We start from the raw sequence: 288,358 nt of genomic DNA, 5'->3' as shown, positions 1-288,358 counted from the left end.
GAAAGGTGCCGTGTTTGACGTAAGGATGGACATAAGACGTCAGCAAGAATGTCATAAGGACTGGCCGTTCTTACATTCTTTGCAGGAGTTCTCGAGCTAAATCAAAACAATGGCTGCGGGGGATTTCCCAGGTCTGTTGGAGGTTTGATTTGTTTTGAGAACTCGGTGTGCTTTCTAGGGGGCTGAAGGGATAGTGCTTGCTTAATGTGACAGCATGCGCTATGACCTAATCTGAAGACGGGTTTCTGTGCCGGTGTATGGACATTAGTAAATTAATAACCGGACAAGGGTCAGAAATAGGAGTATCAATATAGGTACCTAGATAAACACACTACACCCACTCCACGAATTTATGTACATATTTACTAAACTAAGCAATAGTAAACATAACTAATAGTGCATGTGTATACCGAACCACCCCAAAAATATATATATATATATATTTTTTTTTAAATGGCGTATGCAAAATGCACGAAATGAATATAGGTACTGTATGCAGTCAAACAGTATAATCATTCAAAAGGAGATGCACATTTTATATCGGCATGAATGATTTGCGAAATTACACATGAAATGGCTCTTGATACAGAAAAAAATTGCTGGACCATCTCATCACATATAAACACAATTAATTGCATATAAACTAGAGGTTGAGGTAATGTAATGTCTCTAGTATTCCTAAGAATAGAAGTTCTGTTCTCTAAGAATAGTTTTACTTTAAGCAGAAGATAAGTGCCAAAAAAGGTAAATATTTTGAAATTGGAAAAAAGTTTTCGCTATTCAGGGGAGAAGAGAAAAAATAGTTCACAGTCACTTTGTTTTCAAAAGACTGAAGGCCAAATTCAGAGTTCAGGGAACGCCATGTGCAAGTTTGTTTAAAATCATTCTCTCTGTTCCGGTGAAAACATCATTTCAGACAGATTCTCGAAAAAACAGTCTACAGCTTCTGGTGAAAGTTCGACTAGGTTTGAAAATGTCGCTATCATGCAGTCACGCGCATGATTGCTTTCACTGATGGTTTGATCAGAACTGCTTACAGAAGGTTGTACCTGGTCGATGCTGCTTTCATCTTGTACTTCACTACCCTTCAATCGTAGTGGTGAAGTCTCCACGAATGCCGTCATCAGGATAGGTAGCCGCTGGGGACAGCACAATGCATGAGCCTTTACTGGACCCAACAAAGTATCTGCATCCAATGGTACGTCTGATTGTAGTGTAAGACAGGTGTCCAACACGCATTCTTCACTGCATAGCCTGCACCTTAATACAGGCATAACACAATTCTGCCAGATGGGTCTGAATGAAAGAAACCAGGTCATATTTAGATCTTGTGGCCGGGCTAAGCCAAGGACTTTAGTTATGCGGTCCCGGTAGCGGATAGCTAGGATCGTTTCTTCCATTGTTGCTGGAGTCTTGTCTGTGACATGGCTTGCCATAACGAAGCAAGAGTAGCAAGAATAAAATGCCTGCTACGAGTCCCAACAGGAGTGGAAGTCCGCCAAAGATGGAATGGACGAAATTTGGAAAGATACCCAGGATCGCTTTGAATGGGGTTAAAGCGCCTGAAAAAACTGTCTTAAATACACTCGCGATACCACTTGTATCAGAAATATTGAAGATTTCGTTCAGTATTTCTGTGAAGTGTAGGGGGCAATTTGTTGATAACATTGAATGAATCTCTGCCGTTGTCCTTGCAACTTGGAGATCATACGTTTCTTTTGATGACGTCAACTGGGTTGGCGTCTGTAGGAGCACAGTCTTCATTCTGCTTAAAGTATCAATTCGAATAGAAGAGATTTTGAAACTGGGCCATAACCTTCCCTCCCTGTCTGGAGCATCATTCGGGAACAATACTCTTTCACAGCACATGACCCTGGAAGTCACGCTTACAAGATAAGGTTTTCCTGGCAGCAAGCCACAACATCTGTGATCTACAATTAGAATGTAACTCCCGTTCGAAAGTCTTCTAAAGAATGGTTCTATTTGTGTTGCAGGTGTGCCTAACTGGTGACATGAAAGGTTATTTGAAGTCCCTTCACAGGCCCCATGCAAACTAATACCCTGACACAGAAGTATGCCACTTAGTGATTTTTCACAATTATTACCACTAAGAAATACACTCTGTCCGTTATTACTGACACATGTGTGTGTATAGGGCAAGTTCCATGTGGACTTAATGTATCCTTTACCCAACCTTTCATACTGGCCTGCCTGTATATATTTTTGGCAGTATTGAGACTGGAAAGTTGTTATCGGTATATTTATTATCCCATGTATTATCCATTCAATGACAGGTCGTTCTGACATTGTCAATGGTAATCTCTCAAGTTTTTCAATGCTCAGAATTGTATAGTCAGCACCCTTTTGTGCCAAACTGATTTGTTTATCAGTAAGGTTAAAGATATTAAATAGTGACGTTGTGTTGATTAAACGCCAAGGCACATAGCCTGAACGCAGATTTTGTAACGTCCAGCCAAGCTGTACAATACAACGTAATTGAGACTGACCGTGTTGCAACATCAGTAAGTCTTGTTCTATTATATCGATTGCAGAAGATACAATACTGTCCAGTGAATATATTCTGGAAGACAGAGTCATTAACCCATTGTCCACAACAGAAAGTGATTTTTCCAAATTAACACAGTCAATTTCCCGTATTTTTTCTGCTGTCTAAATTTGAGTTACTTTCCAAGCTTCATTGTAAGCTTCTTTAAGTAAAGTTAAGTGTTCCTTAATTTCTGACAGTGTGGATGTATGTAGCCATTGAAGGCAGAGTTTTCCCACACTGTAAGTAGTTACTATCCCTGGATGTTGTCTCTGGGAGTATCTTGGGTCTGGCCTGGTCAATGTGAACCCCTGTATTTTGTTCAGGAATCTGTCTTGACAGTTATTTGTGTCTGTTGGCCAGATCAACCATTGTTTCCAATCAGCATGTGTGCTGTTTTGGTTTAAAATATGGGATACGTCTATCTCAACCTCCGTAGTGCTATTACTGTTAGGTGTTGGTTTTGGAATAGACGGTTTATTTAAGTCTTTGATTTTTGCTAGGCCAAGACAGGATGTCTGTTGAATTGTGTCTTTCAAAAATATAATTTGTTCTGGGATCATGCAGGCTCTAAATAATGATTCTATACCTTGCACTTGCCAATCTTTTGTGCCCCAGATCGTTTTCGTTTCAATGTGATTGTTCCAGAAGTCAAAACCGAATGTATTCATTTTTTCAAAGAATGAGTCCGAATATATCAATTTTGTGTTTGTAAGCATGGTTTTCACTCCTGTCTTATTTAACAATTTGAAATAAAATGATTCTGCATTACTTGTGTTGAACCCTGAAAAGTATGAATATTTATCAAAAAATGTCTTTGAACTGCCTTTTGGTGGAGTCGCACAATGTTCCCATTGGTTAAATTTTAAAACATTTCTAGGTTGAGTAGATTTATGCAGATAATGGTTACCATAATGGTTGTAACAAAACATTTGATCATGATTAGATGAACCTTGCAAATAATCATGTTCTGTAAATTTAGCTGACATTACTAGATCAGACATCATATCATTAATACTTTCAAAGTCCCAATCATCAGCAAACGTGCTTGGTTTTTCAAAGTCACTTAATGAAATCTTGAATTGATGAGGATACTTCAGGAGCTCAACCGGACCATAGATTTCGTAATCAGTTTTGTCCCATGCTACCCCACCGGGTATAGGATTGGCTGTGAAGTTTACTGAAGAAAGTTCTCTTTTCTCTATGTGTGAAGACTTGTGTGGTTTCAGGACCAAGTTGATGTTCTGACTTGCTGTTTCCATTGTAGCATATTTTCCCTCAATGAAATGTCCCAAGCATAGTACCATGATGAGCCAAAGTATGGGGATGAATACTCCTACTGCCACCCAAAGTTCAATCCATGGAGAAATCAGATAGGTTTCTTTTAGTTGATGAAAGAGTTCCTTTGCTTTGTCTTTAAAAGTTTTTGTTGTCGGCTGTTCCTCAGGTTCACTTGGATCCTCAGAAAAATCATCGAAGTTGATGAAGTAGCCTGATGCTGTTCTGTCAATTGTTTCAATTGCTTCTTGATTCCTTTTTGTTTTTGGAATTTTCTTTGTTTCATTAGCATAGTCTGTGGTTACATCATTGTAGACTGGTGTTTCTTGATTTAAGATTTTGATTTGGGTTTCAAGAGGTTTAAGTTCCATAGCTTTGTTGCATAGTCCTTGTTGTTTTACTGTAGGTTTATCAATTGTGATTAGTCTTTCAGTTTGAACCTCTGTGTTTGTAGCAAACTTTGGTGTTCTACTACTTCTTGGGAGTCCACTTGGCCTACTACTTGTTATCGGCCACATGATAGTGGTTTAACCAGGTCGACGGATACAACTCGGTTCTCCTTTTTACCAGCAAGGGGCGGTAGTACTACTGATCTTGTCCCGTTGACAGACAAGACAGGAACTGCTTTTCTGTAAGAAGGCCCAAATTCCTTCTTCACCGCGATCTTCTCTCTGACCAGATCCCCGATTTTTGGAATCCAGACAGGCCTTGCTGGGACAGGTGGTTTCTCTTCAGTGGTTATTGGCTGCTGTTTCAACTTTATGTTGCTCAGGTCTTTTCTTGTTTCGTTTAAGTCCTGTAAAATAGCCAAACGATCTTTGATATCAAAGCATTTTTCTTTAACCACTGAGGTTTGACTATCAAGGTCCTGGATTAACATTCTAGTCCCAAACAATAGTTCGTACGGACTGAGACCTCTCAGAGAATTTCTTGGCAGATTATTAAGACTACGTTGGACACTTATTAAATGTTTGACCCACCCAGCTACCGAACCTAATACCTTTGCTGTTATAGATTGCTCTATGCCCTGGTTTTTTCTTTACACCATCCCGTTTCCCTCAGGAAGGAGGTGACAAGAGTACCGCAATGCTATGCCCATGCCGGCCATGTCCGCCTTATAAGCTCGAGAGCTAAAAGCAGGACCCTGGTCAGAATGTAGCATGCCAATTGCGTATATGCCATTATAGACTCGCAAATCTTTGTATAACAGTTCAGACGTCAGCCGAGAGCTGGGGTCTACATTATAAGTGAAAATAGTCTCTACATGTTAATATGACGCATTATTCATACTGTGTATTTTATGTCGATAGCCTAATCCTTATTGGGTGAAACGCCATGGCAATACACCGTCTCGGTCACCACTGCGGTCTCTGTTGCAGTCTGGACAGTTTTTTGCAAATATGTGATGTTGCAGGCTCATTCCTGGCCACCAGTATGTTGATTGTAATTCTTCTAGAGAATCCTTAAGTGTAAGGTGTGTAAGACCCTCACCCATATGTGCGTCTGCTATTAACAAGCCTCTCCTGTCCATGTTTGTAATCACTCTATCCCCCACTCCAGGGATTCGAGCAAAAGGAACGGAGTTTGCATCGATTATGTATGTATAATTGAGTGGATACATGAGGGGTAGCGCTGAGCAGTCGCCTTTTGATGACGTTTTTACCGCCAGCATTGTTTCCCCATCAATGTATTTTACTGAACGCTTTTTTGTAGCTACGGAAGCCGATTTAGTTGTTTCCGCTGTGGCTGTCTCAGCCAATGAATTCCTTGCAACGTGAACACCATCACGCTGATGACTCAGTGAGTGTATCATGTGAGTCTTTGGTAGTTCTTTCTTTAAAATAACTATTTGTTCCCAAAGTGATTTTTGCTTTATTGTGGCACCTGTGTCATCTTTGTACCCGTTTTCAACCCATTTCTGCAAGTCGTTATTGTATGATTTGACGCAGTAATATGAATCGCACACTATTAATGTCGGGAATTCGCGATCCGCATTATCTAGCGCCATTTTTAATGCTATTATTTCAGTTTGTTGTTCTGAATTATTTTCCACTGAGTGTGTTTTTGAAAACAGAGGTTTTAATTTACCTCCGCGCCACACGTTTTTTGTAATCTCGCATGTTGCGTTATAAGCTTCTTCTCCCCAAACTGAGGGTTGAGCATGTCCGTCTGTATGTATTACACAGGCGTACTGTCGTATGGGCAGAATGTCGATTGGTAGAGGATATTCTCTTTCATATTCTAGATTTTTTAATTTTGTCATCTCTGGATCAAAATAGTATTTCACTCTGTCTGTAGCAAGAGAATCTTCCCATTGTATCCATTTTGGATTTAGTGCCATTGTAGGTAAATTACATGGGCTTGTTAATGCCTCAAAGGCCGATTCTGCTGTTCTGACTGTAATCTGTCTGCCGTCAGCATGGTATCTTTCTCTTGCTAATGCTGTTTGAACCGCGTGAACAATGTTTTCCTTAATGCTGAATGTTTTTTCAGCTTCTGTGTACAAATGTGATTTGTATGTTATTGGTACCTTTTCTCCCTCATTAGAGGTTAGGTATGTGAATCCGCATCTTCCTGGGATGACTCGAATCACAAGGTTGCGTGTGTTATCGCGTGTTTGCAGTTTTGTTTTAACTAACATGTCTGTTTGTAAAGATCTCAACATTTCTGTGTGTTTTTGAGTCCAATTGATTCTTTTAAAATCTGGTTTTATTAGGTCATAGAGAGGTTTAACCCTCTCTGCATAGTTTATAATGTAAGTTCTTCCGAAATTCAGGAAACCTAGAATTGATTGCAAGTTTCTCAGTGTTCTAGGTGCTTGGATTACAGCACATTTCTCTAGGAAATTGTCAGCCAGGCTTTTGCCTTCACTTGATAATTCATATCCTAAAAATAGGACAGTCAGATGGGCAATTCTTGACTTCTTGAAGTTGAATTTGTAACCCTCTGCTGCGAACCCAAGTATTATGGTGTTCACTCTTTTCAAGTGAGTATCCAAGTCATCATCTGTTAGATAGATGTCATCGACATAAGATAATGCCTCATCATCATATATTTGTAGTAACTCTGTTACTCTCGCTGAGAATAATCCTGGGCTGTTCTTGAACCCTTGGGGCAAACGACTGAAATTTTTCTGCGAGCCATTTATTGAGAAAGCGGTCAAATATCTGCTTTCAGGTGCTATATTTTGACAAAAGAATCCATTAGAGATGTCTAATGTTGTTTTGTATTTTTTGCGCACTATGCTATTCATTAGTGCCGCACTGTGTGAGTTTTGTACTGCAAACGTTTTGCAGCATGAGTTAAGGTGTCTGTAGTCCAAAACTAGACGATATGAATCATCTGGTTTGGAGACAGGAAACAAAGGATTGTTCATTTGTGAGGTGCATGTTTCAATCACCCCCTGGTATTCAAGTTGATCTAAAATCTCCCAGACCTGTTTTTTAGCTTCTTGCTTAATTGGGTACTGCCTCTGTGCAGTTGGTTGAGATTTTAACTGGATTTTGTGAGGAGGAGAGTCCTCATCCCATCCCACATGATTTTTATATAGTGCAAGAGCCTGGGCTACTGCCCACTTTCTTGCAAGTGTATATTTTTTATGAATTGGAATATGATTTGAGAAGGCAGGCATAATCATTTCTTCGCCATGAGGGCACTCCCTTACAAACTCCGGTGGCCAATCTTTTTCAGCTAGGAGGATGTCATAGCCCTTGGAGAGATTATCCCAAAATAGACCCCTTATTTTCCTAGTCTTATCTCCCTCTATTCGTAAAGTTATTTCATATATTTTATGAGGTTTGCTAACTCTGGTATCTGCAGTTTCCACTTGAATGTATTCATTCGTGTCCACTGTCTCCAGATGATTCATCAGGATCTTGCGAGCTATGCTCACTTCTGCTGCGCTGTCTAGCATTGTCTGAGCCCACTCTCCGTTTTTCAGCTGAGTCCTCAGGATCCTCGGCATGTTTGATTATTTTAATGCTGGCTACCTTCTTCTTTGGAAATTGTAACTTTTTACTTTGATGAGCAGGTTCTTTGTCTTTGGACTTGACGTGCTCTTCCCTGTGTTCTGACCGTCCTCTTCTTTCCGATTTCTGCGAGGAAGTCTGAAAAGATCGAGAGGGACGTGTATCAATATCTTGACATCTATCAGGTTTCTTCAAATTATCCCTATTTCTAAGGTTGTATTTTTTCTCAGAGGGCTCCCTCTGGGGAGACTTGTGTCCTTGGTCCGGAGATCTTACTCTCCGCCGAGGAGACTTTCCTCTGGACTGGAATCTTTTTTCTATGGGAGTGGATTGTTTATTTCCATCCCAGTTCTTTTTTGAAGTGTTTAGATTATTTTTAATAAATACCTTTTCAGGATTTTCTATTAGTTGGGGTTTCACTGGTTTCCCACCCAAACTATCTCTTCCTAGTTCTTCATAGGATTTTTCTATGATTCTGGCAAGTTCAAATGGTTGGTCTGCTATATCTGTTTCCTTCAATCTTTGGCGGATCGCCACATTTGCTGCTTCCCCTTTTATGTTTGCTAGTAATATTGCCGAGACCTGCTTGAAGTCTTTCAGTAATTTAATACCCAGAGTTAAAGCAGGTTCTGGACCGTATTCATTTTGAATCTGTTTATCACCTCTGGTATTACCGCCATGGACGGAACACCATTTGTTTTTGTGTAAATGGAAGCAAAGACTGTACCCCAAGTGTCACAGTCCTCCACATGTGGTGCGATCCCCATTGGGAGACAGATAGTCAGAATTATGTGTTTCTCCACAGGGGTGGTATCTGGAAATACCGCCTCTATTTGAGTTATTTTCTGTGCTAACCAGAATGGAATTTGTTCCCTTTTAATGGGTACTTTACCTAGACAGGACTGCATGTTCTGTGGTGTGATTTTATTTGTGTTCCCCTGATGAGGGGCCAGCTGTGGAATTTTAATAGATGTTTGGACTGTTGAAGTCCGCATTACATATTGGACTAGTTGTCTGTGTATTTTAATCAGTTGTTTTAACTGTGTTAAAAGTTCTGGTATTGACATTTTTTCAATGTCTGGATGTGGTGTGTAGCTGGCTAGAACCGGCCACGTTGCTCCTGGTCTACCTAGTGGACCGAGCCTGGTGATGTGATCATTATGTTTTAGGGCGCCTTTAAACCAGAGCAGGTGCTCTTGGTATTTGAGTGGTATTTCCACCTCCTCGAAAGGGGTGTACTCATCCGGAGGTTCCTCTATCTTGTAATAATGGAACGCCTTTGTTACAGCGTTTGCTGCTGGAAAATTTATCCATGAATAGAATGCCTCTGTCTGCTGATATTCGTGTGCCTCAATTACGAATATGACTGTACCACCTCTTGGTGTCAGTCCATTTTCTATAAGTTTTAACGTTATAGTTTTCCTTATGCTGACCGGGATGAGTATTGCATCCGGGTCTTGCTGTACGAGACTTGTGTCTTCCGCTAGGAGTTGAGCTGCTATTCTAGCTGTCTCCCTATCTCCTTCACCGTCTGACATTTTACTGACAGGAAGGTTTTTTGTTGCAGATCAGGTTTCCACGGAAACAAAGATTAGATGCACAATATTTTGGAACACTGTATCCTTCAACGTTGAATAAACCAAAAACCATACATAGGAGTCTCCTCCTACTAAGTTTGGCGGATTTAACCTTTCACCCACTCCAGACGTCTTTGGAGTTTTATGGGAAAAAGGGTCTGTGTGAAAAAGCACGACTGAGTTACTCTAATGTCTTGCGTTAGATTTATCGCCTATCCAAACCGTTGGGCGCCATGTAGTGTAGTTCCTATTATCTCAATAGGCTCTGCGCATTGGAATAATATCTTCAATAGTATAGCCTTAGGACTGTGGTTAACTAGGTCTTCTACTGACGATATTAGACTTAAAGTTATGTGTGCCAGCTAGCTCAGAGTTCACTAAAAACTTTCTCGAATAGGCAAGGAGGAGTTTAACCTCCCTGGATAGACAAGAAGGGATTTAGTTTCTGACAACCATAGAACATGACAACTTTGCTCTCCCCTAATCAAGATTATATCTCTAGAGTCGTGTGAAAACAAAAGACAACTATTTCACTCAGTCAGTACGTGCATTCTTAGTTTCACCAGTTTGTAGAGAAATAAGAGATGGGCGTGTTTCAATAAAAAGATGTTATTTATTGATCAGTCTCTTTTTCTCATACAAGAGAAATGAATCGCTATTATTGCAATACTTATAGTTAAGTAAAGTGCATACAGTAAAACAGAATTATAAAATATTACTGTAAAAGCATTTATATGGTTTCTTAGCCATATGATACTTAAAATGGATAAAAGATATACATACATATATACATTGACTAATCGTACTCAACTGGTGCTTCTAACTACGCCTACCCCGGTGTACCTGACCTAAGCCTAATACTTGGGAGGGAGTAAGTAAGTAGCAGTTTAAGTTAAGTTTGTGTTGCCAAGAATCTGACTCGAGAATTCTCTGTAAGGGGTTAGTCAGTTCAGTACCTGGGATTTAGAAGGCTGGAGGGTTGGTATCTCTGTCTCAGGACTCGATATCCCAGTTACCCGCGAGGGCGGCTGGAAACGCCGGAGGCTGGATTTCTCGGCAGGAGAAAAGGCAGCGTCTCTCTCAGCACATCAAAAGGGAGGGGCAGCCTCCGTGGGCTTTCTGCATCAGCTGGGCTCTCCGGCAAGTAGCGCTGCTCCAAGCTCGTCACCACCGTGTCTTAGCTTAGGGCAGCGTCGGTACATTTATACCTGAAAGGTGCCGTGTTTGACGTAAGGATGGACATAAGACGTCAGCAAGAATGTCATAAGGACTGGTCGTTCTTACATTCTTTGCAGGAGTTCTCGAGCAAAATCAAAACAATGGCTGCGGGGGATTTCCCAGGTCTGTTGGAGGTTTGATTTGTTTTGAGAACTCGGTGTGCTTTCTAGGGGGCTGAAGGGATAGTGCTTGCTTAATGTGACAGCATGCGCTATGACCTAATCTGAAGACGGGTTTCTGTGCCGGTGTATGGACATTAGTAAATTAATAACCGGACAAGGGTCAGAAATAGGAGTATCAATATAGGTACCTAGATAAACACACTACAATTTATACCATGAGAAGTTGGTCTGCAAAGCAAACAACCTGTCCAAAACAACTGTAGAGCAGCACTTGTAGTTACATATGTGAAGATGAAGAGTAATAGGTTAGCATGTACAACACCCACAAGCGAGGGCATAATGTAAGAGACCAATTGCTCAAAAGCAGACCAACACAAGTTAATGGATATCATCTAACATCACTGTCCTACACACCCTTTAGGATATGCCACCAGTCATGGGATATTTAGATATGGCACTTGCAGTGTCTGTAATAAATTAAACACAACATTGGATTAAATATAGACCTTAGCATCCTCTGGCATTAGCAACGTTATTTTTATGATTATTTGTCCATGTAATTTACATTATATTGGGATGACAACCAGAAAAGTTTGAGTTGGAATCGTGGAGCAAAATAGTAGTATTTGGTGATCAAGGATCAAAAGCAAAACTGGTAACACACTTTAGCCTAAAAACACTCAGAGGATGACTTTTGGTGGACAGTCAATGAGCAAATCAAAAACACTTGCAATGACACAATAACATTATGCTTACAGTTGGAGTATGAACGGAGATGCATATATAAACGTTCATTGGGCAGAAGGAGTTTGAGTGATGCAATTTAGTGGAACTCAGTGCCCCAACCATGTAAAATCTTATCTATAAGTGCAATACATGATGATGCAATGCCCTAGAAATTGTTAGTTATAATCTTGTTGTCCAAAATATTTACCTATATCTCTGGCTCCCAGAGACTATAGGATGAATTACCTAAACTGTAGTCCTACAATTCCCAAGATTGATTATGATTAAGTCAGACAATAATTATACTAAATTAATAAACATGTTAAGTGTGCAACATAACAGGACATCTAAGGCACATACAATATCATTCACGGTTTAGGCATACACTATAGTGCTGAAAGACTAGGAGACTTTAGGGACTTCAACACACAGTATGCTCAAATGTCGGAATCACTAGATAAGAAATGTATTGCATTTGTCCTCATGAATCCTCTTTCTTACTATTTTTACTGAGGAAAGTACCTGTGGTTCAGTACCTTTTTCTCAGACTTTGGGGCGTAACCTAACCTCAGACTAGGTAAAAAGGAAAGATAGTCTAAAATATATAAAAAGGGTATAAGAAGCCCTAAGGAATGCTCATGGTCCTACGAGTGCAGTGAATAGGAGGAAACATGTCAACCATTATACATTAAACAGGAAGGGTCCTAACAATCTGATCTTCTAAGTATTAATATTGTGGTGCTCAGTTATACATTTCAATAAAAGCATCAGCCATTCCTGCTACACACAGTTGTACTGAAATAAATGCCCTGTGAAGATCACATGCATCATAAAAAAACAAAAAAACAAAAAAAGTTCTTCCAACATCTTGTTACTAGCTAGGAGTGATTCACAATGATGAATCACGCCACCTAGTGTCAGTGTGGAGTCCTTGTAGTTTGTCAAGGAATGCCATCTAGGAAATAGGCTTCAAGTGGAAACTATTCACGGCATTTAAATGTGGCAGTATGCAATCCCTCCTTTACTATAAGTCTTAGTACCCGCTTAAGTTCAGAATCTATAGATGACAGTGTAGGAAGTTAGCTCTGTTTATAGTATACAGAGTAAGGTATAGTGTGCACAGAGTCCAGTGGAGCACCAGAGGCTTTACAGAGGCTAAAGGAGGTAATACCTAACTCTCTTTTGTGGTAGTGTGGGTGAGCTGTTAGGCGTATCAGAAGGCTGTGTTGAGCATTTGTTGTACACACACAGTCAAGAAATGAGGCACACACTCAATGACTAACTCCAAGTCCAATATTTGTATACAAATATAACTTTGTTACAAGTAAGAACCCAGTTGCTAGTAAGTACCAGTTTAAAAATAGCAATACTTTCAAGTACAGTAGGAATGTGTTGCAAATAGAAATAGGAATACTTTAGAGTAGTCCTTGACATACTTTGTTGTGTCAAACAACAGTAGCAATAACTTTGCACTATAGAAATAGACACTTAGTGCAAATATAAAGAAATACAATGCAATCCTATGAAAGGAAAACAGTTATACACATTAACAGGTACGTACACAACTTACTACTCCAGTCTTCGAGGGCTTTTGACCAACACAGGGCAAGGTTCAAGTGGACACCAAGGTTGCACCACCAGAGGCACAGGGATGGCCGGGTGCAAAGGTCCCAGTTGGTGTGAGGACCCAATGTTGGTCTATGGAGACTCAGGGGGATTGGAGATGCACTGTTTGCAGGTAAGTACCTGTGGTTTCAGGGTACAGGCCCTGGGGTTTTAGACAAGCACGGGGGGCTACAAGGCAGTACCAAGCATACACCACCAGCGGCACAGGGGTGGCCGGGTGCAGGATGCAAAGACAGTGAGGGGTGCCCAATGTGAGTGAATTTGGAAACGCGGTTACACAAAGAGGCTGCAGGAGGAGGCTGGATTAAGGTGACCAATGGTTGGGCAGGTAATTTGAGATGTCGGTGGATGCCAGGGCACCGCTAGCTGGGCTCCCCAAGGTCGGGGACTGAGAATGGAGGGGTACCTTTCGACGTTGGAAAATATTCACCGGAGCCGGTCGTGGTTGTGGTGGGGGGGACTCTTCGTGCTGAGGATGCAGGCATCTTCGTGGAGTCCAGGAGAGGTCAGTCACCGATGGGTTTGAGGTCAGGATCGCTGGAGAGCATTCACTGGACCAGTGGGCCACAGAGACTTGGGTTGTGAGCATCGGGTGCAGAGTGGGCAGGACTCATTTTCCAAAAGGCTAGGGAGTCCTTGGTGTTTGTTTCTTTGTGGACAGGACCACTGTCCTATGGAGTTCTTTTTTCTTTGGGGAAGGCAAGCAGTCCTCCCAGTGTTCGGGAGGTTGCTGTCCTGCAGGACGAGTCACTCTTCTGGAGCAGGTTTCTTGGAGGGCTTCAGACAGGCCAGTAGTGCTGGGGGCAAGGCAGTTGTTGTAAGGAGTCTTCACTGCTGTACAGCTCTTCTGTCCTTCTTCTTTTTCTTCAGGTCACCAGGAATCTGAGGATTAAGGTTCAGTGCCCCATAATACTCAAATTAGGGGTGTTACAGGCACTGGCAGGTAGAAGCCAATGGGCTACTTACCTTTAGGGTGCTACACCCTCTGTAGGTCGACTCCCTTTGGGGAGGGGACATATTCCTATTGCTATTGGATAAAATCCTAACATCCAATATGGAGGATTTTCAAAGTAGGGGCTCACTTCAGCTTAGGGCACTTTAGGTGTGGTCCTGGCTGTGAGGAGACACACCCCTCCTGCTTACTAATTTTCCTTTCGACCTTGACACCAAAAGTGTGGCTTGGTCAGGGGAGTGGGCATATCCACTAGCTGTAGAGGCCCTAGCTGGCATAACAAAGGTCATGAAGCCTTTGAGGCTTGCCACCCTTGAATGCTCTTCATGTTTAGGTGTAGGTGTGAAGCACCTCCTCCCAGAGAAGGCTTTGTTTCTCACCCACACATGCACAAGGCTCCTACTTCAAGGAGTCAGAAACATGTCTGAAAGTGGCAGGCTGGTGCAGACCAGTCAGCTACACACTAGTGCTTGGGTAGGTTTCTAGGAGGCACCTATGAGAGGCGCTCTGAGTGCATTTTTATAATGAGTCCAACTCTGTTATCAGTGTGGGTTTATTATGCTGAAAAGTCTGACACCAAACTTTCTAACATTCAGTAAAGCTGTCACGGGGCTGTGGAGTTCGTAATGACAAATTCCCATCCTGTGTACTCACTATAGCTTCACTGCACTTACAGTGTCTGAGAATGGACTTTGTAGGGGCATATTGCTTATGGATCAATGCCCTCACCTGCGGTATTGTGCACCCTGCTATATAGGGCTCTCAGGTCTGCAAGAGGGGTGACTTACCTATGCCATAGGCAGTGTTTTGTAGGCATGGCACACAGGGATGTTTGCTATGTTGACTCTTTGGTTTTAGCTGCACCAAAACACACAGTCTGCAATGGCAGTCTGAATGTGTTTAGTGAGGGGTCTCTGAGGGTGGCACAATGCATGCTGCAGCCCTTAGAGACCCTCTCTGGTCACAAGCCCTTGACACTACTTGTACCTTTTACAAGGGGCTTATATGTTTGCCAGAGGTGTGCCAATTGTGGAAACAAAGGTACAGTTTTGGGAAAGAACACATGCACTGGGAACCTGATTAGCAGGGACCCAGTGCACACTCAGTCAAAGTGCATCATTCAGAATCAGGCAAAAGGTGGGGGTCGGGGGGTAACCATGCAAAAAGGGGCACTTTCCTACAGGTAGGATATACGAGGGCTTAATTTCCTCTGTCTCCACCTTAAGCTTATTTTACTTGACCAAAGAGCAACCCACAAGCTGCTGTGGATACAGGTTACCAGTGCAAGGGATGAAATGGCTCATCTATTCATAGGTGTAACCAAAAGGTGAACGTAGGGCAGGAGCAGAAGTAGTGTGTAATGCTTAGGATCGACTGAGGTCTGATACAATGATAATTCTCTGGCACACACTGGCAGGACCGGACTGGGATCACAAACCAGCCCTGGCAATTACATCCAACATGCCCTGGGGAGGGTGGGTGTGGGTGGGGGGCTGGGGCGAACACTGCTGCTGCGCTTTTGTTACAAGGGGCCTCCAGTAACAAATGGCCCCCAGCGGTCCAAAACCGGACCCCACCCTTCCAGCCCACTAGGGAAATGCCTGGTGCCCGCTACAGCCAGTCCAGCCATGCTCACTGGTGTAAGGCAGCCGGGGTCGTTTGGCAATTAACAACGTATCTTGGCAAACAGTTGTGGTTGGTCGCAAGACCCTGGGCTAGGCCTGAAAGTTCACCTTGACAGCAGCGCTCACTGCATTGCCAAAAGTCTGTAGGCCCTGCAGAAAAGGACGGTGGTCCTCGGTGGTGGACTGCCCTGCAAGTGAATGGCGGGTTGTCACCGGCATTTATGACTTGGCAGAAATAGCAACTACTCTGAGACAACCTGTAGCCCATGGACACAAGGACACAATTACTTAAGTCACAATATAAAATAATAAATAAGGTACCTGTGTACCAGAATTTTTTTTTCTGCTTCAGAACATAATTAATGAGAGGGCGATACGGGCCCTAGTTCCTATTCCAGTCACTCACGTTGTACAGTTTGCATCGTTTTTAAATATTAATAAGAACAGGATGCTAGGCTGGGACTGTTGTCCATCTCCGAGCAGAGATGAACAGAATGTAAGCATCGATTGCCACGACGTCTTTGTCCTCAGCCATTGTTTAAACCCCGTTATTGACATCTTCCGGAGAGCTGAAAGAATGCCTTTTCAAACAGAAAAAATGCCAAGCGAAGCACGCGGCAGCCTCCACTGATGCTCAAGGTCAGCTCGAGGTAGAAGAATTCATCTCTGATAAAATAAAAAACAAGTATTCTTTCCGATGAGAGCGCTTCTCTCATGGAAAAGTACTGGGCGCGAGCTCTCTGCTGATTAGCATGCCGTCCAGGGCTGAGCTACACAGGAGAGCGCACGCGCTGCAGCAGAGAGAACATCACCTGTAGCGCAGCAAGGCTGCTTATCTGGTGTCATTCTGAGCCCATGTCTGCCCCAGTTCACACAGAACGAGCCCTGAATGACAATCAGTCACCTGCCGCGCTGAGTGAATGGTAACCGACGCAGACTGTACCACATCCCCCCCCGCAGGAGGCTGCTTTCAGATGAAGAGTATATATTTAACCGGTGACATTTTCCAAGTGTCCAGTGAAGACATGCATAAGCACATTAACACGCCCGCCGCCCCTCCATCCACCACTCATGATGTCACCGATAGAAGTTACTAGGGCAAATCGTGAGAATTGCACCAGTGTGATAGAATTTTCCACCTCTGTCGGGAAATTTTGTGCCAGTGCAGTACAACTTTGCATTTATGTCTCGAAGTAACAATTGCACTCATCAGTTGATAGTAAAATCAGCTTTAGGCACTGGTCAAAGAGTGCAAGTGTCAATCCAGAATTGCTTAGAACCAATGGAAAATGACTCCACGCTGGTGCAATGAACGTGATCTGGACAATAGAATGCTTCGGGTACTTGTGGTGAGTCCTAACATTGCATACTGAAGAATACCTTTCTGTAAATTTCATGATGAACTCGGCTTCTCCTTCTCAGATCAGCTGTGCACAAGCCTACACAATCCCAAAGGAGCACCACGACATCTGACCTGCTAGGAAGAGGTGTGGCGCCGCGGCCAGGGCGACTAACTCCGGAATCTGGGGATCACGGTTCGATCCCCGGCACCGGCGGCAGATTAGCCCAGCACCATGTGACTCTGGGCAATAGCTTGCTTAATCTTCCTGACGGCCCCCAGCGCCTAGAGACCCTTACGGGTGATTGTGCGCTTTACAAATGTGGATTTACCTGCTAAGCTTGATCCCCACAGCTCCGCTGGCATCCAGACATCCCACAACCCCACAACCCCCATGGACACATCACACAACGTCCCATCACACAACCAAGCCTTAGAATACCAACTCCGACCAAGGACCTACAATCCACAAAGAAAAACTTGGCATCCTGGACAGATCAGAGATAAGACCTCTCTCTCCTCCCAGGAAACGACGCTGCCAAGACCTCCCCACTACCCCTTCAATCCCAATCCTCCAACCACATGGACTAATCCAAACAATGACCTCCGTCCTGAATGACACATGGGTGGCCTCCAGGCGAATGCAAACTATGGCCTCCGAAGAACAAGAATACAACAATGGAGGGTTATGGGGCTCAAGCCCACTCTATCCCAGCACTTTCCCCTGTGGCCCCACAGCTCATCTCTTCAAAAGACTTCCCCATGTCTATGGCACCTAGCCATATTCATGACAGAAAGACCACCCATTACCTTGAAAATCCCAATAAAACACTCAATCATGGTCTCTCACAGCCCCTCACCTATTCCTCACAAAACAGGCAAATAAGGCCCCTCATCCTAACCCCCACAGGGATAACTTGCTCCACCCAAACTTACCTCAATCATATTAGAACGCCACCCCTGCCCCAACTCTGCACAGTCCCTCACCGAATCAACGCAGGGAAACAGAGTACAATGCTCCCCCTCTTACGAAAATGAATGCGTTGTACTCAGGGGGGTTGTGGGACTCCCTAGCTTTAGTAGGGTGGAAAGCTCAGACCATTTTCCTTGTCAGAGTTGTGGCAAGCTCGGGGTTGCAGCCGCCTGGGTTCCATTTGCTAGCCTGTAGTATCACAAAATACCTACAGGTACAAGGAGGGCTCCTCTGCTTCAGCAGTATGGGTAGTTCCCTGTCGCTGACCATGCTCCTGGCAGAGTTCCAGTGGGTCCAGGGCTGTGGGTCCATGTTTCTGGACTCCATTGCAAGCTTGTGGTATTACAGAGTGTCTGGATGGGGTTCTGCAGGCCCAGAGGAGGTTCCCCTTCTTTGATGATGGAAATCTCTGACCTGAGGACTAGTCAGATCTCCAGCAGACTCAGGATGCAGACCCTTGGGCCTGGGTTCCATTTGCCGGCTTGTGGTGTCACAAAGTGCCCAGAACAAGGTTCAGCAGGCTTAGGGAAGACTTTCCTGCCTTGGAAGGGTGGATAGCCCTGACTGGTCCCCCATCAGAGCTACTTAAGGCCTGTCTTGTGGGTCCCTAAGTTCCATGCACCAACCTGTGAAGTCACAAAGTGTCAGAGCCCCAGTATGCCCGGGTGTGTATGTCCCTGGGTTCCATTTGCCAGTCTGCTGTGTCATAAAGCACCTCTGACAGGGTTCTGCAGGCCCATCGACTTTCCTGCTTCAGTGCAGCAGAACAATTCTATCTGGGTGCCTGTCAGAGCTCCAGCAGAATTGGGGGAGGGGAACCGTGGATCTGAGCTCCATTCATTAACCCATGGTGTTACAAAAGGCCTAGGACAGAATTTTGAAGGCCAATGTAGGGCTCCCCTGTTTTGCTGGTGCAAAAAGCTCTGACTGTGCCCTAGTCAGAGCTCTGGGAGGCCCTTGTGCCAGGCAAGCTGCCATCCTATAGTGTTCCGTCATGTGTGCTGTTTCCCTCAAATGGCAAGCAGCATTATCCAAGGCATAGTACAATCAAATGGACATTATTGGGTTCCGGTCATCTGCTTTCATATATAGTAATATTACATGGTACAACCCGATGGCCGAGCTGCTCTGGAAGTCCTGAAGAGGACTCATTTGAAGCTTAATACCAAGCGAGAGCTCCAAGAGATATTTTACATTTGCCCAAACTTGCTCCTGTCACCCAGAGTGCACAGATTACAAGAAAGATTAGTGCCCTTTCTCTGGATTAGAAGGTAAGGTTTTGTCCAACAAGCGTTGCATCCAGTTGTTCTCCAAGGATGGTGAAAGTGTCCTGCTCACCCCTTCCAGTGTCCCCAAGGACCACCAGGGGCATTTGCCTGCCTTCTGTAACCTGCCCCAGGGACACTTTAGTAAGACTGCCTTTCCAGACAGCAGGCAGGGGTACAAAGCAGACAGCCTGGGCAGGGCTGCCTGTTTCTGGACCGTCTAACAAAGCACCATACTTTAATTGATTAGGAAGAATAGGTCCAATTAGGGATGGACTTCTTGGTCAGCTTCGACTATTGTTTCAAACAAAGAGCTTCCATCCTGCCTACGACTGTCTGACTCAAGGATCACTCAAAGGATCTCACCTCCTAGCAGAGTGAATGTAAAGCAACTCCTCAGCCCACCTCCTACTGGTCTGATCAGAGTAGATGGGCAGGATGATTTCTAGCCCTGACCTCTGCATGGTCACCCCACCAAGCTAATTTCTGCAGCAGCTTTGAACTACCATTCCTTTGGGTGTCGCCACCTCCCAAGTTGGTGGTGAGTTAAGTACTCCTGTGTCTTGCTGAGGCTGCACCTCGGCCTTATAACATTGTTGAGAAGACTGGGCAGGTGGTTCCCATGGCATCGTCCTGTCTACCCAGCCCCTGTAGCCATCAGGGGCTCACAGGCTGTTAGGGGTGTAAAGGTAGGTCCGGAATGGGCACACAGTTTTCTCTCTCACTAAGTGCAGATATCTGGTTGATCCTGCCACTAGCATAGGCTTGTTTCAAGAATTATGCCATGGATGTGTAAGTACAGACAGTTGGTACATTAAAATTGTGAATGGCTACATCGCTACTTCCATAACTGCAGTATTTCTAGAGTTAATATTTGCTGACCTCCTAGAATGCGTACATTTATCATACCAAGCTGCGAGTTCTCCAAGAAATCCTCCCGTACAACCATTTGACTTACAGAAGACTTTTCTCCAGCAGTCTTAGATCTAGTTCTGCATTCATGGTCATGGTCCCAAGAATCAAAAGAGTAAACTGGGGTGGCAGAACACTAGCTTATCAGGGAGGAAAGTTATGGAACCCCCTTCCCAGGCTTCTACTCTCACAACCGGCATTGCAGCTATTTAGAAAGCAGCTAAAGACATGGCTGTTTCTACTTTAAATAGTGGGATCACCCAGGTTTTTCGTTCCTCCTAAACCTGGGCACCTTTTCTCGGCCTGGATCTGCTCAGCATTAAGGCACCGTCTGGTAATGCGCGCCATATAAAACTATTTAATTAATTAATTCATTCATTAAATAACAATCTGGGGTCTCCTGGCCACTTTGGTGACCCTAGATATTCTTGGGCTGATCTCATAATCCTGTGATGGTGTCGGTATATTCAACAGTCTACCCTATCAACTTTTAATTATACTGTCTGTGTCTACAAAGTTCTTTATGGGTAATGGGGAATCAAGGTTCAATTCTGAAGCTTATGAAATGGTGATGACATCCAAGTGAGACAGCAGGTGCTCAAATTACCCACTGCCCATTCGAGGATGTAGAGACAAAAAAGAACATTACAGAAATCCCTGCAATTGTAATTAGTACACATCAAATTATTTGGTGACAATTAACCCTGGGTGTAGGACTACGCTACGCTCGCGGAGCATGCGTTGTTTGCGCTACTACGCGAATTGCACATAGCACAGTGCAAAAACGCGTAGCGGGCATTTTTTGCTTGCTTGCGGTCCTAAACATCTAGTTGGCGACGGCGAGCGAGCAAAATCAACATCCCAGCGAGACTTTTTCCTTGTTCGCGATCAGCAACATCAAGTTGACCATCGCGGCCGTGGAAAATAAACATCCCAGCGAGATTCTCAATGCAGGGAGGTCAGGTTTCTCATTGCGAGAGGTCGCGTATGCTTGCAACCACTCACAATGAGAAACTATCAGTCCGCGTTGAGAAAGCTGCGGCTCTAATACAAATCTACTGGAACGGGAGAAAACAACCGCTTGCACTGTGCAAGATGCCGTTTGCAATGATTGCACAGTGTGGACAAGCATCCGGCACTGTGCAATCAGTGCAAACAGGATTTTCCGTACTGCACTACGCAGTTCGCGTAGCTACGTGTAGCGTGCGTAGTGTGAAGTGCACTTTGCGTAGCTACGCGTAGCGCCACTACGCAAACTACACCCAGGGTTAATGATGATTGTTAGACCTGTCGTCTTTTGGCGTGTTTCCCATGTCTTTTTGCTTTCTGACCTCCCGGTTTTGACTCTGTTTTGGTTTAGTGCCTCTGCACACTTTCTCACTGCTGTTCAGTGTTAAACTGCAGGTGATCCTGTTGTACATTGTGTTATGGATTGGTGTTTCCATGATTGGCATATTTGATTTACTAGTTAGTTCCTAGTACAGTGCACTGGAAGTGCCAGGGACTGTAAATCAGATGCTACTAGTGGGCCAGCAGCACTGATTGTGCCACCCACATAAGTAGCCCGATAAAATGTAACTCAGATCTGCCACAGCAGAGTCTGCGCACGGTTTATAAACTGCAATGTCGACCTGGCAAGTGCACCCGCTTGCCAGGCCCTAATCTTCCCTTTTCTTACATTTAAGTAACCCCTAAGGTAGGCCCAAGCTACCCCTGTGGGTAGGGTGATGTGTATGTTAAAGGTAGGACATGTACTGATGTGTGTGGCATGTACTGGTAGTGAATTACAGTGCATTTCGTTTTTCACTATGGAAAGGCTATCTGTCCCATAGGGTAGAATGGGAGTTTTACTTATAACATCTAATAAGCATAACCTCCAATTGGGACAAGTTAGGGAAATGGAGTTTAGCATGCCTGGACTCAGAATGTAAACATGCATCTTTTAGTGAAGATGATTTTGATGTTCTGTGTTTGAAAGCACCACTTTTAGAAAGTAGGTATTTTCTTGCTTACAATGAAAAACAAATCCCTAGGCAATTATGGAATTACTGTTGTTGCAAATCTCAAAATACACACATCATATAATACACATTACTTTACTATGGACTCAGAGTAACACTAAAAAAAACATAAGGAATACATTTTTAATTTGAAATAGTTAAACACATAGTTTATTACAATATCAAGGCCAATACTAACATAAACAAAAAAATGTGTTTGTTGCCACGGTTCAAGTCTGTGCATTTTATGTGATTGATTATCTGTATTGTAATGAATTTATGTGTTATTTACATATAACTTACATCATTAAGAGATACATTTTATGTATTGGTTATGTTAGTATTGGCCTTGATATTGTAATAAACTATGTTTTTAACTATTTCAAATTAAAACTGTATTCCTTATGTTTTTTGAGTGTCACAATGAATCCATAGTAAAGTAATGTGTATTATAGATGTGTGTATTTTGAGATTTTCAACAACAGTAATTCCATAATTGCCTAGGGATTTGTTTTCCATTGCATTACTGCCCTGCCCTAGGAATTGTTACATCAATTCAACAGGTCCTGAAGATAACCATACAGTGATATGGCTGTCGAAACGCCGTCAACGCTTTTGTAGCCTAAATTTACATAAGGAAGCATTATTTCTGTTTGTGTTGTTCCTTTCCTGTAACATGTAATATTGTTGTTTGCCACCTGTCTCGTTTTGTAATATGTTGTTTTGTATACCACTTAGACACTCCGTAGGCGGATAGCCGGGAGTTTTGGATTTTAAAGCTTGTTCAGAAATTTTTAAATTGCACTTTGTATTTCGTGTTTGCTTTCTGTACTTTTAAATCGCATTTCCTGCACTGCACGCTAATCATTGGGGAATTGAGCTGTTTGTTGGTCTCTAGATATGGAATAGTTGTTACTGACACTCACCAATTCAGGATTAGCCTTCTAAACTTCTAAGTGGCACTGCCGAGTAGGCGCGGTAAACCGCACGTCATTACGAGCTGCTGACACACCCCACGCCCACCTGGAGGCGGGGCGGCGGTGCACAGTCAGCTGACGCGATCGGCGTCTGTACAAAAGCAGCAGAATTGGTTAGCTCGGCCACTTAGACGCACCGTAGGCGGATAGCCGGGAGTTTTGGATTTTAAAGCTTGTTCAGAAATTTTAAAATTGCACTTTGTATTTCGTGTTTGCTTTCTGTACTTTTAAATCGCATTTCCTGCACTGCACGCTAATCATTGGGGAATTGAGCTGTTTGTTGGTCTCTAGATATGGAATAGTTGTTACTGACACTCACCAATTCAGGATTAGCCTTCTAAACTTCTAAGCGGCACCTCCGAGTAGGCGCGGTAAACCGCACATCATTACGAGCTGCTGACACACCCCACGCCCACCTGGAGGCGGGGTGGCGGTGCACAGTCAGCTAACGCGATCTGCGTCTGTACAAAAGCAGCAGAATTGGTTAGCTCGGCCACTTAGACACTCCGTAGGCGGATAGCCGGGAGTTTTGGATTTTAAAGCTTCTTCAGAAATTTAAAAATTGCACTTTGTATTTCGTGTTTGCTTTCTGTACTTTTAAACCGCATTTCCTGCACTGCACGCTAATCATTGGGGAATTGAGCTGTTTGTTGGTCTCTAGATATGGAATAGTTGTTACTGACACTCACCAATTCAGGATTAGCCTTCTAAACTTCTAAGCGGCACCGCCGAGTAGGCGCGGTAAACCGCACGTCATTACGAGCTGCTGACACATCCCACGCCCACCTGGAGGCGGGGCGGCGGTGCACAGTCAGCTGACGCGATCGGCGTCTGTACAAAAGCAGCAGAATTGGTGAGCTCGGCCACTTAGACACTCCGTAGGCGGATAGCCGGGAGTTTCGGATTTTAAAGCTTGTTCAGAAATTTTAAAATTGCACTTTGTATTTCGTGTTTGCTTTCTGTACTTTTAAATCGCATTTCCTGCACTGCACGCTAATCATTGGGGAATTGAGCTGTTTGTTGGTCTCTAGATATGGAATAGTTGTTACTGACACTCACCAATTCAGGATTAGCCTTCTAAACTTCTAAGCGGCACCGCCGAGTAGGCGCGGTAAACCGCACGTCATTACGAGCTGCTGACACACCCCATGCCCACCTGGAGGCGGGGCGGCGGTGCACAGTCAGCTGACGCGATCGGCGTCTGTACAAAAGCAGCAGAATTGATTAGCTCGGCCACTTAGACACTCCGTAGGCGGATAGCAGGGAGTTTTGGATTTTAAAGCTTGTTCAGAAATTTTAAAATTGCACTTTGTATTTCGTGTTTGCTTTCTGTACTTTTAAATCGGATTTCCTGCACTGCACGCTAATCATTGGGGAATTGAGCTGTTTGTTGGTCTCTAGATATGGAATAGTTGTTACTGACAATCACCAATTCAGGATTAGCCTTCTAAACTTCTAAGCGGCACCGCCGAGTAGGCGCGGTAAACCGCACGTCATTACGAGCTGCTGACACACCCCACGCCCACCTGGAGGCGGTGCACAGTCAGCTGACGAGATCAGCGTCTGTACAAAAGCATACGGAGATGCCTCCGCGCAGCGGACCCGGGCAGCGGACGCACCTTGGGCGCGCCGAAGGTGCGCCTAAGGTAAGCCCGTCTGCGCCCATCTGCGACAGGCCGGGACACGGGGCCGGAACCTCTATTCCATCTGAGTTAGGCTCAGTGCAGGCTAATAGACTGGTTTATTTTGCCTCATCGCTCAGACATATTGGGAGGATTAGGGCCAGCACACAGGACGTGGCTCTAAACTGCCGCTCCAAGTTTCCCCGCATATCTAGAGGGCCCAGTGGCCTGTAGAACATGCTTGTTTCAGAGTGATCCTTCATTCAAACCTCCCAGACCAGATTGCCTTTGGAACTCCCAGGCGAGTGTAGAACACCCTACTTACTTGTTGTGTAATGTAAGGTCTCTAGTAAAACATCAGTTTGAAATTTGGGATATGATTAATTCGGAATCGCCTGAAATCATTTTTATGACAGAAACCTGGCTAAAACCCGCTAATCATCCAGCGATAAATATTGCCATCCCAGCTGACTATAAGTTCATTCACTTGGATAGAGCAGGAAAGGTGGGAGGTGGAATAGCCATTGCCTGTAAACACCACATAAACATCTCGTGGCTGAACTCCATATCAGAGGAGGAGCTGGAAATTGGTGTTTTTAAAGTAACCTTCTCTGCTTCCGAGAGCTGGTCAGGAGCCTTAGTGTATCGGCCGCCTGGCCCCAAAAATGATTTTTCCGATAGGTTAATCGACCTGATAGCTATGAATGCTCTGGCAACCAACAAATTCCTAGTCTTAGGAGACTTTAACTTTCATGGTGGACTGACTGCCACTGCGGAGGTGAACAAACTCCTTTCGGACATGGCACAGATTGGGCTAGTACAAAGAATCCAAGGCCCTACCCACATAGGGGGACACACTTTAGATTTAATTTTCACTAACATCACCTCTTTAGAGTATGAGCCACTGTTGCCCCTCACATGGACCGACCACTCCCTGATCAAGTTTTCCTCCTCACGGGCCTCACAGGACACTAACAGCCGGGCTAGAGTTAGCCGTAATACGGCTCTGAGACCATGGAACAAACTCACCCTACAAGCCTTTGAGGCGGTCTTCCAACCCATCTTCCAGTAAGAGGAACAGGGGGTAGAGTCAATGTTGGCAGGATTTAATGAAGGGGTAAGGAAGGCACTGGACTCTATTATCCCTAGTAAACCTAAAGCCTGTCCAAACCGAAAGAGGCCGTCAGCCAAATGGTTTACATCTGAACTCAGCCAGGAAAAGTCGTCCTGCAGAAAATTGGAGAGACAATGGAGACGACTAAAAACTCCCCAATCCAGAGAAATCTATAAAACAGCCTTGACGACTTATCACCAAAACCTCAAGGCGGCACGTTGCCTGTTTTTTGCCAATCACATTAAGGGCTCAAAAAATTGTGCCAAAGCATTATTTGATATTGTAAAAGGCTTCATTGAGCCAGAGGTATGCAAGCAAGCGGTAATTGAATCCAAAGACCTATGTAATTCACTGGCTGATTTCTTCCAGGAGAAGATTGAGAAAATTTATACCAATTTTCCTCAAACGAATCAGGCAAGCTCACCTTGTCTGATCGACCGCCCCACTAGAGCAAGTACTGCGTGCTTGTTGGAAATTTTTTATCCCATCTCCCTAGCGGATACGGAAAGGGCCTTAGTATCAGCAAAATCAGGCTCTCCTGCAGACCTTGCCCCCCTAAAATCATGGCATTACTGGCCCACGCCTTAGCCCCGTGGGTACAAAACATTTTTAATTGCTCTATATCAAAAGAAGGAGTCATTCCCCTATCATGGAAAGAAGCCTTTGTCCGTCCGATATTAAAAAAACCTACTGCAGATCCTATGGATCTGGCCAATTACCGCCCGATATCTTTGCTCCCTTTGCTAGGTAAGATACTTGAAGCCCAAATCAACAAGCAGCTAAATTATTTCTTGGAGACCAATAGTATTTTGGACCCCTCACAGTCGGGCTTTCGGCAAGGATATAGTACAGAGACGGCCCTCCTTGCAGTGACCGATTCACTGAGAACAACGGTGGACAAGGGCGGATCAGCTATTCTGATCTTACTCGACCTCTCTGCCTCCTTTGATACCATCTCTCACAGTAGGCTGGCGGAGAGGCTCAGATCCTTTGGTATCTGTGGTCTAGCCCTTAAATGGCTCCAACACTTCTTGACAGATCGCTATCAAACGGTCACCATGGGCCCCCATCAAGCAGGAAAAACATCACTAGACAAAGGCGTTCCCCAGGGCTCCTGCCTTAGCCCCACCCTGTTTAATATCTATATGGCCCCTTTGGCGAAGGCAGTGGAAGCTCTGGGGTTCGAGGTCATCTCGTATGCTGATGACACTCAGCTGCTATTTAACATCAGGCCAAACCCGGAAGCAGATAGACTTGGTTTTGTATCAGGAATTATTACAATCTCTAACTGGATGACCGACAATCGTCTCCAGTTAAATCCGGGCAAAACTGAAGTTATGCTCCTAGGGAAAGCCGCAGCTGTTTGGTCGCAGGATTGGTGGCCATTCCAACTTGGCCAGCCTCCAACACCTAAACAGTGTGTGAACAATTTGGATATTAAACTAAATCACACCTTATCCATGCTAGACCATGTGGCCTCAGTCTTAGGATCCTGTTACTATAGGCTCAGGATGTTAAGGAAAATTCTACTTTTTGTTCCAACTGAATGTCGCCAAACCTTGACAGAAGCCTTAGTCCTAAGCCGTTTGGACTATGGAAACGCTCTACTGGCAGAAGTTGGAGTGACTTCCCTAAAAAAGCTCCAGGTTGTTCAAAATACGGCAGCCAGGATGGTCCTGAACATGCCATCAGGTTCACCGTCCTGTCCCTTGTTGAGGAAGCTACACTGGCTTCCTATTAATCAGAGGGCTTTTTTTTAAATTTGTTGCCTGACCTATCGTGCTCTCCAGGGACTTGGTCCCTTGTACCTTCAAAGGAAATTAAAAAAGTATACCCCGAACCGTTCTTTGAGATCCTGTTCACTGCAACTTCTCCAAGTGCCCCGCATCAGGCTGCAAAGAACTGGGGGCATGGCCTTTTCCTTTTTGGCCCCCAAGTATTGGAACAGCCTCCCTGCTTATTTACGAGTCATTCCGTCCTATTTAACCTTTAGGAAAATGTTAAAAGCCTTGCTATACTAGGTCCTTCTTTCCCTGGGTTGGTCCCTTTATTGGAGTACTCTAGGTGAAGCGCCGAGATGCCTCCCGGTGAGTCGAGCGCTATATAAGAGCACCTGACATGACATACCAGCACCTTGTCTTGAGCATATCTGTTTTTGATTTTATGCAATAAGTAATAAATATTAACTCTTTTGATAATCTTAACATAGAGCTTTTTAATTTTAGGGCTTCTTCGCAACTCTTTTTCTTTCTTTTTTCTCTTTTCCTTTTTATTTAGGATGGTTTGCAAATGCTAGTTTAATGTGCTTAATTACATATTGTTACTGTTCTTTCTCTTGAACCAATTGTTAGATGTATTGACAGATTGTCCATGGTTCAGGTTAGCTGGACTGCCCTTGTGGTATATAATGCATTTAGAATAGTGGGAGGAGATTTTCTTGCACCTGAATGAGCCTGCTCTGCCTTGGACAATGCTGTCTCCACCTCCTGCCAGGAAGCTGGGCCAGAGAGGATATAACTGGTTTGGACTAAGCACAGCCACTCTCTGCCTGAGAGAACAAAGGAATTTTGAGTATAAAAATTGGGGCAGAGACTCCAAAACTTTAGAACTCGCTGGAATCAAGGAACCTGTCAAGAAGAAGAGCTGGAAAAGCTGCCAGGAGGAGTACTGCCACTTTGCTGTGTTGTTGCTTTGTTGGGTTGGCTTGGAGTTGCTACTTCTGCCTTGGGCAGTGAAAGGACTGGATTGAACATTCTCTACTTGTGCTGAGTATCTTCAAGGGCTTAAAGTAGAGCTTGCCTCCTGTTCTGAAGGCTAGGGGACTGTAAAGACTTCACCAACCTCTGGGTACCGTTTCTGGAACTGTTGTTTCAGTTGCCACAGAGAAGGGAAAAGCAACCAACTCTGTCATCAACTCCGTTGCTGGGTCCGTGTCCTGAAGTCACCGCAGAGGGCACTGCAGCATCTCGCACCGCAACCCTGGTCTCACCAACGATGATGACTGACGTCGCTGCTCCCGAGCCCCTGCTTGCACCATGACCTGTGGGCACCGCACTCTGCACCGCCTTGCTTCACTTCGTCGCCCTGGTCTCATCGACGCCGTTGGTGCATGCTGACCGCGACTTCCGTGACCGCATCGTGGCTTGCGGACACTGCTCGTAAGTCACATGAGGCACCGCCCCATCCCACACCGCAGTCATGAACGACCAACGACAGCTTCCCGCAACCAGCTCTTTCATCCACCTGTGCCGTGATCTGTAAGCACCGCAACGAGCACTGCCTTCACTCCGCACTGCAGCCGTGGTCTCACTGGCGCAGCTGGACAACCGTTACCGAGCCTCTGCGTTCACTACGCCTTGAAGGCACGGCATGCCGCACCGCTCCACTTCCCATGCGACGGTTGCCAAGACCGGGCCGCACCATCATGTCGACTGCAACACCAAAGGTACTGTTTACGAGTCTGTTGACACCATTGACCCACGCAGTCAGACAAAACTGTTGGATCCTGTTGTTTACAGCACCACGGTAGCACCGGACAGACCTACCGACTTCAAGCAACAGTTTTTTCAAAGTATTCTTGCAAAGTGGTCTGGTTTTTGGTATATAAAAACACTGGATATTTTCCTAAACTGGTGTGGTGTCCTTTTGAAGTGTTTTCACTGTATTGCGGCTTGTATGTGCAAATGCTTTACACACTGCATCTGAGATACACCTGTCTGCTCGTGCCAAGCTACCAAGGGGGTGAGCAGGGGTTATTTTAGAAGGGTATCCCATTTACCCTGACATGTCAGCTTAGAAACCACATTTTAGCTACAATCTTGCCAGTGACATTTGATGCTCAAGGCTGATCCATCAGTGGGTAAGTATGGGTGCAATAGCTCTCAATATACTACCCATGAACCACATGTTCTTTTTAGAACCAAAACAAAGAAGCCAAACAAGAGGATCTAGATTTGCACACTCCTATTCGGAACTGCAATGTATATATATATATATTGAGATATAAAATATATATCTCACTATATATATATATATATATATATATATATTACCTACTGGCGGTCGCCAGTAGGTATATATAGTTAGGATTTTTTCTCTATGGGATTTTTGAAAATTCTATGTCTAATAACTTTGGCGTTTGTGGACGGAATTGGCTGAAAATTTCAGGAAAATGGAACATTTTGTTTCTGAGCAGCAACTGAAAATTTGGGGGAGGTTTGTCAAGGGGGGGCTGAGAAAAAAGGGGGGTCCCAAAACGTGTTTTTCCCATGTTAATTTCCATAGGGCGGTTGGCCTCACTTTTAGCCCGAACGGCTGAATGGATTTCCACGAAACTTGGAAAAATTGTAGATATTGTTTGCCCGATGTGCCTTTGCTAGGTCTCAAGATATGTGCTCCTGTGAATTTTGAGTAAATTAGGTTTAAAAAAAGATATATATCTAGAGCCGCGCCCCGGTGCGCGTACCTGGGAGCGCTCCGGGCGCGCCACGCGACTTGCGCACGGCAAGCTGATTGGTTCTCGGGTGTTTGTAAACATTCGAAACAGTCCGCAGCGGCCGCCATCTTGTGTCTCGGTAGGATTGAGACACAAGAGGTGGCAAAATTCAAAGGGGGAAATGACCAAAAGGGGGCAGGGTAGAGCCCCCCTGACCCCCTAGGTTTGATGTGGGGGCCATAAAAGGGTCCCGCGGGTAAAAAAATAAATTAAAAAAAAATTCGATTTTCGCGGGGGGAGCGCCAGGTACGCGCACCGGGGAGCGTACGGGGGAGTGTACCATGGAGATAAAAAATGACACTTTTTTAAAATAAAAAATAGCATTTTTTTATAAATTGGAGGTAGTTCTGAAAAGAACTTTTTTTGTTTTTGTTGTTTTATATTTTTTTAGACTTTTTAAAACGATTTTATATTTTTTTGGGATTTTTGTCAGGGGAAAAACAAAAACAGGGATTCCAAAACTGCTCAACAGGAGCAAAAAAATGTGAAAATTTAGGGACTGGCAGGGCAGCGGTGTTGCTGTTTCTTCATGGCAATGAGTTCAACACTCTGCTCCCCATAGCAGAGCAGTTCGTCACACTCTGTGCACAGAAATTTGATGCCTGCAAACACCGGCTGAATGTTAGGGACCATTCTTCCACGGGGTGGTCCCGAAGGTGTTGCTCCACCAGTGGAGGTGCTGCCGCCATCTGTGGGTAAATTCCGTGCCAGCTCTCTGACACTCTCCCTGGCAAAGTTGTTAGGGTGTCTTCTTTTCACATGCCTAATTAAATTAGCATTTCCAAAACTATATTTTTTCAGAGGATTGCCTCTGGATAAAGTACTACCACATATTTTGCAGGTTACTTTTGGAGCGTTGACTTTTTTTTGCCCTTCAGGGATGTCATAAAATTTCCTGATGAAATGTTTTTTTTTCTTCTGCTGAGGAGGGTCCTCATCTAAAAATCCGTCTGAATCACTGCTGGATGACTCTCTTGCAGCCATTGCTGTAGATCAGAAAAGTAGGAGATGAACAAAGTACACAGAACAGCTCTTGCTCTCTCCAAGTACAAAGCAATAGTGAGAGAAATGGGTGGGTTTCACACAATTTGGAAAAAAAAAGTTATGAACCAATGAAAAGTGTTATTTTAAAGTCACATGGTTTGACGCGCTTACGCTACGCGCCCCGGGGCGCGTCCCGAGGCGTGTTTCGTAAGCGCATCAGGGCGTTTACGTTGCGCGATCATATGCGCTTCCGGGTGCGCTTACGCAGTGCGTCATAAGACGCATCTCGCGGCTACGCGATACGCGCTTATGACGCAAGGCGTGGCGGCTACGCAATACGTCACGATGTTGTTTTCGTTCGCGGCAATAGCGCTATCGGGACGCTCATCAGTACGCGCCCCGGGGCGCGCCGCAAGATTGCGCTTACCCGTGCGTTCACTGGTCCGCGCCCCGGGAGCGCACCAAAAAGAATAAAAAAAAAAATGACATAATTATACAATATAAAATTCGATTTAAAATTTATTATTTTTAAAAACTATAAAAATTTGCTATTAAAAAACCTATGAAATTCACTGAAAAAACCATAGGTTATAGACCATATATAGTTAGGAATTAGCATTTACAAAACCTTGAAAATTCACTGAAAAAACCATAGGTTATAGACCATATATAGTTAGGAATTAGCATTTACAAAACCTTATTTTACTCACACAAAACCATTGAAATTCCATATATAGTTAGTTGCACTAACTTTATATCGCGCACCCGCAATCCACTGCTGATGATGTCACATATTACATCATTCATGACATGGTCAGTGACATCACTGATGACATCACTGATGACATCTCAAATGACATCACTGATGACATCACTGATGACATCTCAAATGACATCACTGATAACATCTCAAATGACATCCCTGATGATATCACTGATGACATCTCAAATGACATCACTGATGACATCTCATTTGACATCAATGGTCACATCACTGATGATATCATTCATGTGACAATACAATGCATCTCCTCACACTTTAATATGACCTCTGTTACACCCAGTGTTAAATACAGAATATAATTTTTTAAACCATTGACACACCAATACTAGTTACTACATACGCACTCACTGATTCCTACGTCTACACACACATTCACTCATTCACCCATACAATCACACAGTCAATGGATGATGTCATCAGTGATGTCATCAGTGATGTCATCAGTGATGTCATCAGTGATGTCATTTTAGATGTCATCAGTGATGTCATCAGTGATGTCACTGACCATGTCATGAATGATGTAATATGTGGCATCATCAGCAGTGGATTGCGGGTGCGCGATATATAGTTAGTGCAACTAACTATATATGGAATTTCAATGGTTTTGTGTGAGTAAAATAAGGTTTTGTAAATGCTAATTCCTAACTATATATGGTCTATAACCTATGGTTTTTTCAGTGAATTTTCAAGGTTTTGTAAATGCTAATTCCTAACTATATATGGTCTATAACCTATGTTTTTTTCAGTGAATATATATATATATATATATATATATATATATATAGTGATGTATATATTTTTTCAATGAAAAAACAAAAGACTTAGTTATATTTAGAAAAACGTAATTTATTGTCTCTGTACAAACCAAACTTAAACTACACAAACATTAGAAATTCGGAAGTTATAGTTATACCTTGAATTTATAATTTATGCACCACCTTCAAATTATTATAACTCGCACACCCCCATTCACAGTGTAGTGAACTCAGTACCCACACTACATTAACTATGATTCATGCCGTCTCCACACACTGTTCATACATTTGATATTACATCACTTATACCATCCAAAATCATTGCAAGGTGGAGGGAAACTGGAGGAAGATTAGTAGTTTTGATGGGTTCATTTAAAGATAAAGGTACAGTTGGAGAAAAGGCAAGGAGAAGGATACAGCCATACAGATTAGCTTTATTCGATTTTTGTTACATAAAATCATAAAAGCAACATTTCATATATATACATACAATTCATATACAATAAAAACATGTTGTTAAAACAATATTAAATCAATTTAAGCTACTTCGCTAATCACTAAATTCCGTTTTCTTAAAACATTTTTTAAAAAACCAGTCATAACCATAGTACAAGTAGCGTTTCCAAGTTGCTGCAAACTAAGAAACGCAGGGCGGCATTGCCGACAAGCACCTTGCTTCAGATACTGTTTAATCCTCCTTTTATGCTCACTCTCATATAATTTACAGAACAATACTACGTGAAAGGTGGATTGTACCGATATACAATCACATGGGCAAGGAGCTAAGGTTCTCGACCAGTCATTTTTAATTGGGAATGTAACTAACCGGTGGAATAAGTTAAACCTAAATCTTGTTAAAATAAATCGGTCAAAGCCCAAGTTACATATGGTCAAATATGGCTGAATTGTGTAGGTAGTCAGCGACAATTGATGCTCACCAACTGTTTTCTTCGTCATCTCTCCTACACACCTAAGAAGTTCAAAGTGAGCCATACATAACCTCTTCAATTCGGATTTCGAAATGTTCATGATTGAGACTGCATTACTAAAGTACTCAGGCCGTTGTATGCCAGTAAATATTTTCCTGATATACTCAAGCCAGGCTATGCGCTTTGAGTTTTCAAGGCCCATAACATCCTTTATTATATCCTGATTTAGGACAAGGGCCTCTGAGACCCATACTCTGTGCCAGAGTAGAACTGGTTGCAGTTTAATCAGATCGGATATATAGTCCATCCCCACTTCCTGATGGCAATTAAAGACTGAGGTACCTTTCGGGAGAGCTAGTAGGAAGTTATTTTCTTCAATTTGGATCGCCGATGTATCCTGATACCCCCAGATCCCTGCCCCATACAGTGCAACACTTCTGCATTTAGATATATAAATCTTTAGCATGATTTCGGGGGGTCTTTTGCCCAACTTGGCGGCGAAGTTTTTTAGTGCTCCTATAGTGCGTTTAAAAGATAGGGTCCTATTCTTGACCTCGGGCCCCCAGGAGCCAGAGCCCTCGATTATGACCCCTAGGTATGGGAAAGTTTTAGTGTGCTCAATTACAAGTCCCGACGCCTTAAGATTTTTACAACTTGCACGTCCCTTACCACACTGCATCACGTATGATTTTTTTGCATTTATCATAAGACCCCTTTCTTCCATGAATTCAAGATATTTTGTTAGGGCTTTCTGCGCTCCCACCGTAGTTCTCGTCATCAGTACTGCATCGTCCACGTACAGAAGTGATACAATTGGGTTATTACCATACCTTGGGGAGTCTATTTGGCAAGAACCCAGTTCTTCCTCAAGTTTATTTGTGTAAAGGGTAAAAAGAAAAGGGGCCAATACGCACCCTTGTCTTACCCCTTTTTCTATACCGAAAGACCCAGTGCACTCTCCCCTCACCCCATATCTAACTTTGGCCGTTGCCCTCGAATACAGTTGCCTTAGGAAGAGTACAATGGCAGGCTCGACTTCCATTTCCTCAAGAATTTGCCACATCTTGGGATGTATCACGCAGTCAAAGGCTGCAGATAGGTCAACAAAGATGGCGTATAGTTGACCTTCTTTAGCCCGAGTGTATTTGGCTTGTAACAAAACAAAATTTAGAGCCTGCTCTACTGTACCCATCCCTTCACGAAAGCCATACTGTACAGGGCTCAAAATGTTGTGTTCCTCAGCCCATAGTTGCAATTTATTTAAGACCACCCTCCCCGCCATTTTCATGAGGGAGTCTAATAATGAGATAGGTCTATAATTAGACGGGCACTCCCTGTCCCCCTTTTTGTATATCGGTATAATAACCGATTACGACCAGGTACCAATAAAGCCTATAGCACAACAAGCCTGAAGGACCCGGGTACAGAGTGGGGCCCATAGGTCTATATTTAATTTAAAAATGTCATTAGGGATCCCATCCGGTCCCGGGGCTTTATTATTTTTACTAGCTTGCAGAGCCAACTGTACTTCCTGTAGGGTGATCCCCATAATACTAGGGTGACAATCACTCCCTCTCAGTGGGCACCCTATAAATTTGTCTTCTGTCGTGGGTGCCCTCTGTTTGTTTTTGTAAACTTTTGAAAAGAAGTCAATCCAGGTTTTTTCATCTATGGCGATTTCCAGCCTTTCTACCTCCTTTTTAGTAAAGAAGGGTGCGTTGACTGCCTCCCAAAAGGCCCTCGCATCTCTGCACTGTGAGGCAGCCAACAGATTCTGCCATGCTAGGTCCTTGATTTCCTTTTTCCGCTGACACCTTGCCTGGGTGTACACCTTCCTGCAATGTCTTATTACCTCATGATCCCTTGGTTTACAACTCAAGGCGTCCTTAAGAGCGGTATATACCTAGGTACACCTAGAGTCAAACCAACCCACCCCTTTATTGGGCTTGTCTCTCTGCACCCTGGTTAGGTTATCTTGAATGATCCTTGTAATTTTGCCAAAGGCCTCCAAGGTTTGTTCTTCTAGGGAATTCTCATCCAAACAGACCAATATATCTGTAAGAGCCAAAGTTATTATTTCTTTAAATTTCTTGACCGAGTCTACGGTGCTCCATTTAAGTGTCAGCCCATTGTAGAGAGCTATGGCGATGTTTTGAGTCCAAGTAAGTGACTCGATAGTAGTGGTACTAGTTAGCTCTCCTATGGTTATGGTCATACTGAGAGGAAGATGGTCACTTAGGCCAATTGTTGGAATCTCAACATTTTCTACACAATGTGTGAAACTATTTGGGACAATTACAAAATCAATAACAGAGTGACATCCTCTTGCTAAAAACGTAGCACTACATTCTACCTTGGGTGTACACATTAAGTTTGCAAAGCCAAGGTCAAGATTTGCCATATTATTGTTTAATACCTCTCCTTTATCGGAGTGCATAAAGTGGCACCTGCTCACATTTTCCCCCCTTCCATATTCCTGAAATCCACAACTTTCTTGGTCACAAATATTCAAATTGAAATCCCCTACCCAAACCAGCATTTTGTTTCCCCCTCTCGACAAATTCTGGGCATTTAATTCCCCTAGCAAGCTACTTAGAACCCCTACAAACTCCCCATATTTTATGTTGTTATAGAAGTTAACTATTAGTAGCTCGACCCGATTGTTACGGATAACTGAGACCATCTGATAATAATGTGTGTAATTACTTCTCGTAATTTTAACAACTTTTAGTAAATTGGAGATATAAATACAGATTCCTCCTTTATGTCTCCCAAAAAGGGAACAGACCGCGGGGATATGAAAAGTTTTAAAACCCAGAAGATGTTTCTCATTAATAAGCCATGTTTCTTGTTCATATAGGATGTCAATGTTTTCGACGAAGTCTCCCCAAATTGTATTGGGCACTTTACTCTCTAACCCACATACATTCCAGGAGACAATCCTCACTAAGCCACCCTGCTCCCGTGGTAATTTCTGCTTTAGCAACGATTTCTCCTTGTTAGTGATCACCCCCTGTAAGTCTGACATGAGATCCAGTCCGGCATGTTCTTGCTCATAGTTTAACTCTTTATTCCCGGTTGACATTAACTCAGTGGCCCTACAGTCCCTGATATTGATTACTGACACAGGTGGGATGTCGAGTAAAACATCTTTGGTGAGTGCAGCTTCCTGTATGTTGGAGTTTAATTGATCATAGATTATCCCTGTTATTCTATCTCCCTTGGTTATATGATCATGTGGGTTATGTGGTGCAGGAGTCTTCCTCCCTTGCAAAGTATCTATGTGTATCAGTGTGACTTTATCTTTTCCACCACCCAGTCAGTCACAGTCATTTAAACCGGAGAGAGGTATAAACCGGTTTGGTCCTATCAGGACAGGAGCATGTCCCAGATTTCCCCTTTGTGTCCGGAATGGGTGGCATAGATGTCTCTTTCTAGGATGTTCCCAGGGCTGGCTTATTTGTGAGTACGGTATCCTATCATCCTGATTTTGAAATGGGGGCCTAAAGTGACCATTCTGTTGTTGAAATAGCGGCCTAATGTGATTGTCCTGATGTTGAAATGGGGGCCTAAAACAATCATCCTGATATTGGAATGATTCCCCAGAGCGATCATTCTGTTGTTGAAATAGAGGCCTAATGTGATCGTCCTGATGTTGAAATGTATACCTAAAACGATCGACCTGCTGTTGAAATGAGGGCATAGAACGATCGTCCTGATGTTGAGATAATGGCCTAAGATTAGGTACAGGGGCCAATGGAGCTCTGGGGTAAAAATAGGGAAATTCACGTGGTGTAATTACATTGCTACCATCTTGAGGGTACCAATTTAAGATGTATCTAACTGCTCTATCGTCTCTAAAATTAATTATGATGATATACCCCATTATATCTTTTACTCTGTGTCCCAGCCAGAAAAGACGCCTCACATGTAAAATTTCACCATTTATATTTGGAGGGAGTGGTCTGTTCTGCTTCAGCCAAAATATAACTTTGTTTTTTAACTGGTATCGATCTTCTCTCTTAGTATCCTCCAAAACAGGCACTCCAGTGAGAACTACCACTAGCGGAGCTGCTCCCGGAGGCAGTTCTACATTGCACCTCTTGGGGGGAATTACCCTATCAAGGTTTTCACAGCAGTTTGATTTTTGAGTATTTCTTGGGTGTTTAAGTTTTACACCTGTCAGAGCCTCTTTATCACTAGTTTTAACATTTTGGCGTATTATTTTAGGAGGCATTGTTGTCAAAGATTTCAAATTATCTTGATTAGAGGTTTTTGCTCCCATTTGGACACTGTTGTTTGAGGATAGACCAATGATCGTAGGCACCAAAGGGGGCTTTGGTAAATCCTTAATAGCCCCTTTAATTTCCCCAATTGCCTGCTCTAAATTTCCCAACTGTTGAGCTAATCTTTTTAATCTCTCCATTAGTGGCAATATGAGAGACCTAATTAGCTGTTCCATACTTCCCATAAAATCAGTAGAGGATGTTTCATTTGCTGGGAAGTGTAATGGAATAGATATGGCAGGCATTATGGGTGCATTGGGTGAAGAGCTCTTAGAATTGCCAGAGTTAATTTGAATGATCCTATTTCTCTGAAATCCACTCCCCCTCTTTCTCATTTTTTCGGGGGTGGGACTTGGGCTCGGGGATTTTTAGGATATTTATTGGGTTTTTGGACAGACTCTACAGTTGGCTGCAGTGTGTCTGTCAGAACTTCTACCTCTGGTGTCAGATTACAGAGAGATGCAGAAACATTTATATTCAATTCATTACTTGCATCTGGTAAAAAGGTTCTATCTTGGAGGAGTAGCGGGATGCTGTCATTGAGAGTTGCCTCAAGTCCCTCACATTCGGGGGGTATACTAACGTGTGTACCAGCATGCGGTGAAATAGCTAGTTGGAGCGGACCCAGGGATGAACGCCTGTTCTTCATTAAATCAACTGAGCGGCGTCTATCGGCCCGCCTCTCGGCAAGTGCAATTTCCCTATCAATACCTGCTGTAACCCTAATGACGTAATTATCTAACGTTCCATTATTTCCTCCTCCTGGCAATACAGTTTTTTCTTTGGGGAGGGTTGAAGACATGATGCGTACAAAGGCAATGGGAGCCTAACTAAACCACACTAAGCCCTTATAGTTACCCCGGACAGTCTAGCAGGCATATAGTGTTCGGAGAAATCAAAAAAAGAAAATGTCAAATAGTATATTTCTGATGAGTCCGCTTACTGGAGTGGTAGCCGTAGGTCCTTGCCGGGATATAAGCGATAAGGGAGGTGGCCCAGCCTCCGTTGGCCTCAGAGGGCCTAAGAGGGCCAGCCCTTTGCCCGGGCTTTGCCCGGCGTCCCGCGAGGTGGGGCTGACGCTGTTTTTATGCGCCTCCTGGCGCGGTTTCCTGTGTCGCAGCCCGCATGGGCTGATGGGATTTGCAGTTCCCTGTCCCGCTCTCCGCTCTGCGGCAACACTCGGAGGATGTAAGTAGCGAGTGGGCGGTGGGAGGCAGGCAGGATACTCCGGCGGCTAGATGGCGTACAGACAGGTGGATCCCAAAGTCAGTCACAGAGTCAGTCGATATGGCAAGTTGGCAAATTCGGTACAGCAAAAGTTTCCCCCCTCAGCAGGGGCTGGCGCTGTTTTTATGCGCCTCCTGGCGCGGTTTCCTGTGTCGCAGCCCGCATGGGCTGATGTGATTTGCAGTTCCCTGTCCCACTCTCCGCTCGGCGGCAACACTCGGAGGATGTAAGTAGCGAGTGGGCGGCGGGAGGCAGGCAGGATACTCCGGCGGCTAGATGGCGTACAGACAGGTGGATCCCAAAGTCAGTCCCAGAGTCAGTCGATATGGCAAGTTGGCAAATTTGGTACGGCAAAAGTTTCCCCCCTCAGCAGGGGCTGACGCTGTTTTTATGCGCCTCCTGGCACGGTTTCCTGTGTCACAGCCCGCATGGGCTGATGGGATTTGCAGTTCCCTGTCCCGCTCTCTGCTCGGCGGCAACACTCGGAGGATGTAAGTAGTGAGTGGGCGGCGGGAGGCAGGCAGGATACTCCGGCGGCTAGATGGTGTACAGACAGGTGGATCCCAAAGTCAGTCCCAGAGTCAGTCGATATGGCAAGTTGGCAAATTCGGTACAGCAAAAGTTTCCCCCCTCAGCAGGGGCTGACGCTGTTTTTATGCGCCTCCTTGCGCGGTTTCCTGTGTCGCAGCCCGCATGGGCTGATGGGATTTGCAGTTCCCTGTCCCGCTCTCCGCTCGGCGGCAACACTCGGAGGATGTAAGTAGCGAGTGGTCGGCGGGAGGCAGGCAGGATACTCCGGCGGCTAGATGGCGTACAGACAGGTGGATCCCAAAATCAGTCCCAGAGTCAGTCGATATGGCAAGTTGGCAAATTCGGTACGGCAAAAGTTTCCCTTTAACATGGGCACGGAAAAGGGCTTGAGGAAATTGTCGAATAGATTTTTATTTTTGGCCAAAGTAAATGGACCATTTTGGCATGTATATTTATCGACTCAGGTTAATAGACAGTGGTTGTATGTAATAAGTAACCAACGGGGTCTGTAGTGGTGTCTCTTTTATTGTAGAGATCTATGAGAATAGGATATGAAACATTTATGTGAATTGTACTGCAACTTGATAGATACAATTCCAGATTTTCTAAACATTACAGGGTGGTATACAGGCATTGAGGTTGTGACTGAAAAGGAGAAAGCACATCAATATTTAGAGATGTTGATCATGCATACATAGGGGGTATCAAGATAAAATAAAAACAAAAACCTTTCTGATATGTCACTAAGATGTTATTGGACAGAATGTCCTCATTAGAGTGTACATGGCATGGAGTCTTGTGGGGGGATTTTGTGCAATTTGTTGTATTAATTGAATGAATAATATTATTCTTTGAATTTTGGGAAGACAAATCAAGGATGGACTTTTACACTCTCCTTTTCTTCTAAAATTGAATTTTGCATGAAGGTGACCCTGGGGCAGTATGACCACCTAAAGTGGAGCGTGACAGCATGCTAATGGAATTGTCCTGATATTACACCAGTGCGCCCTTGTTCTTAGTCCACACTGCCAATTGCAGAATTTTGGATTGCACTTTGAAAAGAAACATCAGAGTGATCCATTATTAATGACATATAGATGTAAAGCACAAGTCCCAAAGAAAAGAAGGGGTGGAGACAGAGAAAGGGAACTGAGGAAGCTAGAAACATACTTCATTCTGGAATTGAACAGTAGGGAGCCTAATTGTTTCAACGTAGATGAGGAATTTTTTACTTGCTTTTATTACATTCTGCACCTAAATTTGCACATTCATCAGTAGAGCTAAGAGAAATGGAAGAAATGATATAAAATATAAAAAAATATTTTTATGCGGACAAGATACCTATGCACTAGCACTTTGTTTGTAGCACTTTAGTTCACCAAAGGGACAGTTTTAACTATTTTTTAAAACCTTTTTATTACTCCGGATGGAAAAGGGGGTTTGACCCAGTGTAGAAAGATAGAAATGGGGGAGTAAGAAAATGAAAAGTAATTTATCCTAAATTATAAGTTGTAACTTATAGAAGTCCCGGAAGATGAGGAGGGAGGGACTTTGTTTGGATTGAAATAAGGTTACAACAGGGAAATAGTTGGAACTGTTTTGCACTTTAAAAATAACAAGAGCACTTTATAGGCACTTGCACTTTATAAGGTAGACACGAAGTATGTTTTGCACATATAGAAATGCAGTATGGTAATATCTAAAAGATATGAACAAATAAGGGCAGCTGTGGAACGAAAGCACATTTGCACTTTACAAACCTGAGGCATAATGGAATTGTCCGTTGATACTAAAAAAACATGCATTATGGTGTTTTTTTTATATTAAGAAAAAAGTTATTTCTTTAAACATTTAAGGAACTATCCAATTGTAATTGTTGGTTTGCTGAATAATGTTTTGATTACCTCAAGGGGAATTGTGTGTATATGATGACATCATTGCATGGCCCAAAATGGCTGCCATGATTTAAGTAGCAATCATACTGTGGTATTGAAAAACATTGTCCTCTTTCCATGGGCATGTCCTGTGGAGGAAGTGTGTATTCAATGAAAGACAAAATGACTTCTTCATCATCGTGAACAAGGCTGTGAACAACAGCCGGAAAGCGTGAATAAATTCACTTTAAAAAATAAAGCCAGATGGAAAAAATCCTTGGAGTGCCTGTTCAGCTTCTTTTTTGGATTTTTGTGTGCTATGTATACTCACTGAAAAGAAACAAAGGTTAGAGGGACACAATGCACTACTTCTGACCTCACCTATCACATCACTCATGAGATGGGCAGTGACAGCACTGATAACATCACTAATGACATCTCAAATGACATCACTGATGACATCATTCAGTGACTGTGTTTAAAATGTTTATGAGTGTTAAATATATGTACCAAGGTGTATTGGTGAATCAGTGGGTGTATGAGTGCCTGTATTGATGATTCAGTTGGTGCGTGACTGACTGTATAAGTGAGTGATTAGGTATCTCAGTGAATGTATGGGTCGCTGACTTACTTTTCGGAATGTCTATTAGTCTGTCAGATGGTGTCTAAGTGGCTGTATGATTGGTGAGTGGGTACATGAGTGGGTGTATGGGTGATTGATTGGTTGTTTAAGTATCTGTACGGCTGAATGAGTGTCTGTATAGGTGGGTGAGATGTGTGTGACTGCCTGTATGGATGAGTGAGTGGGGGAGTCAGTGGGTGTATGGGTAAGTGCTGTATAAGTGACTGAGTGTGCGTATGGCTGTGTCAGTGAGTGAATGGATGTGTCAGTTGTATTGGGTGAATAAGTAGATGCATGAAAGGCAGTATAGTTGAGTTTTGCAGTATATGAGTGACTATGTGTGAGTGAGAGATTGTGATAGCGGCCGCTTGCGTTGGTATGTGTGTGTGTGAGGGGCTGTGTGGGTGAGTGAGTGCGTGTTAGTATCTGTATGAATAAGTGAGTGGCTGTGTGTATAACTGTATAGGTGAGTAAATTGCTGTCAACTTGAGTCTATAGATGACTGAGTAGGTGTATGAGTAGCTCTATGAGTGACTGACAGTGTGCAAGTGACTTTATAGCTGTATGAGTGGGTATATCAATGGCTGTATTAGTGAGTGAGTTGGTGTATGAGTGGCTGTATGGGTGACTGAGTGGATGTGAGTGTAGACCTATGAATCAGCGAGTGGGTGTATAAGTACTGGTGTGGGTGTGTCAATGGTTTTGAGAATAGTAGTGTGAAAGTTGGTGGGTGTGAGTGGCTGCATTATAAATTCTGTGGATGAAGTCATCAGTGATGTAATTTGATATGTCATCAGTGATGTCACTGACCATTGTCATGAGTGATGTAATTTGTGAGGTCATAAGCAGTACATTGCAGGGGCGCAAGTTATAATTAGCCCAGCTAACTATAACTGCTGCATTTCTCTGTTTTTGTACGAGTAAAAGGTCAGCCTAACTATAACGTCCCTCTAACCTTTGTTTTTTTCTGTGAATTTGTAAGGTTTTTTAAATTCTATTTCCTAACTATAACGGCCCTGTAACATTTGTTTTTTTTCAGTGAATTTCTAAGGTTTTTTTATGCAAATTCCTAACTATAACGTCCCTGTAACCTTTGTTTTTTTCAGTGAATTCCTAAGGTTTTTGCAAATTCTATTTCTTAATTGTAATGTCCTTTTTTTTAAAGTGAGCCTCTAAGAATTTTAGATTTTCTTTCTATAATTCGATATTGTATATTATATTTCTATTATATGCCATTCATTTTTAGGTCTCGCCCACGCAGTGCGCATGCGCTGCATAGGAGACCTTTAGTGATCGATTCTGTTTTGGCCCCAAAAACGTTGCATCGTCTTCAATGGCAATGCGTGCATGTTTGGCGATTCCCTTGCGGGAGCGGGCCTTGAAACCATATGGTTCCTGCTCGCTCCTGCAAGGGAAACAGGCGCAGGCCCCCTCCTCACTCCCCTCCCCCTGCTGCCAGCGCAAGGCGCGCACTTGTCTTTTTTGGATCCATTTCACAGGGAAGCAACTAAATGAAAGAAGGAACCGGAGACTAAGTGATTTACTCAGAATCACAGGATGTTGAGCCAATGCCGTGGCTCCAACCTGGTTCCCCTGATCAAAAGTCAGCAGCTCTGGCCCTTATGTCACATCCTCTGCAAAAGTGGGTTAGCAGTGTCAAGGGTAAATAAAACACATCTTTCACAAAAGTATCTATGACGAGTCCTGTGGACTTATGAAACGGAGGGCTGGGCAGCCGCACAAACTCTATTGCAGTAAACATGGCAAATTTAAGTTATTTAAAAGAAAAATACAATGGTATGTGACTAACCCGGTCACACTTAAAGGTCACATACATTATTTTTTGCCTATAAAAATGTGTGCGCTTTTAGATGCGTGCTAAATGTTTTCCATGACTGCAAGTAATATGATTCATGAAAAACTTACACCGATTCTGTGGTTTACTCTGGTTTTGCAAGGGCACCGTTGAGGGGGCGGTGGTACCCGTGCCACAGCTCTGCTTTGCATGAGCCTGGCCCTCTAGGGCACCATTACGAAGCTTGCCAAGTGGCAACACAGGAAAAAAACATTCACTGCACCTTCCCACACATGTATTTCTCCATCTAGCTTTTACTGCACGTCATTTTTCGAGACGCGCGCACGCGCACACACATCACAACTGCCCTTTGCAGGTGTCCTAACAGTTTTATATGTGGCCCAGTGTGTGCCACCCTTTAATAGTCACTTCTAGCGACGTCACTGTTTCCGTACAATTCAGAGAGCACAGAAAGATGTATAACTATCTTATCACACTATAATCACCTTGTAGAGAGTATATAATGTCCATGTGAACAGAATTTCACGATTTTATGTCGCAAAGGGAGCAGACAAGCCAAAACGTCAAGGCGCACACGACAGTTGGTCAAGAGCCACACAATGGTAAAGATATTTGTGAGGTAATGCTTCCCTTTACTCAAATTATGGGCATAATTTTTTGAGTTCATTATCGTTTCAAATCAAAATCCTCTAGCAGCGCCAAGAGCTCTTGCAAGTGAACAGATTTGGCGCACATTCCAAGCGCGCATAAACTCATTCTATTAAAAAAAAAAAGTTTTCTGTTTTCCAAATGAGCTGCAATTTGGAATTACGTTTCTTTTTTTTTGTGTTTGTTAGAGTTGGCTGGACATACGTAACATAATATGTCAGCAAACAGCCGCTTGACAAGTATTAGCCACAGAAGTGGATTACAGGAGGTCAGCGAGAATGTTTGACGAGCCGTGAAGAGGACACGTGTGCTGATTTTTTTTATTCTCCATGTCCAGCTGGCCTGCTGGCGCTGGTTCCTTGCTTGCATCTCAAGTCAGCTCTTAGCAGATTATTTTGGAACATAGAAATGGCATTCATGTACTATGCTACTTTATTAGCAATGCATGTTGTAAAATCTTTCTATAACATTAACAATATTGAGTAGATGTACATAGCATGCAGCATATTCATGTTTACCCTGTTTCTGAACATTCATCTCAGTGAGGCGATTGGGCTGGAGAAAAGAAACGTTGCCCATTTAGTTCCTGGCACCTCACACTTTCTCCACAGGCTTTTAACGTTTTTTTTTTGCCTCTTTTTGAGAAGGCACAAGCATGAGATATTGGAATGTAGAAGGATGTTTGGGGAAAAGGCATATGCTTTGGCTAAATTGTACATAAAGCTAAAATCAATTTGATAAACTAGCGTGCCACACGCACACTCTCTCAAATTATTGCGGTTTATTCAAGTTCCTCTGATATCTCTTTCAGGCAGAGGAGACATTATAAGCAGCCAACCCAGGGGTATAACTGCTATGTTATGTTAAAAGAAATGTATTTAGCGCACGTACACCGGGTTGGATTCATGGCGCTGCCCTGAAAGATACCTGTATCCTAAGGAGTTACTCATAAGCCTGTTGAAACAGCCTGGTTTTAAGAAGTTTCCTGAAACCTAAGAGGTCGGTGCAGGAGCGGATTTCAGAAGGAAGAGAATTCCAAAGTTTGGGGACCAGGATGGCAAACCTCGCACCGCCACCAGGGAAAGGCTGCTCTTCGCCATGATCATAATATGGACGGCTGTGTCCGCAAGACACCGCCACCATATTATATACGTTTTCCACCCGGTCGATGAGTCGACCTGTGGAAAGGCGGCGGGCGGTCTTTCCGTTCGCTGCAGACCCCCCAGCCATACTAATATGGTGGGGTCAATCAGGCATTGATGGCGAGCGGATTGCCCCCACCGGACCAGCGGTGGCAACCATCCACCCGCCATCATAATAGACCCCGAGGAGTTTTATGACTGAAAGCTTCTCCTCTTTACATTTGACTATTATTAAACTAGTAAAGTCATTGGATAATGTTGATAACTAGATTTTCTTCATATGTACATTTTACTATTTGCAGTATGAATAGCAATCTTTTTTTTCTCTTTTAAGGTACTTGCGTGTTCCTCTTCAAAAGACCGTAGAACACAACACTGGATTACAGGTAAATTCTAAGTATTTTTCTTTTCTTATTGTTGTGCCTTCATAGTTCGTGTTGTTTCTTTTCAGGCTAGTCTTATTTCGTTCGTCTCGTGTGAGTTCGGATCTTATACAGACTAGCATTTACAGCTTGTGCTGACACTTCTTAGGAGACAGGGAAAAGGCTAGGGAAGACAATTCACTTCTCATCTTTTTCGGAGAAAGACCACATGCTCTGAGCTGAGACACTGTGTGTTCCGACTAAGGTTCCGCCCTTATGCCCCAGCTAAATTCGACAACTCAAAGGAGAGACACTAGTTTACATTGAAATGTGGCAGAACTAAACAACGGTAAGACTTCAACTCTACCCTGACTAAACCTTCGCGGCGAGAACTAACTGCACTGGTGCTCTCTGGAATTTCTCAGGTGAAAGGAGCTAAGCTGAGGGCGAGTGCACAGAACATTCTTTTGCAGCCTCTTGTTTTGCAACACTAGGGCACAAATCAGAGAACAGGATCTTGTTGGCCATCTTGGAATTCCTTGAATTCTATCCTTGTTTCCAACAAACACCTTTTGTCTTCATTGTAGGTTGTAACTTAACTTTGTGAGTCCGATCTGTAAACAGGGTGAAAGGAGCAATCCAAGTAACCATCGACGTATTGCCCAAATCGATACAAAGGCAAAGTACTATGCAGGACTCATCTTGGGGGAGCTAAGATCCTGGGCAACCCTAAAGGACATCATCCCAGTAAACCAAACCGGATTCTGTAGAAGCCGGGGCACAGTAACCAATATTATGGCGCTAACTCTACTGACAAACGCGGCAAAAACAGCCAAGAGCTCGCTATTTCTATGTTTTATAGATTACAACGCTACATTTGACCATGTAGACCGCGGCAAACTCTGGCAGAAGTTGGAACAATGGAGGATTACCAGGCCACTTCTACATCAGCTGATACTACCAGAAACCAACACTTGTGTCAAGATTAAACTGGGATCTGGAACGCACCTTTCAAGGCAAATCAATACCACCAACGTTCTAAAACAAGGATGTGTCCTAGCCCTCATGCTGTTTAATCTTTTTCTCGCGGACCTCCCTGGAGAATTGGAGAAAACCAAATCGCATGCTCCGCGGCTGGGAGACATCTCGCTATCAAATCTCTTATATGCAACCGACCTGGTCCTTAATTAGCCGGTCCCACCTTGAACTTCAACATCTCCTGGACACCACCAACAAAGTCTCAATAAATAATGCACTAAAGATTAACTTAAACAAATCAAACGTCATGTCAGTGAATTATAACAAAACCAAGAAACTTGCGTGGTTCCTGGACGGACAGAGGCTAGACCACGTAGCCATTTACAAATATCTAGGTGTACTTTTAGACAGTAGAGGTTTGTTTAAACACCAACTAGAGGCTATCTGTCGGAAGGGCACAACATTCTATCTCTCAATGAAGCCCCTGAAGAAAGTTCTCCCCGACCAGTCACTGGATCCCCTTCTACAGGTGATTAGAGCACGCTTACAGCCAATGCTCACATAGGGCAGCGAACCCATGCAAGGGAAAGATGCCATGGCTCTAGGCAAAACTATCAGTCAACCATACAGGCCAATCTTCCATCTGCCAAAATTACGTCTCCCCTGCCCAAATCCGCCTTGAATTTGGTCTCCAGAGACAAACGGTGGAGAGAAGAGGCGCCTATATAAAAAGCTGGCAAAAAATCAGAGGCGCCGAGCAAGGATCCTTAAACCCCCACCTCTGGACTGAACTCTCCACCCAAGAGAACTCACCCGCCAGGAAGTATCTAAAAGAATCACTGGAGATCCTGGGATTAACAAATCTCTGGGAGTCATCCACAGACATCAAAAGTTTCAAAAAAGTGGTAACAAAAGTAACCAAAATGATATCATCCATAGATGGCAAAGAAATTCTGGCCCAGAGGGCTCATGGATGGACAGTGCTGAAAGATTATAAAGCTCTTAAGCCGCAGGAATACCTGAAAATGGGCCTCACGCAGATGACAAAACATTTTTTTTTTTAAATTTGCGCCTCGGCATCCTACCAATACTACCCCACCTGGCACCTTGGAAAAGGGGAGCAGAAGAACACCTTTGCCGACTTTGCAGAGCAGGGAAAGAGGAACTAATACATATAATCTGCATCGGCCCAAACCTGATGGACATAAGGCACTCCTTACTTCGAGTTTTATGGAACCAAAAGGGCATAACAAGTTGCAGGCTGGCTGTGATGCTGTGCTTTAATCCTGAAGAGATTCAGTTAAATTGCAGACTAACAAAGTATTTTGATATAGTGGCTATAAGACTCATGAGTTAGCCACATGGCTCATCCAAAGTACTGTAAGCAACAGCACCTCAATCCAACAAAGACAGCCCGCTAGTCACTTGCTAAGTTACAACTACGCCTGGCAAACTGAGGCACATTGACTTTACAAACTTAGAAATGGTCTATACCAAAATGCAATTGAGACTTTTATGATTTTATATAGTGTAAAACACCTTCTTTTAATATTGTGAGTTTGAATTAACTGAACAATAAATCATTCTATTCTATTCTATTCTATTGTGAGTTACTACATTTACCAAATGTCTTCTTGAGCGGCTTGGTATTTGTCCAGTTCTGACAGTCACCAACACACCCATTTCTCCAACATGGGGTCAGAGTATCTCCACCCTGCCCCCTTGTGTTAGCTTTCACACACATTTCCAGCCCGGGGAGCCATTCCCTAATGATATATGGCGGCCGCAATTTTCTGTTCTGGTTGCGTCCAGCCAATCACAGCATTCCCAATGGCACGCACGTCCACAAATAATCGGAAAGCCACAGTGAAATATCTGCGGCTAGAGATATATCTATACATTTCGGTTTGAATTTCAGAAAAACTACCCGATGGATTTGCACCAAATAACAAAAAGCACAATTTGCATAACAACATCTACCTTTCTGCAAAATTTGGTGTAATCCTGTCCAGCGATACGGGCTGTAAGTTTGACAATGCGTTCCTAAGGAAATTACCAGTACAAACGCACACTTTAATCTCGAAACCTCAGTGAAATATCTGCGGCCAGAGATTTATCTATATTTTTTGGCATAAATTTCTCAAAAACTACTGGGCGGATTTGCACCAAATAACAAAAAGCACAATCTTCGTAACAACATCTACCTTTCTGCCAAATTTGGTGTAATTCCATCCAGCGGTTTGGGCTGTAAGTTCGACAACGCATACCTAAAGGAATTATCATTACATGTGAACCCTTTTTTCGTGCCTCAATTACTCAGTCCCTACTGCACGGATCACCCCCAAACTTTCAATGACACACAGAACCTACCTTGACACTTTTTTGGGAAAAGTTCATGAAGATTGGTCAAAAGACGCCAAATGTATAGGCAAGTCAAAAAATGCTTTTTCTATAGAAACTAGGTCCTAACTATAACTACCTAGTGGCGTCCATCCATCCATCCATCCGTCCGTCCGTCCGTCCGTCCGTCCGTCTGTCTGTCTGTCTGTCTGTCTGTCTGTCTGTCTGTCTGTCTGTCTGTCTGTCTGTCTGTCTGTCTGTCTATCTATCTATCTGTCTGTCTGTCTGTCTGTCTATCTATCTATCTATCTATCTATCTATCTATCTATCATCTATCCATCTATCTATCTATGTACAAAAGAGAAAGTCGGGAACTCTGAGTACTTCCCAAGTTTTAGGTGGAGAGCATCCCTTTTATCTGAAGCACTCTACAACACTATTGACCCTCTGAATCTGCTCACTGCAAATGTCTGTTTTTCTAGCACAGGAATAATAGTTATATTACCCAGTGGCAGTTGCCAATGGGTAGATATAGTTAGGACAATGTTTCTACAGGAAATAGATTTTTTGGTTTGCCAATAACATCGGTGTCGTTTGACGAATCTTCACATTAACAAAAATGTGGCAGCAGCCCTTTTAGGACTTAGGTACTCAGTCCCCAGTTCTATAAAAAGGTTAAAAAACGTATAGGGGGCAGGGTAGGTATACCCTAACCCCTTAGGTCTGGTGAGGATGGATCTTAGATGCAAAAATGATATTTAAAAGCAAAAGCTGCACAAATTCATAGAGTATCCATGCTAAAATGTTTTTAAATAAAGGACAGACGCCCCCACTTATTTTTATAATTGGAGAAGGGGTGTGCTTTGAGCTCACTCCATGAAGTTTAAAATCACTACAGGGGCCCACTTCACCCCAGTGGAGACGTTATAGTTACATTTTCAAATAAATATTAGAAATTCACTGAAAAAACAAAGGCCAAAGGGACATTATAGTCAGGGATCACTGACATAATATCGACTACAAAAATATAGACATTTAAAATATCGACTCCAAATATCGACTAAAAAAATATCGAAGTTCTAACTACAAACAGGTAAGTATAAAAATATCGAATCAAAAATATCGTTTAAAAATATGTACTTTGTAAAAATATCAAATTTAATAAAATTAATGTAAAATTAAAAAAATATTAAAAATAAATAACTTAAATATACTTAAAAATACTTAAATAACCTTAACATTATTAAATAATTAATTTGTTATAAAAAAAAAATACAATTTTATTTGTTTACAAAAAGATATATATATTAACATAATATTATTAAAAAATATACAATATTATTACCGTAGCATAACAAGGGTGTTAAAATTACTATTCCCCCTCCAATGAGTGCAACAGTGGGGAAAGCGTTGGATAGCGTAGCGGTAAAAATTACTATTCCGACTCCAAAGAGTTCAACAGTAGGGAAAGCATTGGATAGGGTAGGGGTAAAAATTACTATTCCCACTCCAAAGAGTGCAACAGTAGGGAAAGCGTTGGATAGCGTAGGGGTAAAAATCACTATTCCCACTCCAGTGAGTGCAACACTAGGGAAAGCGTTGGATAGCGTAGGGGTAAAAATTACTATTCCCACTCCAGTGAGTGCAACAGTAGGGAAAGCGTTGGATAGCGTAGGGGAAAAATTACTATTCCCACTCCAGTGAGTGCAACAGTAGTGAAAGCGTTGGATAGCGTAGGGGTAAAAATTACTATTCCCACTCCAGTGGGTGCAACAGTAGGGAAAGCGTTTGAAAGCGTAGGGGTAAAAATTACTATTCCAACTCCAAAGAGTGCAACAGTAGGGAAAGCGTTGGATAGCGTAGGGGTAAAAAATACTATTCCCACTCCAAAGAGTGCAACAGTAGGGAAAGCGTTGGATAGCGTAGGGGTTAAAATTACTATTCCCACTCCAAAGAGTGCAACAGTAGGGAAAACGTTGGATAGCGTAGGGGTAAAAATTACTATTCCCACTCCAGTGGGTGCAACAGTAGGGAAAGTGTTGGATAGCGTAGGGGTACAAATTACTATTCCCACTCCAGTGAGTGCAACAGTAGGGAAAGCGTTGGATAGCGTAGAGGTAAAAATTACTATTCCCACTCCAGTGGGTGCAACAGTAGGGAAAGCGTTGGATAGCGTAGGGGTTAAAATTACTATTCCCACTCCAAAGAGTGCAACAGTAGGGAAAGCATTGGATAGCGTAGGGGTTAAAATTACTATTCCCACTCCAAAGAGTGCAACAGTAGGGAAAGCGTTGGATAGCGTAGGGGTAAAAATTACTATTCCCACTCCAGAGAGTGCAACAGTAGGGAAAGTAAATACTTCATATATTATTTAAAAATATATAAATTAATATGTATAAAAAAAATTAAAGTAATTACCAATTTAATATAATATAATAATTAATCAATTAAAATTACAAATTAACATTAATTATTACAATTAGTTACCTATTACTACAAATTAATTACAAATTAACAATTAATTAATTAACAATTAAAATTAATTAACAATTAATTCAAATTAAATATAATTAAATACATTGAATTATTTAATTAATTATAAATAAATTACTTCCCACCCTATTCCCCTATAAACCCGCTATAGAAAATAAATTAGTAAAATTAACATAATTAGCAATTAATCAATTGTAATTGTAATTCTGAAGCTTATAAAGCGCATGGTTGCACTTACCAGTGTGTCCCCGCGCTGAATAAACCGCTGAGGAACCCGTCCTGGCCTGTTCCTGTGAGGCGACCAACTCCTGGGCATCCCCCTGGTGAAGCCAGGCATCCTTAGCGATTAGGGCCGGTGTGGAGACTAAGCAAGCTATTGCCCAGAGTTGCAGCGTGGGACCCCATGATTAGAGTAGGCACCGTGCGGAGAATTATCAGGTCCGCGGACATTTGAGCTCAAGACCCTGCCGCGATGGGAATTGAACCCTGGTCCCGGGCCAGACCTCTGCATCCGGGTCTGCCGCTCTAATCAGTGAGCCACACTCCTCTCATTAATTGCCAATTAAATAAAATAATTGGCAATTAAAATGTAATTAATTACCCATAAAAAATGAATTAAAAATTAATTCTAAATAAATACCAATAAATAATTTTACATATTTAATTAATTATAAATAAATTACTTCCCACCCAATTCCCCTATAAACCCACAACCCGCTACAGAAAATAAATTAGTAAAATTAGCATAATTAGCAATTATCAATTAATTAAAATTAATTGCCAATTAAAATTTAATTAATTACCAAATATAAATTAATTAACAAATAATAAAAAATGAATACCGATAAATAAATGTACATATTTAATTAATTATAATTAAATTACTTCCCACCCTATTCCCCTATAAACCCACAACCTGCTACAGAATTAAATTACGCAAAAATTAAAAAAACAAAATTCATTAATTAAAATAAATTATAACATAAATACACACTTTTCACACATATAATAACATAAAAAACACTATAAAAAATTTGATATTATTAAAAATTCGATAATTTTAATAACCTATATTATATACTTCGATATTTTAACTTTCTATATTTTTAACTTTCGATATTACATTACTTACCTTAAAAACGATATTTTTGATGTCTATATTCTGTCCATTCGATATTTTGTCCATTATATATTTTAAACTCGATATTATGTCCATTCGATATTTTTTACTCGATATTTTGACTGTTTACCATAGTGAGCTGTGGCTTATTGTGGCTCAGCACAGGAAACCTCATAGTTGATTCTGTAGGTAATGGTACATTACAGTTCTTAGTTGGGAGAGTGGTATGTCTGGTTAATTCCGATAGTGAATGAGATTCCTTCACAGCCTGCAGCAGTCAATTTTCAACTTCTTAGAGGGCCAAGTGACATTTAGCCACCCAAGACTGACCAATAACAGGTCTATTATCTCCATAAATGTCTAGGCTGCACATGAGCAACACTGAACGGATCAGCAGATATCTACCCTTCATGAGCAGGTACGGGTAACCCACTTATTTAGGATTGTAATTATTTCCCATGTCAGTATAGGGCTTAAGCTTGAGTTGATTAAGTTCATGTCCTTTGCACACACTGCATGTCATGATTTCCATCTAGATGGTTTGTGGTGTGGTCTTCAGGTCGATCTCAGTGGACTGCAAAAACAGTCACACTTTACTATATAGAGGAATTAAACATTTCAGCAAGGTTTCCATAGGTGTCACATTGCCACCATCTGTAGGTGATTGAAGCCCCTGCTAAGAGGCCTCCCCTACAATCAGGAGTTTTTGTGGCTTCGGGCTACAACCCTTTGTCTTTCAAGGTCAGACACTGAAAGCCTGTTGCAGGACACAAGCCTGACCTGGCCTCCCAGCCTATCCTAGTGTTTAAATTGCGATTCTCCTATTACCATGACTAGAGAATCTGTATTTCATTAAAGACACGGAGGCTAACATTATGCATATTTCTTTTAATGCAGTCCAAACAGCCGCATACATCATAAAGCAAAAAGGTTCCAGAATAGAACATTAAGAGCAAATTAAAGGCATGAGGCCATAACAATCTGTCTCTTTTAAATGTGGTGTAGAACAGGATAAGTCCAGAAAAACTCAGGGCCTCATTTATGAGGTTTTGCCATAGGGAAGCGCAGCAGGCCTTCCTGCTGCGCTTCCCTATGGTAAAAGAAAAGTTCAGGAATGCGCCGTATCTTTTAGATACAGCGCATTACTGTCCTTTTCCCCTGCACCGGCACACAATGGACTGCCTGCGCCAGCGCAGGCACCTTTGCACAATGGTGCATTGGTGCCGGCCTTGCGGGGGTGATTATTTTTGTACAGGAAGAGGAACCTCTCTGTACAAAAATAATCACAAGAGGCTTTCTTTCCCTGTTGCGCCTCCCTTACGCCTCCCCTGGGGAGGCGTAAGCTTTTGGCACTGCCTTAGACTTACGATTTCTCGTAAATCTGGGGAAGTGTCAAAAGGCCATGGATGTTGCTGGGAACACCCCCAGCAACACCCATTGCATGCCCCTTTAATGCAGAATACTGCATTAAAGGGACTGATATTTATCAGGCAGCAGTATGCCAATAAAAGTGGCTTAGTGTTGCCTGATAAATATCATGCAGGCTTCTGCGCCACTGAACTTCACAAAAAGTGGCGTTCCGATGGCGCAAGGGGCCTCATAAATGAGACCCTCAGAGTCCAAACAATTTCTTTAAACAATCACCAAATGTAGGAAAGGAAGTACAATGAATAAACTGAAGGTCATGAGAGTTTATCTGAAAAAAAGAGAGAAAGATACAAGTAACTCCAGAATAAAAAACGCTAAAATAAGGAGGTAAACGATGGAATTAAACAAAGGTGTAGTAAAAAACATTTATCAATAAATAGCTTCAACTACACCAAGGATATAATAATAAGTACAACAGTAATAAGAATAAATATACTGTAAACTCCCCCAAAAAAATCAATCCAATTGAAAGGGAGGGTGGGATAATGTTAGCCTCCGTGTCTTTAATGGAAGCCAGATTCTCTAGTCATGGTAATAGGAGAATCGCAATTTCATTACAAGACCGGAGGCTAGCATTATGCATGTTGGTAGCTTTGTAGGGCAGATGAGTAATTGGTTTACAATAATGCTGAGCGAAAATCCTAGCATTAGACCAACCAGCAGCTTTAAGAATATCATCCAACTTACCACCGGACCTGAAGGATTTACTGGCCATAGCAACTCTGATCGAATGAGCTTTGAACATCTTTAAATTAATACCTGCTAAATTCATAACTATTTTAACCCATCTAGCAATAGAAGCAGAAGTAATAGCTTTTTGAGGTTTAACAAAGGAGATAAGTAACTGATTCACACCTAAAGGACCAAGAGCATTCATTCTGCAGTTGTACTCTTTCATACAGTCTACCACACAAAGGGCCCCATTAGGATAGCGGGAGGAAAACCACCCCGCCCGCCATGGAGGCGGAAAACAACCGCCCGCCATGGAGGCGGTTCAACCGGCAGACAAATTAGGATCGACCGCCAGTACAGACCGACCGCGGCGGTAGCGGTGAAAATGAAACCGCCCGGCGTGTGCGGTGATGACAAAACTCCGACCGCGGCGGTCGGAAAAGCAGCGGAAAATACAAAACCGGCCACAGGGACAGCGGAGACACCGCACGGGAAATTACGATATCCCCGAGGGTGTCGCGTGCGGAACCGCAGGCACCGACCGCCGCGGTCGAAGGCAGGATTGCATGGGAGAAATGGCGGCCAAGCACCAGCAAACTCACCGCAGCGGACGAACATGAAATACATGGCGGTCGATGTCAAAGCACCGCAGTGATGCCAAATAATGCATAAACAAAGTAGCCCTGCCCCCAATAGATACAACACACACACACAAATACAGAAATGTCAAACAAATATACAAAACAACATAACCACACCCACAACACACCTGACAACCACAATCCAATTGGACACACCCACACAGCTGAGTACAAAGCCACCCCCTCCACTCACCACAATCCTTTGCATCTTTCCTGAACAGAAGGCCACACACCACATCTGAGAGGAGAGGCAAAATCGCACACCACACCCACCCACCCACCCCCACCATCAACACCACCATCACACCATCACAATCAAACCCCCAGCACACAAAAACACACCTCATCACCACACCCCTGCACCCACACACCCCTGCACCCACAAACACCTCAACCCCCCCACACCATGACATCACAAAAAATGCCAAAATTCACAGAGAGTGAGTTGACAGTCATGGACAACGAGATTGTGAGAGTAGAACCACAACTATTTGGTAACCTAGTCCAACAGACACCATTAGCCACCAGGACACAAATGTGGGAAAGGATAGTCCAAAGGGTGAATGCAGTTGGGGCCACCCCAAGATCCAAGAAGGAGATCATGAAGCGGTGGCATGATCTCAAGAGGGTTGTCAAGGAGAGGAGGAGCAAGAACTGGACCCTGGCAAACGCGACTGGCAGTGGCCCTCCCATCCCACCGAAGACATTCACACCATGGGAGGAGAAGGTGCTTGCTATCCTGCTACCTGAGAGTCTCACAGGAGTAGCCGGGGGAGCGGAGGCTGGTAAGTACCGACAAATGTGTAACACCACATTGAGATTTACCTCCTTGCAATACCCAACCACCAATACACTGTCCATCCCTAACCAACATGTAGCCAGCCATTCTGCTGAGGAGGCCTGTATGGGGCCGGAATGTCAGTACAACATGCCCCCCTGTCCCACAGCCCAGCAGCATGGAGGCCTCCCCAGCCAGGAGCAAGTGTCAGCCATTGCACTGTTTAACAAACAAACTTACAGGTTGGTAGCCATCTTCACTTGGAGGCTGTGTGTGGGTGTGAGGGAGGGAGGGAGGCCTGTCTCACTACTCCCAGCATGCCCCCCTGTCCCACAGCCCAGCAGCATGGAGGCCTCCCCAGCCAGGAGCAAGTGTCAGCCATTGCACTGTTTAACAAACAAACTTACAGGTTGGTAGCCATCTTCACTTGGAGGCTGTGTGTGGGTGTGGGGGAGGGAGGGAGGCCTGTCTCACTACTCCCAGCATGCCCCCCTGTCCCACAGCCCAGCAGCATGGAGGCCTCCCCAGCCAGGAGCAAGTGTCAGCCATTGCACTGTTTAACAAACAAACTTACAGGTTGGTAGCCATCTTCACTTGGAGGCTGTGTATGGGTGTGAGGGAGGGAGGGAGGCCTGTCTCACTACTCCCAGCATGCCCCCCTGTCCCACAGCCCAGCAGCATGGAGGCCTCCCCAGCCAGGAGCAAGTGTCAGCCATTGCACTGTTTAACAAACAAACTTACAGGTTGGTAGCCATCTTCACTTGGAGGCTGTTTGTGGGTGTGAGGGAGGGAGGGAGGCCTGTCTCACTACTCCCAGCATGCCCCCCTGTCCCACAGCCCAGCAGCATGGAGGCCTCCCCAGCCAGGAGCAAGTGTCAGCCATTGCACTGTTTAACAAACAAACTTACAGGTTGGTAGCCATCTTCACTTGGAGGCTGCTTGTGGGTGTGAGGGAGGGAGGGAGGCCTGTCTCACTACTCCCAGCATGCCCCCCTGTCCCACAGCCCAGCAGCATGGAGGCCTCCCCAGCCAGGAGCAAGTGTCAGCCATTGCACTGTTTAACAAACAAACTTACAGGTTGGTAGCCATCTTCACTTGGAGGCTGTTTGTGGGTGTGAGGGAGGGAGGGAGGCCTGTCTCACTACTCCCAGCATGCCCTCCTGTCCCACAGCCCAGCAGCATGGAGGCCTCCCCAGCCAGGAGCAAGTGTCAGCCATTGCACCCTGCACACTCACCTTACAGGTATGTAACTACCGCATATATCTTCATGAAGTGTGTGTGTGTAGAAATCAAATAACTATTATACGCAATGCATAGACAATCAACCTTTATGACTCCATGATGTAACTCTGCACTATGTAATGTAACACGGTGTTGCCATGATTTGTACAACTGATGACAGCAAATTGCACTAGTGTACAGACAGCTGATGATACGCAGATGACACAAACACTGACCACTCCCCATCTACTCCACAGGTGATGAAGAACTCACTGCTGGGGACAACACCAACGACCAGCAGAGCCAGTCTCCACCTCCGGCACATGGACTCACAGATGCAGACTCCCAGGACAGTTTGGATGATGAGCTCCAGGCTGGCCCATCTGGTGTTCCACAGAGCCAGAGGTCCCAGGCCCCCATCCTCCCCACCACCACCTCTGCTGCAACAACAACGCAGCAGACCCCTGCTGTCACGGCCTCTGCCTCCACCGCAACCACCACCGCAGCCACTGCCACCAACACCACCACTACCACCAGTACCACCTGCAGCACCCTCCCTGTCCCTAGGGATGACCAGCCCACACCAACAACTGTGGAGGGCAGGGAGCCAGTGCGTGGCGCACCAGTGGCGAGGGAAGAGGTCCGTGGCAGCAGAGCAGGCGGGAGGGCCAGGGTCAACACCAGACCTCGGGAGGAGTGGACACCATCCCTGGACCACTTTACCAGAGTTGTGGATGCCTACCAAGAGGTCCAGGGACAAAGTGGCCGGTCGGATGAACTATTAAGGGAGCTCATCCTGCTGATGAGGTCCATCGATAACCGCCTGGGACAGATGGTGGACCTCATGGGCCAGCAAGTGGCGTTGCAGAGGGACAGGCCTGTGTCCCAACCATCACCGCCGTCCCCTCCTGTTGTGCAGCAGGATGACAGTCCACCATCCTCCCCTGCGCCAACAGAGAGGGGCGAGTCCTCTGACGCCGCTGGCCATTCAGCAGGCCCCCCACCGCCAAAAAGATCTAGGGGGCGTCCGAAGAAGAGCCTGGGAGTCTCTGGAAGCAAAGCACCTGCCACACGCCAGTCACGGAGCCAGCCGTGAAGACAACCCTCTCCCCAACTGCATTCACTGTTTGGACTGTTCACCTGTCTGTTGGACTGGGTCACCACATCCATGTGGTGTCTACTCTTGCATCTCTGCGACCATGACTGTCAACTCACTGCTCTTTCACCACCTTCCTGTAAATATTCCCGCACAATTCACATGTCCACCCCGTAAATAAAATACCTGACACTCCAGATTTGGTGTATTGAATTCTTTAGTGCAGTATTTACATTGATGATAATGTCCATGATGTGTAAACATGATGTACAGTATGCAGGGCAGGAACACTCTGGAGCACCTAGGGAGACACAACAGAACTACAGTCACTGGTCTCATCATGCCAACACACACAGATCACTGCTCCACAAATATCCAATTTATCACAGGTACACTACACATTGTCTAGCTGATATGCACAAATACGGTCCAGAAAACATCTCCGTACGTAACGTCCATTACAACAATACCATACATAGGTGACAGAACATGTGGCTATTGGGAACATCTGCGCATATCCATTCACAACAAAAGCTACCACACTAGACTATGTAGACGTTGTAACTTGTCACACACCTTCAAGTGAAGTAGCGTTGGATTAGCTGCTGGCGTAGGTCAACTCCTTCCTCCTCTCCACTGTCCTCATCACTGGATTCAGGTCCCTGAGCAGGTTGTGGCCTTGGTTCCTCACCATCGTCCAGGAGCAGGGGGACCCCCTTGTGGATGGCCAGGTTGTGTAGCATACAGCATGCCACAACGATCTTGCACACCTTCCCAGGCGAGTATGCGAGTGCGCCTCCAGTCCTGTCAAGGCACTGGAACCTTGACTTCAGCAGGCCAAAAGTCCGTTCAATTACCCGTCGTGTCCTGCCATGGGCCTCATTGTAGCGGATGTCTGCTGGTGTCTGGGGATTCCGGAGTGGGCTCAACAGCCATGGCCTACTGGGATATGCAGAGTCCCCTGTGAATGAAAAACACCCATAGCAATGTTGTACGGCCACAGTAAAGCCAGTGACACATAGCACGTGAATGCAGTAGTGTAACTCACCCACAATCCAGGCACGTTCGGGATGCAGATTCTCCATCATCCGTGGCACCATGCTGTTCCTCACAATGAAAGAGTCATGGGCCGAACCGGGATACTTTGCACACACATGTGATATTGTCATGTCCGCAAGGCACACCACCTGCACATTCATGGAGTGGTAGTGTTTTCGGTTCCGATAAATGTGCTCCGTCGCCTGCGGTGCCACCAGAGCCACATGGGTGCAATCTATGGCACCGACTACATGTGGGATGCGCCCAAGTGGATAGAAGTCCCCCTTAACGGCAGCCAATTCACGTCCCCTGGGGAAATGTATGTAGCGATTGCGATATATCATCATGGCCTCAAGTACATCCTTCAGCACCATGCTGAACATGGGCTGCGACATCCCCCAGCGTTAGCCACGGTCTCTTGGAAGGAACCAGTCGCAAAGAAGTGTAGTGCTGCCATTACCTTGTTTGTTGGTGTGAATGCCATAGGATAGTTATGTTATGTTATGTTATGTTACTTTATTTCTTTTATAGCGCACGGCAACTCCGAGGAGCATCCCGGCGCTTTGGCAAAGAAAGACAGCATAGAAAGCAACCACACAACAAAAAGAACAAAAAGAAAAACTATTTCTTAAAAAGCCATGTCTTCAGATCCTTTCTAAAGGTCAGAAGACATGGAGCCGATCTCAGGGACACTGGTAATTCGTTCCATGCCTTGGGTGTCAGATAGCGAAAAGAACGACCTCCCAATCGTGCACGACGAATTACAGGAACTTTAAGCAAAGACAGACCCGATGACCTGAGATTCCTGCTTGGCACATACCGAAAAACGCGTTTCCCAATATATTTGGGGCCAATACCATTAAGGGCCTTGAAGGCCACAGTCAGGCATTTAAAAAGGACCCGCTTGGAGATGGGTAGCCAATGAAGAGTGTTCAATAAGGCAGTGGCGCCAGCTCTCCTTGGGAGTCCAAAAATAGCACGGGCTGCCGAATTCTGGACTACTTGCAAACGGGTCATGAGATATTTTGGTAGACCCAGAAAGAGAGCGTTTGCGTAGTCCAGACGCGACCCGATTAATGCCTGTACGACTGTTTTCCTGTGATTGAGTGACAGTAGAGGGAAAAATTTCCTCAACATCCGTAAGATGCCGAAGCACTTCCCTACAATGGACAAGATGTGAGGTCCAAAGGATAACTCACAGTCCACTATCACTCCCAAGTTCTTCGCCTTGGCAGCAACCTTGTCAGGAGGAAACATATCCTGAGGCCACCAGGATTTCCAGTCATGTTCCGGTGCGCAACCGAAAAAAAGCAACTCTGACTTGTCAGAGTTGCATTTTAAGCCATGACCTCTGAACCACTCAAACACCGCACCAAGGCAATCCCTGATCTTTAAGCCATCAAATGACCCCTCCCTGTCACATGTGAACAGGAGTTGGGTGTCATCAGCGTAAGACACGATCCGGGCGCCAAAAGATTCCGCGACTTCCGCCAGAGGGGCCATAAAGATGTTAAACAGCATAGGGCTGAGAATGGAGCCCTGCGGGACTCCCACCTCTAGCGGAGCCATATCAGCGGAAAAAGGAGGCGCCCAGATCGTTTGCCGGCGGTCGGCCAGAAATGATTTTAGCCAGTTCCACACCGTTCCTCGAAGGCCACACTCCCAGAGTCTTACAAGGAGGGCATCATGAGGAACGGTGTCGAAAGCCGCCGACAAGTCAAGCATGACTAACACGGCCTTTCCCCCCGAGTCGAGTACTTCCCTGATAGCATCAGTGACCTCCAGCAGAGCCAGCTCCGTGCTAAAATTAGCTCGGAAGCCGGACTGCGAAGAGTGCAATAGGTCGTTTCCTTCGATGAAACTGGAAATTGTCCAGTGACGGCGAGGCTGCAGGTGGGGCTCCAATAGATCTGCAGGCTGGCTGCAGGTGGGGCTCCAATAGATCACACACGATCTTCAATGTCGGTCTGTCCAGCCTGAATTTCCTGATGATTGCCTCATTCTCCATGTCCTCAAGCACAATCAACTGACGTAGGAGATTTGGCCTCCTCCTAGTTTAGGATTATAAAGAATAGGTCAATGACAAGCATCATGAGATGGCCATAGCACAAAGCATCAATGATGTAATGGGAAAACAACAAGGGCCAGAGAGATGCATGGCACATCTGGTTACATGGCTGGCCAATAGCTACACACAGAGGGCAGGCCTCTCCAGTGACAATACCCAAGTGACAGTAACACATCGGGTAATGTGAAAGTGGATATAATGATTGAACTTTTGACATGCGCAGAAATGGAGCTACTAGAGCCACAAATGTAATGTGACTTAACATGTCTGTCATACCCATCTGCCGTACCTGCTACACCTCAATGCATCATGTACATTCTGCAACCATTCATTAACACAATGATCACAGTAGCAGGGACACTTCTGGTTGTGTGCATGATCAGTTGTGAATCCACAAGTCAGGTACGATACAATGCAGTGCCACCAGCCCGGTCAAGGTCTGCAATGACCAACAACACATTAAACCTCACGACATCTATGTAGAGCACCTGACGTTTGTCAATCATCATCACACATCAAAACCCTTACTAAAATGGGACAAACACATGCTAAAGTGGCTCACACTGAACGTGCTTCCTCCTGTGGATGCAATGGCTGTGTGGCATCGTGTGTACAATGATGTGCCCTACACCATGTAGCTGCAGGGTACTTATACATTGTCCAGGATTTACATACACAGCAATGTGTACGAAAATGCCAGAACCTATCGCCGGTCCCCGGCGGTGTGACCCCAGCACCACCATCTACCCAGCCAAGGTAGCCATTGGCACATGGACTTGTGTACATGCCGGTGGCTATGCTCCGCCGCTTGAGTCGCGGTACCTACCGCTGGTCCCCAGCGGTGTGACCCCAGCACCACCATCTACCCAGCCAAGGTAGCCATTGGCACATGGACTTGTGTACATGCCGGTGGCTATGCTCCGCCGCTTGAGTCGCGGTACCTACCGCTGGTCCCCAGTGGTGTGACCCCAGCACCACCATCTACCCAGCCAAGGTAGCCATTGGCACATGGACTTGTGTACATGCCGGTGGCTATGCTCCGCCGCTTGAGTCGCGGTACCTACCGCTGGTCCCCAGCGGTGTGACCCCAGCACCACCATCTACCCAGCCAAGGTAGCCATTGGCACATGGACTTGTGTACATGCCGGTGGCTATGCTCCGCAGCATGAGTCGCGGTACCTACCGCCGGGCACCCGCGGTACGTCACCGCCATGGCGCATTGCATACAGCCAATGGCATGGGTGGTCGCTGTGGCATGATGCATATTTGAAAATAGCGGAAGCTGTGCTCCGCCGCCGCGGAGCCGGTCATTGGATGCTTTTGAATGATGCACCATCGCGGTAGCGCACCCCGGACACCCGCGGTGCGTCACCGCCATGGCGCATTGCATACAGCCAATGGCATGGGTGGTCGCTGTGGCATGATGCATATTTGAAAATAGCGGAAGCTGTGCTCCGCCACCGCGGAGCCGGTCATTGGATGCTTTTGAATGATGCACCATCGCGGTAGCGCACCCCGGACACCCGCGGTGCGTCACCGCCATGGCGCATTGCATACAGCCAATGGCATGGGTGGTCGCTGTGGCATGATGCATATTTCACAATAGCGGAAGCTGTGCTCCGCCGCCGCGGAGCCGGTCATTGGATGCTTTTGAATGATGCACCATCGCGGTAGCGCACCCCGGACACCCGCGGTGCATCACCGCCATGGCGCATTGCATACAGCCAATGGCATGGGTGGTCGCTGTGGCATGATGCATATTTGAAAATAGCGGAAGCTGTGCTCCGCCGCCGCGGAGCCGGTCATTGGATGCTTTTGAATGATGCACTATCGCGGTAGCGCACCCCGGACACCCGCGGTGCGTCACCGCCATGGCGCATTGCATACAGCCAATGGCATGGGTGGTCGCTGTGGCATGATGCATATTTCAAAATAGAGGAAGCTGTGCTCCGCCGCCGCGGATCCGGTCATTGGATGCTTTTGAATGATGCACCATCGCGGTAGCGCACCCCGGACACCCGCGGTGCATCACCGCCATGGCGCATTGCATACAGCCAATGGCATGGGTGGTCGCTGTGGCATGATGCATATTTCAAAATAGCGGAAGCTGTGCTCCGCCGCCGCGGAGCCGGTCATTGGATGCTTTTGAATAAGGCAGACCCAGACAACCAATTGTAGCAGCTTATTAGCTTCCTAACTACCCCAGGGGGCTATAAATCTGTGGGAGTGAGCCACACATTCCCACTGCTCGCAGAGCCTGCTGCCTGGGACCCTCTCCTGCTGCTGCCTGGGACCCTCTCCTGCTGCTGCCTGGAACCCTCTCCTGCTGCTGCCTGGGACCCTATCCTGCTGCTGCCTGGGACCCTCTCCTGCTGCTGCCTGGGACCCTCTCCTGCTGCTGCCTGGGACCCTCTCCTGCTGCTGCCTGGGAGCCTCCTGCTGCTCACAGAGCCTGCTGCCTGGGACACCTCACAACTCACTTCCGCCACAGGTCTGCCATATCCACAGGGATGTCAAGAACAGATAAGATCCGTGCCAGTCCATTCACGAGTGAGGAGCTGGATGTCCTTGTGAACGAGGTGCTGGCACAGTACCCACGCCTGTTTGGTGGCCCCAATGTCGTGGTAAGTCAACATGAAGGGAGCAGTAGGGCAGGGTGGTGTCAGACGTGTATTCATGATGCTGCAGTATGTGCTTTTTGATGTGGGGTGCAGACAAACACTGACAGACAAGATGTTTCCAGGTGGTGGGAGTGTGTGTTTGCATTGTGACTCTGTCCTAGGCCTATACTTGTATGTGTCAGTGGGATTTGCTCTTTTTTCGGGCAGACATAACCTACGGTTGTTTGCCTTGTAGCTGCCTGGACAGTGTCCGCTTGTGATGTAATTTCAGGGTGCCCCTGTTGTCATAGTCAGTGTGCCCCACAGAGTAGGTTCAGTGGCTGCACAGCCAAACGTTGTCCATCAGCCAACTTACATGCTACAGTTGCTTCACACTGATTAGTGGATATGCCCCATCAATGCCCTGTACTATTTCTGAATTACACAGTGCTGTCGATGCATTTGTGTTGAAGCATCATTCTTTAGTGTGATTATCATGGAGACTACGAACCACAATGTGTGCATGCATTCACTAATGTTTATGCCATGCAGAGTGGCCTTGTGAGGGTACCCCCAGTTCTGGAGGGAGGGAGGTCACTGTGAGTCCCGATTCAGTGTCTGGCTGCTGTACTGATAGATGCTGACATATGACATTGTGTAAATGTTCATTTGGCCTTCTTTACTCTCATTCCTGCAGCTCAAGGTACACCAACGTAAGGCTGTCTGGAGGGCCATAGCAGCAAAGGTGCGAGCCCTGGGGGTATCAAACAGACGACACACACACTGTCACAAGAGGTGGGACGACATCAGCCGGCTGGCTAAGCAAGTGGCAGAGATGACCTTGGGGATGGTACCACGCACAGGGCGTGTGGCACGGCGCACCATGACTCCGCTGATGGGACGCATACTGGCAGTGACCTATCCAGACCTGGATGCACGTCTGAAGGGGCTTCAGCAGCAAGACAGAGATGGTGAGTATCCGGGGAGGGAGAGTTTGTCTGGGAGTGGATGCATGTGTAGAGTGCCTGTGGCAGCGGTGACACATGTGATGTGCGTGTGCTGCCATGCTGTGATATGTGATGTGAGTGGCAACTGTGATGTGTGTCTGTATGAGGCATTGGCCCACCATGGCCTTACTGTGCAGCTCCTGCCTGTAGTTTTCTGTCCTTGACAGATATTTTGTTGTCCACATGGTCACTCTTCTTTGTGATGGTGGCTGTAGTCCCTATTCTGCCGTACAGCTGTGTCCACTTAATGACTGTGACACCATGTCTGTCTACTTAGCATGCACCTTCATGGTAGTGGCCCACACATCTGACGACAATATGAACCCAGATTGGCACATGGTGATTGTAATGGCCTATTTGACAATATGGCATGTGTAGACAATACAGGTGTGTGTATTCACCTCTGGATCCCTTTTGGTCTGTAAGTGGTGATGTTTGTTGTGGCTACATCATGTCCATGGGGCAGGTCAATGTGGGCTGGGGGAACACCATCCATGGGCAGGGTGTAGTGCTGTGTGTCATCGACATTGGTCCACTCCTGCCTGTTTGTCCGCATGACAGGCACTGTTGTGGTCTATATGGTGTGTAGCTGCACAGTGATTGGAGGGTGTGGTGGTTACCATGTAGCTCTAGGCCTCTCATGTGCTGCATTGATCTGATATTGTGTGACCAGACAATGACACTTAGACAACCATTTTTCTGTCACTAATGCAGATTCGCAAGACACCACGGCGGAACATGATCCTGAAAGTGGTGGCGAGACCAGCACGACAGCGGCAGCAGAGCAAAGTGAGACGGAGCCAAGTGACACTGACCACACCAGCGCTACTGAGGGTGACAGGAGTATGCATGAGGAATCTGTGGCTGAGACACAGAGTACCACTTCATCTGAGGGCAGGGGGATGCGTCCCTGTTAGCAGCCACAGGTGATGGGGAGTCTGCTGCTGCATCAGACTACCAGCGGCCACTGCCCACCCTCCCATCCACTTCCTCTGGGGCTGCCCGTATCCGTGTCACTAAGAGGGGACGTGTGACATTCACACATGGCACCGCTGCACCTGCACCTGTCCCCCCTGCTGCCCTCAGTGCAGAGTGCGTAGATCTCCTGCGGCAACTTTGCGTGGGCCAGACCGCCCTGCTCAATGCCTTCAGTGCACACGATAACAAATTAGGCCAGGTTCTGGCATTCATGGAGGGCATACACTCTGACGTGGGTGGCCTACATCGTACACTCCTGTCATTGTCAGGTACAGTGACGTCAGCCCTACAACAGGCACATGCCCCCTTTGCAGCTCAGGTGCCTGTGACGTCCACCCAGTCCGTGGCCACATCAGATGACAGTGAGCACTTGGGACATACATCAACTAAATGATACAACACTAGGAGCACAGGTCAGACCCAAAGCAAACAATCCCGTCCACAGACTCCATCCCCAAAGAAGAGCAGGGCCCCCCCAATATGCAGGTGAAGTCACAGAAGAGCAAGGCCAGAAGAGCATTGTGTCAGACACCAGGCTCACATGCTGCAGAGGCATCACCAGAAATTGACTCAGCTATGCCCACAGAGGATGTGTGGGATGTCTTGGCTACACCTGGGGAGAGCACAGGGACACAACCACCTACCACATCAACCCCAGAACAAAGTACATCGAGGCAGGTGGAGGGAAGCCCTGTTGTGACCAGCCCAGTCATTGTGGCAGAGGAGACCCCTGTTGTGACCAGCCCAGTCATTGTGGCAAAGGAGGGCAGTGTTGTGTCCAGGCCAGTGACTCAGGTAGAGGAGGGCAGTGTTGTGGCCATCCCTGGCAAGAAGGGACAGGAGGGCATTGTAGACACCACCCCTGGGGTAAGTGGGAAGGTGGTCACTGTGGGGGGTACACATTCCAGAGAGGGTAAGGTGGTCCGGAGGCGTAGCCAGCCCAAGCATACTGCAGGATCAAGCACTTCTCCAGAGGGAGTGCCAGTGTCTGCCCCTGATGTGGGACAGTTGGGGGGTGTGCCGGTGGTGTCAACGCCACTTCCCATCAACCCCATGACAGGGAAGCAAATTCATATTCTGAAGAAGTGGAAGGGCACCCCTCCAACCTCTCCCACCCCCACTGTGTCAAGGGCGTGCATGACTCCACCTCCACGTGCCACGGTGCCACCTGATCCGCACAGCCCTCGACCTTGCAGGCCCTCTGTTATAGCCACATCACATATCCCTCTGTCACACCAGTCAAGTGGACCTGCAGTCCCTGACACACAGCCAGGTCCCACTCCACATGACAGCCAGGAGTGAGTTGTCAACACCCTCAGACGCCAGTGCCACACAGAGGTGTGCTACTCTAGACCATTGTTAGCGATCTGGGTGTGTTCCTGGGCCTGTTGCTCTGATGTACTCTGCTCTGCCAAGGACTCTGGGCCTGTTGCTCTGATGTACTCTGCCCTGCTCTGCCAAGGACTCTGGGCCTGTTGCTCTGATGTACTCTGCTCTGCCAAGGACTCTGGGCCTGTTGCTCTGATGTACTCTGCTCTGCCAAGGACTCTGGGCCTGTTGCTCTGATGTACTCTGCCCTGCTCTGCCAAGGACTCTGGGCCTGTTGCTCTGATGTACTCTGCCCTGCTCTGCCAAGGACTCTGGGCCTGTTGCTCTGATGTACTCTGCTCTGCTCTGCCAAGGACTCTGGGCCTGTTGCTCTGATGTACTCTGCCCTGCTCTGCCAAGGACTCTGGGCCTGTTGCTCTGATGTACTCTGCTCTGCCAAGGACTCTGGGCCTGTTGCTCTGATGTACTCTGCTCTGCCAAGGACTCTGGGCCTGTTGCTCTGATGTACTCTGCCCTGCTCTGCCAAGGACTCTGGGCCTGTTGCTCTGATGTACTCTGCTCTGCTCTGCCAAGGACTCTGGGCCTGTTGCTCTGATGTACTCTGCTCTGCCAAGGACTCTGGGCCTGTTGCTCTGATGTACTCTGCCCTGCTCTGCCAAGGACTCTGGGCCTGTTGCTCTGATGTACTCTGCCCTGCTCTGCCAAGGACTCTGGGCCTGTTGCTCTGATGTACTCTGCTCTGCTCTGCCAAGGACTCTGGGCCTGTTGCTCTGATGTACTCTGCTCTGCTCTGCCAAGGACTCTGGGCCTGTTGCTCTGATGTACTCTGCCCTGCTCTGCCAAGGACTCTGGGCCTGTTGCTCTGATGTACTCTGCTCTGCCAAGGACTCTGGACCTGTTGCTCTGATGTACTCTGCTCTGCCAAGGACTCTGGGCCTGTTGCTCTGATGTACTCTGCCCTGCTCTGCCAAGGACTCTGGGCCTGTTGCTCTGATGTACTCTGCTCTGCTCTGCCAAGGACTCTGGGCCTGTTGCTCTGATGTACTCTGCTCTGCCAAGGACTCTGGGCCTGTTGCTCTGATGTACTCTGCCCTGCTCTGCCCTGCTCTGCCAAGGACTCTGGGCCTGTTGCTCTGATGTACTCTGCTCTGCCAAGGACTCTGGGCCTGTTGCTCTGATGTACTCTGCTCTGCCAAGGACTCTGGGCCTGTTGCTCTGATGTACTCTGCCCTGCTCTGCCAAGGACTCTGGGCCTGTTGCTCTGATGTACTCTGCCCTGCTCTGCCAAGGACTCTGGGCCTGTTGCTCTGATGTACTCTGCTCTGCTCTGCCAAGGACCCTGGGCCTGTTGCTCTGATGTACTCTGCTCTGCTCTGCCAAGGACTCTGGGCCTGTTGCTCTGATGTACTCTGCTCTGCCAAGGACTCTGCACTTCCCGATTGTGTTTGACCAGTGCATAGTCTGTGCCATTTGTACATGATTTTGTGACTTGCTGGTGTCTAATAATGTTGTGTAGCTACATCTGTGCAATATGTGAATAAATACAGTTACTTATGGTGTGTTTTCTCTGTCTCCTTACTGATTAAAGTTCTTTTCTTGTTTGCATATGCTTGACTGAGTACCATGCTCTATTTTGTAAATCACCATTGCAAGGCTCTATGTGGCCATATGATTATTAGACAGGGGGGACAGGGTCTTCAGTCCACTCTGGCCCTGCTGATGTTGTACTGTGTGATGGCTATTTTACAGGCCATGCAGTTTTCGTGTTGGTGAATTGCTATTGATGCATACACTGTTCACAGGTCACCTTGGGGGACACTGGCAGCACAGGGTGTGCAGCTGTGCTGTGGTTTAGTCGATGTCTATGATGTGATGAGGTGTGTGTGTTTTCCTTTCTGTGTGCCCAGGCGTGTATGTGTATGGTCGTCTTGTGTTGGCCCTTAGTCCTGGTGGCATGGCTTACATGGCATGTGTGGTGTTGGGTGTGGCAGAGGTGTGCAGGGTGAAGGGAGTTAGTTTGTAGTGTATGTATGTGTGCCCCTGTATGGCTGTATGGTGTGAGACGCACATGTGTCAGCCAGGAGTTGTATGCCTGTTGTTTGTTTTGTCTTGCCCTGTGTGGATGATTGTATGCAATTGTGTGGGCTGTGGGGAGTGCACTGGGGTTGTGTGTTCGTTGTCAGCCAATCCTGCAGTGCCTGTGTCCCTGGTTGTGTGTCTCAGTGTGTGTGTATTGTGCTTGTTGTTACAGTGCTTGTTGGTGTGCATGGGGTTGCACGGGATAGGCACCTGGCCTGTGACTAGCTCGGGTGGGGTGCAGTGTTGGTCGGGGTGGTGTGTCACTGTGATGTTTGGGACCTGGCCATGCCTTGGTGTTGCCCTGCCTTCTGCGTAGTGCGCATGTGTTGACCGCGGCGGTGACGTGTCCATGACCATGACGTTGCTGCAGGTTGACGGACGTTGTGTGTTCCGGATGCCGTGGGGTGCCTTGTTGTGAGGTGGGTGATGTGTGGGTGCCCATGTGAATGTGTTGTGCCCCCCAGCAGGATGCCAGTGTTTTGTTTGGGCACTGTGTTGGCATGTGAGATGTGTGGTGCATATGTGTAGTGGCGTACCTGCGACGGTGTCCGCGGCGGCCCATCTGGCGATAGTGTTGCAGCAGGTACATGACCGGATGCATGTGGAGGGCTGGGTCCATGGGGTTCATGTCGGGTCTCGGCGTTCGTGCTCCGCTGTCGACTTTCCGCCTGCTTCAGCTGTGCGGTGTCTCCGCTGCCGTGCGTCTGCTTGTTTGGGCCATCCTAATTTGTCAAGCGGGGCGGACGTCATCGGCCGCGGCGGAGCGTCTCGATTGGCTCCAGCTGCCGCGGTGGCGGGCGCACCTTGATGGCGGAGCGCGGCGCTCCGCGGCGGACGGGAAATGACCTGTGTTTACCTATCCTAATGTGGCGGACGTGAGTTCTGCTGCTCGCGGGCGGAAAAAGCTGTTTTTCCGCCCCGCCATTGCCACGGTGGTGCCACCGCCCGACATCCTAATGGACCCCAAAGTTTTCTGCATAAATCAAAACGTGGATAGAAGATAGAATCAGACATAGGGGTCCATTAGGATGACGGGCGGACTTTGCCCGCCCGTCATCCTATAGTAAATCGGGACCGCCTGCCATGAAGGCGAGGGTGCCATTAGGATGTGCCCGCCACAGTGACGGGCACATCCTGTATTTTCAGCATTGTGGCGGGCGTTGCTCTCTGCACCGCCCGCCACATTGCTGAAAATTTACTTTCACATTGTCATTTGCAAAGCGGAAGGCACCGCGCGGTGCCTGCCGCTTTGCAAATGACAATGAAGGGGGGTACCACAGGTACCCCCCATGTGCACCCCCCCACCTGTACTACACTCTGGGGGCCCGCAGGGGGCCCCCCAGAGTGAAGACCGCATGTCTTTCCATGGCGGCAGCGCCGCTGCGGAAAGGCATCTAACAATGCCCATTGTAATATGGGTGGCGGTGTCTAATAGACACCGCCACCATATTAAACATTTTCCGCCCCAGCCGCAAGGCGACCGGGGCGGAAGAGTGGCGGGCGGTGTTCTGGTCCACTGCGGTCCCCCCCACCATTGTAATATGGCGGGAGGAATTCAGGGAAGGATGTCGGGCGGATTGCCCCCGCCAGGCTGGCGGTAGCCACCGCCAGCCTGGTGGGGGCAATCCGCCCGACATCCTAATGGACCCCTTAGTCTTGGTTTCTCTAAACTATTCGACATTGACTCCAAACATGTTGTAGGATCTATTAGAAATTTCAAGAGCCTTAACATCAGAAATCCTACGACAAGATACTAAGCATAAAAGTGTAGGAAGCTTAATAGAAAGATTTTTTCTATCCAAATGAATAATATCAGGGCAGCTAGAGAAAAGATCAAGAATTAATTTAACATCCCAGAGAGATTGATATCTAGGTTTAGGAGGTGTCCTGAGTCTAATACTTTTGAGGACTCTACAAATAATGGTCTTTTTACCTACCGTTTTACCATTGACAAGAGCATGTCCTGCCGAAATAGCCAACTTATAACAATTGATAGATCTATAGCAAAGACCACTTTCGAATTGTTCCACAAGGAAGTTAACTATGTCAAAGATAGGTGCTTCCACGGAATCCAGATTCCTTTCCAAGCACCAACGTAACCACAATTTCCATATATTGTTATACCGGTAGTGTGAACCAGGGGCCCAAGACTCTCCAAGGTGAGTTGAAGCTGATGATGAAAGTCCTCAGAGATCAATGGATCTCCTGACACTCTCCAGGCAAGAAGGTTGAAGTTCCCCTTTTGAACTAGGGGGTGCCTTTGTCCGTCTATGTCTGTAAGAAGATCTACTAGGGAAGGAAGTAGGAAGGGAAGGTTGTAATCCAGCTCCAGGGTAGTGGGAAACCAAGAATGGCCAGAAGAAAGTGGCCAAGGATGGCCAGAAGAAAGTGACTAGGACAATGGAACAACGTTGATGTCTCACTTTCTGGAAGACTCTCTGGATCAAGGCAAAAGGGGGAAAGGCTTACTCGTTGGTCTCCTTCCAGTAACTGAAGAAAGGCGTTCACTGCTAGAGCACCCGGGTCGGGCATCCAGCTGTAATAATTCTCCAGTTGCTATGTCAATCGGCTTAGATCTATTTCCAGAGGACCCCCTATTTTGTTGAGGGAATTGAAAACAGAATTGTTGAGCTTCTAATCGCTGTGGTCTAAGAGGAACCTCGAGTTCCAATCCACACATACATTTGTTTTCCCTGGGAGCTATTCAGCCCTTAGGGAGATCCTGTGTTCCAGGCCGAACATCCATAGCTTCTTGGCTAAATTCCAGAGGTCTGCAGACTTGGTTCCTCCCTAACGATTTATATAGGCAACCGCGTACATATTGTCCATCTTTAGAATGACTGATCTGCCCTGAAGAGAATGTCTGAAACTCATTAGCGCATAGAGCCAGGCAATCAGTTCTAAGTAGTTTATATGGTGAGAAGATTTTTCTTGAGACCAAACACCGCCTGTATTCTGATCTAGGAGACAGGCTCCCCAGCCATGGAGGCTTGCATCGGATTCTAAGACAAACTCTGGTGTTGAACCAAAAATTGCTTTTCTTTTCCAAGCATCCAAGTTCTCTAGCCACCAAGTCAGTTCTAATCTTGCTTCCTGGTCCAGGGAAATGCGATCCCCGTAACAGAGGTTCGATCTTAGAGCCCTTGCTTTTATCCTTTAAAGGGCTCGATAATTTAGGGGATCCGGAAATATAGCTTGGTTAGAGGAGGAAAGGAGCCCCAGAAACCTTGCTAGTTCCCTCAAGGATAAATTATGTTGTTTCAGAACGTGTCTTATCTCTTCCATGATTTTGGATATTTTCTTTGATGGGAGTAGAAGAAGGTATTTCATGGTATCTACGGTAAACCCCCAAGAATTCCAGGGTTCTGGAGGGAGGTAATATCGACTTCTCTCTGTTTATGATGTGAATGATTTGAGAATGGTCCTGGGACAAAATGAGGATGTCGTCTAGGTATATGATCAGACGAATACCCTTTTCTCTTAAGGAAGAGGCAATTGATCTCATCACTTTGGTGAAACACCATGGTGCTGAGTAGAGGCCGAAATGGAGTGCTTGGAATTGGAAGAGATGGTTTTTCCACATAAATTGAAGAAAAGGTTGATGAGCCTTGGCCGTAAGTGTCTTTTAGGTCTAGTTTGACCAGCCAGTCTCCTTCTAATAATAAGTCTTTCAGAAAATGGATACCCTCTATCTTGAGGTACCTGTAAACCTTGAGGTACCTGTAAACAAGATATTTGTTGAGTTCCCTTAAGTTTATGACGGGTCTCCAACCCTTGTCCTTTTTCTCAACAAGGAAGCGTGTGTTTATAAACCTTAATATCTGTAGAGGTACTTCTATATTTGCACCTTTCTGAAGCATGGAGGATATCTTCTCTTCTATTATGTTTTCCTGATCTAGGGTGAGAAGGATATCTCTGGGGAAAGAAGCTTGAGAAGGAACTTCTATGATGTCTATCATAAACCCTTTCACCGTATTCAGAACCCATGGATCTTGAGTAGTTAATTTCCAATTGTGATAAAAGAATTTGAGTCTGCCTCCCACCTTTGGGGAAAAAGAAGGGGAAGAGAAAAGAGTTGTACTCACTTTGAGGGTTGTAATCGCTGGAGGCTCCTCGTGATCTGAAGCTTCTAGACCGAAAACCTCTTCCTCTTTGTGGATAAAACTGAGGGGTATTTGAGGGTTGGTAACCCCTTCTACCGTATCCTCTAGATCTAGGGTAGGGCCTGCAGATGAAGCGGCCGGAAGAGAGGCCCCTTCTGCTAGCCCTGCCAAAAAGGTTAGTGGTGCTAAAGACTCTCTTCATATTTTGGTGGGCTTTGTCTAATGCCGTAAAGGTAGACACGTATTATACTTAGAGTCTTAATAAGGTCTTCCCCAAAAAGTAATCCCTTGGGGTTCAGGGAGGGCTCTTTGTCAGCCAAATCACTCAATTTAGGACTGATTTTGGTGAGAACCACTCTTCCCCTCTCGGAGTTGAGGCTGGCATTGGCGTTGCCCAGTAAAATTAAGGCTCTCTGGCTCAGACCTTTATTTACCTCAGTGTCCAGGGGCGTGCCGTTGATGTGGCTATCCTCAGCTGTATCGATGATCCTGGCCAGAGGACCCAGGATATCAAGGACCTGGTTTTGACAACCCTTAAGGGATCTCTCCATCCTTTTTCTCTGGTCCCTCCAGAGTTTAAAAATATATTTGATTTGTTCGGGGTCAAGGTTTGGGGTCTGGCAGACTTTGTCCTCTATAGAAGGCCTGGAGCATTCAGCTCTTAGTAGGTTACGAGTATCTCTCTCCAAAGGGTCCCTTAATCATTTTTCTATGAGCTGGTCCACATGTTCATAGGGGAACCATTCTGAGCTTCTAGGGTGTTTTATATTAAGGGGAGAACATTTTTGGGCAACTAAGGGGTCTACAATATTGTCTTTTGATGAGGAAGGGAGGTCATCCTCAAATGGTTGAGAATAAAACTCCTGGTCATCCTCATCTAAATCCAAGACATATTAGTCTGGAAGATCAGAGGCATCATCGTCTTGAAAATCATCGTCTCCCAACTGGAGATCATTATGTAGAGCACTTCGATATTTTGTGCCGCTAGGGACACCCAGATATTTTGTGCGGCTGAGGACACCATTAAGAGTTGTGCTGCCAAGGACACCCATAATAGTTGAGGTGCTGGGACCTCCCCTAGTGCTCTTGGGGGTTGGTTGATCAATATTCTCTTTCTTTTTAGGCCTTTTCTCCCTTACTTCGATGAGATCGTCAGTGGGTAGCGTAAGTTGGTACTCATTAATATCATCCTCCTCGGTGGGGAGTGATCTCTTTGATACCATAACTTTAGATAGGGTTTCCAACATACAAGATCTCTTTTCTTTATGAATCATACTTTTGAAGGCTTCGTTATCCATACTAGGGATAGGGGCGCTAGCCTCATCGGAGTCTATATCAGACACAGTATAGATGTCAAAGGGTTAATAGATAAACAGTAAAATGCCTTATCTGACATTTTTTTTATAATATATTTTTGGATTAACAGTTAAAAAAATTGTGCCCCTTTTTTAAATAGATATATTAATATATATTTTTTAAAAACAGGTAGGCCAAAGGAGGGGACTTAATGTGCGCCCTATTGGGAGACAGCCGGTGGAAGATAGCCACAAAAGAGTGTTTCAGCAAACATAATATGAGAGACTAAAGAAGCTTTAAAAGCTAAATTAAAATTAAATGGATTGGGTCAAAAAACGAGCGTCCCATTCACAAAAATGAGCGTCCTATTCAATATCAGCTGATCGGAGGCCGAGCAACTGTCAGAATGCTTGTTGTCCGATCAGCTTGAGCTCGTTGCTATAGTGTGTGTGAGGAAAGCACATTGGCGATGAGGCGACAAGCGCGTTGCCAAGGTTCTTTCCTCTAAATCGGCACTCTCCGAAAGACGGAGAAGACTAGGAGGACGCACAAGAGATTAAGACCAAATTTAGGTTATGGCCCGGTGGTGGACTAGCGTGAAAGTGAGAATGCGCTAAGGTGAAAACGAGAGCCAAAATTCAGGTCAGCATGGAGACACGCAAGAGCATGTGCGCAAAATCGAGTTGTTGCAGCATGAGGGAGAGGTGCCGATGGGAGGCAGACCTCTCCCCCGAAGGAAAAGAAAGGTAAGAGCCGATAAGGCTCAAACAAAGTAAACTAGAGAAACGAGAGGAGGAAAGGAGGAAAGGAGGAAAGGAGGTCAGGGCCAATCTCCATAAATTGGAGATCGGGTTGACCAGGATAGGTAAAGGAGGGTGGAGGGAGGGGGGTAAAAGCCCCAAAGGAGTTAGGAAGAAAGTTTAAACAGTATTACAATGCAGTAATAAAGTAAATGTAAATAAACTTATCTGCTTGGAGCCGCATTTAAAAGAGGCAGATTGTTATGGGCTCATGCCTTTTATTTGCTCTTAATGTTCTTTTCTGGAAGCTTTTTGCTTTATGATGTGTGCGGTGCTTGGACTGCATTAAAAGAAATATGCATAATGCTAGCCTCTGGTCTTGTAATGAAATCCCGATACTCCTGGCCGTGTGGCCTGAGTGGCTTTGTTTACTGTTTCACGCTGACTGTGTGCAGCGTCCTAAATGTCCCTTGTGTGACATAAGCTGTGAGGCTACCCAACCCTCATGGGAGGGAGGTGGAGGGGAACCTGGTATGGAGGCACTCTGCCAGCATGCCTAGCATTCCTCTCATTGGAGACAGGCACCCGTCCTGGGGTTTATACCACGGCTGCCTGGTTGAGTCTCACTTGTAGCTGTCTAGGATGTCCCCTGACTGACACACACACTCTGCCTTGCATGACCTTTCTGTGATCGGCGATGGGTGGCTACCCTGCCACTGTGGAGGAGGTCCCGATCACAGAGCACCGCTGGCATGCATGGCCTCCCTCTCATGGGAACCAGCAGAACCTGGCTACCTGTGGGGTCCCACGGTGCCTGCATGTACTGCCATGGGTGCACCTCCTGTGACTTGGGCTAAGAGACAACCGATCCCTGTGGGCTGTGATCCTGGCGTGTTGTCCTGGGACAAAGGTAAGCCTCTGAATCTCCTGACCACCCTTTCATGGGGCAAAAAACTGTAAATCAAAAAAGAAAAAAAGTGGCTTGGATGGAAAAACACAAGAAAGGAAAGGCAGGGCTGGCGATAGGCATGGGCAGTGTGGGCAGCTGCCCAAGGCTCGCACTCAGGTCTCTAGCATGGGTTCCGCACCAGTGCAACACACCACCGGTCCTCAAGTTTCTCTGCCAATCTGGCTGAAAGAAAGGTGTCTCTGCAATTAGGGTCCATGGGAGGGACCCCTGCCCCGGGCCTCTCAGGGATGGTGTTGGGTGGCCCAGGGGAGGGAGACACTTCCTCTTGTCCCAATTGCAAGGAGACCATTCAGAGAAACTGTGGGACTCCCATTGTCCAGCATTTTAGCACCCCCACAGTTTTTACTTTCAGTCCATAAGCAATTCTCACACCGTCAGCCCGATAGGAGCTGTAAAAGAGGTGCTTGTAGGAGGTTGGTAGGAGGAGCAGCGGCCCAGGAGTCGGCACAAAGCAGCTCTCGGAGCCCTGAATGTATCACTATGTAAATCAGAGGTGCCTCACACATTCTCTTTTGGCCCGGGCCCCGCGAATCCTAGTACCAGCCCTGAGGAAAGGGAGCAGTAGCGGAGAGGCGGGGACAGACCTGAGCCAGAAGAGAGGAGCTATGATGCAGGAGGCACCATTAAGCAGAGAGGCGCCCAGGGGGATAGACTGGAGTGATTAGGCCCCATGGGTTAGAGAGGTAGGCCGGGACTGGAATGGTGAGGCACAATGGAGCAGGGGCGGTTGGGAGAGAGAAGCACTGAGTAGCAATAAGTGAGGGAGCAGGTAGAAGGAGGCGCGCCGTGAGGAATGGAAGGGAGCCACACTAGCTCTCCCGTGGAGCGCTAAAGGTCAAATGGCTGAGTAATCTGCAAAAAGAGAAATAATTCCATGACGTCAGCAGCAGAATGAAACAAGCCAAGCAATCAGAACACTATTAGAATAAAATGCTCCTGGGTGAGACAAATGATATGTAATGTATAGGAAAAAATACCTTTGGATAACAGACAGCTAAAGCTGCCTGTAGTCGAGACTTAAGAAGGTTTGATTCATAACTTTTAGTCCAAAAAGAGAACGCTTATATGGCATGTTGTACCAAGAAAGCTCATATCAGGGGACTGCTTATCTGTGACCTATGCCGTCAACCTACTGCATGAACAGGAGACCATGTTTTTAATCAGCTTTGGCAGTTGGAACAAACATTTCCATGGCAACTGCACGCTGGAACTCCAGAATTGTGTTCATGCCCTAAGATACATTTGTCAGACACAACACACAGGGTATTCTGGAACAACATTGTGAAAATGATTATGCATAGACAGCGAGAGGCCACTGAAAGTAACCAAAAATCAAATACATTTAGAGGGTGCCTACCACGATAGGGGCTAGTTCACAGCACATTGAATGAAAAACTCATCTTTGTTTCTTTTTCTTTATAATGAGGTTTCAAGTGTATTTGTTCTCCAGATGAGAAGGCTATGTTCTGATTAATGTGTTGAACAGCTGTAGATTTCCTGAGATAAACATATAAGGTCTAATTCATAAAGCAATTTTTGTTGATTTATTTTTGGAGCTTTATATACCACAAACATAGAAAATGAATCAAGGCATTCACAGACATTCAACAATAACATGGAAACAGCAATTGCAAGTCAATTTGCTAAATAACAGAGCATCTTTATACATTATATATTTGAGCAATAAACAGAGCAACATTATAAATCATGTACTTCAAAAGGACAAAGGAATGAATTCAGGCTGGTTATTTAAAGAAAGAGAATCCCAAAAGTAAGCGGTCACGAGAGGGTAGCGGTAAGAAGGAGACGGGCGGAGGGAGGGGGGCTTATATTGGAAAGGGAAAAAGAGAAAGACAAAACCAAAGAAGTGAAGCATAAAATGTATATTAGGAGGTATTGTTGGAAGACAGTGAGTTTGTGCTCCTTCTTGCAGGGTCCCACCTAGGTACAGGTGAGCAGATTAGGAAGGAGAGAGTTCCAGATTCTGGTATCACCCCAGAAAAAGGATTGTGCCATTGTACGTCCCTTTTTGAAAGTTGGGGGTTCTAGTAGACGAATCCATGTGCTCCTTAAAGGACTGAGTGCTCGTGATACCTTTAAATCAGAGGAATGATATCAGGGAGTGAAGGGGTTTAAGACCTTGAAAGTAATATAAGCCATCTTGTAGAGAACCCTGACTTCCAATGGAAGCCATTAAAATGTTAAGTGAAGAGGAGAAATATTTTCACTTTTTTTTTTACCTGTCATGAAGTAAGTCACAGCATTTAACACTGACTTCAGGAAAGAGACATGATTTTTGAAAGGCCAACCAGAAGCCTTGATTATGAGTAATGCTCCCTGTTTTCCATTGTGACTCATTTGTACAGTTAAATACAGACAAAAAACTATTTACATTTATAGGTAAATGTGGATAAAAACGGAAATTAGTCTTTTTTTTTTTTTAGTGATTCTAGATACTGTCAGTCATGTCAGGTCAATAGCAATGTAGATTTACCGGTAAGTAGTTAAAAAATAAAGAAACTATTGTTATGAGGCTTTAATTCCAGTATATATGCAAAAGGTTGATACTAAAATGTTTTTTATTTTCATAGATGTGCATTTATTTATCATCTGTCGGACTTCATATTATTGAAATCGGTCATACATTCAGATAAGAGTTTATAGTAATAGTTTAAATAATTGTAAACGTACTATTTTTGCTTCATTTGTCTTACAAAACTCGAAATAAAAATGGATAAATGCAGACACAGTTTGTAAAATATAAATATGGATAAATACAGATGGAAATGTCAAGAAAATTAATACCATAAAACCGGGAACCCTAATTATGAGCCAGGCAGTGCGCAATTACCCTAAGAAATTCTGCTCGACCTGATTCTAAGTGGACCGGTGTTCCTGATCCCAGTTTACCTGGGTGAGGTAACTCAAGCCAGCCGCGGCAGGACAGGTAAGAGCAGTGGGTCTGGGTGAGGGGGTATTTTGACGGAAGATGACAAGGTAAAATTATTTATTTATTTATTTTTCCCTCGCCATCGTCCGTCAAAATCCCCCTCACACAGCCCCACCGCTGCACCGCTCTTACCTGCACAGAAGGCGGCTGCACAAGACCCTATTTTTGCCCTGTGGCAATTCTGGCTGGAAAAATTGCATGAGGTTTTGGCTGCTGCAGCAGAATAGCCCAATTTACAATTGTTATGCTTCTCGCACAGGGGAACAGCCTTCCTCCCTTCTTTCAACATACCCCTCCCTCCACCTCTGTCCACACAGACTACACACACCACACATTTCTCACCTTCTCAGAGCAAGTAGTAAATGTATGTGTTATTCCTCACAGAATTAGGAATGCCATGTGGTATTATGATGGGTAAAATGAGTCCAAATGGTTATTCCCTACTTCACAGTGCTTAACTCACAATTGCACAGAACTGGTGCGGTGTTACTGCACAACAACATCAATTTCATGTATGGAGTTTCAGTTTGCACACCAACAGCACAATGTATCTCGTAATCAGGGCAAGAAGAGAGTTTCCATAGTCAATCCTAGAAAACATGAGTGATTGCACAAGAATATCAGCTGCCATCCGCACACGCAAAAGGTGGAATACTCACACGTGAAAAATGTCAGAAAACGTAGCGTTTTCCTTTACTGGGTTACTGGGTATACAGTAATAATGGCTATAATTATTAAGTTTCTTTTTACACAATCAAATTTTTATTGACACACTTGTTAAATTGTTTACAAATATGCATGTGCGCAGTGGCCGGCTCCCCGTGGGAGTGCTGCAGGCGGTGGGGCGGGGCGGGGTAGGGGTAGGGTGGGGGTGTAGTGGAGTCTGACATACGACGGACAGGAGTAAGGTAAGTAATTAAATAAATATAACAATTTACCTTACGGGTGCTACATCGTAATAGGCCCCTTATTCTCTCAACACTTTTGATCCTAATGGTACATTGTATGTGACTGTTGATGCCAATTCCATTGGGTTAGGTGTAGTATTTATTCAGATGGTGGATGGTCGGGAAAGAGTAATTTCTTTTATATCTAGAGCAGTGAGAAGAGCAGAACAGCACTACAGCACTATTGAGAAAGAGGTCATGGAGAATTTTAAGAACTTTTTGTGGGGGAAGCCTTTTTGTGTTGGCCATAGATCATAAGCCGTTAGTGTACATGATGGATGGAGTGAGGTTTGGTAAAGCTACCTCTAGACATATGACTTGTTGCTACAACAGGAATTTCGTTTTGAAATACAACATATTTCTGGTCGGAAGAATATCACTGCTGATGGTCTGTCAAGGTTGTCACCTAAGGATGTGAAGGAGGAGGCTGTCCTAGATTAGCATGAGTGTGTAGTTACAATAGTAGATGTGTTGAACAAACGAAATGGCACCATTTCAGAGTCTGAAAGGGTCAACTTGTCTAAAGCAGATGAACAATTGGCTAAAGGTAAACTGTAAACTAGTGGAGAAGTGTGGCTCACTGGTTAGAGGAGGCAGACCTGGAAGCAGAGGTCAGCCCGGGACCAGGGGTCAATTCCCGGGTCGGCGGGGTCTTGAGTCCTAAAAGATGTCCATGGACTTGACAATTCTCGCTCCAGTGCCTACTCGATTCACGGGTTCACACTCTGCGACTCTGGGCAATAGCTTGCTTAATCTCCACAACGGCCCCTCGCGGCGGGATGCCTGGCTTTCACCTTGCGGATACCCTGCCGGGGTTATCTCACAGGGGAATACCAGGACGGGTTCCCTAAGCAAGCGCTTAGAAACCGCTTGGTGATTTGCGCTATATAAATTCCTGTACATTTACATTTACATTTACATTTGTATGATGTTAATGGGTAGTCACCCAGTAAGTATCTTAATCCAGGTTTACAGATTGTTACTCAGGTGTCCAGTGAGTTGAGTATAGAAAGTTACATTCTTGTTAGGCATGATCTGTTCGCTCCACCTTTGGGTCTCAGAAGCAAACGTATTGATTTGTCTCATTTTGGACATCCTGGTATGTCTGGAACTAAGAATTGCTTCAACAGCATTATTGTTGGCCGGGAATGAATGCGAATATTTAACGTTTTTTGGATGCTTGCATGGTTGGTGTGTGTTCTGATAAACATTCGAAAGTGTCAGGTGAAACAGTACATTTACAAAACTGTCCACAAAAACCTTGGGAGAAGAATTTCTCTGGTCCTTACGATGTATTGGGAAGACCAAATAGATCTTGATAGTATTGAGAGACAATTTTTTGAAGTGGATCTACCATGTTTTTGTTGAGATCCCCAATACAGATGAGGTAATCAGGTGTTTTGAAGGATATTTCAAATTGAAGGAGTTCCTAAAGTGCTAATGTCTGATAATGGGGCACAATTCTTGTAATCTAAAATGATGCTATTTCTTTAAAAAATTGGTATCCTCCCTGAGAGAGGGCCCCTATATTGTCCCAAAGCTAATGGTCAAGTAGAAGGGACAAACAGGGTTATCAAAGATGGTATTCAGGCTGCACTGGATAATGGAAGTGATGTTTTCAATGTCTTGAAAGGAAAATTGTGGAATTTATATACCACACCACATTCAGCAACTGGTCAATCTCCTTATGTTTTGTTCTGGGGAAGACAAAGTTGTACTTTTTTTTTTGTCAAAGATATTTTTATTAATTTTTTTAAAACAACTCATGGCACAGTCCGCCCATGTTCCCACACAGGGGCGACCAGATCAAAAGCCTACAGGCAAAACAAGCTAAGAAGGAGCCCAAAGATCTAGGTTCACGTATCCCGGTCCCAATGTACAGACCCATTAACAGGTTACAGCTTCAAAGTGTAACAAGAGCACCAGTAAGTCTCTCTCAGCATCAATGTCAGTAGCAGTGTACTGGGCTCCTACGGCCCTGGGGAAGAGCTTGTGCGCAAATGGGTCCATCAGTGGATAGGGGATATTGCTCTTAAGCGATTAGGGATCGCCCCCTGGGGCTCAAAAAGGGAAAAAGGAGAAAAGAAAACATTGATAGCAACCATGAGGTAAAACAGTGAAACCGAACTCCCTCCAAACCCCCCACCCCACTATCCCTCCACCCCCGGTGGTGGTGTTATCCCTGATTGGTGTCGCAAAAGTAGGATTACTTAGAGTTGGAAAAGATGTAAAGCCCGAACTGTGGGGGGACATACCGCCGAGCGCAACCCACGAGACAGGAAGGCGACCAGCGGACCCCACCTAAATTCAAAGTTTTTGAAGTCCTCCCGGAAGATGTCCGACATACGCTCCATACTGAGTAGCCTCCAGAGGCGGGAATGCCACAGGGACATCGCCGGCGCTTCTTTTTTCTTCCAAGCCGCCGCGATAGTGATTTTAGCAGCCCCTATACAGAGCCACATCATTCTCTTGTCTGCCCTGGTTTGGTGTTCTAGCATAGGGTCTCGGACCCCCAAAAGAGTCTCAGCCATGGAGGTCGGTATAGGGTACCCCAGTAGGTCCTTCACCTGCGCTAGTATTTCTTCCCAGAAGGGTCTAATAGAGGGACAGTCCCACCAAATGTGTTGAAAGTCGCCCAGGAGACCATACCCTCGCCAACACCTATCCGATGTCCCTGGGAAGATTCGAGGCAATTTAGAGGGGTACAGATACCAATCAGTCATCGTCTTTAAGTGTGCTTCCCGTAAATCTGCAGATTGATTAAATTTGAAAATATCGGACCATAGATGCGACCACTCCTCATCAGTAATGACTCGTTGGGCCAACCCCTCTCACAGTGTCATGTATTGCGGCCGAGGGGACGCTGTTGAGGATAGCAGGAGCTTATATAGGAAGGAAATGGCACCTTTCATGCTTGAAGATTCAACTAGGAAGGATTCAAACGTGGTGAGGGATCGAGTCGCCCCATCCCGCATCTGGGGACCTAGGGCCCAGTGTAGCATCTGAGTGTCGTGGAAGCGTTCAGAGTCTCCTATCCCATAGTCTCTCTTGCCAAATGTGAGGGGATCATAATTGTGGAACAGGGTGGTCAAGGCCAGACAACCGCCCTCTCTCCAGGTATCAAATGGCCCTTCTTGGAGTGCAGGGGGGAAAGCCGGGTTGAAATGGATAGGGGTAAAGGGCGAAGGAAAGGAAGACCAGCCTTCCAGTGTCGCCACCGAGTCCCAAACTGTCAAAGTGGTACGTGTCGGGGTGCTTAGGTAGGCGTTCTTGGGTCTGTCCTGCTTCGCACGCCAGATAAGGTCCCAGATCGTTCTACCCGCCACACTACGGTTCATATGGAGCCAGTGCTTCTCGGATTCCTTCTGGGACCATTCAACAAGAAAGTTGGGCTGCCCTATAGTAAAGTTGCATGTCAGAAAGGCCAGCTCCAGCCTCCCTCTGGGGACGTCGAAGCACGTGGAAAGGGAGACGCGCTCGCCCTCCCTGCCAAATAAAGTGCAGGATCATTGTTTTTACCCTACTAAAGAATTCTCTGTCCATCTCTATGGGAAGTGACTGGAACAAGTATAACAATCTGGCAAGGAGGGTCATCTTTACGGCGTGGATACGCCCTAACCAAGAGAGGAAAAGTGGCTTCCATCTCGTGAGCTCCGCTTGGATGCGAGTCAGAATTGGAGGGAAGTTGGCCTCGTACAATTGCTCCACCTTTGGCGTAAGCTGCACTCCCAGGTATTGAAGCGAGGAGGGAGCCCACGCCAGGGGTGACAGTGTTTTGAGGTGACAGGCCTCCATCCATTGAGTATGTAGGATTTAGTCAGATTGACTTTGAAGCCGGCCACCTTTTCGAAGCGGCTCAGTTCTGTCTGTAGGTGCGGGAGAGACGTTCTTGGATTGGAAAGGGACAAGAGAACGTCGTCCGCGAAGAGTGATATTTTATGGGATTTGCCTGTGAATGGTAGGCCCTCAATTCCTGGGTGATCTCTGACGGCGATAGCCAAAGGTTCTATACTGAGGGCAAACAGTAAGGGGGATAGGGGACACCCCTGCCTAGTACCCCGGGAGTGATAGAAGGGAGCAGACTGGACGCCATTCACCGAGACTCTAGATCTCGGGAGTTTATAGTTGGCTTGAAGCATTTGTATACATTTGGGGGAGAAGCCAAACGCCCGAAGTGTGGCCATAAGAAACTTCCAATCAACACGATCGAAGGCTTTTTCCGCATCGAGCCCGACAAGGACGGCAGGGATTTTACATTTGTTAGCTTTCTCAATTAGATGAATGATGCGCTGGGTGTTGTCGTGTGTTTGCCGTCCCGCTATAAAGCCTGATTGATCTGGGTGGATAATGAGCGGCATAAGGCCGTGTAGTCGTGTTGCTAGGATCGAAGAGTAAAGCTTGGCATCAACGTTTAAAAGGGCGATAGGCCTGTAGGAGGCACATAGCGTGGGGTCTTTCCCCGCCTTAGGTATCACCGATATCACCGCTTCAGCCATAGAAATCGCCGCGTCCCCATCGGAGGCCATCTGGTTGAACAGCCGGACCAAGTGGCGACCGAGGTTGGCTGCAAAAGTTTTATAAAAAAGTGCAGTGTATCCATCGGTGCCCGGTGCCTTGTGGGGTTTCAAAGCTTTGATAGCGGAGAGCACCTCTTCTAGTGTGATCGGGGCCGTTAATTCATCATTCCAGGCCGGGGAGACCTGTGGAATAGGTAGGTGTCGAAGAAAGTCTCGCTGAGCATCAGGGTCTAGAACGTCTGCAGAGTACAGCGCTCTGTAAAAGTCCCCGAACAGATTAGCTTTGTCTTCGTCCCTGTGGGATAGCACCCCCGAGGGGTCTTGGATACCACCTATGTACTCCCGCTCTCGTTTGTCACGCAGTTGCAAGTTGTACTTTTTTTACTCCAAACTTTTGTAGTTCCAGAGTTAACACGAGCTATGAGAAGGTAGTTGAGAAAGTAAGAGAGAACTTGAGTGATGTACAAGTTAAGGGGAAGAGGTATCATGATGAAGTTCCTAGAGCCAAACCTAAACTTATTATTGAAGGTGATTGGGTGCGTATTGTCCAACCTGTTCTGGAACGCAAGGGCACATCTAAGTTTTCTGCAATTGTTCAAGTTGATAAGATGACAGGATGATAGTGCAGTTCTGTCACACAAAAGGAATTGGTGGTACAAGAGTTCAGTGGTGGTTCTTAAACCCGGGCAAATGATTTTTTTTAAAGAGATGGTTGTGGACAGTTTATTTTTGGATATTGTCAATAAGAAAGGCATATTGAATGGCGAAAGGCAGGTTGAGCAGGAAGAATCAAACATGGAGGTCTCTTGTTCAGGATTTTGTAGTCCTGATATGGATCACCAAGAAAATGACCCCTTTTCTAAACAGCAAGGGTTGACCAGAAATGTGTCTGTTCCTGAGGTATCTTTTTCCATGAAGGGTGATGGGGTGCTTTCCCAGACTAAAAGGGTGGTCAAATTGCCAAATAGGTCAGAAGAATTTATTTAAGAGTAAGAAGTAAAGTAATTAATTTATTTGATGCCATTATTTCTTGGAAGGGAAAGATTATAATATTTGTTTTGTAACAATATTACCAATGGCATCACGCAGAACTAAATATACCTATATTGGCTATTATTTTAATTCTTGCAGCTTTTGTGTTGTTTGCTGTAAACTGTTTAAAAAAAGACACATTGTAGGTATGCATGTAAATCTATCTCTTGGCATGATGTAATTATTGTTGGAATGTGAAATGTTGGGAGGATTGATGGTAAGGAGCTGGTGGTGAAAGGACACGCTACATTGTTCCTCACCAGTGGAATGTATTAGGACACTAGAAGTAAATACATTGTATGTTCGTCATTCCCTGCCTCATCTTATCTTTACAATGCCCCTTTTAAATAATAACACAGCAACGCGATTTGACAATTTGAATTTTGGGGAAGTCTGCTACATTTTAAAGTAGGCTTTATTTATTTCAATCGGTCCGTTAATAATTTCGAGCACTATAGCGCTCTGGCAAGACGGCTCAGCGAGGTGAACGCTAGCACTGATAGCCTGGAGTGACCTGAGGAGTTCATATCTAGGCATTTTCCTCCCCTTAATGTCTTTGTACGATTTAAGGTTGGGCGGTTGCAAAGGATTTCTTTGATCTACTAGCAGGGGACGTAACACAGGCCCCCGCAGCCCACACGGTGCGGGGGGTCCCCAAGCTACAGGGCCCCCCTCAGCACAGCACTCTGGCCAGAGAGCTCCTGATTGAGCCCGGAGGGGGCCCCTCCACGTACCTTGCAAGGGGCCCCCTCCGGGCTCAATCAGGAGCCCCCCCCCCCCCCATTTTCGTTACACCAGTGTCCACTTGTTGTCGCTATTTGACTGTAGCCATAACACAAGAAGGCCATGTTCTATATAACACAGGTTTATACTTATGCAATGTAGAAGGCAGATGGAGAAACTGAGGGAACCTTATGGGCTATACATCACAATATTGAGTGACAAAATATTGACCTGCAACAGTATTTAGGAAATAAGAATGACTAGAACTATACTTTCAAGGTATGTATGTATATAATTTAGTGTAATATACTATTCTTAACTTCACATTATGTACCTTAAAGATATATTTTTATTGTCAAGGAACATAAATGCAGATGTTTTAATGGTAAATCCATACTTACCGATCTATACTTACCTTGATGATACAGCAGTACTCTGTGTTCTGCCCTCAATATTGTATTAGGTCGATAGTTAGTATTCCATCCTTAATATTGACCTCAGAACATTCATGGGACAGAGTATTGAGGACAGACTATTGAAATATAAATATTTGGCGGTAAGTCTAGTTTTTCCATACCTAACTCCACATACATGTACGGTACATATATCCTCAAGGTATGTAGATGTGGAGTTAGGAATATTTGAATTTGAATTTCAAATTTATTGTGTGATTACTTAAAACCATACATTTTTAAAAAGAAACCCGTAATTCATGCATACAAAATACGAAATTACACAAAGTTATTACTGAAATAGTGCAATGATCTTGCTAAAAAAAAATGAGTGTGATTAAAATGACCGGCTATTGATTAATTGCCTGTGATGGTCGAAACCTTGGTTGACAAAACGATTGCAGTGTTGGTTTTAAAAACATGGAGGGCGACGGCTAGACATACATTTTCAAGAAGCCATATAGAAAAGTATGAACAGATAGTATTAAGCAAGGAACAGTGTTCATGTAAACTATACTGAATAATCAAGAGATCGTGAGTTGATTGTAGGGCGACGTAGAAGTGCAGCCAAAGGGAGTGAAATTGGCGGCCCAGTTTTTCTACAGCAATTTGGCCGCTCTGGTGACAAATTTGGTGAACCGAATGTTCAACTGCATGTTATCCAAGGACAAGGGCTAGAATGACCATCCACTTTTGTGTATTCGCTGAAATGTTTCATTAAAAACTGAGTCCATTCTTTTGCACTTATATTTGCGCTGCCATTCCCACTTCCACCTGAGGGACCCCTGTACAGTAGAGACCAAAATAACTTAGCATTGGAGTTCTTGCTTGCATGGACTATCTTTAGCCAAAACTGATCAGACGCTGTTTGTTTGTCTATGTGTATGACTGACTTGAAAGCTTTTTGTGCTTGCTTATAGTTGTTAAATGAGTTTACGTTTCCTGGGCTTTTCCTAGCCAGGCATAGGGCCAAATTTCTTTGAGATTTTAACTTTACTGTTGCTAGTAAAATGCGAGGCTGTGTTGTGTGCTGCCGGGTGCAGCTCATGGATGGAAATTCGTTGACTAATCGATTTACAAGAACGTCCTAGTCATCAATAACGGCAACTTTGTTTTCAGTCAGTAAACCAAGTAAGAATCTGCATTTTCCCATTATGGAGAGGACAGCACTGGACGTCCATTTCATTCTCCTTAAGTTCTCAGAGTGGCAACCTGATAGCTTATGTGCAATTACCCCATGACGGGGAATGTTGAATGATAAGGTTTTTATTTGAGGTCTGTGGTCGATCTCCCCTTGCGGTGCGATGCGATAGCTCTCGATCAAGGGGAGAATTTCGCTGCTGCCTAAAGTAAAGTCCAAGTATGAGTGAGCTCGACCATTGTTTCTGGTCCAAGCAGGGGGGTATCCGTGGGGAAGTTCCCATGCAGTACAATGTAGCCAATTCTGCTAAGCTGAAGAACAGTGTATTCGCCCAGTTTCGTGGGTCTATGTCCTGCGGGTGTTCATTGTAAGGTGAGGTGCGGGTGAACCGCTGAAAAAGCGATCCCGAGGTCCTCTAACAAGTTATAGAAAAGGTTTGTGTTAAAATCTCCAGAAATTAAGCAGGGTATGCTACCGTAGTCACTTGATATGTTGCAGACAATTTCGGTCAGACCACCCAGGTTTGTTTTTTTCACTAATGCACGGAAAGATTTAAAAATTGAGCATGAGTAACTGGCTGTCAGAAGTGGAACTTCCTACAACAATACAGGCGACCCAGTCAACTTCAAATTTTAGCTGCTTAATGCGTGGGGACAGTTTAGTAGTGACGTAAATCAAAAGGCCACCATGCAGTCTGCCGTACTTACACTGTCTTGTGGAGGGAGACATAAATTCCAGGTAGCCTTCAATGGGATGCTAGTTGCTGCTCAGGTTTCCTGAAGAAGTTTAATGTCATGATTTTTTTAGAAATCCAAGATTGAGATTTCGCCAAAAGTCCATTAATGTTCCAAGAACATATTGTTACTCTGTGTTTAGTATTATTTAAATCGTTCTGACTTCGGGATAGGGCTACTGGCAGCCATGACCAGTGTGCTCTTTGTGTGACTTTCTGGCCAACTCTTTGCTCGATATTGCCAACTGGAGAGCGGCTTCTGGCTGATTTTTGTACTGAGAAGGGATCAGAGGTTATACCGGAAGCATGAGCCTGGGTGGTTGCAAGTATTGATGGATAACAGGGAACACAGGGCGTTGTTATGATTATGCCCCAGTTTTATTATTGATCGTCTTTTTGATTGAACCAGCTCCCATTTGGCAGATGGCGCTAATGTAATTAGGGTTGATACTCCTGTTTGGGTACCTTTGCAGGGTTTGAATTCGATGGCAATTATATCTTTTGATTCCAGAGAGCATAAATCTGGGGTCGATTTGAAGAGTCTGAGAATGTTCCCGTGGTTTAAGATGTCGTGTGGGCCTTCGAAGAAGTATTCTGAAGTTAACAGCAATTTGGTCTCAATGCTGTCGGTGGCTAGGTTGTAGGCTTCCACTGCTGATAGGGACTCAGATGGCTTAAGGTTTACGTCTAAGGTTTGATGAGGAATGGATGTAGGGAGCAAGAGAGGAACTTGCTTACAGAAAAAGTTGGTTGTTAATGAGTCATGGGCTACTTTGCACGAGGACGCCAAAGGGAGATGTCTGGGTGGAGTTGGCGAATGCAGTCCGACTGGGCCATTACTATAGTTGCCTGTTTAATGCAAGCCTGATCTATTGTTACCCACTTGAAATGGGGGAAGGGCTCTGATGACTGGGGATGACTTTTGAAGGGACATGGTCGTAGCTGACGTGTTGACAGTTGCCGGCTCCTCAGTAATTTGTAGTTGACTGTTTCCGAGAGTTGCTTGGTGAGTTGGATTCCAAAGAGCGCCTTGAAACTTGAAGCCGCTGTGCTGCTTGTGAAAAGTTCAGTTTAAAAGATGCTTTTTGAGGTGTTAAAGTCTGAGCTGCTGATAACGAACTGGTAATAGCACTGGGTGGTGTGAGTAGACCCCGTGGTGTCACAGGCTTATTTTTTTAGAAATAACTGCTAATTGTATTTATAGGTTCGGCTGAACGCCTATTTCAGGATTTCCGAAGTCTTTTTCTTTTTTTCCTGTTAAACAGCAGATGGATGTGTTGTTGATGAGATGTTACGTCGGTGGTTGTATTAGAATCAACTAGTTCGTTGGTTGTTGAAGAGGGGGCTCGGGTTTGATCGGTCAAGGGGTCGGACCCCGAGGCCTCGCCCAAGGAGAATGCCTGAGGCGGAGGGGCGGGATGCCTAGATGTTGGTAGCTTCTTAATTTCTGTTAAAACTGACAAGAGGAATTGAGGTAGTAAGGATAGAGAATCAATGATGGGCGAACAGCAACATACAGATTGAACTAATTGAACTTGAGATTGGGCTTTTGTTATGAGCGAATTGAACGCCTCCAGTTTGTGGTCAATCCCGGTGGTGTACACAGCGAGAGTATTTAAAAGATCCCCCAGCAGGTCCATTTTGTCTGAATAGTGGGTCAGTGCTGACACCGTGGATTGGAGAGTTTGGAGAAGTTGTGACCATAGCACGTGTAAATTGGGCGATGGGAGTCTTTCATGGTCTGTGTGCTTTTAAGTTCATTGGTAAAAAAGACAGATCAAGAGAGGTATTCATCTTAATATTGTGGTCCCCGTCTGAATAAGCCTTTTGGTGGCACTGGTTGCCTGTGGTTGATTAACTTGTTGGGGACGACATAATGAAGTTACTTGGGTGGGTGCTTTCCGAAGTCATAGCTACTGGAATAAGAACTTTGGAGCTCCCTGCTAGGTGGTCCGTAGAAATTGAGGGCTTGGTTGCCAAGGGGGAAAACTGACTTGGGTTCTGAACAGGCTGAAAAGGTGCCAGGGGGACCTTACTTGTGATGAAAGTTGATGGAGAGGCTGACGCTACGGAAGAGTAATCGTCTTGTGAAGTTAGGAAAAACTGTTCAGGGCCGGGCCAGTAGGAGGTCATCGAGAACTTTTTTTGAATGAAGTTCGGCCCTCAATGAGGAACCTAATAACAATGAGCTGGGGCCTGACCCACCAGCGGCCGCGTGGATCATAGGTTGAACCAGTATTTGATGTGGAACTAAGACTGCAGTGGTTAAAGAGAGAGCCAGGGTGTGTCGGGTGAACTTGATCTTGGCTTTAGAGCGATAACGGAGCTCCTGCAATAAGCCCTGAATGACACCTTTTTTAACGAGGATGTTGCAATTGCTGGAGGTCCCGAAGTTGGTTCTTTGTAGGTAAAATTTGCCTGGTGCCTACCAGCGCCCAGTGCAGCTTGTTTGACGCAGGAGCCTTGGGGGGACAGGAATGGATTGAAAATTGCTGGAGCTGTGGTTTGTGCCCAAAAACTGGACTGGATTGTAATATAGCTGATTTTGGTGATGGAGTTAGGGCCATGGCTGCTGCGTCCAAGGATGCGCGGGTGACCCTTGTCTTTAGACTTTTTTTGGAAGGTTTAGCGGGGGCTTTCCTGTCTCTCCTAGATCTCATCGCTGGGAATTATAGGTAATTAAGAATGCTATCTGCTGTCTTCTGTCAGATGCGCAGTTAGATGAGAAGGCAACAGGGAGCAACGAGGGCTTTAAGCTGCCCATACTGTCCTTGTCCTGAACCTTTTGACCCTTTATTAATTATTAATTGTTTCTGACCAGGTTTCTGGCCAGATTGACGCCGCGGCTCCCTGGCCCGTTATTCAGCAGCAGTACAGGGGTGGGAGGCAGTCGGAGTGGCTGTAAGCAGTGAGCAGTAGACAGTGGGCGGTGGGCAGCTGGAGAGGGAGGGAAGGAGGGAGGGAGGAGAAACACTAGAGCCTCAGAGCCCTCCTCAGCCCTCACTGCGGCCGCCGACTAATGGCGGCCGCGCTTGCCGCGTGGGGCTCTGACAGAGATAGGGGCTCCTAGGCAAATCCAGTGAATAGTACATTTATACTTCTCGAAATGCATTTACTTTTTAATATTTTGCCCCTCGATATTCTGTCTTCCATATTCTTGTACCACTATATTCTGGGGGTCGACATTGAGTAGTACAATTTACCATATTACATATATAAGAGTAAGGATACCCTGGAGCATATCCATGCATTGAAGGAGGAGTGATTCCAATAGAAGTCATGATTCAAGATTATTAGCTGCATCACTCTTTATCCTTACCTCCATTCACACACCTTACTCGCATCTCTTCCTCGCGTCACCCTCCAACCACCTGTTCATCCTTACCCTTCCTTCACCTTGAGACAGTTTGATGTGTTCCGCCATCCGCTGCAGAGTACACTGATCCCCCACATGCCACCCTTTATCTTTCCTGCTCTTACCACAGTGAACTGTTCCCTCTCGCCACATTTCCACAACTATACTTCTCCCCCACCAATTTCCTTAATTACCCCACCAAATGTCCATTCTACAATCTCCAATCTTAGCGCGAGTGCCACAAAACACATCCACTCTTCAAGTGGGTAGGAGCCCAGTAAAGGCAGAAGACAACCGAGACCTGTTGTATAAGTATTGTTTTAAATTGGTAATTTATCTTTAGGGATGGAATGCTATAGTGTTCTCTTTGTGGTCAGTTCTATTCTGGCTGGAGAGGGAGCACCAACAGCAGTCTCTCAGGCTTCAACAAAGTCTTGGTTATAACCTCAGTTTGCAGTTTCGATCATAACATTGGCGACGATCTTCAACCAAGTGACTCTGTGAGAAGACTGTATAGCGGAGTTGGTGTGAGGACCCAAGTGTAAACGTCGAAGGAAACTCCTGTGCATTTATTGTGTGTCTATGAAGAAGATAACTACCTAATGTTCAAAGTATTTTAAGGATTGGTCATCCTAGAAGACCATCAGGTGATTTCAGGTGAATTTTAGTTGGGGCAAAGGCTTAAACGGTTACCTTGCTCGAGTGTTCAGCCAGTACCTCACGAGTGACCCGGCTACTGCAGCGCGTGAATTGGCATCAGGATCCAACGTTCTGCAAAATAGATTACATGGCAGTGTGCTCAATGTGATGTAACATCAGCAGTCATCGTGTGCGTTTTTTTAAAATTCAGTCATGGAGCCGCAATTTCAAACCTATTTGGACACCTGTGTTTCTCAGCTCGCTACCGATGTGTGTGCTCCCTCCTATTTGCACTTCTTTGGCCTCCTGCCACTGCTGCAGTTATCTAATGGTGGATCTGATTACCATGTATTATTCTTAACAGATTTATCGGTGATAGGCACACTTTTGGATCCAGTGCTTGACACCGGTTAGCGGAGATAACGGTGATAGGCACACCCTTCACCTCAGTGCATATGGAGTCTTGGCATATATTTATTCAATTCATGGGATGAAACATCTGGGGTCTGCATTATATCATATACTTCTAAAAGGAGAACTGAGTTTTAGAGAGGAAGGGTAACCTGTGAAGTTAATCACTGACAACGGCACCCAACGAACATCTTAGGAAATTATACGTTATCTCAATTTTTGTGGTATGGTGCATGCTCTTATCTCACTATACAACCCACAAGCCAATGGTACTGTTGAGAGGGCTAACCGAATGGTGAAAAGGGTGATTCAAATGACAGTGGAGAGGCGACGTTAAGAGCTAGGTGAAAGATTTGCTTTGGGCATACCAGACTACAGAGAATAAGGCTGCTGAGGAGATTCCTTTTTGCATCATGAGGGGGAGGAAAGCAAATAGAAAGTTGTCTCTGGCATGGATGAAGTTGTTGATTGGAGAAGGTGGAAATGCTTATGATGAGGGCAAATTTGGTTGTATGGGTGAGAAGAGGATAAAAGTGGTTGATTTGGTGAAGGTGAAGTCTGGTCGAGTGGAAGGTGGTTTAACAAAATACTGTGGGCCATTTAGGGGGAGAGAGGTGCAGGATTTGTTTGTGGCGTTGGGGAATGGTGAAAGGTGAAAGGTGAAAGAAGAGAAGAGCAGCAATATTTGAGAGGGAAATGGTGCCAAGTTGGAGAAAGTGGCAGAGGGGTGAAGTGGGTTTATGATGATGGATGATGGTGGTGCTGTAGTGGAGATAGCTATGAGTGGTGCTGTGTTGGAGAAAGCTCCAAGTGGGGAAATAAATGTGGATGGAGATGTTGAGAGTAGTTCACAAGCAGTCGAGCAGAGCAGGTTACCATGAATACGTGGACCTCGAAAATATCTAAATTATTATATTTGGGTTACTTAAAGTATCTTTTATGCAATGCATAATATGTGGATCATTGTTGGATTTATTGTTATTTTGTTTCTGTAAAGGAAAGATGTGTTGTATGTGTGTAGTTGTAAATGGGTAATATATCTTTTTTTTTAATTAGCATTTTCAAAGACTTACAATGTCCACAACAATTGGACAACATACAGACCGCAATACTACAGCATCCATCATCCAGTATATTGCAATTATACAATGTCACCTTTAAATAACATATTCCATATTACAAATCGATGCACAATTAATCAACTTGGTTCGCTTTCAGGAAGGAATGCTGTTGTGTCAGCATTCCAACTCTCTGATGTTGTCATGACTGTAGTGTTCTCTTTGTGGTCAGTTCTACTCTGATTGGAGAGGGAGCACCAACAGCAGTCTCTCAGGTTTCAATAAAGTCTTGGTTATAACCTCACGTCTGAGTTTGTATCATAACAAGACCCCAATATTTGACTTGAAGGCCCACGTGCCTGTGAACAGATAATTATTTTCAGGAATATAAGATATTGTCAATTTGCTCAAAGTTAGTGAGTCACACCCATTTTGTACCTGTTGTATCTGTATCCCTTTATTTTGTTAACTTATTTGCTTATGTTCTACATTCCATGTTCTGCATTCCTTCGTTGCTGTCGAGTCCATTCTAACTTCGAGATCGGACTGGACAGCATCACATCAGGAGTACCTCTTCATTTATGGGTTTATTCTTTTGGAGTTATACTTTTTAATAAACTCCCAACTTTACCACGATTGTTTGTTTAATGTTGTCTTTCGTTACAACATTATTTTGGCGGCGATTGGCTTTGGGAAGAAGAACCAATAATTTAAATTGAAAAACCCACCAGAGAAAACAATAGAAAATTTTCCAATGAAATATAGAAGAAGATTATTTTTGTGAAAAACGGACTATTCATGCGGTCGAGAAACAAACGGTAAGAGTACTTTACCTTTTCTCTTGTTTCTGAAGACCGTTTGATTCACCGTTAACTTCTTGTTAATTTTTAAATGGCTGCGCACATTCTGAAGCACGACGCGCGATAAATGTAAACTGCGCGAGAAGCCTGAATCGGAAGGATTATGCACGTCATCACCGTAGCGTCATTACGCTACGTCACGCAACGTGACCCTATGCGGCGGCCATCTTTGAAAAATTGTTTTCCTTGGTAACTCCTTGGCAACCATTTCCGACACGAAGCACGCATTATTATCGGAATGCTTCGTTGTTAAACAATTCCTGGACTTAATTACAAACAATTTTACTCACATTTTATTACAATATATCTTATACAATACAATAAACCTTACTTTATTTCTGAAAGAAAAGAGGAGAAAGAAAAAAGTTTTTAAAGGTGAGAACTTAATTTTATTGCTTTAATTTTATCATTTTCTCTTTATTTTAATTAAAATAATATGGCTTACCAAATTCAGCCATATCAAATAAATCCATTTTTACAAAATCCAGGAAAACCACCAATTAAATGGCAACAATGGTTTAAATCTTTTGAAAGTTATATTATTGCCATAGATGGAAAATCGTACAACAATGAAAGAAAGAAAGGCGTACTGTATGGTTTATTGGGAGATGCTGGAAGATAAATTTTTGATAATATTCCAGAGAGTGAACCTCCTCCGGGACAATTTATACCATGGGATGTTTACACAGAAGCAATGAAAAGGTTGGGAAAAAGATTCTTTGAACAACCAAATATTATGGTTGAGAGACACAGTTTTAACAAAAGGAAACAGTTAGCTGATGAAAGCATTGAAGATTACATTTCTAATTTACGTATATTGGCTTCTAAATGTGAATTTGGAGACATGCTGGATACATATCTACGTGATCAGCTTGTTTTTCATTGCTTCTGAAAGAAAGTACAAGAACGTCTTTTAGCTTGTAGGAATCCTACTTTATCTGAAGTTATAGATATTGCTATAAGCATAGAAAGATCATCAGTTTCTACTAAAGTCATCACTGGATCTGAAAGCAACTCTGATTCAATTTGTACTGTTTCAAACGAATCTAAAGTTTTTGAAAATACAAGAACTAAAGCTAATTTCATAGAGAAGAAAAACTTGATATGTTATTGTTGTGGCTCAAATACACATATAGGAAACAATCCAAATTTTCCAGCTCATGGAAAAAGATCTTCAAGATGTGAGAAGTTAGGACTTTTGGAGAGTTCATTCAGATCCATTTTCAAGAGCAAAAATATTCAGACCAGTGTAAATACTATAGAAGAATTAGAAGATGACATGATTAATAATCTAATTGTAAATATAAATATATTTGATTCTGATGTGTCTTTCAAAGCACCTTTAGGTCAAGCCACCATTGGAAATGTAAACTTAGAAGTTATGGCAGATTCAGGATCGCCAATAACTATACTGTTTGATGTTACTTATTATAAGAATTATTTTCCTAATGAACTTTTTATTACAGACGTTAATCCTAAAGCGTTTGGCGGACAGGACATAGATATGGTAGGTTATTTTAATGAAAGAGTTAATCTTTTGGGTAGGTCCATAACTACTAAAGTATAGGTAGCAAAGAAAGGGTGTGATATCATTGGTTGGTGTGACTTAGGCAGGATGGGAATCATGCTTAAACCTGGAAGTGATACTCCAATAATTCTTGGGGATATGCCAATTTCTTCAGTTGATGTGTGTACCAATAACATTAATTTGTGTCAATTGGATGAGATTATAAATAAGTACAAAGATGTTTTTGAAGACAAAATAGGATGTGTAAGAGGAGTTATACATGACATTACATTAAAAGAAGGGGCACTACCTGTTAAACATAAGGTGAGAAGTGTTCCTCCCAGTATTAGAAAGGAATTGAAGAAACTTTTAGACAATCTCTGTAAAGATGGAATCATCAATCCTACTGATGCTTCGGAGTAGGTTTCGGCTGTTGTTTTGGTCTTTAAAAAAAAAATGGTAGTTTGCATTTGTGTGCTGATTTACGCTCCTTGAATAAGAATATTTTAGTGGATTGCCACCCTTTAACCCTTATTCAGGAAATGTTAATGGGAATTGGACAAGCTACTCATTTTTCACTTATTGATTTAAAATCAGCTTACCATCAGATCTCTCTTTCTGAAAAGTCCCAGGATTTAACTACTTTTGTTACTCCCTTTGGTGCCTTCAAATATATGAGGCTTCCATTTGGATTAGCTTCTGCAGCTAGTATTTGTCAGAAGCTAATGGACTCATTGTTTGGAGACATCAAAGGGGTACAAGTGTTCCAAGATGACATACTAATTTTTGGAAACGGCATTGAAGAACATAATAAGGTTCTTTGAAGAGTTCTTGAAATTTTGCAGGACAAATAGAAGACAGTATCAAAAGAAAAGTGTCATTTTTTGGTAAAGGAATTAGAGTATTTAGGACACTCCATCACTAAGGAGGGTATTAAACCAAAAATACAATCCTATTGATTCTATTACTAATGCTCCAGCACCTGTGGATAAAGACTCTCTCAAGTCTTTTTTAGGACTTAGTGAGTACTATGCAAGTTTTGTGCATGGACATGCATTTTGTGTTGAGCCTCTTAGATGTTTGACTTGTAAGAATGAAAATCTCATTTGGGTGGCTGAACATGAAGATGCTTTTAAAAACATCAGTATCGAGAGAGAAGCTTTGGCTTGCTCTTGATGTGTTGAGAAGTTCAAAAGCTATTTGTGGGGTAGTTACTTTGATTTATTAACTGACCACAAACCACTGATATTTTTGATGAATGGAAACGGAACTGGCTTGGCATCAGCTAGATTAGTAAGACTCATATCAAGATTGCAGGAATACAATTTTGATATCAAGCACATATCTGGTGGAGCTAATTTTAGAGCGGATTGTTTATCTCGCTTACCGGTAAAAAGCACTAAAGCAATATCAGAATATGATTATGATGAATTTGTTGTTGTTTCTGCCATTGATGCAACTGAAAATTCAATGGGAGTAATTTCTGAAGATGATTGGAATGAAGGATATAAGGATGATGATGTACTTAACTCGTGTGGTCATTGATTTTCTGGAAAAACAAATTGTATTGAAGGATTTCCAAAAAAAGTAGTTTCTGATAATGGCACACATTTTATTTTTAAAAAATGGTGGATTTTCTCAAAAAATATGATATTAAGCATGAGAAAACACCATTATATTTTCCGGCTGCAAATGGTTTAGTTGAGAGATCAAATAAGTTTTTCAAGGAAGGCATTCAAACAGCTTTATCTTCTGGTTTGGATGTGAGAAGACATATAAAAGAGAAAGTTTGGAGTTATCTCAATACTCCACACTCTATTACTGGTTTTTCACCTTTTTTCTTATTGAAAGGTAGAGATGCAAAACTGTGTTAAATCCTGTTTTTGATACCAAGTTGGATTCTTTGTCCAAAATTAAGGAAAAGAATTCTCAAATTTCAGTGGATAATTGTGTTCATAAAAATTTTGAAAAGAAATACAAACTTGGAGCTAAAATACCCATTAAGGAAAAGAAAGAATATGCAACTGGAGATTGGGTTATTATTAAAAACCTAAGAAAACCAATAAAGGGGAATCTAAATATACTCCTCCCCAACAAATTGTAACAGTTACACACTCTTCAGTAATGTTAAGAAATCGGGGTTGGTGGAACAAGAGTGCTGTCATTATAATTGAACCTTTTCAAAAAGACATTATTATTAGGAAAATGTGAGACAGGGAAAAGTTGAACAGTTCTTTCTTGTGTTTTGATGAAAATGTATCTGAACAAATTCAATGTGATTCTATTACTTTATCTTCTTTGCAACCAAACAATTCTGATTGTAATGAACAATTGGATTCAAATGATTTGTTGCTAAACAACACTACTAATTGTAATCAACGAGCTGCTTGCAATGATTGCGCAAATGATTGCAATGATGTTCAAATGGATAAAGTCTCAAATTAAAATTTTAGTTTAATAACTGGAAAAAGAAATGTTGTAATTCCAGCAAGATTTAATGATTATTATTTGTATTCATTTTTTATATTTTGTTTAGCGAAGGAAGATGTTGCATCTGTATCCCTTTAATTTGTTAACTTATTTGCTTATGTTTTCCATTCCATGTTCTGCATTCCTTTCTTGATGCGTTGCTGTCGAGTCCATTCTAACTTCGAGATCGGACTGGACAGCATCACTTCAGGATTACCTCTTCATTTCTGGGTTTATTCTTTTGGAGTTATACTTTTAATAAACTCCCAACTTTACCACGATTGTTTGTTTAATGTTGTCTTTCATTACAGGAGTACCCTACTAAAATGTTTTGCAGATCATCTCTCATGTCCATTGCAATATATTACTATGTCTTGTTTATTTCTCAGTGTAACAACAAAAGAGTATGAATTGCATTTTAAACTACAATGCTTAAATTTGTTTAAAAAACATCATAAGTGCAATTTGAGTAGATGGTAGAACTAATTAGACTGGTATAAGAGGATACGGTTTGGTTATTTCCCACAGCAGGAAGGTCAGAATACAGAAGTTACTACTGAAAAATGTGACCGCTACTGAGGGAAAGTTGTAAACACAAAGGGAGCTCAACAAGGTTTTTAACTGGACCATTCCACCGGGTACGAAACAGATGCATGTCTAAAAATTAAGAAAAATAATGACACATTAGGCCTACAAGCTATTCAACTTAATGTTGAAGCTCATGATGTGAAATTATCATAATAACACCTGCACTAGGAGGGAATTTGGGGAAAGGCATAGTGGATAAAACATCTGTTCATATGAGTACGGGGAACATCCTTTACGACGCGGATGTTACCCCGCGCTACCATTACGACGCGTCTCTTACAACGCAAGTCGTAACCACGACTTGCGCTGGAGGGTGCTCAAGGACAAGGAATAGTTAATTTACTATTCCAACACCTTCCCTACTATCCAGAAGGACTGGTGTTGGAATAGTAAATTAAACTATTCCTAAGTCCGCACCCTACAGCGCAAGTCGTGGTAACGACTTGCGTTGTAAAACACGCGTTGTAACGGTACGCGTGGTAATAGCCCGCGTCGTACCGTCATACATCCTATGGGTACGCTTGACCTTCCATTATATTTCAAAATGATTGTAATGTAATCTGATAACAAAACCACAAGGAGGGTGTATGGAGAAAGACTTGAAGGCAAACACGTGTCATCGCAGGTAGGCTGCTTTTTTTAAGGAAGCACCTGTTCCTTGTGTGATGGATAATTGTCTGTTCTGTGAGTGAAGCAGTACTAAATTTGTGTCAGTGCTTGCAGATGTAATCTGTAGTGTTCGGGGCCTGGGTCGGAGAAATAAAGGATGCAACACACACTGCTATTGTGTTTTTATCCAAAGCTGTCCACGCGAGCGGAGCAACCCCTTTTATTTTCGCAATGATGTCACCTCAGAGTGTACCACCACTCTACACTCTGGGATACATCTAAGCAGGACCAACAGACCCTTTGTCCACATTAGTAATGGTAACACCCACCACTACATTCCTTCTCAAATCCAGTTGTCAACAAAAGAAGACAAATTAACACAACACCAAAAGTGTAAAACACAACCCATGTCCATGGATGACATCTCAGAACACAAAGTCTTTGTCCTGAGATTGGTCCAGTGTGTAACCCTTCTATGGCCTGAGACCTTTTTTTGCAGAGGTGCCTAATCCAGCTCTCTGGGTTTCCAGCTATACAGTCTGTCTGCGTGGGTCCCTTCTGGCCTCTCCGCCAGAGGGGATTCAGGTTCTTAGCCTATTCCTCGTCAAAACTGTACATGTTTTATCCATACCTCACTCGCTGCCTTTCTCCTCCTTGTTCCCTGAGGCCCAGTCAGGACCCACAACATTCTTCAATATTGAAACATTCCTAGTGATTGTCTTGATGCCCTTGTGGGCAGATACCGTGCTGGCTTTGATTCTTGTGATTCTCCAAGGTGTTGGTTCCAAAGAGAGTTGAAATTTGTTGCCAGGATATATGTCTCTCATGAGAACTAAGTCCCCAACGTGCAGACTCCTCTCTCATGCCATCTATCATCTACTGGCATGGGTATTGCAGAAATGCCGACATCAGAACGATTCATTGTGGTTTGGGGTCCTTGGCACCCATTTCGGATGATAAGGAATTGTAGTGGCCACATGTCAGCCTAAACATCTCCAGCTTGGAGTTGCCCCTGTAGTTATATGACGGGGTTGTCTGTACTCCCCTAGGAATGAGTATACAGCCTACTCAACATCTAGATTTGTGCCCCTACATATACGAATGAACTTAGCCAACCCTCTCATAAACCGTTCACACTCTCCATTCATTTAGGGCCAATGAGGTGTGATCATCTGATTTGTGATGCCCTGGGATTGTAGGTACTCAGTAATCTCTTCCCCTTTGAACGGAGGACCATTGTTGGTGCGCAGTCCTCGGATGAGCCCATGTGTTGCCAAAATATTCTCCAGTTTCGGGGTCACTACAGCGGCTGCTGTGGATAGCACTATTTCCACCTCCGGATATTTTAAGTAGTCATCCACGACTACTAATATGTATTGCCCAACGTTAAAACCCCTCAAATCCATGTTGGATTGATGCCAGGGAACCTGGGAGTTTTCCTCAGCTGATATCAGCACTGGCAGCTTTGGGCTCCCAGCTGCTTGGTACATCTTCAAAGAGTCTGTTCAACCAGTTTGTCAAGAAGCGGGAACCAAACTTTGTTCTGGATCCTACTCTTGGTGATTTTTTGATGAAAACTATGAGCGTTATTTGTTGCACCAATCTCTGGAGGAGGACCAATCGTGGGCCTCTACCGAGGCAACCCTCTCCTGAAACTGCCAACTCATTTCTCATGTTCAGGAGCAATGTTGCTATTTGTTTGGCCTGATCAGTTTGTCGATTCATGTTGTTCTGAAGGGTTCACCAGCCTCAATGGCCAACTGCAAGCAGCCATCAACCAAGGTGGCTTTGACTATTTCTTCAAGGGCTATCAGGAGAGGCCTGGATTGTTCCACTACTAGTCAGACATGTTCTTCGGTTTACATAGCTATTTCTTCTTATGTGGCGGTGACTAGCAGGCATGGTGAGAAAGACAGTTTGCAGGGTTTTGAGTCCCAAGATTGTAGTTGATGGTATGCTTGTATTCCTGAAGTGCAGGATTCATTTCTCTATCGAGGTAGTGACTTGGATGTGGATCCCTGGAACAGCTAGATGAGGGGCTTATGATTCATACGGACCACAAATGTATAGGTATAACTGGAAGTGTCTGCACCTCCAGTGGATGGCTATTACTTCTTTCTCAACGTGGGAGTAGGGCTGGCATAGGCCACCAGGGTCCATTTACCACACTATTGCTTCTGCAACAGTACTGCTCCCAGCACAGTGGGACAGGCATCCACTGCCAACTTTGAGTCTTGATGAGGATACAAGTACACTAGGGTGGTGTCTGCAGAAAGTGATCTCTTCGTATTCTAGAATGCATGCTCCTGATCAGTTGCTCACACCGATGGAGTGAAACTCTTTATATATTCACTGAGTGGAGCTGTAAATATGGTCAATTTTGGTATAAAACATGCACCCTAATTGACCATACCCAAGAAACTCCGGTTTCCAGTCACAGATGTTGGAGACAGGGAAGATTGTATCTTGACCTGCTGTAGAGAATTTATATCCAAAGAAATAGATCTCATTCTTCAGAAACTCAACATTTCTCCTTGTGGTGTGTGAGGCCATTCTCTTGGAGTCTGCACAACAGCTTTCTCAAACACTAGAGATGTTCCTAAAGGGTTGGGCATGCGCCATGGTGTCATCATGGAGAACAGCCAGCAGCCCTCGTATAACATCCTGAAACACTTCAGCAGCACTAGATATAACAACGTTGAGGCATTTGAACCACCGGAGCCTAGGTGAGTTAAGAGAGTAGTTATGCACTCTGATTCAGGTGCTAGTAGGAGTTGATGGTGCTCTGACCTGAGATCCATCGTCAAAAACCAACTGGACCTTGTAACTTTGCTCATGATGTCATTGACTGTTGGCGTTAGATGCTTCTCTTGCTTGATATCAACATTCAGAATGTGCATATCCACACATATTCAAGCTGCCCTCAGTTGTTTTGGTGCTCGGGTTACCATGATCTGGCATACCCACCGTGTAAGGCCTTTCACTCTCTTGATGATTATCTGCTGCATCAAGTTTCTTTGACTCCTCTTCCGCATTAGGCCTGAGATAGAATGTCATCCTGTGCGGACATAGAGCTAACGGCTGGACAGACCGGTCAATATGACGTTGCACAATTTTCCTTTTCAGGCAACCTATGCCTTGAAACAGCAACTTGAACTCCTACAACAGTGAGTCAAGGTCCGATGTATGCACACTGAATGCAAACTGTATCCTTTAAAGTCTCTCAGCTGCATGACAGCTTAGTAGGAAGTCTTTTCTTCTTTGAGTAACATACACTTTGGCGAGTCAACTTCCCTTTGTAGCCAATGTCCATTGTAAATAACCCTGCCAGCGGGAGATGTTGAACATTGCCAAAGATGTACAACTTTACTCAGGTCACAGTAAGATTTGGTTTTCTGTGTAGAATCTCATAGAGTTCCCTTCCTATTATGTTTATGGATGCCCCAGTGTCAATGACACCTGTTAAGGCTTGCCCTTACCCTTTCACTCGTCACTTTCGGTAACTTGGGTCTGGGTCTGGAACGGTTTTATTGCCTGAGCGGCTTGTATGTCCCCTCTGCTTCATCATTGTCCTTGTCATCACCGTCTCAAGGCTTTTTATCGCCTTCTTCGAGTTGATGATGGTCGACGGACATACTTTGGCATAGTCATTTAATTTGCTTCATATTGAAAATGTCTTGCCTGTGGTATAGGAAGGGGCTACCACACCATCTGCAAGACATCAAGAACTGCAGCAGCTTGTTTCGGTCTCGTTTTCCTGATGGCAGTCCACACGATACTTGGTTGATTGGTTCAACTTTTTAAGGCTTTTTTCCGGGCAGCTTCTATGTGGGACACCAGGGCCTTCAAGAGTTCATTGGAGTGGCCCAGTGTTGGCATGTTTTGCATGGATTTACCTGGGTCTTGGGGAATTAGTAGTTTGACAGATGTGCACCCTAATATGAGCTGGCCCTTTTTTATCTTTCTCATCTGGGAGTGTGTATGTGCTGGCTAGTTCTCTGAGTCTTATATAAAAAGTGTCTATGGGCTCGTCTGGTCCTTGCCCGGCTTGGGGCAGCAGAAAATGCTCATAATTGGGATTAGACATCAGTATGAAATACTTGTTAACAACTGTCTTTTGTGTGGGATATGTGAATGGCAGCCCAGCTTCTACCAGATTGCTGGAAATGTTATATATTTCTTTCACCACATAGGCCTTTTCCAATCACTATTGTTCGTGACTGCAGCAAAATAAACCTCTAATCACTCAACCCATAGTATCCATCAAGGAGCCTATGGGGATGGAGGTCTAATCAGGATGACTGACTCTACTGTAGAGATGGCATCCATGTTGGTCTACTAGCATCCTGTGAATTTAGGGTGATCAGCTTGACCATGCCTCTTATATCCACATCCTCTGTGCTTCAGGTGTAGGATGATCTCACCCCCTCCTGGGGGCACACATATCGGTGGCAGACAGCTTAGGGCACCATGCAGTTTATTGTGGTTCACTTCAGGCCAGGCAGAGTTCAGGCACTGCTTTGGCGCCACAATGTCACTCACAGGCATGCAGGCATCAGATATGCTTTAAGCTCAGCTTGGTTGTGTATTGTCCTAGTCAGCGTTAGCAACTAGCCTCACTAGTCTCATCAGACATGCTGGGCAGGAGTGTGTAGCTGTCGTGCTGGGTATGTGATAGGCAGCTGCACAAAATAACTTTGCTACCTTTTCTAAGATTGCCAGGCACACAGTGCAAATAGCAGAGGGGTGCCATTAGTCGCTTCAAGGGCAGGAGCCATGGGGGGGGGGGTCCCACATTGGTGTCACCACGAAGGAGGATTCCTCGTGACATCATCTGGGGGCCTGGGACATCAGCATATAAGGCATTGCAAGATGAAGGATCACCCTCTTTTCTCACCACCGTGCAGAATCCATCATAGCGCATTCTCACACCCACGGAATCCTGGAGGAAGGTATAATTGGAATAATTTCTTGTAGTAGAAAAGGGGGCTACCCCAAATGTGGACTGATTTACTGAACTTTCTCCGTGGAGGCATGCTGATTTATGTGGCACTGGGTAGGCGGGGAATAACTTGCTGGTGGTCCTGGATCTATCTGCCCTATCCCGGGATGCATGGAGTTGAACATTTTCGAGAATTTGCCTGGTGACAGGTACCCCGGCAGGGACGGAGCACCATGTGGTGCCCTGGTGTATGTGAGAGATGAAGGGAAGTACCTACTAAGGTATATATGCCCATGGCTGAGGGCGTGGGCGATGGATAGTGAAAGGTACCTTCTGGCACTTTGGATCCTGAGGTGTTCCGTGATAATAGAAGGTGGAGACAACTTTGTATTGTCTGCACAAACTTTAAATGGTTTGCTGAGCTTACGTCCTGCATTCTCACAACAATAATGCATGTTTTTGTTGATCTTATTATAATAATGTCAGCTTAACTATGGTTATCGATTAGCAATGATACTATGTGAATAAAAGGCTACACCCTTGGTTAAACCACATTTATTGCTGTTGTCTCTCTCCTGGGGCGTTGTTGCAGGGAGGGGGCACTGAGCTGCGTGTTATGAGTCCACTATAAAAAACCCTACAAACTCCATTCTTGCAGCTTGTAGGTAATAAGTATACAGCACGTGCCCTGCTGCTGCACCTACATACGTGTGGGTGTGTGTCTGTGCGTGCGCGCTATAATACCTGCAAAACAATTTCTATTGGAATGTTTGCTTCAAAAGTGAGAGGCAGGTAGCCCTTTTTAATACTACCAGATGGCATACTGCACAACAACAGGTAGAGGTATTTATACTGTTTGTAATAAAATGCATGCATGTAATGCAATACCTATATAAACCTCTATACATTATTTACTTATTGTAGTCTATCTATACCGATTACACTGCTTGTTTGCTTTGAGGCCCATAAAAAATCCAAAAAGCACTTTTTTTATTGGTTAAACAAGTGAAAATCGTAGTTAAAAATCAACCAAATAAAGAGTATCTATAAAGAGAGACTAACACTGAATTACTTTATCATACTTTGGATTTTTTTTAAAGCGCAATGGAAGATATAGAGAAGATTCTATTGATTTAAAGCGCAGTGATTAATTTCGAATGTATTCTAATTTCATGCTTATGTCAGGTATAGTACTGCTGAATGGATGTTAATTTGTTTAATCCTGGATCTAAACCTGTGAATTGAAATAGCATGGCTACTTTTGCAGAAGGTGGATAGGATTCACAGGAGTACAGGAAGTAAACAGAAAGTGCTCACTGCGTAATTTCATCATGCAGCACTAATATGTCTTCTGACCTAATTGGCTGCTCCACGAGATGGCAATGCAATAAGAAATGGCAAAGTCAATAGGCCTGGCTTTAATATGCGAATGAATTGATACAGCATTTGTCCATGCATGTGACTGCAGATGTTAGTAAATTAAAACCAGACCAGAATATGACTTTGCCATTGCTTGTAGGCTATTTATTTATTACCAGGATAATCTATTGATAACCAGATGAACAAGCAAATACATTATTCTATACAATGCCAACTAACAACAAAGATGGAAAGCATTGTGCAGAGACGATTGCAGGTCTTGTGCGCAGTAACCACCAATCACAGAGTGCTGGGGCATTCTCTGTCAGAACTTCCACTGGAGATTGACATCACTGTATGACATTGTAAAGACAAGCATTTACAATGCAATGGTCTCGTCTTTGTTAAAGTTAGAGCTATTGGCATTGCAAATGTCATTTTTTTCATTTTTATTTTAAACCGATAAATATATGGTATTGTCATTTACAATGGCAATAGGTAAGCATTAGAGAGCAGTAGAGAGTATTAGCAGTGATTAATAGTTAGTAGAGAGTGACTAGTTGATTAATAGAGAGTATACTTGTATAGAGTAAAGTAAAAGTGAGTTGTAGGCAATAGTAGTGAGTAGTGTAGATTAGTGGAGAGTAGTATAGAGTGAGTAGTAGATAGTGTGTAGAGAGCATGTAGGAGTTAGTGAGTAGTAGAGACAGAGTAGTAGTGAGTAATGAAAAGTACTAGATAGAAATAGATGTAGTGTAGTGAGTTATAGATAGTATATGGAGTAGTATATCTATTTAGTAGAGTGAGCAGCAAATTACTTTTAAAATAGAGTATATATTAAAGAGAAGTAGTTAGTATTTTTTAGTATTAGAGTGTAGTAGAGAGTAGTAGAGTAGTAGAGAGTGAGTATAAAATTGTGGATAATGTAATTTAGTGAGTTGTGAGGAGTGTGACTTGTATGTAGTAGAGTAGTTAGAGGGTATATTAGTGTGATTAGTTGAGTCAGTAGTAGAGTGTGAATTGAGAGTATTAGAGTAGTAGAAATTAAGTAAAGTGTGAGTAGCTTACAGTAGTAGTAGAGTGAGTAGTTCGAAAAGTGTAGTAGAGTATTAGATAGTTATAATTCAGAGTATTATAGTGAGTAGTAATGAGTAGCATTTTGTAGATATAGTTATTAGAATAGTTTGAGTAGGGTATTATAAACTGAGTATTAGAGAGTTAGTAGTAGAGAGAGAGAGAGTTGTAGAGTGAGTAATAGTGAGTAGTAGAACGTTTTATATAGTGTGTAGTAGAGTAGTAGTGAGTACTATAGAGTAATAGGTATTAATATTGTAGAAAGTTAGTAGTATAATTATTTTGAGTAGTAGATAATTATTAGTGAGTAGAGTAGTAGAGAGTATTAGGATTAGGGTATTATAGAGTATTTGAGTGAGTAGTATAGATTATTTGAGGTGTGACGAGTGAGTAGTATATTGTAGATATAGTTATTAGTATAGTGTGAGTGGGGTATTATAAACTGAGTAGTAGAGTATAATGCAACAGTCTCGCATTTGCAAAAATTAGAGCTATTGGCATTGTAAATGACAACATTTTTATATATATGTTGTTTTTGAAAACAGATTAATAAATGGCATTGTCATTTAAAATGCCAATTAATAGCCTAAACTTGCCTAAATGCAATACATATTGCATTGCAAATGCTTGTTAAACTGAGCAATTGTTTTGTCTTTGCTTCAGGGAGAAGGGAAGATAAAACAAGAGTTTGAATCGCTTCAAGGCTGAGTCAGCCTTTCATCCCTCCAAGGTGGATCTATTGATTAACATATGTTGAGTAATTGTAACATCTGTTATTTAGAGTGCTAAGAAATAGCAGAACTGGGATATTTGATACTGTGCAAAAAAAAACAAAAAATCAATGTTAAATATATGGTTCTGACCTTGATAATGATGCACAGGCAGATTTAGAAAGCGCTGTGATGCTTTTACCAATGGCAGTTTGTGCGCTATACAAATGCCTCTAACATAAAAACTAAGCATCAAAAAACCTCAAGCATAGCTCTTGCTGTGTAAGCATCAATGGAATATGAGGCGTTTTAAGGATTAGAAAAAACAATATCGTAGGCTGTGCAGACCCAGGAGAAAGACTAATGCAGGGTTAAAAACAACATTCAAATATTGGAGTAGAAAATGAAAGGAAATGGCACATTTAAGATCGAAAGAGCCTTATAATGGTATTAATTGCGCTGGAGAATATTTTCTTTGGCAGTTTCAGTATTCATCACACTCTAAACTGTACATAATGAAGTCTAGCAACATGAAGAATTTAAAAGGCAGATTACATTGTCGTGTTTTTCGGTACACACTTCCGCAGCCGATTTGATTAAAATCCAGGACTGGGATGGGAGTTGGGTTCCCCTTCTAGGTTTCATCCTGGCGTGAATTAACCGCTGACAATGCACCGTGAAAAAGGCGCTCTGCTGCACCTCTGAGCAACCCCCGACGCTGCACCCTGCCTGAGGAACAAAGTGTACACAAAACTACCACGGTCTAGATAGCGGTGCCAAACATTTCCATACACATGTTGCTACCCGAAAATAGATTTGTTTTGTGTATAAAAGTTATTTACGAGTCCAAAAACGTTTATTGATGCTTGAAGTGGGTTTCCAAATGGATGCCGAGTTGCAATTTGGAAGAGATGTGTTGTTGGTCTATTCCAAATTGCAAATCGATATCATATGTATGAACAGTTTGCAAACAGAACTCATGTGCAACACATAAGTTTCCAGCGTTTTAATTTGAGATCCACATTATCACTGCAGAATAAATTATTTAAACCTAGTGAACGACAAGCTAGCGTAAGAAAACAGCTATCAGTTTGTTTCTTAAAATACTGGCTCGGTAGTTCGTTTGTGATGAGATAGATGCAAGGAAAGGCTTGAGCCTGAAGATGGTGTGTGTATGGCAGAGCTTGTGAGAAGGCAGCGCTCTGCTTCGACTCCTTCACGCCACACCAAACATTTACATACCACCACTGAAAGACTAGGCAGCTGTCCAGTCCCACTGCCGGTGATTTTACAAGTTAGAATCGGACCAATGCCATCACGCTACCCAAACAAAACAGCGCTGGTTTTGGCACGGTCGGTGACGGCATAGCATTAGCATCGCTTAGCTACCAGTACTAAAGTTAGTTAGTTTACAATGACTGCTTAGCTTCAAATCTTACCGTTAATCGTGTGGGGCCGGTCGGCAGGGACACACACCTTTACCCAGCACACACCTGTTGTTCCTGTTTGTGTTGAGAGGCAGGCGGCGGTCTCGCCCGAGTTTGCGGCACACAGGGTTTCTGAAGACGGGCCGGGCCCTGCGTTGATTTGGGAAACAAGTGGACCCAGTTGTTTAGAAACGCGCCAAGAGGGCTCGGTGGCACTGGAATTGCGCGCGTTTATTTCAGTTCTGAGCGGCACGTTACCTGTAGTATTGAGAGTGGTTTTTCCAACTGAGTGCAGTGAAGTAAATATACTGCGCACTAAGGCTCCCGCACACTATTTAACACCTTGGCTGCTACAGGCTTTTCCCCTCCTGCGCTGAGCTTTGATGTTTCCCATTATACATGACGAGTTGACCTTGTCATGAGCACAGCTCCAGTGTGCCTCATGACGAGTTCACCTTGTCATTAGCATGGAAAAGGTTAAACCCCCATTTGAGTGAGTTTATCTGCATTATGGCGCTCTTTCAAGAATGGCTGCACTGCCACTGACTTTGCTTTATTTAGTATGTACTACGATTGATTCGGCCGCGGCGGCCTGGTGCTGCCTGCTTGCAACAGTACTACCAGTCCAGGCCGCAATCTGCCAGACCGTCAGTACTGTCATGTGGTACTGTTGACTATCTGTTTGCCACTTGACTTACCAGTGGACGGGCAGCCAAAGTTCTGAACAGACACACTCAGTACTGAAAACACTGATGTATTTGGGCGGGCCGTGGGGCGGGACTGGAGGGTTCAGAAGGGGTAGGCAGGGGCTGTGCGCGCGGGATTGTGCACTTTTTTCCACGCCCATCATAACCACCACAGCAGCGCAGTTTCATCATGGACGTTGTCAGCCCTGCAGCCCCGGCCCGACCAACGATGATAAGGGCAGAGCTCGGCAGCCTGCGTGCAGCAGCAGACATCGATCAACTGTCTGGCAGCCAGTAAGTACTGCGTCTGCATAAACTAAGAAGGGCCGCGCGGACCCGTGGCCGCCATGATGATGACACATATTAGATTTATTATTAATTTGAATATATTCCCTTGGAGTGAGGCAGGGCTGCCTGCAGGCCAAGCGATTAAGAAGTGAGTCGCAAGTAAACGCCGTGACACCGTGACTCACACTCGGCGAGATACATGAAAAACAGGGATGGGGGGCGGTGTGTGTCTGTATGTGTGCGTCTCTGGGTGTGTGTGTGTGCGTGCGTGCGTGGGGGGGGCGGCGGCAGTGTGTGTATGTGTGGGCGCGCTTGTGTATGCGTCTGTCTGTGTTTGTATGCTCGTGTGTGCGTGCCTTCGGCCGGCCTCAGGAACGCTGTGTGTGTGCGCGCGCGCGAAGTGCGTCCACACATCCTAAGCAGCTCGTGCACCGGTCTGTCTCCCTTAAGAGACAACTCGATGACAATAGGTCTCGAGAACGAGACCTAAAAAAGCATCTAAATGAATTGTGCCTCCATGTGAAATCATTGTACCGGACATAAACGTCAGACTCTTTGTAACTTGGCCAAGGAAGACTAAAAAGAAAGTGCCCTTTTTCCAACAGTGGAGAATATCGGCCATCTTGAAAGAGTAGAAGGGCCATTCTTGTCCTCCGTGATCCTTGCTGCAAATTGTTATTTCGAAGTGATGCCGCCTGTCTCTGAAGTGGTAGCCGCTGCCCGTTATAGCATGGAACCGGAAAAGAGCAAAGGATGGGAAGGAGCAGGGACAAGACAACATGCCCAAAGGAAGCCATGAACGCAACACCGAGTGGATACACAAAGGGAAAGAAAGGATTGGATGGAACAACAATGAACCAATACCCTAAGTGAAAGACTAACGGGTTGGAGGAATGAGGGCTGGAATGTGAATCAAAAGAAGTTTTTTGCAAATTTTGTCAGACCAGCCCACATACCGCATGCAGCAAGCGAGCGCAGCGAGTGAGCTTGACCATTGCAATGGGGAATTGGAGGATTCTTCCCCAAGAAAATTCTGAAAAAAATTGTAAATATGGTGCAGTTTACGACACCTTTATCATTATTCAACCTTGTCTAATCATTGAATGGATGGATCGATTGAGATTGGAGACAGGGCTCCATGGCTCCATGGCTCAATGAATGAACAGTTGGGTGGAGAGGAGGGTGTGTATGAATTAATTGAAGAATAGATTGCAATGAATAAAGACCTTCTTTAGCTATGTGAAGCAAATAGTCTCGAATCCCTGACTGAGAGTGGGTGCTATGGTTTTCATATTCGTGTCTATATAAAAATATCACCCTCTCTAAATACTACTACCACAATTCTTTACGAAACATGCATTCCCTGGTGGTATTTAAAACAGTGCACTGATTTAACCCCTCAAAGAATTAAACAAAAAACATTAAGGTTTGATCTAAAAGGGCAGAGAGAATGAGATGACCATACAGTGGCCACATTGCACAAACCCTTGCATTTACTTCCACCTGACCACCTTGTGTGATCCTAGGAAATTACCTTTTTCACAGTGCCTCCTTTTCCTTCATCGTCACATGAGAACACCTTGAAATTTATTAGTTCGGGTGTGTGCTCCACAAAAGCAAAATACCATAATGTTCTCTATCTATAGTAACGGATGTATGACATTACAACGCATGCATTTACATTGCATGCCTTTACAACGTAAGTATTACAACGCAGTCCATTACAACGTATAGTGCTTTGGGGTGCTGGATAGTGAATAGTTTAATTTACTATTCCAACTCCAGTCCCCGTGGACACTAGGGAAGGTTATTGGATAGTAAATTAACCTATTCCCTATCCAGGAGCGCCCCCCAGAGCAATGCGTTTTAATAGTTTGCGTTGTAATGGTTGCGTTTTAAAGGCTTTGCGATGTAAAAGTTGCGTTGTAAGTGTTGTTCACCTATAGTAACATCCTAGGCATGTATAGGGGACCAAAGACAATAGCATTGTAACCCGGGTGGTGGTGGAGGTATGAATGTTTCTAAGTTCATGATTAGAATCTGTCACTTCTAACAACTGGCACTCAATGCAGTGATATAACAGAATATGTTAAACTGAAATGTGTTGCAAAGATCTAATTGTAAAGAAGTGCACTATTTTGTTGAATTGCTTGAGGCAGGAAACATGTCTGGCACATCCCCAGCAACATAGCTGGCTCCCACTAGCAGTGAACTAGCCCTAACCCTGCAAGATCACTGGGAAAAAGTCTGGTGACCAGTGGCACCAGTTCAGGCCTGGGAGCAATACGGAGCAAACACATGAGTATACATTCGAAGCAAAATGAATAAAATAAGAAAAACACCCTTCCTTAACATAAAATAAAGAAAAGTTTGGTAATGTAGTTGAGGGCTTAATTTAAAATACAGTTTTGTTTGCTTAAGTCATGTATGGGCATAAATTATTTTCTTTAAAAAAAATTAGACGTAACAAGTATTGTAGTGCATTTACATACTTTGCACTTCAATTAAGATTTTGATTAGGAGCGAATAAAGATAACATAATTTGCTTTAATTATGCATGGGAAATGCAGCAAAAAAAGTACTCGAAATTAGGCTGAATGCAAAACAAGCATTTAGCACGAGATCGTCGTGTATAGTTGGCCCACATGTCGATTTTGGCCCCAAAAATGCATTTCACACTGGAAAAAAACAGTGCAAAAACACAAAAGCTGCTTGGATTGCGCTCACTTATGCCATTCACGTGCCGTGCTCTTAGACTAAAGTTTTGCCACGAATGAATCCAGGTGTTATAATGGTAATATTTCAGGAATTTTGTAACAAGTGTAACATGAAATTTGTAAAATTATGTGAGATTACGTCGGCATTATTGAAATTTTGCCCCATCGTACTTTACATTAAAGCACATAATGCTATGATTACTTTCGGTAATCCCCATTACTCTTAGTCCTACTCGTCCTCGACCCAGTCATCACACATGAGGTATCCCACCAGACAGGAAACAAAACAGGAAACGCTTTTAGGCTCCACCCCCCCCTCCTGCCAGGTGCTATATTACTCCTAACCACCAGAAGCACATCCTGACACACCAAGCAACAAAGGCCGGGACTGGGAGGGAGGGTGGGAAGTATGCCTGGGTTGAGAACGAGTAGGACTAAGAGTAATGGGGATTAACGAAAGTAATCATAGCATTACCTCTACGTCCCTCGTCCTCGACCCAGTCATCACACATGAGGCATACCAAAGCAACGCCCAACAAGGCCCTTGGTACACCCAACACAGCAAACACAGACTAGACACAAAGGAGTGCAGCAAGTGAAATTTTTAATAAACACACAGACTCAGAGCGAGGGGGCAACCCCCACAGCTTGCAACACTCCACGACCAAAATTGGTCCGGTCAGAAAGGGCACAATTCAACCGGTAGTGCCTCACAAAAGTGGACTCGGAGGCTCAAGTCCCAGCCCGACAGATCTCATCAAGAGAAACACAATGAAAAGCAGCCCAAGAGGCAGACATGCCCCGAGTGGAACGTGCCTGTACCCCAGCCGGACAAGGCAAACCAGCACCAAGATAAGCCAGAGTGATGACCGCCTGAATCCAGCGACCCAAAGTAAGCCGGGAGGCAGCCTTACCCCGACTAGCCAAACCAAAGGTCACAAAGAGGGAATCAGAGAAGCGAAACCCCGCAGATCTATCCACATAAATAACAAGGCACGCTTCAGATCCAAAGAATGAAGCAAGAGCTCAGAAGGAGAATAAGGAGAAGGACACAAAGAAGGAAGAACCAGTTCCTGAGAGGAATGAAAACGAGAGCGGATCTTAGGGAGAAAACTGGGATCCAAAGAGAGGACCACAGCGTCATCCAGAAAACGCAAAAACGTGGGAGAACAACGCAAGGCCGCAATTTCCTCCAGCCTTCTCGCAGAAGTAATAGCAACCAGAAACGCCACTTTGTAAGACAGGAACTTAAGGTCCACCGACTCCAAAAGCTCAAAAGGGGAGGACTACAAGACACCCAACACCAAGGAGAGATCCCAAGGGGGCACCAGAGACCGGACAGAAGGAGAAGAAAGAGAGAAACTCCGAAAGAGGTGAGAAACCAACAAGCCATACGAAGGCTGAAAAGAATCCGGATCCCAGAAGGCATGGATAGCAGACCATTGACCGTGCAAGGTAGACAAAGCAAAGCGCTTCTGAAAGCCATCCAGAAAAACTGAAGAACAGAAGACACAGGGCAAGAGGTAGGAGACAGAGCAAGGGAGGAACACCACCCAGAAATAGAACAGGGACAACCGCATGCTTGCTGACCAAAAGATGAACACCCTCCAGCAAGGCCAGATGGCGGGAGGCGTCCATAGGAGTCAGAGTCACCACCACCCCGGAGAGGGGGGGGACAGGAACTCGATCCGGTAACCCCGAGACAAAACATCGAGCACCCATTTGTCAGAGGTCGTCAGACGCCAAGCAGGAAGAAACAGGCAAACTCTCCCACCAACCACAGGTGGACCACCAGCGAGACCGACCCCCTGGACGGCATAGTCAGGAACGCTGCGGGCCAGACCCAACACCCCGCTGGGATTTCTTCTGAAACTTCTGCAGAAAGGGCCGGCCAGTGCCACGCTGACTCCTGAAGGAAGATTGCTGAAGCCTGGAAGGCTGGCGGAAGGACCTGGCAGTGGAGAAGGAGGAACCCCCACGGGACGGAAGCTCACGAAAAGACAAGGAATGCTTGCGCTCCTTAAAGACCTTATGCAGCTTATCCTCAAGAGAGTCACCAAACAGAAGGGTACCAGTGAAAGGTAACTTCAAAGCCATGGAACGCTGAGCCGCGTCTTTCTTCCAATCCCGCAGCAACAGGTTCCGACGGACAGCAATAGAGGAACCACAGAACATAGCAGAAGCCCTCACTGAATCAAAGGCGTTGTCCGATAGGAATTCAGTTTGGCGCTCCATGGACTCCAGCAAGTCCAGACAGTTGCCACCCTCCTGCATTCTAGAAAACAGGGTCTTGAAATCAGACAGCAAAGACTGGGCAACATAAGCCCCATAAATACCGGATCGAATAGCAAGGTGAGAGGCCGCATAAGACTTCTTCAAAGCCGACTCTATCTTCTTATCCACACCGTCCCTCAGGATGTTATCATCCGCCATGGAAGGATGCCCCACAAGACTGGCCACAAGGAGTCCACCGGGACAGAATCAGGCAAGGAGTCCGCCATATCCTGCAAAGGATAAAGCTTGGCCATAAACCTGGGCATGGTGATGTGATCCGGGTCCTTCCATTCCTTCAGCAGGACATCCAACACAAAAGGGTGTACCGGCAGAGAAGAGGCAACAAGTTTCCTAAACTGTGGCAAGAGCACATCCTGAGAGGAGGAGGGCGCAGAATCATCCGGAAACCCCATATTCACCCGAACATGGGAAAGGAGATCAGGCAAGAGATCCCTGGAAATGTATTTGCCCTGAAGATCAACTGTAGCGAGAGAAGACCCATCAGAATCATCAGAGGAGGAAATGTCCGAGTAAAAGGTAGCAGCACCAGGAGGACCACCAACATCCTTTTTGCTCGCCTTCATATCAGACAGCGTCTCCAGGATAAGGCGTTTAATCCTATCATCATCCACCTTGGCAAGCTTATGAGTAGCCGAGTCCCCACCGGACTCAGGGGAAGAGGAAGGCACAGGAGAAGAATGCTTCTTCTTGCGATGATGCTTGCCCATTATGAACAAAAGAACAGCAGCAGCAGAATCCTCAGGAAACACAAACCAGCCTCAACAGAAGAAAACGCCTGCCCAGAATATTTATATATATATAGGGAAGGAACTGAATAGGCCGAAACAAATTCAAAAACGACCAATCCCAATGCCTGAAACTCCCAGTGGCAAGCCGATCAGCTGGAGAGAGGAAACCAAGCCGCCGGCCAATGACAACGGAGGCCGCAGCGAAGTGAAGCGAGAGGAAGGGGCATATACCAAAGGAAACCCGCGTCCAAACCGTAAGCGCGGATTGCCAAAGAATCCCGCTGCTGAGAAGGACGCTGCCGCAGGAAGCACAGAGCACAAACAGTGGCCATCTTAACGACAGGCGCGCCGGAGCCCATCCAGGCGCCCGTCGAAGGAGGCAGGGAGCAACACCGCCGGGGGAGGAAACCGGACAAAAGTGCGCCCAAAGACGGCCAAGTGTCAAGCCAGCAATCATCTACCTCCGCCTACACTCGCAGCAGGACCGGCACACTCACCAGAAGAAACGGAGGACTCGATCCGGGCACCACGCATCAGGAACAGGGAGACCCGCGGAGTCACGCAACACAGGTCTCCCGAGCGCAGGAGGAAACAGGGAAGCCCAGCAGCCCAACTCCACAGCATCCCATGACAGTCCACGGGAGCCCCTAAAGCCCAGCAGAGGAGGAAACCACAGGACAAGAGAAGCAGGTAAGTGCCCGGCACTCACCCAAGCGTCTCCCATCAAGCAAACCACCGACAGGAAACAAAACAGGATGTGCTTCTGGTGGTTAGGAGTATACCACGAGGCCTCAGGATAGCTCTCAAACCCACCTTATGCAAAAATTCAAAAAATTTCACCGAAAAATGGTTTGCTATTTTGAACAAATGTAGTTTGGATCTTATTCTATTGATCATAGAGGAGCTGGCTCAAATATTGGAAGAACTCAAACAGGACATGGAACAAACCAAAGCAGAACTAGAAAAATTGATTTCACCAGAAGAACTAGCCACCATTCTAGAGGATATAAATACTCAATTAATAAAACACTCACAAGAAGTCAAAGAGCGCAAATTACGCAAATATAAGCGTGACACACTGGACTATAAATTACAGGAGGTGTATACATGGGCTGAAGTATACGCACGAAAAAACCAACCAAAGGATATACGTCCCACACAGACACATCCTCAACGGACAGCGAAAGAACAACCCAAATGAAAAGTAGACCACAAAAAGAGCAACAACAAAGAGAAAAAGCAACAACATCAACAGCGGTAGCTTTTTTAGAGGAAGGCCGGATAGAAACAGAAGACTCCGGGGGGGACGCAGAAAAAGAAATGGGATTAAATCAACCCCAAACCCGATCAACACTAACCAAAAAGGAGAAGAAGAAGCAACAACAGACACTGAAAACTTAGTGTTAAACATTTCGGATTACACATTTAATCCCATACAAATAACAACGTTACGAAAAGGATTATCGTTTGTCCCTACAGCCCATACCAACACATTAGAACTTGAGGTTAGTCTATTCAAACTAACAAGAAAATTGCGCTTAAGACATTTTTTTGAGAACGTCGTGGAAAAAAAGCCTGCAGAAGAACCGAAAGAACTGATGGGCCTCAGAACCCGAAGTACGTACATGCCACCAATAAGCCACAAAACGATTGATCTCTATGAACAACTTTGTAGTAAGGAATTACAACAATTGAACACCAAACAAAAGGCACACAAAATGAATATGACAAAGAAAGAGTTTGGCATCTTAAGATCAATAGCAACCAATGAGAACATCATATGTCAAAAAGCCGATAAGGGTGGAGCCCTAGTAATCCTCAACAAAACATACTACCAAAATACCATGACTGAACACCTTGAGGACACAAACATATACATGGAGATGGAATTAAACCCCACAGAGGAGTTCAAAAAAACTTTGTCAACTATTGTAAATAAAGCACATGATCTGGGCATCATAACAGACAAAACCAAAAAATATCTAATTCAAGAAAATTGCAGAACACCATCAATTTACCTTGTACCTAAAGTACACAAAGACTTACAGAAACCACCTTGTAGACCAATAGTGTCCACCAAACAAAGCATCCACGAACCAGTGGGGAAATATCTAGACAGATACCTTCAACCTTTAGTACTAAAAACCAGATCATATTTGAAAGACACCACAGACTTTCTACTTAAACTATCAACCATCACCCCAGAAGACAATATGATCATGACAACGATTGACGTAAAAGCTCTTTACACCTCGATACCTCATCAACAAGGATTGGAAGCTATCGAAAGGGCCCTTTTGGATAGTGAGTATTCACAAGAATTACAAGTGTTCATTTTAGAACTTATGCAGTTTACACTACTACACAGTTATTTTGAACATGACAAAAAATGGTACATCCAAAAGAGCGGCACGTCCATGGGAAATAGTGCCGCACCGTCATATGCCAACCTATTTATGGCAGCATTTCAAGAAGAACATGTCTACCAAAATCCCATTTGGAACGATCACATAGTCATGTATGTAAGATTCATAGATGATATTTTCACCATATGGAGAGGCACAAGAAACTCATTGGAAGAACAACTAAAAATCTTGGACACTAAATTAGATCAAATAGGTTTTACATGGAACATCAATGAAACAAGTGTACAATATCTTGATGTTGAGATCACCAAACAAACAAACATATTTTCTACCAACTTGTACCGCAAGAACACAGACAGAAACAACTTGTTACAATACAAAAGCCACCATCCACCAGCCCTCAAAAAACATCTGCCATATTCTCAAATGTTACGGGTGAAGAGAGTGGTCTCAGAGGCTACACAATGCACAGAACAACTAAACCAAATGACAAAGAGATTCAGTGACAGAGGATATCCTCAAGATATCACTCAAAAAGCATTAATCCGAGCTCAATCAAAATCAAAATCGAGGCAAGACCTCCTCCAAAGGAAAGAAACAAAACCCAGTAACCGCATCACATGCGTGAGCAAATTCTCTACAGTCAGCCCACAATTTAAGCACATCATCAAAAAACATTGGCCAATGTTAAAATTGGAACCTGATTTTCAGGGTATCTTTGCACAAGAACCAATTTTTGCACATACTCGTTCTAAGAATCTTGCAGATTTCCTAAAACCAAGAAGTGAAGACGCAAGTAAAACTTCCTTTCGTGGAACAGTACCTTGTTATAATTGCAACACATGCAACAACATTATAAAAGGATCCACCATAACACACCCACAAAAGGGGTATCCCATATCATTAAAAGTGAACGCAACATGTGACTCAACCAACTTAATCTACATGATAAAGTGCCCATGTGGAGACGTTTATGTAGGACACACAGAAAGAAAATTGAAAATACGCATAAATGAACATAAAAGCACCATAAGACTAAAATCCACGAAAACCAGCATTGCAGAACATTTCACTCAGAAGCAGCCAACTAAGAGTGTGCGTTTTAGAAACATTACCTAAAAAAGAAGGAACTTCCAACAAAACGAGTTTATTAAAACAGGAGAATTATTGGATTTATCATCTGGGCAGCCTGAAACCGGGCGGACTAAATGAACGTACTGAATTTCTTTGTTACCTATAAGCATATATATTTCTGTTTACTTATATATGACCAACATTCAAATTTATGGTACAGGACTAGCTTTCAGCAGTCCTAATACATAGTGGAAGCGAGCACTAGGGGGGATCGACTAGGTACCCAGTGAACAATAAAGTTATTGTAAGCAAAAAAATGCCGCGATAGCAATATTAGTGCGCATGCGCGAACCTCGTAGTAGGAATACCGGAAGAGAAGAGAGACAGCGGGCCGAACCGCAGAGCAGGGCGCAACAAACACCGAGGTGAGCCATTTAGCCTTTAAATCAACGTATTATAAGCGCGTAACAAAGCATTAAATATAACCAGCCTCCTCCGAGGGGTTAGAACATCAATAGTAATAAGTTAGCGCGTATAGCGAGGTTAAAATACACGGCAATGCGGTCATTTAACAGACCAATGTGTAGACGGCGAATCCACGCCATAGTTATCCATAGAACTATCCCCGCGCAGCAAACGTTCAGAAAAAGCCATTGCAGAACTTTTGATCGTTTATTAAGATCCGTGTAACTAGAGACAAACCAACATGTAGCGCGCACTAGAGCAAATTAACACCAAGGAGTTAAGAAGTAGCATAACAGCATATGTAATGAATTTAATGAAATTACGGATGTTGATTTTATTATTATTTTTTGATTATTGTAGAAAATTATTTCCCTGATGAAGGCAGTAACAACTGCCGAAATGCATTGGATTTCACGAGAAATAAATGAAACAATGGATTAACAAACCAATTTTGAAAAAGCATCACGTTTTATTCATTTGAACTTTGAATTTGAATTGAATCTTCAAGCTGGTTGCACAGCACGAATCGGTGCCAAGGGGGACAGCAATACCCAACTAGGTACAGCTGCTACTTGTGGTTTATGATGTATCGCCCCGGGCGGGGGGTGAGCCCTGGAGGCACGAAAACAAAGCAATAAACACAGGATTAAAAGCGGTGCACGACCCTATACCCATAGCTTATAAAAATAAATGGATGCCATTTTCACACACTTATTTTAATAGTTTTTCGTGCTTGTACAATGCACTACATGTTATGCTGCTCAGCTTCACTGCACACCTATTATACGGATGTATGACATTACAACGCATGCTTTTACCACGCATGCCTTTACAACGCAGTTTTTACAATGCATGCTGTTACAACGCATATCGCTTAGAGGTGCTGGATAGTGAATAGTTTAATTTACTATTCCAACTCCAGTCCCCGTGGATAGTAGGGAAGGTGTTGGATAGTAAATTAAATCTATTCCCTATCCTAGAGCGCACCCCAGCGCAATGCGTTGTAATGACATGCGTTGTAATAGTTGCGTCGTAAAGGCACTGCGTGGTAAAAGTTGCGTTGTAAAGGATGTTTCCCCTATTATACACATGATGCCTGGATAAGTCACTGAATTACACTGCCACATAATATTTACAACTGCCCCTTGTGACCGTGGGGGGAGCGCTAGTCCAGCTTATATTACCTGTCCCACTCAAGGACGAATGTAGCGCTTAAAGCAGCAGGATTCCCAGCGTCCCACTTTCTTTATGCTTTCTTGTCCCATGCCCACCTTAAATGCTGCAGTGGCCGCCCCAATCCTAAATAAGTGACTTGAATACTTCTTGTCAGGGCGGGCAAGGTCTGCACGCATGAGGCAAGCACACATGACCTTGTCTATTTGAAATTTTGAGAGAGGCACCTGATCCACATGTATTAGCAAGTAACCCGGGATCTTGGGGTGGATCGGCAAGTATTCTTTGACTCTGGCTACGGGGCAGTATCTTTGGTCCCTCAGTGGCATTAGTACTATGTCAGTCCCCTTCCCAGCCTGGTCAGTTTTAGACCACATGAGGTGGATCACCAGCCTATCTGACACTCTCACATCGTGGCTGCATAATGCATCTCCCGACTGGCCAGTTTTTGCCCTATCCACCAGTTCGCTAATTTTGAATGCCCCAAAGAACGCGAGGCAGAATGCAGCCGCAAAGAGTCGAGCCTCAAACTGTGAAAGGGTAACCTGTTCTACAACATCCAGCATGGCCTGGACTGTGTGAAAATCAATGGGGGCCCTGGTATCTGGGCCTCTGACTTCTTCCCTGGCCCACCCTTTTAAAGCCGCCATGATCAAGAAAGAGTTAGTGGGATCTTGCTCCCCTCTCAACTTGGCGTCATGGGTTACTGCAGACAAATGACCCCGCACCCACGAAAGAATCTTCTCCTGTTTTTTAGCCATAGTACGAAGCCCTGCACCCGTTGCTCTAAAGGATGCGCTGCTTGGCCCAGTGTCAGTGAAATCTTCTGGAAAGTGGCGAGTGATTTCTGTATCTTTTCCTGGTCCCTGGTGCAAGAGAACGTTTGCCCATCGCTCTTAGTTCCTGTTCCATTGCACAAGACGCCAAAGCTGCGCATGGAAGGGGGTCATCGACGCTCTCGCTCGTGGCCAGACCTCCCGGAAACGGAGCCATTGAAATCGAGAGAGAGCGTCAGCCGCTACATTCTTGAACCTCTCAATGTGTCTTGCCCTAAACACAACATTGCAGTGCATGCAGACCCTGATCAACTCCCTTAACAGGCACACCACCAGAGGGCATTTGGCTGTCTGCCCATTGATGACTTGTACCACCGCCATGTTGTCAGACCAGAATACCACCCTCCTGGCTGACAGCGCATCTGGCCATAGATGAAGCGCGATGACGATGGGGAACAGTTCTAGTACCGTTATTTTTGTTGTTATGTTCTTTTTACGCCAAGCATTGGCCCACTTTTGCGCACCATTCGCAGTCCATTATAGCACCAAGCCCTCCCTTCCTGACGCATCCGCGAAGAGGCAAATATCTGGGCTACCAGCCCAGGGGAAGAGGAACAACAATGGTGGGGGAGGCCTAAATACCCCTCCCCATCCCACGGCACGCCGAAATGGATGTGTCCGGCACGCCCTGTAAGGGGACTCCTCCTGGAGTCCCGCAGAAGCGAGTGGGGGTGGGGACGCGCCCAAATGCAACTAAGGGTTTGCCGCCTTCAGAGGTGGCCCCCTGCGGGGGCTGAGGGCAGCGGCATATTACAGAAGTCTCCTCTCTGTGGTCATCCGTCCTGCCATGTTCAAGATGTCCGCTGCTTTAGCCTTACCTCAGATGGAGCTGTGTAATGCATGGTTTCTGGGCCCTGTTTCAACGTCACCTCGCGTCTGTGTGCTGAGTGGTGGAAACAGTGTGAGTGAGAGTGCTCCATCCATGAGCCGCCTAAAGTAGGATGCAGCTTGTGGCAAATCAGACTCAGCTGATTAGCGCTAACTAAAAGGATGTGAGTTCTACCTGGGTGAAAGAGAGCGCACCCCAGGCATTGATTCCAGGGGTTCAGGCAAACATGGTTGACAAGAGGCCCCACGTAGGAACTCGTCCACCACCTCCATGTCATGGAAACGATTCTCCACTTCTTCAGTGGCTCCTGCAGAAGGAGGGGAAGGGAGCAGTTGGCAACATGACCTGCAGCAAAAAGTACCTTCTGCAAGCAACAGCCCCCTCCCGTGTCGATGAAACCTTCACCTTTCTCAGACCAGTGTGTGTAAAAGTTGGCATTTCAAGGAGTTCACATTTACAAACTAAACGTAAAGCTTCTTAAAACGTTACAAAGCATTGGCAATGGGTTGCTACACCGACAACACTGTACCACATAGAGAAGAGCGTCTGTTTCATAGAATGTTGTAATATGCACTGATGGATTACTATTGATGCTAACAGCTAAAGTGCTTAAATAGACATAAGGTCCTGATACAAATGATTGCTTGTGGTTTGGTTGGGGACATGTCATGACTTTCGGGATAACCTGCATATTTTGAGACATGGCCAAGCCCAGTTTGCTTCTGGTTGTTCCCCTGCTGTCATGAGACAGACAGTCTAATATGGAATGGAATGCAACTAAGAGAAATTACCAGGAATATTTGCTTAATTCTTTAATTTCCATCCACTAGTTTTGTGATGCCCATGCTTACTTCCCAATTCTGAGAAATGAGTGACCAATGATAGAGAAGTATGCATAGTCCAGAAAGATGAACCCTAACAAGGGTACACTTTCCACTGTATATATACACCCTAAACACATCCCTACAACTTATGCTCTCCCTGAAATATAGGCAAAGCCGCAACTTGTGGACACTCACAGGATCGGAATACCTGAACAGCCTCATACACGTTCACCAATCCATTAGACACCTACACTCGGCCTTACACTTACTCTTATAAACACCTGCATTCACAATAGTGAAACTGGAGATCACTCAATCTCCCACATTGCACCCAATACACCCAAGACATGGAACAACCTCCCTCAACACATCAGAGCCTCCTCCTTACTTATTGAGTTCTGTAAGAAGCTGAAGTTTTGGTTCGTCGTATATGCACCTTGGGTACCACATACCTACACACCTTGTCCAAGCGTCTGGATACCCTCTAGGTGATTAGTGTACTATACAAATCAACATAACATAGCATAATATAACAACATATATGCGTGCGCACTGGAGACATCTGACCTAAAGAAAGAGGATAAGGTGGATGACTTTCCTTGGTACCTCCCTGTCACTCACATTGAATCTGGTCTTCTCTATTTGCAGCTTATGGCTGGACAGAGATTGAGACAAGTAGTCCTTCATTTATGTTTATATGCTGAAGCCAGGAACATGAGGAGATTCCAACAGAAGAAGAAGAGGATGGGCCCTTTAAATCAAGAGTCCCAGCCGACCCCGTGGAGAAGACACAAGCTATATAATAGGTCCACACGACTCTGGGAGGAGATATACGTCACGGGATGGCCGAAGATGGCAGAGAGGAAACGGAGGTGAACTACAGAGACGCCATAAGGAGAGGCATCTTTACCGAGCCCAAGTGATATCCCTGTTGAGAGCAGAAGAACGCTGGGAGGCCACCATGAAGACTAGACGGCCTGCCATGCCCCTGTAAGAGCGTGGTGTGATGATGTTTTCCTATGTTCATGTATGTACCTTTAACTTGCTGGAACTTCCTCTCCTATGTGTTCTGATCTCGTGGAGATCCTGGAATGCATAGAAGTTCCAGCAGTCAGTTGAAGATTTCTCCTGTGGCTGAGGTTTTAATAAAAGCCTGCTCCTTTATTAATTCTGTTCCTGATTCCTCATTTCTGGCTGAATACACTACATTAATTGGCGACGATCGGGTGAACCCAGGACATCACCTCAACACAGACAAAAGGAAGAAATAGAGAACGACTCTCCTGCTCCTCCAGCGGCTGTATGCAAATGTAAGGAAGCGGAGTCTTCCCAGCGGCGGTTTAAAAAAGAAAACATGCGGTGAGGAGTTTGGTGGGCGGAATATGCTGGGAAAAGTGCTGAACAGCGCGTAAAATAAATATAGAAACACTCAAGTTTAATTAACGTTTATCTCTCAAGCCGTGCCTCGAGGAGAGAAGAGACACGTAAATCTCTCGCGCTGTGTCTCGAGAAGAGAAGAGGCGTGCAAACAACTGACGTATTATTCCCGACGTCTGTTTCTCTTGCTGAATTTTGAGCCGCGTGAACATCTGAGACAGACGCGTGAACAGATGACAAAGTTCTGCGCGTAAGAAATAGAAGGTTTCAAACATTCGTTTGCATAACAAAGGAAAGACACGCTGCACTCCACAAATAGAACAGAAGTTCAACGCCAAAATCTATATTACATCATAAAGCAGATTAGAAAACTTAAGTTTTACAAATAGAACAGAAGATGAACGCTGCACTCTAAATTACATCACAAAGCAGAGAAGTAAGAATACTTGTTACAAGAAGTAAAAGATTGTGATGTCAGACTTCTGAGTAGAAATAAGAAAATAAGGGTCATTGTGAAATAAAAGGAACTTACTGAGTTAATATATATATATATTCTAAAAAAAAAATAAAAAAATGAGAAAAATGAGATGCAAGGTAGTATAAAGGATAACATAGGATTAAATTCTACAAGTCAGAACTTATATACAGGACAAAATAACACATTTGCCTGTTTTAGATGTGGACAAATAGGTCATTTGGCGAATTCACCAATTTGTCCAGCATTGAGAATTGTATGCAACTCGTGTGGGAGGAAAGGTCATTATGCAAAATTATGTAGAACGAAAGTATTTAGGCCTGAAATGACAAAGAAGAGATGGAATCAGTCTCAGCCACAAGTTAGAACCATTACTTTTGAGATACAATGTGAAGTGGCTGATCATCCAACACATTTGGTAAAAGTGGAAAATGTTATGATTAACTTTAAATTTGATTCATGTTCACGCATAACATTGATTGATGAAGAATTGTTTAATGCAAATTTTGTTGGGAAAGTAAAAATGATGAGATCTGACTTGAGACCACTTGGGTATGGAGATAAACCAATTAAGATGCTTGGTTGTTTTATGGCTGAGATAGAACTTGAGAATAGAATGATCGTGGGTAAGATTTATGTTGCAAAGAAGGGCGATACATTACTAGGCTGGGTGCATCAGGGTCAGCTTGGTGTGACTTTGAATCCGAATGCTAATCCCCAAGTACAAATTCAACAAGTAGATATAAATGAAATGAAAGATGGAGAAGTAGATTTGGGTGAAGATTTGGTAAGTAAATTCCCAAATGTGTTCAGGGAAAGTTTGGGTTGCTTGAAAGGATATAAACATCACATTAGATTGAGAGAGAATGCTGTACCGATAGTAGTGAAGGTAAGAAGAATACCTTTAATGGAGCAAGAGAAGGTGAACGAAGAAATTGATAAGTTGTTGAAGAATGGTGTGATTGAGCAGGTAGAGGCCACTGAATGGTTGGCTCCCGTAGTTGTTGTTAAGAAACCAACTGGTGAGATTAGGCTTTGCATTGATCTCAGATCCTTAAATAAAGAAGTGGTAGTTGACAGATTTCCACTTCCGAATATTGATGAGATGGTGAGTACGTTAGAGGGAGCTAAGTTTTTCACCACTTTGGATCTCGCTTCGGCGTATCATCAAGTAGTGTTAGATGAATCTTCTCAGGATTTAACAGCGTTTGTCACTCCCATGGGCACTTATAGGTATAAGAGAATGCCTTTTGGCCTTGTGTCTGCGGCTTCGGTGTTTCGGTGTTTCAAAGAATAATGGCAAGGATTCTGAAGGGGTTATCTGGAGTGAGATGTTATCAGGATGATTTACTGATTTATGGAAACAGTATAAAAGAACATTATGGTCATGTCTGTGCAGTTCTCAAACGTTTGGAGGATGCGGGAATGACACTTAAAAAAAACAAGTGTAAGTTTGGTGTAAAAGAAGTAAATTACTTGGGTCATAGAATAACTGGTCAAGGTATTTTTTCCAAAAAAAGAGTTAGTGGACACCATTAACAAGGTAAAGGAGCCAGTCAACAAGGAGGAATTAATTTCCTTTCTTGGCATGGTAGAGTTTTATGGTAAATTCATTTGTAATTTTGCAGATAAAACTCAGTCTTTGAGAAGGTTGACATCAAGAAATGTTGAGTATGAATGGACAGATGAGTGTAAAAAGGAATTTAATGGCATTAAGTGTGAGTTGAACAAAGCACCTTCACTTCAGGCTTTTGTACCAGGTTTACCTACAATTTTATTTACAGATGCGAGTGAAAAAGGACTTGGTGCTGTTCTAGTACAGAGAAGAAATGGAAAAGAGAACTTTATTTGTTGTTCATCAAGGTGTTTCAGAATTGAATTATTCTGTTATAGAAAAGGAGTCTCTTGCCATCTATTGGGCTTTGAGGAAGTTAAAGAATTTAATTTGGGGGACGAAAATACTTATATTTTCGGATCATAAACCTTTGAAAGAGATTTTTGATAAAAAAGGGTTGGATGCAATTTCGTCTAGGATTAGGAAATGGATTGTTTCTTTACAAGAGTTTGATTTTTCTGTTGATTATATTCCAGGTGTGTCAAACAAATCAGCTGATTGTCTGTCGAGAATGGTAGGTAAGGAAAATTTTGATGAGGATGATGATTGTGGTGTTTGTGATGATTCTATAAGTGTTTGTGAGATTACAGAAGGGGCGATTGAAGAGAAAGAATGGAGAGATGAGTTAGAGAAGGATGAAGAGATTAAAAAGGTGATGCTTTCCCTAAGTAGTAACTCACGGTTAGAGAAACCTTGGATCTTAGTTTCGGATGAACTTTCAACTAATTCTGGATTTTTAACCCATGGTACTAAGATGGTGCCACCTTTGGGAATTAGAAAGAAATTATTGTCTCATGCACATTCAGGACATCTTGGAATTGTTAAAACAAAAGAGATTTTACGAATGCAGTTTTGGTGGCCTGGCATGGATCTAGAGATTGAGAGGCTGGTGAGAGATTGTCCAGAGTGCTGTGCTAGCGATAAGATATTAAAAACGAAGCAAATGCCAATGGTGAAGAGATTACTACCAAAACATCCTTGGGATGAATTGGCTATAGATATAATTGGTCCTCTGTCAGGTGTAAGTGATACACCTTATCTTTTTGTGTTGATGGATTTGTATTCTAGGTGGATTGAGGTGTGTGCTGTCAGAGAGATTACTTCGGAAGAGGTGATCAAGTTTCTGGATACTCTTTTTAAGAAAGAGAGTTTTCCAAATAGTCTTCTTTCAGATAATGGGCCACAATTTTGTTCAAGAGTCTTTGAGGATTACATGAAGAGGTGTGGTGTGGTACATAAGAGATGTTCACTATATCATCCCGAAACAAATGGTGCAGTTGAGAGAGTCAATAAAACTCTGAAAGAAGCAATTCAGTTAGCTAGGTCATCTGGCTTGAATTGGAAGACTAGCCTTCAAGAAAGAATTAATGCTTACCGTTTTGCACCTCATTCAACAACTGGAAGATCACCATTTGAATTGTTTAAAGGGAGAGCTCCCAACACTTGGTTGTGTCCTGGGTGGATGGAGCTCAACAAAGGTTTGGTTGATAATGGGATTGGTGAGTGGCGTTGGAAAGAAGACAGAAAACTAGATGAAAGGAAGGAGTATTATGATAAAAGAAAATGTGTGAGTGTACAGAAGATTTTTGTGGGTGATCTTGTTCGGATAAAAGCTCCAGTTGGTTGCAGATCCTGGTCGAAGTATACTGATGTGAGAGCTGTGGTGAACGTTTTTAGGAATGCCATTAAAACTGAGGATGGAAGAATATGGAATAGGAGTAGAGTGGTTGTGGTTAGGTCAAAGTTTCCTACACAAGATTTGTCCTGTGAAAGTGAAGGATTACATCGTCCAACCTTCAATTTATCTTCATCTTCTCTCAGGAGTCAAAGAGTACGTAGACCTCCTGTTTATTTGAGGGACTATTCATTATAAGTCTTCTTCTATTTCTCCTATTCATATGAGGCTCTATTTATTATGTTCTTCTTTCTCTACATGTTTCTTTTGTTAGAATTTGTTATTTCATGCCTTTCCTTGGGAGGGAGATGTGTGATGATGTTTTCCTATGTTCATGTATGTACCTTTAACTTGCTGGAACTTTCTCTCCTATGTGTTCTGATCTCGTGGAGATCCTGGAATGCATAGAAGTTCCAGCAGTCAGTTGAAGATTTCTCCTGTGGCTGAGGTTTTAATAAAAGCCTGCTCCTTTATTAATTCTGTTCCTGATTCCTCATTTCTGGCTGAATACACTACACGTGGCTATCCCAGGAACCTGCTCGGTTGCTGGGAAGGTCTGGAAGACGCTAGGGTGGAGGGCAGAATGAGGGAGGAGGCCTGGTCACGCCGACTCTCCTCTTGTAACAGTTGTTAAATAAAGAAAAAGAAGTTACGGTCAGCAGTTTGTAAAAGAAAATACATTTATTTTATTATAAATATATTCAGCCCTGTAGAAAAGAGGACACACCTCTTGTCAACGTGCCTAAAAGTTCACTAAATTCTTCTCAGGGAATAATTAAAAACATTTGTATGGCGCAAAGTCTGATTGTTTGAATCTGAGAAAACTCCAACACATTGTGACAGGATAGGAAAATAAACATATGACGGGTATCTTCTCTCACAAAACCTTCCCCAAATAAAACAATAGAAAAACACAGAACATTTACCTGTGACAATATCTTTTTGTTTTGAAGGTGCCACTTCAACAGGGCACAGCTGTGTGCCTGTTGTGCATTCATCTCAGAATTTCTCTGACAGCAAAGGGCAGAAACCGAGAGGTCATCACTGCTCACTGATTCAGAGCTGTGCTGTCTGCCAGGAATGCAACAAATAGAAGAAATTAGGAGTTGCATGTATGTGTTTTAGAAAATGTAAACCAATGAGAAGAGGACCGCAGCTGTGCTCTGAGTGAATGTACACCTTCATAAGGAGGCTCCTTGTGTATGTAACAGTGGTTTCCTCAAATTGCAATTTCTATATTCGCATTCACAAATAGGAAATCGCTATTTAGGAAATTGCAAAATTGCTAATTCCTAGTAGGAAATTGCAAAGGAGAGAAAGTCACATTTTGGATGCAGAATGATGATGTCAGACCAGGAAGTTTACAAATTCAGGGTGTGGCCAAAACCCTGAATCCTAGCAAGCTGCTAAAAGGAAGGAGTGCTCCCTGCTCACTGCCTGAGGTGGTTTTTGGCAATTCTTGCCAAGGAAGATGGGGACTATGATTCTGGCAGCAGAAAGTGGATGGTCACATTTTCTGAGAAGGAGTTGAGCTTATAATAGAAGGATTTGTGGCACACATGGACCAGCTCTTCGGAAAGGCGTCATTTACTGTTCCAGAATCCTAGAAGACCAAGATATGGAACAGCATCCCGGAGAAGGTGATCTCTCTTAGTGTGATCCAGAGGACCATACCTGAGATCAGGAAACGCCAGTATGATCTGAGATCCCAGACAAATAAAAAAGAGACCAGCAGGATCGCTGTGGGTCGTGGCACAAGGGGTGGACCCTCCAAACAACCATTTCCCACGCCCATGGAGACACACATCAAGGGAATACTGGAACCAGAAAGTGTGGTGGGAGTGTCAGTCCACCATGACCCCTCACTGCCCCAACCCCCACGCTGTTCCTAAAACCCTGCCCCTTTACTAACCTCAACCTACGTGCTGCCTCTACCCATTCCTCTACCCTACCTTAAGGGCTAAAACCCTGCCCCTTTACTTACGCTACCCCTCCATCCCCCGCACTGTCCCTTAAACTACCCCAACCCCTTCCACTGCCCTGAAACCTACCCCAACCCCCAGCCCTAAAAACTACCCCAACTACACATTCCCCTCCCACTAACCTAGGGCCTAAAATCCTGCCCCTTTACTTACACTACCCCCACACCAGCGCTGTCTTTTAAAGTACCCTAACCCTTTCCACTTCCCTGAAACCTACAGCGACTACCCATTGCCCTCCCACTGCCCTAAAGCCTAAAACCCTGCCCCTTTACTTACGCTACCCCCATCCCCTCGCTATTCCTTAAACTACCCCAGCCCCTTTCACTGCCCCTTTACTTCCACTACCCCGACCCCCCCAACCCCACGCTCTCTTAAACAACCCCCATCACTTCCACTGCCTGAAATCTACCACGGCCCCAGCCCTAAAAACTACCTTGAATACCTATTCCCCTCCCACTCCCCTAAAGCCTAAAACCATGTACCTTTACTTACACTACCTGACCCCTCAACCCAGCGATGTCTCTTAAACCACCACAACTACTTCCACTCCCCTGAAACGTATAACGACGCCGCAGCCCTACTCACCTCACCGTCTTCCTGCTTCCATATTCACTGTCTTCCGCCCCTGAAGCAGCTAGACCGCGCACTGCCTTAACCACGCATATGCGTGGTATAGGTATATGTTTGGTTAAGGCAAGCGTGGTGGCTCATGCGTAATCGGAACACCTGTGATTAAGACCGTAGTGTTCCGACTGTTTCCTGTCACAAATACATGATGCACAGTTACAACAATATAGTGAACAGACATTAGCCATTTATTTACACTAGCTATATTCATGCATTTCCACAGATACTTGTCACCCAGGTACCAGGACTTGTCAGAGGCAATTGAGTCTAAAGATGCTACTGAAATACATGTGGATCTGGAGGACACCACTTTACTAACTCCTATGCCCATCACTCCAACTCCAACTGCTAGGAGAGCAACTGTTGCACTATTACGAGACTTTGCTGATGAGGGACAATCTCAAAGCAGGGACACAGCAACATCTTTGGGCAGTACAAACAGACAGCGGAGTGGCCAACCAGCAACAGTCCACAATGAGAAGGGATCAGATGACATGGCAGGGAGTTCTCCTGTGTTTGGTGGCCTGGAGAAGTCCATCATATCTGTACAGTGCCTGCAAAGGAAGAAAATCAAGGACTGTCAATAGGTATGTGCTAGAAATGTCAACCTCGTTGCGGCATTTGCAGAAAGTGCAAGACCGGTGGATAGCTGCCATAGAGAAGGAACACTGTGTGCAGAGACAGAGGCACAGGCAGTACCTGACTCACTTGATGCTTCACTGATAAACCAATTGGCAGTAGCCACAACAACTCTAGCAAGAACTGTAAACATGCAGACTGACATGGGGCACTGCTGTCAGGATGTTGCACGTAAGCTAGTTCAAGTGACCACAGACCTTGAAAATATACAGACCCACAACCTCTGTGTCCCCAACAGTCTGCCCCACCTGAGAGCGAAGAGGGCTCCAGCCATTGTGACACATCAATGCAGGAGGCATGCAGTACCAGGCGTACACGCTGAAGCACTTCTGTCTGACATGTCCACACTTCCACAGAACAGTATTGTATTGCTGACAAAGCACCCAACCCCAGAGGCAGGAAGAAATGTATCTACTGAACACTCATGGTCATGAGTCTACTGTTTTTTTGTTTGCAATTACATACATTTTTGCCTAGTTGACACAATGTTACATCCACAATGGATACTGTTGATTTAGGATCGATATATTAGTGTCACAACCTGAATAAAAGGTAATCTTTCAGTTATGCACAATGCATTACCATTGTATGTGATGCCCATTTCTTAGTTGTTGTAATCACTCTTACCTCAAAAGTAGTTGTTGGTGATCTCTGTGCATCGTGCACAACCATCTGCAGCACGTGTCCTGTCCTGCTGCAAATGTAGTGGTTCTAATTCATCAACTGAGTCAGATTCGTCCTCAATGGTGATGTTGTGCAGATCCTTCCTCATGGCGATACTGTGTAGTGTGGCACATGTGGCGATGATCTTACAGCACATCGCAGGACTGTACAGTAGTGCTCCACTGGACTTGTGGAGGGAGCCTAGATTCAGTATCCTCATAGATGGAGCGAGTTGTCCTGTGTGCCCTTCTTGTCCTTGGAGTGAGGTGTGGTGTGAGTATCAAGGGACGCAAGGCATATGCGCTGTCTCCTTAAGAGCATGAGAAGGAAAACCATTAGGTCACATAACTCAAACAGTTCTGCCCACTGTATTCAATGAGTCAACCATTCTCTCACCTAGTAAAAAACATAGCCAAATTCAAACTGTGACAATGGGCTTTGTATTACGCTGTGGCGGAACATGAAGGAGCCATGGATCTGGCCATTAGGTCTGTTATGATACAGGAGGCATCACACAATACCTGCACATTGAGTGAGTGTGAGTATTTCCTGTTTCAGTAGAGGAATTCATGAACTGAGGGGGACATATAGCAATATGTGTGCCATCAACAAAGCCAATAACATTGGAGAACTGTGCTACCCGGTACAACATTAATTTGATCTGTTGCAATAATTGGTAAGTATTTGGGAAATATATGCATTTGCTAACCATGATGTCAAAAACCTGTGAAAGAACCTGGAAAAGGCACTTTGAGACACACACCCAGCCACTAATATGACTCCCTGATAACTGCCAGAAGCTGAAAGGTGTAGGCAACACAATAACTTTACATTTGGTGGGATTGCGTTGCTCCTGTGTGTTAGGGTCTGAAACAGAGGTTGTAATTCAGCAATTAGGTCCAGGATTATCTCACTACTAAACCTGTACTTCTCAAAAATCTCCTCCTCTGTCTGCTCAAAAAAGGGTGACCCTCACCCTAAATATCCCCTCCCGTCACCTCCTCCTTCTCTGCCTGCCAGCCAAAATCCCCATCCTCCTCACCAACAAATAGAGGCCCACCATTTTGAAAGAGCAAGATGCATTTTGGGTGCCTTTTTATAGTTTGAACCTGGTTACCACCTGATCCAGATTGATGATTATTGAATTACCTAAATAGCCATTTTGCAACTATTCACAATTAGGAAATCCTTTATTCATACAGTTAGCGATTCACTGTCTAGAAATCCTTATTAGCGATTTCCTATTTAGAGATTTCTAGATAGAAATTGTATTTTGCACCATCGCAAATTTCTTTTGTACATACCAAAATGGCATTTTGTGTTTCCCAACAGCCCAAAATTGTGATTTGCACCATTAGGAAATACAAAATGCCTTCGTATATATGGCCCATAGTGAATTATAGTTGAACAATTTCAGAAAAGGTGTGGGGTCGGTGTCTTCTACTTCTCAAACGAAACCTCTGCTGTAACAAATGTTCTAATGAATAGCCCTACACATATTAAGCAGAGCAATTCCTAGCACTGACATTATTGGGACAGTTGCAAAATGTTATGGGGCAGCCCTGTATTCCTGAGAACCTGGGCAAAACAATGATACAAAAAACAATGGAGGATGTGTAAGTCTAGACTTCCTTGACTAATTAGATATGGATCTCAAACTATTCAGTGTATAGTCATTTCATTAGTATGAGATCACATTGCACAAAGGAGTTCCAACAAAATGGTGAAAGTGAGTAGTGACAAAAGTAAAAGAATGAGCATTGTTGCTATATACAAGGCATATGCACAATACTAGGGGTTGACACAAATGTATATTTTCAGTAACATGACTCAGAATAAGAGTACAGTGTGTAAATTACCATTATTGCTATCAGTCGACTTGTGTAGTTGTCAGTGTTTTGACCTTACTAAAACACTTTTAAACAGGGTCATCATCAGGGCCAAAACATGTTAGCAACTGTAAGGAATCAGTGTAGATTACAGTTTTAATGTAGGTTCCCCAATGTCAGGATACCGTGAAGTGGGATCTAGTATGAATTTTGGATATCGCCAAGAGGCTGATATCGGACACCGTCGAAGGATCGGTGTAGGCAACCCAGACAAATCGGGAGCCAGCAGGCAGATGCGGGCTATGGAAGAAGCTCTTGGCAATATCAAAAGTATGCCCCTGGTGTTGTACATATGCTATATATATAGCACAAGCGCACATTCCTTCACTCGTGTCACTACTCACTTTCACAACATGCTTCTATTTGCGTAACTTTGTTATGATGCAATGTGTTCTCATACTAATGAAATGACTATACAGTTAATAAATGTACCTGTATTTTGCCAATTTATTTGATACCCATATCTGATTAGCCAAAGAAATCTAGGCTTAAACTTCCTCTGAGAGGACAATTTTTTTGGGTTGAGCCTAGACAGCTCTTGCGCTGTTGCTCAGCAACCTGTTGTGTATGCTTTGTGCAGTTCAACTCTGCCCATTTCTTGCCATTGATTTTCATTTGTCTATGTCAGTGTCCTTTAGAAATCCTTGCTTGCTAGTGGTCAGTCCTGCATCTTTGTCTTCCCTTTTTCTCTTCCGTTTCTCCCACAAAGCAGGGACTAAGTACTGTGTCATTACGCTATGGTTGTTTATCTATTATTTGAGGGACTATATTTTTGTTGGTTTCCTGCTTTGTACTGTTTGCCTGCGTTCAGTTTCAGCGCCATAGCTGCTTATGTTTTAATATAGCAGTCCTCCCTCCCACCTTCTTTTAATGCCACAGCTGTGCTAGTGCTGCCTCCCGCTTCATGCCTCCCCCTCATTGCTATTTATTTTTCTTATCCTTTTTGTAATTTTGGATGTCAACCATCAGTTGGGCGTCTTTTGGTAGGATATTGGTCTGGTTTTGGGCTTTTTTTAAGGAGGATTGGGCTTGTTAAAGTCCTGAAAAGTTCAAATCAAGTCTGAGGCGATCAGATGTTTAAAGACCCTTCACTGGGAGGCAAGTCTCTGGGGAATCTGTGGGCTTTCAATGTCTTTGCTGCTCTAATACTTTTTTCTCCTGCAGGGAGGCGGCTGGGTGATCACTTCCCGGTATTCCCTTGTATTCTTTACTTGCAAAAACTGCTTGTGAGTGTGTTACATTGGAAGTGTACATGTGTTGAATCGCGTTTTCTAAAAAATGACCAAAGAGATTCTTGTGGACAGTGAGAAGGTACATTATAACGTCAGCTGAGCCCAGGCCACAGCAATGGTGTTTTTCTCTTAATTTCGCTGGGGCTGCTGTCAGTGTTGGATCGCCATGACTTTGGTAGAGCCTGGTGCAGGAGATGACATTGATGTCACCTTTCCCTTCTTTGTGCCATCCCATGTTTTTCACTGACTGAAAGTCAAGGAACAGAATGTCATGGCAAAAATGAACAAACAAAATATACCATCACAAAATGATGTCCTTCTTACAGTGCTATACTAAAATGCAAGGAAATAAGACGGTCAGAGAGCCAAGCGCTTGTATGCCATGCTGCAGAGCTGAGGATGAGACCCAATGTGCTGTGTAAAAGCCGTGCTGCGAGCAGAACAAACAGAAGCTTTTGTTTTTCAGGCATACCTTTGAGAGCATGGGAGCTACACACATCTCCACCCACAGCTCCTTTATTCGCCAGCCTGCTGAATCAACTGCAGGCTGCGTGCCTTTTAATTAAACTTTATGTACATAAAGCCCCAACCCCCAGCTAGATCTCCTCTTCACTCCCTCATCCTCTCTTGAACACACCAAGCCACCCTGCCACTTCACACCTGACGCATTGTTGTTCTCAGCTGCAGAATTCAGAAAGCTCTGTCTGCCCCCGCCCTTACAAAAACTCTTTTCTTTAAGAGAGGGTGGTTGCAAAGGAAGTTAGTGTATGCAAATTCTAATCAAACTCAAGAATCCAGCACCACTGCTGTACTTCACAGAGATGCACATTAACATTTAAGGCAGGCTATTCTGGCAGCTCGTTTGCTTGAGCGCCTGCTCCTGAGATCTGTCCACAAAACTAAAATCTCAATTTTCAAATCAAGCAGGTACACTTATCCTTTTGCCCTTTCGAGGTTAGTAAATATGTCTTTGACTAAGCTAATGCTAACAACGTGTTGTGTACAGCACTATAAAGCTCCAAACCATTACTTTAAGCATTTTGTAAGCATCAAAACTCAGACTGCATTTTTCTGTAGTGATATAAAGTTTGCTGATAATCTTTTGCTTTGTATTTAGGTTGGCCATGCCTTTGTGATACCCCCTGTGTCCCTCTGCTAACAGTCCATACAGGTTTGCCCAGCTTATGTGGCAAATTCACAATATTTTCCCTGGCTGTACACTACTGTCTGGGACTAGTAGAGTTGTCTACCTTCCCTGTCTTTCTTTTTGATTTATGTTGTAATAAACCAGTTTATAGAAAGAGGCCTTTAAGTGATTGCAGAAGCTGTGTGTGTTTGGTGTACGATGTGAAATTTTACGGCAGGAATGTTGAGGGTTCCAGAAAGGGGAAAGCACATATCAGCCGGCCCGTCCACTACATTTTCACACCTGTTTTGAAAAGTATTTTGCCTTCCTTGTTTGTAAGAAATTCTCACATTTGAAGGAGAGTATGTGTATTTCACAAAATTCGCTATTTATGTTGTTCTATTAAGTTGTGCCCGTGGTGTATGTGTGACGATCCGTGTCCTGTTTTCCAAAGGTCTGTGTGTGTACTTTGAGTTTGATAGATGTTGGCACTAATTCAACCAGTCACGCTCTTAGATTCGTTGATAGCCACAACTACATTTGCATTCCCTATAAGTGGAATGTTTTGCATTCCTGCTAGGAACATTAACACATCTGTGTTCCTCTTCGACTTTTCTTCAAAATAAACAAAGCTACTTACTTGCACCAGTCTTAGGCTCTCTCAGTCTTGTTTGCCCAAATATGAGCTGGCAACATTTAATAAATAATGATGTAACTCCGAATGGATTTGTGACCTACTACATCAGAACATTCACAAACCAGAAAGATAGCATGGTGGGTTAATGGAATGGCGACACATGCAAGCTGCTGCTTTCAATTTCAGTACAGCCTTTTATCCTCTTGAGGTTGATTCAGAAAATGCTAACTGTTAGATAACAAGGCCTAGAATAGATAATCTGGTAGAAGAATATCATTCATTAAATATCATTCAACACAAATATTGTGTCCTAAATGACAATTACAAGACTATCTCCCCACTGAAGTTAGTAATGAAAAATCTACACAAAGGTGGCCTATAATTTTCTAAACGAGATTTAGGAGACAATAGTTATGTCAGACAATATTTATTCAAAGATTTTCTGACATACATCTTGCTTGGGTAGATTGTATATTCCATCTCCATTACACCATGAAAGTAAAATCTGCCACAATTATAGGTAGTTGCTCTGTCCACAGGGTCTCCTGCCCTTGCAACTCAGACGTGGCTAGTTGAGGACAGCCAGTACCGCAATCTCTACACTTATGCTGTATGGAACAGGACAGGTCCAATTCTCCTCGTGGATGAGTCTGTCTCATACATACCAACATTTGGAAAACTGTTTTCCATTGGCTAAGTGTTTTGTACTTTACATTTGCATGCTTTCTATAGGCTGGCATTGTTGGTTCTAAACTGTTTAGCTTTAGTTTGTTCCTCATGTGGAGCATATCATAATTACTGTATTCTGCCACCAGTGCTCGCTTTCTGTAAAAAAGCAATTAAATCTTCTACTCGTCTTGGCACATTTGCTTAAGAAATAAGTCAAATATCAGCCTCTGCCTTCCAAGGGAGTTTGTTCTTTTTTTTAACACCCAAAACTCAGATCTGGACCTTAGTTCCTACCTATTTGTTTTTTTGTCACCACAAAGGCAAAACTATCCACACAGTTCCACGCCACACAATTCAACTCCACACATTTCCAATCCACACCACATAATACGACACAAAACCATGTAATTCAACTCAACAACACGATTACACAACATACAACATACATCCAATCCACACCACTGAATTCTACATTTACCGCAAAATTCAACAGCACACCACACAATTAAACTCCGCTATATACGGTTCCACAACACAAAATACCAATCCACATAATTACACTCCATTCCATAACACACATTCCCACTCCACATAATTCGAGGACACTCAATACCACATAATTACTATCCACTTAATTCCACTGCACACCATGCTACATAATTCCACTCAACATAATTCCACAACTAACAATTCTAATCCAGACCACATAATTCCACTACACACCATATAAATATACTCCATAGCACATGGATAAAAAAAGACATTGTCATTTTATAATGTCAATAGCTCTAACTCTAGCTAATGCGAGGCCTATTGCATTTTCAGTGCTTGTTCTGTATTATTACTGGGACAGAGCATCATGAGTATATATAGGAGAGGAGGCAGTATGAGCTGATTAAGGTGTGAGGTAGCGTGTTGATGGCATAGCACAGGATCCCTTTACCTCTGTCTAGACATTATGTGCCCGATTCACAAACTGCACTTATGAGTACGTTTATACTTTTGAGTAAGTTTATTACTTTTTGGTATTTACACATTTAACTTTTGCAGTAACTTTTGTAGTACATTACACTTTTGTGGTCATCACTGCACATGGCAGACCACTGGCATTGCAAAACTCTCCCATAGAAAATAATGGAGGTGGGCACCTGTAGGAAATAATGCACAAATAAATTAATTTATTTGAAATAATTAAAAATAGAAATAATTATAAATGCATTCTGGTAATTCTGGCTTTTTGTAGCCACTACTACCCGGCATGCTGTGTCATTTAAACTCCGACATATGAAAACAGTAAAACTACGAAACTCATACGTATAATGAGAAAAATAAAACTATAAGTGGTATTGGGTAAACAGCCAGGAGTGAAGCATTGGATTTAAAAGGGGAAACGCAGATCTACAAGTATGAGGTTGCAAAGATAAGTCCAAAGTAAGAGCAACAGAATGAGAAATTATGTTGGTTTCAAACATGCCCTGGCTGAAGGTGTCACACAAAGCAGTGGGGGCCACTTGTCCGCTCTGGAAATATTGTGGCAAGGGGTCTCTCTAATATGCATGAGAAGCTATTATATCATAAGATTTCCCATCCGTAAAGCTCATAACAGCCTCAACCAGGCGACAGAGCTTTAAAAAAATCATAAATGGAGGTCTGCCCCTGAATTCCATACTTTGTTAGGTGCTGTCAGTGTCACACCAGTAATGGTTGTATGTATAGCCTCTGGTTAATAGTAAATGCCCACTCGTTGGTGATATGAAACATAACTGGCCCAGCTGTGGTTACTGTCACAGCTTGGCCCAGCTGTGGATGCTGTTACAGTTTGGCCCAGCTGTGTTTCCAATCACAGTTGGGTTTCATATGTAGAATGACTCCAACAGCAACCCTGTGGATACTACAGCAAAAGAAGCAACCATAAACAAGCATGGGGTGTTGTGATTGGCAGCTGTATTTGTAAATACAATAAGGCAAGCTATGTTGTATTTAAAACACATACTGGGAATAGAGCGTCGTTCCTGTTTGACTTCACTACTTCACTCACCAGGCAGCATTCACTGTAAGTATGAAACTGATGTCAATTTAAGCAAATAAAAACAAATCAAGCTGATTTATTGGAAAATTCACAGTCACTTTTGAATCACGACTCGTCTTAAGATGTCAGCAACTTGATTTACTTAATGAGTTTTGTCTAATCTAAATTAAATAAACATAATACATCTTCATTTAATTGTGTCTAGGATTGGCAGTCAAGTAGCCTTCTCCTTGAAATATGCTTTGCTTCTACAATAGACACAGCAGTGATGCTTGGGGCAACCCTGTATTCCGCAGAAGCAGGGCTTTTAATGTTGTATAAACAAACAATGATTCTGTCAGAGTTACTCAAAAAAATATATACGCACTTATATGGAGGCTTTGAAAAAATCCTCACTTAGTGGTCAATCACTGAAATAATTTGCACAAAAGTTATTTAGAATTTGTTGCAAATGATAAGTCATGTAGTAGGTCACATACATCAATTAGTGTACATGTATACACATAGAGGTATGTAAAAGTAACCAGTTTCAATATTTTGTTTAGAAGTGTGATTAATATTGTAGTATAGTTATGCCACATTTTTCGTGCGGGCCACCAATTATTTAAAGTGGATGCAGTTTCTTGTGTTCTGCCCATTTTGCTCCTGTCATTCACCCCTCCCAATTAGTGACCTGCTGCAAGTTATCTCTCCCCACAGTTTCTGTTGTGCATGAATGCCATGATGCAAAGGGGGGTGATTGTATTAGAAAGTGTGTATTGTTTATTAAACTTTCCATTGTGTACATGATGTATCATTTTGAAGGATTTTCGTTGGAAGTTACAATGCAACCATGCAGAAGAACATAATTCTATGAGCTACTGTTTAAGAAACGTTTCATATTATGTTGTACATTTCCAGAGTGCAATTGCTGAGAAAGCAAGCAGAGGATTTATCTTACCTTAAGAAATGGGTCAGCATCAGGAAACTTTAATAAATATGTTATTGTTTTTATCAGTGTGACATAATCATGATCATACTATGATGCCAAGAGGCCCCCACCATTGTCCATGCATTTTGCAATTATTAATGGAATAGTAATACACGGTATAACTCAAGGACTACAAGTGGCTGTCTGGATAACATGGTATTAATTTAATTTCTATGTTCATGAAAAATTTAATTTGCTGAATTTTTTAATTTGTGGCTGTTGCAATGAATTCAGTGGTGGGTTCTATAAGTGTGCCAAAACTAATAGGTTGGTTTTACTCTAAATGATCGTTCTTTTTCCATTCATTTGCTAGTTTCTATGCGCTGTTGTGTGAATTAGTAATCTTGTGACTGCGAGAATAAGTGAAATATTAGATGATTGAATTAAGGAGTAAGTCGCATTATTAGATCGAGGGGGGGGAGGATGGCGACAGTGGTCATGAGATCTGTCCTGCTATGACTCTGCAAACTGAGCAAAGTAAAACCCTCTACACACTTGACTCTTGGGTCGGGGGGCAGCTGTCATAGTCTTCTCAGGGAGATAGTGTGAGGAGCAAGACTTCAGAACTCACCATCTAACCAACAGGCATAATAACTTGAGTGTCCAGCTCGGTAAGTGTCTTCATAGGACAACTAACAGAACTAAATAATACGCAGTTCAATTTGAATAGTGAATACCGGGTGGTTCCACTGGCTATGATCTTCCACGCCTACCACTCTGTAGGATTCTCCCCTACCAAGGCAACCCTATTAATTATGGTATCAGATATTTCTGTGGCGGAGGCAAGACTTAGGCACAGGTGCAGATGACTTTATGCTGACCCCACAGGTTCAGATGTGCAACTAGTTTGCTTGTTCCTTGTTATTAATGTGGGCAGGAAAGTCTCATGTCCTGGTGCTTGAATCCTCAGCATGCATCACAACATCTCTGTTCTGACTGCAGGCAGAGGCCTGCATTGCCTGCTTATTGGTTTTGCAGTGGTCGTCGGTGGGAAGCTTAGTTTCAGCCCATGTCTTTGGTATATGCCATGGCCACCAGGATTTGCCAGAGGACACCCAGGTGTCAGAGTGGTCCAGGCTTCTTTGGCCTTTGTGGCCCTCCACTGGCCAAATGCATGCAAGTTCCACGGCAACACAGTTGTGGCTCCCATTAGCCAAGTGGTCAGCAAAAATGTGTCCCTGGTAGTTGCAGCCTTCCCAAGGCAATTGCTTCTACCACAGCTTCTTCATCTGTCTGCGATGGCAGCACCAGTTCATGGCCTGCAGCAGCTATTTATTTATTTTTATTTATTTATAATTACATTTATTGAGCGCGCAGCTACCCGAAGGTTTCCCGGCGCTAAGGCAGACTAAACGATCAGAAAAAGTGGGAGAAATAATAAACCATAGGGTTAAGTGTTGAAAAGCCAAGTTTTAATTCCCTTACGGAAAGTAAGGAAGCAGGATTCGAAGCGCAACTGTTGAGGTAGGGCGTTCCATAAGGAAGGGGCCAACAGGGCAAACGAGCGACCACCCATTTTGGCTCTGTTGGTGCGTGGAATCATAAACTTATTCTGCGTAGAAGACCTAAGTGTCCGGGGGGGAATGTATTGCTGCACTAGGGCAGACAGATAGTGAGGGGCCTTACCAGTCATGATTTTATGCATATAGCAGAGTGCTTTAAACTTAACTCTGTTCTCAATACGCAACCAGTGCAGTTTCCGCATATGGGGAGTAACCGAGGATCTAGCAGGGAGGTGATAGATAAGGCGAACTGCCATATTCTGCACCACCTGGTACTTCCTGGTAACCTCCTTGGCGGCGCCCAAGAGAAGGATGTTCCCATAGTCCAGGCGGGAGATGACCAAAGCCTGGACTACGGTCCTCAAGGTGTCTGCCGGCAGCATCCACGTGATTTTTCTCAGCCACCTGATGATGGTGGTACAGGTGGCGGAGACTTTCACAACGTGTTGCTTGAAGGTTAGCTGGTTATCAAAAAGAACCCCAAGATTGCGGGCAGACTCTGATGGAGTGGGTAAGGGACCCATCTCCAATGGCCAATGGTGTGGGCCCCAGAGTGAAGCGTCTGGGCCAAACAAGAGAAGTTCTGTCTTGTCCCCATTTAATTTTAGCTTGTGCTTCAGCATCCAATCCGATATTTGTTTCAACCCGGATTGAAGAGAAGACGAGGGGAGATTTTTATTGGTGGAAAGGGAGTAGATGACTTGAGTGTCATCAGCATACGAGTAAATTGTGAGGCCTGCCTGTTCCGCTAAAAAAGCAAGCGGCCTCACATACAGATTAAAGAAAAGGGGACTAAGAATAGACCCTTGGGGAACACCGTGAGTGGAGGGGAGAATAGAAGAGACAGAAGTGGAGGAAAAGACTTGGAACGTGCGGTCAGAAAGAAAATTAGCAATCCAGGCCAGGGCGGGACCACCGACGCCAACCACCTCCAACGTGGACAATAAGATGGAATGGGAGACGGTGTCGAAAGCGGCACTCAAGTCAAGCAGAATGAGTGCCACCGTCTCCCCATTATCCACTTGGCGTCTGATGGTCTCTGACACGCCAAGGAGGGTGGTTTCTGTGGAAAAACCCACCCGAAAGCCGGATTGGGAACCATGAAGAAGATTAGAAGATTCAACAAAAGAGTTAAGCAAAGAATTAACATGTTTCTCCAAAATCTTGGAAAAGCAGGGGAGCAAAGAAATAGGGCGAAAATTGGAGGGGTTGTCTGGGTCTGCATTTGCCTTTTTTAATAGTGGGACCACCATTGCGTGTTTCCATTCGTTTGGAACGATCGCTTCTGTCAGGGAAGCATTCAAGACATCTAGGATAATCTGGATAGATGCTGGGTCCAGTGAGCGCAAAACTTGCGGGGGCATGGGGTCCAGGGGGGAGCCAGATTTGATGTCTTGAAGATATCTGTTTAGAAGCGCAGGGGAGATAGGGTCCCAAGCAAGAAGTGGGGAGGGGGTGGGCAGTGGACCGGGGATGATATCAGGTGGAAGATTACATAAGTCTTGAACAGAGTGAATGGGGGAGGCAGAGGTAGAATTAAAAATGGCATAAATCTTATCAATTTTTGCAAGAAAAAAATTAGCTAAAGCATTACACTGAGCAGTGTCTAAACAGGGATCCTTAGGCACCGAGGAAGCACCCGAGAGCTCCTTGACAATTTTGAACAGGGCTTTAGGTCTATTTAGCGCTGTAAGAATGGTGCTGTTCGCAAAGTCAGCTCTGGCGGCATCACAGGCCGCGTGATAAATTTTGAGGGCGGACTTGTATTCAATTTTATGAGAAGGGTCATAGTTGGAACGCCATATGCGCTCCAATTTTTTACAGTTGGATTTTTCCGCCCGGAGGGAGTCGTTAAACCAGGGAGCAGGGGGATGATGAATTTGAGATTTGTTATTTTGGGTCGGAAGACAGGAATCCAGGGCGGTGGTTAACCATGATGTAACGGCAGGGAGCTCTTTGATAGTAATCTTGGGGACCGTAGGTTTGGAGTCGGCAAGAAGAGAATTTAATTTATTCAAATCAAGACGTTTCCAGTTTCTACTGGCTTTGTGAGGAAGGTCGGGCCTAAAGGAATCAGCCACAGACGTGTTGATAGCAAAATTAACAATAAAATGGTCAGACCAGAGGACAGGGGTAGAAGAAAGATAGGAAATGCCAGTTAGATTAGAAAAGATAGGATCTAAAAGATTGCCGGCCTTATGAGTAGGGTCGGAGTTGTGAAGATGTAAATCTAATGCTTCAAGATCCTGTCGGAGACGTTTAGCAATAGCACAAGAGGACGAGTTGAAGTGAATATTTAAATCACCAAGAATCATAAAGTTGGTAGACTGTACTAAGAACGGGGCAACAAGATCAGGGAATGCAGCAGCCCAGCTGCTAGCAGAGCCTGGTGGACGGTAAATCAGGGTGCCTGTTAATGTGAATTGAGGGGAAAGAGAGAGTTTGAACAAACCAGCTTCGCAATTGGGAAAGTCAAGATCTTCCCACTTGCAAGAGAATTCTCTCTTGAAGATGATAGCAATTCCCCCACCATCTTTGAATACTCGGTTTCGCCCAACATAGGTGTAATTGTTGGGGAGAGCCATGGCTATATCAGGGCCAGAGCTATCGTTTAACCAAGTTTCGGTGATAAACATGGCAGCGGGGCTAGCATTCTCCAAGAGGTCAAAGATGTCTCTCTTATGTTTTGAGAGAGACCGGCAGTTGATACTGATGCAACTAAAAGCAGGGGAGGAATTATGAAGGGAAGAAGTGGGGGTACACCTAGGAGCCGAAAAATTCCAAAACGTGGATGACTTACTATCTGTGCATGATTTGAGGGAGTCCAAAGTGAGAGAACAGTGAGGACAGGAAATAGGCGCATTTTGGCAATTCAAGACAGAGTGCGAGGGGCAGAATGACCCCCGCATCTGCAGTAGAGCAGTACGTGAATAGGACGTAGAAGTATAGCCAGGGGGGTTGGGCCCTAGGCCCGTGCTGGCGCGGACGGGCGCAGACGGGCAGGACTTTGGCTTGACTTCGGCGCGACGTCGGCGCTCCCGCTGCGCTCGTCCGCTGCGCTTCCGCCATACAGTCATAATATGGATAAGGGACGTAAAACCACTAGACCGCAGACCTGCGCTGAATGCGTCAGGGCGGAAGTGGATCAAAGAAGGAGGCGGGGAATGGCGCTCACCAGTTCGACCCTCCGCGCAAATGGCACACAGCCGGGGCGGAACGGGGTCTGGAGCGGAATAACAGGTAGGTTGCACAAAGAAGCCAAGCAAGTGCAAATAGCAATAAGAAAATACACAAAGTTTAAAAAAACACAAACAGGATAATAATTGCGGAGGAGCCGCGTTAAAAGCTTGTAGTCAGCTGTGGATGAATTAGCAACACATTGGCAGCCTGAATCGCCGCGTCTGTCAACTGTGTCCCGCGTTTGGCCCCATTAAATACTCGAGGTCCAAAACCACTAGACCGCTGACCTGCGCTGAATGCGTCAGGGCGGAAGTGGATCAAAGAAGGAGGCGGGGAATGGCGCTCAACAGGATAATAATTGCGGAGGAGCCGCGTTAAAAGCTTGTAGTCAGCTGTGGATGAATTAGCAACACATTGGCAGGGGAACACAATAGTTGTTGAATATGTGCAGTCATCTGGTGTAGTTCGCAGCAGAACTATGAAGAGGAATTAGGAAATTGACTCACAGCACAGGTCACTCATTGCTTTGCTCACTTAATTAGTCCATTTTATCTGGTTGTTTAATGGGAACATTCTGATCCTCTCCTACAGCAGAGCCAGAACGATTCCTTTATCTCTCAGCTGGAGGGAAGGCTCCTAGACCCTAGGGAGACCATTAGCTTCTCTAGCAGAAAGTGCAGACTTCAAGTGATGTCCCCTCACCTCAGGCAGATAGCAGTCTTTGAAGTACCCTCCACAGCACTCCCTTCCTTTGTCATGAAGAACTAGGAATTGGAACAAAGTGGGGTGGTTTGGATCACACTTGTATACATATTGTTCAAACAGGAGATGTAGAGTCTCTGCCCAGTACTTCACAACTGGTTTAGGTTGGGTCCTTTCCAAATGTCATTTTCAGGCTGCTCTCCAGGCACAGTCCTTGTGTAAAGTGGTGTTTTTTTCTCAGCAGATAGCAAAGTGTGTATCTTCAAGCAAGGAGTAGCCTAAACAGTGTGGCCTCTCTGCACCTGACTGTCATCAGTCTTTAACCAGTAATCAGGAACAGACAAAAGGGAAGGCCTGGCCTAAATACTTGCTCACCTCACAACAGAAACTGCAGTCCGACCCCTCACCCCTACCAGCAGCCAAATTACAGTGCCCAGGAAGCAGCCCCTTCATCATGGATTTTCTAGAGGTAGCCACTCCAAACCAAACACATCCAAGAAGGATCCTACTGGATTTTGTACTCAGACTCACATACACATACAGTCATACTACCATACAGATATCACACTCTACTGTACACACAAGCACTGGCCATGCACATGGGAATCCAGACCAAGACTCTGGGTTTCACATTACAGCAGAAATTTATACAAGAGGGACCTGTAGATGTCTCTTTCACTGACACAGAGAAAAAGGTCTGTTCACACTATAAATCACAAAACACAATATTCTGCCAGGCCACCATTGCCGTGTTTGATACTCTCAAGACTGGGACAAAAGTCCACTATTGCTATGAGGGCACCCTTGGTGCACCCCTTCAGGTCACAGAACAGGCCAAGAACAGATGTATGCCTCTGTGTACACCCTACATTAGTGTGAGGTCAGTGCCCAGATAAAAGTCAGAATCCCAGTAGGATGAAATCAAGCTCAAACCTGCTATGAAAGTCTACCAAGGGCTTGTCGGACTGATCACACAGCCTACTATGCTGACAAGATTGGTAATGCTCAAAACTCCTCTCAGGTGCTCCTTCGAATTGTCATGTCTCTTATGGATCTTTACTCATTCGCAGATAAACTTCAATGAACTAGTAAACTTTTTCCTTAGATAGGTCTTGGACATCCAAGCCCCCTTTAATGCTCCATTGGTCAAGGATCAGAGCAATAATCATCTTATGTCCCCACATTCCATCTTGCCCACTTGACATAATATAAAACGTTTACGATGCTTTTAAAATGCCTTCAAATCAGGCTCTCCACAAGATCCTTTACCACCAGGAATTATGAGAACGGTCAGCCCCATGCTGGCCACTTATCTGGCTAATCTGCTCAGTTCCTCAGTATCTGAGGGCATGGTTCCTCTAGCCTGGAAACATGCTATAGTCGCCCCCTTGGTAAAAATCTAATTTGGATGCTAAATTTTGGGCGATTTATCACTTTATGTCGCTTTTGCCTATCTGTGCAAAGATCTTGGAAAAACATATCAATTACCAACTCTCGCCATTTTTGGAGGACCGTAACCCGCTGCAAACTTGCATTCTGGTTTCCGCCCGGGTTTCAGTATGGAAACCGCGCTGCTAGGTGTTACTGAGTACCTTAGGTGGGTTTTTGATTGTGGAGGTACTGTCGCTTCCATCCTGTTGGATCTTAGCACGACATTCAATACGGTGCCCCATACTGTTCTCCACAGGCTAGCAGACATCGGCTTCCAGGACTTGGGCCTTATCTTGGCTTGACTGCTTCCTGCAAGACTGGTTGTTTCACATGGTCTCCAATCCTTATCAGTCCTCTGCTTTTCATCTACCAAGGGGTGCCACATGGCTCGTCGTCTGTTGAATGTTTATTTTTGTTCTCTGACTGATATCATAGAAAATAATGATTGAATGAATGAATGAATAAATTAATTAATTAAAATTGTATAGCACAAGAGTACTCCAAGGAGTGCCCCGTCACTCTGCACAAATGGGCCATCAATACAGAGTTCAAAAACCCAATCATTCCTGTATAAAGAGCCACGCTTTAATTTTTATCCTAAACAATGGGGATCTCATCAATTAATCGTAAATCTACTAGAAGGCTTGACTTTGTTTTCCTTTACTGATGACACCTACATCATTGTGTCTCTCTGTGCAAATGATGGCACAAGTCCACCTAATCTTAGCCCCTGATCAGGAGGGGCCCCTGCAGGTCAGAGCGGTGGGGTGGGCTTTGGGGGACTCGACAGACGACAGGAAAGAAAATTAAATAAATATTTAATTTTCCCTCATCGTTGTCTGTCGAGACAACCCCTTCCCCCTGTTCTTAGCTGCCCAGGCCGCTCCTGCCCCTGACCCGTGGAGACTGTAGGATGGATTAGAGATAACTGTCTCAATTTGAATACAAATAAGACTGAGGTTTTAGTGGTGGGCAATTAGCCTTAACTGTGGGGCCCACAATAGTGGCTGGACGAATTGGGCTCCTTTCCTAACTCTGGTAAAGTGGTCAAAGACCTGGGATTTTTTCTGGCTTCTAAACTTACCATGGGCTACAAAAAATAAACAAGGTAGCAGCTTTTTGTTTTGGCATACTGAAATGCTTGACGAAAAATAATGGCTTCTCACTCCATCTACTAAAATGATTACTGTGCAGGCCTTGATCAATTCCAAATTCGACTATGGCAACTTTCTTTGCTTAGATGCTACTAAAGCTACAGTGCACAGGCTTCAAATTGAGCAATATGTTTCAGCTCGCCTTTTATGCAATATTCCTAAAACTGTCTCAGATTTTCCTCACTTACGGACTTTTCACTGGCTCCTTCTTAGTAAACATATTCAGTTCAAAGCTTTATACTCTATGCACCGGGCTTTGTTCGAGTGGGGACACACTTACTAAAGGTTAGCGGTTCAGCCGTGCATCCCTAATCGCTCTCTTGACTCAGGCAATTTGAATCTTGCAGTGATCCCTCGAGTGAAATTATCGATCAAAGGGGGAGGCCTTTTGACTTTGCCTTCCTGGTTCCCACCCTGTTAAAAGCTCTTCCCCAGATGCTATGTTGTTGTGCTTCATTTATAAATTTAGAAAACTATTGAAAGCTTGGCTCTTCTAAGCTACATTTGTCATTGTCAGCTGCTTACTTAGCGCTGGGAACCCCTCCCCCCTCCACCCCTTCCCCCTCCCTCCGGATGGCCATGCCTTTTCTTTGTATAAATTATTAGAACATTGGAATGTTGGGAGCTCCTTTGAAAGGAATGAGTGCTCCGGCCTTCTAATGGCTGGTAGAAGCCCTGAGCTCCAAAATTCCAATGTTTGTTATTATTTTATTATGGAGATTTCTAAAGCGCCTGGTTACGCGCACCGGCGTGTCCCCGCGCTGTAGTGAGAGACAGTGAACAGGACAGTAAGCCATTAATCATGTGTAGAACAGAATACATGGGTTTTTAGAGCTCTCCGGAACTTAGCCTCCGAAGGTTCAAGACGCAGTTCCATAGGGAGCCTGTTCCAGCTCTTAGCTGCAAGATGTCTAAAAGATCTGCCTCCCATTCGCGCTTTCTTGATTTTGGGAACAGCTACTAAGCCAACACCAGTGGATCTAAGTACCCGACTAGGTTTGTACGTTGTGATGAGGCTCAGCAGAGGAGTGGGTGCCTTGCCCCCAATAATGCGGTGACATATGCATAGCGCCTTAAAAGCAATCCTCTCCCTGACAGGAAGCCAGTGGAGAGCCTTCAAGGCGGCTTTGGAGGCTGCTCTTTTAGGGAGCCTCAGTACCAGCCGTGCTGCGGCATTCTGTAACACCTGCAAGCGATTCAGACCTTTAGCCGTGGTCCCCAGATAAAGAAGGTTGGCATAGTCTAGCCGTGAAGTCACCAGTGCGTGCACCAGCGTACGTCTCGCACCGACCGGAAGCAAATCCAAAGTCTTCCGCAGGTTTTTGAGAACGCCAACACACGTCCCAACCACACGACCAATCTGGGGAGTTAATGCAAGGTCTGAGTCAAACATTACCCCAAGATTTTTCGCCTGCTGACAAGGTACAGGAGTGTTGTCTAGGCATGCCGGCCACCAAGCCGATGACCACACAGACGGGTCGCCCTCACCACAAGCACCTCAGTTTTGGCACCATTCAACTTCAGGCAGTTGTTAGACATCCAGGAAGCAAGCTCCTGCATGCAAGCACTGAAGTTGGATGCCGCAACCTTCGGCGCCCGCGACAGCGAGACGACCAGTTGAGTGTCATCGGCATATGACACAATTTGCAGGCCATTACTCTCCACGATGTTTGCTACGGGGGCCACATAAAGGTTGAACAGGGTTGGACTCAAGGCAGAGCCCTGCGGCACTCCTTGGTCCAAGTTGATCATACGGGAGTAATACTCCCCCTGTTTAACCTGGAAGCCCCTATTGGACAGAAAAGATTGGATCCACTTCAGCGCAGTCCCCATAACTCCACCCTTGTTCAGACACTGTAGCAGGGTGGAATGAGCTACAGTGTCGAACGCTGCACTCAGGTCGAGTAAGATAAGGGCCATTGTGCGCCCCTCATCTACTCCTTGTCTGATGGATTCAGTGGCCATCAGCAGTGCTGACTCAGTGGAGTGACGGGAGCGAAAGCCAAACTTAGTTGGATGAAGCAGGCTAGACTTCTCCACATGAGCCATCAGCTGCAGATTAGCCACCTTCTCTGCCACTTTGGCACAATAGAGAAATAGGGCGAAGGTTTTCCAGTTTTTCCCAACTCACATTTAACTTTTGTCAGGTACAGTATGAGTGCTAAACGATAGACCCAGGACATACCTAATATAGGGCTCCAGGATCTCAATACTCCTCGCGAGCAGCTTGGGTGAAGCCGGATCTCGGGGGGATCCTGACTTGATGGAGCGGCATATCTGTATCAGGCTTTCATGCGGTGGCGTGAGAAAGCTCATTAGCCTATTTTCATCCACAGCATCCAGTTCTGTCTCTCTGAAATCAGAACCCCCTCTATCACCTCCCGAAAAGGCGGAGTATATAGCAGCCACCTTATCAGAGAAAAAGGTGGCGATGCGATTACAGGATTCCTCTGAAACGCTAGACGGATCAGCGCGTGGCCCATGAAAAGAAATTTCTTTGTATATTTTAAATAGCTCCTTGCTAGAGTTTTCAGCTTCCCCTATTCTTCCCGTGAAATATTTCGCCTTGGAGCATCTGATTAAATTATGGTAAACTCTCCGTTTAATCATATATTCTTGTTTGGCCTGATCCAGAAAGGCAATCCTCCAACGCCTTTCGAGTTGTTTGCATTCCGCCTTAGCTCGACGGAGTTCGTCGCTAAACCAGGGGGTGGATTTCTGAGGTCTGCTGCCAGGGTTTTTTGAATGCAGTGGGGCAGTAGCGTCCAATGCATCGTTGATACGCTCTTCCAGTCTTTCGGATGCAGAGTTGGCATCCTGACCTCCAGGTCTACCGCCTTTGATCAGGGCAGTGTCAAACTTGGCTTTGGAAAAAGTAGCCCATTTCTGACTGGGATATTTAGGATTGACCCGCTCTTTGGTATTTGTTATCGGCACACCAATAGCAAAGGGTACTAAAAAGTGATCAGACCAAGGAATCGGTATAGGGGTTTTTACTTTGATCTCCTCCCAATTCGCAAAGATAGGGTCCAATAAGTGGCCCTTATGATGCGTAGGGGCCTGGGATCTAAGATGAAGTTGAAGAGAGTGCAATCCCTGACAGAAGTCAGTGGCTCCCTTATCCTGTGGATCGTCCAAATGTAGGTTAAGGTCACCCAGTAGCAAAAACGTATCCCTGCGTAGGGCCTCTTCCGTCATGCCTTTAAACAAGCTGGTGGTAAAACGAGCGAAAGGGCCAGGTGGACGATAAATCAGGAGACCCTTCACTGTGTTACCTGCATTAACCTTTATAGAGAAGGCTCCTGCTTCGCTATCCACAGTGGTGAGTGGTGCCAGTTGACAACATAGCGGGGTTTTAGAGATTATCGCTATTCCACCACCTCTACCCACAGGTCTATCCAGCCTAACCATGGTATAGTCATCCGGAAGGGAGGCGACTACGTCTGGCTCAGAGTTGGAATCAAGCCATGTCTCGGTGAGAAATAGAAGGTCGAAATTCATCTCCATGAGTAGATCATAGATGTCCAGTTCATGCTTAACCATAGACCTAACATTCAGTAGTCCGCATATCAGCCTTAGGTCTTCAGTCTTCCTAATTCGGATGGTACTCCACGTGTATTTACACACTTTGCAGGCGTTGTCCTCCTCAGCCCTCAAGCTATGAAGGCAGGCCTTAGCGGTATCGGGACACAGTGCGCGGAGTTGACAGGGACTCCACCGTATTATTGCCCCATTTTGTCCAGGGGGTTCTGGCCCCTGCCCCTGTCCGGCCATGGACGGGCGCAGACGGGCTTGCCTTTGGCGCGCCGCCGTTGCACCCGCTGCGTGCGTCCGCTGCGCGGCCGGGAGGGCATCCGTCTTAAATACCCCACAGCCCGTCAGCGTGAGGAGCACTAGAGCGCTGATCGGCCTCCCGGGCACCGGAAGTGGCTGTCTCACCTTCCACGCCCTCCGCACAAAGGTGCTAGCCACCGCGTCGGACCGGGGCGGGAAGGAAGGATGACAGAACAGCCCCCCGGTGTGTGACCCCAATCAGGTAGATGTTCCAGATAAGAGATAGATTCTGCGCTAAGGGGGGCGCCTGACCGGGAAGCCTCACTCGCTATCCCGCCGCCCGCCCAGCACCAGTGCCGAGTGAAAGATTTAAAAATGCTTTAAAAGAGCAAATAGTTAAAAAGTACGAAAGCGCGCAAGCGCTACACAAAGCAGCAAAGGGCCCTGCCACAGCCCACTCACCACAATGCGGGCAAATCTTCCTGTGCCTTAAATACCCCGCAGCCCGTCAGCGTGAGGAGAGCGCTGATCGGCCTCCCGCGCACCGGAAGTGGCTGTCTCACCTTCCACGCCCTCCGCACAAAGGTGCTAGCCACCGCGTCGGACCGGGGCAGGAAGGAAGGATGACAGAACAGCCCCCCGGTGCGTGACCCCAATCAGGTAGGTGTTCCAGATAAGAGATAGATTCTGATTGTTCACAGCTATTGCTGTGAACAAAAGGCCTCACGGAGCCTGAGGGCCGTGGGGCCTTTGTTTTACAAATTAGAACATTCTGCTCTCTAGGAGAGGAAGGTCCTAATACCATTAGAGCCCTCCATAGCTGGCTCTACCGGCCATTAAAGGTCCACTCCCTTGTTAAAGGCCGTCGCCGAACGCTGGATCGGGCCAGGGCCGGACTGGGAACCGAAACCGGCCCTGGCAAAGTGCTCAGCCGGCCCCCCCTCTCCCAGGGGGGGGGGGGTTGGGGGTGCGACCGCGCTCTTTGCCAGGGCCGTTTTTCGGCCGTTTTTGTTACAGGGCCGTTTTTTGCAGCTATGCTGCAAAAAACGGCGCTGTAACAAAAACGGCCCCCTGTGGCCCAAAACCGGCCCCCACCCATGCAGCCGAACGGGGGATTGCCCGGTGCCCACAACGGCCTGTCCGGGCCTGGATCGGGCCTTCAATGCCCGGTAGAGCCCCCTACGGCTATATTATAGAATAGAATATATGCCAGTGTCACATGCACTTAGGTGCTCATGGCAAGGTTACATGCACACTAACCATGCAGGGGACATTCCAGTCCAAATGAATAAATGACCAACTTCATATATATCTTAATGTTTGCGTAACTCACTGCATGGGTAAATGAATATGCTATTGATTAAATGCATGTATGAATGGATGCATGAATGAGTGTATGGATAGAAGAATGGGACATGAGTACATTGACTGATGGCTAGATGGATGAATGGTTGAGTGTATGCATGGATGCATAAAAAAGTAACAAATGCCAGCTCTGAATGAGTGGAATTAGCTCAAATCCTGGTTGCTGGAGACTGGCAGGGTCACGTTGGTGGCAGGAGGTTGTTCTCTACTCCCATCACAGCCACTTTCTTACTCATCCATCCGTATGCCCGCGCCCCCCCATTTATTCTTTCATGAACCCATTCACTCACCTAGTCACCCATTCATGCACTCACTTGTCTTTCCATTCATACATACATTGACTAATTGTAACGTTTACTCATTCATTCAACTAATTTCGGCCAGAGTTATCTTGCCCGCCAATTGTTTCTGTTGTGCGGCTGTGAGTCGTGTAATGGGCGTGTCAGTCAGGAATGACTCCAGATCTGCGTCCGTCAGTGGTGTATGCGAACTATACAACTCAGCGTAGTAGTCTTTGAACGTGTTATTACTGTCCATCTGTGTCTGGACTACTTCCCCCGACCTGTCTCTCACTTCCACTATTGGAGCGGCCGGCGGAGCGTTGCGCACCTATCGGGCCAATAGGGGACCAGATCTGTCTGCCTGTGTGTGTTGCCTGCAGGTATATTCTCTATAATCTATTATGCGTAGTTCCTCCAGCAGTTCCACATGTTGTATGTGCGCTGTCTGTAGTAGCGTGAGGTTGCCATGTGCGCCCGCTGCCTCGTTTTCAAGCAGTGCTAGGGTACCCTCCACTGTCTTGAGCTTCTCTACCACTGAGTGTTTAATGCCCACTCTCGTGCCCATCGCCACTCCCCGTATGGTCGCCTTAAAGGCATCCCATTCTATTTGCCGGGACCCAGCCGTGTTTTGGTTCTCAACAAAATATTCTGCGATGGCGTCTGACACCGTCGCCCTGAAGACGGGGTCCTCCAGCAGTTCAGGGGACAATCGCCAGGTCGGAATCGGGGTAGGGAGCTTCCCCCATTGTAGCGACAGCTCCACCGAGGCATGATCCGATAGCGTTTTGCCCATATGTGTGACCGATTCAATGGACCCTAATAATGTGGCGGAGCAGAAGAAGCGGTCTATTCTCGTGTGCAATTTGTGCGTCGGGGAGTAGAACGTGTATTCCCTATGGTGAGTGTTTTTGATTCGCCATGCATCTGCCAATTCCCATCCATTCGCCCAGCGTGCCAGCGCTTCCGCTTGTTTCTTGCTCTCTGCTGCGTGCAGTGGGGGGTTGGACCTGTCAAGATTCAGGTCCAGCACCGCATTACAGTCACCACCAATTACCCAAATGTGCTCTGACCACTCCGACAGCACCCCGCCAACAGTGTCAAAGAATTTCGACTGCTCTGTATTGGGGGCATAGATGCAGCCCAGTACCACCACAGAGCCGTCCAACAACCCCTTAACAAGCACGTATCTCCCCTCCCTGTCTATCCGGTGTCCAGTTTTTTAAACGGGACCGTGTTTTTAATCCAGATAGCCGCCCCTCGGGAAAATGCTGAGTATTCGGTGGCGTAACACTGACCCTTCCATTTTCTAGCCATCTTGGCGCCTTCCGCGCTGTTTAGGTGTGCTTCTTGTAGACACGCTATTACCACCTGACGTCTGTGTAGTTGAGCCAATATCCTATGTCGCTTATGTACCGACCCCATGCCTCTTACATTCCACGTGCAGAGTTTATATGTGTTAGTCATTGCCATTACTGTGATTATGTGTTTCTAGTGATCTCTCCGGCATGTACAGCCTGTATGACGATGTGTGATACATTTCGTGTGCTATCTTGGTGCATAACTTCCCAACTATAAGGTCCCTTCCTTCTAACTGTCTAGGACCAAACATCAGAACCCAACAGGGGTAAAAACACAATTCCATTCTGCCTTTGCCTGGGGGGTATGCCCCACCGTTCTGCCTCAGAGTCTTGGACAAAGGTCTCTCTGTTGACCGCCCTGTTAGTTACATGAAACCCGTGCTGTGTTCTCCCCACTCCAAAAAATGCTTTTAGGCACAGTCATACATTACCACCCCATGTCTCTCGGGCAGCTTATTAAAAGTCGTGAGTCATCTGCGCTGTGATGCGTGGAAATAACTGCAAGCTAATGTCTGATTCTGAAGCCAGTGTGCGCAAACTGCCCTTACTGTTCGTTTCCTCCTCATTCCTGGCATCGTGGGCCGCCAGACCGTCCTTCGTCAGCGGCGCCGTCTCCGTCGTTCCACCCTCTCCAGGTGGCGCACAGGCCCCAGTCATGCCACCCTCCTTGTCCATCGAGGCCCCTGTGCCTGGCCTCGCCTCCAGATTGACCGTCTCTACCTCTCTCATCACGTTTTCCATAGGATCCTGCGACGCTTCCGGCGAGAGCGCCACTTCAATCCATTCCGACGCCTCTTCCGGGGTGTCGAAAAAGTAGGATTTACGCTCATGTATGACTTTGAGACGTGCCGGAAAGAACAGGGCATATTTCAGGTTGCGCTCCCGCAGGTTACGCTTCACTCCCAGGAAGGAGGACCTCGCTTTTTGCACAGCCGGGGTGAAGGCCGGATATATCAACACCGTTTTATTTTCGTATCTTATCGGGGCCTTCTCCCTCGCCGCTTTCAGGACTGCGTCCCTGTCTTTGTAGTGTAAGAGACGAGCTATTAGTGGGCGTGGGGGGGCCCCTGGTTTTGGCGGCCGCGGGGGCACCCTGTGTGCACGCTCCACACTAAACAGCGGAGTGAAATCCTCAGGAGCCACCACCTTCTTTAGCCAGTCATCCACAAACTGTGTCGGGTTCGCACCCTCACGGCGCTCCGGAACGCCAAGAATGTGCACATTATTGCGGTGCAAGCACCCTTCCTCATCATCCACTCTGTCCTTTAAGCCTTTCATCTGGCACTCTAGTGTCTCTATTTTCGCAGAGTGCTCCGTCGACTGTGGAATCAGGTCATCCAACACCATCTTATGTTCCACGACCTTGTCGGACAACTTTTTGTGATCTGCCTTCAACAGGGACAAACCAGTGGACATCGTGTCCATTTGGGCTTCCAGTGCTTCTCTCGAGATTTTGGTTAGGATTAAGTCTAGTTTGGCCTCCTGCGATTCCATACCCGTTGGTGGGATCACTTCGTTGTTGGATGATGCCAGCGGGTCTTCGGAGCTGGCTGATCGTAATGTAGCATGCACCGCTGCGTCCGGTTGTCGGTTTTTTCTCACCATATTGCGCCTCGCTGTGGCGCCCCCAGAGGTTCACCCCGCAGCAGTCCCGTGTACCCCAACAATGCCGTGCTTCTGCAATGCTCCACGTGGCTCCCCTCAAGTCCGAGACACCGCACCAAGGCGTCCCGGCTATGACGTTGCACACACTGAACCCACCCTCGGGGCGCAGGCTTCACAGGTATGGCCCATCAGTCAGCGGGCAAGGTGCCCCGGTCATTATCGGAGTAGGCCCCCGTGGCAGGGTTCCACAGCTGGTCCAGGGCAATCACGCATGCAGTAGCCCAGTTCTCCGGCTCGCTGGCGAACCCACTCCCGAGCCCGTGCCTCGCTCCCAAGATGGCGACCGTCCGTTAGGAGACGGCGCCCTTCCTGCCGGTAGTCAAGGCTCGTCGATGTTTCTCACCCGCTATTATGTGGCTGCACCGGGCGGCTCTCTCACGGTCCCGTCGTCCCCGCCGTCGGCTCGCTCCTTTTCTCTCCCCCGGTCTCTTCCGCCAGCCCCCGATCGCGCCGGGTCGTGTTCCGAGATCCGGGGGGTCCCCCTTCGCAGCTCCACTTGTGTTAGGCTGGGGACAGTCAAGCGGTGGGATCCCCCGAGCTCGCCTCGTATCTGCTGCGCTCACCGCTTCCCTTTAAGTCCCGAGCGGTACCCGGATGTTGGGTGCGGCCACCCGGAAGTTAACAGCGTTCGGCTCGCCACATCACTGTGGGCCGCGGCTTCGTACAGTATGGCAGGCCTCTTTGTCCGGGACGCCGGGAGCCGGCAGCCGCCGTGCGCTGAGCCCGCAGTTGCTGCCATTCTCCGCCTGGGCCCTCTGCTCTTCTCGTGTGTGCGTTTGTGGGGAATTCAGCAGCAGGTTATACAGGATAATTAGCGTATTTGTAGGGCATTAGACGGAGCGATCTCAGCTCACGTCCACCATTGTCGGCTGGTAGCCACGCCTCCCCTCATTAGTACCAGTTTATCACCTATATGGAGCAATGAACAGCTCAAAAGACGCCACTAAACAGCACCACTCATGGTGTTTTCTTTCTTAATTAACATTTGATTTCTTTGAGCTGAACACAATTTCTTCTATTCAAATCTACATATTATGCAGCCCATTATGGAGTATGTGGAAGTCTGGTAAATTCATAATTGTGTGGCAAATGCCACTTATAGTGCTAGAGGCCCTGACCTCACAACATCCTAACTTCATGATATGCTGGGAGCTCTAAGGGATAACTTCTATTATCAATTTGATTACAGCGTATAAATGATGCATTTTGCAGAAATGTGGGGTTAATATTCATTGCTACATCATGCCATAGTGGCGGAGAGGAGGATATTTTAGTGGAGGGGAGGAGCTCTAAAACGTAGCCATGAGATGAGCCTTGTCAAGAAGAGGTTTAGGGTTAACAGGACAAAGGCCAGGATACCCGTAGGGTGACAGTTGCACGTTATAAATAATAAATACAATACAATACAATACAATACAAAGGTATCTTCAAAAAAGTGCTTTTTACTACTTTCTTGCTGAAGAAATGCAGACAATTTCAATAACAGAATTCAAATAAAGTGGAAGGCACACAAACCCTAGAGGCAACCGCAGTTTAATAGCAAATATTTAACTGGATGCTGATGCAGCGCTCCTCCGATAATAATTTCTAAAATCATATCACCTTTCCCTGAATCACCAAATCATGCAATTACTAATCACTGGGGCCCATAACACTGTGAGCTTCTCACAAAACCCTTCTATCATACTTCATGGATCGGTGAGATTCAAAGGAGAACTGCTGTATCATAGCGGAGTGTCTAAATATAAAACTAAATATTTATACTATTTACACCTGCAGTTTAAGGACTTTTACCATGGTTTATCGACAAGATATTTATTTAGACACACCACCATTTTTGGTCAACGGATCTGCTAGTAAAAAATGAGGCGTAGGAAAATACAAGACCAGCTTAATTCCCCATTTATCTAATTTTTATTAAAAGCAAAGTTTAGCATGTCTAAAATGTTTGTTCACTTTATTTATTTCTTTATTTAAAAACGACATTAAAGGAATAAAAGTTTTATCTCAAACAGTTATATTAATTTATTTCAGAAATTCAGAAATAGACATTATCCCCTACCCCCGAACAGCCGCGACCTCCTGCTCCCTCCCACAGGCGCAACAGATGTTCAATCATTGACTGACCACTATCTCAATGCCATGACCTCAATAATTAATGAGGCTGCTCCCATGCAGCTAAAAAGAGTTTCCGCTAAAATCTCCAATCCATGGTACGACGGGAGTCTCAATGAAGATAGACGAGCCATGCGAATGGCAGAGCGCACCTGGAGAACAGCTCCCTCTGCACTGCACCTGAAAACCCTGAAGAAAAAGAGAAACGCCTACTTCAGGAAAATAAAGCGCTCAAAAGCAAACTTCTTCAGCCTCCAGCTCGATCAAGCAAAAAACCGTCCAAGAAAACTGTTCGAGCTAATCAGAACGCAAGCCAAGGAACAACCCCAACCTCTCAGTACTGTGGGCAAAGCACCCTCCTGTGAAGACTTTGCCGCTTTCTTTACCCAAAAAACTGATAACATTAAGAGTGATCTCCGCATTGACGCAAGCCTCTACACCACACCCAACTGCATAACACCCACCGAGCTAAAAAACAATGCCACATGGTCATCCTTTGACACCTACTCCGAAGAAGAAATAGGCAAACTGCTCAGCACCTTGAAACCTTCTAATCACCTCACGGATCCCCTCCCTGCCAACGCTGTCAAAGATTTCACTCCATGGCTCCTTCCACTGTGGACTAAAATTATCAACAACTCGCTCCAACAAGGAACAATACCTGACTCCCTCAAAGTCGGACAAGTCACACCCTTACTAAAGAAACCTACGGCCGACCCATCCGACCTAAACAACTACCGTCCCATTACCAATATTCCCACTCTCGCCAAATTACTGGAAAAATGCGCACAACTACAGCTAACTAAACACATTGATCAGTTTGATCTCCTCAACGCTCATCAATCAGGCTTCCGAGCAGGACACAGTACTGAAACTGCTATGACTCACATAATTGACGACGCCCTACAAATGTTGGATCAAAACGATACCTGCCTCCTCATCCTTCTTGATCTCTCCTCAGCATTCGACACTGTTAAACATGAGAACTTACTCGAACTTCTGAACACAAGAATGGGTCTATCTGGGACGGTTCTCAAGTGGTTCACCTCCTTCCTACACAACAGGTCGCAGAAATTCAAGAGTAACAACCTGATGTCCTCACCAATACCTGTTTCGTTAGGTGTCCCCTAAGGATCCTCCCTATCACCAACTTTGTTCAACCTAGTTATGGAACCTCTCACCACCTTGCTACAAGCATCCAATGTTCTTTTTCACATGTACGCAGATGACACCCAATTATATCTCAAACTACAATCCCCCAATGACATTTTACTCCTGAACTCAACGATCAGAAGCACCCAATCCTGGCTTGCCAATAATCATCTCAAACTCAACGCCCTGAAAACAGAGTTCCTTCTGATCTCACCCCCCGCGAAGATCTCTACCACTCAAACATGGCTTAAACAGCTAACTGCACTCAATGTCCTACCCACCATCGTGGACTCAGCAAAATCTCTAGGCATAACTCTCGACTCCAATCTCAACATGCAGCATCATATCAGCAAGGCTACTAAGGGAGCGAACTTCCAAATCAATACCCTGAGGAAACTCAAACCCTTCTTACCAGCCAAAGACTTCCAAACTGCAGTACAAGCACTAGTAATTCCGCGAATTGAATACGGCAGCATCGCCCTCTGCGGTCTCCCGTTAACCACCACTGCACCCCTAAGAGCCTCTCTAAACGCTGCAGCGAGACTCATCACTGGGTCAAAAAAACACTCGTATATCTCCCCTGACTAGAAATCCTTGAACTGGCTGCCTTTTGAAGCCAGAATACATCTGAAATTCGCATGCTTGACACACAAGGCTGTACACCTGAGCTCTCCCGGATACCTCACCCAGAACTGTCAATCTCTGGCGGCGCTAGATACACCAGAGGCACAAAGAATCTCCTGTTAAAACCTCGAAGATTCCGGAAGGAAAAGACGTATAAACGCTCTTTCTCTGGAATGGCACCCAGGATCTGGAACTCACTCCCTCCTGAAATCAGGCTCATCTCCTCCGTCACACTTTTTAAGAAGGAAGTAAAAGCTATTCTCATGGCCAAATACACTTGATCTATTAACATGAATCTGCAAAGTCTCTGCACCGATCTGTATTCTTCTCCTCGACCTCTACGACTATGTCTTTTTCCTGTATTATTCTGCTCGATCCCTACGATTATGTGTTTTTCATGTATTATTCTGATTGATCCCTACGACCATGTGCTTTAACTGTATTATTGATTCACTTACCTGACCATCTACATGTAGTATTGATGTACCTGTGCTTTTAAGTTCCCTCACGTACCTACCCATCCCACTTACTACCTATAATGTCCATATACTTAAGGACCTGTTACTCATTCTTTTGTTGTTATTCCCTACTTTGTAAAGCGCTCTGATATCTGCAAAGATCTTGTTCGCGCTATATAAAACTTTCAAAATAAAATAAATAAATATTAATTTAGATTTCAAAGCGCAAGTATAAGCAAAAGACAGATAGTTCCCAAAATTCATTTGCTCCTAACTTCCCTGACTAATAACCTCACCTAAAGCTCAGACCTCATTCAATAAGATAGAAAATTATTCTAAGTCTTACATCTCAGGAAAATCAGCATACCAAGAGCATCTCCAGAGGAAATCAGAAGAGTTTTTTTTCTTAAGTAAAATCAGCACGTTTTATACCTTTTTCACTAACTATATCTATCTTCAAAAGTAACTATCAGCATAAACTCGAGTTCTTATTGGACAAATTAGGGGTGGATGAGCATCACCTCATCATTCTAATATTCAATTTCCGTTGTGTCAGCTGAATTTAAAGACTGCTTTGTTTAAGAAAGTCTTTGGTCTAGTCACATCCTCAACTTGCAACTCCATGATCTTTTCCCACGTTCAGTAACTCATACGTCCATTCTTTTTGGCAGTCATCAGGACTTCCATGGCATGCTGTCCTTGAACTTGTTTCGTTCATGCACAAGCTGCTCACACTCAAACTCGGACTCGGGCTGCACATGCTCAGTTTGTCTTCTATTCGCAGTTAATAAAGCAGCCATATTTTCACTAGGCCTCACAGGCCAGAATGGGAACTATCATAGAAACAAACACAAATAAATGTTAATTATTGAAATATAGCCCTTCTGTTTACCTCCCCCATACTAAGGCTTCCCTACTAGTTATTACCTAGAAAAATAAGCTACATTTATGCGTGATATGCTCACCTGTCTCCAACCTCCAGCCACAAATACGTAAACAAAAAGCACAGCAAATATTGCCAGCACTGCCATAGAATTGTTACCAGTGCTTTTCTTTGTATAATAGACAGTTGCACTGCTCCTTCCCAATCTGTGTCAGTTTTGTATTCATTAAACTGGACAAGTCTTTTAACTTAAGAATATTCAAGACTTTTCTATTGTCAGTGTTTTTTTACTTAATATAGTCCCATAAGCAGACCACTTGAATTACGCAATTCTGCGGCTGCAGGGTATTCCACATAATTACTGATTTGCCATATTTGTCACATAATCCATAATCTTCTGCATAATTTGCACATTTAAAAAATATCCTGGTGTAACAGATCAAAGGTTATGAAAACTGAGGGACAGATTTACATGAAACTGACACATCCGTGCATTATAGCAGAGATGCGCCAGTTTACTTGTGACGCAAAAAAACCCTTGCGCCACCATGGAATGCGTCGCATTTACAATGCGGCGCAGAGTTGTGCAAGGATTAACAGATGCGTCCTGCATCTGCTGGCGTAACGGTAACGCATTGCTGGAGTTGTGTCATAAGGAATGAGGCTTTCTTGCATCGGAACACCCACCCTGCATACATTATACCTGACGCAGGTATAATGTGGCGCAGGGCTTTACAGCGTGACGCATCTCCTTAGATGTGTTGCAACGTGACGCATTGTTTATGCCGCCACTGTGTCACAAAAGTGACGCAACGGTGTCGTAACAGTGTCGCAAGGGGCTTGTAAATCTGCCACTTAAAACTTAGAGACACGTGTTGGTGTACAATAGATGGCCCTTCGCCAATGTTGACTAATCACCTTTCAATTGCCTATTGCTATATTTTGATGTTAAACTGGTACTAAGGAGGTGTAACCTTTGCCATGACAGTGTTAAAGAATAAAAAAGTAAAAATAATACAGTAATGCTATCACAAAATGTGTTGCATTACACAGCGTAATTTGGCTTTTCTTGCCAGATAATTTAGTCAATCCTGCTGCGTAATTTGATATTCCCCGGGCCGCATAATTCCAGTGGCCCCAGCCATAAATTACGAATAGTCTCACATCAGAAAGAAAATAGTAAACCACTATTCAGATATATGTCCTGATTGGATGGGCATTTTCACTTTTTTTCTTGAAATTACAAAACCCTTTTTTTTCACACTGTTTCTGCTGTAAAATTATTTTCATCTCTTAATTACTGGGTCACGGGAGCTTGCAGCCTCGATATAGTGAGGGAGTCTCAGGTACCACCAGAAAAGGAACACTTGCATTGTAATAGCACTCACCACCTGTGCCCAATCTCCTGTGCCCAGGCACTGATGGCAGCCCTAGGCATTGGCAGTATACCTGAAAGCTGCACAATTAGGCTTTGATAGCGAGGCTGCAGTCCTGTGTAATTTTTTCATGAAGGAAAAGAACAAAGGATTGTTTTCTACATGTGAATTGGCTTTGGGTGGGCCATGGAGATATTTCTTGGAGAGTCTGGCCCACCAGGCCTGGAAAGGTTTCAGGAGAAAAAGTGGGACTCCCGGGAGAAATTCATGAAACAACAGGTGAGGCAGTATCAAAACTAGGAGGTACCCAGGACAGGTGGCACAGGTGGGGGAGAAGAAGTTGCAGAGTTGTAGGCAGTTGGAAACGGGGGACAAGCACCTGTGGTTGTACTGGAAAAATGGATGAAAGTGAGGAAGGCAGTGACGAGACGCGGACAAGCCAACCACAAGGGGGTTGGGGCAAAAGGACTCCAGCTAATGGGAGGTGCAAGACAAAGGGAAAGGGGAAACGGAGTGGACAGTGTGACTGCTGTTCATGGGCACTGCACCCCTTTTGGGCAGGCACGTGCCATGGAGCACAAAAGAGATGATTTTGGCCAGTGCAGACATGGACATATGTGAGCCACTATACAGGGAGACACATAGCAAGGAGTGGTTTAACAAAGAGTGATCTGCCAAGGGACCCAGGACACACTAACATTGAGACAAAGAGACAGCACTCATGAGTTGCACCAGCAAAATGTGCAAGAATCCTTGCTCTGAACTTCCAGCCTGAATGATGCAGCTTTCAACCATCCTTGTTGTCTGCCAACAGCAGTTCCTGCTAGCTGACGAAACTCTGTCGATGCGATATCTGTTGCACAATCTATAATTTCTGAGGAGGTTCTTCCCCCTTCCTGAAGGGTCCTCTTTGCTTCTCTCTCTTACATCTTCTTGCAAGAGATCTATGTATGTGGAGATCTCTGACCACATTTGTCTGTCAATGTATGATCAAGAGCAGCTAGTGAATTGGTGACACGAACAGTAGCTGCTGATGTTGGCTAAGTGTCGGCCTTCTCTATCTGGTGGGCAGGAGATGGACGTAGATGGCTTTCCAGATTGACGTTGAGCTGCTTGCGTCACCAGAGAATATGGTTTTGGATGACCAATTAGGCCTGTTGGTGAGTTTTTGGTGATTTCCATATTTTGTCTAACGTTGGTAACACTGCAAAGACTAGCAGAATGCTTCATTATCTTGCCACCTTCTTCCAAAATACAATCTACTATAGGGATTGCCTTGACTGATTTTTTAGCACATACCTAAAGTCATAATAAACAATCTGACTGCTTGATAGTCAATGGCAATTGAAAGCTTTTTGCGACTATTTTCATCAGATTATGGAATCCTCTGATGTCCTCAGGTGGAGCAGCAGTTGTGGTGCAGGCGGATGGCGCTGGAATTTGATAATCGTCCCATTCATTGGGTGTTGATTGGTTTTCAGGGATTTTCCATTCTTTTCTATCCTCATGCTCGGAGACAGCCTCATCCATGGGATTAACTGCAATATTCAAATTTGGAGTCCTCTGACCGGGGTCTGTAATTGAGGGGATTGTGGCAGATGCATAGGCTGTGATGGAGATGGAGCCTTTGTTGCTTCCATAAACCTTCTGTAGTAATCTTGTAGCATGACTTGGAGGTCTTGCACTAAAGTCACTGGTACTTAAACCATGCCTTACTGAAGTTGAGGACGACTAAAATGCTGAAATTGGTCCATATGTTGCTCACATTTCTCTAAATATTGCTGGGGTCCTGAGGAATAGTAATCTTCATAGTATTCCTCATCATCTTCCTCTTGGTATGTGACATTCAGTTCGAAAGGACTATGGGCTGTTTCAAATGGTCCTTCATCATCTGAGTCCTCTCCATCAAGCCAGTGACTTGGCAGACGAGGAGAAACTTTGCTTGGAGAGGTGTGATTTGGCCTTAAAATATTTGTTTGTATCTTTTACTTCATCAACATTATTGTCGATGATCCTACTGTTAATTTCATCATCGGCGGGGACTTCTTCTTTGCCACTGAGCGCACCATCAATGACTTTTTCATCTATAATTTACCATCATCGACAGTGTCTTCACCAACAGTGCCTTCATCAACAGTGCCTGCGTCAACGGTAACTTAATTGATTGCATCTTCGTCAACTGTGTCTTTGTCTAATGTGTCTTAGTCGACTGTGCCATCGTTGATGGTGGCGTCATCATCGTTGTCTTTAATTGTGTCATCATCATCCAGGTAGTAGTCAATGTTGCCATTGTCTGTGTTGATGTCAATGTCATTGAGAGTGTCATCATTGCTAACGAAGTAGTCAACGTTGCCTTTGTAGGTGCTGATGTTGATGCCGTCATCGGTTTGATTGTCGATGATGTTGTCGTCTCCGTCGATTACAATATTAAGGCTGATTTAGCAGCTATCATTGATAGTGCCAAGGAGGAATTATTTTCCAATGCAATACCAAAGGAGGGTGCAGTGGGCTCAGATCTTACTTTTTCTAAGCAAACTCTTTCCTTTTTCTGTCTGTAAGAGTGCTCTTCTGATGTACTCTACTCTCTTAAAGACTCATGATGAGTCTTTTCGAGTGCCTTTTTTGGTGACACCGAAGATCTCTGAGCACGAGATCTTTCTCTTTTCCGTGACCTCACCTCAGTTTTTGAGGAATCCTCACTATCCTCTTCAGAAATTAAAGCTTTCTCAGATTTACATTTCTGGAGCCATATAAGAAGCCTCCCCTCTTTATCTTTAAGAGTCCTAGAGGAAAAAATACAGCAAATCTTAGAATCTTTTGCCTGGGAGAAGGATATAGACAATAAATAAACTACTTATTGGGTCTTCTGAATAAAGTCTCAATTTCTACTAGTTCCACATGATCTGAAAAGTCCTTTCTTTGTTGTCTCTGACATTGTGAGTAGTCAGAGGTTGATAGGTGCTGATTTGAACTGTCTTTCCTGATGAAAACAACTTTATAATGAGACAAAACTGCTGACAAACTGAGCAGAGCTCAGGGAGACTCCCTTTCCATGATATGCGGTAGAAAATCGGAGAGAATGATGCGTCTGTGGGGAATGTTCTAGAGGGTGCTGTCACCTGATTGGCTGAATTGTGTTATTTTATAAATGATGTGGATAAGTTAATGAAGTGATTTTCTTCTAGCCATTGCAGGCTACGTATTATATATTGTACTGCTTTTCAATTTTATTGTGGGACTCCCACTTCAACGACCGAGAATAATTCAAGCATGTGAATCTATGAAATATGCCAATACTGGAGAACTACAGTTACACATGAATAACTTCTTACTTCAGTGTTGCTGGCACTGTGGTTAACTCCTGGGGACAAACGGTTGTACATTGGTAAGCCTTTCATTCTCTGAAGGTTATTGTTAGATCTGGGGGTCTCTAGTTGGCCGAGGTAGGTACCAATGTCCAAATAGGGACCGTTGCTTCTAGTCAGGGTAAGGGGGATACACTCTTTAGATTTCCCCTGCTCACCCCCTTGGTAGCACCTGCTCACCCCCTTGGTAGCTTGGCACGAGCAGACAGGCTTATCAAAGCCAATGTGTAAAGTATTTGAACCAACACTCACAGTAACACAGTGAAAACAGCACAAATGGACTCCACACCAGTTTAGAAAAATAAAGTATCTTTATCTAAACTACACCAGACCAAAATGACAAAAATCCAACATACACAGTTCAAGAATATGATTTTAAAAGAGTTCTAGGGTTTGCGTCAAAATAATCCACAGTTGCGTCACGTTTAGCCCAAAGTACCTGTAGATGCGACAAAAGTTCCAAATGGAAGCTACAGTGTTGAAAAACAAGCGATGTGTGACTCCTGAGACCCTGGGAGGCGATGCGACAGCCCAGCTGGGCGCAGCAGGCGTGTTGCCACGAAGCCAGTCTGTATGGGGAGGGATGCAATACCGTGTATGGATTCTCATGTTCGGTAGGAAGCGTCTCGCACAGGCACGATGCGACGATCTTCGGGACGGCGATGATCTCAGGTGTGGCGGAGATGCGCAACGCAGCGCCGATCTTCTCCTCTCGCGGACCCTCGATGCGATGGCTCTGCGACGATGTTCACAGCGACGTGATGCAGTCCACAAGCAAGCGGTACGGTGATCTCACCCAGCGGCGACAGGCGCTGCGAGGATCTCGATCTTCGTGGCGGCGGGAATTTCCTTGCACTGTCGAAGATGCGTTCCGCAAGCGAGCGATGTGTGAAAATTACAGATTGTCTTTGTTTCTCTTTGTCCAGCTTCCCAAACAGCAGGCACAACTTCCAGAGGCCCCACAATTGGATCAAGCACTCTGGGAAGGGCAGAACTCTCTCAGCAGAGTTCAGGGGGGAAGCTGGGGGTGAAGTCCTTTTGTTCCAGGGACTTCTTAACAGGGAGCCAGCTCTCCTCAGGCCCTTGGAGATCTCTTCAAGCAAGGGGACACAGCACCCACAAAGTCCTTCCCCTCTCCTTGGCAGCAAAGCAACTGCAGGTCAGTCCACAAGCACACAGCAGGACAGTCCTTCTTCTTCAGTCTTCCAGCTTTCTCCTTGGCAGAGGTTCCTTCTTGATTCCAGGATGATCTCATTTTCTGTAGTCTGGGTAGCCCTTTTTATACCAGTCTTTCCTTTGTTCTCTGGAGGCAGAGGGGCCTTGGCTTAGTCAGAACCAGTTCTGGTCAGTCCTGGAGCACTTTGTTTTCCTGATGTCTTATTTCCTTTCAGAGAGAGGGGCAGGGTTGTCGCCGCCCAGCAGGAGGTGGAGCAAGCATTGTAGATGGCAGGCCCAGCCCTATTCAGGCCCAGGTGCTATCCCCCCCCCCACCACTCAAGATGCAGGTGCAGCTACTCAGCCTAGGGCTGACTCAGCCAGCCTCCTGGAGGCTCCCCAGCCCCTGTCACTCACAAACCAGACAGTCAATTCACAAACAGGCCAAGGCACACAGAAAGGTTAGACAAGAGAACAGCCACTTTCTAAAAGTGCTGTTCTCAAGCAGAGGATTTAAAAACCATCCTTCCTAAAAGATGTGTTATTAAATTCTGAGTTCAGGGATACCAGACTTTAATTTTCTATCTTGCTCCTATGGGAAGATATGCAGGTAAACATTATATACAGAATTCCCTAATATAGTTTATGGTCAAGATAGCCCTCTCAGTAGTGAAAACCGAAAATGGATGTAATTCACTATCAGAGCATGTCACACACACTAGTACATGCTCTACCTTTTATATACACCGAACCCTGCCCAGGGGGGTACCTAGGGCCTTCTATAGGGGTGTCCAATGTGTACAGGAAGGGAACGGTTAGGCCTGCATGGCAGTTGGCAACTACATACAGGCACTGCGGTGGCAGGCCTGAGACACCATTTTAGGGCTACTCATGTGGGTGGCACAATCAGTGCTGCAGGCCCACTATTAGCATTTGAATCACCAACCCTGGCACACTCAGTGCACTTTACTGGGGACTTATTGGTGATACAAATATGCCAATCATGGCTAACCAATCACAATAACAATTTACTCAGGGAGCACTTGCATTTTGACACTGATCAGCAGTGGCAAAGTTCCCAAAGCATCTAAACCAGCCGAAAACGAAATACAGCACAGCGTCAAAAATACAGGAGGTAGAGGCAAAAAGTCTGGGGAAACCAAGCCAAAGATGCAAGGTCTAACAGTTATGATCTGTTTTTGGAAGAGTGCAGTTTAAAGGGGTTAGTCAGAATCCATGGGCCCATGGTTTGGATGGAATAATTTAGTCCTGAGGTTTCTACTTCTGATGGGGTTTCCTGCTTTGGGACAAGCTGGCACACAGTTTTAGTATTTTAGATTGAATACCTTGAAAACATTAAGTAGGGGGATGAGGTACTTCTTGAAGGAGTGTGGAGAGATGATTGAGCCTTGAGGTATGCTAGCATCAATGTTGACAGGAGGGCTTGTAATTGGTGGTTGTAAGGTGTTCATAGATATAAAACAGAGATATGAGGATTTATAGTCAGGGATGGCTCATTTGATTCTAGGTTCCTGTAGTCTGAGTTGAAGAGAGTGAGAGTGATAGTGGACTGTGGACAAAATAGCAGCAAAGTCAAAGGGAAGAGTTACGTCAGCTCCAGTTCTGTCAATTGTAATCATTAGTCCATTCTAGATGGAAATGAGCACCGATTCAGTACCTCTTCGAGGGCAGATCTTTTCTTGATGGTCTGAAAGTAGTGTTTTCTTCCAAAAAGTCACAGATCTTATTGATGGCAACCCTTTTCTCAGTTTTTTTAAAAATAGCGGTTGGATCAGCTGGGTCGTGCTTTTTCATCTTGATGACCATTTGTGAGCACAGAGGCCAAGGTGTGAGGTTAGAGAGTTGTTACGGAGAGTTGTTCCGGGGTGGTGACAGTTGATGAGAGCTTAAGGTTCTTGAAGTTTTGAACAAGATATGGGTCAGATGTTGACCATACCAGCATATTTTCTTTCAACATTTCTTTGAATTAGGAGAGCAATATTCGATACAACGAATGCAGGGTCAGAAATCCACCTTGCATATTGTCATCATAGAATTGTTTTGAATGACCTAGATGCTGGCTGTCTTGCTCCTGAGGTGATGTGTAGTTTTGTTCTAGAATTGGGAAGGTATTTGTAACAGTGCTCTTTTGGCTGTGACATTCCATTACGATCCCATGAAGTTCCTCGATAGAAAGTTATGTGCACAAGTTCTTTTCAGAGAAATGTCATATTTATGCCTTCCTGATACAGATTTTTCAGGTCTTTTTGACTCATAGGAGTCACGTGTTGTCATGTTTTTTTCTAGAATTCTTCCTATGGTTTCTGAACACAGTGATTTCTATCTTCATCTGCTTTATCAGTTTATTAGGCAACGGCTCTAAGGTCAGTGGCTGAAATGTTGTGAAATCTTGGCGAGAATTATTCAGTCAAATACTCTAGAAAGGAAATGTTACTGCTACTTGGTCTGAGAACAGTGAAAATTTAGCTCCACCCTTACACATCACAACTACACAGAATATATATTCACTGAGCACCATATATTTTGTGTGTTCTAATGTTGCTGAAGTAAAGTGTGCACTCAAATGTAAAATTGACGTGCATACACTGTAAAACCTAGAGCTTCATAAACGTGTGCATAATGATGTTTAGCTCAATCATGAAGAAATGTCATTTTATACGTTTTTAATCTTATGTTTCAGAATATATTGCACGCAAATGAAGAAGTGCATCACATTTGTAATAGTGATTTTAGTATTCATCTAAAATATATTTTGAAATAGCATGTGCACCTATATTCATGCAACTAAAGAGCACTATAAAGCGTGTTTAACTTGACTATAATAGGCCTGAATCTTGAAATGTATTTTTTTGCTTGCCTTGCATGTTCTCTCCTCTTCAGGCGTAGTCCCAAGGCTTCATTAGTTACAGAAAGGAGTATTATGTATTAGAGACAGAGAGGCCTGAGAAGAACATATTTGTAGGAAGTGTGGACAAGTTAATGTTGTGAAGAAGCTGTTTATTCAATTTGTATCTGCAACTCCTGAGGTGCTCAAGGACATGAGAGAACCTAAGTTGTGTGAGATGGGGAAACTCCAATGATGCAAAAATAGCGAAAGGTTCACCACCATTGGTCCAAGAAAAGGTGGTGTGACGATTAGATCATGAGACTGTATCTGTATACTTTAAGTAATGTATATGCTGTTTGGCTGTAGGTCAGATCTTTTTGGACTTTGAGAAGTACAGACCTCTCTGCTTGCCCCGTGGCTTGAGAGTTTATGGCTATTTGCAAAACACTGGTTCCCTTTGGAGGTGTCCTTCTGAAATCCTTGCGATGCTGACACCTTCCTGAATTCTTAAATTCCCCGCTGCCCATCTTTAATGACCTATCCATAGGTAGATTCAAATTTAGTTTAAACTACTTTTGAATTATTGATGTTCAGGGAGGCGGAGCGGAGCTTCTCAGAAGAACATTGAATTCTATTCTTTAGGATTTATACTATTCTGACAGCCATCTTTATTGAACTTTTGCTTTAAAGGCCAAATCCCTATCAAATGCCTTAACATACTTGCTGTAATGCTTCACATACACAATATTTTTGTGTTTTGCTTACTTGGTAGCTTGATACTTATTGTTTAATAAATCCACCTCAACATTGATTACTAAATCCTGGTCCTTATTTTGTGACCAAAAGGGTAACATTGTTATACTGTTATAGTTGTGATTTGTTGAATGCTAGCTTTCTTTCCCTCTCAATCCACCACAAAGGCCGATTGAATCCAAATTGTAACCCCAGCCAACGCGCCATCAGTCTGAGGTGGCCATGTAGTCACTACTGTCGTAGAGGTTGTTCTTGTGAGGGGGGTGATGATTATGTGATGGTGGTTGCACTAAATAATCCAGTGATTTCCTGTTACTGTTATGAGTCCTGTTAGAGAGAATATTGTGTCCAAGGTGTGGTCAGTGGTAGGTGTAGGTCCAAAGACAAGTTGAGAGAAGTGATCACCTCTATGTTTGTGTGAGGGATTCCATTTAATGGAGGTTTTGATTGTGGAACCCAATGTTCCACAATCAAATCAATTGGGGTGCAGATTCTTCCATGTTCCTGTGGTTGTCTTGGGTGAAGATTTAGGGGCATATTTATGAAGGTTTTGCATTGCTCTTGTGCCGCATAAGTGTGCGGAAGGGCAACGCAAAACCTAAGTCGGATTTCTCAAGCCATGCAAGGCCATTTTGTGTGGCTTGATAAATCCAAACTAATGCAATGCAGGGCAAATCACTGCTATGCCTTACTCTGCCCCAGGGAGGTGTTCCATGGGTGGAGTGTGGGTATTCCCATGCATGCACCCATGGATTTTGCACTTTCCCGGATTTACCAACAATGGTAAACCAGTGGAGACATAAGGAGAAGAAATATGCCTATTTCTCATGTTTTCCTCTTTTTATCTGTGCTGCACAGATAGAGGAAAATGCACCAGGAGACAATCCTGCTTACAATGCAGGCACTCTTGCACCATGGGGCAAGGGTGCCTGCATTGGTGCCAGGCAGCACATTGTGCACCAGCACCGGTAAAATGACAGGAATGTGCAGTATATTGTTAAGTACGGTGCATTCCTGCCCTTTCTCTAACACGCTGCTGATGCACTGCATGATTTCTTAATAAACATGCCCCATTCCCCATAACATCTGAGTGACGGGTGAGGGCCCTATTAGGGACTGAGGACATGTCCTTGTGTATTCATCATATGGTGAAAGGGAAACGGCTCTGATTGTTCGAGGATGAGAGGTAGAAAAGGGGCAGGTAGTTAATATGGAACAAATCCATCGGGAGAGAAGAAAAGGTGGAGATGGTAGGTTGAAGGACATTTAGAAGATGGAGAGACTGTAGATTGATAGATGTTAGGGATGAAAGGTCTGTCTTCCTCTCCCAAGAGGTGCTTTACCTGGGTTAGATAGCACCATTGTGACAGAGGTATGGGGACTGGTTAGTGAGGCAGGAGAGATTAAAGGTTTCAGAAGGGCTGATTAGTGGAGGGGAAAGGAGAGGATTGGGTTATGGGATGTTGTGGGGGATGGGTGGTGGTAGAGGCAGAGAGGCCCAACTGCATTACTTTTTTCTGGTAATTATGAGAGGGTTTATGTGTGTTGGGGGAGGAGCTGAGCATGCTCACTCAGTGGTGCCCCTTATTCTGCTACGGCTGCACCCTCACCACTTTTTTTTTTTAATATGTGCCATATGCTAACCTCTCTTTGGTTGGTACAGGAAGCTTCATTCTTAAGTATGTGCAAACCACTGCTGTGCACTCATTCTAGAATGTATGAATGAATGAATGAATGAATGAATGAAATAATTTGTATAGCACAACAGTTAGCCAAAAGAGGGTGTCCTGGCATTTAATGCCGCAGGAAAATTGGAAATAAATGGTCCATATTTTACAGCCCAAGTCAGTGTCATGGCACCGTGTAAGTATTCTATCACGAAGCAGTAACAAACCACTCCTGCTTCCAAGATTTAGCTATCCCTCCAATCACTTGTTGACTTTATTGGTGCTCCACTGTCTCCCGGTCAGGTTTGCCCTATACAATACACTATATACAAATATACATACACGCCATGAACCCTATGCCAGTCAACAGCTACCCCTCATGCCCTAGTTTTGGGCATGCTCAGGACCATTCCACTGAAGAATGGAATGATACTTAGAAGTTCTTGGTTTTAAAAAACAGGGACAAAACTACTTTTCGCAGGAGCGATATCCTATCCTCAAATGAAAAGCGATGTTGTGCTCAACATCACGGTATCACGGACGCCCTTTAATGTTTGTAACCCATATTCATCGGCAAAATGAATGCACATTCACATACACTAAGCATACTTGAGCACACACAACATATGTATGTGCACATGTGTACTCACAGACACTCATACAAACACAGACAAGTGCACACACACACACACACAGCGTGATTTATACATGCACACACACAGGTGCTCACGTGCGCGGACACACGCACACAGCATGGTTTATACATGCACACACACACCATGGTTTATACATGCACACACACACACACCATGGTTTATACATGCTGCACACACACGCACAGCGTGGTTTATACATGCACACACTCACCATGGTTTATACATGCACACACACACACACCATGGTTTATACATGCTGCACACACACGCACAGCGTGGTTTATACATGCACACACTCACCATGGTTTATACATGCACACACACACACACACATACACCATGGTTTATACATGCTGCACACACACGCACACACACACACAGCATGGTTTATTCATGCACACACACACCATGGTTTATACATACACACACACACCATGGTTCATACATGCTGCACACACACGCACACACACTCAGCGTGGTTTATACATGCACACACTCACCATGGTTTATACATGCACACACACACACACACACACACCATGGTTTATACATGCTGCACACACGCACACACACACAGCATGGTTTATACATGCACACACACACCATGGTTTATAGATACACACACACACACACACACCATGGTTCATACATGCTGCACACACACACACACACACAGCGTGGTTTATACATGCACACACACACACAGGTGCACACGTGCGGCCGCGAACACACACACACACACAGCATGGTTTATACATGCACACACACGCACACACACGTGCACACACACACCACACACAGCCTGGTTTATACATGCACACACACACAAACACGCACGCACACACATACACACACACACACACACAGTAGCTGCAGTGTTATTCCCCAGCAAAATAAAATATGACTGGTTTGTATTCAGCTATTTTGCAGTGGGAAGAAGCTGGCATGGATGTAGGAATGTAAGAGACCCACAAGCATAAAAACTTTCCTCTGTATTTGTCTATTCCAGCCAGATCAGCGCATTCAGCTGGCAGCATGAGATGCAGCTCTCTGGCTCTCCTTGGAGGTTCAGGACTTGTAAATTTCCATTCTTCTCACCCCGCGATAAGACGGTTTAAAGTCAGGGGCATGGACTGCTTCATTTTGGACAGTGTAGACCAAACAGGCCCCTCTGGCATCCCCAGTATTCAGAATATTTTCAGTGATTATTTAGACTGCTGCTGCTTTGTAATGCTGATACAGCGAAGAGACAAACACGATTCGTGTTCATTGTGGGTCAGAAGAGGAAAATTAAAGAATGTAAAATGGGAAAGCAAGGATAAATAACAAATGCAAACAAAAGATATTTGAAAAGGGCAGAGGCGAAGATCACCAACAAAAGCTAGGCATGCTGGTCTAGCATGAGACACCATTCTACATATTCAAAACACGTGTCGCCTGCATACTGAATCTGTGCAAAATAGGTAACAAGCAATGGCTAAGCAAATAGGTCTTGCCTTTTGGCTTTGCCAATGTTCATCGCATCAGCAAAAAGAGAAAAAAAGTGAATAACTCAGCATCAGCAGAAAACACACCATGATATGTATGCATGCATGTGCCTTCACACATGCACAATCATTTGTTACAACAATATGATGGTCCTGCATATTGAATCATCACACATACACATCACAACACTACGCGTTTGCCTCATGCTGGAGTATATATGTGTCTGTGTGTCACCATGCATGCACACCAATACATTGTGATACAGTGGCAATTTTGTTTAAATTCACCGTTCTAAGAAGGCGGATGCCAATCTCAGAGCAGTAAATCAACAAAATATGAGTACAAGTGCATGAAAAAGAATGTCCCATTAGCAAACTGCAGTTGCTTGTCCCTCCTAAACAGGTTAAAAAAAGTAAAAAAAATAAAATAATGCACAGAGGAGTGGCAGGGAAGAAATAGGGGAGCTAGGGGCTGGGGGGAGGAAATCACCGCCACCCAGTAGCAGGAGTAGCAGTGTGGCCTATGCTTGGAAAGTGTAACCGAGTAGCAGAGAGAGTTCAAAATTAAGCAAAAAGCTGGATGGGGAGAGGCAGGGGGAGCAATTGTTTAACTGAGGGAGGAGGGGCTAAAAAAAATGAGAGAGATTGTAAGGGGAAAACGGCATAGGAGGGTAAGAGCAACAAGGCACACGTTAAAATAAAAGAAAAAAGTAGTTTCCTGAATGCACACAGTCTATTTTCACAAGTCATCCAATCAGAACATAGGGCCTGATTTAGGGTTTGGCGATATGAGTACTCAATCACAAAATAAATAAATCAGTCTCATAGAAAAGAAGAAATGAGTCATAGGAAGAATAAACATAGACCTTAGAGGAGAACTATTGAATAAGAAGCAGGGAAATGTGATAGACAAGAAAGTCGTCCAATCAAATGCAAGGGTCGGATCCAAAGTCCACTACATGCAGGCCACAACCACTCATTAGGCTGAAAGGACTTCAGCTCCCCCATTCTGTGTCTTACCCTGGGCAATTGCAGCTTGCAGGACACACACATTTCTTTAGCTGAGGTGTGCTGGGGCTGTGCTGCAGATGGGGCCCAAATGACAGCCTCCCAGACACTGAAGTGCATAAAATAGTATGGGAACTGTTATCATGAGTCAGGGGCAAGGCTGTGGCTAAAAGAGAGCAAAACCATCCTCGCCATTTTGTGGGCCTTTTACATTCAAGTAAACACATATAAATTTTACAGCACACACACTTTAAATCAAACAAATGCAAGTCAAAGTGGTAAATGTATTCTTTTATGTCATGAAAGCTTGGTTGGCTAATGCGATTACTGCATATGTCTGTGTGTGTATGTCTAACTAGAGAGTCACAAAAATGAACCTGGGTAGGTGCTGTGCATTTGTAATGCTATGAGGTCCCAGATAGCACCTAAAAGCACTATAAATATGCAAGTCATTATTTTAAAATGGTATTACACAATGTACGACAGGCTGTAGCATAAAAAGCTATTCACAGATAAAGGAGGCTCAGTTTATTTTTTGTTGCTTCTTGAGCTTCATAGTATTATGCCTAATCCGCCCACTTGCACAGTGCAAATAAAGACATCGGCCCCAATGGGGAACCTAGCGGAGTGCAATTCTCATGTAGAATTTCATTCCACACAGTCATAAAAGATACATTGTTCATGCACATCCATTGTTCATGCACATCCATTGTTCATGCACATCCATTGTTCCTGCACATGGATTTACTGGATGTGGGAAAAACAAATTAAAGTTCACCAGCTAGAAAATCTGATAGGTAAAATCACTGTGGGAAAATCCTGCATTGTTTCCTGGACCTCTTCCATGACCCCTGCTCAAACTTCAGACAAGTCATGAAGGGAGCATTGCACGCTCCGCCTGTCTTCATCAGCCAACATTTCTATCTCCCTCCTTCACTCTTCTCACTTCCCCCTCCATATACTTTTACCACAGCCCCTACGTTCTTTTACCACCTTCTCAGAGCAGGTGATTAATGTGACCGTTCTACTCCACGGAAAAAGATATACCATACTGAATACCACCTGGTTATCTAGGTATTGCCAGTAATTCCCCATTCTGTGGGGCTTCACTTGTATTTGCACGGTACTGGCGGGTTGTTACAGCACAGTACTGGTAAATACTAATGTGGTGTTTGCACCCTGCTAGTACTGTGCAACTTGTAACCAGGGTCTTGGGCTACATAAAGTGCCTGGAGATAGTCCGAGTTATCTCATTCCACCACATCTACAAATATAGAGCTGGGGTACTTTACCATACTTTACCTTCAACAGCCTGTCTGTATTTCTGATCCCAGGTGATTGTTGCCTTAAGTAAATTGTATTGTGGGTGTTATAGGTCATGTCACACTGTGGCATTCATATGGCTTCTTTCTCTCACTTAGGTGGTTTGGGTTGACTGGATTTGCTCTCTATTCTCATACCTTTCAAAAAACTCTGAGGTTGCTCCTCCTAAGATAAGATCCCTTCATATCTGCACACTTTCTTAGTTCTGTTTTCTATGTGGTTAGAACTCTATAAACACTGACAGCTACATAGACGGCAGTATCACGTAGAAACATAATAAGAGCATAACTCTGGTCCTGGGATAATTACCATGTGAACTCATTATCGCCCACAATTTAGGTAACTTGGAATCAAGGCCTTATTCTCCAAATCATCCTTTGTGCTTCTATGATGAAAACAGACATACAGGAACATGGCTTACAATATATTAGTCCCAGTTTGGAGTCTCAAAGCTCACCTAGTTTGCCCCTTTTTCTGTCTGTTGTAACCTCATTTTTTTAAAACATGTTTTTAATCTGAAAGAGACACGTTAGTGATAGATTCCCTACCTTAGAATATCCCCAGGCATCAGACTGGGTCTGGAAAGTTTTTTGTCAGCAGTACCCCAGCGCATTGGAAGGTTGTGTAGAGCGGCTCCGCGTTCGTCGCTGGCGTCATATGCGCCGGGATGATGTCACGGAGACTACTTAGGTGTCAATGTAACAGTTCAATAACTTCCAAAGAGGGTAGATAAAAGCAAAGAGAGATGGCTATGTGTAGTGAAGAAGGTCCACTCAGGAAGGTAGTTTTTCAAGATGATTTATTTGATGAAGATAACAGGTTGTAAGGTACAGGACATCATGTAGATATGTGGTAGATCAGAGCCATACCAGGAGCTGCCTGTCAGCTGCTCATCCCATGACCAAGTGTCACTCTGCCTCCCTCAGTCCCAACATTCCGAGGCATCATCAGACTCCAACATTCTAATGAGTCAGAGCACAGGCATTGGCAGAGCAGGGCTGGTAAAACACCTTACAGTATAATATGCAGGATACTACACTATGTTACCCTTGAAACCTTCAGCAATGGGCCTTCTGTCCAAACTGGCGTGACAGCATCTCATCGCCACAGGTCCTCGCAACCAGGCCGGCCGCTATTCAATCCACAAACTAGGTTGCCCGTTTAGAGTTCCCCCACACAGAAGGTTCTCCCTCTCGATGCTGAGGCACCCCCACCACTCAGCCGCCAAACTTTCGTCATTTCGGCTCTATGTGTTTTGGACCGAACATTGAACTGTTACTTTGATGTATGCAGCAACACCCACTTGAATTTTGAATCGACTATAGGCACTGCAAGTACCAGCATGCCCACTGAGGCTGAAATCAATTAAATTGAGCCAAAGGCTCCTCCGCGGAAAAGCAGTTTTTAACTCTTGGGCTCTCTTATTGACCTCAAACTTGCTTCAACCATGCAGAAACCAGAGTTAACATTGACAAGAGCGTGAGGAAGCTCAAATTGAAGAAACATTTCCACCAACTGGAAAAAACAAATATTGAGACAACAGAAATAACAGCCGGACCGTTAAATACTTCACCTCCATTTGACCTCACGCCTTCCGATGAGCCAATACGAAATAATCTAATGGAGTTGGCAAAAGAAAACAACGAAACAACAGTATCCAGAGAATGTACTGGTTTGCCTATGGAAACAACTCAGTTCAGACCGAGGTCAACATTTAATCCCATTACAACCAGGTATGCAATAGATATCTTCCAGGAACACGTGATATCAGACATTAAAAAACTTAACTTTGAGGTCAACAAAACCAATAAGAGGAAAACAAACACCAATAAACTACAATACCATCTACTGATCAAAAAGGTGCAGTCCAATAAAGAGATAGTAATCAGAAATTCAGACAAAGGGGGTAACCTGGTCATTTCGAGTAAAAAAAGTATACATTGAAGAGGCCAACAACCAACTGAAGGAATGGGAATGCTACCTTTGCTGTGATCAAATATCAATCAGGACGTGGTACAGCAACTATTATACCAAACTAATAGTATGGAAAAACACAGGACTGTCACTACACAGGAATATAAATTTTTACGCAACGACCATCCTGTCACACCCATCTTATACTTTATTCCAAAAGTACACAAAAAAATTAATTTAAAAGTAATTTCGGCTCGTAATAGTCTGCTAGAAGCAACATAAGTATGTAGACTACTACCTCCAGGACTCTGTCCTACAACTGCCCTCACACGTTAGAGACACAGGGAACTTCCTATCCAAACTACACAACATGGAACGGAAAGATGACTATTTTTTGATTACTTTGGACATGACATCGCTCTACATGTCAATTAACCATCATGGTGAACTCAGGGCCCTGAGTCACTACCTTGCAAAAAGAGCACCAGAGCAAGAGCAGCACAGCAAAATGATCATCAGTATGGTTGATTTCTGTTTGAAAACATCCATTATCAACAGCAAAGGTGGGTTGCTATGGGGGCCAGCTTCTCCCCCAGCTATGCCTGTTTGCATATGGGATGGTGGGAGGAGCTGGTCCTACACAAGCAACATGAAACAACACTGATCAACAACGTGAAATGTTGGTATATATTTATAGATGATCTTTTTGTTGTATGGCAAGGTCCCAGCACGGCTGCACAAGAATTTGTAAATGATCTCAATACCAACAGTTTAAAACTCACTTCACATCCACCATTAGTTCAGAAAGAGTTACCTTCCTTGATGTTGAGGTATTTATCAAGGAAAACAAGATGGAGACCACACTGCATAGAAAACCTACAGCAGGAAACTCTGTCCTACATGCGAGCAGCAGTCATCCGCCGCATCTAATCTATAGCATCCCCCTACGGGGAGATGCTTAGATTAAGGAGGAAATGCAGTTGTCGAGAGGAGTTAATAAAAGCACAGGCAGATAGCAAATCCAGATTTTTAGCAAGAGGCTTTACACCAGCATGTGTCGAAGCAGCTATAAAGAAGAGTTCAGCTATCCAAAAGGAAACTTTCCTCTAAACAAACCCAGCCAAAAGTAATAAGAACTATCAGGGTGAAGAAGACACAACTTTTAGAATGATTTTTGGCTACAATAGACAACACAAAACCATAAAAACATCATTAAGAGAAACTGGCCACTCCTGTTAGGTAATCCCGTCATAGGACATCTGTTACCCAGACAAGCATCCATCACATTTAGTAGGCACTCTCAGTGAGAGATTCCCTAGTACATAATGATGTAAGTAGTCTACCACCTGGCACATGGTTATCCCAGAGAAAGGGTTTCCATAAATGCAAAACCTGTAAAGCGTGTCAGTTTGGGGTGAACAAAACTTCCATCACGACACCTTTCAATGAAGTGGAGAAAACAATTACCAAAGCTTTATCCTGCAAAAGTGAGTTTGTGGTCTATGTGCTGGAGTGCCCTTGTGGCCTACAATATGTTGGTGGTACAATCCTACAGAGGCACAAGAGGGTGCTCCAGCACAATAGAGCCATAAAGAATAACGATCAAGCTTTCCTGGTGGCTAGGCACTTCGAGGAGAAACATAAAGGAGATCCATAGGGACTCACATACTTCTTGATAGATGCCATTCCACCTAAAAAGAGAGGAGGAAACATAGAAAAAGCCCTAAGATATCTAGAGACTCTGTATATCTAAGACCTTGACACAAAGGCCCCAGGGGGCCTGAACGCCACTGAGGAGCTTTATACCTGTCTTTAGCTGGTTGAACACACAAAATGCTGCCACCTTGCATATCTGCCACATCACCTATATAACAGCTAAATGAGATTATTAAATCATGCATGAAAACCGCCGTACCTCATAAAAACCCACTTTTAACAAATTTTTCACGGTTTTAGATAGGGTGTTTTTAAGATAACAGTTTAACTGGCACTTTGCACTTTAACAAATGTAATATTTTGCACAAGTATTACTTGCAATTGGTAGTTTGTTAGGATTATGTATGTTTATTGTGACACAAAGCAGTACTGTAATATAATATCTGCATTGTAGTCATTTGATTAATTAACAGAATGAAGGTAGAACATTCAGGTATGTAAACATGAATGCTATGCAAACCTCCAGAGAGAGGAGTAATGATCATGCCAAAAGCAAGAAGGGACGTTACATACAGTACTTAAAGACATATTGTTGGCCCACACTAGCAATTATAGTAATTGATACATCAGAATAACAAAACAGTAAAGACCATAGTGAAGGACAGATGCTGTCAAAATCGAAATCACATTAGCTGGTCTATCAAAAAGATATGTGTAAAAATGTATCAATTGTCACAGCACACCTACTATGCCAGGGCCTATCGAGGAATATTTTGAGATTAAACTCAGGATGTCCATAAATAATGCCCTAAGCTAAGCTAAGCTAAGGAAAGGTGCATAAGATGACACAATTTTACCAGCTGGTCGCAAACTGTTGATATGGCATGCTTTTACAACAATGGTTTTAGACACTGAAATTGTTTTGACCATGGTTTGATATTTATCGTATGTATTTATATTTATACATATACTGCCAATACTCTGATATTTACAAGTAACTTGCATGTTTGAAACACCAAGTCTTTTGTTCACGTCAACTACAAAAACATCCATTGCATGGTCAATTTAAGAAAGGGAAAAAAACAGAAAGTAAAAATGCATTAAAACCTCCCTGTAACCTAAGAGCGCGTCATGTGATCAAGACCTTTCGGGGTCGAAACGTGTCATGATGGTTGGTGTTGGAGGAGTTGAATAAACTTCTACTTTTTGCACTATAACGTGGTCTGTGCTCCGTTACTTAAACTGGTGGCAGAGAAATGCAAGCTGTGTTTTGCTGATATATACATATATATATATTCACAGAAAAAACCATAGGTTTCACACATGTTATAGTTAGCTGGACATTTCACTCATACAAAACCTTTGAAATTCCCCTGTTATAGTTAGTTCAGCACACTATAACTCGCGCACCCGCAATGCACTGCTGATGACGTCACATATTACATCACTCATGACATGATCAGTGACATCACTCATGACATCATGACATCTCAAATGACATCACTGATGACATCTCAAATGACATCACTGATGACATCACTGATGTCATCATCCAGTGAATGTGTGTTTTTCTGATTTTAAGGTCGATGGAAGAATAAATGGGTAAATAAGTGTGTAAATGGATTTTTTTGTAAAATTGATTGTATAACTGACTTATTAAGTGTATCTTAGTGAATAGATGTATTAGTGAGTAATGTTTAAATATTTAAATATCTGTATCAGAGTCTCACTTTGTGTATAAATGGCTGCATGGGTTGGTGAGTAGTTACATGAGTGTGTATATGGGTTATTAGCTTTTTTTTGAGTATCAGTATGAGTGTCTGTATAGTTCGTTGGAGGATTTTACTTAGCGTATAGATGTATGAATGACTGACTCACTGTTTGTATGTGTTTTGAAGACAGTATGTGTGCACAACTGTATGGGTGGATGAAAGTGTGTATGGGTGTGTTAGTGAGTGAATGACTGTTTCAATAGTGTCTTTATGAGTAACTACATATGTTTTAAACTAGTATATGTGTGTATTGATGTATATAACTGAGTATATGTGAGAGTGAGAGTTTTGGAAGAGTTCCTGTACAAATAAGTATGTGTTTCTATAAGTGATTGTTTAACAGAGTAAGTATGTGTATGTTTCTGTAAAAGTAAGTGTAGTGGCATGTGTATAGCTGCATATGCAAATAAATGTATGTGTGTGAGTAACTCTATGGATGAGTGTCGGTGTGTAACAGGATGTATGAGTACATATGATGAGTGAGTACATGTTTGAGTGACTATATAGAACTGTTGGTGGATGAGTGGATGTGTTTGTAGATGGTGGAATTACTGAATAGGTTGTTGTAACTGGTATTGGTATCTCTATTTTTTTGAAAAGTTTATTTTTGAATGTGTGTATCAAAGATCATATTTTGCTGAGAGGAGATCTGCAACGCTTTCACAAGGATGATGTCATCAGTGATGTCATCAGTGATGTCACTGACCATGTCATGAGTGATGTAATATTTGACGTCATCAGCAGTGCATTGCGGGCGCGCGAGTTATAGTTAGCTGAACAAACTATAACAGGGGAACTTCACAGGTTTTTTAAATGCTAATTCCTAACTATAACGTGGCTGAAACCTATGGTTTTTTCAGTGAATTTGCAAGGTTTTTTAAATGCTAATTCCTAACTTTTAAATTACTTTTAAAAGCAATTACAGAAATCGCGGTAGAACGTTATGCGTACTTGCATCATAGGAGCCCAGTAAGCTCACAATAGGGGAAAGCAAAGACATGTGACTTTAACCCCTTCAGTGCTAATGACAAGGGTAACTCGTCATGGAGTTTCCATTGATTTCAATGGAAATTACATGGACCTACTCGCACACCCCTTAGCATCCAAGTGGTTAAAGAAAAGATTTGATTAGTTCATAACACTTCCTATTCCAGCACTTTTAAGTAACCTCGCATCGTTTCTAGACAAGATTGACAGATTGCGTTATTTCCCACACAATTGGACGACTTTTTTCCCAGTTGTGCGGAAAAAAACGATGCTTAGTGGTGGGCTAGTTTATGCGCTATATTGTAGTGTTTGTGTGCAATTTACTGGCCTAGGCGGGCGCCCACAAGAGGATACCGTGACGTGATGCCATCACACCCTCTCAGTGTCAAATCAGAGCACAGGGCGTGATTCGAGAATGGTTATAAGTGGTCACTCTTGGACATCCGATTCTGGGCCTGCCTCTGCACACATGATCACCCCGCCCCCGTGTTGTTAATTGTTGGGGCACACACTCACACTTGCACATGCGCGGTGCACGCCCGTCCAAACTCCCCAGATGTCACCACCTAGCTTTCTTGCTATTACTAAGCCTGGAGCCAATACATTAGCCAATGGGAGGTCCCCCAGGGCCGTCATTCTTGTAGAGCGAGAAAACGCTACCAATGATGGCCCTGGGCTTGGTTTGGTCAGCCCCCGCGGTTCCAGTATAATGCGGGCACTGACGCGAGCACGCTCTTTTTGGCCTGCCTGTGCTGCGGTGACAGACAGACACTCGTCGTTGTCGATTATACTACAAACTGTTTGCTGGAGCAGAGGAGTACTCAGGACACTCGAAGTGGTGTTACACTGCTGCCGCCCAGCCAGGCCACCATAGGCGCAGTGGCGGCGGTGCCCGCACCCAGCCCACCACAGGCCCAGCCAAACCCTCAGCCTTTGAAGACAAGACAAGGGACGACAGAAGCAAAGGTAGGAGAAGCCGTCACAACATCAGCCTCCGCTGTAAATTGTACCTGCATGATAGGATTTTGTTTACTGCGGTGACGTGGCCCTCCCAGCTCTGTTTCGGTTTATCTGTGCTTCATCATATTTGCTCCCTTCTAATCCTCCCGTGACTTTTAATATTTATTACTGCCTCAAGTGGCATTCTCAGGCCTCTATTCTAATAGTTTGTATATGGTTCATCGTAAAATTTTCTTGTGCGTCACAGGGCCCTACTAGGCCTTTTTTAAATAAATTGTGCGTTCATGAATTTCTGTGTCGTATTTTTAAACTGTGTCACGTGCTTTAGCCTATATTGTTACAATTTGTGGGTTCATATTAGCATTTTTTTACTACGTCACATGGCCCTCCCAGCTCTGCTTCACTTTATTTTTGTGCGCCACATTCTTTGTGCTTCATGGTATTTGCTCCCTCCTAATGCTCCCGTGACTTTTAATATTCATTGCTACCTCACATGGCCTTCCCAGGCCTCTATTCTTATTGATCATATATGTTTCATCGTAATATTTCCTTCTGCGTCACGGGGCCCTCCTAGGCCATTTTTAAATAAATTGTGCGTGCATGAATTTCTGTGTCGTATTGTTGAACTGTCACGTGCTTTAGCCTGTATTGTTATAAATAGCGCGTTCATAATAGTATAATTATTTTACTGCGTCACGTGCCACTCCCAGCTGTTTTGCTTTATTGTTGTGCGCCATATGCTTTGTGCTTCATCGTATTTCCTCCCTCCTAATCCTCCTGTGACTTTTAATATTTATTGCTACCTCACGAGTCCTTCCCAGGCCTCTATTCTTATTGATCATATATGGTTGATCGGAATATTTCCTTCTGCGTCACGGGACCCTCCTAGACCTTTTTTTAATAAATTGTGCGTGCATGAATTTCTGTGTCGTATTTACATTACTCTTGATAGTAAAGTATACTATATATACCAGGGCTGCTCATGTAAATGCTACTAGTGGGCCTGCAGCTGTAATTGTGGCACCCACACAAGTAACCCTAAATATAAAAGTCAGGGTTGGCACTGCAGCGCCTGAGCGCCCTTTCTAAAACTGCCATGTTTTCAAACTGCATCCATTTTGCAGTCCTCACACAAATCTTTATATGGACTGTACTCTGTATCCCCCGCTTAAACTCTGTGGGCGTATTGTGCTGTGAAGACGGGGTGACAGTTGTTTTACTTTTTATATATTCACACACCTTTATAGTATTTTATGTCTTTATACTTGAATGTGAGCATGTAAAATTTGTTCTTTACATCTCTAATGCTTTTCTTTTAACGTTTTTTCCCGTTTATCTTCATTTTCCATAGTAATGGATGCCACTAAGTACCAAGAGCTTCTGGATTATATAAGCCGTAATGTGTATCCTGATGGTTTCAGTAAATTCCAGAAGCATGGATTGCGTAGACTATCTAAAAAATTCTCTGTTGACGGTAGTATAATTTTTTCAGTATTGGCACATAATTTGAATGTCTAGAGTAATGTTGTTTTATTGGCTGGTGTAATTCTCTCCTATATAGGTGACAAGTTAATAGGTTGAAGAACAGTACGTGATTATGTCTTTCTGCACATGACATCATTTACAAACTATATTAATGTAAGAAAGTATTTCTGATGAGCTTTTTGTGTTTGAGAAAGGTTTGTGGTAGGTTGGTAAACTAATTTCTTCTTTAAGAAATGTTACTTTTTAAAAACTTTTCAAAATTAATTTGCAGGAAGCATGACAAATGATAATTCTCCAGCACCTATACCATCTTCAGTACCTGTTCCATCTTCATCACCTGTTCTATCTTCATCACCTGTTACATCTTCAGCACCTGTATCAGCTACACCACGTTATCCATCTGCAGCATCTAGTCAATCTATATTCCTGAAAAAAGTTTTGAATGTGTAGAAGAAACCAGTAAAAAACATTTGGAAGCAATAGTGTGGAGTTTTAAAATATACGACAGTTCTTTTTGGCACTTAAAATTAACCAATGGATAGTTGATAAAGTTAGTTTCTGCTACATGTAAATTATGTATACTATGGCTAATAGCGTATGATGTACATGTTGGTTCCTCTTTAGAAGCTCATGTGCTTTCATATATTTTTACAGGTAATCGATGCCTTCCTCTGAAAAATATGTTCTCATGACCAAATGTATGTATATTTTCATTCCTAATACAGTTACCTATCTTTAAGTTATAATTTCCCATCAATGTGTGTACTGAAATTCTCTGCTCTGAAACCTATGATTGCTTTTCAACCTGAAACCTTTTGTGATTAATTGTTCTTATGTACATTAACATTCAGGTTCGACTTTTGCTCAACATATACATTTGTTATTATGTTTTCAGTTTGCAGAATGCTACCTAACTCAGCAGCCAGTTGCCCCGATTTTTACTAATGTAATATTTCTGGAGAATTATCGACTGAAAATTGCAATGGACCTAATGGAGTCATCAGGTTTGACTTTAACATTTCAATGATAAATAGGGTGTCACACTCTAGTGTTGTCCTGAACATTGGATTATTCTGTATTTTGTTTTTTCATAGAAGATCTTTTATAGTTAAAGGCATATCATTCATTTTTAACATAGTATAGTAAGATATTGTCATTATAGTTGTGAATTTTCAATAATGTTCGTAGTGAAGCCATTTGAATATGTTTGCAACAGTTGTGACTGTCTCTATTCCTGGATCTGAAAACACCTAGACTCATGCATGATATATTGCAAAATAAGTTTTGAATTGTTAGCATTGCTGTTATGATGTGCTAATGTACATCTTTTTTTACGTTTAGAGTCTGTTGAAAAGTATTGTGGTGTCTGCATTCAAGATACTTCATCAATTAATATACAAAACTTAATGGTAAGTACCCTCAATGACTGTAGATGCTGAAGATCAAAATTATGTGATATAAGTCCTTGGGGTGTTTAGAACACATTAAGTCTCCAGTTCACATTTGTCTGATGCAGGGTGTATGTTAGAATGACTCAGATAACTGAGGCATTTGCAAGGGTCTTTTCAGAGTTACGTCCGCCGTGTTGGTTAGCTGGCTATGCACCCTTCATTACCACTTTTCCACTGAGTGTTGCGAGGTCACTATGTTTACTATGTAAATACATATAACGTTTTCATTTCAAAAAGCTATTGACCTTTAAACAATGCAATCTTAATAACAAGTTACTTTTCACTATCTTCCCAACAGGCCCAATATTTCGAATGCCGCAGATGGGTCCACCTTCAATGTATTAAAAGAAATCTAACATCCTGGTTACCTTTTACTGGTTACAAATGTACAAAATGTATGTCTTAAAGTAAAGATGTGATTGCATGCAAGATGTCTAATTAGATGTTTTGCATATTCCTGCAATCTAGTGTTGTGTTCGGATTATCATAAGAAGTAATGTTAAGACACACTTCCTTCAGCTGTCACGATTTGCACAATCCTTTTAGAGTTGGGCCAGACTTCCTCTAACATTCCTACTTAATTTTCTTTTTGAAATCGAGCAACTATTTTGCTAAGGTGCTGCAATATAAATTTAAATCTTCCTCTTCTTTGAAGGTCAATAAGCAATACCGCTACTCCGCACATTATTGTTAAATGTTAGTCTAAAAAGTAGTGTTAATTCCACTATCACTAAGGTAGACGTCTGACAATAGAATATATGATATAGTTACACCACTGGTCCATGGTCATAATTCAAAAGGTGTGTTTAGAATCAACAAAAAGAACAATTATACACATTTTATGCTGGACAGTATTGCTTCTAAACACACTTTTACTGCTTTCTTCCATACTTTCAAAAACGTTTTCATGGATTTAGATGTATAGTCTTTCAGGTCTGTATATTTGTAATGTAAAACAAGCGTACTTGTTTTTCTTTTCTTTTGTCACTGACATATATAAACTCATCAGTCACTCCTATGGCAAACCTTTACAATCCTGAATGCTGAGCGCTGGGTTTTGTGTGAGAGGGTACCCATGCATAAGCATGCTAAGTTTTCTTTGGCTGCATGGAAACATGTAGTCTAACCTGTCAAACACTTTGAAATGCTACCCTCTCTCTAGTCCTAGAGGCAGATGTAGAATTCAACCGTTCCACATAAAATAGAATTGGATGTCACTAAGTACAAAGTGTTTCTGTATTATGCAAGCCCTAATGTGTTCCTTGAAGATTCCAGTGAAGTCCAGACACATACTCACTGAAACACACCAACCATTAGTAACCTGTAAAATTTACCAAATAACTCTTTCAAGGGGTGATCAATCCAAAAAATACTCCTTTGGCACAGCGTATATAATGCGACACGTAAACAACTTGCACCCCAACAACTTTGCTTGAGCTGCAACACAGAGATTGCAGAACAACCCACTTACTGCTGCACCAAGCACATCAATTGCTGCAACAGCATCTTCGGCAAGCCGTCTATACTCACATATTGATCTTGATTTTGGTAAACTTAAATTTGTATGCATTTATTGCGATGAACTTTTTTGTTACGTAAAACTGTCTATCAACCTCATGAGACACAGGAAACAGGAACATTGCTGTCCTCAACATTAGTTATTAGACATTTATCGAGCTTTTTTGTTGTAACAACTACCCCAGCCGAAGGCAGTGGGAAATTTGCGCATTTGATGCCTTTCTTCGCAGAGGTTATGAACTATTGTTCAATATCATATCCCTATTCAAAGTGCAGGCCCTTTATCGAGCCTTTTTGTTGTAGCTACTACCTCGGCCGAAGGCAGTGGGAAATTTGCACAGTTGCTGCCTTTCTTGGCTGGGGTTATCAATTATTGTTCAATTTGATATTCTGATTCAAAGTCAAGCCCCTTTATCGAGCCTTTTTATTGTAACTACTTCCCCGACTAAAGGCAGTGGGTAATTTGCACACTTGCAGCCTTTCTTATTTTATACATTATTCATCGTCCACTCAATCAACACATCATCTACACGTACACACACCAACTTGCTGCCTTTCTTGGCTATGGTTATCAACTATTCTATTTCATATTCTTATTCAAAGTGCAGTCCCTTTATCGAGCCTTTTTGTTGTAACAACTACCCCGGCCGAAGGCAGTAAGAAATTTGCACACTTGCTGCCTTTCTTGGCTGGGCTTATCAATTATTCTTGAATTTCATATTCTGATTCAAAGTCAAGGCCCTTTATCGAGCCTTTTTGTTGTAGCTACTACACCGGCCGAAGGCAGTGGGAAATTTGCACACTTGCTGCCTTTCTTGGCTGAGGTTATCAAATATTCTTCTTGTAATACAAATTCAAAGTGCAAGCCCTTTATTGAGCCTTCTTAGTAACTATTACTCGTAAATGGCAGTGGGTAATTTGCGCACTTCCTGCCGTTCATGTACAATAAAAAGCTTAACAAAAGTCTACCAATATTAAAAAAGAGCCCGTATGGGCTACGGTTATCAATTCTTCTGCTTGTTATTCTAATTCAAAGTGCAGGCCCTTTATTGAGCCTTCTTGGTAACTACCTCCCGTGAATGACAGTGGGTAATTTGCACATTTGCAGCCTTTCTTATTTTTTACATTATTCATCTTCCGCTCAATCAACACATCATCTACACGTACACACATCTACTTGCGGCCTTTCTTGGCTATGGTTATCAACTATTCTATTCGAGTGCCGCTCGTTCCTGCCTGCTTGTTCTCAGAGCCTGCCAGCATTTTACTTAGCGTCGTTCCCTGATTGCGAGGACTGATTGCCCAGAGACGCTACTTTTCGAGGAGCTAGGAGCTCGTGTGCTCCTTGGTGTACTTTCATTGCCTGGACACAGGGTGAGAAGCGTCCCACGCTTGGAGCGGGAGCGGGACTGCGAGGACCAGAGGTGCTAGCGCTTGTCCATCGCGCGCACCTGGTGCCTCTTCCCGCCCCCTTTCTGCAGGCTACTTCACCTCTCGCGGCCCCCGCTCCGCGGGTGCCGCTCGTTCCTGCCTGCTTGTTCTCAGAGCCTGCCAGCATTTTACTTAGCGTCGTTCCCTGATTGCGAGGACTGATTGCCCAGAGACGCTACTTTTCGAGGAGCTAGGAGCTCGTGTGCTCCTTGGTGTACTTTCATTGCCTGGACACAGGGTGAGAAGCGTCCCACGCTTGGAGCGGGAGCGGGACTGCGAGGACCAGAGGTGCTAGCGCTTGTCCATCGCGCGCACCTGGTGCCTCTTCCCGCCCCCTTTCTGCAGGCTACTTCACCTCTCGCGGCCCCCGCTCCGCGGGTGCCGCTCGTTCCTGCCTGCTTGTTCTCAGAGCCTGCCAGCATTTTACTTAGCGTCGTTCCCTGATTGCGAGGACTGATTGCCCAGAGACGCTACTTTTCGAGGAGCTAGGAGCTCGTGTGCTCCTTGGTGTACTTTCATTGCCTGGACACAGGGTGAGAAGCGTCCCACGCTTGGAGCGGGAGCGGGACTGCGAGGACCAGAGGTGCTAGCGCTTGTCCATCGCGCGCACCTGGTGCCTCTTCCCGCCCCCTTTCTCCCTCCTATAAGAACTAACTGGTATACGCGAACGCGGGACGCGCGCGGACGAAGACCGGACTAAGAGCGGGCCCTCTGTGGCCCTCAGTGGGCTGAAGTAGGCTGGGCTGGGCCCACTCTCTAATTTTTATTTCAACATATTATATTTGTTTATTGCGTTGATTGTTTGTCATAGTAGGCAATTACTGTTTATTTAGTGATTCTATACATGCCTCTCATTGTTCGCCTGAGCGATTAGATAGTATCCACTTTTATCTGTATATTACCTGCGTATTTATATTTCATATTATCTTTTTTATAGTTTGATCTTAGTTGTAGTATGACTGCCAAAAAGTTGAGATCTGGAAGAGTGTTGGGGGGAAGATCTACAGCTAAGACCAGATCAAACCCCCTTCGAAATAAGAATATTGCAACGATTCAGTTGAAAGGTCAAACCCAGATTTTTCAGCTTTGGGAGAAAGCGTTGGATGGTATTCCTCAGGAAAACATCGCACCTGATAAGAGCATCTCCCTGGTCTCAACCCCTATTCCATCTTTGGCTAGTCAACCGAAGGAGGTTGAACTGGGAACTCCCGGTCCTAGCGCATGTATTTCTGGGGGTCTTCCACCTATCACGTCTGTATCTCAGGAGAATGAGAAATGTTTAATCTCTAGCCCAGTTAATCCCAGAAACTCTAAGACTGTATTAACTTTCGATAATGCTTTGCACAATGGGTCTTCGTCCATCTCTAAGTCGAGGGTGGATATAAATGAAGATTCACAGCCCCTGATTATTGACCCCGTGTTGTGCAAACGTTATTTGGTTGACGTCCCTAGGGCATTATCAGATGTTGTAAAGTCCCCTATGGGCGCTACTCCTTCTGGCCTCCACCTTTTTAGCAGTACTCCTTCTCCCAATTCACTAGATCCCTCATTTAAAACAAACATGTCTTCAAGTCCATTGCTCAATATAACTGGGATTGAGGTTATTAATGATCCTAGTCTGAAATATTCCGAGAAACCCATTTCTGAATTTTTACTTTCATTGGAACAGTTGCTATCCTCAATTCTCACGCTACTTAATAAATTCGTGGGTAGCTCGGATTGCGTATTGGACTCTGTTACTCAAATTTTAAAGGCTTTATTACGTAAGACCTGTGAAAGGAGCTGTGGCCCAGACTCTTCCACGTTAACACCTCCTAATAATGTTCGGACAAATACACCTTGTTTGTTGAGTGAGAATATGCCGGTGGCTCCGGTAGTGAAGGACGCGTGTCCCACGTTGAAATCTTCTGCTTATAATTGTATAAGCGATTCCATTCTAGGTATTGTTGCTGAGGAAAATAATTTGGTCATTCCCAATGCTATTGCCGAAGTGGCATTATATCCTATTTTCGATCTTGAACCTAAGGGGTTGGAATTGGAGGAAAAAGCTGATAATCATGTAAAACCTAAGGGGGGGAAAAAGAGGAAGTCTCTCCGCAGATTTAAAAAAAGGAGACAGAGACAAATTCTCTTTGAGAATCCCAAAGTTTCCTTCAAGTCCCCCTCTGTTGAGGTTGAAGACAATAAGAACAAGAACAAGGATAAGATATTTCTGAAGCTTGATCCAATTAGGCCATCCTCTGATTTCTTGGGGCTCTCCGTTAATTCTGATGATATTATTATGAATTGTTCAAAATCAAATCTAACAGATCAGGGTCTAGGAACAGAAAAATCTATGACCCTTCGTTTAGTCGAAGAAGAAAGATGTTCTGCCTTGGTGGCTCCCACTTCTTTAAATCCTTCTGCACCCTCTTTCCGTACCCGGTTAGAGGGGGCAATTGGGGGCCAAAATACGGTTCATAAAGTCACGGAACTCCGTACTGATTCTTTGATTTTGGACTTTGTCCCATTATTCGATATCGATTTAAGTTTGAACAGATCTTTTCTGTTGAATTGTTGTAAGGATATCGAGGGACTAAATTTAATTAAATCAAGCGACATTGACTTAGTAACACTATTGGGATCTGGACCCACGTCTTTAACTAGGGTAAGGTTCTACTCAAATCTGATAGTGAATCTAATACTAAATAAAGCTGAACTTTTCCAGAGCCAGGGGATTGATGTGGTACCATTTATAGCCACTAGTGGTGACAATCTCATTGCGAATGGTCCTCTTAGGGGATTGAGTTCGGTTGGTCTTTCTCAACCTTTTGATGACTTAAAAATTCGAGTGTCAAAATCAAAAAGGATAGTAACGCATCCTATTCCTTCCCCTAAAACAATAAACAGAGGCTTACCTGAGAATGACCAGCAATGGAATTGGTTAACCGGTGCCCTGGTGACTAAGGTGACGGATAACCCTAGACTGTTCTCTCACCTTTAGCAGTAATTTTTCTGTCATCTCCTGGAATGCAGCCGGCATTAATAATAATCCGGAAAAATTATCATATCTTTTTTCCTTGAATGCTAATATTATTTGCATTCAGGAAACTTGGTGTATTGATAAATTGAACATAGTGAAGGATTATTATGTATTGGAGGTGGCGGCAACCCCCTCTAGTAGAGGACATGCAAAGGGGGGAATTGCCTGCCTTTTATCAAATACAATTATGTGGAGTTTCTCTCACTATATCGATCCCAGTAACCTTTTCCAGGCTGTGACCCTCTCCAATTTAGATAAAATTGGGGAGAGACACCCTCTTGTTATAATAAATGCCTATATTCCGCCTGGTGATCTTTTTAACACTTTGATGAAGCAAATTTTCATTTTTATTAGACAAATAAAAAAAACAGTCCCTCTCTCTAATTTTTTGTTAGTTGGCGACTTAAATTGTAAAGTGTCCAATTATAGTCTAGAATTATTCAGGAATAAAGAAAAAGAGGAGGTCTTATTGATACCCCAAATCATTTTTCCAGATAATATAAAAACAAATAAACGGGGCAAATTGCTGCTGGAAGAACTATATAGTACGGAGGGACTCATAGTTAATGGTAGGCTCCCTTCCGATGTCCCTGCAAACTATACTCACAGCTCTTTCAACAGCAAATCAATTTTAGACTATATAATTGTTGACCAACCTCTTTTTCTCTTTGTTAAGGGATTTGGTGGTCATGGACACTAGCCTTAGTGACCATAATGTTATTGTACTAACGCTCTCTCTAGAGCCTCCCAATTCTGATACCTGGGCGTTGGACAGAGAGGTGGTCACCTTTCAAAAAACAGGTAGATGCTTCTGGGATTACAAAGCCATGAAGGATTTAGAACCTCTCCTTGAAAAAACTGTGTCCGATTTAAATAATTGGCAGGGGGTGGAAGAGAGCTCTTTTGATGTTTTTATAAAGGAGGTCATCTCCGCTGTTAAAAAATCGAACCTAATCAGGAAAAAAAATTCCCTCCCAAAAGCGGTTGTTTCCCTTAATAAGGAAATAAACAAACTGGTGAGGGAACAATATTTAGGTGGTGCAGTAGAAAGATCCCAGAAAATATCTCTTCTCAAAAGGAGGAGGTGCAGGTTAAAGAAAAAAATGAAAAGAGAAAAAGAGGACCTGTTATGGATTGGATTGCGTGAAGCCGCCGTTCATGGGAACTCTAGACAATTCTGGACCCTTATTGGGGAGGGATGTGGTTCTAGAGTGCGCCCATCTCCAATTCCTATCTCCGAACAAACCTGGGTCAACTACATTTTAAGTCTGTATGCAAAAAATGATCGGCAGGTGAAACTTAGGGGAATTGAGGAAAATACCACCCCTATAACTGAATACCCCTCAGAATTATCCATAGAATTAGCTATAAGAGACATGCGTTCTTCAGGTGCCATGGGCCCTGATGAACTCCCGATATCAGTCTTAAAACAAAATCCAGTAGCTTGGAGTAAAATCCTATTTCCTCTCTTTAGGATTTGTTACCTTAAAAAATATATTCCTGCATCCTGGAAGGGGAGTATTTTGGTTCCGTTGTTTAAAAAAGGTGATAGGAACTTGCCTATCAATTATCGCCAAATAGCTCTTCTAGACGCTATCGGGAAAGTGTTTTGTAAATGTCTATTATCGCTGATTAATGATTGGGTGGCGTTAAAACAAATCCTTCCCTTAGAACAAGTAGGTTTCCGTAAGGGCCACGGAACGTTGGACAATCTTTCCGCTCTTCAGTCTATTACTGACAAATATATAGGGGTACGTGGCGGAAGAGTTTACGTGGCCTTTATTGACTTCTCCACAGCATTTGACAAGGTTGACCGTCCACTGCTGTGGAGAAAGCTCTCGGCCTTGGGAATGCCGCCATATCTATTAGATATGATTCAGTTGTTGCACACAGACACCTGGTGCCAGGTGTTGCAAGGAGGTGACAGGGGGCTCTCTAAGATCATTCCTTCATGTAATGGTCTTAAGCAAGGTTGTTTGCTTGCTCCGCTACTCTTTTCGTTATATATTGCTGATTTACCCGCTTCTCTCTCCTCTTGTGACGGGATAGCCCCAATATTGGGCGGAAAACATATCTCATGTATGCTATATGCGGATGACATCATAATAATGGATCTTATGCCCAAAGGTCTTGCTAAACGCCTCCTTGCTCTACATCAGTATGCAGTTGTTCATTTCCTAAAAATTAATGCAAGTAAGAGTAAAATTATGTGCATCACAGGCCGGAAAAAACATAAATTTAAGAATTTCACCTGGTCTGTGGGAAATGACAAACTGGAGGTTGTAAAGAATTATGTTTTTCTTGGAAAAGTAATTTGTGATAATTTAAGTGCCAAACCCCACACCGATAATAGTGTCCGTAAGGCATTAGCCCAAGGAAGAAGTTTAAATTCACTATATTCGGCACTGGGAAAAAGGCATTTTTCGCATTTACTGGAGGTCTTTAGGGCAAAGGTCCCATCCACCCTTCTATATGGCTTAGAATTAATTGATCTTAAGCACTGGGATTTTTTAAATAAGGTGGAGGGGAAATTGCTAAGAAGTATTACTTCAGTCAGTTCTGCCTGCTCCGTGGCAGCTTGCAGACTTGAGTTCGGTCTGCGCAGCAGCTGGGTGCAGGGCTTGGCAGCTGTGGTGCGCTGGGTCGCAAGTATAGCCAGAGGAGAAGAGGGGACCATGAGGTTCCTTCTAAGGACTGAACTATTGGGAGGTTTAGGGGATCACTCCTTGATAGTTAGCAACTTTAGAAAGGCCGTATCCCTCCTGCAGTTGGATGAGAGTACTCTCTTCTCTTTATCTGCATCCCAGTTAAAGTCTGTCCTGAAGGAAGCCACTTGGGACCTTAGTTACAGATTAGACTTTACTGCTATTTCTGATAAGAAGGGTGTTAATCTACTTACTGATTCATTTGCAAGAAAATCCGCCCAACCTTATGCCACTTGGAACTTACCTCATAGTATTAGGAGATTTTGGTTTTTACTGAGACAAGATTTGTTACCCCTAAACAATCTTTTGTCTAAATGGCACGGAGTATCTGCAACTTGCAATTTTTGTCATCAATCTTTTCAAGATCGAATACATGTACTTCTGATATGCCCAGTGCTGCGCCCCTATCGCAGCAAGTGGCTAAGATATATATGTTTGCAAATGGGTATTCTAAATGTGAATTCCTTTATGTGTGCTTTATATAATCCCCCTAATGAGAGATTCTGTTATTATATTTTTAACTTTTTCAAATGTTTTTTAGAAATCTTTTGAAGATCGGCATGCTTATTAATGTGTCACTTTGTGTTCTAGTAATTGTAATTACTATGATTCGTTTATTTTTTGTGAAATGATTTTCATTATATTGTATTTTTCCTTTATGTGGACCTCTAAGGAGTTCCAAATCATAATAAAATTTGAATTGAATTTGAACTATTCTATTTCATATTTGTATTCAAAGTGCAGGCCCTTTATTGAGCCTTTTTGTAGTAACAACTACCCCTGCCGAAGGCAGTAAGAAATTTGCACTTTTGCTGCCTTTCTTGGCTGGGGTTATCAATTATTCTTGAATTTCATATTCTGATTCAAAGTCAAGGCCCTTTATCGAGCCTTTTTGTTGTAGCTACTACACCGGCCGAAGGCAGTGGGAAATTTGCACACTTGCTGCCTTTCTTGGCTGAGGTTATCAAATATTCTTCTTGTAATACAAATTCAAAGTGCAAGCCCTTTATTGAGCCTTCTTAGTAACTATTACTCGTAAATGGCAGTGGGTAATTTGCGCATTACCTGCCGTTCATGTACAATAAAAAGCTTAACAAAAGTCTACCAATATTAAAAAAGAGCCCGTATGGGCTACGGTTATCAATTCTTCTGCTTGTTATTCTAATTCAAAGTGCAGGCCCTTTATTGAGTCTTCTTGGTAACTACCTCCTGTGAATGACAGTGGGTAATTTGCACATTTGCAGCCTTTCTTATTTTTTACATTATTCATCTTCCGCTCAATCAACACATCATCTACACGTACACACATCTACTTGCGGCCTTTCTTGGCTATGGTTATCAACTATTCTATTTCATATTTGTATTCAAAGTGCAGGCCCTTTATTGAGCCTTTTTGTAGTAACAACTACCCCTGCCGAAGGCAGTAAGAAATTTGCACTTTTGCTGCCTTTCTTGGCTGGGGTTATCAATTATTCTTGAATTTCATATTCTGATTCAAAGTCAAGGCCCTATATCCATCCTTTTTGTAGTAACAACTTCCCCGGCCGAAGACAGTAAGAAATTTGCACTTTTGCTGCCTTTCTTGGCTGGGGTTATCAATTATTCTTGAATTTCATATTCTGATTCAAAGTCAAGGCCCTTTATCGAGCCTTTTTGTTGTAGCTACTACCCCGGCCGAAGGCAGTAGGAATGTGCGCGCTTGCTGCCTTTCTTGGCTGGGGTTATGAATTATTCTTGAATTTCATATTCTGATTCAAAGTCGAAGCCCTTTAACGAGCCTTTTTGTTGTAGCTACTACCCTGGCCAAAGGCAGTGGGAAATTTGCCCACTTGCTGCCTTTCTTGGCTGGGGTTATCAAATATTCTTCTTGTAATACAAATTCAAAGTGAAGGCCCTTTATTGAGCCTTCTTGCTAACTATTACTCGTGAATGGCAGTGGGTAATTTGCGCACATCCTGCCGTTCATGTACAATAAAAAGCGTAACATAAGTCTACCAATATTAAAAAAGAGCCAGAGCTATGGTTATCAATACTTCTGTTTGTTATTCTAATTCAAAGTGCATGCCCTTTATTGAGCCTTCTTGGTAACTACTACCCGTGAATGGCATTGGGTAATTTGCACACTTGCAGCCTTTCTTATTTTTTACATTATTCATCTTCCACTCAATCAACTCATCATCTACACGTACACACACCTACTTGCTGCCTTTCTTGGCTATGGTTACCAACTACTCTTCTATTACATGTCCGTATTCAAAGTGCAGGCCCTTTATCGAGCCTTTTTGTTGAAGCCACTACCCTGTCCGAAGGCAGTGGGAAATTTGCACACTTGCTGCCTTTCTTAGCTAGGGTTATCAATTATTCTTCAAAATATTCAAATTAAAAATGCAGGCCCTTTATTCAGCCTTCTTGGTAAGTACTTCCTGTGAATGGCAGTGGGTAATTTCCACACTTGCATCCTTTCTTGCGTGTAATGAGCTGGGTATCCAAAGATCTATTTACCTGATAAGGCAGTGATTACTTTGCGCGTCTGCAGCCTTTCTAAAATGTTACCTTATTCATCTTCCATTTAATGAACACATCATCCACACATACACACACTTACTTGCTGCCTTTTTTGGCTGGGGTTATCAACTACTCTTCAATTTCATATTCTGATTCAAAGTCAAGGCTCTTTATCAAGCCTTTTTCATGTAGATACTACTCCGGCAGAAGGCAGTGGGAAATGTACGCATTTGCTGCCTTTCTTCTCCAGGGTTATCAACTATTGTTCAATTTCATATTCCTATTCAAAGTGCGGGCTGTTTATCGAGCCTTTTTGTTGTATCAACTACCCCCGGCCGAAGGAAATGTGCACACTTGCTGCCTTTCTTGGCTGGGGTTATAATTTATTCTTGAATTTTATGTTCTGATTGCAAAGTCAAGGCCCTTTATCGAGCCTTTTTGTTGTAGCTAGTACCTCAGCAAAACGCAGTAGGAAATTTGCGCACTTGCTGCCTTTCTCGGCTGGGAATATTAATTATTGTTCAATTTCATATTCTGATTCAAAGTCAAGGCCCTTTATCAAGCCTTTTTGTTGTAACTACTTCCCCAGCTAAAAGCAGTGCCTAATTTGCACACTTGGAACCTTTCTTATTTTTTAACTTATTCATCTTCCACTCAATCAACACATCCTCTACATGTACACACACCTACTTGCTGCCTTTCTTGACTATGGTTATCAACTATTCTTCTATTTCACATTCATATTCAAAGTGCAGGCCCTTTATCAAGCCTTTTTGTTGTAACAACTACCCCGGCCGAAGGCAGTAAGAAATGTGCACACTTGCTGCCTTTCTTGGCTGCGGTTATCAAATATTGTTCAATTTCATATTCTCATTCAAAATCAAGGTCTTTTATCGAGCCTTTTTGTTGTAGCTACTACCCAGGCCGAAGCCAGTAGGAAATGTGCACACTTGCTGCCTTTCTTGGCTGGGGTTATCAATTATCTAGTAGCTACAAGCTCAAGAACAATATTTTCATTTGAAAACAAATTAGAAAGTAATCGTCTCTGTAAAGCTTCTTTGCCATATTCAGTCACTCTTCCAATTCTTATATCTTGTAGAATAGTTCCACAATCAGCATCATTTACTTGTCGCATATTTGCAATAAGTTCCTTACATTCAAAATATGACCAAATGTTAATAGTTCCAATGCTACCCAAAGAGTTTCTGGTTTCTTCATGCACAAGTGTTTTAAATACTGGTTGTCCTTTTACAGAAGTAAGTTGTATTAGATCTCCAAATCTAGAAAAATCATTTGGGTGAGTCTAGGTCTTGCTGCAACACGAAATCGAGTACTTAAATCCGTACAATAAATTGACTATTTAGCTGAATAAGAGCCAGAAAGTACAGATATTGTCAAAACAAATATGTTATTATCGAAATAGAAGTCATCATCTTGAGAACATGTCTTTATGAAAAGCTGCAAAACTATACTTTTAAACGGAATACTACAGAAAACATCAATAATGGTATATATGTTGTGATTGGTTCTGAAGTATATTTGGTGAAACAAAGAAAAGGACATTTGATTAATCACGGAAAACTGAGTTGCGATACTCCTGACAAAAAGGAATTTTACTATTTATCTCTTTTGCAACTCTTCAAGCTGTGGCGTTCAGAATAGGAATTACTTGGTGATTTTTAGAGCTACGAAGATTTGTTCAACACAACTAAAGATACTAAAGAATGTCCTGTTGTTGCTAATTATATGAAAATGCTGAACGACGAAATTGAGCAAGAAGCTACAATTACAGCTGAGATTGCTAGAGACAATTCTCAAGACAGTCAAACTTGTGCCCCGTTGAGTCAAGATCCACTAAGAGAACCAATTGTTCAAAATGGAGCAGCAATTGCCCTGGATGAGGTGAAAACACCAATGTATCAAGCTCAAGGAGATGTAACAAACTTAGGAAACTTGGAAGAACAACTAAATGTTGAGCAGAAACAAATATATGACCAAGTGAGAGAACTGATTGACCATGGATTACTTTATGAAAAGAAAGAGTGATCTTGCTCATCATTTCAACCTATTCGAATATACGTGAGTGGACAAGCTGGAACAGGAAAAAGTTTTTTAATTAAAGTAATTACAACTTATCTACAGAAAACAACTGAGTCGCATTTGTCTTGTGTTGTAACTGCTCCAACTGGGTTGGCAGCAAACAACATCAAATAAATTAAATTACATTGTTTACTAATATTACCTGTGGAACATAACAACAAATTGGAATACCACAAGCTATCTGGAGAAGCTTGTTGTGAAGTTTCAAGAGTCTTTAGGAAAATGACACTTCTCATTATTGATGAGGTAAGCATGGTATCAAACTTAATGCTTGCCTTTGTGCATGTAAGAATGCAGCAAATTTTTAAAACAGAAGATGGCGTATTAGTCTCCATTTATTTAAGGCAGAGACAATTTTGTTAATGGATGCCACAAAAAACGTTCCTCAATGACTGTACTAAGTACTGCCTTCAAATGTACACTGCGATCAACAGAGTTTACCAACTGATACCAGGAGTGCATGGGTACAACAGACAATATGGAATTTAGTCTCGATGTATTTAAGGCAGAGACAATTGTGCTATATCCTCAGATTCTGTTAACTGTACAAAATAGCATTCATCGATGTTTGTGTCGAATACGCTTTGACGTTACGCGTCGCATCAAAGCTTCCATGTGATGTCATGTACGGCGCCCTGAACGCGAAAGGCACAAATGGTTTTAATTGTTTAAAAACATATATTTATGTATTTAATGTACATACTAAGGGAAGACATTATGTGGGATAATTATGAAAATAGTCTTTTAAAGCTTTTAACAATCGTATATTTCTTTTAAAAGCAATTACACAAATCGCGGTGGAACGTCATGCCTACTCGCATTGTAAGAGTACCGTAAGCCCACCGTAAATGTACGCAAAACCATGTGACTTTAAAAGAAAAGATTTGATTGGTTCGTAACACTTCCTATTCCAACTGTTGAAAGTTCCTTCCAATTTTAATCATTCTTCTTTGACTTTTTAAGAAGAAGCATCTCTTCTGAGAATCCTGTCAAATAGAAGGAAGATCACCATAATAACAGCAATGAACACATCTTCCAGCCATTCTTCAGAGGAAGATTTCATTCCTGAAGAACCTCCAAAGAAGAAGAAAGAAGCTCTAATTTGGAAGTTTTTTACTTTTCCTGAAGGGCAAAAAAAGGTTAATGCTCCAAAAGTAACCTGTAAAATTTGCCAAACAACTCTTTCAAGGGGTGATCCATCTAAAAAAATTCTCCTTTGGCACAGCAAATATGGTGCGACACGTGAAGAACTTGCACCTCAACAACTTTGCTCGAGCTGCAATACGGAGGTTGCATGACAACCCACCTGCTACTACACCAAGCACATCAACTGCTACAGCTGCATTTTCAGCAAGCAGTTCACACCCACATATTGATCCTGATTTTAGTGAAGTTAAAATTCAAATCATTTATTGCGATAAACTTTTGTGTTACGGGGAACAGTCATTTTGTTTAAATAAGTGACAAAAAGCATTTTTCTATGTCTCTTAACAACTGCCTTCAATCTACACTGCGCAGGGAACGTACAAGCTCAGCACCAAAGATACTACTTACTCAGTGCACCATAAATCATCACAAAGAAAAGTGAACAGTTTTATGTCACAGTGACACATACTGTACCTTTAAATGGAATTGATGCAGATTTCAAAAGACATTACTTCAATTACTGTGCCTCCCCCCCCACCACGCATCATCACAGAGAACGTTCAAGCTCGGCGCCAAAGGTATTACTAACTCAGTGCTCCACAAATCATCACTATGTGACCGTATTGAATGAGATGACTTATTTAGAAAAAAATATTTCATACTTTTTGGAGATATACTTCAAGTTACTTTTGTGAATGGATAACCAGTATTTATTAGAAAACTTGATTTTGCTACCAATGCGTCCTGCTTGGACCACGCGTCATCGCACACTCCACAGAACTTTGTTGTTTCAGGTGCCACTAACTCGTTCCACCACTTATCATCGCTGTGTTCACACACACTAAATTATCAATATTGTGCAGCTGTAATCAATGTCACATAGTCATAGGCTCTTGCTAACTGCTGCCTCCTGCCATCACCACATGGCCGTATTCAAGCAGAATTTAACTGATTCTTCATTCATTACGTATAAAGTGCAGTCCCAAATAAACTAACCTCCCTCAAACCTACACAAAATTGCCAATTGCCCTTACTAAGCCAGAATTCACAACACAAAAAACATTAGTATCACTACGTCCTGCCCGGATGACAAATCTTCGCAAGGTCCACAGAACATTGTTGTTTCAGGTACCACTAACTCAGTGGAAACCAAACTAAGTATAACACCTATTTCATATTCTGATTCAAACTCAAAAACCTTTACCAAGCCTTTTTGTTGTAACAACTACCCCAGCTGAAGGCAGTGAGAACTGTGCACACTTGCTGCCTTTCTTGGATGGGCTTATCAATTATTCTTCAATTTCATATTCTGATTCAAACTCATGACCCTTTATCCAGCCTTTTTGTTGTAGCTACTACCTCGACAAAACACAACATGACATGGCAGGACTATGGAAAACATCTAAATCTACAGCACTACATGCCAAAAAGAAATGCTTACTGTGTGAGTGACATTTTCCAGCTGTAAGATGTAAGATCGGTCAATAGTATAGAAACATGTTCTCAGTGAAGTGAAATGAGTTTTTGTGATATATTGAAACTATTTTCACAACTTCTTTACTGTTGTTTGTTGTTACAATGTTTGGGCTCCTCACGTTCCATATTTTAAGCTACACTGCAACTATTTTCACAACTTCTTTACTGTAATATCAAGGTTTGTAAGGCTCACATAAAATATTGTGTGATACCTTAAAACTATTTTTAAAACTTGTTTACTATAATATCAGTGTTTAAACTGCTTTCATAAAACATTTTTGGATACATTGCAACTATTCGAAAAAATTAGTTACTGTTATATCAGTCTTTGAGGTGATAACAAAAAATAAATGTGATACATTGTGCTGTGTGGCTCACTACAATATTGAAACAGAAGTGTGATAGTGTTTGCTGGAAGTGTAAGGATACAGACTGGTGAACTGAAGATATAAAAGACAAGTTTGCCAGTAAATGGAAGAGTGCATGCATAGTCTATGGGGGTTTGAAGCATTCCATGCCCTAAGACCCATTTTTCAGCATGAATACTTCAGTACTAGCTGAATTATTACAATTCTGAGTGTCTCAAACCACTATTATTATTTAATAATAAATATATTCTTGTAACATCTCATAATTTAATAGCGCTTCTAAAATAATTTCATCATGTATTTCATTTTCCTGCTTATCAATTTCAAAAGTCATATGATCATACTCGATGTCATCTAATGCTTCCACAAAATCAGCATCTAAGGTTTCGTCTAGGAAATCACAACTGATATCTGCAGCATTCTTTTCTTCCTCTTCATTCTCGCTACTTATAAAAAATAATAATAATAATAATAAAAAGTATGTTCAGCTCTTCTATGACACTGTTACTAATTTCAAAACCGTCTTCCAAATTGTTTTGTTGATTTTTCTTATGTTGTAGGTCCTTGTACAAAAACATAAACACTTGATTTTATCGTTACTGGAATATCAGCATATGTGGTGATTCATATGAAATATATTAAATATTTATCTTGAAAATGAAGCAAAAATATTTTGTACCTGAGTGTATATTATTTTGAAAACATTCGAAAAATAAATTCAATAAATACAGTGTCACTATGCATTGTGTCAAGTGCTTTATTTAGGATATACAGAAATATATAACCTTTGATTGTAATGACATACAAACAAAAACAAGATAGAACACTACAACTCAAGCACATTACATAATGGTACAAAGCATGTCATTGGAACGTTGGGTATTAGGATAACATACACAAGTCACATATAAAATGATTTCAGAAACTTGCTACTTTTTCGATGATAAGGATTAGTAATGTCTTTCCAAGAACATTTGAATATTTAAAAGGGTAAACTAAAAAGTAAACAACAGAGATAAGAGGTGGTCCAAGGTCTGCAAGCACAATCGCCAGTGGAGACATTTTGAGGGCAGGTACACTCAAGGTGTTCTATAATGTGCAATATGTGGAGGCAGTACTACCACACAGAAAGGACAAGAGCAGATAAAATGATGGACTCTATGTGCTTGGACTATGATGACAATACACTGTTGGAGGGCCACGGTCAAGTGCACAGATTAAATACTTAAGACATAGCAAACGAGGTGGCAACAAGGGCCAGCAGGGTCTAAGAGTGGTGGAGGCTGGGTTTCTTAACCCGTGTCCTACCGACTGTGTTGCAAGTTTAAAACAGTGACGACAGGAGACAGGAGTGCCTTACTTTCACTCCCCCCATTACGTTGTCAATTAGGATGGAGGGAGGGAGGGAAACAAAAGGAGTAAACTACATGTCAATAGATGTACTGCTATGTTCAGCACACTGGATCAAGCACTAAATAAACAAAGTCAGATACAAAAGAAGATACACAAAAGAAGGCTGCACAAAAGATACACAAAGGAAAGCTACACTAATAGGACAGTGAATCTTCAACACAAACTGGTCAGTCAGCAAAAGAACAAAAAACGAAGAACATTGCAACGGACGGTGCACTGTGGAACTCATTACAATGAGAGGTAGAAAGATACTGTATATAAAGCGGAATTCAAATAAAGAAAAAGTAAAAAAGATACATAGATGACAAAGACACTGGGGTAATACTCTGTTCCCCAACACAAAAAAGATTTTGCAGGAATTATATGCCCCCATGGTCCCAGCCGGCTCCCCGCGTCCTTAAATGCTGCTCTCTCTGACGAAAAACAATCTGCTTTCCTACTTGAAAGAGAGAGCAGATTAACTTGCTCTCTCTTTCAAATAGAAAAGCGGTTTGCTGTGGTAAAGTGGGAGCCGCGACGCTCCCGCCCTACCATAGCAACCAGCAGTATCCCAGGGGTAGACACCCCGGGACACTGCAAGAGCTGGCCCTGAGGGGTGGTGGTCCCCAAAACCATCAAGGGCTCCAGGAGTGAGGCCGCGCGACCCCCTCCCAACATTAAAAAGCCCCGGAAGGTGGTGGTCCCCGGGGCTACGGGGTCCGTGCCGTCATGCACCCCCCTATTTTAAATATTACTGCCCCAGGAAGGTGGCGGTTCCCGGGGCGTGTGTGGAAGGGGGCTAAAAACATACTTTTTTTTAAAAAGCCCCGAGGGGGTGGCGGTCCCTGGGGCTACAGTGGGGGAGCTGTGAGCCCCCTGCATACTTCAAAATAAAACCCCACGGATGGCGTTGCCCGAGGCTCGAAGGGCCTTACAAGCCCCCCATTACGGAAAACAATTACCCCCGGGATTTGGCCCCCCTGGGGGCTAATTAAGAATAAAATTGACTTCTAGTTTTTTTTCCTTTCCCACCGCGTACGCAAAAAACAACAAAAAAATTGGGCCTAAAGATCCATGTGGGACCCCCTGAGCAGGTCTAGAGGGTCAGGATGTTTCTACCCTGCCCCCTTTCCTTATTTTTCAACTTTCTTTTACTGTTTTCTTGTGACTCGGTTCTATGGAAAATTGAATGGGGAAAACACGTTTTGAGACCCCCCTTATTTCTCAGCCCCCACTTGACGGATCACCCCCAAACTTTCAGGGAGAATTTCAGAAAGATTCGTCCACCAGCGCCAAAGTTATTCCAAATAGAATGTTGTGGATTTCCTATGGTAAGTAGGTCCTAACTATAACTACCTACTGGCGACCGCCAGTCGGTAATATATATATATATATCCTGAAGACTCCACTGCACAGCGGCTATGTTGTTCAACAAAATGGAGCATGGACCACAGATAGATGCGCAGAATCTAGTTTGTTTCCTCCAAACTCTGTCGGCCATTACGCGTTTCGGCTCCAGGGAGCCTTGATCACATGATATATATATATATATATATATATATATGTATATATATATATATTCACTGAAAAAACCATAGGTTTCACACCAGTTATAGTTAGCTGAACATTTTACTCATACAAAACCATTGAAATCCCCATGTTATAGTTAGTTGGACTCACTATAACTCGCGCGCCCGCAATCCACTGCTGATGATGTCACATATTACATCATTCATGACATGGTCAGTGACATCACTGATGACATCACTGATGACATCTCAAATGACATCACTGATGACATCTCAAATGACATCACTGATGACATCACTGATGACATCATCCAGTGACTTTGTGTTTCTGTACAGTTAAAATATGTTTTACATATTGAAGAATGAGTGGATGTATGAGTGTCTGGATGAAGGATTTAGTAGGTGCGTGACTGACTGTATGAGTGAGTGATTAAATGTGTCTTACTGAATGCATTGGTTAGTGACTAAACTGTCTGAATGTGTGCATCAGTATGTCTGTTGTTGTGTAACCTGCTGCATGTGTTGATCAGTAGCTATATGAGTGGCTATATGGGTTATGGATTGGTTGTTCAAGTATTTGTATGTGAGGGTGAGTGTGTGTGTGGGTGGCTGGGAGGTGTGTGACTCTGTGCATATATGTGTGAGCAGTTGATTCACTTGGTATATGGGTTCAAGAGTGCATGTGGAAAGAGCTGTATGGGGGTTGACTGTCTGCATGGATGTGTTGATGAGTGAATGGCTATCTCAGTGCTCCATGTCCAAGTAAGTACATATGTAAAACACAGTGCATGCGAGACTTGGCATATATAAATGACTATACATGAGAGCCTGTGATTGCGTAAGTGACTGTATAGATCTATGTGTACTTGTATCAGTGATTGTAAAAGAGAGCAAGTATGTGTTAGTATATGTTTGAATAAGTAAGGTTTAGTGTGTATAACTGTGTAGTTGAGGAAATGGGAGTGTGATTGATTCTCTGCATAACTGACTAGGTGTTTGAGTAACTCTGTGGATGAGTGTCAGTGTGTAAGTGTCTGTATAGATGTATGAGTGGATATGATAGTGTTCTATTGATGAGTGACCGTATGTATGAGTGATTGTATGGGTGAATGAGTGGATGTGTGTGTAGACCTAGAAATCAATGAGTGCGTATTTAGTTACTGGTATTGGTGTGTCAATAATTTCAGGAATGGTAGTTTGTATTTAACACTGGGTGTATCAAAGGTTAGATTAGAGTGTGAGGAGGTGCATCGTATTATCACATGGATGATGTCATCAGTGATGTCATCAGTGATGTCATTTGAGATGTCATCAGTTATGTCATCAGTGATGTCATTTGAGATGTCATCAGTGATGTCATCAGTGATGTCACTGACCATGTCATGAATGATGTAATATGTGACATCATCAGCAGTGGATTGCGGGCGCGCGAGTTATAGTGAGTCCATCTAACTATAACGTGGAAATTTCAATGGTTTTGTATGAGTAAAATGTTCAGCTAACTATAACTGGTGTGAAACCTATGGTTTTTTCAGTGAATTTGAAAGTTTTTTAAATGCTAATTCCTAACTATAACGAGTGTGAAACCTATGGTTTTTTCAGTGAATTTGAAAGGTTTTTTAAATGCTAATTCCTAACTATAACGAGTGTGAAACCTATGGTTTTTTCAGTGAATTTCAAAGATTTTTTAAATGCTAATTCCTAACTATAACGTTTGTGAAACCTATGGTTTTTTCAGTGAATCTCATAGTTTTTTTAAAAGCTAATTCCTTTGTATATCGACTTTGTAACCTAGGATTTTTTTTTATTAGCTGTTTTTTTCAACTATTAATTATATATATATATTTTTTAAATTATTTGTTCAATGTATATATATTTTTTAAATAATTTTTTCCTGGTGCGCTCAGGGTGCACGCACTGGTAAGCTTACCCGTATCATTTTGTCTTGGAGCGCTCAGGGTGCGCACACCGGTAAGCTCTCCCGAGAGCCCAGCGAGAGCGCTATTTCTGCGTTCGTAAAAAAAAATATGTAAGAAAACTAAATAATAATACAAGACATTCAGTACCATACTTATAAAGGCAGTATTTTTGATTTACGTAATGAAAATGATTTTGCATTTCCGTAATGCTACCAAAACGTCACTCAGGCACGCCGCGTAAGCGCCCCCGGAAGCGCCTACGTTCGCACCGCGTAAGCGCCCACGGAAGCGCCTACGTTCGCGCCGCGTAAGCGCCCCCGGAAGTGCTCCGGTGCGCACAGCGTAAGCGCGTCAAGTCATGTGACCTTAAATTAACACTTTTCATTGGTTGCTAAGATTTTGTTTTCCAAAGAATGAAATCCCCACCCATTTCCTTCACTTCTTCTTTCACTTTTGTGACTGCAAGACCTGTCTTTTTCCTGCTTAATCTTTTTTGGATTATCATGGCTGCTGCAAGACCCTCCAGTAGCAGTGAGGACTCAGATGGGTTCATAGAAGAAGAGGCTCCTCAGCCCAGGGTAAAAGAACACTTCATATGGAAGTTTTTTTCCATTCCAGATGATAAAAAAAAGTAAATGCTCCAAAGGTGGAGTGCCGAATTTGTCACACTGTCCTGTCACTGGGTGACCCTACCAGAAAATATTCATTTGGAAATTCCACCATGATTCGGCACGTCCAGAGGAGGCACCCACAGAACTATGCCCGGGAGAGTGTCAGGGCTCTGGCACGAGACACTCCAAGGGCTGGTGCCTCTACTTCAACTGGAGGAGCAACTACATCGCTGAGGGGGCGACCAGAGCAGCTGATCCCCAATATTCAGCCTGCTTTTAATGAAGCCTCAATCAAATGCAGATATTGTGATCAACTCCTTTGATCCACCACTGCCGCCCCCAGCCCTAATTTAGATTTTTTTTTTTGCTCCTGTTGAGCAGTTTGCAATTCCCTGTTTTTGGTTTTGTTCAAAAAACAAGGAAAAAAGAAGAAAAAAAAGTTCTTTTCAGAACTACCTCCAATTCTCAAAAAAGAGCTGTATTCTTAAAAAAGTGAAAAAGAGTAACTGAAGTGGACTGCAGTGAGAGAGGAGAGGAAAATGAATGACAAAGCAAAGAAAGGGAAAGAGGGTAAGGGAAGTGAAGTAGGGGGACTGAAAGAAGGTGAGTGTGGGGAAGGTGAGTGAGGAGAAGGAGAGTCAACATGGGGAATGAGGATAAGTGAAGAAAATGTAGTAAGGGAACGGAGGTGTGGAAGGGTAAGAAAAGAGCAGTGATGTTTAGGAAAGAGTGGAGATACAGACTGGATAAAGACAAGTGAGTGTGAGACAAGGTGAGTAAGGGAGTGAAGAAACAGAGAAAGTGAAAGAAAAAGTGAGAGTAGAAGACTGAGGGCCTCATTTATGAGGCCATGCGCCACTTTTACGCCGCCGGTGCGTCACTTTTTGTGACGCACCAGTGCTGTAAAAAATGCACCTTGTTGAGTCATATTTACAAAGTGACGCATCTAGGTAGATGCGTCACTTTTTAAACCCCTGCACCACATTATACCTGCGCCAGGTGTAATGTATGCAAAGGGGGCGTATTGACGCAAGGAAGGGTCGTTGAAGTGACGCAGTGAAATCTATGAGATTTCACTGCATCACTTTTAGGACGCCGTTGCGTCAAAATCTTGTGCCTGCCTCACAGCAGGCGTAAGATTGACGCAGACCCTTTCACATGAGGCTGGCCCCATGTGAAAGGATGCATTGTTGGAGTTGCGTCACTTTTGTGACATACTCCAGCAATGCATCACTTTTGCGCTTACAGATACGTCAGAAATACTGACGTATCTGTAACTCCTTGCGACATAATGCGTCAAACATTAAATATGACACATCAGGAATGTCGCAAGGAGAGCGCACTGAGAAGTGATGCATCGCTGCTTTCACACAGCGATGCGTCATTTCTCATAAATGAGGCCCTGACTGAGAAAGGAAAGAAACATAAGTGAGGGAGTGTGGCTGTGTTATAGGGAGTGAGTGTGATAGAAGAGGACAGACTAAGGGGTGAGAGAGAATGAGGCTAACAGAGAGTGAATGAGGTAAGAGGACTGTAGAAGTAAGAGAACAGAGGGAGTAAGAGAAGGAAATAGTGAAGTGGAGTAAGGAGAGTAAGGGAAGGGAAAACAGTGAAGGTGTAAAGAAAGAGAAGTGAGAGGAAGGAAAGTAAAGGAGAAGCTCTGAAAGAAGGTGAGTGTGGGAGTATGGCTGAGTTATAGGGAGTGAGCGTGACAGAAGAGGAGAGAGAGACTAAGAGGACAGAGAGGATGTGGGTAACAGAGAGAGAGTGAGGGAAGGGGAGTGTAGAAGTAAGACGTCAGAGGGAGTAAGAGAAGGAATTAGTGAAGTGGAGTAAGGAGAGTAAGGGAAGGAAAAACAGTGAAGGAGTAAAGAAAGGGAAGTGAGAGGAAGGAAAGTAAAGGAGAAGCTCTGAAAGAAGGTGAGTGTGGGAGTATGGCTCAGTTATAGGGAGTGAGCGTGATAGAAGAGGAGTGAGAGACTAAGAGGAAGGAGAGAATGTGGGTAACAGAGAGAGAGTGAGGGAAGGGAAATGTAGAAGTAAGACGACAGAGGGAGTAAGAGAAGGAATTAGTGAAGTGGAGTAAGGAGAGTAAGGGAAGGAAAAGCAGTGAAGGAGTAAAGGAAGGGAAGTGAGAGGAAGGAAAGTAAAGGAGAAGGTCTGAAAGAAGGTGAGTGTGGGAGTATGGCTCAGTTATAGGGAGTGAGCGTGATAGAAAAGGAGTGAGAGAGTAAGAGGACGGAGAGAATGTGGGTAACAGAGAGAGAGTGAGAAAAGGGGAGTGAGTAAGTTAGAGGACAGAGGGATTCAGAGAAGGAGTTACTGAAGTGGAGTAAGGGGAGTAAGGTAAAGGAAAAGAGTGAAGGAGCAAAGGATGGGAACAGAGAGGAAGGGAAGTAAAGGTTAAGGTCTCAAAGACGGTGAGTGTGGGAGTATGGCTCAGTTATAGGGAGTGAGCGTGACAGAAGAGGAGTGAGAGACTAAAGGGACGGAGAGAATGAGGCTAACAGAGAGAGAATGAGGTAAGGGGAGTGTAGAAGTAAGAGGACAGAGGAATTGAGAGAAGGAGTTACTGAAGTGGAGCAAGGAGAGTAAGTGAAGGGAAAACAGTGAAGGAGTGAAGGAAGGGAAGAGAAAGGAAGGAAAGTAAAGGAGAAGGTCTGAAAGAAGGTGAGTGTAGGAGTATGGCTGAGTTATAGGGAGGGAGCGTGATAGAAAAGGAGTGAGAGACTAAGGGGACGGAGAGAATGAGGCTAACAGAGAGAGAATGAGGGAAGGGGAGTGTAGAAGTAAAAGGGAAGAAGGAGTAAGAGAAGGAGTTAATGAAGTGGAGTAACAAACTGCACATTTTAATTGGTTGTACTTTTGAACACTTTTAAAGTCACATAACATTCACCCATCCCCCCAGTGCTCATTCCCCTGTTACCATGGTAACTCCCTCCTCACCCAGCACACAGTTCAGAAGTTCATCATACTATGTTGCAAAAAAAAGCAGCAAGGGTGTTTGACCACTCAATGTAGCACCTAATCATGTGCAATGTTTCTTGAAATTACTTTTTCTCAACCATTAAAATGACTTCTTTCAAAAAACAAAAGCATGCACCCTAGTTTTCAGTGGAGAATGTTAAGAAAGCACCAATCATTTTTTGTTTTTCAAGTGCACTGAATCTCAACCACTTTTTTACATAACTCCTACTTTCAAACTGCCATTTCATTTCCACAACTCATCTGAATACAAGCACATCTACCTTCAAGATAAAAAAAGTCTGGTTTGTGGGTCATAGCTTAGTCTACTGGAGTCAAAAATACGCAGCTAACAGAGGTATTTACAATCTTGATTTACCAAATGTGGACATTGTATGGATTGGACAGAGAGGATTGAGGAGTCACCAATTGATACCATTGGTAAAATCCTTTATGCATTTGCCACACCCTGACCTTATAATTGTGCACTGTGGTGGCAATGACTTGGGCACTTTGACTGGGGTAGGTCTGGAAATGCTTTTAAATGACATCTTTGGGCAATTGATGTCACTTTTTCCAAAAACTGCCTTGGTATTTTCTAATATATGCCAAAGGCAAAAATGGAACTGGTCCAACCAATTTTGTCCACAGATTGAGAAAACAAGGAAACATGTGAATAAATCTGTTTCTGCTTACCTCAGAGACTATGGTATGGGTTCCATTTACCACAACAACTTGTGTTACAACATGCAAGACATCTATAGGAGAGATGGTGTGCATTTTACAGATGAGGGGAATAGAGGTTTCCTCTTGAATATAAGACTCTGCATTGGTACCTACTTGTAGGTACAAAAAACACCCACATAACACACCAGCTCTTTTCAGAGCTACCCTACCTCTAAGCACTCTAAAATATTTTTTTACTATAATTTTTTACACTGTTTTTCCCCGTGGTGCGCTCAGGGTGCGCGTACCGGAGAGCGCACCTGGGAGCGCACCCAGCGGTCACCCCGCGAGAAAAAAAAAAAAAAGTTTTTTTGCCCTTCAGAGTCCTTCTAGGCCCTCTTCAGAAAGCCTAGGAGGTCAGGGGGTGTCCACTCTGCCCCCTTTTAATTATTTCCCCCTTTCTGTTTCACCTCTTCTGTCTCGATTCTACCAAGACACAAGATGGCGGACTCTCCGCACTTTTTAGAATGTTGACAGACCCCCGACAGCCAATCAGCTTTCCGCTCGCACACTCCCGTAGCGCGCCGGGTACGCTCCCCGGGACGCGCACCTGTGAGCGCTCGGAGCGCGCCTATAGATATATATGTGTTTTTGAAGTTAATTTTCAAAATAACCACTGGAGCAATTTTCACCAAATATAGCAAAGGCACATCTGCGTACCAGTCCCTACAATTTTGCCAAGTTTGGCGTAATTCCGTTCAGCGGTTCGGGCTGTAGACTTGTCAGACCGTCCTATGGAAATTAACATGGGGAAAACACGTTTTGGGATCCCCCTTTTTTCTCAGCCCCCACTTCACGAATTCCCCCGAAACTTCCAGGGAAGGAGCGAAGCGGAGCTGGCCAAAATTTTGGAAAATTACACACAAATTCCTCAACTGGCGCCAGAGTTATTCCCAATAGAATGTTGCGGATTTCCTATGGTAGCCAATCCTAACTATAACTACCTACTGGCGACCGCCAGTAGGTAATATATATGTGCGAAAAAAATGCTTTATAGATTAAGCGGAATGGTGCATAAACAAAGGAAATGTTTAGTTAAATAGAAGAGGCTTTCTAGGGGGCGTGGTTACGACGCCAGCTAAGATGGCCACTTAGCGTGGGTCTTCCTCCGCAACGGGACAAACTTCTGCTTACCTATGCGCTTCCCGGCGTTTCTCTTGGCGTCGGACACCTGCATATTGCATCGGAATGCAAGACGCACCCGGTGAGCCCCTTTAAGGCTAACGAGCGTTACCTAACATTAGTTATCGGCTGTGGTCCGTTTCACTCATGACGGGAATGGCAGCCGCCATTTTCAAACGCTTCCGTTTTCCACATCGTCATGCTGCTGCCTGCTGCTGCTCGACTCCCCTGTGCCCCTGAATTGGCTGAATTGGCTGTTTTGGTCAAATATCAATAAGAAATGTAGCTATTACCCTGGAGGAGCGAACCATTTACTCACTGTAGCACCATTCATCCTCAAGTGGCACTTACAATAATTCCTCACGTTTTCACCATCTTAGAGGTATTTCAGCTATTCCCTCTTGCTGTATGGACAATTTTTTACGCTGCATTTTAACTATTCTTCTTTTTCCTACACCTTATGGCTGGCTAACATCTATTTGAGGTATTTATGCTCTCTCTTTATTTTACCGGACTCTGCATTTACTGATTAAACTCTCAGATACCAACATTATGGAGATAGGCGCCCCCCACTTTGGATGTTTTTCATATTTTAAACATATGTGTGGCCCTCTATTGCATTCTCAGCAGAGTTTCATGACCTCATACCAATTTAAAACTTTGTTTTATTTACTTTTTTTTTTTCTTTTTTGGTAATTCATCTTACCTGCGCTAATACATTTTTGAGGATACTGCCCCTTTCTCTACCGCTTGCGGCTGTTTACGCGCATATGCATATGGGCAGGTTGCGCAAGCCACAATTTGTTTTCATCTCCATGAAATCTACTCAGGAATCTTCCTCTTCAACTCCTATCAGTGCTCCTGGAACGGCTGGTCAAATGGCTGGTTTGGCGCCACCTCGCGCTTCCTCCTCAACGCAATCTTCATCATCTGAGGCTTCTCCTCCTAATGTCTCTTCTAAACGTTTGAAGCATGATCCTCCCTCACCAGATAAATCATCCTCTCCAATCTCTATGGAGTTAATTCTTGAGGAGATACAAGCCCTTCGCCCCTTTGTTGAAGAGACCAGCAAAGACATGCAAATCTTGAAAGAAAACTGGGCTTCCATGGACGCTAGGATCACTTCTGTAGAACAGCAAGTTTCGGGAGTGCAGTCCAATTCCACACTGAGGATTTGGAAAACAGAAATAGAGGGAACAACCTTCGTATTTATGGTCTGCCGAAATCTTTGGAAGGGGATGATCCTGTGACGTTTTTCACTTCCTTTCTTCCAAAACTGCTCGATATGCCACCTTCCTCTTCCATTAGCATCCAAAGAGCCCACAGGCTTGGTCCGCGCTCATCAGCTTCCCCGAAGCCAAGAGGTGTTATTATTCTTTTTTTAAATTCATGGATCTTCTCTCAGTTCTTTCTGTGGCCAGATTTAAACGTCAAGTTTCTTGGTTGGGCCAGAGAGTATTCCTGTCTCAGGATGTCTCCAATGCTACAGCTTCCAGAAGGAAAGAGTTCCTGAATCTTCGTGCACCCTTGCGATCTCTCGGTGCAAGATACGGCTTGTTTCATCCCTGCATCTTCAAAGTTACTTAACAGAATAAAACTTGGTCCTTTCAAGATCCCGGAGAACTTAAGAACTTCATTCATCTTCAGTTGGGTGGTGCCATGGATACTTCGTCTTCCTCTTCTAGTGGCTGACTCAGTTGATTTTGTGCTTGTGTTTGTTCTCTTATGGAATTTTTGATGTTGTTCCTCTTCAAGTGTATTGTCTAATTTCTCTTTTTTCTCTTGCTCATTATTTTCCTGACTTAACTATCTTCTTGTCCTATTGCATCTCTCGCTTTGTTTTTTCCTTCTATTGTTATTTCCTAATTGTTATTTGTTACTTCTTTTCTCCCCTCACACAGGTCCCTGGTGTTTTTCCTAGAGTCCGTGTAGGTCAACCTGTCAATCATCCAATTTGTTTTTTTGTCCTGGTTTGGTTGGATTCCCTCCCTTTGCAAGGTCCCTCTTGTAGAGTGTCACCACTTCCCCACTTCCTTGTGTTATCTTTTTCAGGTACGTTGTTTTCAGTCATCCTTTGGATATGTACTGTCTATTCTTCTGCTTTCCTTTTTCCCTTCTTCCTTTCTTTCCTTTCCACTTCTCTTTTTTCCTCGCTCCTGTTTTCTTTTTTCTAGCTTCTTTTTTCTCTTTTCGGCTTCATGTTGTTTACATACCTTTTCGCAAATTTTAAGGTTATTATGTTTATCTTGTTTGCAAATTTAGAGTTATCTCATGGAATGTAAAAGGTTTTGTTAACCCCATTAAACGTCAGAGAGTACTTTCTCATTTATCCTCTTATACCCCTGATATTGCTCTTTTACAGGAGACTCACCTTAATGATCTTGAATCTCTTAAGAAACTGGGTTGGTACAGTTTTATTTTCTCCCTCTTTCAATAGAAAAAATTGAGTTGCTATTTTAATTCATAAAAAATTAAAATGTAAGGTATTATTAGAAGAAAAGGACTCGGAAGGGAGATGGATTTTGGTTAAATTACTGATTAACTCAATTTCTCTAACTGTCTTTAACATTTATGGCCCTACTCAACCTGACTGTTTGTTCTGGCCTTTAATTACAAGCAAGTGTATACAACACAAAGATTACTTTTTTCTTTTAGGAGGAGACTGTAATCAGGTTATAGACCCATTCCTTGATCGCAAATCTATTGTTCGTTTCATTCCCCACAAACCTCACAAGCAATTCTTTAACACTATACTTCAAACACATCTTTCCGACTCTTGGAGACTCACACTTCCAGATACTCTGGATTATTCTTTTTTCTCACATCCTCATGCCTCTTCCTCTATATTAGACTAGATATTTCTCTCTCAGTCTCTTACTCAAAATCTTTTATCCTCCTCTATTGAGCCTATTGTTATTTCAGATCATGCCCCCATTATAACAGATATTGATTTATTTCCTCCTCATCCTAAGCCCTCTCGTTGGCGCTTTAATTCTGCACTTTTTAGTGACCCTATTTTCTCTTCTTCATTTCGGACTTTTACTAATGATTTCTTTCAAATTAACTCTACTCCCAACACTCCTCCTTATATTCTCTGGGATTCCTTTAAGGCTACTGTGAGAGGATTTATTATTGATTTTGTCTCTAAGAAAAAGAAACAATGTCTTCATAAACGTAAGTCTTCTCTTGCATATATTAAAAAATTAGAACATCAATTCTATACCTGTTCCGTTGCCTGTATGTCCCCAGAACTTTTGCGTGCGAAGTTTTCTTTCAACAAGTTTACCACGGATAATTCCTCTTCGATTCTTCTTCGTAGTAGTGCTCGTTATTATGGAGGTCGTAACAAATCTGGGAAACTCTTAGCTAATTACCTTAAATCTCGTAAGTAACGTAGTTCCATTGAATCCATCTTTTCTTATGACAATGTTCTTCTCCATACAGATAAACAGATTCTTGAACAGTTCCAATGTTTCTATCAACAGCTTTAAACTCCAGAATCCCCTCCTACTTCTTCTATGATTCATTCCTTGTGATAAGCAGCTTTTCTCTAACGAATAACAAAGCTGCTCAGCGCAAGACGCCTCTAATTCACTTCAATATTAACTATCAAAATAAAGAGGCAGGCGCTGGGAACTGGAAGGCAAGAAACAGGTTTATTCCTCCAGAGGACATCAATTCGGACACACGGAATGTCTTCGGGAGGTGCTCTAACCACATCTCCGCGGCTTGGTATTTTATACACATTTTGCATCAGTTTATTGGTGGTCAAACATCCTCAGAATTTCAGCCCCAAGCAGGTTCCCACACAAACTGAACAGTTATCGTCCCCCACCTGGATCTAACAGATGATCGCTATCACGCAGCTGGACATTCCGACAGGATCTGAAAATGTGTGTGATCGGTCAGATCTAAGAGTTCGCGCTATTGATTAGATCAGGCCTCTTTGTTAGTACAACAAGTCCTGCTGTGTGGGGGCAATAAACTATGTCCGCAAGGGTTGGTTAGTGCCTGGGACCGGATTGAGCAGCCAGGTGTGGTCAGGGAGGTTATCAGAAGGGCTTGCTCGGGTACGGAGGATAAAAGGACAAACAGGTTTAGGGTGGGAAGTGGCTCCAGGGCTTTGTCACGAGGACAAGGTTTTACAACCCCAGTACGCTTGGTCATGCTTAGTCAGGGCGCTGGGGATGGTTGTGAGGTCAGGGTGAAACATAGGTGACTAGCAGAGTACGAAATGGCTGTGATGTCTAAAATGGGTGTTGCTTACGTGCATGCAGAGGTTCTCGCTAAGCAAGATGGCACCGGCAATATTCATGTCTATATTCTAACAGTCAGCCCTTTGAACATTATTTAGACATCTTGCTAGTCTACTTCAATACCCATGATGTTTTGTATTTCTGTGTCATGTATTGCTTTCATTCGTTCTATTTGAGGATTCACAGTTTTAGGGCACAGAGAGTTCAGACAAAGAGAACACAAGGGCGGTATGCTGTGTATCACCAGACAGCAGCCACATATTACTAAAATTGGAACCAATACGACCATCAGTATTTTCCAACCCCATTCTTTTAATATGCCCCAAAACCAGCTTCCAAGTGTCCAAGTCTCTGTTTCTTGATGGATCTCTGATGCCAACCTGTGGAGATGTTCAATTGCCTTGTAAACTGAAGGTGAATTGTCAGGGACGAAAGTGCAGCAATTGGCACCGATGATGGGGCATGCTCCTCCACGGTCCGCTAGTACCACGTCTAGAACAAGACGGTTCTGTAAAGCCACAGGCAGACCGCCTGAAGCTCGGCAGTGTTGTTGGTGAGGATGCCAGCTGTGACTTTCAAAGCTGTCTCTACTGCTTGACACAGGTGTTGAATGGCCCGGCTGTTTGCCATCGGACCCCAGAGCAGGACAAGACCTTTTGCCGCATTGAGAAACTGGGATGCAGCAGAGTCCGCTTGATCCGTGTCTTTGGACCACCTTTCTCGGTGGTGCCCTGCAGGTGCTGTGTAGGTTGGAGGCAGAACAAAGGCGAAGTAGCATGTGTCCCCCAGCCTTTTGGGAGCCAGGTGTAGGCTTTCGTACCACAGATGAAGTACATGTTCGGTGATGCAACAAATGAAGGGGGGGTCGGCAGAGTTCAGAGTTCTTGTGATTTGACAAGTGCTGTGGCCCACGATTTTCGTTCCATGGCCTTCGATTCCGACAAGGCCTGAGACGTTCACCACAGATAGGGCCACTGTCATGATTGGGGCAGTTTTTTTCTTCAGGGAGGAAAAGGTAGGTTTGGCTGGGTTGTTGAACACTGCATTTCTACTCGTTCTTTGGTGGGAATGTTCATTGGGAAGGTTGCATTTGAAGTGAGGGGGCAAAAGGGAGCGGTCGTTCTTCCTGTTTTCTTCAGCCAGAACTCATTATAGAACTGCTTTATTGTCCATCGGATGTGGCATTGTCTTTGTAGCTCTCTTGCAGGAGCATTAACCAATCGAGGCAGGACCCATGAACAGAGAAGGGTGAAGAGATGAAAGGAATGGAATGTTCAGTGGCATGTGGTAGCAGCCCACAGACCCAACAGTTCGTTGCATTTGCGGCAAGATTGTGCTGGTGCAATAGCTGGACGAAAGAGATGTTCCAGAATTCTTTGCGTCATTCTCGGAGGCGTGGTAACAGTGACACCAGGTAGTGTTCTTTCTTAGTGGTGGGTTGCATGGTGGGTGACATTGTTCTGTATGCAGGAGCACTCTCTTCAATGATCCAGACTGTGACCATTAGCAGGAGACTGGCGAGAGATACTGCTACAAGTGCAATTGTCTTTGTGCTGTGCAGTCTGGAAGTTTTGGAGTCTTTACGGCGGTTCTTCGGTCGTCTGGGTACTTCCATCACTTTCAAGGGGCTCGATGACTCACAGGTCCACATACTTTCGTCTAGCGTTTCTCCTGGTAGCGTTTGGAGTGTTAGCTACCGATCTGAGACTTTTGACTCAGTTAGTGGCCTGCTTGTCGAGACACCCTCCTTTCGTCGCTCTCATGTTGTACCCTTTCTTGGTACTGTGGGGTCGGGAAACTCTGCCAAGTCAAGTGTCTCTGTTTGTGGGTAGCAACTCAGGGCTGGTCGATCCTTAGTCAGGAGCTCTTCTTGGATGTCCACTTCCTCTCAGGTTGTCAGCGTTGGGGAGATCTTCTTACAACGATGTGTATGAAGCCAGTTTCGTTTTCCTTCCACTCCAAGAGCAGTTCGGGTGGTGTTCAAGACTTGCCCGAGGCCCGTCCAGCTGGGCTCCAGGCTCTTCGTCCTTTGAAAGTTCTTTGTTAGCACGAACACTCCAGGCTTGATATCATGTCCTGGGCCCGTCGACACGTCTGGTATGGCTTGCTGTTGGTGGATAAGTGTTAACTCATTTGTCAATTTGTACAAATAATCAGACATTAATATGTCCGGGACATCATTAATGGAGGTTGGTTTTGGTGCTGCCCAAATGTTCATAGGTCTGCCAAAGACTACTTCATACGGGGTCAGTCTGTGCTTGGTTGGGGTGGAACGTATTGATAACATAGAGCTCGACTGGATCCCTCCCTTGACCTTGGCTGTTATCGTAATCTGACTGTTGGTACTGATTCTGTTAGGGTGATCAAATGCATTCACTCTTCCTGGCCTCTCTTCGCTAGCGTCGTTCATGTACCCTCTTCCACGTCCTCTTCCTCTCTGTCCATTTACTATTTCTCCTGCCCCTTTTCGCACTACCAATTTCTACCAGGATCGGGCATTGAGACTTCCAGTGTCCGTACTCTTTACGAAACGCGCACTGATCCTGTCCTAAGTCTTGGCGTCCTGTATATGGTGTCGATGAATTGTTTCTAGGTGGCTGCGCTCTAGAGACATTCTGCTGATATCCTCCCTTGTATTGCTCTCTTCCTGTATTCACCCCTTGAAGCTGCGCAATCATAACTCTTTCTTTTAAGTCTTTCTTTTTCTTTTCTATAGCCCTATCATTTTCATTTTTCTGATGTTCGTAGTATTGGGCCATCTGGAGGATGGCTGCCGGTTAAGAGGCCGCCTAACTGGTCTGCAGCTTCTTTGATACCTCCGGCAACAGCCCTTTAACATAATTTTGCACGAATAAGTGATGTCCGGTTGCGTTGGACATGTCTTGTCCACTGTAATCGGAGAACACTGTTTCGAACCGGGAGAAGTATTCCGAAACATCTTCTTGTGGTTTCTGTCTACCCGCGGTTACTATGGACCAGTCTATCTTTTTCTCCGGGATCACAGTCTTTACCTTTTGTACTATTTTGTCGGGGAGGTCTAATAGGGCTTTCACCGGTTTCTGCCCAGGGTTTCGCTGTTTGTCCAGTACACCAAGTTGTTCCCAGGTATGACCGAGCAGATCTGAGTGGTCTACCTTCCTGATTTGTTTCCACACATCTGCTGGCAGACATAGCCCAAAGAATAAATCGATGTCGGCAAGGGTCATGATGGTTGATCCTAGAGCGGTTCCTAATTCAGTGTAAAATGCGGAGGGATTCCTTCATAAATCCGGTAAGGATTTACGGAACATCAGAATGTCCTAACTATCCCAGGGTTTATATACCCAATTGTAGACCACCCTCCCTTTAGCGTCCTGGTGGTTTATGTCATTGTTATTTCCTTGTCCGCTCTGGGGGACCCAATAGGGGGCAGCTTCCTTTATTGGCATCCTATTATCTGGCTTTTCTATCGGAGGCCCTGTCGTTATAGATGTCGTGTCCTTGACTACTCGTCCTTTTTCTATGAGGTGGCAGAAGACCTCTAGTGTGTACGAGAAGAGTTCCGCCACATCACGGTCATTTTCATCTCCCGTATCCACTTTCCTATAAAGAGCCATGAGTCGGTTGGGCCCTACATCCTTGTACTTTTCTTCGTAGGCTGTGTGAGTGTGGTAACAAAGACGTACAACAAAGTGTTGTTTGGGTTATCGACATAGGAGTTGCATATGTCGGTTATGTACTCTTCTGCTTCCTTTCTATCTACGAGGGTTTTAACTATTTTCTCAATGCCTGCTCGTTCGTTCTTATTCAACCGTGGAATCCTTGACAACCCTTTCTCTCTTGAGTCGAATCCTATCGACGCGTCTTTTGATGAGGCATTAGGCACAAGAGGCTCGGTCGGCGCAGAGGCCGTGGAGACCGAGGCACTGGTGCTATCTTCGGCTATGTTTTGTGGTTCCTGGTGTTGTACTACAGGATGAGTAGGGGCATAAGGAGGTGGCATGTAGATGATCGTGGGCCTAATAGTAAATCATCATCTACTCTTTGCTTCAATGGTAGTTTGGGGTAAAGAGTCTAGGGCGTTCTAACAGGGTATTGACCCGAAATCTTTGACTCTTGCTCTTCTCTAGCATTTTCTCTTTCTTTTATATCTTTCTCTAACCTTTTGCAAGCTAGGTGAGCTGATTTTCGTAGTTCTTTATCTACTCTAGCTTTGTCTCTTTTCTTTCGTTGGGCTGCTTCTTTTTGCCACAAATCGAAGCTATCAAGCATAATCGGTGTAGTTTTCTTTTTGTGACGGGCTATTTCTAGCGCTTCCATTTTAGCGGGGTCGAAAGATCCCATCAGTGGCCACGGATTTTCTCGATCCTTCTTAGTGCGTTTATGCCATAGTTTGCTATAAGCTACAGCGGTTAATCCGTATTTTACATACATGTCCTTATTAGGGGTGCCCTCCGGTGGAGCCGGATGACTGACCTCTAATAAACGGTCCGGGCCGAACCAATTACTAAACAATGTGGAAAAGATAGGCATAACGTATTAGCGGTTAAAATAAATATCTCAACCTATCCTTCGCTGTCTGCAAAGAGAGAATATTCCTATTCTTCGTTGTTTTCAAGCAGGGAATGTCTCAAATAACCAAAAGGGCGGAATATTAGTATTCAATCCAAACAATTCTATTTCAATCAATCAAACAATCAAATAACAGTCTTTTTTCACGACCTTACCCGGACCGTATGGACAGTTCTTTGTCTTCCCCTTCCAGCGCCCGATCGTCCTCTTTCTCCGATTTTACCGCGGCACTCCTGTAAGGTCCCAGTCAGGACCGTAGGTCACTCGAGAGAGAGGTCCGTTCGGAACTGGTGAAGTTCAGGTTGATCGGCAGCCAGATGAGGGTCTTCTCAGGGCAGGTTAACTCCAATCGTTTAGATGTTCACTCCGTCGTTAGGGCCTCTCTACCAAACCCACGTGTCGCTGATGGGCCCCGCGTTGGGACGCCAATTGTGAAAAGCAGCTTCTCTCTAACGAATAACAAAGCTGCTCGACGCAAGACGCCTCTAATTAACTTCAATATTAACTATCAAAATAAAGAGGCAGGCGCTGGCAACTGGAAGGCAAGAAACAGGTTTATTGCTCCAGAGGAGAACGCATCAATTCGGACACACGGAATGCCTTCGGGAGGTGCTCTAACCACATCTCTGCGGTGTGGTCTTTTATATACATTTTGCATCAGTTTATTGGTGGTCAAACATCCTCGGAATTCCCGCCCCAAGCAGGTTCCCACACAAACTCAACAGTTATCGTCCCCCACCCGGATCTAACAGATGATCCCTATCTCGCAGCTGGACCTTCCGACAGGATCTGAAAATGTGTGTGATCGGTCAGATCTAAGAGTTTGCGCTATCGATTAGATCAGGCGTCTTTGTTAGTACAACAAGTCCTGCCATGTGGGGGCAATAAACTATGTCCGCAAGGGTTGGTTAGTGCCTGGGATCGGATTGAGCAGCCAGGTGCGGTCAGGGAGGTTATAAGAAGAGCTTGCTCGGGTACGGAGGATGAAAGGACAAACGGGTTTAGGGCGGGAAGTGGCTCCGGGGCTTTGTCACGAGGACAAGGTGTTACAACCCCAGTGCGCTTGGTCATGCTTAGTCAGGGCCCTGGGGATGGTTGCGAGGGGAGGGTGAAACATAGGTGACTAGCAGAGTACAAAATGGCCGCGATGTCTAAAATGGGTGCCGCTTGCGCGCATGCAGAGGCTCTCGCTAAGCAAGATGGCGCCGGCAATGTTCATGTTTGTTGTCTATTTTGAAAACTTACCTAGACCCTCTACATCTCACCTTAATTTTTCAGCCCTTGACCTTGATCTTTCCCTTCATGAACTTTCTGCAGCTCTGTCTTCCCTTACTAGGGGTAAAACTCCTGGTCCTGATGGCTTCCCGGTGGAGTTTTATTTGCATTTTTCTGACCTTTTATTACCCAAACTTGTATTGCTTTTTCAATCCTTTTATTCCTCTGGTACAGCTGCAGGTACTTTTCAAGATGCCACCATTTGTCTCATTCCAAAAGAGGGTCCCATTTCTCTAGTCAATGTTGATTATAAGCTTTTCACTAAATTACTCGCTTTACGTTTGGATTCTTTCATGCCCCATCTTATTGGTAAGAAACAGTGCGGTTTTATTAAAGGGAGGCTCACTTCTGACATTTCTCGTCTCTTTCTGAACGTTTTAAATAAAGCCCCCTCTCTCTCGATACCTTTGGCTGCTATTTATGTCGATGCTGAAAAAGCTTTTGACAGGGTAGATTGGTCCTTTTTCTTTGCCTCACTTAACTGGCATGGCTTCGGCTCCAAATTTATTTCCCTTATTTCTTTATTATACTCTTCACCAAAAGCTTCTGTTATTGTGAATGGCCAACTCTCGTCTTCTTTCACCCCTCAAAGAGGAGTTCGTCAAGGTTGCCCTCTCTCTCCACTTCTTTTTGTTTTAGCTCTTGAGCCTTTTTTGTCCTCCATTCGACAGAATGCCTCCATTTCCGGTTTTCCCTATGGTGACCATCAATTAAAGCTTTCTGCATATGCCGATGACATCCTCTTGTTTATTTCAGACCTGGAATCATCTATCTCTCCTTTATTATCTGTATTCAAAGCATTCTCCCTTGTTTCTGGCTATAAGATCAACTCAGACAAAACAGAAATTCTCCCTCTAACTAAATTTTGTCTTCCTCACTTTTTTTCTTCCACTGGTTTTGCCTGGAATAGCACTAAGATTAAATATCTTGGTATCTGGTTCTCCAATTCTATTTCCTCCTCTGTTAAATTAAATATGTCCACTGTTCTCTCTCGAATTAATCAGTTATTCTCTTCTTGGAACCCTCTTTTTCTTTCTTGGTGGGGTTGACTTGATTCCATTAGGATGATGATCGCTCCTATCCTTATTTTCACTCTTTCAATGTTGCCTGTACATATTCCTGCCCTGTATTTCAAACGTATAGATTCTTCTATCTCAAAATTTCTCTGGAAAAATAAAAAGTCTAGAATTTCTCTTCTTTCTCTTCGCAGACCTAAATCGAGTGGTGGTGTTAATTTCCCAGACTTTTGCCTCTACCACAAATCCTTCTCTTTCCGTCAAGCTTCACGTTGGCTTTCATCGGAATCTTCTCCCTTCTCTCCTCTTTGGCTATGTATTGAACAATCCTTTTTATCGCCCTTTTCTTTTGAGGAGATAGTGCGTTTCTCCTCTAAGTCCCCTTATGACTCGCTTCCCTTGTTTAACCACACTTCCTCTCTTCTTAAGCCCTTATTCTCTTTGTCGCTTATTTCGCACGAATCCTTTCTACATTTACCCATTTGGTATAACTCACTTGTTCTTTTCCGCAACAGACCTATTTGTTGGACCTTCTTGGAGACTTAAAGGTACCATCTGACTCCGTCAGCTCTTTAATGGTATATCGCCTTGCTCCTTTCCCCATTTTCAACTTCAATTTCATTGTCCTCACTCTTTTCTACAGAAATATACTCTTCTTATGGAAATCATTCTTGATCGTTATTATTCTCTTCCTTCCTAAGTTTCCTCTCCTACTCCTCCTCATCTTCTTGTCCTGCTCTCCACTCTTCCTAAAGCGTCTCTTATTTATAAATTATTTTCTTCTCCTAACCCGGACCGTCTCAAGTCCAAATTGGAACTGTCCTGGGAAACAGATCTGGGATGCACTTGGCCCATTACCCTGTGGGATAAATTCTGGTCCAAATCCTTGAAAAGTTCTCGATCTGCATCTCTCACTCAATCTCTCTTTTTTCTATATCATAGACTTAATTTTTCTCCTCTTTCCCTATCTGGTTTCACATCTTCCTCTGATTCTAACTGTTGGACTTGTAAATCACCTAACGCTGATCTTCTACATATGTTCTTTTTCTGTACTGCGGTTTCTACTTTTTGGAAACAAGTTTGGTCTTACATTTCTCATGTTTTCTCACTTTCCATTTCATACTCTCTCCCTCTTCTTATTCTTGGTAGTCTCTCAGATTCTATAACTCTTCCCCCACACTCACAGGGTCTCTTCAATCTTATGCTTGCACTCGCATTTCAACACATATCTTCTAATTGGAAATCCGTTACAAATCTTTCCATACAACATTGGTGGAACTCTTTATGTCATTGTCATAGACTTGATGTCTCCTTCTCTTCCTCCTGTAAACGACCTCCTAATGTTGATCTATATTGGTTACCTCTTACCACATACCTAGATCGTTTAGCTCAAAAGAAACCTGTTCTTATCAATTCTGAAAATTTTAAACCCCCTTGAATGATTTTACTCTCTCCTTCTTGTGTATTTCAATACTGTTTCACAGTTCTTCTTTATTACAATTGTTTTGGGTATATTATACAATTTTTGATTATTGCTTGCGCTATTCTTTTTTTTTTGCCGTTATCTTCTATAGCATTGTTTTGTTATAGTATATTTTATCTTACTCCCTCCCCCTTCCCTTCCCTTCAATCCCATAAAATGCTTTTAGTTACCTAGTTTGCCATTAGCAATGTTGTGACTTTCATTTGACTTGTATGCTTTATATTCTCCTTTGCTGGTGTCAATTGTTATCATCATTATTCTTAATAAAGCTTTTCAAACATAAAAAGAAGAGGCTTTCTACACCAAAATGACGTTATTAATTGCCTTACACTTTAAAAAAGAACAAAGAGGATAATATAAACAACACTATCCTATGTGGTAAATGCAACATAAAACATTAAACACAGATGAAAGGTTGACACAGGTTTATGTTGTAAAAAGTGTACATATTTTTATTAAGGAAACATGGTGACAGTGAATGAGTTAGAATCAGAGTGTTTTTTTCCTACTACTCTGCCTATGCAATGCTGGTGGTTGAGAATATTTGAAACTGTGCTCTTGTTCTGGGTGGTTGTGCAGGTGGTGCAGGTGTCTCTGTATACTCTCCTGCATGTATTGGCTGTGAAGATTGATATTCTATCATCTTCATGGCCAAAGCATGATGTCTTGCACTCTCTTCCCTATATCTTCTTAAATGTTCTAGATGAATCTTTACCTCGTCTTGCTAGCATCTTGCAGCATAATCCAAGGCACCGATCTGCCTATCAATCTTCTGAGTGAGCCTTTTAGTGAGTTAGAGACCTCATGCAGAGTAACCCTTATGTCAGATGAGACTCCAGCCACTCACCTGAATTTCCAGGAAGATTTGCAGGAGCGATGCAGGATCTCCAGTCCTCTTGGAACAATTCTCAACACTGTTTGATGAACAGCAGCGTTGGCAATTGTCCCAAAAGGGAAGGGGATTGGGATGACAAGAGAGAGAGAAAAGAGAAGACACAGCTATCATCTGCCACCTGGGCCGGCCAGGATCCTAGTTCTCATGAGCTGGTGTTCTGTTTGTATCTTCTATCTATAAACAACAATTACTTTTTAGTAAAATGACATGAATGCATGAAACACTCTAATTAAAGATTGAGTTCCCTCAAGAATTACCTTTATAATAACTGTTGCTGCACAGATAATCTCTCTAGTCTTGGGATTGGCTGTAATAACAGATTGCACTTGAATTAAACCTAAATAACTGTTGGGTTCCAAGAGAAATACAAGGAACACGGTAAATACTTGCAATGATGTCTCAAATCATGTCTGAATTAAAACTACAGATCACATAAGGAACATACCTAGATTTGAAAGCCTCTAGTCACAAGATATTTCTCACAATAATGTAATCGAATCCAAGGAGTGTGAATTGTTTATTCCTGGAAAGTTCATCTAAACACGTTTTCCTAGTTTTGCCTTCAAACTAAACTAAACATGATACAAATATGTTCAATCAGGAACATCACAAATTGTCCAGAACAAACTTGTCTTCTGTTTAATGATTAATGTCCTGTTGCAGCCACAAAAGGCTTTAACACTCCTTGACTGTCTGGTAAACCGGATTTCCTAGAAACAATCTAGCACACTTTAATTTGACCTTTAAATATGACATGCAGTAAATCACACACGCATTTTTGAAGTACAGAGCTCGCTTTGTAAAGATCGAGGAGCTTATTTAAATGTGTTTTTAAAGTACAAGTGTTGGTGACTTAGCTTGTTCCAGTGAGGTGAGATCTTCCTTCGGTGGATTCTCCCTTGAACTTGATTGTTGACGACCTTCAGCTTTCAGAGGTCCTTATTTTCTTGGATGCCTGCGCCGTCAGTCTTCATCCTTAAACAAAATGACAAAAAGCCAAGCACCACTGCGTGTTGGGTGTGGCTATTTATAGGAAAAGCAAGGGTGTGGTTCCTACGCTTTTTACGTAGTAGTTTTAAACGTGATGCTGACTCACAGTCTCATGTGCAAAGTCAGGAAATTCAATCAATCAATCAATCATGCCATTTGTATAGCGCACTACTCACCCGGGAGGGTCTCAAGGCGCTTGGGGGGAGGGGTCTGCTACTGCTCGAACAGCCAGGTCTTGAGTTGTTTCCTGAAGGCGAGATGGTCCTGGGTCAGCCGAAGGTGGATGGGGAGGGAGTTCCAAGTCTTGGCAGCCAGGTAAGAGAAGGATCTTCCTCCGGCGGTGGCTCTTCGGATGCGTGGTACGGCTGCGAGGGCGAGGCTGGTGGACCGTAGCTGGTGGGTGGGCGTGTAGAAGGTCAGGCGGTCGTTGAGGTACTTGGGGCCCAGGTCGTGGAGAGACTTGTGTGCGTGGGTGAGGAGCCGGAACGTGATCCTCTTGTCAACGGGGAGCCAGTGCAGGTTCCTCAGGTGGCTGGAGATGTGGCTGCGTCGGGGGACATCCAGGATGAGTCGGGCGGAGGCGTTCTGGATGCGCTGGAGTCTTTTCTGTAGCTTGGCTGTGGTTCCGGCGTAGAGGGCGTTTCCGTAGTCCAATCGGCTGGTGACGAGTGCCTGGGTGACAGTCTTCCTGGTCTCGGTCGGGATCCAGCGGAAGATCTTGTGAAGCATACGCAGGGTGTTGAAGCACGATGAGGAGACGGCATTGACTTGTCTGGTCATCGAGAGGGAGGGGTCCAGGATGAAGCCCAGGTTGCGTGCGTGGTCGGTTGGCTTGGGTGCGGTGCCCAGTGCTGGGGGCCACCAGGAGTCGTCCCAGGCGGAGGGCGAAGATCCCAGGATGAGGACTTCCGTCTTGTCCGAGTTCAGTTTCAGGCGGCTGTCCTTCATCCACTCGGCGACGTCTTTCATCCCTTCGTGTAGGCAGGTTCTGGTGGTGTCGGGGTCTCTGGTGAGGGAGAGGATCAGCTGGGTGTCGTCGGCGTAAGAGATGATGTTGAGGTTGTGCTGGCGTGCGATGGCTGCGAGAGGTTTCATGTAGATGTTGAAGAGAGTGGGGCTGAGTGAAGATCCTTGCGGGACGCCGCAGATGACTTCGGTGGCCTCGGAGCGAAACGGGGGGAGGCGGACTCTTTGTGTTCTTCCGGCGAGGAACGAGATGATCCACTCCAGTGCCTTCTCTTGGATACCGATGTTGCTGAGGCGCTGGACTACGGTGCGGTGGCAGACCGTGTCGAACGCAGCGGAGAGGTCCAGGAGGATGAGGGCCACTGTTTCCCCCTTGTCGAGCAGGGTCCGGATGTCGTCGGTGGCTGCGATGAGGGCGGTCTTGGTGCTGTGGTTGGCTCTGAAGCCGGACTGCGAGGGGTGGAGGGATCCGTTCGTCTCGAGGAAGGCGGTCAGCTGTCTGTTGACGATCTTCTCAATGACTTTAGCAGGAAAAGGGAGGAGCGAGATGGGGCGGAAGTTTTTGAGAACGGTGGGGTCCGCTGTAGGTTTCTTCAGGAGGGTGCTGATCTCGGCGTGCTTCCAGCTCTCCGGGAAGGTGGCGGTGTTGAAGGAGGCGTTGATGATGTTCCGGAGTTGGGGTGCGATGGTGGAGTCGGCCTTGTTGAAGACGTGGTGTGGGCAGGGGTCGGTCGGTGATCCGGAGTGGATGGTGTTCATCGTGCGGGCTGTGTCTTCGGTGGTCACCGTGGTCCAGGTGCGAAGGGTGGCGGTGGGGGGCGTTGGTTCGACGGTTGGGCGCCGAAGCTGTTGTGGATGTCGGCGATCTTGCGGTGGAAGAACGAGGTGAGGGAGTCGCAGAGGTCTTGTGACGGAGTGATGTCGTTGGTGCCGGTGCTGGGGTTGGAGAACTCCTTGACGATAGTGAAGAGCTCTTTGCTGTCGTGGGCGTTGTTGTCCAGTCGTTCCTTCAGGGATTTCTTCTTGGTGGTGCGGATGAGCTGGTGGTGCTTGCGGGTAGCGTGTTTGAGGGCGGTCATGTTGTCGGTGGTCCGGTCGAGGAGCCAGGCTTTCTCGAGAGTGCGGCAGGTCTTCTTGGAGTCCTTGATGTCGTCGGTGAACCAGGATGCCTTCTTGCTTCTGGGTCTGCTGCGAGGGTTCTTTAGTGGCGCAAGGTCGTCAGCGCAGGCGGTCAGCCACTGTGTGAAGTTGCGGGCTGCTTTGTTGGGGTCCGTTGTGTTGGCGGGTGGGCTCTGGCTGAGGGAGGTGGTGAGCTGGTCTGCGGTGATCTTGCTCCAATTCCTGTGAGGTACCTGTTGCGGGTGGTGGTGGGTCGTGGATCTTTTGAAGCTGAAGTGGACGCAGCTGTGGTCGGTCCAGTGGAGTCCGGTGGCGTGGCAGAAGGTGATGTACTTGCTGGAAGAGAAGACGGGATCAAGCGTGTGGCCGGCGTAGTGGGTGGGGGTGTTGACCAGTTGCTTGAGTCCGAGGTTGGCGAGGTTTTCCAGCAGGGCGGTGGTGTTGCGGTCCTTGTTGTTCTCCAGGTGGAAGTTCAGGTTCCCGAGGAGGATGTAGTCAGTGGAGGGGAGGGCGTGCGGGCTGATGAAGTCTGTGATGTCTTCGCTGAATTGTGTGCGTGGTCCCGGGGGTCTGTAGACGAGGGTGCCTCTGAGGGTCGTCTTAGGGTCGGTGTGAATCTGGAAGTGGAGATGTTCGGCTGCGGCGAAGGAGTCGTTGGCGTCGGTCGTGATGCGGATGGTGTTCCTGTGGACGATGGCGATGCCACCTCCGGTCTGGTTGATGCGGTCCCTCCTGATGATCTTGTACCCGTCCGGGATGGCGATGGCGATGTCGGGTGCAGAGGAGGCATTCATCCAGGTTTCCGTGAGGAAGGCGACGTCCGGTGATGTAGCGTCGAGGAGGTTCCAGAGTTCCACGGCGTGTCTGTGGACGGAGCGGGTGTTGATCAGGATGCACTTGAGGTGGTTGCTGCTGGTGTTTGTCTTGGCGGGTGCGGGGCAGGTTCGGAGGCAGGTGAACTTGCAGGTGCAGCAGGTGAAGGGTCCGTGGGTGCGTCTCGGGGTGGCTCGGCAGCAGGCGTGGGTCCGGCCGGCATTGAGTGCGTTGAGAGTGGCGGCGGCGTAGGTCAGTCAGTCGTCTTGCCTGGGCGGGGAGGGCCAGGGGTCCTGGCGCTGGGCGCGGGCCAGGCGCGGACGGGCGCAGACGGGCTTACCTTTAGCGCACCTTCGGCGCGTCCGCTGCGCGGTCGCTCTGGGGGCGTCATAAGTAAGGAGCCGGGAGGGAGGAGCAGCTGGGTGGCGGGAGCGGGGCGGCGAATGGAATCACAGTGGGGCGGGGCCGCAGGGAGGCAGCGGCTGGAAATTCCAAGAAGCAGCGGGCAGCGGGAAATTCCCAGGAGCAGCGGGAAATTCCCAGGAGCAGCGGGCAGCGAGCGAAGGAAACTGCAGGCAGGAGGCGGCAAAGGCAGGCAGGAGCGGCAGCAGTGAGTGGGGCGACCAAGCCCTGTGGAGGGAAATTAACAAGCATTGGTCAAGAATAAATCAGGAAACCAACAAGCATTGGTAAAGAACACATATTAAACATGGGTAATACAAGAACATATTAAAGTACAGAGACATGATTAACTTAGACCCCAGAAGGATGTTGGCAGATTACGCAAGAAGGATGAGAGTTCCTAACACCTTATACAACGAATATCCTGTGTCACATTACTCCTTGTTCATGAAACTGATCCTCCGAGTGGCCAGCAAAAGCCCATACCAATCCTCCAGTATTTGTGGCCATCTCACAAGGCTAGCAGGTTGAAAAGCAGAGAGGGGAAGCACCTCGGAGGTTGTGGGAGATGGGGATACCTGCTCTTCATTAGGTATGTGTACTCCCTCATGTTTGAGAGAAGACTGGGGATGCACCTTCATGGGAAGAATGTGTAACAGACTGTACAAAGAGACCTGTAATTTGGGAATTTGGGGGATGTGTGGAAGTACCTGCTGTATAGGTGGAAGTAGCATCTGTGGATGCTTAGTTTATGACTGGGGACTAGGATTCCTCAGAATGGTTTTAGAGTGAACATTGCTGCCTGGCCATGAAGAGGCCTTCTTAGTATTATATGTGTTAAAGCAACAATGCCTTCTTCTTTATCCAGGTCTTCTGCTTCATTGACCAGCTCCTCTTCCTGCTCCTCCTCCTCCTCTTGGTGAGCAGTGATCTCACAGATATCGTTGCTTGGGGGAGGAGCAGATTCTCTCCTCAGATTGCTCTCCGTCCTTCGTTTGTAGATGGTTCAGCGTTATCCGACACAATGTCAGCAGTACCTGGAAGATTTCAACAATTAACTACATTGCATCCAGTTTTGTTTCAAATTATCAACACAGTTCTTTCATAAATATTGTTCTACAAATAAAGAATAAAGTTAGTACCATGTGAGCCTAAGTCAACGTATGCTATTAAGGGTTGATTCATGGATGACATTATTATAATTCAACTAGTGAACTCACCAGTTCCAGACACAGAGAGGCCTGTTTTTTAAATCTCCCATGAGGTCAGCAGATGAACCTGGGTTCTTGCAGATGGTGTTTCCATTCATGTCCTGCTCCAACAGATATAGAGATTAGATGTAGGTTCTGTTATTATTGTCAGCCTATATAGGTCATCATGACCTTAAATGCAGATACATGAAGAAGACATGTAAGAAGTTCTGCACTACCATGACAAAAATCTTGAAACAGGTAATATACTAACAAAACAAAAGAAAAAAGAGTTAGTGAAATGGCAAATGAGATGCAGAAGTTAAGATCATAGGTGCCCAGACTTACTTGATAGATGGATGATAGAGGGCATAATTGCTGCAGCCAGGATGTCCTCTGATGTCACAGTTGAAAACGTTTTGAACCTTGACATCAGAGGCTGTTGTATGACAGAAGATGGCAGGAGAGAGAGATACACAGGTAAGTAAGTCAATGTAAATCAAAGAAAATTATTCTATGTACAGGGTTTCACTACTCATTTTGAGAGACACAAAATTAATATTGTGATAATTAAAACAAGGCCAGGTATATATTTGAGTGCTATCTTTATATTGTCTCTTTCAGGCCCAAGTCGAATGTCAATACAAATATGTAAAAGAATAGCTGACATACTGAGCACTGTGCCAACAGGCATGTGTTAGAAAAGACATGCAGCTACCATGCCAGTAATATATAAACATGGAGGAACATGGTGGCGGGCTGACGCCGGTCGCGGGAGCTCCCGTAGCAGTGAGGTAATGATGGAGACCAGCAACGAGGAATGGATTGCATAGAGCCCACACAACATCAAAGGCAGTGTGATAACGCATATTAACGCATATTAGCAGGTATTTTATGGAGATGCGTTGCGGGTTACGTTTTTCTTGCCACTTACTGAACCCGTTCTGTTCTTCTGTTTTTCCGGTAATACTGCTTTAACTGGCTGCATGGGTGTGGAGGCAGAGGCGGAGGTAGCGGTCACTACGGCAACTGCGGCAGCAGCGGTTGAGAACGGCGGGCCGTCTGGACGCCGTAAGCAATTGTGGCAGAGAGTGGTGGCGGCCATAGCGCGGATCGATTTCCGGGTTGGAGGAGGCCTCAGAGGAGGTTTCAGAACGCCGTATCTCTGTGGAAGGGGAGCGCAGGAGACTCAGGAGGGCTGCAGAATGCAATTCTGAATCGCTCCCCCAGGTGAAGACGGCATTTGGGTAAGCTGCACGATCGGTGGGGAAGAGGACCGGCAGATGGAAAAACTGCCCAGAGGATCGAAGTAGAAGTTTGGACGGGGTGTAGGGGGTGAGGACAAGGTGCAGGAAAATACGGTGGGGGTACGCCCAGGTGCAACTTGTCAGGTACTAACAGAGGTGCAGCAAGAGAAGGAGCCTGGGGTAGGAGATCTGCGAGGGACCAGTAAAATTTGCAAAACATTACCAGTAAAAGGAGGGGCTGAGTACCCCATGAGGAATAGATATCAACTTCGGTCGCAGCTGGAGGCGAAGAGTAAGGGGAGAGGAACAGCAGGGGGAAGCCTGTGAGAGAAGTTCCGCCACTAACTCCCAAGAAAAAAGTCACTATATCAGGAGACTCTAGGAAAAGAAGGGAGGCTAATGCAGCGCATATTCAAGTTAAGATGACTTTCTCTCTGAAGTTATACTTTAAGATAATGGAGCAGGTGACTAGTTCCCTAGAAGGGGGGCAAGTCTTGCAGCAAGCCTCCTCCCCCCTCCTATTAGAGAACCGCTATACCCCACTGGTAGAATGTGGTGGGGATGGGGTGAGCGAAACAGGCGGGGTTGATACAGAAATAACACTGGAGGGAGGCCCCCCCATAGTAGGGTCTCTTCCTAGTGTGACCACTCCTTTGCCATAAACGCAGGGAGGTCGCAGCTCTGTGTCTAGAGTAGAAAATTATGCCTCTTCGAGTGCTATTGGTGGAAAGCCGGATCTGAGTCTGAGAGGGGATTTATTCTCTAAGTTTGAGATCTCTGAAGCCAACCAGAGAGGTATACATGATAAATGTGAGGTCTTGGAGGGTAAGATGGACGATATAGTTTCTTGTACAGGGGTCTTAGAATCTGAGGTCAAGCCTCTCTGAAGTTGTATCGGCTAATTCTAGAGACATAGAAAATTTAAAGACTCAGAATAAAACTTTACTGGATGATATTGAGAGATTAGAAATGCAGACAAGACGGAATAATCTAATACTATTAAAAATCCCGGAGGGGGTGGAAGGGGAAGACCTAAAAACTTTTATATGTCAGATCCTCAGGGAAGGAATCCTTAAAGGCAGGCCAGATATCGATTTGGACAAGGAGATCCAGAGAGCCCATAGGGACCCTTTCAAACTGAACCCAGCGAGGAAGGCACCAAGGAAAATACTGATAAACTTTCTCTCATACTTGGTTAAAGAGTTAATACTGGGGAGGACCCTGAAAGAATCCACGCAACAATTTGGTTTGATCAGTTATCAAATCAGGTCGGATCTCGGGAAGAAAACTGCTTAGAGGCAGTGGGACCTTGGCACGAGGATTACGGAGCTGAGAAGTCGGGGAGCTCAAGTTCAGATGAAATATCCGGCCATGTTAAAAATTATGTGGAAAAACAAAACGTATACTTTTAGCTCACCTGAAGATGTAGATTCTTTTCTGAAAACAATGGACTTGTAGATTTGTAGATTTCTAGAAGGTGGAGCCGGAACCCCAGACAATGGCTGATATATAAGGAGCTTTTTGGGTCACTTATAGGCTCATCAATTGGTGCTGACTGAAAATGGTTTGGGGAAGGAAAAAGTCCAGGGAGAGAAAAGGGCATAGGGTCCTATGATTAAGCCATTAAATCATCGGACCTAGCCTCCTCATTAACTTGGACGAAAGCAAACCGGACAAAGTGAACAGGAGCGGGAGAAGGTAACGGTGTTATCTCAGAGGGAACGCTCTATCTCTCTCCACTGCCTCTTCGTAGGGCCGATAAAGAATGGTATGGAGTAGTTGGAGGTATCCCATCTTGAGTTTTTCTTTTGGCAGTATGAGGACACAGAAAATAAAAAGTATTGTATAAACATATTAGATCCTTAGACAAAAGAGCAGAGCTTGAACTTATCAGTGTGACTGCTGTGTGATGCCTGTCCTGGTGTTGTAGCATTGCTGGGAGCAGAAGTCGATGCTGTGACAGGTGGTGTATGGGACAACAATTCAAGCCCATAAAAGTAAAAATAAAAGCATTACTGTACGTTACAATACAGAAAACCTAACAAAGATATTAAATAAAAAATACAAATACAATAAGAGAATTAGTATGAGAGCAGGTGTTTGGATAACCAAACAGAAAAGTCTTCGACTCTGTGAGGCTAATAAAGCTGGGAAGACACTAGCCTCTGACTTAAAGTTTAAAAGTTAGAGATACGTGATCAATGCTATTAAGGATGGAAAAGGGAACATCCATACTAACTCAAACAAAATCGCTGATACATTTAAAGACTTTTACCAAAACCCGTATGACTCCAATTCCCCTGTGATCCATCAGAACATTCAGAAATATCTCAATGAGGTAGCACTTAATTCCCTAAGTGACCAAGAAAGGCACTCTATTAATGGCCCAATCAATTTGGAAGAATTGGAAGCCGCCATTAAGAAACTCAAACCAGGCAAAGCACCTGGCCCAGACGGGTTTAATTCTAGCTTCTATAAAATGTTCGGGGAACACTTGAGAAAACCATTACTACTCCTAAACTTGTATAATTACAGTCATCCCAAAAGAGGGTAAAGACCTCCTCCTAACCAAGAACTATAGACCAATTTCTCTTATAAACCTGGACTGTAAAATATATGCCATGATTTTCTCAAACCGAGTACAAAAACACATTTCCAAACTTATACATACATCCCAAACAGTATTCCTAAAAAAAGACTATCCAGCGATAACACGAGGATTTTCTGCCACGCAATTGAAAAAGCAAAATTGCTTAGCTCCCCAACTGTTGCCATAACTCTTGACGCAGAAAAAGCGTTTGATAAAGCACGGAACACTTTACTTCATTTCGACAGTTAACATCCTAGGGCTCAGAAGGAAGGTATACCTTTTAGCCAATTTCTCCGTCTTTGACGGAATTGCTCTAATATCCAGGATTTTAATATCCAAGCAGGTTCATTGAAAGACAAATTCCTTGCTCGGGGATACCCTCAAAGACTCATTTGGGAGTTGTTCAAACGTGCACCATTTTACAACAGTGACTATCTCCTCCAGCCTAAACCCAAAACTACTAAAAATAATAAATCCACATTTGTAAAGCGCACAATCACACGCAAGGGTCTCTAGGCACTGGGGGCCGTCGGGAAGATTAAGCAAGCTATTGCCCAGAGTCACATGGTGCTGGGCTAACCTGCCACCGGCGCCGGGGATCGAACCGTGATCCCCAGATTCCAGCGTCAGTCGTCCTGGCCGCGGCGCCACACCTCTTCCTCAACTGGTATGTATCACCAAACATTCGACCATGAATAATACGGTTTGCCAGATTGTTATTCAAACTGGCATATCCTCAACAGTAATTCAGAGGAAAATGACAAAATGCCAAAACCTATCTTTGCCCCCAGAAGAAACAAGAACATTAAGGACTATATCACCTGTTCCAGATGTGTTGAAGGAATTTCATTTGTCCAAAAGACCATTGATGGCAATTCGCCAATCACAGGCACATATAAATGCAGCACTTGCATAGCTTGTGAAACAGCTATAGTTGGTACTAACTTTACATATCAAGGCTATACTATCCGCCCCCGCAGGTTTTCTAATTGCAAAACCAAAAATGTAATTTACCTCTTGGTTTGCCCTTGCGGGCTTGGTTACGTGGGTGAGAAAGCTAGAACTTTTTGTACCCGCTTTACTGAACATCGCTCAGCCATCCATACCTCTAAAATGAATGCCCCCCCTGGTAAAACATTAACTAGAATGTCATCATAGACCCAATGAGATACAGTGGTTTATTATTGAAAATTTGGACACCAATGGTAGCACTAAAATGGAGGACATTCGCAAAAAACGCAAGGTCTTTGGATCTTCTCCTTGGCAGCAAATACCAAAAGGCTCAATAACAATATTCCGTGGGAGAATGCCATTAAGTATAATACCAGATGATTAGCCCCCACACTGCTGTATTACATCCAGAGATCCCTTTCAGTGTCCATTCTACTCATATTTATTGGTTACCTGTAAGTACTCCTGTACTTCTCTGTACACTCTTTTTATTACCAGACTACTTACCCCCTTAGTGCTGTATGATATTCAGAATTTTCCTCCAGTGTCCATTTTACCCATAATTTTTTTCACTTGTAATTATTCGTGTACTTCTTTGTACACTCATTATATTCTTTTTTATCTTTTAGTTGTTATCTTTTTTGCTCTTTGGGCCGTCTTCTTTAAATTCTGCTGTCTTGCAACTCTAGGCCAGTACCACCACTAGGTTAATATCCTAGCTCGTATTTTTGATATTTCTTTTTTCTCCTTTGCAATAACATCACCACGCGCTTTGACGTCTGCCCTTGCTTTCTATTATTTCACACATACAAGTCACGACCTGAGTTAGGTCAGCGCACTAGCTGTCTGATGTTTGTATCCTCCTCTCAGACACTTACGTAACGTCACTAATGTGCGTATCGCGCTTTTACGTTCCAAGGTGCTGGCTGGCTTAAATACGGCTTACACGCCATTCCCGGGTTCCTATCTCCGGCTGTGGATCCTAGGCACACGTCTGTACGCAAGGCTACTTGTAAGTATATTCTTTGCCTCCCAACACTGTATCGTTGTGCATTTAACAGGATCACCCTGATCCCAGCTCATGTTCAATCGAGCCCCAGCCCCCCAGTATCAGTTTCTGTTTTTATCGTGTATGATTAGAGGCTCATTTAATTTTGGATTGCCTGCTTCTTATTTCATTGTGCACGCACCTTTTATTTCACCATTCGTTTATCTCTATTTTGTATTGTATATTCTGATACTCGCAGTAGGTCCTGCCTCAATTCTGCTTTCTTGGTGAATAGGATAATTGCATGTACATTTACGGGTACATTATTCCATTTATCATTTAAACCTTCGTCTTCACAACCAACTTGTATATGCTGTTAGAATACAGTTTTGGTGGTTTTTGTTGCAGATCACCATTTGTAGACACCTTTGACGTCCTCTTGAAAACGTAGACACCCTACAGTTCTCCAGGACCTGGGATCTCTACTGTTCCATTCCAGTCCAGGTAATTGTTCATGGATATTGGAGTTACAGCTCGAGAAGGGTAATTTCACATGTTGTTAACAAGATGAGTTTATTCATTACATTCTACATTGTTTATATATTTCAGCCTGATCTGTTTCACTAGACAGCTTTTAAAGTTCCCCAACTGGACAGACTGAGCCACCTATCTTTGGTGGTCCACCTTTCTTCTTGGTTGTTATACTGAACACAATCAGGTAGTTTCATTAACACGACCTTCTTTATAAAATGCAGTTAATTTTTCCATGGCCATATATTTGACTGTATCATATATAATTTCTTAGATCCTTCTTGCCGCAGTCCTGAGTCAAGCTTTTTGCGTTGTCGTTTATCCTCGACCACGCACCCTCAATGCTACCAATAGGTAATCAGCTACTGCCCATACTGTCTCCTTATCTAGATGCTTCCTTGAATAGGTTGACTTAAATTTATTTTGTTCATTTATTTAACAGCTGCTTTTATCATTCAAAGTACGTTGTCCAGCTCCTTGTGGTGTTTTACACTACACAACCTGTAGGTAAGGCCCCATAAGTGTTCAATATAGGAGCACTTCATTTCACGTATTTTGGTCACTCTTTTCTTTGTCTCAATCACGTGATACTATTTGGGGTTTTTTCACATTGTTTTCTTCTTGCACATTTCATCTCTTTTATCACTACTCTGGGGGTCCATCTTGTACCTCTTGTCTAGTTTCCTTGACACATTGGGTTCTATCATTTTTTCTATTTCAATTTTGAGCTTACTTCCCTCAAGTTTATCTTTTCTTGAGTAGTTTCTGATGTAACACCACAGTATAATCCCTACCTTCCCTCCAGTTCATTTTTTCTTGAGTGGTTTTTGATGTAACACCACAGCATACTCGTCTCCTTTCATGCACCTTGTGTTATCCTTTAACAGCCTCATTGTACTTTATTGTCATATATATTACGTCAATTTATGTGTATATTTTTCTTCTATATAGAAATTCAAGTGGTTGTCCTGAAGAAGGCGTATGTTACGCCGAAACGCGTGTAGAGATTGTCATCTCATCTACTTCATTTTCTGAAACCCCTGTAATATTTTACTATTTAATATTGATATTATGGTGTTTTTATGATTTGATTAAATATTTTTTATGTATTGTCAGTCCATGTAATGCATGTGACATTGAAATTGTTTTATCACTTTTATATACAAGAATAAAATGAAAAAATCTTTTTAACTTTCTTTGTTTGTCAGTACACTGAGGTTCTGTTTATCATTTTGTATGTGTTACACCTGACTTCAGACAGGTATTCAGTTGCCTAGGAATCATTTTTACTTAAAGTATTGTAGCCCTTCCTAGGAACACTCACTAGTCTCAGGGGGTCCCTTTTACCTTTTTTGATAAAGTAGACTGCACATTCTCACACGCGTCACTCAGGAAATGTATTCTAGGAGAAAACTTGATACGGATGATCACAGCATTATACCACAGCCCAAAGGTAAGAGTAAGAGCAGGACTAGGGACTAGACAAGGTTGTCCCCTGTCTGCATCGCTTTTCCTATCAGCATTCAAACCATTCCTCCAATATCGAAGAGTAAACTAGAGCAGTGTTTCCCAAACTGTGGTCTGCGGACCACCAGGAGTCCCTGACACATTACCAGGGGGTCACAAGCAGCAGTTTTAAAAGCACTGCAAAGTATTTTGTTTAGTTAGCAGTTTTCAAAGAACAATAAAAGTGTCAAGATAACGCCAGTGATTAATGTCCCTGCTGGAGAGAGATGAGACTTTTGTCCATTAGCAGCTTTGACTTATCTAATGTAGCACAGAGGGTTAATATGTCTGCTGCAAAGAACGTGTACCACGCATTTTGAAAAACAGTATTTTATATGCATAGGTCAGTGGGTTACTACTTTGTCAGAAGGATTCTTTTGTTAAAGTGCAGTTCATAAGTGACAATCCTAATCTAGCACAGTGACCTATAAACTGTCATCAAACAGCTGCTTGCAAACTGCAAGGTACAAGTTTGTGACTTATGTTTTTCCCAATCTTTCATTATCCTGATGGTGCTAAAAAAGTTTATTTGGGTGGAAATACATTTTTATTGTTAAAGTCAATGCTAACCACTGTGCTATGTTCTGAATCCTGAGTTTGGGCTTTTCCAGACCAGGCACTCTTTAAAAATGCGTACCAGTATAAATGACATGTGAGTTCTACGCCTTGTAGTCCCCTTTGCCTTATGTAACATTTTCTATACACTTATTTACACGTATGATTCACTGTCTCTATATGTGTGTGATGTAAAGTGCTCTGAAATCCTACAATGGCATGAGAGAAGCTATAAAAAATGAAATACACATGACGGAAGGGCTATGGAGAGATGAGAAGCACTGTTGGAGGGTGATTGTGGGGGAATCATTGAAGTACCTCCAGAAAGATTTTCGTATTCTGGTGCATAGTCAGGCCTTCATTTACTATTTTTTAAAAGCTAATACAATTCTATATATAATGATAAATGTGTTGTAGACTGCACCATTGTTTCCTAAATTTTTTATGGGGAGAGCCTCCCAAAGCCCCCCTTTGTAGGGGTCAGGCTCACTCTCTGCACTTGGTGTGCACCGTATGTGGACTGGTCTGAAATTATTTGCCAGGGCTGCTTTGGGTTTCCAGTCTGGCCCTGGCAAGAGCAGGAGCCTTGTACTGAGAAATACAACCAACCATTGAAAAGTTAGTCACGGAGATGCAGCACCAACCTTCCCATTAACCTTTTTCATTTCTGTACAAATTCTTTCAATATAAAATACAACAGAAGTGGCAGAGAGTGTCGTTAGTCTCCTTGGCTTAACAACACACTCCGTCACTTCAGACACGCAGGGCTGCACCATATGTACAAGAATATGGTGCAGCCCTGCGTTTCCCCTGCGCTGGCGCTACACTTAACAGGGAAAGATTGTTTATGTACAGGGAGGTCCCCCTTCCTGCACATAAACAATCTTGAAATGTCGTTTTGTCACTTCTATGTGTGCTGCTTAATGCAGCACACTTGGAAGTTACAAAATGTAATTTTTTTAAAAGATTGTTGATGTGCAGGAACGGTCACCTTCCTGAACATAAACAATCCAAGGCGTTTTGCAAAAACGAGGCGAAATGAAGCATTTCAGGTTTTCCCTGGCCTTAATTTTGGCGCTGCCTCACATTTATGCTGCCCTTGTAAATAGGGGGCAGCGTCAAAATCAATGGGTGTTGCATGGGAAACGCACACCGCAACACCCACTGCCCACCCCTTTCACGCTAAGCATTGGGTGAAAGGGGGTCTTGTTTACAAGGCACCATTAAGCCATTTTAAGTGCCTTAACATTGCCTTGTAAATAAGGCGAAGCCCCTATCGCCACGGGAACGTCTCAAAAAGTAATGTTCCCATGGTGATAGGGGATTGTAAATATGCCCCTAAAATTATTAGTAATTCAAGTGCACACGTGTGTTAATTTTTTTCAAATTACTGTTTAAATGTTTGAAATTTAAATCCTACAAATTGCTTGGGGGTCCCCGGCTTCCAGTGGTGACTCAATGGGGGTCCTCAGGACTCAAAAGATTGGGAACCGTTGAACTAGAGTATCCCCAGCACAGACTTCGGCAAAACTACTTTCAAGGTCGCAGCCTATGCAGATGATATATTGGTAGCCTCAAAGGAAGCTGCCATAGCTATACAGGCTCTCATGAGATCTATTTGCGATTATGCACTATGTAGAAGTATTGGGCTACACTCGCAACAAGGAAAAGACAGAAGTAAAATTACTTAACCTATGCGGTTGTAGAGATGTTCTGGGGGACTCCGTGTTGACATGGCAAAATGGTACAAATTAAGTACCTAGTCATAGAATTACCTCAATCAACCTTATTTCTTCCCTAGAGGAAAACAAAACTATGATTCATAAAAAAATTACAGATCTACTAGATGGGTGGTCTCCAAAATTCTTAACATGGTGGGGTTAGAATCAAAATTATCATAACACCTCTTATCAACTACCTTATTAGTATGTTACCTATGATACTTTCAGATATTTTCATAAACAAAATCGATAAGGTCATCAGTAACTTTTTATGGTAGGGGGATAAAGCAAAGATTTTCCTAGGAAAACTCAGACTAGCCAAGAACAAAGGAGGAGTAGGCCTACCAAATTTTAAGAACTACCAAACAGCCTACCTCTGCAAACAGGGTGCTGTATGGTTCCTAGATAAGCTTGAGTACAGTCCCCAGTGGCTAGACGTAGAAACAAATCTGATTAAGGATATCTCACTTCCAGCAATCATGACAATGCAAATCTCTATGTTACCACATTTTAAGTACATTATTCTAAATACTAAGAAAGCTCTAGCATGCCTTGATACACAATCCAACACAAAGATTTGTGCATCAAACACAATGGTGATTTTGTACAAGCCCAAAATAAAAATAGACAGAAAGCTAATATACAGGAGAAACTGGTCTCATGAAGGAATTAATTTGATCAAAGACCAATATGAAGATACCTCCCCCATTCCCTTCTCTGTCCTTAAAAGAGAGAGAGGATTTATTGAAATAGATTTTTATAACTTCCTGAAACTTAAATTCCAGATCTCTAAACTGGCTACTAATTTTCTTCCCTCTTTGCTCTCGACCAAACTGACCCAATTCTCTAATTCTGGACACATGGTGGCATATTCTCAAGGACTTATCGCTGAGTTAACGCCACTTTATCACAGCCAAAGTGGCGATAAATACACGCCATATTCACAAGCTGGTGCAAACAGCCCATATCACCAGTTAACCTGCGATAGCAACCACAAAAAACATCGCCACAGGTGACCCCGCAACTATCGCTAATGAGATGCAGAGTAGGCGTTCTCTTACCAGAACCAGCAACAACACCACTCTGCAACATTCTCAACGACTAGCCAGATCTGCGATGAGAACCCAAAACAGGTAATAAGACGCATTAGCAGCAGGAAATTAACACCTGCTCTGACCTGGTGTAAAGTTGAACGGCAGCCTGCACCATAAAAGGGATCCAAGGCCTGAGCCACACATGAAGGGCAACAGATGGCATGGAGCCACTGACCATGCAGATGGGAGCCTCAACAGGCACACAACACCCACCACCCCCTTTCCCCAGGCCCCCCACCCGGACCAACTCCGAGGCAGCGCAGACAAAGACATCAACCCTCAGAAAATGCAGTAACCTCACAGACCCAACACCAGAGAATGCCATTGCCCACTACAGGCCCAAAGGGACAACCATCCTCCGCATCCTGACCACCATTGTCCACAGGCTGGCGGGACCAACACAGCGGACAACCAACATCCCACTTCAGACAAAGCTGCTGGCCATGCTGCACATGTCAGCTCCTGGAACCCTCCAACCAACAACCACCAGAGTTAGAGGAGTCTCACAGCCAGCCCAATACAAGTTACACACAACAGTCGTGGGTGACATCATCAGCTTGGCACCCCACTGTCTATATATCCCCCACACTGCTCAGGAATAGCTGGAGACCAAGCAAGGTGTCTACGCCATAGCTGGCTTTCCGCACAAGTGAGGGGGCAATTGACTGCACACATGTCCTACTTGTGCCCCCAGGCAACACTGCACACAATAACAGCAATAGAAAGCACACTCATTCCATCCATTTTATTTTTACATATTTTATTAATTTTCAAACTTCAACATCATACATGGAAGAGAATCAAATAAACATTTGGTATTCCTCGGGTTTCTTTAGACCCACAAGCGCCATTACATTTTAGTAATTGCACAAACAGCGTATCAGACAATTTACATTACGACTACTGTCCCGCTAGCCAGTGCAATCGGTCTGAATTGTGCTTATACAGTCTCTAGTAGGCTACTGAACTTTGTGGTGCTTGCACTTGGATGCCTGAGAAGATAGGATGTTTCAGTAGAGCTACACAACTATAAACTACCCCCGCCTCCCCCCCTAACTTAGCTGACCATGACCCTTCCCTGTGGTTGAGTTTGTTACTTCTGCTGCTGAATCTACCCTCTCATGGGTTGTGCGTGTAAGTGCTATATGAGTTTAGTGTTGATTTCGTATCGCTGCATGCGTGCTGGCCTGCTGTTTGCCGTGGGGGGACTGGGGAGTTGGGGGGAATAGAAGGTAAAGGAGGGGAATGGGTTGGGCGAGTCCCAGGAGGCGGGACAGGGGAGGGGAGGGGGGGAGCTCACTTATTGGTTCTGCGACACCGGGACTGGCACAGGGGCAAGCAGCTTATATGATTCCAAAATAGTATCCTACTCCATGGAGATTAACTTTTTGCGCAGCCCGTGGGCTTCCTCTCGTCTAATTGAAGCACTTTCTGCGCTGCCTCATCTCACTACCTTCCTATGCCAACCATGGAGTGGCAGGGGTTTAGCTGATGTCCAATGCATGTGTGATGGCACATGTCGCCACAGCAGTGACTAACACCACCTCCGCCCAGAACTCCGCGAGTGCCGGGCACTGCCATAGCATGTGGATCAGATCTGCCTCTTCTGCCTTGCATCTGGGGCAACAGTGTTGTGTATTTGGGAATATAAGCTGCAGTCGTTGTGGTGTTAGGTATGTACTGTGTGGAATCATATGTTGCATAACGTTAAATTTGGCGTCTCGTGGGATTTTTTTAGGGTATTCCCATTCTTTGTCTGTCAGTTCTTTGTCCAGGCCCCTGGACCATCTAGTACGTAGGTCTGTCAGGGTGACACCTGCGTGTACTCTGATGCTTGTGTATAGCCTTTTGGTGAGATGTCGGCCAATTCCCATGAGATATACCATATGGACCAATTTGTGTTGGGCGGGTGCTTCCCTGTGCTGATCCCAATGTTTCTTCACATAATGTACAATTGCAGCGTGTGTGATATATAACCGATCTGTAACCGCATTGTGGCACTCATTCCATCAATGTGCAGGCAATAGTGGACCACCCGGATATCTCCACCAACGTTGACACCAACAACCCAGGCATTGTGCATGATTCCCACATCTTCAGACAGTCCATCATCAGCCAGTGCTACTAGGATGGCGGCTACGGAACAGCACTGCTCGTTGGCAAGTACCAAATGAACACACCACACACCTCGACTCCACAATCATGCAATGCACACCAATGGTAATGCACATGTAACAAACTCACATACAACATGCCAAACAACATGCCCACCCACCAGACACAACAGCACAACTCACTGTGGGAACCTGGGCCACCCATGCACAGAAGCCATCAACGGCATGGCACCTCAGCCACACAACAGCAGATTGTGGGGGGAAGTGGAGACCAGGCATGTGTAAAGGGTCAGGTTGCCGATGAATGAGAATGTACACAATGCCAAGTGTGGTGTGGATGTGATGGCCAGACTGCAGCATGCAGACCACACACATATCCATGTCGACATACACTGCTGGTGTTTGGAGTGCAGTGGACAGTGGATGCAACCATGTCACCCCAGCCAGTGGGGAGAATCACAGAACTGTAGCTTGTTACGTCTTCTCCCCCTGTAGGCGTGACCGGAGTGAGCTGGCCCGGCGTACACCAGGCCAGCATAGGGGGGTGAATAAACGGCATGTGACTCTGAGCAGGGTCCTCTTCCGGAAAGCCCAACATGTCTTCCAGGGTGGCACCTCTCATCCCGCCACAAGGCCGATGCCGTCACCGTGTGCGGGGTTGCCTGTGATCCTGTGCGCCTGCTGAACCCCGGGATGCTGGTCCCCGAACCAGTCTTAACCGCCCCTGCGCACCCAGGCCTCAATGCCCACCTGTCGACACCGGCGTGTGTCGAAGAGGGCCCACAATATGCAGCTGCAAGCTCCAAGCCAGAGGCCCGCAACCCTGGCAACCTGCTACGACCATCACAGCCTCCGCGAGCAAGGCCTGCAGTACTCCTTTCTCGTTGACATACTCTACCGGCTGACACAGCAGACTAGTAGGCCACACATTTGGAACTGAGTCTTGATTACACTATGGCAGAGGATGATGTTTATGGCTGACTTGAAATCACTATACTCCATTTGATGTGGTGCCACTAAGTCTGTGCATAGCATTCCAACAACACGTGTCTGTGGGCCACTCCTGACCGCTGCCCCCGGCCTACACTGCGGTCAAGTAGGTCACGCATTTGGGACTGATTCTTGATTTAGCAATGGCCGAGTTCATATCATTGTATCGGCATCATCGCAGACTGCATCCCCTCTCAGTTCTGGTGCCACTAAGTCTGTTCCCCGACATTCAAGGACACTCTCTGGTTGGACTACGGTCAATGGACTGGCCGGTTGTCTTCATCCTCATGTAGCTGATACTGAAATGTTGGGGCACCCTTTCTTCTGAGATGTTGGATGGCCTCTGAGACGATGCCCTTGGGTCATCAATGCCATGTGTCTGTGGCCCTGTGCTGTCCGCTGCCTCCAGCCTCAACTGCGGTACATCAGAGCTCACACATCAAATCATATCCTGACCAGCCCGGAGGTTGCATCACTGCAGGAGGCACACACCACCACCGCCAGGACCACCTCCAACCGCCAAATGCCGGTGGCAAAATGGTCATAATGGCAGACTAATGGAGTTGCAATGCTTTTGGTTGGACGGGTGCACAGCTGATATTTTTATTACTCGTTTTGTGATTTTGTAGGTTCACCTCAGGTGGCGTTATTACCCCTAAAACGCCGCTATAAATGATTGTGTACGTTGTTTCTCATGGTTGTTTAATGAATAGTTACTGATATTTATAACTAGTTGGTCTTCACTGTCTTCTTCTTGTCCTTGTTGGCACCTGAGGCGCTCCTCGTGGTCAGTGGTTCCTTCTCCTTCTCTCTTTCTTTTTCTTTTGTTTTGTCCTCGCCTGGGTCGCCTTTTTGTGATTGGCCTTGTTCTAAAAAAGGACTTTGCTCCGTTTGTACACTCGCAGTTGGTTGTTCTGCCTGATCAAGATCCGATCTTGTAGCCGATTGCGGCCCACTAGTAGTTGGTCGTTCCATTTGTTTCGTTGGTTGTGGTGCTTGTCTGGTTCTTTGTGACGATGTATTTGCCCGAAATGCATTGGATATGAATTGAAAATAATAATGCCTTATCTGTGGATTATATAACGAACTAAATTAACTTTTTTGAAAAATACTATAAAGAATAAACACTGAAATTCTATCAACAAAATTGTGTGGGAATCCTCTTGTTCATAGAGAGGAGAACCAGGAGCTCCCCCAGGGATGGTTCCAGTGACCCACTGGAATCACGTACACAAGACTAATGGAGTTGCTCACAGTTGTCGTGGATGCCATCATCTGCCTGATACCCTGCTCAGCACTCCAGGTGCCACTAACTTAGTGCACCACAAGTCATCGTCCATTACTGTTTTGGTTATGTGCTGTGGCGAGTTCACGCAGCAATGTCTCCTCAGGCAGTTTGGTAGAACTGGGGCGATGATGGGTAAGACGATGCAGGTGTGACACCCACCACTGCAAAGGGACCCAATCCTAGACATTTTGTTCACATAAGTGCGTTCAGCTCTAGTGCCCCAACCTCAGTGCACTACAACTCACAGACACTTTGCGCATTGGGCGACCTCTGTACTTGCTCCGACTACCACCATAATGCACCGCTGTTGTCTCTGTAATGCTAGTGTTTAATGTTTCTGTCTTAATAGTGTTCACTGTTCAAGTTGTTGCCAGCACCAACCACTCCGTGCGGGCTGTCTTACACTCACCCCACACATATCCAGCACATGCGTCACTGTACATGTGACCCTGCCAATAAAGGGGCCGGTCGCACATGCCCGTAGCCAGTTCCACAAATTATTTGTGTGTGTCCATGTGGTCAGGATGTGTGCATGAGGGCTCGGGCCCTACAACATGACATTGTGCTGTGTACAGCGGATGCAGCCATGTCCTCGCAGGTAGCGTGTTAGTGCTTGGACACGTAGCGTTGTCATCAGCCACTCATTATGTAAGGGGAGTGTACTGGGCCATTGTACGGAGGTCCAGCGTGGGTGTGTGAATGGTAATTCCAGGGCTCTGGGCGTGATTCAGTACAAGAAATGTGCAAATGCATGTGTCTCTGTCGCAGCGTGTCTCTCCTTTGTGGGGTGCAGGTTGCCCTGATGGGACTTGGAGACGCCGTATGTAATGTTATTCAGCTTCCATGAGCCCTGACCCCAACCGCACCTGTTCGGCCAACTCCTTTTGGCATTCTGACACCTGTAATTTGAATGCGATGTGTGCCTCGGTGGCGTGTTGGGTGCCAGCCATGCTTGCGGGTGCTTCCTGCTGTGTGGTCTGTGCAGGGGCAGGGTTGTCCTCTATGTAGCTTGTCTGCGTTGGGGGTGGGTTGCCTGGGATGTCCATGAGCTATTGTAGGGTGTCGGTGTCGAAGGTGTCCTGGTCCTCTCCAGCATCACTGAAGTTTGTCTTGTTTGGTCAACTGGAGGTGTTTTTGTCCCTCTACAATGTGAAGGGGAGATGCATGTTGACATTGTGTTGACATGTATGTTTGCGCATTGTTCTTGTCGACATGCAGACTGTATGACATTGATCATTGTGACTGGGCGGTGTTGCCAATTTGATGCTGGACAGTGGACTTTTGTAACTACATGATGGATGTATGGTTGTACACGTATGTATGAATCTAACTGTTTCCTGCTCTGTTCGTTGTGTTTGGCCTGTTACTGCGCATAAGCGGACCCAGTTGTGTCCTCTGTTCTGCAGTGTCAGTGTTGCACTTTGTAGAGCATTGTCGTTGGACGTGCTGTTATTGCTATGTGTGTGTGCTGCAGTGTGCCACGGGGATCAGAGACATGATCCAGGGTCATTGTCGGTGTGCAGTGTGCTACATATCGTTGTGCATGTGTGTCATTGTGCTCATCTCCCCCCGTCCCCCCAGTCCCTGGTCATTGCTCACCCTGTTGATGTTGTGTCAGGTCCTCTCGAGCAGTGTCCGAACTTCCTCCTCCTTGCACCGTCTCCACACTGATGACTGTGGCCTCCATTTCCTCCAGCTCCTCCTGTGGGGCAGGACTCCCACCTCCTGTCGCCATTGCTGCCTTCCGGTTGGCAGCGGGTTTGTGCTTGGTGTGGCTTTTCACATCATGCCAGCGCCTCTTGCCCTCCTCAACACTCCAACTGCATTCACGTTAGTCTCATTGTGGGTCAGTTGATGGTAGTGTCCTGTCACCTCCTTGACGCTGACCTGGTTTCCCGTCTTCCTCTTCCTCTTCTCCTTGGTCTTCCCCCACCCCGGGGTTCCTTGCTGGTGGTCTGTGGGGCTTGTGGGGTTGGCGTTGGCCTCTGCACTGGGCCCAGCTGCATCCATGTTGCTACGCACTTTGGATTGTTTTTGGTGTGTTGTTTTTGTAGCTTTTATAGTGCATTTTCCCGCCAGACGCATGGGATTTGCAGGCCTGCCACTGGTTTTCTCTGCTTTTTGTATCGCGATTGGCCTCATTGCAACTTTTTTTGCATTCGTGTTTTACATTTTTGCGGCTTGGCGTTGATTTTAATGCGGTCACTTGACGCGTTATCTGGAGACTATCGCATGCTACCGCCGTATTGTGAATACTTAGTTAACATGCCGTCATTTTTCCGCGATAGACTGTGATGTTGAGAGTTGCATTAAGTTACTTTTGCAATGGTTATCACATGTTCTTGAGAGCATGCCCCATGGTCTCAAGAATCTACAAGTCCTTACTCCCTGAGCCAAGTAAAGCTCACATGCTAAATGAGAAGAAATGGGAATCTGAACCAAATAGTAAGGCAATTAAACTAGATTGAGAACTAATCCATATGATGCCTTTCAAACACAAAATATCCCCCACACTGTCCCAGACAAACTATATAATCATAAACAGGAACTATTGGACTCCAGCCAGACTTCAGAAACTCAAGCTAGTCCAGTCTTCACAATGTTGGAATTGTATTTCTCAAAGAGGTGACTTACCACACATGCTTCTCTTTTGCCCTTTGTTATGAAACTTTTGGAATAAGGTCCTTGAATACATCTCCCAGACATTAAATATCTTCCCGATCAAAGAGATTTAATATATCTTATTTGGATTCCACGACCCGGAACTAAATAAACGATAATGACCGCTTTCTGCTTGACCTAATGCTGACTCTGGCATGTAAAAAAGTCCTGTGTAACTGGAAAGGTTTTGATAAAATATCATTCAAAATATGGCAAGAGTGGTTAACCTTCATGAGAAGAGCAGATAGTACTACTCTCCCCTTGGAAACCTAGACACAGGAAAATGTGGATATCTCTTGACACTGTCTCTATGGCTTTTAAACCCCCTTGCATTATTACCCTGCTCAAATGAGCTTGCACATTTTCTCACAAAAGGACTGCCCTACAGCACCCTACGCCAAGTGTGTTAGGATGAGACGTTGTGGATTATATACAGTCAATAAGAATACCCCTTGACCCCGAGTTGGTTCTTTTCCTTTTCCTCGCTGCTTATTTTTCCTTATTATCTATAGTCTCATATAGCAATTTGAGGACAGAAGTTATATGCTAAATACGGTCACAATTGTCACCATTGGTTACGTTGACAATACATAGACTGAACAAAATGTATTTTATTGTATTCAAACTACATCAGGTCGCTCAACATGAGAACAATACTTGTGATGATATATTATATCTGCCGTCTCAAATTATATTGTTTGTAAGAACCAGTGACCAAATAGCAAAAATGGAACAAATACCTTTTATCTACACTGACTATGGTGAGTTTTTTGTTGCAGTCTTCTTTCTTTGTATTGTTTTGCAAAACCCAATATCATTTATTAAAATCAAAAAAGTGTATGTTAGAATCCAATATATGGGGGAGGTTAGATTAGAGTACAATTAAAAGACATAGCAAAACATATATTAACATTTAAGTTTTGGGAATACAAATATTTGAGACGAATCCTCTAAAGTGTATTAGCGTAGGGAAACACCTGTCTTTGTAGGTGCTTTATGTTGTAAGATTTGCCCTGTGTGTTGCACTGCTGCAGTTGCAATGACATCTGCCCCAGCTGAGCAACCAATCCAGCTGTACGAACAGTAGTACAATGGACATTAACACAGCATGTATACATTTGTGCACTTGTGTTACAGAGCAATTATGAGGGGATATATATATATGTATGAAGTGTGACTAACAATGCAGGTACGAGTGAAGGACAGCTTTGGATGTGTCATTTAAGGTTTGTTTTTCTATAGCTAGGGAGTGTCATTGTTGCCACGTTTTTCAGGTCCATGTGTGACTAGCTAGGCCAGAGCCTGTTTTTGCTTTAGAATTCTAGGACATGTTGGGCCAGATGTGGGAAGCGTAATTCCGGTCGGTAACGGCCGAAATTACCGAATTTCGGCCGTTACCGACCGGAATTAGGCTTTTCATATGTAGGTGGCTTCATTTCAGATTCGGTAATTTATCGATTGTTAAAAATACCGAATCGGTAAATTACCGAATCTGAAATGTAGGGAGCACTCAAATGAGTTCTTTTCCCATCTTAGGATTCGTTATTTACCACCAACTACCTACAGTGCCATGTTGCAGACATACATGCCCTAAGGTCATGTATGTCTGCAACATGTGCACCCATACACATTTGAGGGGCGCAACAGGGTGTCAAAGTGATACCCTGCCACCCTTCAGTGTTTCCCCCATTTACCGAATCGGTATTTACCGATTCAGTATTTACTGATTCGGTAATTGACATTCATTCCTTTGGGCCACCAGGCCCATAGGAATGAATGGCAATCACCGAATCGGTAAATACCGATTCGGTAATTACCTAAAGTTACCGATTCGGTAATTATTTAAGAAAAATTACCTACATCCCATTTGCCTGTTCTTAAATACCGAATCGGTATGATTCGGTATTTAAGAATCGGTAATCTGGGATTACCTACATCGGGCCCCACGTTTTATTTAACCCAATATCAATCCAGGAGTGCATGTCCCAGAATAGAAGGAAAACAATTAGACTGACCTACCTAGACCTGGGAAGCTTGGCAGCTATGGAGAGTGGGGTGGTTATGATTTTACCTGGCAGCACAATATTGTAGTCCTGAAGTGGCAGGCAATATAGCAGATGAGGGTGCACTGTGGAGAGGACATGCTTCTCAAGTGGGCTGAGAACAGAGGCAGGCTCCAGTTGACTTGCCAGTAAGAACTTGAGCCAGATGAACCCTTGAGAATGTCTTCTTCTCCCACCTTCTCTCATCTTGCCATTTTTTACTTAATGTCCCTCACGGTACTTGGATGCATTCAGAGAGTCTGTAACCTCCTGCCATAGGGCTGACTTTTGAATTCCACTGAGGGTGAATGGAGTCTGCCCTTGTAGTTGTTTGTAGTATTTAACCACAAATTTAATTACAAGGGCTGTCTCCTCACCTGCTCAGTGCAAGGATACCCTTGTAGGTGAAAGTGTGCTCTACAAATGCACATAACATAATAGCATAGGCAGCATACGTGAGGGAGAAAGGCACAGTGATGGCTGCAGGACTCTAAAACTGAAGGGGAAAGAAGCAAATCCTATGGTGAGGGTATGTTTTGTAAGAGAATGTGTGGCAGGTGTGTATGGCTTCTTTCAATTTCCTATTCACTGTCATGCAGGGGTTGCCAATTCACTGACAAGCGGAAGTTTCGTCCTGAGAGCAGAGATTCTGCCCCTGTGCAGATGTTTCCTATACACTATAACGCAGATCCTCTGTCCCGCTGGGGGAGTCTCCACCCTAATGCAGTGGTTCCTCCAGATTTAAATTACAATTGTAAGTTAGTAACTATGCAGTCATAAAATACCCTCTAAACTAAGGGGCTGGAGACATGTAAGTCTACACTTTTGAGTAACTGATTTTGTGAAAAGCCAAAAGTTGTAAGGTTGCAAAAAGTATGAGTAAATTTCACATGTAGATTACTCACAAGTGCAAGCTATATTCGTGAGTGGGTCTCCATGTGTACAGAGCGCTGGAAATGGTAAAAGTGAAATGCTGTTATTTACAATTAATACCTGCTTAGTTCCTAGAAGTGCTGGTGCTGCCCTGTTAAATGCAGGGAATAACCAGTGTTAGTATGTTGAGGAAACCCACAGAGTATGGCCTATGAGTAAGATGAAGCAGGGACACAACTATTTTGCAGTCAAGTCAGGTAAAGGTAGAACTGTCCAACAGTACCACATTTCTATTCTGCTGTGAACAATGCCGCATATGAAAGGATGGGTTTACACTGCACTGAGCAGTGAACAGGAAAATATACATCCAACACAGGCCAAAATCAAAAAATAGTCCTAGTGCTATGTTGTAGCAGAAATGTCCGCATGGTTCATATGGGAAATAGAATTACTAATGTTTATTTAAAAGTTTGTATTTATTTGCTTATATCGTACATGCTTCATAACATAGTTGGTACTAGACACTTTTGTGATTGGCAATGTCGTTAATCGAGTTCTCGTGTGATTTTATATTTGTGTTTCATGCTTTTTTTTGCATAGTCCGAGAATTCTGTGCTGGTAGGCTAGTCATATTTAATCATACACAGTGGTTCAGCATTGTTGGTAGGTTGCCTGTTCTATGCAGAATATGTTAAATTTCAGATGGGTCCTCATACTCAGTACATCAACATTGTCGTAAGTTTACCATAAACATGGTGCATATCTTGATTACCAAGGGAGAGGTAAGAAAAGTTTTGACTTACAGATCATTAGGTTTGGGGCATTGGGCATGTTCAGATGGTCATTCCATTGAGGTTAGCCTATTTTCTTTGCTTTTGCACCAGATCCTGGGTGTCTGACTGTGTTAATTATTTTCAGTAGGGATCAGGCTGAACCACTATCTAGGCATCATTAGGTGAGGCATATAGTTGTGAAGGTTTAACCTATACAGGAGCAACTGAAAGGCTGTTGAAATGTAGTGAGACTGATAGGTGCATTCTTTGACTACAAATTAGGCATACTGCTACATTTGGTGCCTTTTATAGTATTTTAATTTTTTACGGCTAGCAGTTAAAGGACATTGATAAAATCCAGGCAAGAGCTGACTAGTGCACTCATGACCATCAAGTAGTGTTCTGATGAAATAAGGGGCCATTTCTTTAGTTTGTGTATTGAGGTTGAGGTCTGTTTCCCATATTACACCTGCGTTGTTGATCTTGGTTCTGATATTCACGTATCTCTGACTGGCATAACATGGTCAATCAATCAATCAATTTGGGATTTATAGAGCGCACTATTCACCCGTGAGGTTCTCAAGGGGCTGGAGTGATGGGGTTCGGGCAGCTCCGCGGTCATCCGAAGAGCCAGGTCTTGAGGTCCTTTCTGAAAGCTTGCAGTGTCAGGGTTCATCTGATGCTGAGGGGGAGTTTGTTCCTGGTCTTGGTCACAATGTAGGCCCGTTCTGGCTCTATGGATGCCGGGGGTTTCGGCCAGGGCTAGGTCGGCGGAGCGGAGGTTTCTCTTGTGGGGGTGGAAGGAGATTTGTTCGTTGAGGTATTGGGGTCCGGTGTTGTGCTTTGTAGCCGCATGTGAGCAGCTTGAAAGTCACTCTTTTTTGTTGGGGAGCAAGTGGAGGTCTCGGAGGTGCTGGGTAATGTGATTGTGTCGTGAGATGCTGAGGACAAGTCTGGCTGCGACGTTGTGGACGGTCTGGATTTTATGAAGGAGAGATTTGTTGATTCCGGCGTACAGAGAGTTCCCGTAGTCCAGAGTGCTGGTGATGATTGCGTGGGTGACGGTCTTCCTGGATTGGGGGAATCCATTTGAAGGTCATGCAGAGTATGCAGAGGGTGTTGAAGCATGTGGAGGATACGGCGTTGATCTGTTGGTTCATGGTGAGAGAGGAGTCGGGTATGATGCCGAGGTTGCGGGCGTGGTCCGTGGGGTTGGGAGGGCTTCCGAGGGCAGGGGGCCACTGGGTGTCATCCCACACGGTGGGTTGGACACCACTAAAGAGTCAAGGTTAATTACAAGCCGCGATGAAGCAAAAGAAAGCAAAAGTGCAGTCACTGATTCATGTACTTCAAGATATGGAGCCCAGCGCCTGTTTACTCAGCCTCAGCACCACTGCAGACATAGTACTGATATCAGTGAACTATATATGGATGCTCATCATGAAATAGTAAGTCAGTTGCCTTTATTATTTCATGGGTTATGAAAACTCAAGACTATGAAAGTACAGTTATACATAAATGAGGACATTTGTCCTATTGCTCAAAGACACGGATTGTATTTCATTTACAGGGAGCTGTTGTTGAAAAGGAACTTGAATCGTTAATCAGACATAACATCAATGGGTTTCTCTCATAGTGGTAGTAAAAGAGACAGTGAAGGAGCTATATGCTTGCGTGTTGACATGTGTCATGCCAACAAGGTAATAGAATGAAAACAACATCCAGGTCCCCATATTGCTGACATGATAACACAATGAATTAGAGTAAAGGTTTCCTCTTGCCTTGATTTAAAAGAAGGATATCATCAGTTGATACTTGAGGAGAATTGCAGGTGCATTACAACAATTTTTACACATATTGGTTTGTTCCGATATAAAAGACTACTACGCTTCAGTGTGCCATCTGCTGCAAAGCTTTCTTTAGACGTCATTCGATGCATCACACAGCCTGTCATGAACATGTTTAACTATGGTGATGACATATTGTTTTTTGGAGCTACCCAGAAAGAGCATGGCAAAGCTCTCACACAAGTGTGTTGTTTACTTTCTGATGCTGGGTTTACTTTGAATGCTGATAAATGTGAGTTCCATAAGGCAAAGTTAAATTCTTTGGCCATCTCTTTTCTGACGGGGGTATGACACCAGATTCAGCTAAAGTACAAACTTTGTGAACTGCTAATCCCCCACAAGACATTTCTATGTTATGGTCATTCCTTCGAATGGGCAGTTACTGATCTAGATACAGGCAAGCCTTTGTCACTGTTAGTGCTCCATTGAGAGACTTACCAAAAAAGAATGTTTAATTTCATTGGTCACATGAGTGCAAGCAAAGCCATCTTGGGCCAGCCGAATGCACTGCATGGTGGCCCATGAGGTGGCATGACACAGGTCTAATAAAGAGCATGGCACTGCTCGAGCTATTCCCCATAATAGTGGTATTCTAACCTTGGCAAGAGAGCCTGGTGTACAGACAAGTAACACTGTGGTCTAACAACTACGCTGTGGTGCAGGAAACAAACCTAGGTGCTGGACCTGCTCAGGCTTTGCAAGCTAAAGGGAAATATAGCAATCAAAGCAAGGCATGTTTCAGGACGTGATAACTCCATCGCTGATGCTCTTTCTCGTTTTCAGTGGGAGAGGTTCCGACAGTTGGTGCCATGGGCAGATGAATAGATGACACCACTACCAGCCGACCTATGGGAAGTAGTGGAGCAGACTTAACAGTACTCATTGACATGGCATTGGTACCAAAAACAGCAGTCACATATTGTAAGTGTTTGGAATACTTCAAGAAGGCGACAGGGGGAAAAGCGCATACCTGTATCAGTGACAAGAGTGAAAAGTTAATACAGTGGTCATCCACCCAGGGCACGTCAAAAGCTTGGACCCAGTCCCACTTAAGCGCAATGGCTTTCTACTCAAAGCTTTACAGGGAGTGAACGCAACAAGCACATTTTTCTGCCGCACAGCATTTGGGTATGGGGACTACTACAGCCCATTAATAGCGACGGTAGATTATCTATTGACTTTTCAAGACTAAAGGCAATCCTGCACTTATTACAGGTCACATGTCACTCTGATAAGAAGGCTCATCTGTTTAGAGCAGCATTCGCCCTAGCATTTTTGGGGGCTTACACAATTAGTGAGCTGGTGACTCCCTATAGAACGGATCCAGGAAAGGCCTGTCTCCACTTGGCGACCTCCTTCTGGGGGAGACTTACCTACTGTTACACCAGCGGCATGATCGATACATTTTTTCATGTCATGTTACTTAAATGAGGAGTGCATGCCTGCAAAGTGGGAAAACTCTGGTTCCCAGTGTTTCTTGAAAAATTTTCAGGATGGAGGGCGAAATAGAGAGTTTCAGGTCAGCAAGGTGACAGAGTGCAACCCCGACCTTTCAAGTAGAGTAGAGATGTTAAACAAAATCATTTTAATTCTTGTAATAATTTCTTGTACACAACGATCTACTTTGCACCTGCAACTTGGAAAGAAGCGAAGTCTTTCCCTTTGTCTTGAATATATTACGTATGTTGTCTTCTCACCAGAAATGTATTCACCCTTTAGAGGTCAGTGTCCCAGAGTGAACATGTTTAGGTTTGTAAGCACTTACGAACCTAACCATTAGGGGTCTCATTTAGTATATTTTGACGCACGGCAGAGCAGCAAGCGTTCCTGCTGCAATGCCGTGTACCAAAGTAAATGGGCAGGAATGCGCCGCATGAAGATATGGCATATTCCTGATATTCTCCCCTGCGCCGGTGCACAAAAAGCTGCTTTGTACCAACGCAGACACACTTGCGTCATGTTGCAAGAGTACCTGAGTTGAGGAGATGATAGTTTATGTGCTTCCTGCACATAAACAATCATTGATGGCATTTTCCTCTTTCTATACTTGCTGCAGAATGCAGCACGCATAGAAATAGGAAACAATTAGGAGAAATAGAAGTATTTCTCATGGTTGCGCATTCCCAGCTTTACAAAACATTGTCAATCTGGCAATGTGTCAGGTTCCATGGATGTTGCGTGGGAACACCCATAGCAACACCCATGGAACGCCCCCTTCACGCTGAGTAATGCGTGAAACTGGCCCATTTTTACAAGGCCATGAAATGTCACACAGGGTTACTTTAGGTGCCCTTGCAAATATGGGGAAGCCCATGTTGCTGCCGGAGCATAAAAAAGTGACGCACCAGTGGTGCAATGGCCTTGCAAATGAGGCCCTCGATGTCTCACTCTAAACACACCACCTCTAATCTGTCACAGATCTACAATCACATGCTCCCATAACTACTCTCACAGCTATAACTGAGACAGAATTCATTTGACAGCACCACCAGCCTTCAGGGTAGTAGTACAGCAAAACCAACACCAGTCTCACACCCTCCGCAGACTAACAGTCACATACTACCTGATGCTCTCTTACACTACTCTTACATCACTCACAGACTAGCAGTGAAACACTAACGAAAACACACTCACATTCCTCACACAGTAGCAGTATCACACTATAATCAGCTCTCTCACACCACTCAGAGGTCAGGTGCCTCATACTACTGTTCTGTGCCCTGGTTAGGCCCATGTAGCGACTATGCACATTTTTCTTTCATTGTTCTCTTTTCTGCACGGTAACATTATTGCTGTAACCATTTGCACATATTTGCATGTGTGACAATGTTGGATTTGTTTCTCTGAAACTGCTTTGCTTATATATCTGGCTTCACGCAACATTATCATGATGCCTCGAACACTGGGTACAAGGCCTTTATGTACGATATACAAATGTTGTTCTATCGACAACCATGGTGCGACAGGACTATCAACATATCCTTAACAATGCTAATCTGTGTGTACATCACAAGGATGCTCTTTATTATAAATAAAGAAGCATTTCCGGGAATTGGCAGAGGAGACACTTCCGCTGGCATCGAAAGGTCACGCATGCTGAGACTTCAATAAGCGGCGGCCTAACATCTAAAGGAGGGCGCCCAGGTTGTGACCAAGATGGGGTCCTTAATCTATTCTGCAAGATAATGGGGTTGTATCATCCCTTGGGGGGAGTCTTGCCTCTACACTTACATACACCCTAAGCATACACAGAGTAGGGATTTGATAGTAGGAGTATGCCTGATTACTACCTTGTATTATAAGCCTGCATATATACACTGTCTTCGTACCATGGTGAAACTGTATCTGCTATTTACTTTTTTGGTGTCCGTCTAATGATTATCGCAGCACATGTATTCTATACAAGAATATTGTTGGTTCAATAATTATATCAAAAACATCCCATTGTGTATGTCTCTTAGAACAAGAGTGCACAAGTGACTGAGCGAAAAGGATCTAAATCTGTTACCATGATCCCTGAGGGGACAGGGTTGTCAGGTTCAGTGGTTCCCAGAAACTAGTTGTTTCCTGTTTGGGTTAGAGGGGCTTATGGTAGCACTGTGAGCTAGCTGGCCTCCAGCACATACTTCAGGAGTGCTTGGAATCTGTCTAGGCATCGCACCCAAAGTTTATGTTGTCCACAAACGTGCAGATCATTCTTACAGTTCCAACAGTGCTCTCGCACACTAGCCGTCCAACACTGACAGCACTCACACACCCCTCACAAACTATTAATCACACATTTTTTTATTTTTTTAAAAATCTGTTTATTAGCAAAGTATTTAGAACAGTAACATGCATACAGTTCCACATATACGATCTTAGTATTAATCCAGATGATACATGCATGCGTTTGCTCAGAGCATATAAAGAAACATAACAAATTCGATTTTTCATTTTGTACCAAACCAACAAACCCAGTACACACCCGGTCCCACCCTCCACCCCTAAGAAATCCCACCCGACACTCTCTCAACAGGCACATAATTGAATTATCGATAAGTGGGTCATTCCCAATGTGTGAATACACAGTGTAAGTTGGACGCACAGGTATGGTGTGGTAGCATGATCGATGGGCCGGGGTTCCCCGTACCCCATCGCAGTGCACCGCAGGTCGTGTCCGTGCATGGGAAAGTGAAGCAGGGCCCAGTGCTACCATAAGGGGCTATTCACTGGTATCTCCGTCATCCTCGTCATTGCTAGCCTCAAATGCCCCCAACATTGTAAACCAATCCAGCGAGATTGGATTTTTCCGGAGACCCCTTCGTTCCTCTCTCTGTAGTGCTTCACCCTCCGCCTTGCCCCAGCGCACTACTTCCGCCCGCCACAGGTCAGGGTTAGGTGGTTTAGACGATTTCCATCTGATCGTGATAGCGCGCTTCGCCAGCAACAGGGCCATATCTGAGAAGCGCGTCGCCACGGTCCTGGTGCGTGTTGATGTCCCCAGCCCAAGTAGTGTATGTTCCAGTGTAGGGGGTCCGTGCAGAGTACCAGCCTGCTCAAGGGAGTCATGGACATTGGTCCAGAAATACCCTAGTTTAGGGCATTGCCACAGCATATGTACCAGTGATGTGTCGTCCGCATCGCATCGGGGGCAGTTGCTCTTGGCTGTAGGGAACATCACATGGAGGCGGTGTGGTGTCAGGTAGGCTCTATGTAGTAACATCAGCTGTATGAACTTGTATTTGGGGTTCCTAGCTACTTTTTTGGGGAACTGAAGTATGCGCTTCCACTCTGTGTCCCTCAGTGGCCTTCCCACATCTGCTTCCCATGCTGCTCGCAGTGGTGACAGTGTATGTGCCCTCCCCGTTTTGATGCTAGCCGTGAGCCACCTGGTCAGATGGCCTCCCGTTCCCATTAGGTAGAGCATGGCGACGAGAGGGTTCGTTGCAGGCTCCCGCCCGTCAGGCGACCATTTGCGTGCGATATAATGGCGGAGACCGGCGTGCAGAAGAAAGGAGCCGTCGGGGATGCCCTGCCTGGTCCTGAAGTCCTCAAAAGATAACAGGTGCCCCTCCGCAAACAGGTCACCCACATGTGTGACACCTGCGTCATGCCAGGGCTCCAGTAAGGTCGCCGTGAGTGTGCCCGAGCCCAGAGGTATGCCCAACAGTGGGACTGTGGGGGCATAAGGTGTCCCAGGGGACGTGTACTTTAATGCCTTCCGCCAGTATGTTACCGCCAGCTTGAGAAGCGGTGGGGCGTTTCTAGGTAGATCCGAGCCAGGCAGGAGCAAGGAGTGCACTCTCCCTTTAGCATGGTCGTCCTTCGAAACATTAATCTCATGAAGATTACGGCCCGCCACCCAGTAAGCTAGCCATTGTAACTGACACGCATAATTATATGCTCTGAAGTCCGGCAAGCCCATGCCTCCGGAGTCGGAGGGAAGCTGTAACTTGGCCAGACCTATGCGTCTGCGGCCAGGACCCCACACAAGTTCGGTGAGGAGGGAGTCGAGGGTCTTAAATGTCATCGCCGGGATCTGGAATGGCAGATTGGTGAAGTAGTAGATGAGACGGGGGAGCATCACCATCTTGGATATCGCCACCCTGCCTGGTATTGAGAGCGGCAATGTTAGCCAGAACTGAATTTGCGACTTCAGAACTATTAATCACACATGACCAGGAGCATTCTCACAACCTGCACAAACTAGCAGCAAAAGCAATATGTCTGGCTTATAACTGGAAGTGCTTCTTCTTTTATGGCTGAGTTTGTGTGAAGTATTTGGGAAGTGCGAGTGGATGAATGCAACAATACAATATTGTGTGGATGAACACCTGCTTGCATGTAAGGATGATTATTACATGGAAGATGAGCGATTTTCATCCATCTGCCAGTTGTTGTTTCATTCAAATTCGCAACTTCAGGGCAGCACTCCTAAAAAAAGTTTTACAAACACCGTGATAAAACAAAAAGTTAACAGACACATGATTGGGGCCATTGCCAGACCTATTGGATTTGCCAATGCTTGTTTTCTAAATTGGCTTTAGCATGCTTAATTTTGAAGGTGTAAATGCAATGGTTGCCGGTTTTACTATCAGAAACATTTTTATCTGAGTTATTTATTTCAGTGCTTTACCTCAAGGGACATGATTTTATATTTATATATCTTTTAGATTATCAAACAATTATTTCAGATGCTTTAAATTTGCTGACCCCTCAGCCCCCCTAAACCCCATCGATTCCTGACATGCTCACAGTCACTAGCTCTTTACTGTTTACTCCACCCAACACTGAACCCAAAAAGAGGTTCACTACACCTATACTACACCCATTCTTGACCCTTACATTCCACCCATCCATGAGCCCTAAAAGCTCTTTCTAGCCCTAAATTGCACCCATCCCTGAACCCTAAAAACCCTCTCTATCACCAAACTCCACCTATTTCCAACCCCTAAAAACCTCTTTCTATGCCTAAACTGCATTAATCACGAACCCTTAAAACCCTACCCCACCCTGAGCTCCAGTCATCGCTTAACCCTAAAAGATCCCTCACCCCCCTAATTACCACCCATCCTTTAGCCCTAAAAGCCCTCACCATCGCTAAACACTGACCATCCCTAAAACCTAAAAACACTTTTCTACATCTTAATAGCACCCATCCCTAAATCTTTTAAACCCCTCACCATCATAAACTGCAGCCAAATACTTAACCCTAATACTATTCCTCCTTTTAAACTCCACCCATCCTGAACCTAAAACTCCTCCCCACCCCTAAATTCCAACCATTCCTTAGCCTTAAAAACCTTTCACCACACCTAAACTCTACCCATTACTGAATCTTAAAATCCTCACTGCCCCAAACTCCACCTATTTGAGACCCTTAATAACACCTCAACACCCCTACACTCCCTTATCCCTGAACCCTAAAAACCCCTGTCCAACCCTAAACTCCACTTATTCATGAACCCTATAAACCCCCTAAACTCTACTCATCCCTGAATCTTAGAAACCCCTTTCTATGCCTGAATTCCACCCATCCCTGACTTCTAAAAACCTTTCATCACTCCTAAACATCACCCATCCCTCATTCCAAAAAGCCCTCACTATTTTTCTTAAAATTATCTTTCTTTTAAAATGTTTCCTTTAATTTTTGTATGTATTTGTATTTCCTCAAAATTGCCTTTATTTAAAATTGGTTTTCCATGATTTGGTTCCCTTTACTGTGATTTCTCAGTTTTTGTTTTTCCATTAATCTACTCAATCAGACACATGCATGCAGATGTACAGTAGGACAATAATTTTACACCCTGATCTCACTGCTCTTTAGCCAAGACCTTTTGATTTTACAAAATGTATATATATTATACACTTATAAGGATTTTCTGCCAGCCCACTACACTTATAGGTCTACCTTTGTGTCATCCGTATGCTGCTTCTGTCCATTTTTGCTTACAACATGAGCATTGGGTCAGCCCACTTTGGCCACTGGCTATTTTTACGCTGAGTAATGCCATTCAGTCCTTTCACGAACTACAGCTAGACTTTTAAAACATTTTGTACATGAAATGAGAGAATACATGTATTTTTATACACTTTTATATACATTATACAAAAAGTGACAAAAGATAAACGGCGCATTGGCTTAAGAATGCAGAATAAAAAAAGGAAGCAGTGACCATGGCAAAGCTGAGTTTAAGGGTTTATGTAGCACTAAATGTATGTGGATCAGAAAGGAGGGTTGGCTATGTCGTGGAAGGATGGTAACCGGAAAAGTGGTAAGGCTCTTGAGTTCATACCAAAATCCTTTTTCTTTTTTTTATTCTTCTTATTAATCAAAACAAAGAAAAAAACAAAAAAACAAATGCTTCAGAAACATTACAGCATACATAGAGTGAGTTTGGCAGACAGGGTTACAGAATATGTCTACAATGCAACCCTCCCACTAGCCCTCCCGCTCCACCCATCAATATGGTTCACAATCAATCGACATTAATCTTGAACATATCTATAGACTGTTACGGGACTGGGGGCTGCCCTGTTCTGTAACCCACCCAGGCCCCCCATATCCTCTCCCATTTGTGTGGGCATCCTCTACTTTGATATACTGCGTGCTAGGCCCGTTGGCACCAATCTAAATCCCTTTCCCAGGAGTCCACCGTTGGGACTACCCTTGAGCCCCATGTACGGGCGATAATACGTTTTGCCACCACTCCCACACCCACTAGGGCTAGACATGTTGTGGCCCATTTGGACCATACTATTTCTCATGTCACCCCCAGGTTATGCCATCTTGTTTCAAGTGGGACTTGGCCCCCCCAATACCAATGTCATCACTCCCAGAAGGCCTGAATCTTGGGGCAGGCCCACAGTATGTGGAAGAAGGTTCCAGCCTCACCACAACCCCTAATACACTGTACCGAGGTACAGTGACCCATGTGGTATTGTGCATTTCTCGAGGCGCAAGACCTGTGCAGAATGCGCAATTGGATGAACCTAAATCTGGCTTGTACCACTATCACTCTGGGCCTCTGCAGGGCCTCTCGCTGGTCATCTTCCTCGAGGAGATCCACATCCGATTCCCATGCTGCCCGCAGGGGTACCTCATACTAATATCCCTAATATAAACATTCATTATGTACTGTAGAACATCCTTGATTTGTGGAAAATGCTATGATCCCTCAAGAGCAGCGAGGGGAGGATATCTATGTTTTTTTTAGAAGACTAGCTTCTTGAAGACTTATTTGAGGAGACAAAGCTGTCTTAGCCATAAAATGTAACTGACATAAGGAAACACACTGGATCCACTGCCAAGTCCCACCTAGCTGTACAGAAGGGTATTGCAGTACTAACAGATGGAGTCAGGAGCACACTGTTGCTCACAACTAAATGGCTGATGGGTGTATTCGTTTAGAAGAATAGAGAGTGATTGCTAAATTGCTTGAATTAGTCTCAGTCACTTGTAATAATTCTGGCTGCATTCCATTCCTCCGTTTTTTGCCCACTAGGCCACTTTAGACAGATAACTACGATATGGGAATCAGTCTTTGTCCTGCGCCTATAGGAAAAGTCCTGCCAAGGATGTATGTCCTCCAAATGTGGACTCAAGCAACGCCTGACCAGTTTCTACCATAATGGGCTACATCAGGGAAGAGCAGCTTGAGTCCAATTGCACAGAAAGCAGGGATCCACTCACTGAGTGACAGACAACAATATTCAGGCAAACAATGAAACACACAAAACACTTGCACATTCCTTCATATACAGGATGACATTCCTCTGCATCAAGACCGAGAGCACAATATCAATGATAGCTTGGGATTTAGAGGCTAAAGAGAGGAAGCCTTGAGGGAGTGGGAAAGAAGCGTGTGATGTGGGACATCAAGTTGTTTTAACCATCACAGAAGTAAAAAACGATGAAAACATCAGAGACGCAGCGCCATTACAGAACCTCTGACCTTGGGCGAACTGACTTGGGGAGCTCTGTGAAGGAGAGAGTGGCGGGCGGACATCAGCGCGTGGGACTCGTCCCGAAAGTCAGCAGCGCGCACAGCCCCGCCCCCACCTACCGGGCACTAGAAAAACGACCTCGCGCCTCCCGCTCCGCGGGAGACGCAGCGCCATTACAGAACCTCTGACCTTGTCACTGGAGCACCGGACGAACGGACTTGGGGAGCGCTGTGAAGGAGAGAGTGGCGGGCAGACATCAGCGCGTGGGACTCGTTGTCCCGAAAGTCAGCAGCGCGCACAGCCCTGCCCTCATCCTACCGGATATTACCAGCTTGTCATTTCCGGCCCGCGGGTCGCGCGCAGGCAGCGCCGGGCGAAGCCTGGGCCAAGGGCGGGCCCGTCCAAGCCCGTCACAGACCGGAGGAGACCGGGCTGGGCCACCCCTTTGACGCCCATCAGAAAACTGTGAGTACCTACAATATCCCTGTCCCGTGATGTGCTACGTTGCCCGATATGGCAGCTAGAAGGGGAATGAAACCTACACCAGCTGGGCATGTAGCTGGGACCCTGGACCACTTCATATTGAGGGCCTCGTCAGTATTGGAACGATAAATAGCAATGACTGAGCGCCGGATCTCACAGGATCCGGTGTTCCTGAGGAGATCATCCCTGGGTCCAGCAGCATTAGTCCCCTCACCGCCCCCCTCCTTGCAAAGTATCACAAATGAAGGACTTTCCGGATGTCGAAATTCTCCCCCCAATGCCGTGGAATCGGTGGACACGCCTAAGTTAGTTCCACCTAAACAGTCTACACATAAGGTGATTGTTCACGCAGAAACGAGCAATACCCCGCCCGACTTGGACAGACGTAATGCAGGTGCAATATCCAAGAGGAAGCGGACAGCCGCTCCACCTCGAGGGAGAAAACCCAAACAGCCCAAACTTAATAACCAAGTGGACCCGCCAGGTGCAGAATTTATTGAGCATACCACACCTTTGATTCCCCATGATAGTCCATGTGAGGCTGCACTTACCCTGTTTGTACAACTCAACCCAGCATTGATTTACTGGTAAGAAAATTGACTTTGGTTTTGTCCACTTTTATCCAGCCCCTGGAGCAAAGACTCAAATCCATTGAAAAAAGACTGGCGAAAATAGAGGAATCACTCGTGAGAAATGTAGATTGTGCTAAGGAATTTATCGCTATTAAAACCCAAATCCAAGCACTGAAAGACACTCCGGACGTTACACATACCCAGCCTAAGATAAAAACTATTAACTCTAACAATCTACCTCCTGTGAACACTGAACAACGGCCCAATTCATGCCCTAGTAAAACTGGACCTAAATCTGTGGGAAATACCACGCTCATGAAACAGGCAACAATAAAATCTCCTGGGAAAGCCAGCACTAATCAACCTCGGGGCAATCTTCATCCTACGACTCTGCCATGTATTGATTTACTCCTGGAAAGCGCTCCGTATGTGGTGGTTCTTACAGGAGTCCCTAAGCTGGCCCAAGATAGAACATAATCGTCCACAGAACTCAGGAATAAGACTATACACTGGCTGAACACTTATAGACCTTTGCCAAGAAACATCACATGTAAAATATTGTTTGCTAGAAGGGTGGAGTGGGTGGGCCCTAAACAAAAAAATGAGGCTGGGGATTGTGTAATTATAAATTTCCAAGATCGCAGGGTAGTTGATCATGTGTGCAGTACTTACTATAACAGTTTGGATACTACCATCAAAACACAAAGGTTAGGCCATTTCTACCAACCAGCCAACTTACACTGCACAATTGATTATAGGACACGAGACCCATGGTGCCTGTCAGACGGTTCCTGGCGTGATGTAGATCGCACACGGGAATGGCGGGCCAGGGATGAAGTACTAGGCTTCCCAGTAAATAATAGATACAATCTGCTGGACCAAGTTGACTGACTACAGACCCCCCTTTGGCCCCAAGATGTACATTCAGTAGATGATGATGGGAAGGAAAGTCTGAGGGCCACCAGGAAGCATCAATTGGGGGTGATATGCCGGACTGCAGGCCCTCCATCCGCCACTGCAGTCAGTCCACATGATGAGGGTAAACTCCCATTAGCCATTCGGGATCCAGAGGCTGTCCTATCAACCTTAACAGATGATAACTTGATATCCCCGGCCCAATGCCAGACCGCCCGCCTAGCCACAGATCAGAGCGTATTTGCCCCCGTGGTCCGCGAAACTACTAGATCTGATGATAGGGAGAGTGAGGATAATGGCCAGGCAACAACAAGGCAACCCTCAAAATCCTATCCTGGAATATAGCGGGCCTTACCGCCAATCTAGATATTCCTGATTGGTGTACATTTGTAGACCTTCATGGGATCTGCTTAGTCCAGGAAACTTGGGCGACAAACCCCACCCACAGAATGGGTTACGTCTCCTTTGTGGAGCCTGCAGTAAAGGGCCCGAGAGGTAGACCATCAGGGGGGTTATGTATTTGGGTGGGTATCCGTCTTGGATTCACGTTGAAAAGAATAGAAACTAATTGTCCTGACCTCACGTGTATCCTGATGTCACATAAAAAGACACCAAAACTGGCACTTATTAACATATACTCACGCCCAGCACGATCGGGGGGAAGCCCCAATACTCTGGACCTGTTGTCTAATTTATTGCATTCAATTGGGGGCGGTGTAGTCCTGTTGATCGGAGGAGACTTCAATTGCCATTTTGAACCGCTTAATGGGGTCCCTCCGATCACAACAGAAGAAGATGAAATCTGGTCAGTTCCACCCCCTAATGTCTATCCAGCAAAATCTTGGACAGCCCAAGCTATACAGTTGACCTCTCTCACTCACACCTTTTCTATCAGAGCATGGGCGTTTTCAGGGTGATATCCCAGGCCAGCCAACCTATAGAGGTATGGGACACGTATCTGTCATAGATTACTGTATGGTTAGTCTGCCTCTGTGGCCTAAAGTGCTGGATTTTAGGATCACTGCCTGTACTGAAAGTGATCACAATCCTTTGACCACTGAGATGGACTTCCATCTGACTAGTGAGGCTTACGCCCAGACTGAGAATAGTCCAAGGTGGGAGAAGAATCCGATGGGCAGCCGTTAAGATGTCCACTGAAAACATGGCTGTTGGAAATGGGATCCCCGGCTGGCCAGGGCGTTCGCCAAAGTCAGTCAGAGACCACCACACCCAAGTCAGGGCAAGGGAGTTACACGCCAAGATAACCCCTACTCACCCTCTAGGTAACGTGGCGCGAGCAGCAAGGCTAAACTTGGAGGCGATGTAGGCTAAGTATTTGCGCACGCACCCCAGCAACAACCACCAAAGGCCCACCACAAAGGAAACTCCACACAAGGTTATATAAAAATAGCCTTTGTATTACACCAAAACACATTTAGATAAAACACACACTTTACAATGTGCCAGAGGCACGGGCAGAATTTACAAGGGATTATTTACAAGACAGGGCCACCTGGACCACTGTCAGGAATCAGAAGTAGCACTTTCAGAAATAATACTTTCAGAAATAAAGCAATACCTTCAGTAATAAAGCAATACTTTCAGTAATAGCACTTTAGCAATACCTTCAGTAATAAAGCAATACTTTCAGTAATAGCATACAACCAGTCATTACTGGTAACAGGGCCTCACTAGCACCACCTGTACTAGGGAGAAAACAACCACCTACACGTCACACTACCTGTAGGGGTGCAAAAGCAACACACATGATGTCGTAACATTCAGAGGTGTAAAAGGACAAAGAGAACACATGATGAATAATCTACCCATTCAGAGGTGTAAGCAAAACACATGATGCCGTAACATTCAGAGGTGTAAAGGCACATGACGCATAATCAATACATTCAGAGGTGCAGAACAAATACCAATTTCCCCAAACTCACCAGTCACCACCTGTGACTGTCCCGGTGTCCCAATGTCAGGGCCTAAACGTGGCAGTTGCCCACAAAGTGCTGGGCAACTGGAGCAGGGAAAGTTAGCGCAAAGTTGGAGCCTCTCTGGGCTCAAAGAACCACAACTGTGGCACTGGTGAGCCTCTCTTAGGCTCCCTCACCAGCAAGGGGGGCTGCTGAGCCTCTCAGGGCTCCAGCAACAGAAAGGTACAGCCTCGCTGGGCTGGGGGGTCCCTCGCTCTGGGGACCCAAAGCAATAATGCTGGCCAAGAGCCTCGCTGGGCTCTAACGCTACTGGTGCCCCCGGGGCACCTCGTGGCTCCACAAACGCGGAGGTGCTTTCTCTCAAAGTTGGAGCCTCTCTGGCTCGGGTTGGAGTCCCCCTCTTGGGGACTCGGGTCGCTCACCAGTGCCCCCTGAGCCCTCAGGCTCAAAACACAAAGGCGCGAGGTCGCGCTACAGAGAGGGGGCGGGGCGGACACCGGCAATGTGTCCCGACGCTCCCCTCTCTTCTGCAGGCACCTACCGGGTTCGCGCTGGGCTCTCCAGCGACGGCGGGTCTCTCCCGCTGGTCCCGGGGCTCTCCTCTTCACACGGGAGCCTCGGGGACCCGGCCGGCAGCTTCTCTCTCCCCGGCTCGTCGGAGGAGGCGGGACTTCCGGTCGGCCTTTCCTGGGCCGCGCTGCGATTGGCCGGGCCGCTTAACTACTTCCGGGTCGCCGCGGGCAGCGCGGCGGCCCGCTTCCTAGGCAGGCAGGCGGCTTCCCAGGATCCGAGGAGTGGGCTCCCTCGTAGATCAATAAATCGGCACAACACCACAGCAATAAGCGGGGTGGCACCCACGCTGTCAACTCGCCACACGGGGCGATCGGATGCCGGGTGGGCACCGGCCTCTGCAGACCACAGCGCTCCCAAGCGCTGCAGGCACAAATAAGCGCTCGTAAGCGCTAAAACAGCAGCAAAAAGCGCTCCCAAGCGCTAGGCAGGCAATCTCAGCGCTCCCAGCGCTAGAGGGGCAACAAAGCGCTCTCAAGCGCTACAGGGGAAATCCAAAGCGCTCCCAGGTGCTAGGGCAACAGCAAGTCCTTCAGGGGCCCATCAGCAAGCCAGGGGCTGGGCAGGGCTCAGGGAGGCAAGCCATCCCTGAGCCCAAGCAGCAGCACGCCCCTGGCAGATTCAAGCAGCAAACAAGAACCTTTTCATGGGGTCATAGCCCCTCTTTTATACACCTTTTCCCTTTGTCTTTAGGTGCAGGGTGGGGGCAGAACCAGTCGCAGCTGGTTCTGGAGCACTCTTGATGGCCCAACCACCCATTCTATTCACTGGCAGGGCTTGGGTCATCAGTCACACCACAGGGGGGCGGAGCCAGCATTGTGTGGGGAAAACCCAGCCCATCCAGGACACAGGTACACTCCTCCCACACATCACTCATGCTAATCTCCCACTCACCACCGGGCAGACCCATCCAGACTTCCTGGAGCCTGGCATGCCAGCCAGCTCCAGCCAATCATGCGTCAGCACCCTCACAGCACACGTACAGCCATGTCTAGAAATGGCGCTTCGCTACTAGACACATACATGCTGCATACACCATCTCGCAGCATTCACTCTCACGAGTTCACACATACCAGACTCAAGCCTGTACACCCCACGCATCAGGAACTACCAGGGACACATACATTCCCCATGCATTCCTATGGGCGGGCAGGCCTAGCTCAGCACATGCACTCAGAGTGCGCACGCACTTTCCACTGGGACACAGTGAAAGTGCGCAGTATCCAAAAATCACCATCTCCAGGTCACCATTTCAAGCAAAAAGTCTAGGGGTGAACCTGCCCTAAGGGCCAAAGTCCAACATAACCCCCTTCCAGCCAAAACGCAGGGGAGAACAATCACCACCGTGATGGACTTCCCTGCTTGGGGCGATAGAACACGGACGCAGGCCCGCAACTGCAGGGACACCCTCCTGTTCTACGCCACGGTGAACCCATGGGATTCCTTCTAAACACACTGTCTGGACCAACTGGGCTACCCCACTGGTACTCCCAAGCTGTCCACGGCCAGGACCAGGCCCTAGGCCACCCAGATACCACTGGTCCATGCCCATCCACAGAGTGGGGGGTAGTAACCCCTGGCCTACAATAGCCATTCTCCACTCCCTTTCTCAGTCTAGTTCCAAACTATCACTGGTCCTTCAACCTAGGGTCCGCACCCTCAGGCTGACCAGAGGTCACGGGCAGGAATGCCCCACCCTACCTCTATTTCTGAAGCACCCTCCAGAACACAACTCTCCCACCAGTTTAGGACCTGTCTTCCTCAGCAGCAGTGACCACAGTCAGACCACCACCAGAACGGTGTAGCGAGGCGTTGCACGCAGCGGTGCCCCCCAGTTGCGGTGCATCCTATGGCTCGTTGACGGCGTCGAGACGACGTCGGTGAGCGCAGAGGCGGCGTTGCTCGAGGGGGACGTTGCTCAGTGCGGTGCCTACAGGACACCAGGGTGGTCATGACTGAGTCACAGCTCCCTTAACTGGTTTACCACCTGGGATTCAAATTCACCGGATGCACAGGGGTCAGACTTCCTCTGACCCCCTTCCAGAGTTCTGCACCCTCCCACTGTAGAACAGGGTCCCTCCACTTAAGGTAGGCCCCACCTGCTCTCAGGGTAGTACCACAACACTCAGCCAAGAACCCTAAAGATCCCTGCTAGGCCTGTACCACCCCTTCTGGGAAACACAGGGTCTCTTCACCTAAGATGAGCCCCACCTGTGTTCACAGGGGTACCCCTAGAAGACAAACCGGCCAGGACACTGGCTACAGTCGCCCTACCGTCCAGGACAGGCAACACCTGACCCTGGCTCCCCAACCTAGGGATGCTACCCTTTGGTTAGATGCCTGGCGCACCAGGACTTCTACAAGTTGGAAACAAAAATCTAAGACTTTCTCTCCTCCTTCAGCAGCAAGGCAACCACTGCAGGTCAATACCCCATACAGCTTACCCGGTTCCTTCTCATCAGGCAGGAGTTCCCTCTTGTAACTTCAGGACACTACATACAGTTGCCCTTACGTCCAGATCCGGAAACACCGGCTACTGGCTCCCCAACCGAGGGACGTACCCTTTGGTCAGATGCCTGGCGCACCAGGACTTCCTTGAGGGTGACACAACTAATGTGTCGTGTACAAGTCTGCCTGACACTCAGGACAGAAGTGGCATCACCATGGTCACTCCCTGGCGACACAACCCTTCTGGTTGGCCCCTGACCCACTGGTTCTTCCACTGGGGAACCTATCCCCCTCGCACCCCTCCATCTGGACTTCTGCACCCTCCCAACTGGAGCGGTACTGCCAGACACCAGAACTACTGGAACCCTGGTTACAGAGGTTCCACGTTCTCCAGACACTCTGGAAGATCCTCCTCAAATGACCTATTGGTACAGCCTAGGCCCCCGACCTGATGTTCCCTTCAGAAACACTCCAGGCCCTGACACTGGGTTTCGGGCACCTGGAGACATGCAGTCCCACCCACTCCTTCTCCTCTTGAGACAGGACGTGAGCCCCTACACCGAGACCTAGCTGGGCTACACTGAACCTCTTCCACCACGCTGGGCTGGAAGACACCTCAGACACTCCTTTTGGAATCACTCCATCCCCTATGCCTCTCTCCTCCCAGAACATTACCAACTCCAAAATTCTGTCTCTCAACAGACCACAGAAATCAAAAAGCAGGCTCCACTGTCCGCAGACGTTCTTGGGAAAAGTTCAACACACAGGACTTAAATATCTGAGCAAAACTAGCATTCAGCAAGCTCCCCATCCAGAGAACTCACAAACACGTCCAGTGCCACACACCATTCATCCACACACACCCCTCCCCAGACTGGTAAGGCAGTTTCTACCACCCCTGACTTCTCAACCTGACCACACTTGACACAGGTACCATTACTCCAGGGCAGGGACGGGGGACACATGCACTGGACACACTTATGCTGCCACCACTGGATCCCACCCTTCTGGTGAATCCAGAAAACACACTGCACTTAGGGGGATGATCTACCCTCCCGAGCTAGGGACACCTAACTCAAAGTGCACAAGAAACACATTTCCACAGAAATGACATTTTTAGCAAACTCCATACAATAATCCCCAAAATGTTTTTATCTAAAATGCAGAGTTTTGTGGTGCAGCCAGCTGCTACTAAGGTACAACGCAAACACAAATCCTTATCCCACCGCTTGCCGCCAATGTTGGAAATGGGATCCCCGGCTGGCCAGGGCTTTCGCCAAAGTCAGTCAGAGACCACCACCCCCAAGTCAGGGCAAGGGAGTTACACGCCAAGATAACCCCTACTCACCCTCTAGGTAACGTGGCGCGAGCAGCAAGGCTAAACTTGGAGGCGATGCAAGTTAAGTATTTGCGCACGCACCCCAGCAACAACCACCAAAGGCCCACCACAAAGGAAACTCCACACAAGGTTATATAAAAATAGCCTTTGTATTACACCAAAACACATTTAGATAAAACACACACTTTACAATGTGCCAGAGGCACGGGCAGAATTTACAAGGGATTATTTACAAGACAGGGCCACCTGGACCACTGTCAGGAATCAGAAGTAGCACTTTCAGAAATAATACTTTCAGAAATAAAGCAATACCTTCAGTAATAAAGCAATACTTTCAGTAATAGCACTTTAGCAATACCTTCAGTAATAAAGCAATACTTTCAGTAATAGCATACAACCAGTCATTACTGGTAACAGGGCCTCACTAGCACCACCTGTACTAGGGAGAAAACAACCACCTACACGTCACACTACCTGTAGGGGTGCAAAAGCAACACACATGATGTCGTAACATTCAGAGGTGTAAAAGGACAAAGAGAACACATGATGAATAATCTACCCATTCAGAGGTGTAAGCAAAACACATGATGCCGTAACATTCAGAGGTGTAAAGGCACATGACGCATAATCAATACATTCAGAGGTGCAGAACAAATACCAATTTCCCCAAACTCACCAGTCACCACCTGTGACTGTCCCGGTGTCCCAATGTCAGGGCCTAAACGTGGCAGTTGCCCACAAAGTGCTGGGCAACTGGAGCAGGGAAAGTTAGCGCAAAGTTGGAGCCTCTCTGGGCTCAAAGAACCACAACTGTGGCACTGGTGAGCCTCTCTTAGGCTCCCTCACCAGCAAGGGGGGCTGCTGAGCCTCTCAGGGCTCCAGCAACAGAAAGGTACAGCCTCGCTGGGCTGGGGGGTCCCTCGCTCTGGGGACCCAAAGCAATAATGCTGGCCAAGAGCCTCGCTGGGCTCTAACGCTACTGGTGCCCCCGGGGCACCTCGTGGCTCCACAAACGCGGAGGTGCTTTCTCTCAAAGTTGGAGCCTCTCTGGCTCGGGTTGGAGTCCCCCTCTTGGGGACTCGGGTCGCTCACCAGTGCCCCCTGAGCCCTCAGGCTCAAAACACAAAGGCGCGAGGTCGCGCTACAGAGAGGGGGCGGGGCGGACACCGGCAATGTGTCCCGACGCTCCCCTCTCTTCTGCAGGCACCTACCGGGTTCGCGCTGGGCTCTCCAGCGACGGCGGGTCTCTCCCGCTGGTCCCGGGGCTCTCCTCTTCACACGGGAGCCTCGGGGACCCGGCCGGCAGCTTCTCTCTCCCCGGCTCGTCGGAGGAGGCGGGACTTCCGGTCGGCCTTTCCTGGGCCGCGCTGCGATTGGCCGGGCCGCTTAACTACTTCCGGGTCGCCGCGGGCAGCGCGGCGGCCCGCTTCCTAGGCAGGCAGGCGGCTTCCCAGGATCCGAGGAGTGGGCTCCCTCGTAGATCAATAAATCGGCACAACACCACAGCAATAAGCGGGGTGGCACCCACGCTGTCAACTCGCCACACGGGGCGATCGGATGCCGGGTGGGCACCGGCCTCTGCAGACCACAGCGCTCCCAAGCGCTGCAGGCACAAATAAGCGCTCGTAAGCGCTAAAACAGCAGCAAAAAGCGCTCCCAAGCGCTAGGCAGGCAATCTCAGCGCTCCCAGCGCTAGAGGGGCAACAAAGCGCTCTCAAGCGCTACAGGGGAAATCCAAAGCGCTCCCAGGTGCTAGGGCAACAGCAAGTCCTTCAGGGGCCCATCAGCAAGCCAGGGGCTGGGCAGGGCTCAGGGAGGCAAGCCATCCCTGAGCCCAAGCAGCAGCACGCCCCTGGCAGATTCAAGCAGCAAACAAGAACCTTTTCATGGGGTCATAGCCCCTCTTTTATACACCTTTTCCCTTTGTCTTTAGGTGCAGGGTGGGGGCAGAACCAGTCGCAGCTGGTTCTGGAGCACTCTTGATGGCCCAACCACCCATTCTATTCACTGGCAGGGCTTGGGTCATCAGTCACACCACAGGGGGGCGGAGCCAGCATTGTGTGGGGAAAACCCAGCCCATCCAGGACACAGGTACACTCCTCCCACACATCACTCATGCTAATCTCCCACTCACCACCGGGCAGACCCATCCAGACTTCCTGGAGCCTGGCATGCCAGCCAGCTCCAGCCAATCATGCGTCAGCACCCTCACAGCACACGTACAGCCATGTCTAGAAATGGCGCTTCGCTACTAGACACATACATGCTGCATACACCATCTCGCAGCATTCACTCTCACGAGTTCACACATACCAGACTCAAGCCTGTACACCCCACGCATCAGGAACTACCAGGGACACATACATTCCCCATGCATTCCTATGGGCGGGCAGGCCTAGCTCAGCACATGCACTCAGAGTGCGCACGCACTTTCCACTGGGACACAGTGAAAGTGCGCAGTATCCAAAAATCACCATCTCCAGGTCACCATTTCAAGCAAAAAGTCTAGGGGTGAACCTGCCCTAAGGGCCAAAGTCCAACAATGGCCAAAATGTATCGGAATATAATTCCCCTGCTCGAAAGAGCTTATACAAATGACATCCACTCCTCTGATAAAGGTATAGGCGGTCTTTCCAATATACATAAGGAATTGTTATTAGTATTGGAAGACACCTTTTACAAATCAGGCACCATTAAGCCAAAACCTGGAAGAGATGACAATCCTTGGTTTAACAGGGCCTGCAGGGATGCGAAGGGAGCATTATTATCAGCACTACAACAAGGTAACATGACTTGTGTCACTACAGCTAGACAGGCGTATAAAATTATCACAACCAATGCGAAAGCAGAGTGGGAAGCAGACCGTTGGTTTGCTATTAGATCCGCACTTGTGGCAAAGGATGCTAGGTCTTTTTGGAACCTTGTCCATACTGGAAAACCAGAGGGCAGGACTACAATCGACCCTAACATCCCGGAAGAAACCTGGTCCTCTTACTTCAAAGAGCTTTATTCAGTTCCCCCGTCATCACTAAGCGAGTCCCCGCCAAGCCTCTTGTCTCTGGGTCCTATGTGGCCTTCACCGCTGTTTACTCTGGCAGAAGTCCAAAAGGCTTTATTAAGTATCCAGCCAAATAAAGCCCTAGGACTAGATAGGATTCCGGGTGATCTTTTTAGAGAGGAGCCGATAATATGGGCCCCCTATTTCTTAGTTCTATCCAACGCGATACTGCAGGGGCAACCACTACCTTGTACTTGGTTGGGGGCGGAGATCACTCCAATCTTCAAGAAGGGTAGTCCACTTGAACCTTCTAATTATAGGCCTATAAGTCTTATTGACGTGAGCCAGAAAATATATGCTAGGCTCCTTTTACAACGTCTGCAGGATTGGATTAATGATAATAACATCTTGACTCCGCTCCAAGCGGGCTTTAGGGCTAAGACTTCAACAATAGACCAACTATTCCGACTACAGATACTTCATTGGAAGCACGTAGTTCTGGAAGGGGGAAGCTTATACCTCACCTTCGTGGACCTAAAATCCGCATTTGATATGGTGGACCAGAATCAATTATGGAATATTTTATTAACAATGGGTGTACCACCGTATCTATGCTACCAATTCAAAATTTTACACGAAGGTACATATGCTAGAGTTCGCTTTGGCAAGTCAGGCCAACTAACTGGGCCATTTCCGATCGGGAAGGGTTTAAGACAGGGCTGTGTGTTAGCACCGGCCCTGTTCTCCCTCTTCCTCAATGGGCTCATAGAAGACCTCCTTGCCATCGACGACATTGACTCCCCCAAATTGGCCCTTCAAAGATTTCCTGCACTAATGTTTGCAGACGACACTCTGCTGCTTTCAAAATCGCCAATGGGCATGCAGCGAGTGTTGAATCAGTTTACCAAGTTTTGTAATAAAAGAAACTTGGTTGTTAACATTAATAAGACCAAGTACATGGTCTTTAATGCAAGTACCATTAATTGCCCCCACCCGACGATGGAAGGCAGACCTCTCGAAAGGGTCCCAATTTTTGAATACCTAGGACTGTCCCTGAACGATAAAATGGGGTGGGGCCCTCAAATGACCAAGGCCAATCTAAGATTAACCCAGGCAGCAGGGGGGATTCTTAAAGTGCAAAAAAATTGTGCGCTTAAAATAATAAGCGCCCCCCTTGAGATCTTTAGAGTCCAAGGCAGGGCATCATCCCTCTATGGGGCTGAACTATGGGGGCACGTAACACCAAATGACCTTTCTATTACAGAAAATAGCTTTATTAGGCAACTCTTGACCTTGCCAAGAACTACCCCATTGGTTCCACTTAGACTGGACTTGAATATCTGTCCAATTGCAGATGTTGTTGCTGCACGGCCAATACTTTATTGGAGGAGGCTGTGGAGTACCCCTGAGCTGCTGTGCTATAGGGAGGAATTGAAAGTGGTCATGGCCTCACTAGTTGCTGGTAGAATCCCTTGGCTATCTTTTGTAAAGCAGACCCTTATTTCGGTTGGGCTTGAGGAACTCTGGTTAAACCCCGAGGTCTCTTGCCCAGCGATTTCGAAAAAGACCATGTTGTGTACTGTAAAAGTCTTCAATCTAAGGAAGGTTCTCTGCACAGCTAAATCCTTAAGTTTGACTGATACCTTCCTGGATTTTAAGTCCACTTATAGCTTTGAGCCGGAGTTAGATGCCATTCAACCGACCCTGGCGAAGAAGCTATATTTACAATTCAGATACTGTACTCTGCCACTGTATTCAATGATTGATAAGTGGACAGGTGGCCCAGCACGTCCTTGCCCAGGATGTGGAACAGAGGCTGAAACTCCCACTCATGTTATCCTCTTCTGTCCGGCTTAAGGTACCATCAGGAAGAAGTGGATAATCCAGTTGTGTAAAAACCTGGGCATTAAGCACTACCTAGCTTTTTATAGGATTCTGAAAACTGATACAAACTCTGTGATAGTGTCTGCAGTGGTGAAGTTCTTGTTCTCAATGTGGTTAACTTGATAGCCAATACAAATCTGCACTGAATTCTAATGACAAACAGAGTATGGATTAAAATGATTTTATATTTTTTAGCAATTTTAACATTGATGGATTTTATTATATTTTATACTTTTTAAAGAAAGTGTATAAATCAAGTTTTAATGCTTCTTATTAAAATTCACTTGAAGCCGTCATATGATTCAAATGTAAATTTTGGTTAAATCGATTGGATGTAATGTGTATATTTTATGTGCTTTTATGGTATATAAAACCACAATAAAGCTTTGGAACGAACGAAAACAGCATGTGCTTTGATGTGCCACATGAATGTACTGCTTCTAAAGAAAGTAGGGCTTTAGGCACTTCTCTGTCAACAAATGGATCTGACCCACAGGGAACCCTACGCATCAGAAGTAGTTGTTTAACTTTATTTTTTCTAAGGCCTTGAATATTTATGCAAGACATTTACTTTACTGTTGCCTAGTGTTGGTCAGGGCTTTCCAATATAGATCTAGGAAGGGCAGATCCATTCCAGGGTTTATGATAGCCACTGACTAAGACAATTTGGTCCCTGCAAATTAATTATCTCAAGTACATACCCTTAAAACATGACATGGATTTGGCCCACCCGGATCTAAGTTTGATTGCCCTGGTGTTTATTGATATATAACTCAGTTATTGAGTGGACCCAACCAATCTTAATTTGAAATTAATTGATGAATTGTATTTTGTTCCTTCCTGATTTTGATGCTCTGGAAGGTTCCTATTCAGTCCCCGATCTAGTGAAATGTGGGGACACTGTTTAGTATAGTTGTTTGGGTGTCTACATAATAGGAAGTAGGCACTTCTAGCCACAGGTGTTCCATTGAGTGACATCTTTGGGCAATCAAAGTGAGATCTTGTGGCTTCTTTGGAAGTTTTGAAGAACTTAGTCGTGCATTATAAAAAAATGTAGAATCCTACTTGGTTTAGATGAGTTAATGATTAACATTGCACCAGTAGTAAAAACACACTTGCAGGATGTCAAACATAAAAAATAAAGGCCAGATGGCTGCATGACAGTACTGTACGGCCAGATCGTTATAAAGTTTTACAGAGGATTTGTGTTATGCTTTGTAAAGAACTTAACTGTGGAAAATCCAATTAAATATGTTGAAATCAAGGGTTATTGCGCAATGTCAAGGGTGTCTAATGATGATTCTCACGCCTTTACCCCCACCATCATACACTCCCTTTTTCTGTATCTCATTTTTGCAGGTTCTTTTTCATCCCTCTTTTCTCCTTGTCACCGTTTTTTGTCTTTCTCTGTTCTAGCTTTAGTGTCTTTCTCTGTCTTACTCTGGTACCAAGGCTGATAATAAACAATACGTTCCAGACCCCAAAAAGCAGTGTTAATGCCAACCACCTGCATCCACCATTACCAACTATGTACTGATAGTTAGCAAAGGTGCCTCCTGAAATGCCTAATGAAATCACAGACCAAGATTACACATCTAAATCACCCAGAGTAACACAAATCTTTCAGAAGGACATAGGGCAGGATCTCACTCCAGCGTCCGTCCCTTTAACAATAGCCAGATTCCACAGCATATTAGGACAGGTGTTAGGTAATTTTGCAGCACAAGATTGTCATTTTTTATGCATTCATGCAAGCTTTCTTTCCTTAGCATTTATTAGTTGTGAACGCTTAGTAATCTCCAAACAATCAACGTTGTGTGTTTTTTTGTGAATTTTGTAGGGCCTTTTGTAAAAACAAATGTGGGCGCTGTGCAAGAGTGCAGAATTTGCATTTATGTGTGAGTCACAAAATAGTTATACCCTAGAATGACTGACTATTAGGCACAGACAGTTCACGAAGGTAGATACATTATCTGCAAAGCAAAATATAGCTCACCTTGGAATATTACTTCCTCCAAAACTGTCAGTAAAGATAGGTTTTAAGCCTTGATGTCTTGAAAACTGTACTGTTAAATTCATTGTTTTGCTGCCATTTTCAAAACTTTTTGTCCCCATGTGACCTTTCTCAAGTGTCCGTGGATGAAGACTGGCTTCGAGTAAGAAGTCAGTGACCCTAACATATACCACTCAGTGCATTGACGTTGTCACAATCTATTATGAAATGCCACAAGTTTAGACACTTAGCAGAGCAATGCACCTCAAAAGTTGGAAAGAAATGTTTGGAAGACTTGTTGTTGCTCTTCCAAAATCTTAGCGTTTCCACCTCTATCCCTCCATTATTTTTGAATTTGCATCAGGTATGTGAAAAATAATACATCATAAAACTGATCACACATTATTTGGTTGGAAAAAACTGTCTCAAGTTTATTAATATGCGGCACGGGTCTCCAACCTTTTCTGTGGTGAAAGCTACTTCTGATCAGTGAAAATCATTGTGAGCTACTGAAGGCTAAACAACTCACGCATTGTTACCAGGCACCCCCACACCCAGCTTCACTGACTTTAAGCCTAATGTCCATAGAGCCAGATGTGATGGTTTGAACGAAATACCTTGACTAAGGGCACAATGACAGGGCTTCTATGTGTGTCAGTGAGAGCTTGGTCTTTGGGGATGTATGGAAGTGTGTATATGAATGGGATGTGTGTGTATGGGTGAATGTAGAGAGCCTTTGTCGTATGTACTTGGGGCACAGGAGATACCTTTCGCCATTCATGGCACTCTTACAATTATAAAATTAACATGCAACCATTTGTCTAAATGGCCGAAATTTAAAATGCAGGAAAGTGTTCTGCACACATGTTCATAATTTGAAACATTTTCTGCACTTTAAATTTCTCCCATTTAAAGAAATGGCTGTAAGTTTCAGTTATCAATATGACACCTTCCATTTCAAAGGGTTGCCTTTACAAACAGCAGGCATTTTGCACCCAGTGGCCTGTAGACACAATGCCAAAGTTATAACAGAAAAATACAGCCATTTGTTTAAACGGGATGAATTAAAAGTGGCGAAACATGCTTCATAAAATATTAAGATGTAATTGACTTAATTGAAGGTGGAGAAAAACATTAAGACTCAGGGCCTTATTGCGAGTTTGGTTGTCTGTGGACCATGGTACCCACAGTTGCGGTTTGACTGCCGTAAGCTCAGCTGTCTGACCGCCATATTACGAGTTGGGTGGATTGCATTTGGAAGACTGTGGCTGAATCGCAACACTGTGAGCGCACAGCAAACCGTTAGGGTCTCGAACGGGTAATAGCAGCTGTAATAGGGCGGTACAGAGGAGTTTCATCACAAGTTGGCTTTTCCACAAGCTGACCAACCATGCCATTGAGACCGGCAGCTGCTAGGCATAGGAAACGAAGGATTTGGGGTGCGTAATCACCCCGTTCTTGCTCCTTCAGCCAGAGTTGGCCGTGGATCCCTTTTTTCAGGTGCCCCCTTCTCAGTAGGATCTTCACTCCGAGGATCACGACCCTGTTTGCGGCTATGACAAGGTGAGTGAGATTTTTGTACCACATACCCATTGCCTGAGCGGCCCACATATGGGCATGACACCTGCAATGGGTAAGTGGTATTTTTACACTTGTATCATGCAATGTGTGCATCCGACACATATCCAGTCAAAACGCTCACAAAGGCATCATCAATACATGTGGAAAAATAATCACCACTGCTGCATAATGTCCGCAGCCACGCCACTGTCACTGTGGTAAACTCATAAAACGGTGACCTATAGACCACTGGCGCTGTGTCTCTTGGCGGCTGCGGTCGCAGTGTTCGAGCGATCGGACTGCCAAACTCATAAAAGGTCTCTTAATGTTTCATAGAAGTATTTTTTTTAGCCTAAAATTCCCCCATTTAAAAAAATAATGACTATACTTTCAGTTAGAAATATGGCACAATGTCTACAGGCCACTGGGAGCAAGAAGCCTGCTGTTTGCCAATGTGACACTTTGGAATCGGAAAAACAGAAATGGAAGAATTAACTTAATCATTAAGTTAACTTGTCGTTTTAATTTTCTCCCATTTAAAAGCATTCAGAAACATTATTTTGTTCTCATGCTCTAATATTAAGTTGACAAGGACTTTGATTTAATTCAGCCCTTTAGTTCTTCACCTCTGTGCCCCACCCTGGGTCATAAATTCAATTTGAACATAAATCTGACTCGCTATCAGGCCCTGCTACATTCAGCCCCATGATAATAAACAAAGCTTTCTGTTAACTTTATGGTTCAAATCGTTTTATTAGTTTTTTAACAATATAACATAGCATCATCACGAGCACACAGTGCTCCACTTTCTAGCGCAGCACAAATATATAAGAACATGTCCCCAAACTCCCCCCTCCCACTTTGGAACTAAAGCGATAACGAGAGATGTCAGTGATGTGAACACGCGTATTGCCAATCTTCCTCCTAATTAGTACTCTCTGAGGGTGGGTTAGAAGCAATGTCCGTCAAATGGAGAAGGCAAAGATATTTAGGACAGGTATGCTCTTGATGTTCAGAGGGTAATAAGGCAATGAAAGGGTGGCAGAGCTCAGTTTACGATGTGCCCTGTGCCAAAAGATTGAGGGTCAATCTTTCCATCCCCAGTGTGAGGCGGTGAAGCCACCCCCAGTAAGTTGGAATCCGTTCTGAGCCCCATTCAGTCAGAATGTTCTGTAAGGTGGCTCCTAGAGCTAACCTAATCTGTCAACCCCTGCGTGATTTTAAGAGCAAGGTAAGTGAATTGGGGCGCCTCAAGATTACATAGGCCAGGAATTTGAGCAGTTGGTTATTAAAGTGCGTGTCTACTTCATCCAGGATTTGAGTCCAGTAGGTGGGTAGTTTTGGACATTCCCACAGCAGGTGGAATAAGGTTCCATGGGAACCGCAGCCGTGCCTGCAGTTTGGTTTCCACCTGGGGTTACCCCGTTGCAGGCGTACAGGAGTGATATACCAGAATGTGTTTTTTTTTTAGCCATTTGGATACTGGCCATATTACGGGCGGTGTGACTGGCTAATATATCCCATTCTACGGGAGTCAAGGATCTACCCAGCTCTGACTCTCAATATCTCTGACCTGTGTGCTTAGCCCATGGGATTGGCTGGTGCAGGAGGCAAGGGCTAAATAGTTCAGTAATAAGATGCCTATCTGAGGATTTGGATACTAGCAGGGCCGGCTCTAGGGCGGTGCAATCGGTGCGACCTCACCGGGCGCTGACTTGAGTTGGGGGGCGTCATTTTTGAAAATGTGTATCATCATTTTAAAAGCACCTGCTGCCTCGTTCCTGGCCTCCAGCAATTTTCAGACATCAACTAAAATGTCAAGAGAAGTCCTGTGATGAATCATCTTCCTGGAAAGAGACCGGAGGTTTGTCTAGTGTAAATGTTGATTCATCCTAAGATAGCGCAGTGGATTAAAATGCCTGCTGCTAAGAAAGTGTACCCTGCATATAATGTAAATAGGTTAGTGAGTTTCTGCTTCTGTCAGAGAGCTCCTTTTGTTACTGGTCGTTTATAAGTCAGAATCCTAATATAGAACATTGAGCTAATAACTGTCACCCTAGAGCTGAATGCAAACTGCAAGGTATATGTTAGACCTATATGTTTTTTTGCCCAGTCTTTCATTATCCTAATCTTGTGAAAAGGGTTAATTTGGGTAGAAAACAATTCTTATTATGAAAGAGAACCCTTAACAATGATGTTGCGTTTTAAATTCTCAATATGTGCCTCTCCTAAATACGAACGTTAACTACATTGTCTACCAGTATCAATATCATGCCACTCCTACACTACACCTCGTGGTACTTGTAATATCGGGATGCAGTCTAGTGGTTGGGGTGGAGCTAAGGGGAGGAACAGGAACAGGAGGAGCTAGGGGAGACGAGCTTAGGGCAGTTAGAGTAGGGACAGAGGCACAGAAGGAAGCAGTTAATAAAGCTCTTATAAACATATATATTTGTCTGTCATCTGTGAGTCACGACACGACAACTGGCGACGAGGGTGGGATGGTGCAGTCAGCCACCCACAGAACCCTGAGAAGAAGCGTCTCTGTCCCCGGCAGCGCGAAGAAAGGAAAGACGCTGTTGAGCCACGTGTGGCAGAAGTGAGTCCGCCGCCCAGAACGGGGCCAGCGGCTATCGCCCCTGCTCCGCGATCTGTCAGTCGCGTAGAGCCCCGAGGGAGGACGCGCCATGGAGCGCTGGGTGTTATAAGACGGTGCGCTGGTTCGCGCCAAAACCGCAGCTCACCCCCAATGCGTGCGAGTCGGCACGCGGCTCATGAATAGAAGTCGGGTGCCCACCCTGACT

Source organism: Lissotriton helveticus, chromosome 8 (assembly GCF_964261635.1).
Source record: "Lissotriton helveticus chromosome 8, aLisHel1.1, whole genome shotgun sequence".
Taxonomy (NCBI): domain Eukaryota; kingdom Metazoa; phylum Chordata; class Amphibia; order Caudata; family Salamandridae; genus Lissotriton; species Lissotriton helveticus.
Note: the sequence above shows the minus strand (reverse complement) of the source record.